The 288,358-nt window shown below is 40.4% G+C and overlaps 6 protein-coding genes and 4 long non-coding RNA genes across 10 annotated transcripts; 2 read left to right on the top strand and 8 right to left on the bottom strand.

The window, feature by feature from the left end:
* Positions 1–23,410: 23,410 nt before the first annotated feature.
* Positions 23,411–44,170, top strand: LOC138756526 (uncharacterized). Its single transcript, XR_011353130.1, has 3 exons — positions 23,411–23,482; positions 43,356–43,456; positions 44,073–44,170. It is a non-coding gene; the product is annotated as an uncharacterized lncRNA (long non-coding RNA).
* On the bottom strand, positions 38,251–39,711 carry LOC138758971 (uncharacterized). Its single transcript, XM_069928664.1, has one exon. It carries the CDS (start codon positions 39,609–39,611, stop codon positions 38,376–38,378), a length of 1,236 nt encoding a protein of 411 aa, XP_069784765.1. The 5' UTR covers positions 39,612–39,711; the 3' UTR covers positions 38,251–38,375.
* A 37,980-nt stretch (positions 44,171–82,150) lies between the features above and the next one.
* LOC138756851 (mucin-16-like) lies at positions 82,151–151,411 on the bottom strand. Its single transcript, XM_069923243.1, has 52 exons — positions 151,393–151,411; positions 149,876–150,022; positions 148,773–148,886; positions 148,205–148,333; positions 147,411–147,568; positions 147,256–147,323; positions 146,060–146,229; positions 143,997–144,029; positions 143,357–143,502; positions 143,204–143,271; positions 141,918–142,087; positions 141,762–141,788; positions 139,870–140,021; positions 139,716–139,783; positions 138,454–138,623; positions 138,298–138,324; positions 136,406–136,557; positions 136,252–136,319; positions 134,277–134,446; positions 134,120–134,146; positions 122,815–122,966; positions 122,661–122,728; positions 121,399–121,568; positions 121,243–121,269; positions 118,394–118,545; positions 118,240–118,307; positions 116,265–116,434; positions 116,099–116,125; positions 113,873–114,009; positions 113,719–113,786; positions 112,538–112,707; positions 112,374–112,400; positions 108,743–108,879; positions 108,589–108,656; positions 107,408–107,577; positions 107,243–107,269; positions 103,627–103,763; positions 103,473–103,540; positions 102,539–102,708; positions 102,375–102,401; positions 98,971–99,107; positions 98,817–98,884; positions 97,434–97,603; positions 97,289–97,315; positions 96,337–96,497; positions 96,185–96,252; positions 95,440–95,609; positions 94,887–95,059; positions 91,863–91,930; positions 87,384–87,544; positions 85,118–85,227; positions 82,151–82,400 (listed from the first exon to the last, which is right to left on the bottom strand). Exons 1-52 carry the CDS (start codon positions 151,409–151,411, stop codon positions 82,338–82,340), a joined length of 5,499 nt encoding a protein of 1,832 aa, XP_069779344.1. The 3' UTR covers positions 82,151–82,337.
* Positions 151,412–152,473: 1,062 nt separating this feature from the next.
* On the bottom strand, positions 152,474–161,615 carry LOC138756850 (mucin-22-like). The gene is made up of 23 exons (XM_069923242.1): positions 161,378–161,615; positions 160,956–161,111; positions 160,544–160,690; positions 160,121–160,276; positions 159,708–159,854; positions 159,286–159,441; positions 158,874–159,020; positions 158,456–158,611; positions 158,043–158,189; positions 157,620–157,775; positions 157,207–157,353; positions 156,784–156,939; positions 156,371–156,517; positions 155,947–156,102; positions 155,534–155,680; positions 155,116–155,271; positions 154,703–154,849; positions 154,280–154,435; positions 153,867–154,013; positions 153,443–153,598; positions 153,030–153,176; positions 152,612–152,767; positions 152,474–152,505 (listed from the first exon to the last, which is right to left on the bottom strand). The coding sequence occupies exons 1-23, from the start codon at positions 161,613–161,615 to the stop codon at positions 152,474–152,476; spliced, it is 3,456 nt and encodes a 1,151-aa protein (XP_069779343.1).
* Positions 161,616–161,862: 247 nt separating this feature from the next.
* Positions 161,863–162,682, bottom strand: LOC138756525 (uncharacterized). Its single transcript, XR_011353129.1, has 3 exons — positions 162,620–162,682; positions 162,208–162,354; positions 161,863–161,945 (listed from the first exon to the last, which is right to left on the bottom strand). It is a non-coding gene; the product is annotated as an uncharacterized lncRNA (long non-coding RNA).
* Positions 162,683–162,685: 3 nt separating this feature from the next.
* Positions 162,686–169,950, bottom strand: LOC138756849 (mucin-22-like). The gene is made up of 18 exons (XM_069923241.1): positions 169,713–169,950; positions 169,291–169,446; positions 168,879–169,025; positions 168,456–168,611; positions 168,043–168,189; positions 167,621–167,776; positions 167,209–167,355; positions 166,791–166,946; positions 166,378–166,524; positions 165,955–166,110; positions 165,543–165,689; positions 165,121–165,276; positions 164,709–164,855; positions 164,291–164,446; positions 163,879–164,025; positions 163,455–163,610; positions 163,043–163,189; positions 162,686–162,822 (listed from the first exon to the last, which is right to left on the bottom strand). Exons 1-18 carry the CDS (start codon positions 169,948–169,950, stop codon positions 162,686–162,688), a joined length of 2,799 nt encoding a protein of 932 aa, XP_069779342.1.
* Positions 169,951–170,197: 247 nt separating this feature from the next.
* LOC138756524 (uncharacterized) lies at positions 170,198–171,002 on the bottom strand. Its single transcript, XR_011353128.1, has 3 exons — positions 170,955–171,002; positions 170,543–170,689; positions 170,198–170,280 (listed from the first exon to the last, which is right to left on the bottom strand). It is a non-coding gene; the product is annotated as an uncharacterized lncRNA (long non-coding RNA).
* An 18-nt stretch (positions 171,003–171,020) lies between these two features.
* LOC138756848 (mucin-22-like) lies at positions 171,021–179,583 on the bottom strand. Its single transcript, XM_069923240.1, has 22 exons — positions 179,532–179,583; positions 179,298–179,453; positions 178,886–179,032; positions 178,464–178,619; positions 178,052–178,198; positions 177,630–177,785; positions 177,218–177,364; positions 176,794–176,949; positions 176,383–176,529; positions 175,961–176,116; positions 175,549–175,695; positions 175,126–175,281; positions 174,714–174,860; positions 174,296–174,451; positions 173,884–174,030; positions 173,462–173,617; positions 173,050–173,196; positions 172,626–172,781; positions 172,214–172,360; positions 171,790–171,945; positions 171,378–171,524; positions 171,021–171,157 (listed from the first exon to the last, which is right to left on the bottom strand). The coding sequence occupies exons 1-22, from the start codon at positions 179,581–179,583 to the stop codon at positions 171,021–171,023; spliced, it is 3,219 nt and encodes a 1,072-aa protein (XP_069779341.1).
* A 615-nt stretch (positions 179,584–180,198) lies between these two features.
* LOC138756847 (serine-rich adhesin for platelets-like) lies at positions 180,199–225,786 on the bottom strand. Its single transcript, XM_069923238.1, has 68 exons — positions 225,495–225,786; positions 218,537–218,692; positions 218,127–218,270; positions 217,703–217,858; positions 217,291–217,437; positions 210,870–211,025; positions 210,457–210,603; positions 210,034–210,189; positions 209,623–209,769; positions 209,200–209,355; positions 208,788–208,934; positions 208,370–208,525; positions 207,959–208,105; positions 207,536–207,691; positions 207,124–207,270; positions 206,700–206,855; positions 206,287–206,433; positions 205,864–206,019; positions 205,451–205,597; positions 205,028–205,183; positions 204,616–204,762; positions 204,198–204,353; positions 203,786–203,932; positions 203,362–203,517; positions 202,950–203,096; positions 202,527–202,682; positions 202,114–202,260; positions 201,691–201,846; positions 201,279–201,425; positions 198,414–198,569; positions 198,002–198,148; positions 197,578–197,733; positions 197,167–197,313; positions 196,745–196,900; positions 196,333–196,479; positions 195,909–196,064; positions 195,496–195,642; positions 195,089–195,229; positions 194,677–194,823; positions 194,253–194,408; positions 193,841–193,987; positions 193,418–193,573; positions 193,005–193,151; positions 192,582–192,737; positions 192,170–192,316; positions 191,747–191,902; positions 191,335–191,481; positions 190,913–191,068; positions 190,501–190,647; positions 190,077–190,232; positions 189,664–189,810; positions 189,241–189,396; positions 188,829–188,975; positions 185,965–186,120; positions 185,553–185,699; positions 185,129–185,284; positions 184,718–184,864; positions 184,296–184,451; positions 183,884–184,030; positions 183,460–183,615; positions 183,047–183,193; positions 182,640–182,780; positions 182,228–182,374; positions 181,804–181,959; positions 181,392–181,538; positions 180,969–181,124; positions 180,556–180,702; positions 180,199–180,335 (listed from the first exon to the last, which is right to left on the bottom strand). Exons 1-68 carry the CDS (start codon positions 225,784–225,786, stop codon positions 180,199–180,201), a joined length of 10,395 nt encoding a protein of 3,464 aa, XP_069779339.1.
* A 23,423-nt stretch (positions 225,787–249,209) lies between these two features.
* On the top strand, positions 249,210–277,846 carry LOC138756523 (uncharacterized). The gene is made up of 3 exons (XR_011353127.1): positions 249,210–249,402; positions 274,899–274,998; positions 277,718–277,846. It is a non-coding gene; the product is annotated as an uncharacterized lncRNA (long non-coding RNA).
* Positions 277,847–288,358: the final 10,512 nt, after the last annotated feature.

The raw sequence follows: 288,358 nt of genomic DNA, 5'->3' as shown, positions 1-288,358 counted from the left end.
GACTCTGGCGCTGACCACGCAGCATTGTGGAAGATGGCGCAGGCGCCCGAAGACATCCTCCTCCAGACTATGAGGAGCAACTGCGCATGCATCAACGGAGGAGGAAGAAGGCAACATTGGAGGGGGACTGGAAGAAGAAGAAATCTATCCAGGTATGGAGGAGGAAGATACTGTTATATATAAGGGTAGGCCCATATCCAAACAAGTTTCTACAAAGTTTAAATCTGGCCCTCATTTTTCAGACCCACCAACTCAAGTTGATATATCTAAACAGATTTTTTTAAATTGGCAACTCAGATGGGTCAAGGTTTTTCATCTATGAAGGAACAACTTACTGATATGAAGGGGGAAATATCATCTATTAAGTTGGATGTGGCAAAGTGTGTGAAAATGGGTGGATAAGGCACAAGAGAAATTTAAGAAGATTGAGGAAGATTTTCATGATTGTAAGGATTATGTGGAACAATGGAAAGATGGAAGATTCATTTACTGGTTGGGAAATTCAGAGAAATTAGTTACTGAAGAAAATTGATGCGTTGGAGAATCAAAGTTGGAAGAATAATGTTAAAAATTGTTGGTCTTCCAGAAGATTTTGAAGGCGCGGACCCAGTTCAGTTTTTTTCAGAAGCGGATTCCTGAAGTTTTGGGGGGAAAGAATACTTTCCGAATGGTTTGGAATTGGAGAGAGCTCATGGAGCGATAAGAAGGAAACCTGTTCCAGGTCAAGCTCAACTTTCTATCCTGATTAGATGTCTAAGCTATCAAGGTAGAGAACTGAGTTGCATTTCAAAAGGCGAGAAGTAATTAAGGCCCTTGGTAGTTAAGAATAATAGTTTTCTTTTGTGTTGATATGAGCCAAGCTGTTATTAAATGATGTAAAGAATTTAATTATGCCAAAGAAAGGATACAAATTTGCTTTTTGGGATCCTGCTGTACTTAAAGTTTTTTATGGAGACTTTCAATCTCAATTCTTTAGTGACGAAGCTGAAGCTCTTACATTTTCTAATTCTCTACTGGATAATAAACAGATGGAAAGTCAAGAAAGCTTTTCTCAATAGCTTGCACCAGTTCAGAAGGGGAAGAAGAATGGAGGGCGAGAGAAGAAATCTCAGCAATTGATTGATATTGATATCGACGATGATCAAGTTAATAGAGATTTGGAGGAAGCATATCATACTTGAAATGATTTGTTGATTATTATTTTTTGTTCTATTCAGGGGAGGGGGGAGGGGTTTGACTACTGATCCTTCCGAAGTCATTGGCCACTTTGTGGCATTGGTCACTCCAACCACTTTTTGCCCAGTACATCACAGCAAAACTCTCCCCACCATCGAGAAAATCAGCATGGAATGCTGCTGTCAGAGAGCAGCAGCAATCATCGAGGATCCACACCACCTAGCTCACGCTCTGTCCTTGCTAATGCAATCAGGAAAGAGGTATATGTTCCACAAGGCTCATACCACCACATTCAGGAATTGTTGCTACCCTCCACCATCAGAGTTCTAAACAACAGACTCAATCATTTGATGTCCTTTGCGCATTATTTATTACTGAATTTTTTTTGTTGTATTGCACAGTCATTTTGCTCTTTTTTTTGTATAAAAACCCTGTTTTTCTGAGTACAGTTTACAGTTACTGAGAAATAGAAATTAAATTCTGCCTTGCCCACAGGAAAAGAATCTCAAGGTTGTTTGAGATGTCTTGTATGTACTCTGAAGATAAATTAGAACTTTGTCCTTTTTCCTAGTTTAGAAGAATCTAAAACCAGAGGGTATAGATTTAAGTTGAAACTGGCATGGTTTAAAAGGGAGCTGAGGGGCATATGGTGGGCACTTGGAAACAGCTTGCATAGCATGGACACATTGGGCTGAAGGGCCATTTTCTTTGGTGTAAAAATGTATAAATATTTTTATGTGATCGTTTGTATTATTAATGTCTTTTTTCATTCTAGCCACTGAATTCTCAAGTGAACGATGTTTTGGTTGGTTACGTACTACTTTAGTTACCTACTCAGAAAATGTTGGTAGCTTTAGGACTGTAGAGCTTAGTAATACAAGTCCAAATTTACTTGTACAAATCCAGCAAGCTGAGTTTTGAGATTGATGAGTTGGAGTTTTACACTGGAGGGAGGTGGAGGCAGCATTGGGGAGGAATAATAAATTATGAAGAGTTGTGGAAACAAAGGATAGTTTTCTTTCTGAGTGGAGAATGGTGTAAAGAGATGAGAGGAGCAAATCTCTGAAGTAGAGTCTCAAAATTGTTTGGAAACTAGATTATTCTTGAGCTGCCGTCTGCAGCAAACCACTGAGATCAGAAAATGACACCTTCTTACACCTACAATGTTGAGTATAGTTCTGATGGACTACAGCTGATGAGTAATCTGTTAAGTATCTTTATGAAGGATAATTTATGTCCTCTAGTTGTTTATAATGTTTTCCCCTGAAATAGACTGCAAATTCATTCAGAGCTACAAAAGTTTGGATCAGGATGGATATGACATAAAATGAGCTGTAAGCAGGCTCGAGGTGGAAGTGTGATTGGCAGAAGGTTGAGGACATGAAAGTTGTTCCTTAATAAACAAGTATAGAACCATTTGCAATGTGGTTTTTTGAGGGTTATGAGAAAGGTTTACAAATTATCTTTGTGTCACAGCTCTCATTGTTTTACATTGGGTTGTTAAAGCTGTAAGTTCATGAGAGACGTTATTTAATTTATATCAGTTCAAGATGGATTGTTGTGAAGGATGTCTGATTGATTAAAAATGTAGAAATTTGAATTTCTATATCATGTTGGTCAGAAATTTAAAAAATGGATTCTTCACTATTTATTTAGGAAGAAATAAAATATATTTTTCTAAACAAAATATTTTTCAGTGTTATAATACATAGCATCATCAAGTAATCAACAATTAAATATTTCCATCTTTATGAAGAGACATAAAAGATGTTTACGTCTTTATTTAAATCAACAGGAACAGCTTTAGATTTACAAGCTTGCAGAAAACAGGGCTGGAGGCAGATAGCAAAGGTCTCTCTGGTGTTTTTCTTACTTGTGTCCTGTTAGATTTCAACTTTAACTTGCCCTATTGAGCAAGGCTGCATTGATGGCCATGTGAAGCCTGACGGTCCTTTTAGTGGACAGAGTACAGAGTTGAAAGTCCATGATACTTCTCACAGTGACCTGACCCACAGTTTAGTTTCTACCACAAAACAGCCAGTGGTGAATATGGAAAAAGAAGATAATGCATATGCACTCCTAACTTTTTGTTTCTTTTCTGATAGATGATGATGTGTTTATTTGTCATCTCCAGATGCAAGAAAAAAGTGATGTTTCAATAGATTTTTTAATGGTCGTAGAATAGTTTTATGGTCAGGGTTAGTGTAGTATGAAACAGATCCATATGTGAACTATGGAAGTAAGAGTAGATTACGAATGTTGGGATATCTGTGGGTTAGTTTACCAAACAAGCTATCCTGGTTGTTGTTATCCTTGTTTCACCCCATCCACCAACCCCCCCCGAATTCCTTTCACATGATTCTTAGCATTGCTGAATACTGTTCTTTCTGTAAAAACTTTCTGTATCCCAATATCTCTTGCAATGAAGGCCAGGTGATTGTAAATGGCTGAGGCCCTAGCATGTATCTTCATGGATCACATTTCTCGGGTTTTACCAATCTAAAACAAATTTATTTATTCATACTTTCAATTTCCATCGGTTAATTAATGCTCTATTCATGTGATTAACTACCTGAAATACCTTGAGGCCTTGGACAGAATGTTTAATGAGGTGCCATATTGAATGGAAATCCAAATGCACCCTTGCAGGTGGTTCCCCATTGTAAGTGGAGCCTAAAGAACTCTACAAAATTTTTTTCAAATATGATTTCCTCTTCATAAAACAAGTCTGTCAGGTCATATTGTGATTTTCAAGGTGTCCCATTGCTTAGAAATGGAACCCCAGGGACTGCAGATGCTGGAATCTGGAACAACCTCAGACCACCTGTAAATTGAAAGAACAACACTTGATTTCCATCAGGGCACTTTTTAACCAGATGTCATTAACATAGACTTCTCTGATTTTTCCTAACCTATTCTCCATTCTCCCTCCCTTCCCTTTCCCTTTCCGCTAGCTCTCTACCCATTCTATTCCCAGAGCCTTCCCCCTCCCCTTCCTTGCTGCTGTTCCCTCCCTCCCTTATCCACCTATTATCTCCTGGCTTTGGGACCATGCTGCTTCCCTACCCTTCCCCCCCCATCATTTTTTTTTCAGGCCCTTGCTGACATTTTTCCATACCTTCATGAAGAGCTCAAACCCAAAACATTGGTTACCAGTATTTATTTTTGCTATTTAAAGTACACTGTTTGACCTACTGAGTTTCTCCAGTATTGTGTTTTTACTTCAACCACTATGTCTGCAGACTTTCTCATTTAACTTCAAACTTCTGGAGGACCTCAGTGGATCAAACAACATCTGCAGGGGAAAGGAATTGTCAATGTTTCAGGTTAAGACCCTGCATCAGATCTAGTGGGTCCTCAGCAATCCTGATGCAGAATCTCAAGATGAAAAATAGACAATTCCTTTCCCTTAAAGTGGGGAAAGCAAGACCAAGTTCGACAGTGGTTGCAGAAAAAGTGTATTTTTCTATTCTATAATCTACATATATGTTATAATTCTATAATCTCATTCTGGGAGCAAGTGTGAGATATTTTCAGGTTACCAAAAGTAAATATTGCACAGACAATTAGCTTTACATTTCACTTTTAACAGAATAGAGCAGCTAACTAGGCCAGCTCCTGGGGAACTGTACTTCTATATTCCAAATGCGCAGGTGGTTCCATCATTGCTACTTCTACTACCTCCTACGCTGACGATTCATTCCCTCATATTGAATGTGAAATGTGCAGGAACAAAAATACACTAGAAATGTTCATTGAAATATCATGTAAAGTGCATTTCAAAGGAATCACCAAGAATGATTATTGATTCTGATCTATTCTAATTCCATCTTACCTTCAAAACCTGGCTGCAGAGAGGAATTGTGAATAGGGTTCATAGAAACCCATTCAGAAAGACTACAGGTGAGCTTTTCTCATTCCCACAAATGGGTGCCTCTTAAAGATTCTGTAAATATATACAGTGGGAAAACCTAAAGAAATAAGAATATACAAACTAAAAGTAGGAGTTATGGTGTGTACTGTTCTGGTTTCCTTGCTTGAGAAGATTCCTTATGTCACCGAAGACTCTCGTAAACTTCTACAGGTGTACCATGGAGATCATTCTGGTTGTGCATCCTTGCCTGGTAAGAAGGCGCCATCGCTCAGGACAAGAATAAACTCCAACCTGTGACATCATAGGCTACAAACTTCACTCCATCAAGGACATCTACATGAGATGCTGTCTTAAAAAGTAACCTTTATGCTCAAAGACCCCCACCAGCCAGGCCATGCTCTCTTCACTCTGCTACCATCAGGAAAAAGGTACAGGAGCCTAAAGATGAGCACTGAATGGCACAAGGACAGCTTTTTACCTGCTGCCATCAGGTTTCTGGATAATCAATGAACCAAAGACACTGTTTTACTTTTCGAGCACAATTATTTTTTATAGTAATGTTGTTTCTTCTTTGGCTTGGCTTCGCGGACGAAGATTTATGGAGGGGGTAAAAAGTCCACGTCAGCTGCAGGCTCGTTTGTGGCTGACCAGTCCGATGCGGGACAGGCAGACACGATTGCAGCGGTTGCAAGGGAAAATTGGTTGGTTGGGGTTGGGTGTTGGGTTTTTCCTCCTTTGCCTTTTGTCAGTGAGGTGGGCTCTGCGGTCTTCTTCAAAGGAGGCTGCTGCCCGCCAAACTGTGAGGCGCCAAGATGCACGGTTTGAGGCGTTATCAGCCCACTGGCGGTGGTCAATGTGGCAGGCACCAAGAGATTTCTTTAGGCAGTCCTTGTACCTTTTCTTTGGTGCACCTCTGTCACGGTGGCCAGTGGAGAGCTCGCCATATAATACGATCTTGGGAAGGCGATGGTCCTCCATTCTGGAGACGTGACCCATCCAGCGCAGCTGGATCTTCAGCAGCGTGGACTCGATGCTGTCGACCTCTGCCATCTCGAGTACCTCGACATTAGGGGTGTGAGCGCTCCAATGGATGTTGAGGATGGAGCGGAATAAGTTGGTTATAAAATGAATGTTTGCACGATGATACTGCTGCAAAACACTGAATTTCATGACTTGTTCAGGCAATAAATTCTGATTCTGAAAAAATGTACTGGCTTTGGAGGCAGTGCAGAGGAGGTTCACCTGGTACAAACAGGATCTTAAGATCGAGGCAAAAAAAGTTGTTTCCATTGGTAGGTGAAGCGAAAACTAGGAAACATTGACTCAAGACTTAAGGAAGTAAATTGAGGATGGAGTTGAGGAAGAACAGCTTTTCCCTGAGGTATTTTCCCTGTGGAATTCTCTGCCCCAGGAAGCAGTAGATGCTTCCTCTTTCCAAATGTGGAAAGATTTTTGTACAGTAGAGGAATTAAGGATTTTGGGGAAAAGACAGGTAAGTGGATTGAGTCCATGACAAGATCAACCATGATCTTATTAAATGGTGGAGCAGGCTTGATGAGCCAGATGTCCACTCCTGCTTCTATTTCTTATGCTCTAGTAGTTAAGTTTCTTCTGCATGCTATGCCATTCAATAATGCAGTATTTACTTCAGCACCATGTTCCTGCACTAGCCTTTGATTCTCATCATATGCACAGATCTACAGATATCTGAAATGACTGATCCTCTGTAACTCCCTTGAGAAGAGAATTCCAAAGCTTCTAAGTGAAAAAAATCTTCCCATCTCAGACCTAATAACCAACCCCTGATTCTGAGACTGTGACCTAGCCAATGTGATTACTTCTCGATTCATTGAACACAAAATATGTATTTGGAGAAGGAGGAGGCCTCAGCCCCTTGATCCTGCTTGCCACTAATTATCCTCTACTCTGCATTCCTGCCTATCTCAGTAACCTTTCGCACACGTGCTTATCTAAGCACTATCGAGGTTTGTGAACATCCAGCCACAGCAGTAATTGCACACTGGTCCTAATCTCTTCCACTACTGGAAACACCCTTTACACATCCACTTTATCCAGGTTTTTAAATATTTTATAGGCTTTGATGCACCATCAATTACCAGAAAAGATTATAGGTTTTTATTGACTATAGACTGGAGCACCAACCAACCTCATTGACTGATCATGGCAGGAGGACTATGGAGCATGCAAGGGGTAATGGGTAGAATCAGTCTCGAGAGGCGTGTCCAGCCAGCAGTAGTCAATCATAGTATAACAATGGTTTACCACAGGCTTCAATGAGATCCACCCTCATCCTTCTAAACTCCAGAAAGTACAAGCTCAGAACCATCAAACATTCCTCAAATATTCATTCTCTAATCCCTGGGATCATTCTTGTAAATATCCTCTCGACCCTCTCCACTGCTAACACATCCTTCCTTAGATATGGGGCTCAAAACTGCTCACAATACCCCAAATGTGGTCTGAGCAATGCCTGCTTCTTTGCTTTTGCACTCTAGTCCTCTTGAAATGAATACTAACATTACATTTGTCTTTCTTGGCCAGATGGTGAAGGCAAATACTACTGGAGATACTTCCTCCCTTGTTCCATGTCCAGTACCTGCAGTCTCTTGTGTGTGTCTACTTGCTCTCTTGATTATTCTCGTTTCACTGTTGCCAACCAGTGATGAATGACACACAAACTTATTAAGGGTGACATTAACTATTTTATCCACTCAAACCAGTAAGTACTGTTCATTTTTCAACATCCTTTTCATGCACGAACTAATCTAGTATGTGCACACTAGGAGCATCTATCTATACCATATAATATGTAACTGAAATGAAATTCTTCAAAGTTCAAGGTAGAATTTCATTGTGATTCATAGTCATTGTTTAGAATCAACCATTTAGAAAACTACAACTATATTTAGGGTCTAATTTTAACAGAACTTCTGACTTTTAGTTCAGTAAATTGTTCTAATTTAGCAGTCATGAACATTGCAGACAGTAATATCCTATTCCCATTTAAACAAACCTTAAATTTACCCTGAAAGCTCCTTTTTCAATCATGTCATTAAACATGTGTAGAAATTGTCTCCCTTTTATAATTTGTTTTGTTAACTTTGACCTACTATTTCTTGCAAGGTGCGGGGGTGGGGGGGGTGGGTGGGGGTAGCTTTGTGCAGTAGGAAAGGCCCTCAGTGGCAGCAGCATGCACCTTTCCTACAGACTCCAACCACAGTCTAACCACGCGGAGTACTGGCGTGAGGGGTAGATCTTCCAAAAAATATTCTGATGGTGAAAACTACAGTAACTAGTGCAGTTTCATTCCAATTAGTGAAAACCACACACATTGACTGCTTTTCAGAGATTTCCTGATCATTTACAGCATCTTTACCACTTGATGCTTTCATGACCTACTCTTTGTCAAACCATAATCTTGTTTGTCTTTTAGCCCTTTCACAAGTATGGAAGTTTTGGACCATTTTTCAAGAATGACCTAGACTTGCAAGTGGAATAATATTTCTATAATTTCCTTTAGTAAAGCAAATATCTTTTAAGAGTGAATATATCTTTTTTTTAATATAATCTGACTGGGCTGCACTTTTTAAATTGAAATCTATTAAATTACTGGATATTCTCAATTTTGTTCAACAAATTGGCTGATTATACCAAATATCATATTTACTAGATTGTTGATGATACAAAATGGCAAGGGTTGTGAGTACTGAGGAGGAAGAGGATGTAAAGAAGCTTCCAAAGGCTTGTTGCATAGCACAGAAAATGGGGCCAGATTGGGTTTGTTTTCAGAAGACGATAAACAGTATCTTAAACCTAACATGCAGGTGGAGCTAAATGATTAGGTCCAATGGAGCAGAGCAGAGATTTTACTAGAATTGTTCCAGGGCTGATGGGGTTTCTGTATGAGAAGAAACTGAGTGGACGGAGACTATGCACTCTAGAGTTCAGTAAAGAAGATCTCATTTGAACTTGCACAATTTTCACAGGTGTCAACAGAGTGTATGAAAGAAGGGTGATTCCCTGGGCTGAGCAGTCTAACACCAGAAGTTACAGCCTCTGAATAAGGAACCAGTTAATTTGACATTACTGATAGGACAAAAAAACGAAGCTGTAATAGGAAACATCTGGAAACTGAAAATGTAATTAAGAGTAGTCTGTGGATTGCACAAGGAAATGTCATTCTCAATCAACTCATTGGCCCAGATCCTAATTTAAAGCAAGGAATTCCTTTGTTAGCTTTCAGTGACTTAACTTTGCAGATCAACATTCTTAGGATAATTATGCTCCATTGATTTTCTCATACTTGGGCTGAAAAATCTGCCTGCTGTATCTGTAGATGAGATATATTCTGCTTGGGGGTAGGTGACTAGTGTTGTTTTGCAGGGATCTGTTGTGGCACCCACCCCACCCCTGCTCTTTGTGATCTTTATAATGGCTTGGACAAGGAAATGTCGAGGTCGGTCAGTACGTTTACAGATGACATGAGGGTTGGAGGTGTTGTAAATAGTGTTGAAAGTTGTTGTGAGTTACAACGATATGTAGCCAGGACATAGAGTTGGGTGGAGAGGTGACAGATGGAGTTCTATCTGGAAAAGTGTGAAAGATTGAGTTTCAAAGTGGTATATGGCAGAGCAATATGGAGGAATAGAGGGATCCTGGGCTCCAAGTTCATAAATTCTTCATGGTTGCTGCACATGTTGAGGAAGTTAAGAAGGCATATGGTGTGCTGCTCCTCATTAGTCAGTAATTGAGTTCAAGAGCCACAAAGTAATGTTGTAGCTCTAGAAAACTCCAGTTAGACCATACAGAATATTGTCTTCAGTTCCATTTGCTTCATTATAGGAAGGATATGGAAGTTTTGGAAAGGATGCAGAGGATATTTATCAGGATGCTGCCTGGATTGAAGGATGGGCTTCTGTTTTTGGAAGGATGGCAATGGACAATACCAAATGACATGCATTTAAGGTGAGCGGAGGAATGTTTAGGGGAGATGTCAGGTGGGTTTCTTTTTAAGAGAGTGGTGGATGCTGGGAATATATTGTTGGGGATGGTCAATAGGGACATTTAAAAGACTCTTAGCTGGGTGGGCAACCTGTTTGAGAAGAACCTGACAAACAGGATTTAAGGAAGCCTAGATTAGGGATAGATCAGGGGAAGGGCATATCTCACCAGCCTGATTGAATTCTTTGAGTTGGTAGAGTGGTGGATATATTGAATATGGATTTCAGTAAGGTATTTGATAAGGTTCATGAAAGACTCATGCAAAAAGTAAGGGGGCATGGAGTTCAATGAGGCCTTGCTTTGTGGATACAGAATTGGCTTTCCCAGAGAAAGCAGAGGGTGGTTGTTGATGGTTTGTATTCTGTATGGAAGTTGTGACCAAAGGTGTTCTGCAGGAATCTGTTTTGGGACCCCTTGTTATGATTTTTATAAATGACCTGGATGAGGAAATGGAAGGATGGATTAATAAATTTGCAGATGTCACGACAATTGGTAGACTTGGAAGTTTGCCAGAGGTTACAAAGGTAAACTGATAAGACGTAGATAGAGCTTAACCCAGAAAAGTATGAAGTGGCTCATTTCAGAAACTCAAATCTGAAGGCAGAATACAATGCTAATGGGAGATCCCTGAGCAGTGTGGATGAACTAAGAGATCTTGGGGGAACTCAAAGCTGCTGCACTGGTTGATAGTATTATTAAGAAGGCAAGTGGTTCGTTGGCTTTCATTAACTTTAGGATCGTGCTGCAGATATATAAAACTTTGACCCCACTTGGAATATTGTGTTCAGTTTTGGTCCACTTCATTACAGGAGCTATGTGGATATTATAGAGAGGGTGCAGTGGATATTTAGAAGGATGTTGCCTGGATTGAAGAGCATGCCTTATGAAGCTAGATAGGTTGAGTGAACTTGATCTTTTCTCCACACAAACCAAGGAGGGTGACCTGATGGGATGTATCAGATGATGAGGGACATTGATCATGTGGATGGCCAGAGGGTTTTTCCCAAGGCTGAAATGGTTAACATGAGGGGGCATAAGATTTAAGGTGCTTGGAAGTAAATACAGGGTGGATGTATGTAATAAAGAGAAGTGGGCTCATGGAATGTGCTGCTGGCAACGGTGGAGGAGGCAGGTACAATAGGATTTTTTAAAGACTATTCAATAGCTACATGGAACAGAGAAAAATGGAGGGAAATTCTAGGCATTTGTTAGAGTAGGTTATTATGCTGGCACAACACTGTGGACCAAAGGGCCAGTTTTGTGCTACAGATTTCTATGTTCAATGTAGGTACATGAATGTAAGTAAAATGGTGGGTTATAGGTTGCGAGGAAGGGAAGGGTTAGATTAATATATAGGTTGGCACAACATAGTGGGGTGAACTGTTCAGTGTTCTTAAAATGCCCCTCAGTGTTTTTTTAAAAGTTCACTTGTTCTCTGATGTCAGAAAGACGGCCTAGTGCTTGATTTCTGTCGGACATAGATAGCAAGAAGAATGGTTGCCAGAGCTGGGTCACACATTTCTGCAAAGCACAAACCAGGCATCATCAAAAACCACAAAAAGGAAAGTAACCATTATCTTTGGTTGAGTAGGACCACAGTCCACTTACTTTATTTGTCCTATTTACAAGTTCTGATAAATTAATTATAATATTTGAGTAGTAACTGCCTGATTACTTGCATTGCTGTGTTCCCCCCCCCCCCCACCTTTTACCTTCTAACCACGTTTATCCTGAAACAACTCTGCTTTGTCAGCTGTCTGTGGGCGAGGTGGTATCAGCTTGCCAGAGTTTGCAAAGGGTGGGTCCAAGGGGACTGAGTGGGGGGGTGGGTTGGGGTGTTGGAGTCTGTCAAGTACAATCCAACCCACACACCCCCCACCCCATGCACTATATCTCTCCTTATTTGCTGCTGTCAGACTCTCATTAGTAAATAATGCTGCCTTTGCACTGTTTTAACTGAACTTTTTCTCTGCATTTTTATTTTGCACCATGTTGTACTCAAGGATAGATTAACTTGTGTGGATAGCATGCGAAACAATGTTTTTCACCTTAATACACAACATAATAAGCAATCAGGATTTTTTTCTCTGGAAATTCTTCAGTGACAAGAGTCATCTCAGATGCATAACTTTATCATCTCCTCTCCCAGGTTCCTCTACCTTGCCTTAGTCACCTGCCACAACTTGCTCCCACTGAGATGGTACTGTCAGCAATATGCCTTGAAGAGATCTAATTTATTGTCTATACAGAATATATTTAGAAAAAAGCAGATGCTGTTATTTCTTTTGGGCACTTCAAAAGCAGTTTCCAATGAATGTTGGAACCGCCTTTTGAAGTATTGATTAAACAGCGCAATGTTTCTGAGCTTCATATTTCTCTCTTTTGAACTGGAAATGGCTGTGGTTATAATTTACTCCGAACCAAATCAATTTTCAGTTGCATACCACTGAAAAATCAGCTCCCTACTAATTTCTTTATGGGCATGTCTAAATCAATGATAAAATGTACAGTTTATCATCATGGATATTATTGAGGTTAATGCTCTAAAATTTTTGTATTTGATTATTTGTTGTGTGCTCTGAGATACAGTGAAAAACTTTGTTTGCATGCTATCCATACAAGCCAATCTATCTTTCACTGCAACAGGTAATGGAAAATAAAAGAAAAATACAGTGATAAAGAGGAAGAAGTTCAGTTAAAACAAAGCAAGGGCAGCATTATTTTACTAATAAGTGGTCTGCTCATGGACTCCACAGAACAATGCTTCCATAAGCTGAGGTTTGCAAAGATAGGGAATAATGAGAAAGGTATGAATTCCAGCCACCTGCCCTGCCCTGCTTCAACAGTGTAAGTCAAGGTCATAACCATTATAACTATCTGGCCTCAGGATTATTCTACAACCTCTTTGGGTCAAGACGATCCTCCTCGTATTCCATGGGACTGCACAGTTAGCGTAGTGGTTCCAGCGCCAGTGATCAGGACCAGGGTTTGAATCCCGTGCTGTCTTTGAGAGGTTTGTACATTCTTCCCATGTCTGCATGGGTTTCCTCCAGATGCTCTGGTTTTCTTCCACCGTTCAAAACATACCGAGTTTAAGGTAAATTAGGGTGTAATTGGGCGGCACGGGGTTGTGGGCCAAAATAGTATGTTACTGCGCTGTAGGTCTAAATTTAACATTTAAAAATATTCCTTATAATTCACTTCCCCCGACCCGAAATATGTGTCCTCTTGTTTTATCTACCTCTGATATGGAGAAAGTTCTTTTTAGTCCACCCTACCCATACTCCTCATAATTTTATTTGTCTTAATAATGTTCCCTTTTAACCTCCACTCTAGGGAGAACAGGTCCAGGCTCTGCAATCTCTTCTCATAACTGAGATGCACCATCCTAGACAACATCCTGTTGAATTGCCTCTGGATCCTATCCACTGCAATCACATCCTTCCTGCATGGTGACTAGAGCTGGGGAAGGCTGAACTGTACAAAAAGGATGGGCTGCACCTGAACTGGAAAGAGATAAATATCCTGACAGGCAGGTTTGCTAGAGCGGTTGGGGAGGGTTTAAATTAGTTTGGCAGAGGGGTGGGAAACAGAATGTGAGTGCAGAGAAGAGGGCAGAAGGTCAAAAGAATGATGTTGTGTTCTGAGTTTGAGAGGAATGATAGGCAGGGGAGGATTCAGTTAAAGGGTTTGAAATGTGTGTATTTCAATGCAAGGAGTATTAGGAATTAAGGAGAGCATGGATCAGTATGTGGAACTTCGATGTTGTGGCCATTACACTGATTTAGCTGGCAAAAAGGCAGGATTAGCTGATACAGGTACCAGTATTTAGGTGTTTTAAAAGGAAACGAATGGAAGGTAAGAGAGGAAGGGGAGTAGTATTACTGGTCAGGGATAGTATCACAGCTATAGAAAGGGAGAATGTTGCAGAGTGTCTACTGAGTTGGTGTGGGTGGAAGTAAGAAATAGGAAGGGAGCAATCGCTCTACATGGCGGCGTCTATAGGGACCAAAATAGGCCTCAGAACATCGAGAACAGATAAGCTAAATATTGACTGGCACTTCCTGACTGAAAGAGGAATAAATGGGTCTGAATTTGTCAGGTGTGTTCAAGAAAGATTCCTAACAGTATGTGGACCAGCCAAAGGGAGGAGAGGCCATACTGGATCTAATACTAGGTAATGACCCTGGTCAGGTGGTGGACCTCTCAATGGGAGAGGATTTCGGTGAGAGTGACCACAACACCCTGTGCTTTAGCATAGCTATGGACAAGGATAAAAGCTAACAAAATGGGATTGTGTTTAATTGGGGAAGGGCTAATTACGATGGAATGAGGTAGGAAGTAGTGAGAGTAAAATGGAAGCATGTTCAAGGGTGAAACCACAGAACTAATGTGGAGGAAGTTTAGGGACCACTTGCGCTCAGTTCAGGGTGGATTTGTCCCACTGGACAGGAAAAAGAGGAGAGGAACAGGGAATTGAGGTTGACAAAACAGATGAGGCAGGTTGTTAAGAGGTAAAAGGAAACATACATTAGATTTAGAAAGCAGGAAACAGAAAGAGCTCATGAGAATTATCTGGTAACAAGAAAGGACTTGGGAGAGCATAAAGGGGGCATGAGAAGGCCTTGGCAAGTAGGATTAAGGAGAACGCCAAGGTGTTCTCTGCTTATGTGAACAGAAGGCTGACGAGAATGAAGGTGGGGCTATTGAAGAATAAAACAAGCAACATGCGCCTGGAGGCGGAGGAGGATGAGGAGGTTCTAAATGAATACTTTCCTTCAGTATTCACAAAAGGACCTTAATCAGGGTGAGGTCAGATACAACAAGCTTTTGAGCTAGACGATGTTGAGATTAAGCAAGAGGAAGTGTTGGATCTTATTAAGAACATTAAGATTGATAAGTTCTTGGGGCCGGATGCGATATACCCCAGCTTGCTGTGGGAAGTAAGGGAATAGATAGCTGGAGCAGTAGTTATGATCTTTGAATCCTCCTTGGCCACAGTGGAGGTGCCGGAGGATTGGAGAATAGCAAATGTGATCCTTTTGTTTCAAAAAGATGATAGGAAGAATCCTGGGAATTATAGACTGATAAGTCTTATGTCAGTGATGTGCAAACTATTGGAAACAATTCTTAAGGACAGGATTTAAGAGCATTTGGAGAGGTACAGTCTTCTCAAGGATAGTTAGCATGAAATTGTGAAGGGAAGGTTATGTCTCACAAACCTAACAGTTTTTTGAGGTGGCAACAAAATAAATTGATGAAGGCAGAGCAGCGGATGTGGTCTATATGGATTTTAGTGAGGCATTTGACAAGGTCCCCAATGAGAGACTTGTTCAGAAAGTCATGAGGCATGGGATCCATGGAGCTTTGGCTGTGTGGATTAAAAATGGGCTTGCATATAGAAAGCAGAGAGTCGTAGTGGATGGAAAGTATTCTACCTGGAGGTCAGTGACTAGTGGTTCTGCACGGATCTGCTCTTTGTGATTTTAATAAATGTCCTAGATGAAGAGGCGGAAGGGTGGGTTAGTGAATTTGCATATGATACAAAAGTTGGAAGAGTTATGTAAGGTTGTCATAGATTAAAAAATAATATAGACAGGATGCAGAGTTGGGCATATGGAGTTCAATCCTGATTAAGTATGGCATGATGCATTTTGGAACGTCAAACCAGAAGGCTGAGTAGAGGGTTAATGGTTGGATAATTGACAACTTGGAGAAACTTGGGATCCAAATCCATATATTTCTCAAGGTTGCTGTGCAGATTGATAGGATAGTTAAGAAGGCCTATGGGATGATGGGCTTCATTAATATGGGGATTGAGTTCAATAGTCAAGTGGTCATTTTGCAACTCTACAAATCTCTGGTAAGACCACACTTGGAGTATTGTGTTCATTTCTGGTCACCTCATTATAGGAAGGATGTGGAAGCTACGGAGAGGGTGCAGAGGAGATTTACCAGGATGTTGCCTGGATTGGAGAATGTGTCTTATCAAGCAAGGTTGACAGACCTAGGATTTTTCTCTTTGGAGTGAAGAAGGATGAGAGGAGACTTAATAGAGATCTACATGATTATGAGAGGCAGATATTCGATGGGCATCCAGCATCTTTTTCCCAGGGTAGGAATAGCAAACACCAGAGGACGCATGTACAAAGTGAAGGGAGGAAAGTTTAGGCAAGACATCAGGGGTAAGATTTGAACACAGAGAGTTGTGGGTGCCTGGAATGCTTTGCCAGAAGGTGGTGGTGGAGGCTGAAACATTAGGGGCATTTCTCTTAGACTGGCACATGGATGAAATAAAAATAGAGGGTTATGAGGTAGAAAGGGTTCAGTACATTTTATTTTGGTAGGAATATATAAGTCGGCACAACATTGAGGATCGAAGGGCCTGTACTGTGCTGTAATGTTCCAACTGCATGCATTACTCTAGCTGACATCTAATGAAGATTTTATAAAGTTGGAGCATTACATCCTGCTATTATATTCAATGCCATGACTAATGAGGGACAGTATCCCATTTGCCTTTTTAACCACATTTTCTACCTGTGTTAACACCTTCGAGGATCTTTTGATTTGTTCTCTAAGGTCGTTCAGTACTCCTTAAGAATCTACCATTGTTATGTCCTGGCCTCATTAATACTCCAAAAATGTATCACCTCACATTTGTCTGAGTTAAATTCCATCTGTCCAAAAGACTGGTGGAGTCTTGCTTGTATAATACAGGGTACAGTATTGTTAGGACAGGTCTGTCACTATATTACCATGGGTACTGTTTGCATCTAGCCTGTCACTGCATAACAATGAGATATGTCTCTGTGTAACTCTTCTGTACAATACTAGCAAATCTGTAACTTGTTCAATACAAGGGTATAGTACTGTGAGAGATGAGACTGCCTAGCTTTAACACTGGAGTACGTATTTACAGGGTCAGGTCTATATCAGTTATTGAAGTTGGTCAGGCAGGAAATGTGCCCTACTTTCTCATTTCAGTGAATGGAAACTGTTTGTGCTTTGAGCAGAAGTTGTGATCAGCTAACATTTAAAAATAAAATAAATAACTTTTTTTGTTTGACCTGACCAAAACTACTGGATGAATGTCAAAAAAAATTGGCTGATTTGAGGAAAGAACAGATAAAATTGAAGAAATGTAACATTATAACACCAGTAATTTGCAGATGTCAGTCGATATACAGTATTTGGATACAGTGGGAGCTGAAACTGAATAAACACCTCATACTTTTTGAAAACTTTATCAGTGCTGACAATTGTGTTAAAACATTTATCCATTTGCGACTGTCATCCTTTATTCTTCAGCAAGGATTGGGAGGAAGTTTTCAGCACTGATGAAAAGGATTGCTTTGGACCCTCGCACATTGGAAGTCAGAAAGAAGTGACCTCGATACAGATCCTTCCAACAAACTGATCATTTCTCAAAAGGAAGTGAAACACGACAGTCTATTCATCCAGCATTTCAGTTGGATAGAGTTCTCCTCACCTCAGCTTCAGGTATCCAGGTTGGAGGGTGGGGGGAGGCGGGGGTAGTGTGGGGGAGGGTTCATCAGAGGGACATGGAGGTTTTTTTTTGGCTTCATCCTGTTCTTCTCATCAAACCATGCATAGAAAGTGTTTAGTCTGTTGGGAAAGGAGGTGTCATTGTCCTTAATTTTCAAGGTTAATTTATGATCCGCAATAGTCTTAATCTCTTGCCACTTGTGCCTCATGTCGTACAGTTGTCTGTGGATCTTCTATGCGTACCCTCACTTTGCATTCTGGATTGCATGGGAGAGTTTGGCCATGGCTGATCTTAGTGCCATCCTACACCTATTCTGAATGCAGCATCATGAACTATAAAACGTGTCTGGACCTCTGCATACAACCATGGTTTCTGGTTAGCCGTGGTTGTGAAGCATTTTATCTTGGTGATATCCTCAGTTCATTTGCTGATGTAGCCAGTCACTGAGCTCATGTACTCCTCTATGCTTATGTGATCAATGTAGGTGGCTGCCTCCCTGAAGCAGCTCCAGTCTGTGATCTCAAAGCAGTCTTGCAGCACTGCTATTCGCTTCCCCCCCCCACCCTAGCCACGTCCTGATTTCCCTGTGAACTGACCTAGTTTGTTTTGCCAGCCGTCTGTACACGAGGGTTAACAGGACAGATATGTGATCTGAGTAACCAAGGTAAGGGCGGAGTGTAGCCTTGAATGCACCAGGGACGTTGGTGTACACCCGGTCCAGGGTGTTCTCTCCTTTGGTAGTGCTGTTGAAACCATGCTAAGACCATTTTCAGGTTGGCATGATTGAAGTTGCCAGCAACAATCTGGCACCATCAGGATGGGAATTCTGGGCTTCGCAGCCAGTACCATAAAGCTCCTTCATGGCTTCACCCTCATTAATCGAAGGCGGAACTTAGACTGTGGCAATCAGTGTGACTGAGAATTTCTTGGGAAGGTAGAAGGGTCTCCATCTCACCAGGAGGTACTCTATCCCTGCTGAGCAGAGGGTCTTCACAAAAGAGACATTGGTGCACCAGTTCTAGTTCACGTAAATGCACGGTTCCCCTCCTTGAGTGTTGCCAGCAGCGCTATGTCTCTGTCTGCCCTGAAAGAGTTAACGCCATCCAGCTGGTTGGCTGAGTCTGGAATGGTGGTCTGGAGCTACGTTTCTATAATCATCAGAGAGCAGTTTTCTGATTTTATTACCTGAATCTAGTTTGGAAGAATATGTACTTTCAATACCAAAAAAGGGATATATATCTGATTTGTATTGTATTTTACAAGAAATTGATAGTAGAAAAAGACTGGGATAAAGATAAGTTGAAATGGGAAAAAGATTTAGGACATAAAATAGCTGAAGAAGCTTGGATGGAAATTTGTCAGAATAGTATTTGGAAATTAATTAACGCTAGACTAGCGATGATTAATTATAATTTTATTCATCAGCTATATTTAACGCCGGAGAAATTTAAAAAATTTGGTCTTAGTTGGATTCTTGTTTTCGATGTGATCAGACGGCCAATACTTTTTTGCATACTGTTTGGCTTTGTAATCGATTGCAACAGTTTTGGAAAGGTATTCAATCTGTTTTTAACAGTTTATATAATATTCATCTTGTATTAGATCCCGATATATTTTTATTAGGGAACATGCAATCATTAATTGATTTAGGTTTAGAGGATTATCAGATTTCCTTTATCTATTTAGCTTTAGTCGTGGCTAAGAAATGTATAGCACTTACTTGGAAATATAGAAATATATTAACTTTAGATAAGTGGTATTTGGAGATGAAATTTTGTTTGACTATGGAAAGGATATCTTTTTCAATTCAGGATAAGATGTCTTTTTATAAGTTAAAGTGGACTCCGTTTGCTAATTATATGCATTTAAGTTTGATTTAAATATATGTTTAAGCGTGATATTTTAGTATTGATAAATTTTTTTTTTGTTGTTAGAATTTTTTTTAGGTTAAGTTTTATATCTTTTTTTGTAAGTGGGTATTTTTTTTCCATATATAATGTTAATTTTATTAATTCCTCACTCTTTATTTTGGGGGGGGAGGGCTGGACTAATTTTAAGTTAGATTACTAATATTGTGTTACAATTAACGGGGGGGGGGGTTATTTTGTGTAGTTTTCTATGTAATATTGTAATCATACCATTTTAATTTTTTTTTCTTTAAATGTAATTCTCTATTGTATTCATGTTATAAAATTTTAAATAAAGTCTTAAAAAAAAAAGAGAGCAGTTCTCTCCAGGCAAAAAAGTAAACTTACGGTCCTCCCTAACAAATTTTATGATATTTGACCATTGCAATTCACAGTTCCCTGTCATAGGGATTAATACACTTGAAGCTTTGATTTTAATCTAATGCTAGATCCTATTCATTAGGATATAAAAGAAATATTAAGTTATTAAATGGTTTCTTGAACCTTCTATTGAAACAGTCAGAGGATATAGACCATAGGAAATTGAGTCAGACAGATTAAAAAGTGGAAAGAGGAAATCAAATGAAATTAAGGAATTAAGGATATAAAACTGTGGTTTTGTGAGTTTTAAGAATTGGGCAAGTTTTGAAGAACCTTTTAAATAATTCCTCAGAAATAGAAGCAACATTAAGAGGGAAACCATAAGTGAAGATGCACCGAACAATCAAGTGAATGATTTTTGGAGGCATTCCCTGAAGCGTATCAGATTGGGAGATGCTACAATCCTTCTCTCCATAAATTGATGCACACAAGTACAGTATGTAAGAAACAGGAGCAGGAATTGGCCCTCCAGCCCTCCAAACCTGCTCCACCATTCATCAAGATAATGACCCATTCTCCTCCTTGCAATGATATTCTTGCTCTTTTCCCATATCCCTTGATTCCCTTCTTGCCTAGAAATCTATGGACCTCTGTTTTGACTAAGCCTCAACAATTCTCCAGGATAGAGAATTCCCAAGGTTTTTTAACCCTCTGAATGGACATGCTTACCCTTCAGCCTTAAACTATGCCCCTTAACTGCAGATTCCTCATCCAATGTCAGTAAAGGGACACCAATTGCCCTGACCAATCTTTTTACATACTTATGAAAGCTCTTACTTGCAGTGTTCAATTCCTTTAGTTCCTTTTTGCTGTGTTGTAAAACTGTAGCCGACTTCACAATACTATCTTTAATTCTACTTGTCAGCCACAGGTGACATACCAGCATATACAGCATATAGCTATATCTCCTCCCACTTTGTTTTCTGATAAGATTCAATTTCACTCTCTCTATCATATTCACTTTTTTGGCCATTATCATTAAGATGTCTTTACCTTAACTGTACCATCACCAACATCGAAGTACTCGAGCTGGCAGAGTCCGCAAGCATAGAATCCATGCTGCTGAAGACCCAATTGCGCTGGGTGGGTCACGTTTCCAGAATGGAGGACCATCGCCTTCCCAAGATTGTGTTATATGGCGTGCTCTCCACTGGCCACCGAGACAGAGGTGCGCCAAAGAAGAGGTGCAAGGACTGCTTAAAGAAATCGCCTCCAACCGTGCATGTTGGCGTCTCACAGTTCGGCGGGCAGCAACCTCCTTTGAAGAAGACTGCAGAGCCCACCTCACTGACAAAAGACAAAGGAGGAAAAACCCAACACCCAACCCCAACCAACCAATTTTCCCTTGCAACCGCTGCAACCATGCCTGCCAGTCCAGCATCGGACTTGTCAGTCACCAACAAGCCTGCAGCAGACGTGGACATACCCCTCCATAAATCTTCATCCGCGAAGCCCAGCCAAAGAACCATCTATGTGAAGCTACTGTGATCATTAGAAAAAAGCGCAAAGGCAGATAATGATTTAAATTGTGACAGATTTAGATATATTGATGTACAGATGGACATGAGGGTCCTAAGCGTAGTTAAGAAGGCGAATGATATGTGGTCATCATTGCAAAAATTTTGAGTATAGAAAAAAAATCACCTTAGTAAACCACAGCTGAAGTATTGTGTTGAGTAACAGCAAAGAAAGGATATCATTCCCTGCCCTAGGGGAAAGTCAGCAATGGTTCAACAGAATGATTCTAGGAAGTCAGGATAGTTGTATTTGGAGGGATTGGATTGCCCAGGCATGCATCCACCAGTGTTTAACAATGGGCAAAGATGAAATGGAAATGTACAAATTCTGACTGGGTGAGCTATACTGAATGATTTCCCTGGCTGGGGTTCTAGATAAGGTATGGATTAAGACATTTGGGGCTGATATGAGGGAAGATACTTCCTTGGAGGGTTGTAATCCTCAACTGGTGATGCTGTTGAAAACGTTATGAGAGAAAATAGGTTACAAGAAAATGTGGGGGAAGGAAATTGATTGGATTCCTCTGAGAGCCAGTATAAACCCAAAGGGCAGAATGGCCTCCTCAAAGTCATAGGGTTTTACAATAGAAACCACCTTTGTGCCCAGTGTCCATGCTGACAAAGTTGGCCACCCAGTCTATTCCCATTTGACTCCATTCAGCTCATATCCATCTAAAGCACTCATGTCAAACTCTGGCCCGCGGGCCAAATTTGGCCCGTGATATAATTATATTTGGCCCGCAAGATCATTTCAAAAATGTATTAGAGGTGGCCCGCTGGCCGCCGCGCCAGTATAGCGCATGCACAGTAATACAACAAATCCCAGAATGCATTGGCGTCAGCCTGCTAATCGGCCCCACCTCCTCTGTTTACGTTACAGGGTCTCACTGTGGACTCTGGTTTTGGGGCCTGGCCGGTGTCAGGGGAAGCCAAGGTCGCTTCCCAGCGCCCGGAACCGGAGGCCTCGGGCCTGACCTCACCAGGACCGTTGCCCACTCCCCCTCCCTGCCGCAGGCCAATCCGCGACTCATGGTGACGGGGCCGCTGATCCGCCGAGATGCCGCCCTGCAGCGAGAGCCGACGCCCCCGCACTGTCGTTGTCCAACCCGATCGCCCGCAAACCCCGCCCTCCCGCACACAGGCCTGAGTAAGGATTATGAACTTTAATCTCAGGATAAAACGATCTTCCAATAGTTTCATGTCACAGTGATAAATATATTCCTGGTTAAAAATGGTCCTGCCCCTGGATACAAGCTCATTAGGCATAAAACTTGAAAAGTGTGTCAATCAAAGGATATCTGTACCAATGGAAAAAGGGCATGGCAAATAACCCTGCTAGAGTTCATGCCCACAATCAGTCACCCATTTGATTGTTTCAGGAATCATGTTATTCTCCCACATTCTCAATAGCCCTCAGATTTTACTATTCGACAGCACACTAGCAACATTTGACAAATCCGCTATCGAGAAATATTATTTATTGAATATTTTATTTCTCATTTGTTAATGCTTCTGGAAAGAGTTTATCCAAAACTATTATTAAACATTTATTTTAATAAGAGAAAGTTTAACATTACATATGTTGAAAGAAGAGAAAACATGCAGATGTTGTTGAAAATTTTCAATAAATATTTAGTTTGGCCCTCGACTTAGTCCAAGTTTTTAATTTTGGCCCTCCGTGAATTTGAGTTTGACACCCCTGATCTAATGCTTTCCTATTTACATCCCTGTCTAAATAGCTTTTAAATGTTACATTTGGAACCATCTCTCCCATTTCCTTTGGTAGCTCTTCCATATACTCACCATCTTCTGTGTGAAAATCTTCTCTTAAGGTCCCTTTTATATCTTATCACTCTCTCCTAAAAAAATCTATGCCCTAGTGTTTGATTCACTAAACCCTGTGGAGGGGACGTGTATGTGATGGCCTGAGGCACCTTTATAACCCTCTGCAGTTTCTTGCAGCCTTTCTAATAAAATACTTTCTGTATCCTCTCAAGCTCCATGACATTATTTCCTGAAGCTGAGTGACCAGATCTGCACCCAATTATTAGAAGGAAGTATGAAACAAAGAAAATACAGACAGGTGGCAACGCAGGTAATGATGAGTATTTCTAGCATCTTCTGCTTTGTGGCAATGAGGTATTAACCTGAACATAGAACCGTACAGGAGAGGGACAAGTCTTTCAGCTCACTATGTTTATGCTTACCCAAATTAAATTAAACTAAGGAGTAAAACAGAAGTCTGCAGGCATTGTGATTGTAGTAAAAACACGGAAATTTTGGAGGAACTCAGCAGGTCTTGCAGCTCATAGGAGGTAAAGATTGTTTTGGGACTCAGCCCTTCCTCAAGGTGAGAAGGGAGGAAGCTGGAAATGTCGGTAATATATCTTTACCTCCGATGACCGTTGGGAGACCTGCTGGAGGAACGCCACCATTCTTCATTTTTACTTAAATTAAACTAATCCCATCTGCTTGCTTTAAAATCATTGCTATCCTTTCTGCTATTATCACCTCTCCTGGGAATGTGTTTCAGGCATCAACTATTCACTGTATATTTTGTTTTAAAACTTGCCTTGTAAATCTGCATTAAAGGAGAGTTCCCCCATTCCCCCTTTACCATCTGATGTCCCCCCCCCCAGAGAAACATTTTTGCTGATCTGCCCTATCAGTGCCTCTCATAATCTTATAAACTTGTATGAGATTGCCCTTCACCCACCCCCTCCTACATTCCAGAGAAAACAATTCATTTGTTTCTTGGAATCCACCTGGTTTCTTGGAATTTATGACAGAGAATTGAAACCATGTGTTCTGATTTGAAAATAGTATTAGTGTCACCATCTGGTCAAACAGCAGAATTAAATTAATGTGAACCTCTTCAGCATGGCTGGTGAAGGAAAGTGACGCACCATCAATAATCACAAAAAAAACCAAAGTTGTGAAACTGATGAGCTTTTATAAACTATAGACTGGAACAGCCATTATCCTCATTGTTGTATCAAGGCAGAGTGGAATGGGGAGCATGAAAAGGGCTATGGGTAGGATTGGTTTCAGAAGGTGTGTCCAGTTGGCATCAGCCAATCATTCCATAACGGTGGTTATCACTGAAAGTGAATTGAAAAACTATAATGTAATCTTGCCATTAGATTCACCTGGGTCTGTGTGTTTGAGGAAATTTCAGATTCATCTCTGCAACCATGCCTTTCCACTTCCTCCCTGGAGACCTTTAAACCTTGAGACTTATTTGGAGAATTGTGATTATTCAAGCTTAGTCGTCTTCTTGAAGTACAAGTAGTTATTTTAAACTCTTTCTTTACAATTAAAATGATTTTTTTCTGAAATTAGAATGACACTGACCACAAAGTTTTAGTGAACTTTTCAAACGTCACTCATATAATCTGAACTCTTTGAAATTTGGGTCCAAGGAGTAATCAGATACTTGTTTTTCATCAACATTTGCAGTTTACTTTTCGAGATGAGCACAAAGCATTAACTCGAACTCTAAGGTGGTAGATTCTATTTTAATTTACAAGTAATTCACACTTGTGCAGCCAGAGTGGATTCAACACATTCAGCGACTTTATTGGCTGAATATGAATCAACAGTACAGAATGTGAACTAATTAGTGTCATGTTCAAATCCTTCCACTTCAGCCAAGGTCTCAATGCCAAGTACCAACACACCCCTTCTGCCTCCATAGATGCTGATCTTTTTTTGGAATATTTTATTTTAATTTTCATAGACTCATCAAACAAACATGATAATCTTTTTTTAACATTCATGTAACATACAGAGAATGTATTTGTACCCCCCACTGCCTCACCCTCGTACAACTAAAAGTGCCATCAATTAAATGACCTTGATAGCAAAATGAAAAACAACCCATATATTCCCCCCTCCTATTTTCCCCTCCCAATTTACCTTTACCCTCCCAGGCACCAATAACCAAGCTATTGGTGCCAATCCCCCTGCCATTTTGAGTCGTGCCTAATGCACCCATCTACCACTCATATCTTCCTTTCCTTGATCTCCCCATATTCATTCTTACTTCTAATATACATTCATCATTAAACATTAACATTATGAAGAAAACACACATATCCCTCACAAGTATCTCATTACTCCTTGGACCCAAATTTCAGAGTTCAGATTGCATGAGTGACGTTTGAAAGTTCACTAAAACGTTGTGGTCAGTATCATTCTAATTTCAGAAAAAAACCCTCATATTCCTCACAATTACAATATTTACAGTCCATCTTCCCCTGATTCCCTCTTTCCACCTTATTTTCATTTACATTTATCCCGAAGTGGTGTCAGGGTTCTTACAAAGTCCATTGCCTCTCTTGGATCCTTAAAAAACTTTCTTTCCCCTCCCTCCCTTACTATTGCTGGGTGAAGGAGGGTAAACTCTATTCCTTTTAGTTTAATGCTCTTTTTAACCGGGTCGTTCCCTCGTATGTTTTAATAGTGCTGCGTTTATGTCCAAGTAGAATAAAACCTTCTCCACCTCATATTCCACTGGACATCCCCCCCCCCCTCCCACCACTCCCAGTCTTTGCACCCACCACTGCAGTCCATAAAATCTTCTCTCTATCCTGGTAGCGAAGGAGCCTTACCAGGATAGAGCATGGCCATTGGTTTGGCTGGGGGTGGGGGGGGGGGGGGGGTGGGAGGGGCCACAAGAGACTGGTGGGCCAATTCTATTAGATCATTTCCAATTTGTTTCCTCCCCAGTGTATCTGGGATCTACTTTTTCAGGAACGCCATCATGCCTCTCCCCTCCTTCACCCCACAATTTTAACCATATTCCTCCTGCTGATGTTTTCTCAGGAATCTATCTTCTCCAACATCTTTACCCTATCCTTTTCCCATGCATCCGTTTTGCTCTCTCTTTTATCCAATCTTTTGTTTTAGATACCAAACTGCCCCAGATCCAAACTAGAGAAGAGCTGGAAAGGGAGAGATGGCCAACCTTTATGGCCAGGGTCCCAGGGGAGGAGTCCAGGTGAGAGTGTGGGTGAGCCAACCCGAGCCAATTAGCATACACAATCCATACCATTACATTCAGCCCTCTTTTTAAACAGAACCCCCCTCCGCCCCACTTTTACACAACAAGAGGGGAGAGAGAAGAATTTTTTTTTTTGCTAGAGGTTTAGCCGCACTGGCGATTTCCTCCTTCTGCGGGACCGCTGGAGGAGGAAATCGCCAGTGCGGCTAAACCTCTAGCAAAAAAAAAAATTCTTCTCTCTCCCCTCTTGTTGTGTAAAAGTGGGGCGGACGGGGTTCTGTTTAAAAAGAGGGCTGAATGTAATGGTATGGATTGTGTATGCTAATCGGCCCTTGCCAGGTCATTTTCGGAGTCCCCTGCCCTTGCACAGTGTCCTCGTGGCCTTTGGGGTACTTCACAAATGCTTATTGCTGGAGCTAGCGACTATGATCCCCTCCTCCAAGAGTCACTGAACCTTGGCCTGGATGAACTCTGTGAGAGATGATAAAAACTGATATACAAATATGAACATGAAAAAACAAAAATTGATACATGGGTAAATGAATGAAGCCAGTACAAACAGGATGAGACATGGATATTAGAATGCAGGAAGCAGAATCAGTCTGAGTAAGATAAGAATCTCCTAGCCTTTTTATCAGCAAGTTCACTGTATGAATGAGATAAGGATAGACAATAGATAATATGTAGGAAAGTAGAGTTAGTCTGAATGAGATAAGGGTCTTCTAGCCCCAGATAGAATTAGCAAGTTTGCATATGTAATTAGTAAGCCTTAGACAGTATTAGCCAGTTCTACATATGAAGAGGACACAGCCCTGAGGGTCAGGAAGGTATAAATTAGAACAATGACACGGTTGTGAATTTCTTTGGCTTGGCTTCGCGGACAAAGATTTATGGAGGGGGTAAAAAGTCCACGTCAGCTGCAGACTCGTTTGTGGCTGACAAGTCCGATGCGGGACAGGCAGACACGATTGCAGCGGTTGCAGGGGAAAATTGGTTGGTTGGGGATGGGTGTTGGGTTTTTCCTCCTTTGCCTTTTGTCAGTGAGGTAGGCTCTGCGGTCTTCTTCAAAGGAGGTTGCTGCCCGCCAAACTGTGAGGCGCCAAGATGCACGGTTTGAGGCGTTATCAGCCCACTGGCGGTGGTCAATGTGGCAGGCACCAAGAGATTTCTTTAGGCAGTCCTTGTACCTTTTCTTTGGTGCACCTCTGTCACGGTGGCCAGTGGAGAGCTCGCCATATAACACGATCTTGGGAAGGCGATGGTCCTCCATTCTGGAGACGTGACCCATCCAGCGCAGCTGGATCTTCAGCAGTGTGGACTCGATGCTGTCAACCTCTGCCATCTCGAGTACTTCGACGTTAGGGATGTAAGCGCTCCAATGGATGTTGAGGATGGAGCGGAGACAACGCTGGTGGAAGCGTTCTAGGAGCCGTAGGTGGTGCCGGTAGAGGACCCATGATTCGGAGCCGAACAGGAGTGTGGGTATGACAACGGCTCTGTATACGCTTATCTTTGTGAGGTTTTTCAGTTGATTGTTTTTCCAGGCTCTTTTGTGTAGTCTTCCAAAGGCGCTATTTGCCTTGGCGAGTCTGTTGTCTATCTCATTGTCGATCCTTGCATCTGATGAAATGGTGCAGCCGAGATAGGTAAACTGGTTGACCGTTTTGAGTTTTGTGTGCCCGATGGAGATGTGGGGGGGCTGGTAATCATGGTGGGGAGCTGGCTGATGGAGGACCTCAGTTTTCTTCAGGCTGACTTCCAGGCCAAACATTTTGGCAGTTTCCGCAAAGCAGGACGTCAAGCGCTGAAGAGGACACAGCCCTGAGGGTCAGGAAGGTATAAATTAGAACAATGACACGGTTGTGAATAAGTACAATGAGGATAATGACATGATAAGACACCGACAGGATTCCCCCTGGTCCTCCAAGTGCACAGAAACAGCACGTAGGTAGGCAGGATTACCTAATGCCAAACCTCTCCAGGAGGCAGAAGAATGTAAGGGGGAGGGTATTCCTATACTGAAATGAACTGTATAAAAGTTGGGTGAGCCCCAGTGTATGTGTGTATTCCCATGGTAAGGGGAAGCACCCAACTTTGCATTGTTGTATAATAAATGTTCTTTGTTCTCAATTTTTATCTCGAGCAATTTCTGTGAAGGTACTTCTGTTTCTAACAACTCCATATCTTCAGTGCTATAGCGCCTATTCTTGGTGGCAATCAGTTTACAGTCCGGGGTGAGGTTCGCAAATAGTGAAGGAGGGACCACCCACAGGGTGGTGAGGCTGCAGGATGGTGCTGGAGGCTGGATGCTCGATTGGGGGGGGCGGGGGGTATCCGTAAGCTGCGGGTTGTAAATGGTGAGCGAAGGTTGGGGCTCTCTGAATGCCATCATTGCGTTCCTGAACTGACAGAGCTGGGGCATGACCAACAACAAGAAATCATTATAACACCCCCCCCCCCCCCCCACCGTCAGAGACACCACACAGTACCGCCATCGACATGGACCCAGTCATCGGCCAGATGGGTATCGAGAGTCTATGGGCCACCTCGGGGTGGATAAAACTTTTGGTACTGCCACTATAAAAGAGAGTTTGATTTGTGCCCATTCACCTCAATCTGCATCATGGAGTTCATGATTGGGTGAGGACTGGCTTGGTCCAAGGTGATCGATGCCAGGATGGGTATGTTGTCTTTGTCGACGGTGGGGAGGCCCGATGCCCAAGATGGCAGCTGCTCCTGGAGTCCTTCATGCTCGACACCTCGAATGTCTTCCAACATTTCAGACTCGACCTCTTCGTGCCTACTAGTTGGAGCGGCCTGACCAGGCCTTGTCCTCAACTTGACTTTTTCTTCCAGCCTGTGGGGTCTTTCTCTCCACTGCTGACTTCACCTCGACTTGGCTATCCCAACCTTGGGTCCCTGACTCTCCCATGCCATCGGTTGGCACTCACGTCACTATCTGCTTATCCTGGACTCGGTTACTCTGTCCTTGGGTCCCCAAATTGTCTGTGCCTGTCAGTGCTCACATACGCACGACACTAAAGGAGGATTTGACCATGTCCTCCACTAAGCTTGTGTATCTCCATCTCTTCCATCTTCCAGAACTCCTCCTTGGCAAGTTGCAGCTTGTCAGGAGGCAGTCTGCATGCCCGGGAAGGTGGTGGTGATCCTTCTGTGGGAATATGGTGCTGGACACTGTGCTTGGGTGCAGCTGCAGAGAACTGCGGGATGACAATGCTTGGAAATTCCATGAAGATTTTGGCCTACTCATTCTGAGAAAAAGTCACCGAGTCCAAATGGAGTGCAGGCAGAGTGGCTTGCTGTAAGGCGGGTGATTCAGAAGTCTTGGAATTGACCAGTTGACATCCCTTCAGGTCCACCAGGAGGCAGTGAGCTCGGAGGAAATCCGCACCCTCAAGGCCTGCGACAGGAGGTGAAGGTCCACTTAAAGCGACAGGAGCCGAAGTCAAGTGGGATGGTCCACAAACCATATGTTTTAATATTGCTGTAGTTAGCAAAAGTGAGAGAAGGCCCAGACTTTCCAACAGGGGTGTCCCAGCTCTTGAGAGGCAAAACACTGAATTCTGCTCCTGTATCAATGGAGAAACAATGACTGGAATGCCGGTTCCACAAGTAGTGGAGGCTGTCTCAGTGGCTGTCCTTCATAGCCATTAACGACAACCAGCCTGCATGTTTCACGTGTGTGAGCAAGGTGGGTGGCAGCAGTGGGCTGCAGAATCCCATTCTGGTGGTAGTAGCACCAGTGCTCCTTTCCTGGGCTTTCATCCGCTGTAGCTGTCACCATCCTTTTCTCTGGGGCAGGGAACAACCAAGTGCCCTGGTGTGACACAGCAACTGGTCGACGGTTGCCCCGCCACGCCATAGCACATTGGCATGGGTCACCAGCCTTTGGGGGTTGCCAAAATTGTCATCTGCCAAGAGCAGGCAAATATCCTCCGGCATCTGCTCCAGGAATATTTATTTGAACAGCAGGCAGTGTTTGTGGCTGTCCATAAGCGCCAGCATGTTGTTCATGAGGGCAGATGGTGTTTGGTCGCCTAGGTCGTCCAGAGTATGGATGAAGAACACTTTAATAGCAGGGGGCTGATGCAGGATATCTATAATTCTTCCAGCAGTCACTTGGTCGAGTGAGCTGAACACGTAGTAATACTTCGTGTTGTCCACGGTGATCTGCCTGACATGCTGTGAGGTCCTAAAGGTAGATAGTTTCAATGAGACTGTGCTTTGTACATTAGTTTCATTCATCTTGGGGTCCAAAATTACAATTTGGGCCTGTCGGGGTCACCATTGTGGATGAGAAGACGTGCAGTGAACAAATTACACCAGCAGCTGTGAATGAATTAGACCAACTGATTTTAATCGAACTTGTGGGCACAGTTTCCGGTAATGCTTGTGACTCCCACGAGAGAAATGACGTCAGCCCCAAGGGCTGGAACCGTGCCCAGTACTTTGGGGCTTGCTGCCCCCGTGAGTTCTCAGTTCTGTAACCCACAATATTTTATTATGTACGCTATGGAACATTTATTTGATAAAACTTATGGTGTATAAAAAACCTAATTGGAATAACTAACCCATTACATTTTAAGAAAAATGGGCATGAGTTTTCAAATCAAAATATTTGTAATTGGCCACTGCAAATTGTCCATACTGTGTAGGTAGTGGTAGAATCTGGAGGGAGTTGATGGGAATGTGGGAAGAATTGAAAAGGGATTAATGTGGGATTGATGTCAATGAGTGATTGATGCAGATTCAATGGATCAAAGGGCCTATTTATTTTAATTATTCTAAATTGAAGAGAGATGATCTGAAACTTTGCAAAGATGGGTGGATCAGAATCTTTTCTTTTGAAGAGAAGATGGTATCATGGTAATGTGTTTGAGGAAAGAGGACCATTAAAAATAACAGCTCATGTGAGGGTTGATTGAAGGAACTCAGTGAACTCAGTGCCTGTGCCGAGTACCCCTGTGGAAGTGCCGCTCAGCAACAAATAGGACCTCCAAGGTAGTAATCTCTGGATTCCTGCCGGTGCCACACGCTAGTGAGGGTAGAAATAGGAGGATGTGGAGGATGAATGCGTGGCTAAAGAGATGGTGCAGGGGGCAAGGGATAAGATTTCTGGATCATTGGGATCTCTTCTGGGGAAGATTGGACCTGTACAAAAGGGAGGGACTCCACTTGAACTGGAGGGGGAACCAATGTGCTGGCAAGCAGATTTGCTAGAGCTATGGGGGGAGGTTTAAACTAGTTTGGCAGGGGGGGTGGGGAACAGAGTGTGAGAGCAGTGTCAAGGGAGCATGGCCACCTAGATAGGAATAATAACAATAAAATAGGTAGGATGGAGATTAGGGTAAATGGTAGAAAAGAGAATATATGTGGGGGTCATTCTCTGAAATGCATATATTTTAATGCAAGAAGCATAGTGAATAAGGTAGGTGAGCTTAGAGCATGGACAGATACTTGGGGTCATGATATTGTGGCAATTAGTGAGACCTGGCTACAGGAAGGGCAGGACTGGCAACTTAATATTCCAGGATACATTTGTTTTAGATGTGATGGATCAGGGGGTAAAAAAGGGGGAGGAGTTGCTCTGCTTGTTAAGGAGGACATTACTGCCGTGAGGTGGCAGGATGGTCTGGAGGGATCGTCCAGTGAGGCTGTTTGGGTGGAATTGAGGGGTGAAGGAGGCATGAGGGTGCTAATAGGGGTGCATTACAGACCGCCAAATGGGCCAAGAGAATTAGGGAGATAACATGTATGTGTGAGAATCATAAGGTAGTGATCATGGGAGATTTTAACTTCCCTCACATTGATTGGGATACCCACACAGTTAGAGGGCTGGATGGCCTAGAGTTTGTTAAATGTGTTCAAGATTGTTTTCTAAATCAATTAGCAGAAGAACCGACTCGCGACGGTGTAATACTGGTTAGGGAACGAGCTAGATCAGGTATGGGACATTAATGTTGGAGAACAACTTGGGTCTAGTGATCATAACTCTGTTAGTTTTCGGTTAGTTTTAGGGAAGAGCAAAGAGGGGCCTAAAGTTGAGGTTCTGGATTGGAGAAGAGCAAATTTCGAAGGAATAAGAAGGGATTTGGGGAGTATTGAGTGGGACAGGATATTTTCAGTTAAAGATGTAAATGACAAATGGAGGATATTCAAAAAGAAATTTTGAGGGTACAGAACAGATATGTCCCAGTGAGGATCAAAGGAAAGGCTGGAAGTCATAGGGAGGCTTGGTTTTCGAAGAATATTGGAAATTTGGTTAGGAGAAAAAGGGAGGTGTAAAGAACAGGGAGCTGAGAATTTGAAGGAGGACTACAAGGAGTGTAGAAGCAATCTTAAGAAAGAAATTAGAAAGGCCAAAAAAAGGCACGAAGAGGCTTTGGCAGACAGAGTAAAAATAAATCCAAAGGGTTTCTATAGGTACATTAAAAGTAAAAGATTAGTGAGGGATAAAATTGGACCCCTTGTAGATAGCGAGGGTAGGCTGAGTGAGATGTCAGAGGAAATGGGGGAAATTTTGAATGATTTCTTTGCCTCGGTATTCACTAGAGAAAAAAATATTGAACCAGTTGAAGTAAAGAAAAATAGTGAGGAGGTCATGAAGCATATAAGGATAACTGAGGAGGTAGTGATGGCTGTGTTGAAAAAGATAAAGGTGGATAAATCTTCGGGACCGGACAAAATATTCCCAAGGACACTCAGGGAGGCTTGTGGACAGATAGTGGGGCCATTAACAGAGATATTTAGGATGTCACTGGTCACGGGGTTAGTGCCAAAGGATTGGAGGGTTGTGCATGTGGTTCTGCTGTTTAAGAAAGGGTCCAAATGTAAACCTGGGAATTATAGGCCCGTGAGTCTGATGTCTGTGGTAGGCAAGTTGAACGGAAAGTGTTCTAAGGGATGATTTACAAATATTTGGAGGTACAGGGATTGATAGGGAGTAATCAGTATGGTTTTGTCAGGGGTAGATCATGCTTGACAAATCTGATTGAGTTTTTCGAGGGGGTTACAAAAAAGGTTGATGAAGGGAAAGCTGTGGATGTTGTCTATTTAGACTTTAGTAAAGCTTTTGACAAAGTTCCCCACAAGAGATTAGGAAAAAAGGTGGAGGCATTAGGTATAAATAAGGAGGTAGTGAAATGGATTCAGCAATGGTTGGATGGGAGGTGTCAGAGAGTAATGGTAGAAGATTGTTTGTCCAATTGGAGGCCGGTGACTAGTGGAGTTCCTCAGGGATTGGTCCTGGATCCACTATTGTTTGTTATATATATTAACGATCTGGAAGTAGGGGGTGGAGAGTTGGGTAAGCAAGTTTGCGGATGATACAAAGATTGGTGGTGTTGTGGACAGTGAGGAAGATTACTGTAGATTAAAAGGTGAATTAGGAAGGCTGGAGGTGTGGGCTGAGAATTGGCTGATGGAATTTAATACAGATAAATGTGAGGTGTTACATTTTGGAAAGGCAAATCTAAATAGGTCATATGCATTAAATGGTAGGCTATTGAGATGTGCAGAGCAACAAAGGGATTTAGGAGTGATGGTAAATAGTACCCTCAAGGCTGATACTCAGGTAGATGGTGTGATGAAGAAGGCATTTGGAATGTTGGCCTTCATAAATCGGAGTATTGAATTCAAGAGTAGGGAGGTTATGATGATATTGTACAAGGCATTGGTGAGACCAAATTTGGAGTACTGTGTACAGTTTTGGTCACCAAATTATAGGAAAGATATAAACAAAATAGAGAGAGTGCAGAGAAGGTTCACGAGAATGTTGACAGGACTTCAAGGTTTGAGTTACAGGGAAAGGTTGTGCAGACTAGGGCTTTTTTCTCTGGAGTGTAGAAGATTGAGGGGGGACTTGATAGAGGTGTTTAAGATTTTAAAAGGGACAGACAGAGTAAATGTGGATAGGCTTTTTCAATTAAGAGTGGGGGAGATTCAAACTAGAGGGCATGGTTTAAGGTTGAAGGGGGAGAATTATAAGGGGAACATGAGGGGAAATTTCTTTACACAAAGGGTGGTAGGGATGTGGAATGAGCTTCTGACAGACGTGGTCGAGGCAGGATCATTGGTTACATTTAAGGAAAGACTGGATAGTTACATGGATAGGAGGGGACTGGAGGGGTATGGACCGGGTGCTGGTCAGTGGGACTAGGAGGGTGGGGATTTGTTACGGCATGGACTAGTAGGGCCGAACTGGCCTGTTCTGTGCTGTAAGTGGTTATATGGCTATATGGTTATATGGATCAGGCAGCATCTAGGGTCAGTCAATGTTTCGGATTAATATTTTATCAAGATTAAAGTAGGAAGGGGAGAAATCAAGTATTTCATGAGGGGTAAAGAGCTTGGGGTGGGGCCACAAAGTGATGATGTTAGGTGAGAGGAGTGAAGAGTCAGATAGTGATGCTACTGGGAGAAAGAAGCAGGGTTCAGGTTAGAGAGAAAATGAAAATGGGACGAGGTGAAGAGATGGAAATAGTGGATCCAGAGAGAGGTGGTGATTTTACCTATTGTTGGAAAATTCAACATTCATGCCATTGAGTTTAAAGCTGAGTAGGAGGAAAATGGATGTGTGTTCCTCAAGTTTACATTTGGCTTCACCTTGGAACTGGTGAGAGGAAGTAAAATAATTAGTAACCTGAAGTTCTAACTTGGATTTATAGACAGAGCACAGGTGCTCAGCAAAATGGCCGCCCAATCTCCCATATGGTCTCACAAAATGCAATAGATAAAGTTGGACAAGGTTGTACCTCCCTGGTAGCAGAGTAAAATATATCTCTGAGCAGGCAAGGCATATTCTGAAAGGGGATTGTCAGCAGTCTCTCCTTTCTTGAATAGCTTTGATATTGGCCATTTTATAATCCAAATGACCAGATCCAGGGAATTTTGGTAAATCATAACCAAGAATTAGTAAACCCAGTTGGAGGCTCATGTTCAAACCTGATATCTGGTGCTGTCTTAGTGGAGGTTGTATCTTCTCCCTATGATCTAATAGGTTACCTCTGGGTGCTCTGGTTTTCTCCCACATCTAATTGGCTTCTATAAATTGCCCTTAGTGTGAGGATGAGTGGTAGCATCTGTGGGTAAATTTTAAAAACATTGAGCTTAATGGTCAAAATTCTGGCTGAAGGGCCTGTTTCCATGTAGTATGGTTTGAAGACTCCAATCCACTATACTGCAGTCTTGAATGAATGAAGGATAGGAACCCTTCCCTCCTAGAACCATAGTTAGGATTCTCTTGACTACCCAACCACTCTCCTTATTGAACATGCAAACCAGATCCAGATGGTCATTTTATGGATCCGAGCGACTTGGATTTTCTCAAGAATTACCGATTAAATCTTGGTGTACTACACAATTCTAACGATATTGAACAGCATCTCAGCTTTTGATTTGCATTTTACATGCTTCTGAAGTACACATTAAATTCAACATTTTTGACCATCACAATTTCTTCTATATGGCAGCAAATAAATCAGCACAACATGGTGTGGGATGAAGGGCCTGTTTCTGTTCTGCCTGATACCCTATGTTCAAACAACAGCGGTTAGTAATGACATTTCACTTCCACTCAGAACACCTTGTCTTGCATCAGCCACCATCCCCCCACCCTCCACCAAAATCCCATTGTTTTTAGCTGCCTTTCACTCCACCACATTCCTTTGTCCTTTCTACACTTGCTTCAAGCTGTTCTATCGCAAATATTTTTCAATTTTTATAAAATGTTACTGACTGGTTAAAAATTCTACTTTTTGCTCACACTGCCTGACCTGAGTTTTCTTTTCATCTTGTTCCAGACTGTGAATTTGGTTCCTGTACTGACAATAACCACAACAGCAGTGCGAGTATAAGACAGATTTAATAAACTAATATTTACACTAAAAGGTCTTGTCTCTCTGCAAGACAAACCTGGAAGGCTAGACAGTCGCTCTGGACTGCTTTATAGACAAGGTCACCGGGATGACCCCTGGTGACCTAGTGGTGCAATTACATATCACCACAGTTCCTCCATCAGCCAGCTCCCCACCATGACTACCAGCCCCCCCACATCTCCATCGGGCACACAAAACTCAAAACGGTCAACCAGTTTACCTATCTCGGCTGCACCATTTCATCAGATGCAAGGATCGACAATGAGATAGACAACAGACTCGCCAAGGCAAATAGCGCCTTTGGAAGACTACACAAAAGAGTCTGGAAAAACAACCAACTGAAAAACCTCACAAAGATAAGCGTATACAGAGCCGTTGTCATACCCACACTCCTGTTCGGCTCCGAATCATGGGTCCTCTACCGGCACCACCTACGGCTCCTAGAACGCTTCCACCAGCGTTGTCTCCGCTCCATCCTCAACATCCATTGGAGCGCTCACACCCCTAACGTCGAGGTACTCGAGATGGCAGAGGTCGACAGCATCGAGTCCACGCTGCTGAAGATCCAGCTGCGCTGGATGGGTCACGTCTCCAGAATGGAGGACCATCGCCTTCCCAAGATCGTATTATATGGCGAGCTCTCCACTGGCCACCGTGACAGAGGTGCACCAAAGAAAAGGTACAAGGACTGCCTAAAGAAATCTCTTGGTGCCTGCCACATTGACCACCGCCAGTGGGCTGATAACGCCTCAAACCGTGCATCTTGGCGCCTCACAGTTTGGCAGGCAGCAGCCTCCTTTGAAGAAGACCGCAGAGCCCACCTCACTGACAAAAGGCAAAGGAGGAAAAACCCAACACCCAACCCCAACCAACCAATTTTCCCTTGCAACCGCTGCAATCGTGTCTGCCTGTCCCGCATCGGACTGGTCAGCCACAAACGAGCCTGCAGCTGACGTGGACTTTTTTTACCCCCTCCATAAATCTTCGTCCGCGAAGCCAAGCCAAAGAAAAAAGTTCCTTTTAGAAAATACCAGCCCACAGCTAATCCCAAGCATTTTACACGGTTTAGTAGAAAATTTTGTTTTGCAAAAAGAGATTTTTGTTTTGCAATATGGTAGTGTTCCAGCAGAGCTTGCAGTTTGCTAGCTGCCATCAAACTCAAAGCTGGGTGGCACGTTAACGGGTCAATCATCAAATTATCAAAACTGATAACCAGCATAAAGCTGGTACACCCCCAAGAAGCTAGTATAGGATGAAATGTCTCCTGCTGCCCTTCAATTAAGTCATAAATTCCACACCTCAATGCTTGATTTTGAATCTTGCTCACAAAAGTTCTATTGAATGTTAGACAGAATCTCATATTTGGACACATCAATGACATATTACTTTGCCCTATCACCTGAATCATGACACGCTACTACAAGATCACCAAAGATCTGTCTGCACTACCTCCACATGTGTTGCATTACTTGTCAACTGTGAATATTTAGTGAACAAAAAGAAGATGGAGGGACTCAATTGATCAGGCAGCATCTATGGAGTGAACAGTCAATATTGCAGGTCAGGTCCCTTTGTCTCTCCTCCTGCTCTTTGTTCAAAGTCGAAGATCAATATTTTTTCATCAGATCATATACATGACACCACATACAACACCGAGATTCTTTTTCCCTTACTTCAAGATTCCAGCATTCGCACTTTTGCATTTCTTCAGAGAATATTTATTATATTTTTCCCAACCTTTTATATCTATTATCCCTTTTAAATAGCAATTTATGTGTTAATTTGTTTTAGTTTGTTGATTCATTCACATCTCAACTCAATATTGAATTTACTGTCTTTGAAGAGAGATGATATGTACCAGAACACCTTAAACCGCTTGACAGTTCTCTTCTGAACAATTGTGTCTGAGTGGCTCAGTGGTACTCGGAAAAAAATATTTGTTATGAAATGGATGAAAAAGGAAACAGTTGTAAACATTTTATTGCCTTTTCCTGACACTTTATACCTGGGTCTGCAGTTTTGTATTCTTTCATAAACCAGCTACCTCCTTCTCATATCCCAGTACACAGCAGCAGAACAAACCAATCTCAGTAGCACACATCATGTACAATGAATGGACCACGTTCTTGATAATCTTTCTGGTGAATCCACGAAGACTGGAAAGCCTGGAGAGAGGCCAAAATGGAACCGCCAATCCAGACAGCGTACCTCCGTGCAGGCACTGCATTTATATTAGTTTTGATGTCTTTGGGAACAAGAGGAAAAATTTCCTGACAAAACCGAGAATAAAAGCCCTCAAACATTGTTGACCCCCCACTCAACAAAATATTATCGTACATGAGTTGCTGAGCTTGGGGCTGGACTGTTTTCAAACTGTTGATGGTCATGAGGTGAATTCCTTCTTGGCTTGATCCCCAGACTGATGGTTTGAAAAGAGCCTCGGGGCATTTCATTCTTTCCTTCCCAATAGTAATTACGTGGCCATCAGGAAGCTCATAGTCCACAAGGGACTCCTGGTCAGCCAGCTGTGCCACCTTCTCTTGATCAACTGCGACAAAACAGCACTTCTGCTTGATGTCCTCAACTATGTACCTGTCCTTCTCGTGAAACGCATTCCCTGCCTCTCCCAACAGCTTCATAAGGTAAGTGGTGAGATTGTGGCCACCCACGTCCATCCGACCGATTGCATCCAGGATGTTGTATCCGTCGAGAACGGGGACAGTGTGGGTCACGCCATCTCCAGATTCTACCACCAGCCCCGTGGTCTTCCCGTACGAATACACTGCCAGCGCTGACTGGTAGGAGATGTGCACGGCGGGGGCATTGAAACGCTCGAACAACAGTTCTGCGAGCTTCTCCCGGTTGGTGGTAGGACTGAGAGGGGGGTCAGAGATCAGGATAGCATGTTCCTCTGGAGCAACCTTCAGATCCTCATCAAACACGTGGCGGAGGAGATCCTCGGCCGCGGTCCAGTCCACGATAATGCCTTGCCAGGTTGGCTTTGCTACATTGAGGTCTGGCTCGGTCGACACACTTTTGCCCACAGTGATGTTGCTCCGTTTACTCTTCCCTCTTGGATCTCCCACTCCGGATCCCACCACGGAGTCTGGCCTGGGTTGGCCAGCGAACCCCGCCTTGCAGCTGCCCGAGCCCATGTCCACCACCAGCGGTCCCGTCTTCATGATTTCCATTTGGGGCACTCGCCCATGGTCAGGCTTACCCTTGGCTGCGACTTCTTTCACAGAGCCGAGTGAGGAGGACGATCTGTGCACTTTGGCTTCATCCGTGACACCGGACGGCGATTGCTGAATTTTCTGCCTCATTTCCAGCAAAAGACGGCGAGGAATAGCTGAAACCCCAACGATCAGTTAGCTGAAACAAAGTGCACCTTCACCTTGATCCACCCTGCACCTCATAATCACTGCAATGATGACGGCGCCAAGTTGAAATGAGTGGAAACGGCAACATTACCAATGTTTGTAATAATGAAACACGTTTAGATCTCTTGATCTTGGTTTAGTGGGTGGGAAGAGGGGACGAGGGAAGGAAGGGGCAGGAAAGGAGCACAGGCTAACATCCATGACATCATACAGCCCTGAGATTCTTTTTTCCTTCTGGAGAGGCACTTTACTGGTAGTGCAAACAAAAAAATGTATACACATGTAAACAATACAGAGAGAATAAATACAATCAATAACCTGCACAAGTAGGGGTTCTTAAATGAGTCCCTGATTGAGTTTGTTGATGGTGGAGGGGTGGCAGCTGTTCCTGAACCTGGTGGTGCGAGTCTTGTGGCACCTATATCTCTTTCCTGATGGCAGCAGCGAGAACAGAGCATGTACCGAATGGTATGGATCCTTGATGATTACTGCTGCTCTTTGACAGCGGCGTTGTTATGGGCGCGGAGGACCCCAAAATCCAGCAGCAATAGAAAGTTGCTTTTAATTATCTTTAAACATGAAAACAGGATGAAACATATTACTATTAACCTAACTTAACCCCCTTCTAATTCTAAGCACATTGGTATGAAAAGCAGCAATAGAAAGTTGCTTTTAATTATCTTTAAACATGAAAACAGGATGAAACATATTACTATTAACCTAACTTAACCCCCTTCTAATTCTAAGCACATTGGTATGAAAAGTCCAATCTCACTTCTCACTCTTCCAAGTTCACCGGTTGCAGGCAATTCTTATACAATGTACAGAATTTAACATTATGAATTTCACCAGGCTTTGGTGCTTGAAAGGTAAATGGTTACCGCTCAGACTTTGTGCATTTGCCGCAGACCTGTGGCTATGATAGACGAACTGTAATGTATCCATGTCGCTGTTCAGGCAGGAGCTGATGTGCTTCAACACCAGCCTTTTAAAACCATCACTGTTGCTACATGTGCTATTGGATGATAGTCAATAAGGCAGATTACTACACTCTTCTTGGGTACTGGTATGATTGACACCTGTTTGAAACAGGTGGGTACTATGCCCTGCCAGAGTGAGATGTTAGGATAACCATGAATATATTGGTAAATTGGTCAGAAAATATTTTTAATACTTGGTTTAGGTACTCTCTTCAGACTGGATGCTTTCGTGGAATGTGGGGGTACGGAGGGGCGGTTCTTCATTTTACTGTGGTCAAATTGGGTGTAGAAGGCATTGAGTTCCTCTGTGAGTGAAGCTTTGCCATCTGCTGCTGCATAGATTTAGTTTTGAAGGATACAGGTGGGAGGGTAGAATAGAAAGAAGCTGAGAGGCGAGGGGGTAACTGAATGGAGAGAGATGGGGAGCTGAGGAAAGGAGACAGGGAAAGAAAGAGTTCAATGGAAGCTGTTGACATTAATGCCATCTGGTTGGAGAGGGCCCAGATAGAACATCAGGTGTTCCACCAAATTGTGGATAACCATGGTTGGCTGTACATGAGGACGTAGACAGAAATGTTGGTGTGTGGAATTGAAATGGCTGGCCACTGGAAAGTCCCTTTTGTTGCAGTGGATAGAGCAAAGGTGTTCAATGAAGCGATCTTGAAGTCTGCATCCAGACTCTTTGATGTAGAGGAGTCCACAAAGGGAGCACTGGATATAGTAGATGACCCCTGCAGATTCACAAGTGGAAGGACTTTTTGTGTCCCTGAATTGTATAAGGGGAAGAGGTATGGGTGCAGGAGTAGCATTTCTTGGAGTCATAGGGGAACAATTAATGGGAAGGGATGAGCGGACATGGGAGCACTAGAGGGAGTGGTCTATGTGAAAAGCAGAAAGGACAGGAGATGGGAAGTTGTCTGGCGGTGGGATCATATTGTAGGTCATGGAAATTGAGGAGGATAATGTGTTGGATTATATAATAGGCTGGACAAGGGAAATACTGTCCTTGAGGCATCTTAGGGAAGAAGGGTCCAGGGAAGATGTGCAGAAAATAGAGGACATGCAGGCAAAAGCTGAGTTGATGGTAATAGAGGGGAAACCACATTTTGGATGCAGGGAGAATGGAAAATAATCCTTACAGGGATAAGGTGTGAAGAAGTGTTGTCGAGGTAACTGTAGGAGTTAGTAGGGGTTTGCAGGATATATCTGTAGAAAGTTTGTTTCCCAAGATGGAGACAGATAGACAAGGGAAGAGTGTTGCCAATTAGAGTGAATTTGAGCAGCAAAGTGAATTAAATTGATGAGATCATCACAGGTGCAGGAGGCAATACCAATGCAGAGGAAGACTTGATGAGCAATGCCTGTAACCATGAAAAGGCAGGCATAGCTGGGACCCATGCCGGTACCCATAGCTACCCATTGGTGAAATGAGACAAAGGAGGTTATTGAGGGTAAGAACAAGTTCTGCTAGGCTGAAGAGTGTGCTGGTGGATGGGGTCTAGTTGGGTCTGCTATTGTGAAAGAACTAAAGGGCTTTGAGGCCTTCAGTATGGGGGAATGAAGGTATTTTGAGATTAAATGTCCATAGTGAAAATAAGGTGGTCCTATCCAGGGAAATGGAAGTTGTTGAAGTCATGGAAAACATGCGATGTATGGAAGCATGAAAAAAAGGGACTGGATAGGGGTAACAAAATAGAGTCAAGATATGATACCAGTTCAGTGGGGCAGGAGCATGTGGAAACCATGGGTTTACTGGAAAAACTGGGTTTGAGGATCTTGTGCACAAGATAGAACTGAACAGTGTGGTATTGGGAAAGAATGAGGTTAGAAGTGGTGGGAGGGAGATGACCAGAAGTGATGAGGTCAGTGATGGTTTTGCACCCAGAGAGTTGTGGATCTGTGGACAGTGGACATTAATTCTCTGGATGCTTTCAAGAAAGAGTTAGATAGAGTCTAAAAGAGTCAAGGGATATGGGGAGAAGGCAGGAATAGAGTACTGATTGTGGATGATCACCCACGATCATAGTGAATGGCAGTGCTGGGTCCAAGAGCTGAATGGCCTACTCCTGTACCTGTTGTCTACTGGGGGGTGAGTAGTGGAAAGAGTTAAGAACTTCAAATTCTTGGGTGTCAACATTTCAAAGATCTGTGCTGGGGCCTCCATGTTGATGCACACATGAGAGGGCTTCATGAGAAGTTTGGGCTGATTTGGTATATCACCAGAGACTCTTACAAGTTTCTACAAGTGTACCGTGGAGAGCATTATTGCTGGTTGCATTACTGTCTGGTTTGGAAATGACAATGCACAGGAAAAGGAAAAAAAAACTGAAGAGTTGTGAAATTGGCCAGTGCAATCATGGGCATCAGTCTTCACTCCATCAAGGACATCTGGAAGAGGCAGTGTCTGAAGAAAGCAGCCCCTAACCTCAAGGACCCTCACCATCCAGGCCATGTCCTCTTCACACTACTCTCTTAGGAAGCAGGTACAGGAGCTTGAAGACGAACCCCCAGCGGCACAAGGACAGCTTCTTCCCCCTTGCCCTCATTTCTGAATGAACAATGAACCATAGACACGATCTCACTTTCTCTTCTTTTGAACTAATTTATTTATTTTTAAATGTAATTTATAGCAATATTTATATTGTAGTGATGCTGCAAAACAACAACTTTCATGACATGTTCATGACAATTAATTCTGATTCTAAAGGCTTACGATGGGAGAAGGGGTCTTCATGAGTGGAGGAGAGAGAATCCTGGTTGAAGAAATAGGGACGGAGAAGATGGAAGAAGAGTTCGGTATTGTGACGGGTACGGAACCTATTGAGGTGTTGGCAAAGGGGGTATGAAGATGAGGCTTCTACTAAATTGTATGTTACAGGGATTGCAGTGATCTTGAATGCAGACCTTACTGAGGACAGCAGGGACCAACAAAAGTTGTCATTTCATTGTTCGCTGCAGAAACCAAGCCATTGAAACTTGAATGGTTAATAATTTTGTAAGTCTTGGCCAACTATTACTATAAAATTTTCATTACTTTTTATCTTATTCTTGAAAGTGATTATCTTTGACTTTATAAAATACAAGGTTTTTCTGTGATAGACTCTGTCAAACAGATTAGGTAAAGCAACAGTTTTCCACACTATTTAATTAAAGTATAATTGTCAAATATTAAAGTGAGATTTCTTGGAAGGGTTATTTATCATCCTGCAGTAACCTTTTGGTAACCTTTGATCTTGAGGCTTCTTGCAAAGAATAATCAAGATTTAATTTCTTGAACAAGTAGCTTGGGATTTAATTGAAATGTGCTTCCATTGATATGTACATATCTGTTTCATCTATTTTTTTCTCATGCTGTTGATGAGGCTCAAGTTCCCTTTATCTCTAATTATTTTCCTGTCGTTTTTTTTTCGGATCTCTGCAATAGACTTGCAAGGAGCCAAAGATAAAGAAATCTAATAGAAGGAGATGAAGAAAATTATCAGTCATTTTATAATATGGCATCAATTTATTTTCACAATTTGAAGAGAGGTAAGTAATTATTTTTAGAAACACCAACGGGTACTATCTTTGTCTCCTGGCCAAATGGCAATCTGATAACAGATTTGATCAACCCTGCTCCCAGCCTAACATTGGAGTTGTACAGTCCCGCTGCTGTCACACTTTCTTGCTTAGCCCACCATAGAATGTCAGCACAGGCCACATCACTCCATGGATCATTAAAATTTTCATCCGTCAGCAGCACGTCAATATCTTCTGGCAACTGCTCCAAAAAAGCATGCTGGAACATGGAGTTGTTCAAGTGAACCGGTATGGACTTGAAGGGCTGACATGGCCTGTTTCCGTGCTGTAAACGGTTATATAGTTATAGAGTCACAGAGACATACAGCACTGACAGGCCCTTTCACCCACCTCATTCATGCTAACCAAGTTGGCATTTTGGGCTAGTCCCATTGTGCTACATTTGGACTTTATCCTTCTAACCTCTTCCAATTCATATATTTGTCCAAATGTTTTTTGAATGTGAGAAAGAGAGAGCCGAGAAAATATTATGTATATTTGTATTTTATCCTTGATTGTATGCCTTATTTTGAACAATAAATAAAATATATAAAAAAGAAAGACAGAACCGAGGCGCTCAACATTTTAATTTTAATTCTCCATCCCATTCCCTTGCTGACATGTCTGTCCATGGTCTTATACACTGCCAGGCTGACACCACCAGCAAACTGGAGGAACAATGCTTTATCTTCAATCTGGGCATCTTCTAACTGGATAACCTCGATTTCTCTGGCTTTTTAAAAAACCCCCACCCCCCCACCCTTCCTCTTCCCCGGTGCCTTTCCACCAGCTCTGTCTCAGTCTCCTTTTCCCTCTGTCTCACAGAGCCAAATCAATTTTCATCTTTCCTATTATCATTCAATTAACACCTTTTGTTGCCCTGGACTACTCCTCCAGTCAGCCTTGTCTTTATTCTGATGCTTTCCTATTCTTTGCTTAATCTTTGAAGAAGGGCTCAGGTCCTAAATGTCAGAAATATATTTTTACCCCTTGTGAAAGCTGAGAGACCGGCTGAGTTCCTCCAGCCCGTGTGTTTTTACTACAATCACAGCATCTGCAGTCTTAACGTGTTTCACTGAAGATGACTTTATAAAAGCAAGATCATTTTCTGATTTTGACATTTAACTGACATCAAACATCTCCTGCTACTGCTTACCAAAAGTGGGTCCCTTATTAATATCTCTCAATGAAGCCTCAAAGAAACCTGACACACAAAATTCATTCATTGATATCTTTGTAGATACCAGTAACTTGTTATTGCCCAGCTTTAAACTTGGAATTGTGGTTGAGCTTTGGGAAGGAGAATTGGTTTTTGAAGTACCTGGGTTGATATTGCCTTTTACGAAAATCACTTCTCCTATTTCCAACAGCTTGACCTGCTCTGGATATGTCCCATGTGGCACTTCAAGCCATCCATTCATGACTGCCAGCATCTGCCCTGATGGAGCAGCTTGAATTCAAGGCTAAAGCCTTTAGTTCTGCAATGTCATTTCCTATGGATTTGACAATTTTAAGGAACCTTGCAATGTTGTAGCAACAACCTCTGGAATCAGCTAGCAACATTTCTTTCACAAAGCCTGCTTCTACTCTCGTTCTTTGAGTGCTGACGTGATGATAAGGCCAATGTGGGAACCACTGACTCTGCTTTAGAGGTACCTGATGGGTATGGTTAAGTGGGTTAGTAGTTGGAAGATGGTGCTCCTCTTGTCCCTTAAATGTTTGTCTGCTGCCAATTCTCCAAGACCACTCTGAATTGTCATGGGTTCCAGATGATGGATTTTTTCAATCTTTGATCTTTTTGTCAGTTCATTTGGCAATCTGTTTCCAACCCAGCTGGGAACAGCTGTCTTTTCTGGGAGGCTGGTATCAGCCATGTATGATGTGCCTGCTTATGAAGCTCATTGAGTGAAATTAGAGCCACAGTGCTGGAGCTGCTTGCCTGGTTTGCTTATCCTTCCAGTAGGTATGGAGGATTTTGAACATTAAATCTCAGCAAGGCAGGAACTAACCTTAAGGTAAGTGATGATCTATGTAAATAAGAGTTCATGAGACTTCCTATTAAATATTCACCTGTACAAAGTATTTGGAGAGTCAGTGTTACGAGTCCAGAGGACCCCAATACCTAGCAGCAATATAAATTCACCAAGACAAATGGTTAAATAAAATTTGCTTTATTTTTATTTAAACATAAAAACAGAATCAAACTTTAACTTATTACTATTAAATTAATTTAGCCTAACTTAACACCCCTCTAATTCTAAGCGCACGTGTATGTAATGTGTATATGTTCAGGAAAGTTCTTTAATTCACAGTCCAATCTCACTTCTCACTCCTCCAAGTTCACTGGTATTGGGCAATTTTTATACAGTGAACAGAATTTAACATTTATGAATTTTCATCAAGCTTTTGTGCTTAAAGTTAAACGGTTACTGCTCAGGAAGGTTCTTTTTGGTTTTAGAGAGAGATTCGTTGCTCATTGGACATACACAAATTGATTTACTTCCATCAGTCACTTCAGTGTCTTGCCGAAGAAACTTTCCCCATCAGGATTTTCCAAGTGACAACCTCTTCTTCCAGGTCTCCACAGAGTTCCTTTTGTTTCCCTTATTTCAGGTGGAACACTGGCCAGCCATTTCCTCTTGTAAGGACTACAAGGATTTTCACCAGGCTGAACTCAGAGCTCACAACCTGTCTTCAAAATGGGGTTTTTCACAAGCTTCCAAAAGCCACTGCAGAAGTCAAACTGAATTTTGTCTCTCTCTCTCTCGCTCGCTCTTAGAGAAATCCTGTTTGGTCTTTTCCTCTCTCTCTGCTTGCAAAACCACATGACCTTCTTGCAGGGCTAACCCAATCCTTGAAAGATCTTATCAGCTCAGCCTGATACATGATCAACATTATGTTCCATTTACACTTTTTTCTGAAGTTCTTTCCCAAAGCAGTTTTTATTTGTCTTTGGAAATGCACTTGGGGCCTTGATGTCTGACTTGAGCAAAGCACTGGCATTTTAAATGAGATGTGTTTATGAAGTGACCTATGTAAACCCCCACAATATCTCTTTCAAAAACATATTTGTATATAATATAACCAGTCACAATCAGGTTCTAGTTTAGCAGTACTGCATGAAGTTGCAAAACGATTGTTATTGTGAACTGAAGCAGAAATGTCAGCAGATGCTGTGATTGTAGTAAAACAGAAATTCTGGAGGATTTCAGCCAGTCTCAGAGCATCTATAGGAGGTAAAGATATATGACCAATATTCCGGGCCTGAAAAAGGGCTCATTGTTGGTAATCCATCTTGACTTCCTATGGATGCTGCAAGACCAGCTGAGTTCCTCCAACATTTCTGTGCTTTTACTGTAATTATGAACTGCCTACTTCGAGCATGTGTGAGTTGTGGTGCTAAAGCTCACACCTATATGATTAAGGTAATATCTTAAACACGTAAATAAATGTTAGAATAATTCATTAATCTGAAGGATGAGGTTTACAAGAATTTCCTAAGGAATATAGTTGAAAAAAAAAATGCGTCATGGTTATCAAAGGGGCAGCACAGTCAGCGTAGGGCAATGCCATTATAGCGCCAGCGACCCGGGTTAGATCTGGTAGCTCATTGTCTGTAAGGATTTTGTATGTTTTCTCCTGTCTGCGTGGCTTTCCTCTGGGTGCTCCAGTTTTCTCCCATCCTTCAAAATTATACGGTGTTTGTTCTTAATTGGTGTATTTAGGGGTTACAGGTTTGTGGGCCGTATGGGCCTGATACCATGCTGTATGTCTAAATTATAAATTTTTAAAAAATTAATAGTTATTTAGAAAAGTAAAAATCTATTAGTTGTTGTTATAGAAATCTTTTTTTTAAAATTATCTTTATACAAAATGACAGTTTCAATTCAATGTTTAATAATCTCTGCTATTAAATGAGGACAAAATAATATTATTATCTCAGTGGAAACCATGATGAATAATGATAGGGGCCTTGGACACTGTAATCTTCACGACGAATCCACCAAGACTGGAAAGTATGGAGTGAGGCCAAAATGGAACCACCAATCCGGACAGCATACTTCTGCTCTGAGACAGCATGAATTTTGGGCTTCACACCCTGGGATGCCAGGGCAAACAACTCTTTGCAGAAACCTAAATTAAAGCCATGGAATAATGTTGAACCTCTACTGAGCAAAACATTGTTGTACATGAATTCCCTAACCTGCCACTGGATCTTCTTCAGACTTCTGTTAGTCTCTATGTGAATACCTTCCTGATTTATCCCGATGACATTTGAACCTTTCTTTACCAATGGTGATAATGTAACCATCTGGTAGCTCATAGTTAACAAAATGTTGTTGATTGAACTCTTTTATCTCATTTTGATAATCAGCATTTATACTTGATGTCCTCCACTATGTACCTGCCCTTCTCATGAAATGCATTGCCTGCCTCTCCCAACAGTTTGGTCAGGTACATGGTGAGATCGTGGTCACCCAAGTCCATCCGACTGATTGGATCCGGCAGATTGTACCCATCATGAACGGGGACAGCGTGGGTCTCGCCATACCAGATTCTATCACCAGCACCGTGGTCTTCCCATATGAATACACTGCCAGCACTGACTGGTAGGAAATGTGCATGGCGGAGGGATTGAAACGCTCGAACAGCAATTCTGCGATCTTCTCCTGGTTGGTGGTAGGACTGAGAGGGGGTGGGGTCAGAGATCAGGATAGCCATGTTCCTCTGGAGAAACTTTCAGATCCTCATAAAACACGTGGTGGAGGAGATCCTTGGCTGCGGTCCAGTCCATGATAATGCCTTGCCAGCTAAGCTTTGCTAATTTGAGATCTGGCTCGGTCGCCACTGTTTCACCCACAGTGATGTTGCTCTGTTTACTCTTCCCTCTTGGATCTCCCACTACGGATCCCACCATGAAGTCTGGCCTGGGTTGGCCAGTGTACCCCACCTTGCAGCTGCTGAATTCCATGTCAATGACCAGACACCTGTCTTCATTATTGGGCAATTTGAGGTTACCTTCAGTCACGCTTTAACCACTGCTTTTGGTTTCACGTCCTTGCACATCTCTGGGAATCTTGGGTATTTGGATTCCTTCTACTTCTCTCCATTGCAGAAAGGAGAATTCTGAATCTTTTGAAGCATCTTTCTAACTTTGAGCTTCGGTGCGCACCACTTTTCTCCAAAAGTGTACAAATAAATTGTTAAAGAATAAAGAATTAAAATCCTCTGGATTGCCCAAATTGTGTCACCACAATGTAAAGATGCCATGCTTTGTGATGTTGCTGATGTGTAACATGTAACAATTTTAAATACCAGTCATTTTTATTGCTGTTATACTGACTGTGAGGAACACAGCTCACTGATTAAATAATTTCACAGTCAATAGGTGAAGCGATATAACCTTTTTATTCAACATTCTTGCAAGAGCAGGTGTCCTTCAGAGAAGGCACTCTCACTGATATTTAACAACCTTTTTTATACATTTCTTTGTGTTAATAACCACTCCTTTGTTAATTTAATTGGTTAGTTAACTGAGTAATTGATATGTTAGTTTAACCTATCAAAAGCTGTTCTTTTCCTCATCTTAAAGCCTGCCCTTGTTTACTTCTTCCATTCCCAGGATTTTTGTGACCCCCCAACTCTTATCCTTATTTGCTATGATGCTTTGTCACATGTTGCCATTTTTTTTTCAGTATTTTGCTTGCAATCTCTTGCAGGAACTGTCCTTTGCATTCTAGCAGACACCCCCCCCCCCCCCCCCACTTCTTCTCTCACGCCTCATCTCTGTACAGCTTAATATCACTGATGATTACATTTTGCAGAAACATCACGTGAGATAATTCTCGCACTGACAAAATGTGAGAATTTTAGACAAGATTCTATTGCAGGAATAATAATGGACCTTTACCCCAAATAACTTTATCCAAACTTGCATTTAATCTGCTTTATGGAAAAATATCCATTGAGGACGGAATATTGATGGAACAGGAGACATGTGGCACCACCTTTACTGTCAGCTAAATTTTTAATTGCATCAGTTTTCTTGTATTGGTTGTTTCAAGATCTCCAGATCTAGAGCTATTCCAACATTTAACTCTCTCCTTTGCAAAAAGTCAGAATTGTGTGGCCTATTTCTGCCCCTTAGTTTTTTTTTGAAATGTTAGGTTTTACAACAGGAGTTCATAGAAATAGGGGAAACGTTTTCTCTGTGCTGCCACTTTTAATGGTGTTTAGCTATCAGATTTGTATGAGACTATGCATTTTGTGAGTTAAAACGGTGCCTGCAAACTCTGGAGTCAGTCTTAATGGTTCTTCATGCAAGTTTTTTTGAGTCACTGATCAACCCAAAATTAAAGAACCACAATGTGTTGATTTATCGAGGGGGGGAACAATCGAGTATTCCTAAATTAAAACTAAGAGAGAAATTCAGAGAGAATTGAATGACTCACAATCAAAAGATTGAATTTATGCCTGAAGCCAGAGCAACAAAATGAGTATTTTGCATAGAGGATGCTGAGATCAGGATATTTTGGGGTATACTGATATCAAGAAGTGGAAATTCAAGAACATTAAGATAGACCTAATGGGAACTATCCCAATGGGAGGGAGGAGTGGAGATTATTGAGGTTTTGACAGAGATCATTGTGTCATCTTTGACCTCAGGCAAGGTCCCAGAGGACCGGAAAATAACCAAGTAAAACAAAAAAGTCTGCGGATGCTGTGATAGTAGTTTTAATACACAAGAGTACTGGAGAAACTCAGCTGGTCATGCAGTATCCATAGGAAGCAAAGATATTAAATATATTTACATTTAAATTTAGACACACAGCAGGGTAACAGGCTTTCTCAGCCCATGAGCCCATACTGCCCAATCACACCGAATTAACCTACAACCCCCGGTACATTTTGAATAATGGGAGGAAATTGGATCCCCCAAGGAAAACCTACGCAGACACATGGAAAACGTACAAACCCCTTACAGATTATGTGGGATTCGAAACCCTATCCCAATTGCTGGTGCTGTGTGATTCAATAACTATGGTGCCCAAACCAACTTTTGTATTATCAAATTTGGGCCTGAACCTTTGGTCAACATATGAGAGAATAGCCAATATTGTTTCCCTGTTTAAGAAGGGATATAACCATATAACCATATAACCATTTACGGAGTGGAAACAGGCCATGTAGGCCTTTCGAGTCTGCACCGGTTCACTGATTTTGTGCGCCTTAGGAGACAAGCTCAAGTCAAATTAAGTTTATTGTTATCTGATTGTCCAGGTTCAACCCGACGAAACCGTCTTCGGTGCAAACCACACGGACAGACAACCAGACATAACACACATACAATACATATACAGGACAAGTATTTAAACTATACAAATCAATAATTAAATATTGTTTCATGAATATTAGAGCATTGGCTGGTTAGTGTGAGCAGTTCCTTTGGTCATTCAGCATTCTCACTGCCCATGGGAAGAAGCTGTTCCTCAACCTGGTGGTGCTGGCTCTGATCCTCCTGTATCTCTTTCCCAACAGGTGCAGCTGAAAGATGCTGTGTGCAGGTGGAGGGGTCATTAGTGATTTTTCTTACCCTCTTCAGATATTGATCCCGGTAGATCATGTCGATAGAGGGGAGGGAAACTTCAATAATCCTCTCTGCCACTCTTAGGATCCTGTGGATTAACTTCTGATCTTTTTTCCCTGTAGCAACTGTACCACACGGTGATGCAGTTGGCCAGGATGCTCTCAATAGAGCTCATATATAAGTTTGACATGATGGTGGCCGGTAGCCTTGCCCGCTTCAGTCTTCTCAGGAAGTGCAGTCGCTGTTGCACCTTCCTGACAAGTGAGGAGATGTTGAATGTCCACAATAATTCATTAGTTAAGTGAACACCACTCTCTCTACTACAGAGTTGTTGATGTGTAGTGGAGGGTGGTCGTTCCTGTCATCCTGAAGTCCACGATCATCTCCTTTGTCTTGTCCACGTTGAGACTCAGGTTGTTACTGTCGCACCATTTCATGAGATTTTCCACCTCTTCTCTGCAGAGCGACTCTTCTTTGTTGCTGCTGAGGCCATTTCAAACTAGGAAAGTAAAGCCAGCGAACTTTACACGGGTGATAGGGAAATTATTGGGGAAGATTCTTAGGATAGCGGCAGCTCACTTTTGGTTAATAGGGATAGGTAGCATAGCTTTGTACGGAGTTAAGTCATATCTTACAAACTTGATTGAGTTGTTCTGAAGAGTTAACAACCATGGTTGACAAGGATAGGATAGTGGATGTTGTCTACATGGATTTTAGCAAAGCTTTCTCCAAGGTTCCTCATAGTAGACTGATGCAGGAGATTTAGGCACAAGTAATCCACTGTGACCTGCTGGATGGTTTGACACTTAAATCTTTTCCTCTCTCTCCAATGGCCTTGAAGGCTTTCAAGAGAATTAAAGCTGATATTGCCAAAGCTGCACTCTCGTCCATTAACGAGGATGTTCCATTCCAAGTGGAAACTGATCCCTCAGATTGTGCCTTGGCAGAAACCCTTAATCAATTTGTCTTTTCTTAATAAATCCAGTTTCGTCAAGTTTTACTATTTTTGGCACACAGACAGCCAATCTGTTTGCTCATAGTTTTGCTATTACCTGATTCCGCCTGCATTGAATTCGCCCATCGTTATTGAATGAAGATCTACCGGGACCAATAGCTGAAGAGGGCGCACAAAATCAGTGAACCGGTGCGGACTCGAAAGGCCAACATGGCCTGTTTCCGCTCCGTAAATGGTTATATGGTTATAACAGTGGAGAGGTTTGTGACGAGTGGTGTTCGGCGGGGATCTGTGGTGGAATCTCTGTTACTTGTGGTGACATGGAGTGTGATGTTAGCGTTGGTACCCCATTCGGCCAAGTTTTCAATCTCTCTCTTGTATGCTGACTCACAGGCCCTTTTTATACAACCCACTACCTTGGTAACATCAGCAAATTTATAGAATGGTGTCATTGTCTACTGAGCACACAGTCATAGGTATAAAATGAATAAAGCAGGGGGCTAAGAACGCAGACCGAAGGTGCTCCAGTACAAATGGAGATTGTGGAGGAGGTGTTCTTACCAATCCTCACTGATTGTGGTCTGGAGATGAGGAAATCCAAGATTCAATTACATAGTGCGGCATTGAGGCCAAGATCTTTGGAGTTTGCTGATCAGTTATGAGGGGATGATGGTGTTGAATGCCGAACTGATAAAGAGCATCCTGGTGTATATGTATTCCTGGGCTTTGTGTAGAGCCAGTGAGATGACATTTGCTACAGTAGGCAAATTGGAGCCACTCAGACAGGAGCTGATAGGCTTAAACACCAGCCTCTCAAAGCACTTCCTCACTTTAGATGTGAGTGCTAGTGGTAGGTGGTCATTTAGACAAGATAACCACACTCTTCTTGGGCACAGGGATAATTGAGGCCTGTTTGAAACAGGTGGGTACCATGCCCTGCCGGATTGAAATGTTGATATCTGTGAATACATTGGCAGATTCGGATGCTTCCTTTGGATTCACTCTCCTGAATACATCACATACGTCATCCTCAGATACTCACAGTAGAGGATAAGGGAACACAAGGGTGTGCTGGCCATATAGGAAGTGAAGCTTTGCTGTCTCCTACTGCACTGGGTTTGGTTTGGTAGCAGGTTATGTCATTTACATTTAAGCCTTGCCACAGCTGTTGGGTATCCTTCATTGTTTCCAGTCTCGTCTGGAATCTCCACTTTTCATGGGAGATAGATCTTCCTAGGTCATACCTGCTCCTTGTGTATTGTTCTGGATTTCTGGACTTAAATGTCTGTGATCTGGCTCTCAGCAAGTTCTGGATTTCATTGTTCATCCAGGGCTTCTGGTTAGGAAAAATGCTGAACGACTTGGTGGGGACATACTCACCCACTTTTTTTTTGTTAGAATCTTAATTGTTTACTGAGATGGTCAAAGTCTGAAATGGTAAAGTTCATCATCAATATCTGGCCAATACATGAATGGCTCCCAAGATATAGGTCTTACTTGTGGGTCTTTTTTTTTTCCACAATGGACAGAATAATAGTAGGTGTTTGTTTTGCAGAAGTTGTGTAAAACCCCATCTCACAAATATTTCAAACCTGGTCTGTTAATCAATAAGATGATGTTTGATCTGGCCGTGAACTCATCTTCACCTACATAGCTCTTCATTTTTGTGCTATTCAAAAATCTATCTGAACCTTAAATACATTTCATGAGGCAGCCTCGACTGCTTAATTGGGCTGAGAATTCCACAGATTCACTTTTCTCTGGGAGAAGCAGTTCTTGTCCATCTCCGTCTTAAATCTACCCCTGGGCTCTTTGTCATGCTGTTGATTCTTTTAGAACTGTTGGCCATGCAAAACTGAGAAGTAAAAGACAGCCATCCTGTGTTTGAGAAGTTTTAATCTTTCTTTCCTAACACGGTTATTCTAAATATTAGTATAACTGAAATGGACAGTACATTAAGAGTAATGGGATACAGTACTTCCTGCTGCAGATATAGATTTTCGTAACTATTATACACTAGATGGCGCCACAAACTTCTCAGAAGACTTTAAAATTTGACATACAGCACAATAACAAGTCCTTCTGGCCCACGAGCCCATGCCATCCAATCATACACAATTCAACTACCACCCCCTGGTACATTTTTGAACGATGGGAGGAAACTGGAGCCCCCCCATGCAGACACAGGCAGAATGTATAAACTCCTTACAGTCTGCGTTGGATTCGAACCCCGGCCCCTATCGTTGGTACTCTAATAGCTTTGCGCTAACAGCTATGATAACTGTGCTGCCCCGAATTCATGGTAACAGGCCCTTCTGGCTCAAAAGGCCCAAATACTCCAATTAACCCACAACTCCCGTACTCTTTGAAAGATGAGAGGAAACCAGAGCACCCAGAGGAAATCCAATGGACAGAACCAGATTCAAATCCAGGTTGCTGATGCTGTAGAAGCATTGTTCTAACTGATGCTGAACCAAGCCATGAAAGACCTCAACAATGAAGACGCTGTTTACATCCGGTACCGCACTGATGGCAGTCTCTTCAATCTGAGGCGCCTGCAAGCTCACACCAAGACACAAGAGCAACTTGTCCGTGAACTATTCTTTGCAGACGATGCCGCTTTAGTTGCCCATTCAGAGCCAGCTCTTCAGCGCTTGACGTCCTGTTTTGCGGAAACTGCCAAAATGTTTGGCCTGGAAGTCAGCCTGAAGAAAACTGAGGCCCTCCATCAGCCAGCTCCCCACCATGACTACCAGCCCCCCCACATCTCCATCGGGCACACAAAACTCAAAACGGTCAACCAGTTTACCTATCTCGGCTGCACCATTTGATCGGATGCAAGGATCGACAACGAGATAGACAACAGACTCGCCAAGGCAAATAGCGCCTTTGGAAGACTACACAAAAGAGTCTGGAAAAACAACCAACTGAAAAACCTCACAAAGATAAGCGTATACAGAGCCGTTGTCATACCCACACTCCTGTTCGGCTCCGAATCATGGGTCCTCTACCGGCATCACCTACGGCTCCTAGAACACTTCCACCAACATTGTCTCTGTTCCATCCTCAACATTCATTGGAGTGACTTCATCCCTAACATCGAAGTACTCGAGATGGCAGAGGCCGACAGCATCGAATCCACGTTGTTGAAGATCCAACTGCGCTGGGTAGGTCACGTCTCCAGAATGGAGGACCATCGCCTTCCCAAGATCGTGTTATATGAACTCTCCACTGGCCACCGTGTCAGAGGTGCACCAAAGAAGAGGTACAAGGACTGCCTAAAGAAATCTCTTGGTGCCTGCCACATTGACCCCCGCCAGTGGGCTGATATCGCCTCAAACCATGCATCTTGTTGCCTCACAGTTCGGCGGGCAGCAACCTCCTTTGAAGAAGACCGCAGAGCCCACCTCACTGACAAAAGACAAAGGAGGAAAAACCCAACACCAAACCCCAACCAACAAATTTTCCCCTGCAACCGCTGCAACCGTGTCTGCCTGTCCCGCATCGGACTTGTCAGCCACAAACGAGCCTGCAGCTGACGTGGACATTTACCCCCTCCTTAAATCTTCGTCCGCGAAGCCAAGCCAAAGAAAGAAGTAACTATGCTGCCGATCTGATCAATTATGTAACATCCGTTGAACTAAAGGTTTTTTTTTAGTAGCAGAAGGTTTCCATATATAAATTGCAAAAGTGTACAAACTTCGAGGTCAAGTGTAAATTTATTTTCAAATTGCAGTGAGAAAGTTTCTTCAGTGAGCAGCTAAGCAAGACAACTCTTAACATTCATACAGCCATTCAGAGTAGCAGGGCAAGAGCAAAGTTACAGAACATAGACTTACAACAAAAAAGATCAACTGGTCAACAACAACCAGAGAACACTGTGTGGGGTTTATTCAGGAGCCTGATGGCTGTATGCCCGCATCCACTGACATGATCTTCATGTGTTCACCATGATCTTATGGGACTCAAATGTGGTGTGTGCTTCCCTGATGGCTTTGCAAAGATCATCGCTGGATTTCTTGTGAAAGGCTGCGGATCGTAATGACTTTGGTGCCTCTAACCCAGCCATCAGTCGTGTGTCAACTTTGTGATTCATCCATAGTTTCCAATTGCCGAATATCTTTATCATTTTCTTGGTCATTCAGACTGCTACACACTTACTGATGAAGTCAATGATGCTAGTGGTATATTTATCAAGATTGTTCAATATACTCGAAACAGTCTAATTATAATGAGATTATCTTTTACATTTACCATTGGAAATTAGTCTATGATGGATCAATATTGCAATGATAGAGTGCGAGTGCTCCTTCTGACCACTAGAGGGAGCCGGAGACTAGTTGTTGCAGCTAAGGATGATTCAAGATGGGTGCTTCAAGATAGTTGTTTTAAAATAACCCAAATTTTCTTTATTACAATAAAAGAAATATCACATTGAACCAGGAGTGAGAATCAGTTGATATAGCAGCAGAGAAATGGAAAGTATGAAGGATCCTGATGCTGTAAATTAAACTGGAAATGTAGACCACAAGTGGAGGCTGTTCAAAGATTTGTGCTGTACCTGCAAGCCATTGGAGTCGATAGCAAACCTGATGCACAGAAGATTTCACTGCTACTTACTGTGGCGATACTTCAAGCACTAGAGGTTTTCAATACATTTGTTTTTGCTGAGGCAGAAGACCAGCGCAAGTCTGACAAGGTTATTGATATGTTTGATGAATGCTGTTCACCAAAGAAAAATGTAATGTTCATGAGAAACATGTTTCGCTCACACACACAGGTGCAGAGAGAGAACTTTGATACTTTTTTAATGGATTTAAAAATAAAAGTAAGAACATGGAATTTTGATCTGTAATCAAATTGTTATAAGAAAATGAGAGAGAGGTTGCTGCAAGAGACAGAGCTAGCCTTAGCTGGAACTAAGATATGCCGCTCAAGTGAATTAGCTCTGCAACATGCAAAAAAGTTCAGTAGCAATGCAAAGGTCGGCATAATCATAGCCACAATGTTGGGACACACACACAAACAAAAATGAGATATAGGAAACAACAAGAAGTTTGAGAGACATTCAATTGCAAACAATATGGCACTCAACACGCACTAAAACAATGCCCCACCAATGGAAAAGTCTGTAATAAGTGCAAAGGGAAGAATCACTATGAAAGGAATATTTTTCCAAAGGGAAACAAGTCATGGGTGCAGTGGAGATAGGAGGATGCGAGCCCCACTGCTCCTCAGAAGAATTCAGTTTAAGACCATTAAAAATGCTCAAAATTACCTTTAAACTAGTTGAATAGCTAGCGCATGACCAGAGTTCAGCCTTGATGGTGGAATCAGACTCAGTGATGGGATATTGGCAGAATGGCAAGATGGCAGCAGTTTAAAACCATTAAAAATGCCCAAAGGGAAACAAAGCAGAAGTGAAAGCATGCACACTGTACACACTATCAAAGAAACTGCCCTCAGCGATAGATTTTTCATTAGTTCAGGAAGATTATAAATAAACATATACTGAATAGTATAAACAGAGTTGAGCAGGACACATGGACTGTGTCATTGCATACAAATGGAGCAAATATTCCTTTCAAGCTGGACACAGGGCAAAGGTCAATTTGATCTGTGTGTATGACATCAGGGCAATGAAGATAAAGCCATACATCCATGCAAATCTCGTACAGCTTTAAGCCTACAATGGACGGAGCATTGACATGAAAGGAAAATGTAAACTCAAGGTGAAAGTTAAAGAGCACCTCCTCAGGTTTACATTAGTCTCATTTGGACATGAATCACTGCTTGGTGATAAAGCATATGAAAACTTAAGACGAGTCAAAAGCGTGTACCACATTAGCTGTGACAATACACAGAACAGCTCTGGAAATGTTCCACAGGACAATGGAGCACATCATAGAAGGCATAAATGGGGTATGTATGTACATGGATGACATAATCCTATGGGGATTCACATAAGATCAACATAATGAGAGGCTCATCAAAGTCTACAACACATGCAGAAGTATGGATTAAACAGAGAAAAATGTCAGTTTGGTGTAAAGGAAGTCACCTTTTTGGGAGGTGTGGAGCCTGACAAGAGCAAGGTGTGAAGCCAAACAAGAGCAAGGTGAAAGCAGTTTTAGAGATCCCCATACCCACTGACAAAAAAAGGTGTATTGAGAGTACTGGAATGATCAGTTTCATTGGTAAGTTCATACTAAACCTGTCTTCCAAAATAGTGTATCTAAGTAAGTTGTTACAGAACAAATATGCATTCAAGTGGACAGCCAACCATGAGGAAGAATGGGAATGACCAAAGACCAACTACAAACCAGAACTTTTGATGTTCTTTAACGCATCCAGAAGGACAAAAATATCTACAGATGTTTCAAAAGATGGAGTAGGTGGCAAACTACTTCAGGCTATGGGAGAAGTCGGAGGCATCAAGGACGATGACAACTTCTGACTGTCGATATTCATAGATTGAGAAAGAGTGCCTAGGTCTGGTCTATGGACTCAAGAAATTCCACAGTTATGTGTATAGTCTACCAACATTTGTGACTGAAACATTAATAGCAATAATCAGGAAAATCTCAGTGAAATGTCATCGAGGATCCAAAGAATGACGATGAAGCTACAACGATATGACATTGAATTGGTGTACATACCAGGGAAAGTTACTGTGTTAGCTGATGCGTTATCCAGGGCAACAATGCAGAATGAAACACACAATGAGAGCTCCACAGAGATAGATGTTAATCTCCAAGTGAACCTTATCACTGAATCGCTTCCTGTATCTGACATGAAATGCAAGTAGATCGCAGCTGAAACAGAAAAGGACACAGTTCTACAGAAGGTCATCAAGAAACTGCATGATGGCCAAGAGGTGAATGTCAGCCAGAGTATAACATCAGAGCTGACCTGAGTGTTGTCAATGGGCTTCTACTCAGACAGAGCAGAACTATCATTCCTCAATCACTGGGACAAGAGATGCTGAAAATGGTGCATGAAGGGCACCTTGGAATGGAAAAATGCAAGAGGAGGGTCAGAACTGCTGTTTATTGGCCAGGAATAAATGCTGACATTGACAGGATGGTTTCCAGTTGTGAGCCCTGTTTGAAACCTCATGCAAAGCAGAGAAAGGAACCCATGATAAAATGATATATCAGCAGAACCATGGCAGAAAGTTGGGACTGATCTGTCCCACATGGATGGAAATAATTACTTGCTGATTATTGACTATCTCTAGATTGCACTGCTTCCTAATATGTCTGCTGCTTGTGCGATTAAACATATCAAAATGAACTTTGCAAGACAAATTGACTACAGTGACAATGGACCATGCCAGTTATAGAGAATTCCATAACTTTGCAGAAGAGTATGATTTTTGACATGTGACTTCAAGTCCTCTGCATCTGCAATCAAATGGTAAAGCAGAGAAAAGAGTTCACATAGTTAAAGAGTTGCTCAAGAAAGCACTAGACAGTGACTCAAATCAGTATCCCGCTCTATTGAGTGACAGAGCTTGAATGTGACATGTCACCTGCTGAGCTTTTGATATGAAGTAGACGATGCCACCACACTTCCCTACTCTGCAGACTCAAACAAAAACAGAGATGTCGAAGATGTTGGAGACTAGCTGTTGCAACTAAGGATGGACGATTCAAGATGGATGCTTCGACAGGGTCATGATAAAGTTAATAAAGTAGAGTTGTTTTAAAATAACCCAAGTTCCTTTATTAAAATAAAGGAAACATTACAAGTACATTATGTCACATTTGTAGCCCGAAATGTGAAGTTAATAAAACATTAAACACAAGTCTTATCAGGTAAACCTCTCAGTGTCGTTTTATTCTCCCGTTTCCTTTGTTCTCCTGCTTGTGTTCTTATCTCTCTCATACCACATGACTTCCGGTACATCTCATACATATTCATTATCATGACATCCCTCCTTTAATCAGAAATAAACTTTACCTTCACTTACCAATATAGGGTTGATGGTAATAAGGTGTGTCTAGCTTACCACCAGTTTCATGCCTCACTAGAACATTATCTCCTGGCATGATGTCTGAGTACTTGGCTCCACGTTTCGAATCTGTGTACAGCTTTGCTGCTTCTTTCATGAGGCATGAAACTGGTGGTAAGCTAGACACACCTTATTACCATCAACCCTATACTGTCGTATCCAGAAGTGGCAGTATGGTGACAGTCAAGTATAAGAGAAATGTCTCAGGTGTAAAAAGGTACCAGTCCAGAGATACATCGAGCGAAGAGGTTGAAAAGGCCAATATGAGATGCTGAAACTGAGAGACCTGATGATGTTCCAGAGGCAGTTACCAGCACTCCTGATGAAGTGACTAGAGCGCCAGAAACACCCGAAGCCGTGGCGAGCAGTATTGCCAGGTCTTGCGCTGTGCTTCTACTCAACAATGGTTCTCCCCTCTCTTCTATGACCATAAACTCTGCTTTGGTGTACTTATCTCCAGCTTCAACAGTTGCAGTAAAACATCCAATGGTCTGCAATGGCTTGGTTGCTGTGTATGGATACAGTTTCTTGGAACACTTCTTTGAGGTTCAGATGATCTTTTTCCTTTTCAACTTCTCCCATAAATGTCGATCAATCACATTACTGTCACTGCCTGAGTCTACAATGACCTGAACTGTCACTCCACCAATGATCACTGGGACTTTCTCATGACGTACTTCATTCAACGTAAATTGGTAACAACTCTGTTCCTCCTGGGTATCATCATCGTCTCCGTCTATCTGGCGAATGGTATCTTTCTTTCCAGGATACTTTCCTTTCCTCCAGGCTTTGCCTTTGGAAGTTGTATTCTTCCTCATCTGGTCTGCATTGGACTTGCTTTTGCACTTCTTTGCAAAGTGGTCCTTGCCTCCACACTTTCTGCAAACTTTGCCTTTGGCTGGGCAATATGGGTCTTTTCCAAAGTGACCTCGGTTTCCACATCGATAACACTCCACGTCATGTGTCGGCGTATATCTTGGCTGATTATGGCGATGTGAGAGCCTCTTAATTTGCTGGCTTGAGTTGTCTTTCAGGGTCATGGTATGAAATTGCCCTTCAACAGCCTCTAATGCAGCAGCAATGGTTAAAGCATCGGTGAGTTCCAACTCACTCCCTCCTTCCAGTAGACGTCTTCTGAGTTTATCTGATCTGCAGTGCTGTACGACTTGATCCAATAATTGGTTGTCCAAATCAGCTGGCATGTAATTGCATCCAACAGCTAGCTGGCGTAGTCTTGTCACGTACTGAGCAATTGTCTGGCCATCTTCTTGTCTCGTTCTCCGAAACAAATGGCGTTGAAATGTAGCATTCGGTGTCACTACATAGTGTGCATTTAATGCATCTACCACTTTCCAGTACTCATCCTTTCTTCCAGTATTCAAAAGTGTCTTAAATGTTGCCCGAACTGCAGGTCCAGCAGTGAAAAGAAGTAACGCCCTTCTCTGCACTTTTTGTTCAACCGTATTGGTATCTAGAAATAGGCCACGACTGTCGGCATAGGATTCAAATTCTTCCAGCCATGCCTTCCACTTCACACTTACAGTGCTTGCATCACCAGTCGGGTCAAAATGAGCAATTCCACTATGTGTTAGAAAGTCACAGTTTGCACCAGCCATGAGGAAATATTCCAGCCCCAAAAGTACTGAGTCACAGAGAAAATTCTTATCACCTTGAAGTGGTCTGTAAACCTCTGTAATCTTGTTTAGACTTTAATTTTCTTCAATCTTCTTTCATCCTCATCGCCAATGTCACATTTGTGGCCCGAAATGTGAAGTTAATAAAACATTAAACACAAGTCTTATCAGGTAAACCTCTCAGTGTCGTTTTATTCTCCCGTTTCCTTTGTTCTCCTGCTTGTGTTTTTATCTCTCTCATACCACGTGACTTCCGGTACATCTCATACATATTCATTATCATGACACATTAAATTTTAGCTGTTTATTAATAGTTATTTTAGTGTATTTGATCTTGGATCAACTAGGAAATTCCTCCTTTGATTTAACTGATATTGCACATGCATCCAATCTTTTTTGACTACTTGACAAATGTTTCTGCTTCTATCATCAGGGGAGACAGTCTTTTGGTAATTGGCAAGGCTATCAATTATGGTATTTTGATAAAATCCAGTATCCACTACTTGAAAGGCTGATAGATGTTGAATGAATAGCACTTTTAAAAAGTAATTATATACATGTTTGAAGAGAAGCATCTTCAGAGAATGGGATTAATTTCATTGAGTCAGGGAATGTGGTTGAATGGTTCCCTACTGTAGTGTAGATACCTCTCCCAGATGTTTGTAAGAATGTTGCAAAGTTAGTTGAGCTGGAAGTGTCTAATATGTCACAAGTTTTGTGCTTAATTGACAACGAGTTGTCAGACTGATTTTATCATTGAGCAAACAAAGAATAGCTGGATGTGCTCAGAACGTCAGACAGCATCCATGGTAGAAATGATCAGTCAGCATTTTGAGTCAAAACTATATCAAGGCAAAGATAGAACTGATAAAATTACATATGAAAAGGGAAAGAGGATGGGCCCATGGGAGGTGGAGAGACTTGAGCAACAACACATCATATTCTTTCTGGTCACACCAAATGGCATGAGCCTTGATTTTTTGAATTTTCAGTAACCCCTACCCCCATCTGCTGCCAACTCTTCAAGGATGTTCTCAAATTCTCCTTGACTCCTGGGAATCCATGGCCTACATTCGGAGCTGCCTCAAGGCAGCCAACATCACAAAGGACCCCCATCACCCTGGTCACAATTTCCTCTCACTGTTGTCTTTGGACAGAAGGCACAGAAACCTGAAGACCAACATTTCTAAGTTCAACAAGACTTCCTTTCCTACAGCTATTAAGGTCTTAAATGTCCTCTTGGTACACTAATCATGAACAGTTCCAAAGCCACAAAAAGTTAATGTGTTCTCTAGTTGCTATTACCAGTTGATCTTTCTTGTTTATAACTCTATGTTCTGTAACTTTGCTCTTGTATTTTAATGCCTTTTCATGAAATATCCATTCAACAACAGCAAATAAGAATTTTGGTGCAATATATATGATTTAAAAAATCAGTAATTTGTCTTCCTACCTACCTCTGAGTCTCCTCCAAGGATCTCTGGATTTCTGCTCCTCAGACTCCCCAAGACCCCAAGGTGTATGATTCTGCATCATGAGTGCTCCCAAAATGCATGACCTCACATTTGTCTGGATCAAAACTGATCTACCATTTTTTCAGTCCAATATCTCTTCACAGCCTAAGACTTCCACAATGTTGATGTCTTCCAATCTTTGACTCATCTGCGAGCATGGAGGTTAAACCTCCCACATCCACACCTAAGTCATTCACATGTTATAAACAACAAGGCTCCCAGCAATTATCTGTTTTGCAACATAATTCACATTTTTTTAAACTAAGAAATTCAGACTGGACCCCAAAACATATATTTAGTGTGTAAGAAGTCAAATTTGGATATTTTATGGGAAGACACGCCAAATTATTGTGAAAAGTGATTGAATGAGAAAGAAGAAAGGAACTTAAATTCTTTACTTGTACAGATGCATTCTACTTTCTTATCGGTAAGCAATACTGTGGCCACTGGAATCGCAACAGCTTGGAGAATTCATCCACTGGTCTACTTAATGTTTGGTGGCACAGAGCAGGGGCATAGGCGTCTGCCAGAAGAATGGTCTGCAAAGTAGTTCCGTCTATTAGCCAATGGCTTTTTAAGTCGACGAGGAATTAATGAGCCCAAAGGAAATCTGCACCAAGCAAAGGTCGGATGCTGCTGTTATAATGAATGGCTAAGTGTAAAATTGATTCTCGAACTTGACATTCATCTTTCTGGGGCCAAAGGTTGTTATGTTAGAACTGTTAACTGATCATAGTTGCAGGTCCAGGGTAGGATGGCGTGTGTCAAAATGAGTGAGTGGAAAACACTAACTTCTGACCCTGTGTCCACTAGAAATTTTCGCTGGGACAGTTGGTCCCATGCATACAATAGGCTTGCAGGTTTTTCGCCCACTGCCTCAGCCCTTACTGATGGTTGGCTTGAGCGTTTTCTGGAATGAGCAGAGTGGAAAGCACTTGCGGGCACTTACTCCCCAATGCCTGCGATAATAACACCAAGACGAGGTGTCCACAGGCTGCTTGCCCACTTTGGGGTGTTGTTTGTTTGGAGGGATTGGTGTGTTAAGAGCACTAGAGTGTGACATGGGGTCAAGAGGGAAGGGGTTGGTTGCTCAGACTTGTTTTTCCTTGCTGTCCTTTTTAGCCAGCCATAGAATGTCAGCCTCTGGTGCTACAGCTTGGGTTTTCAAATGAACACTTGGATAACAAGAGCCTAATTATCATCTGGCATTTGTTTCAAAGAGAGCTGCATGAGTAGCAGATTGGAACTTTCACCCGATGCAGTAACAGCATTTTGTCCATTAGTTCTGAAGGGGTGCAGTCTCCCAACCCATTGAGCTGTAGTAGTTTGGCTGCTCTTTCCCTATGGGACATACCATATAACCGCATAAAAGTGCTCTTAAAGCATCATACTTGCTGGAACATGGTGAATCCTGGAGGAAGTCGCCAATCCTCTTAGTGACGGCCTGGTCCAGGGCACTGACGAGACGGTAATAACGAGTGTGTCCAATTCAACTTTGCAAAGTAAAGAAATTGTGCTGGAACCACAGTTCAGACTCAGCTGTCCAGAAAGCTGGCGGCTTCACAGCAACAGCTGCAGAGTCCATGTTTGTCCAAAAATATGTTTTTGAACTCATCGGGGTCACCAATTGTGGTCAAAAGAATAGCAGTGGAGATGATGAAATAACTACCCAAGACGTTTCTTCAGTGAATCAAACAGATTTATTGTTCAGAACACACGGAACCTTTTAAAAACCTGAATCACGCACCTGACACGTGTTAACATCACTCACTGACGTCACATAGCCGGTTCGATGCCTTTTGGGAGTTGTAGTGCTGCCATAGCGCTTCTACAGTACCATCTATTTTACAACTCTGATAGATTTCTTTAAACCATTTTGAGGTTTGATGAAGGAAGGACAGGGTTATGCTTGATTGGATCAGCTGCCCCCCACTCACTTTTATCAATGGTTACCCGCTGTAGAGGTTGTGAGGTGGGCACTGATGGAAGTCTCAACTCTGCCATTCTTCCACAGGGTGGAGCAGCTGCAAGGAGAGACCAGGTCTCAGGTGGTAGAACACAAGGTTCTGCGCCCAGAGCCCCTAACACCCTTTGTAGGTAATACTGTCATATGCATTACACTTTTCTTATAATGAACTTTTGTTATGGGCCCAGAGGACCCCAAAACCCAGCAGCAATAGAAATTCACCAAGGCAAATAGTTTCTTAAACAAAAGTTGCTTTTAATTTTTTTAAACATAAAAACATGATCAATATTTAACTCATTACTATTAACTTAATTTACCCTAATTTAACCACCACCTAATTCTAAGTGCATGTATATATGTAATGTGTATGTAATATGTATATGTTCAGGAAAGTTCTTTAATTCACAGTCCAATCTCACTTCTCACTCCTTCAAGTTCACAAGTAACAGACAATTCTTATACAGTGCACAGAATTTAACATTTATGAATCTTCACCAAGCTCTGGTGTTTAAAGATAATTGGTTACCACTCAGGAAGGTTCCTGTTGGTTAGAGAGAGAGAGAGATTCGTTGCTTGTTGGACAGACACAAAATTATTTACTTCCGTCAGTCACTTCAGTGTCTTGCTGAAGAAACTTGCCCCATTAGGGTTTTCCAAATGATAACCTCTTTTTCCAGGTCACACAGAGTTCCTTTTGTTTCCCTTCTTTCAGAAGAAACATTTCGTCTTGCAAGGACCACAAGGGACTTCATCAGGCTGAACTCAGAACTCACAACCTGTCTTCAAAATGGTGTTTTCCACAAGCTTCCAGAAGCCACCGCAGAAGTCAGTTCTCCCTCTCGCTCGCTCTTAAAGAAAGCTTGTTTGGTCTTTTCTCTCTCTCTCTGCTTGCAAAACCACATGACCTTCTTGTAGGGCCCCAGACCCAGACTCTGAAAGAGCTTACAGCCTCTGAGCGTGGACTGTTTCATTTGCACCTTCTTTTAAAGTTCCTTAGTAAAGCATTTCCAAAATAGTTATTATTGTCTTTGCAAAGACATTTGGTGCCTCATTGTCTCACTTTCAGCAAAGCTCTTGTATTTTAAAAGAGATGTGGTCGCTCTGTTTGTGGTGACCTACACTAAACGCCCACAATCTAACTCCTTTAAAAACATATTTATATATAATATAAAATATAATATAACCCATCACAATTTAAATGAAATGGTATTTTGCAGATAATTAGTAATAGGAAATTTAACTACATTAAACCGGTAAATTATTTTAAATTATAGATGTGAAGTGAAATGAAGGCTCATAAATAAAAGAAATAACCTGAGATTTTAATGAAGATTGACAATCCAATTTAAATGAAAACATTGCTATCTGCTGCCAGTCATAAACAGTCAAAAGTAGAGGGCACAGATGCCGAGTGGGAAGTGAAAGTCAAATGTGCTGGTGTCTGACCATCAGCATGTTTTTCATTTGTACATTTCAGTAGCAGATGAAGAAATCTAAGATGACTGACTACAGACGGGGAGAACACTTCCTATTGGAACTTGGCCTGCCCGGTGATGTAGTTGCAGATGCATAACCGAAAATGTTTCTCAAGTCCTCTCAAGCTGCTCGTGGTAATTGTCTCAATAAAAAAGAAAGTAACCAGAAATTTTATTCAGGTAATAATGACCTGGATGAAAGCTTAATAATTTAATCAGCATTACATATTCTAAGTATGAGTAATAAGTGAGATAAAAAGTAAACATTAATCCAGAAGGAATGATGAGGTAAATATCTTTAGCCATGTGTTGAGATTAAAGACAAGTAATTACAACATAGCGAACTCAAAAATAAAAAAAAAGTCACATTCAAAAGTAGAAAAAATTGCAATAGTTAAACAGAAGCTCAAAATGCCAAATAGGGACTGTAACGAGAGAAATTAACCATTATGATTTAAAAAAAAACCTGAAACATTTAACTCTCTTTCTACCTCTGCAGATATGGCCTTTGCTCCTGTGATTTTTTTAAAAAGATTTTACTATTTGGGTAAAAATCAGTATTTCCTTTTCCTCAAGTCAATACAATTTGGAAAAAAAATGTTAAAACTCATGAGAGCTGCAATGAACAGGTTAACAAAATTTTGGCAACTTTGCCTGTAACAGGATTCCCAACACAAACACCAAACCCATAAATTTCACAATGAGTTTGAAATAATAAAGTGACACAACAATGTGATGAAATATCTGGGGCTAAGAATAAGAAACTCTTTTCATTGCATATTCAGAGCACACCCACAAACTGATTTGTTCTTATTTAGGCAAGGCCTTGATAAAGTTCTTGACACAAAGAACTTTTGTTAATATTGGGCAATGAGTGAAGAATTACTTACATGAAGTGTCATTCATACACTGTGGATTCCATTCTATCCCATTCTTTGATAAGACATGATCAAAGGTGGTGAAGTCATTCTTGTTGGAATGAGAATGCACTTTGGCTGAGCCATTTGATAAATATTCTCAATGAGGGGTTTTCAGAATAGACTCTGAAGGACGCTCACCTGGTTACTTTGAGAAGGCATTTTATTTCTGCACCACAAAATGTCCGACCTTCATTAGAGTGAGTATCCATCTTGGAAATAAGGCACCATCCTTCATCATCACTGGTTTTAAATTCTGGAAATTATCCCCAACAGCACTGTGGGAGCACCTTTATCAGATGACTGCTACGGTTCAAAGAGGTGGCTCACCCAACTTTTTGGGGAGAAATTAGGAAATGGATGAATAAAATGTATAGTTTAAGTTTATTGTCACCTTGAATGTAGTGCTGGAGAAGGGCTCTACTGCAAACAGTCTAATAGACTATTTCTAACATACAGCTGTGTAAGAGTAGAATTTATAGAGTTACAATAAACTGGAAGATCATAAAACCCAACGAAAGGCAGCATGTGTGTAGAGTTCATTCAGGAGCCTGATGGCTGCAGTGATGAAGCTGTCATAAACCCTGTTGGTGCATGCTTTTGCACACTTAAGCCTTCTCCCTGAACTCAAGGTGTATTATCAGTCATGATGAAAGGTGCGGGAGTCTCAATAGGCCAAATGGCCTAATTCTGCTGCTGTATGTCATGGTTTTATGAGTGTGACGGGTCTTTCAATATGTTGACTGCTTTTTCTAGGCAGTGAGAAAAATAGATGGAGTCCACAGAGGGAGGTAAAGCAATGAATCTTAAAAATTTTCAAAAGCAAATTGAATAGTTGATCAGTCTATCACGGCATTTGGCAGAATATAACTGAAGATGAACTCCTTTACCTGATGACACACTGCTTTACATTGACTTTTCATTGAGCAATATGACTGACTTCATCGTTCTGCCTCCTGAGGACATGCCTGAAGGGTTGACAATCCCTGTCAACCACACCTAACAATTTTGCCAATATGAGCGAGTGAAGCTGGTGCTAATTGAAATAATTTAAAACTGCAGTATGTTTTTTCATGTTTTTAAAAACAATCTCTCTTGAGGCCCAACCATTCCCCTTGACTCCCTGAAGATATATTTCATCAGATCACATTGTCACTCATGAGAGAGTTCAATGAGGACACGTGGATTCAATATGAGCAACTCTAATTCAGGCTGACTATATTCCCCGCACTACCATAGGCAATTCTCAAAACAGAAAATGAACCCTTATTCAATGCAGAATGTAGAAGAGCTTGCCTGAAGTAGTAGCTGGTGCAGATAAAATGACATTGACAACCCTCACCATCTTATTTTCCCAACTAGGAAGCACAATTCTGTGAGAAAGAGGAACCATCTGTATTTAACAAAGATAGTCAAAGATAATATTAAATCACAGATGGGGCTGTACAAAATGGTAAGGGCTGGTTCTAGACCAGACGACAGTGAATGACTATAAAACTGATATGGAGGGAGAAACTTCAATACACAAATGTGCTGGAGAATCTCAGCAGGTCACACAGTGTTCTTTACGGCAAAGATACATAACCAATGTTTTGGGTCTGATTCCTTCGTCAAGGTATGAGCAAAAAGCAGGTAGTCATCTGAATAAAATGGTGGGGTGGAGGGCAGAGGGAGGGGAGAATATGGAGGAAGAAAATTGATTTTGAGAGAAAACTTGCATGAAATATCAAAATGAACAATAATATTTCAAAGGCTGTATAGAGAGAATAAAAGGTTACCAATGAAACAACAGGTGGAAGAACAAGATGTAATGAGGATATTGTGACCCTGCAATGGATCGTGTGATTGAGTAAAAACCTAGCAAATGGAGTTTAATCCAGCAAAGTGTTGGGTCATGAACTTTGACAGGAGGAATCAGAAGGCAGAGTATTATTTAAATAGATAATGACTGTAAATTAGTGAACTTCAGCGGAATCTAGGTGTTCTTGTGCTTGAGTCACAAAAGGTAGCTATCAGATCTAACAAGTATTTAAGAGAGCAAATGGCCTATTGGGTATTATTGCAAAAAGGATTAGAATTTAAAAATGGGAGGTTTTGTTCAGGATGTTGGTGAGGCCGCTCCTGGAAAACTGTGCATAATTTTGATTCCCTTAATTGAAAAAAGTTAGATTGGAAATAGTCCAAAGACAAATGAAAAACAAATAAAGTTGGAAGCAAAAGCAGAAATGTTGGTAGAACTCAGGCAGCCACGCAGCATGTTTGGAAAGAAAAGGCAGCCACTGGTTGGGGCCAACGACCTTCCTCAGAACTGGGGGCAGGGTGAAATATCTGTCAGTTTTGACTGCTTTTTCTTTCCACAAATGTTGCATGACTGGTTCAGTTCTCCCTGCATTTGACACCTAGGAATCTGAATTTTCTTACCCTCTCCACTTTTGACCCTCGATAAGGACTGGTTTGTGTTCACCTGGTTTCCCTTTCCTGAAATCTACAATCAGTTCCTTTGCTTTACTGACATTGAGTGTAAGGTTGTTGTGACAACACTTAACTAGCTATTCTATCTCACTTCTGTACACCTCCTCATTGCCATCTATGATTCTGCCAATAGTGGTGTCATTGGCAAATTTGGAAATAGCATTTGAACTGTGCCTGGCCACACAGTCATGGGTGTGGAGAGGGTAGAGCAGTGGGGCTAAGCAGGCGTCCTTCAGGTGCATCTGTATTGATAGGTAGTTACCGATCTGCACTGTCTGTGGTCATCCGATGAGGAAGTCAAGGATCCAGTTGCAGAGGGAGGTTCACAGGCTTGAGTTTTGAAGCTTTCTGGCCAGAACTGATGGGGTGATGGTGTTGAAAGCTGAGCTATAATTGATTGAAAGCAACCTGATGTAGTTATTGCTGTTGTCCAGATGATACATGGCTGAGTGGGGAGCCAGTAAGATTGCATGGCGTGGAATGATTATGGTGATCGGCAGCTTGAAGTGGGTCCAGGTCTTTGCTTAAATCGAGTTCATGACCAACCTCTTGACACATTTCATTACAGAAGATGTGAATCCTACTGAGCAATAGTCATTGAGACAACTCACTCTGCTCTTCTTGGCCATTGGGATGATTGATGCCCTTTTGAAGCAGGTGGGGACCTCCGACTGCAGCGTTGAGAGATTGAAAATGTCCATGAACACTCTAGCTGGTTGGTTGTCACAGATTTTTGGTACCATGCCAGGTACTCCATCAGGGCTTGATGCCTTGTGAGGGTTCATCCTCTTGAAAGATGTTTTGATGTTGGCCTTTGAAACAGATATCACAGGTTTGCCAGCTTCTGCGGGGATTCTTGCTGATATAGTTGAATTCTCCTTTTCAAAGTGAACATCAAAAGGTGTTCAGCTCTTCGGGGAGTGAAGCATCATAGCCATTTATGATGTTAGATCATAAGACATTGGAGCAGAAATAGGCTATGCAGCCCATTGAATCTGCCCTGCCATTTAATCATGAGCTGATTCATTTTCACACTCAGCTCCACTGTCTGGCCTTCTCCCCATTTTGTTGGCCTGGCTATTCAAGAACCTATCAATCTCTGTCTTAAATATCCCCATTGACCTGGCCTCCACAACTACCTGTGACAACAAATTCCACAGTTTTACCACCCTCTAGCTGAAGAAATTCCTCCGGATCTCAGTACTGAATGGATGCCCTTCAAATCTAAATTTATGCCCTCTTGCACTAGACTCTTCCCCCCCCCCCCGCCTTGGGAAACAACCTCCATGCTTTCAACATTCACAATATTTCGATGAGATCCCCCCTCAAGGGTAGTAATCTCACAATTGGTGCCTGTACCATGTGCCAGAGAGGTTAGGAAGAGGAAATTGTGGCAAATGAATGCGTGGCTGAAGAGTTGGTTCAGCGGGCAGGGGCTGAAGATTTCTAGATCATTGGGAAATCTTCTGGGGAAGGTCTGACTTGAACAAAACGGACAGCCTGCACCCGAACTGGAAAAGGACCAATATCCTGGAGGGGAGGTTTGCTCAAGCTGTTAGGGAGGGTTTAAACTAGTTTGGCAGGGGGGTGGGAATCAGAATGTGAGTGCAGAGATGAGGGTAGAAGGACAAAAGGATGATGCTATGTGCTTTGAGTTGGTGAGAAAGGACGAGCAGGAGACAAAACATAAAGGTAATATGTCTATTTCAATGCTAGGGGTATTAGAAATAAAGGCGATGAACTTAGAGATTGGATGTTGTGGCCATTACTGAAGCTTGGCTGGAGGAAGGGTCAGGATTTGCTGATGTAGCTATTGGGGTTTAGGTGTTTTAAAAGGAATAGGATGGGAGGTAGAAAAGGAGGTGTGAGGGGTCGGGGGAGTTGCATCAGGGACGGTATCCTGGCTTTAGAAAGGGAGGAAGCTGTGGAGGGAATGTGCACTGAGTCAGTTTGGGTAGATGTCACAAATAGAGTGCTTAGAGTAGCCCCCAAAGAGCCCTCAGAGCATCGAGGAGCAGACAAGTAGGCAGATATTCGAATGGTGCAGGTATGGGTGATTTCAACTTCCCTAATATTGACTGGCACCTCCTGACTGCAAGAGGCATGGATGGGGCTGAATTTGTCAGGTGTATTTTACAAGAAATTGATAGTAAAAAAGACTGGGATAAAGATAAGTTGAAATGGGAAAAAAGATTTAGGACATAAAATAGCTGAAGAAGCTTGGATGGAAATTTGTCAGAATAGTATTCGGAAATTAATTAATGCTAGACTAGCGATGATTAATTATAATTTTATTCATCAGTTATATTTAACGCCGGAGAAATTAAAAAAATTTGGTTTTAGTAAGTTGGATTCTTGTTTTTGATGTGATCAGACGGCCAATATTTTTTTGCATACTGTTTGGCTTTGTGATCGATTGCAACAGTTTTGGAAAGGTATTCAATCTGTTTTTAACAGTTTATATAATATCCATCTTGTATTAGATCCCGATATATTTTTATTATGGAACATGCAATCATAATTGATTTAGGTTTAGAGGATTATCAGATTTCATTTATTTATTTAGCTTTAGTTGTGGCTAAGAAATGTATAGTACTTACTTGGAAAGATAGAAATATACTAACTTTACATAAGTGGTATTTGGAAATGAAATTTTGTTTGACTATGGAAAGGATATCTTTTTCAATTCAGGATAAGATGTCTTTTTATAAGTTAAAGTGGACTCCGTTTGCTAATTATATGCATTTAAGTTTGATTTAAATATATGTTTAAGTGTGATATTTTAGTATTGACAGTTTTTTTTTGTTGTTGTTAGAATTTTTTTAGGTTAAGTTTTATCTCTTTTTTTTGTAAGTGGGTATTTTTTTTCATATATAGTATTGTCAATTTTATTAACTCTTCACTCTTTATTTTGGGGGGGAGGGTTGGACTAATTTTAAGTTAGACTATTAATATTGTGTTACAATTAATGGGGGGGTTATTTTGTGTAGTTTTCTGATGTAATATTGTAATCATACCTTTTTAAATTTTTTTTTTCTATTTTTCTTTAAATGTAATTCTTTATTGTATTCATGTTATTAAAATTTTAAATAAAGTCTTCAAAAAAAAAAGGATTCCTGACACAATATGTGGACAAGGTGACAAGAGGAGAGGCAATACTGGATCTTGTTCTGGGTCATGAACCTGGTCAGGTGGTGGACCTCTCGATGGGGGAGCATTTTGGTGAGAGTGACCTCAACTCCGTTGGCTTGAGCATAGTTATGGAAAAGGATAAAAGCAGACAAAATGGGAAAGTGCTTAACTGGGGAAGGGCTACGTGATGAGGCACAAATTGGAAACATGTTCAAGGGTGAAAGCACAGAAGAAATGTGGAGGAGGTTTAGGAACTACTTGTACTAGGTTCAGGATAGGTTTGTCCCACTGGGCCAAGGAAAAGATGGTAGGAAAAGGGGAACCAAAGCGGATGAAACAGGTGAGGCAACTAGTCAAGAGCAAGAAGGAAGCATATGTTAGATATAGGGAACAGGAAGGGCTCATGAGAAGTATATGGTAGCCAGGAAGGAGCTTAAGAAAGGACTTAGGAAAGCTTGAATGGGCATGACTTCTCATGCCATGTAGGATTAAGGAGTACCCCCAAGGCATTCTATGCATATGTGAAGAACAGAAGGATGATGGGAATGAAGGTGGGGCCAATAAAGGATAAAGGAGGCAACATGTGCCTGGAGGTGGAGGAAGTTGGGGAGTCCTAAATGAACACTTTGCTTCAGTATTCACAAGAGGAAAGGATCTTTATCAGAGTGAGGTTAAACAGAACAGGCCTGTGTGGTGGACAATGTGGAGATTAAGGAAGAGAAAGTCACTTCAGTGCCACTGAGTGTCTGTTTTTTACCACGTGCACTCCTGCAGCCACACAAACTCCTGCTCTTTCTTAAAAACATAAAGATTGCTAAGTCCCCAGGGCAAGATGTAATATAACCCTGTTTGAAATGAGAGGAAAGATAGCTGGGCAGTAACAATGATCTTTGAATCCTCTTTGGGTACAGGGGAAGTGCCAGAGGATTGGAGAATGCCAAATGTAGTCCCATGTTTGAAAAAGATAATAGGGAAAATCCTGGGAATTATAGACTGGTGAGTCTTACATTGGTGGTTGGAGAGGAATTTTTACGATGAGCATTTGGAGAAGTAGTCTACTCAAGGATAGTCAGCATGGCTTTCTGAAGAGAAGGTCATGCCTCACAAGCCTAATTGAATTTTTGAGGTGGTAGCAAAAGAAATTGATGAGGGTAGGGCAGTAGATGTGGTCTACATGGATTTTAGAAAGGCATTTGACAAGGTCACCCATAAGAGACTTATCCAAAAAGTCATGAGGCACGGGATCAGTGAAACCTTGTCTGTGTGGATAAAAGATTGGCTTGCAGGAAGAAAGCATAGAGAAGTAGGGGAAGGAATATATTCTGCTGAAGTCAGTGACTAGTGGAGTGGCACAAGGATCTGTGCTAGGACCCCTGCTCTTTGATATTTTTATTAATGACCTGGATGAAGAGGCAGAAGGATGGGTCAGTAAATTTGCAGATGACACGCAGGTTGAGGGAGTTCCGGATAGAGCTGAGGTTGTTGGAGGTTACAAGAGTATATAGACGGGATGCAGAGTTGGGCAGAAAAGTGGCAGATGGAGTTCAATCCAGATAAATGTGAGGTGATGCAATTTGGAAGGACAAACCAGAAAGCTGAGTACCGGGTTAATGATTGGCTATTTAAGAGTGTGGATGAACAGAGTGACCTTGGGTTTCAAATCCACACATCCCTCAAGGTCGCCGCACAGGTTGCTATGGGATGCTAGACTTCATTAATAGGGAGATTAAGTTCAGGAGTAGAGAGGTCATGTTGCAACTCTACAAATCTCTGATAAAACCACACAGAGTATTGTGTTCTGTTCTGGTTACCTCATTATAGGAATTATGTGGAAGCTATGGAGAGGGTGCAGATGAGATTTACCAGGATGTTGTCTGAATTGGAAAACAAGACTTATGAGGAGAACTGTAGAAGGATGAAATGAGACTTGATAGAGGTCTACAAGATTATGAGAGTCAGGAATAGCAAATACCAGAGGGCATATGTGCAAAGTGAAGGGAGGGAAGTTTAGGGGAGACATCAGGGGTAAGCTTTTTAAACAAACAGTTGTGGGTGCTTGAAATGCCTTGCCAGGTGTGGATGAAACATTAGGGGCATTTAAGAGAATCTTAGACAGGCACATGGATGAAAGAAAAATAGAGGGTTACGAGGTTGGGAGGGTTTAGTACTTTTTTTAAAAGGGATATATAGGTTGGCACAACATTGAGGGCTGAAGGGCCTATACTCTGCTGTAGAGTTCTATGTCCTTTGTTCATTCTCATCAATTCCAATGACTGCAGACAAAGAGCTGTCAAATACTCCTCACATGATAACTCTTTCATTCCTGGATTCATCCTAGTGTATCTCCTCTGAATTCTCTCCAGTATCAGCATATCCTTTCTTAAATGAGAAGCCTAAAACTGCACACAATACTCCAAGTGAGGTCTCACCAGTGCCTTATACAATCGAAACATCACAACCCTGCTCTTACATTTATTTCAAGAGGAATAAAACCAACGCTGGTATTGGATTTGCCGAAGCAGAATTACTCCAGAATATCAATGAAATAGGCCAAGGTTAGGTTGCCAGTGGACTGAGCAGGAGTTTGTGTGGCTGCAGAGGCTGCGGGAGTGCAGTTGGCAAATTCACAGATACTCAGTGGCACTGAAGGGACTTTCTCATTGTTAGGGGCACCAGGTAATGCTCATAGCAACTCTTTGTTTGCTTTATGGCAGGGAAAAGTTCATGGAGTACAGGTGATCAGACTTGCCAAAGTGCAGTTGTGGCTTGGCACGGTAGGTGCTCTTCTTAAAATATTTTTATTAATTTGATAGAGAGAAATATTACATGTATATATTTTTAGATATTAATAAATGAATTATGATTACCAGCCCCCCCACATCTCCATCGGGCACACAAAACTCAAAACGGTCAACCAGTTTACCTATCTCGGCTGCACCATTTCATCAGATGCAAGGATCGACAATGAGATAGACAACAGACTCGCCAAGGCAAATAGCGCCTTTGGAAGACTACACAAAAGAGTCTGGAAAAACAACCAACTGAAAAACCTCACAAAGATAAGCGTATACAGAGCCGTTGTCATACCCACACTCCTGTTCGGCTCCGAATCATGGGTCCTCTACCGGCACCACCTACGGCTCCTAGAACGCTTCCACCAGCGTTGTCTCCGCTCCATCCTCAACATCCATTGGAGCGCTTACATCCCTAACGTCGAAGTACTCGAGATGGCAGAGGTCGACAGCATCGAGTCCACGCTGCTGAAGATCCAGCTGCGCTGGATGGGTCACGTCTCCAGAATGGAGGACCATCGCCTTCCCAAGATCGTGTTATATGGCGAGCTCTCCACTGGCCACCGTGACAGAGGTGCACCAATGAAAAGGTACAAGGACTGCCTAAAGAAATCTCTTGGTGCCTGCCACATTGACCACCGCCAGTGGGCTGATATCGCCTTAAACCGTGCATCTTGGCGCCTCACAGTTTGGCGGGCAGCAACCTCCTTTGAAGAAGACCGCAGAGCCTACCTCACTGACAAAAGGCAAAGGAGGAAAAACCCAACACCCAACCCCAACCAACCAATTTTCCCCTGCAACCGCTGCAATCGTGTCTGCCTGTCCCGCATCGGACTTGTCAGCCACAAACGAGCCTGCAGCTGACGTGGACTTTTTACCCCCTCCATAAATCTTCGTCCGCGAAGCCAAGCCAAAGAAAGAAATAAATGAATTTTATAGCTTTTATATAATGAAATATGAGACGTATATAAATTATATATTGTCTTATCTCATTCTTGAAAAAAGTGAAAAATCCTTATGAGAATTCCACCTCATATTCTAATACTGAGATATACATTGTGATTATCTAAATAGACCAATCTCTTCTAGTTGTAGAAAAAAATAAGAACAAAAGAAAAAAAAACCAATACTAATTTAACCCCTCCCACTAAACACGGTCATCTGCAAAAAATCGTAAAGAATCGAATATCGGTTCTCAGACATCAGATAGAAAAACGCTAAGTGTTCTTGATGATGGTGTCATTTAGGTAAGTGTGTTGGCTCCTCTTGTTGCATAGGTGATATGTTGATGGCAGTTTGTCAGACTTTTTCAGGTTGGCCTGGTTGAAGTCTCGCACAATGATCGGATTTGCTGTCTTGTGGCTGCTCATTACATGCTCAGCATCTCCAGTGCCATCCTGGTGTTAACACGGGCCCGAATGTACAGTGCAACCAGGATGATGGCAGAAAACTCCTTTGGCAGATAGAATAGATGACACTTAATCACCAGATGTGCCAGGTCAGGGAAGCAGGACTGGGATGAATTGATGATAAATCACACATAGTCAGCGCTCTGCCTTTACCTGATTCCAGTGTATGATCTGCGTGGTGAAAGGTGAAGCCTTTGGCTGCAGTGCTGGGTCTGGAATGCTTTAATTGAGCCTCATCTCCGTGAAACACTTCACACAGCTGCTCTAATCTTGCTCAGAGCTAGTCGTTTATTTTCTAAAGTCTATACAAGTGTCAGCAAGGTGGGAGGGAGTGGAGACCTCAGGTTCCATGATTTTAATTTGAACTGTCACCCTCCCCCCATCCACACCCCGCATCCATGCGGTCAGATCTTTCTTAGAATGTACTGGCTGCCTGAATTACCCACTCTCTGCTAGTGTTTGCTGTTTCAACATTCTTAATGCAATGTTGCTTACTGGTATGTTTGTGGCTGTGGGTTCCAGCTGAGGTAGTTCTAAATGGGAATATTTGATGATTCCCACTGGATCTGCAAGGTGCCACCTTTATTTTCACAGTAATGGTGTAATTCGAAATTAATGTAACAATGTACAGTGATGGAAATGTAATGGATACGAAACTAAGGGTGGGAATAAACTTTGAACAGTTTTCCTTTTGTAAATGATTTATTATGAATAAAGGTGAATAAAGTATATTTTTGGTTATATAAAAAAAGAACTCTTAGTACTTGGGAAACTGGGGCATACCTTGTTAGAGAAGTACTCAGTGGCAGCAGGTGATCAGCCTTCACCTTCCATTATTTGTAAATGGTGATGATTAGCTCCTTTTAAACAACTGTGGAACTCTTTTAAAAAGAGTCTGTGGCGTTGAGACTTCAGGCATTAGTCATTAGGCCCTTTTAAACTGCAGCACCTGGATAGCCCTCCTAGGACCCAGGTGTGATTACTGAGGAAAAGATGCTGGAAGCACTTTTTAAACTATAGGGGGATCCCACCCCCATGTTGACGCGGTAAATAACGCTCCACGCATTCTCGGGAACTATCAGTAGTCAGTCTCCCCCGCCGCTCCACCAGCCGTCAGTTGCCACCACGTCAGTCACCCCCCTCGTTAGTCACCACCCACCATCAATCACCATCCCCTAGTCAGTCACCCTCCCCGTCAGTCTCCACCCCCCACTATCAATCAACATCCATCCCGTCAATCATGTGCTCCCTCCCCAGCAATGTCCCACTGCCGTGAACGTTGAGCCGTCACCCAACTCTCATCCCCCCCCCCCCCCCGTGACACTAACCTCTCTCCCCCCCCCACAGCAGTGACTTCTCTCCTGCTGATCGTGGCACTCACCTCATGCGGCAGTGACCTTCCCCTCATGGCAGCGACCTCTCCCCCACCCCCCCCCCCCCAGTGGCAGCAACCCTCTCCACCCCCTTCCCTGAAGCCTGGGTCTCACGGCAGCCACCCCTCACTCCCCCCAATTGCAGCAGGCACTTCAGCCAGGGGTTTCCCTGTGACACCAGCATGAAAGCTGCTGACATCACTGGAGTAACTGGGTCAACCATTTTCCTGTTCAAATCGCCTGTGGATGTGACCTAGGTAAGTTTAACTGGGATCCCTGACTGCTTCTGAGGTAGGTCAGGGACCTGATTGGATTAGAACCACGCTGACTGGGTTGGACCCTTTCTAACTGTTGCAAGAGTAGGGTGGTAACCAGGCAAATTGCCCGGTTAACCCCATTTTACATGCCAGTTTAAAAGGGTTTACTGTTTGTTATGGGATGTGATACCTATTTAAAGCTATACTCTGCTCTAATTTTCAGCTAGATTTCATTTGGAGGTACATTTAGTTCAGGACTTTCCAAACCTTTTTTGCTCATAGTAGCCTTTTAGGGAGCACATGGAAATTGCAGAACTCCCAGACTTGGCGTCAGAAGAGATCTAAGGAGAGATGATTAGTGGGGGGGGGGGGGCACAAATTGCCATTCGAGAACTCACTCAGCATGGGGTGCCATACCTGCCATCCACTGCACCATCACGCTTCCCCCTCCCTCCGGCATTTCAGACAAACGTGCGTGCTTATAGTGCGTGGACACAAAACCACGTGTTCTCATTGGTTGAAAATGATGCACAGGCCTGACGCCTGCACTGCAGAAGTCAGGCCTCTTGACACCATTTTGTTTTATTTTAGGGCAGAGTGCACTGTTTGCTGCTCTCCCAGAACAAATTGAATTAAAGACAGAGGTAATAAGTAATTTAAAGACAAACCGGTAGATCGTTACTACTCCCTGTCATTTCTTCCGTGGAACCTCTATGTCTTTCCACGGAACTCAGTTTGGGAAACCCTGATATAGATGAAAAGGACTGACACTGATTCTTAAAATATTTATTCAATTATCATTAATTTTATTGAAGAAAATACACAATTTTAAGTTAGATTACAATAGTCAGCATGTACCATTGCTGTTAAAATGATACAAAGGCATATGAAGCTTAGTTTATTCTTGATATTTAATTACTACTAAAATGGGCCCCGAAAAATAATATTTTTATAAATACTCTTGTCACTAAATTATTTTAAAATAGTTTACATGTACAGTATAAAGTTTCTATCATAAACACAGAGAGAGGAATATCAAAGTGCATTTTAACAAATTTGTTAAAACATTGTAATTTGAGACAAAATGGGGAAATTTGTCCTTGGTTTATATGTAAATTTGGTGTTTTTCTTTCCATCAGTGGAGTTAAAGGGGGATCAATTTCTATCCTAAGCTATCCAGGTGTTGACAAAATATTCAAGCAAATAATATACACTAGGAACACTCATAACTCAAAAACTTTGAACTGTTGATAATTTATTGCTGAATTTTGTTTAACTTAATCATAAAACGAAATTTACCTAAACCTGTTAGCATTCTGATGAAACCATGCTTTGTCTGCCACATTCTTTCAGTCAATTTTTATTGGTTGTCGACAAGTTTAAAAATACATTTGTGTTATTTTAAGATGAACTTATTTGAGCTCGGTAAATTGAATCTGTATATTCAATTTCCCATTAGCTTAAACTTGTTTCAGTAAAAGTCCATTCTGAAAAACAAACTGTGAAGGGTCAGGGGGCAACACTTTAGGAGAAATATTAGAGGTGGCTTTTTCACTCAGCGAGTGGTGGCAGAATAGAATGAACTTCCGAATGAGATAGTTGCGTCAGGGTCCCTTCTGTCATTTAAGAGAAGGTTGGATGTGTACCTGGAGGTGAGGGGGTTGGAGGGTTATTGGCGGTGAGCGGGAGGTTTGAGCTAGTGGAGTTGTTCTAGTGAACCGGTGCGGACTTGAAAGGCCGACAAGGCCTGTTTCCGCTCCGTAGATGGTTATATGGTTATATGGTTAATCTATGCCTGAGCGTTCTGGGACAGTAAGAATAACGAATGGAGAACCTTGTCCTGAGGTAAGAGGCCGTCTTAATTATATAATCTTTTGTTCATATTGCTCTTGTGAAAATGTTTAGCCAGGTCCTTTCTGCCATTAATAGCTTAACTAGGCAGTACAAAAGAGTACAATGCCAGTCATATCTTTGAATTATTCAACCTATCTATATTAGTTGTAGAAGCTTTGAGGATTAATCATCAATTTACGTGTCAGAGGATTTTTTTTAAAAGTACTTCATTAAATCATTTGAAATTAATGTTTAATTTCCATTATTCCAAAAGTCAGTTTTGAGACTCACTTGCATTCTGTGCATTTGCCACGCAGTGCCTTTTTGACAGAGTTTTGAGGCTCATCTCAGTCATCATGTCCACACTTGATTTTTCAGAGGAGTGAAGAACTTGTTGACAAAATATGCCTTTGTTCAGAAAGTTATTTTCATTACAGGAATCTGGTCCTCTGATATGCCTTTCTAAATCCTCTGTATCACCAGATTTTTCAGGGAACAATATGATGGTGGTTGACATTGCAAATATCACAATCCTTCCCTCCCTCCAAGTCATGCTGATATTACACACTAGCATTCCCCTTCAAGGCAGCTCAGAATTTAATTTAGATCGTTATATTCAAGATTCAATTTATTGTTATGTAATAAAAACAGTGTCATGCTACATGGAATTGCTTTTGTCTGCTGTAAGGCAGATAGATTCGCCTTTGGAAAATATCTATGTAATTGTACTTATGAGCTTCTGATCAAAATTCACTATTATAGAGAGGTTTGCTATTTTTCTGATGTGGAAAGTAGAATCAAGAAGGATTTTGCAATGTGTCATAGAATCCTTGTTTCTTCTTTTTCAAACACAAGATGAGCTGAAAGATGAAAATGTTATATTAACATCCTTTAAGGAAAGATCATTGGATTGTTTGTTAATTGATTTAAAAATTACATTTTTTTATTGAAAGTGCAATACCCTTTGGCTGAAATGGAACTAGAGACTGCAGTTTCTATTCTAATTGGATTGATCTAAATAAGCACATGCAAGTAACTCATTTCTGAGCAATGATTCACTAGTAACACAAGTCCCATGAAGTTTGCTGGTTGCTCAGGAGACAGATAATAATAGGCCTTTTTATAGAGTTAAGAAAGTGAATGAAAAGGCGGATATTCTCCGCCTTTCCATCGATTCACCGACCTTTATAAAAACACCAGCGGCAGATGCTGGATGCAGAGTCTGATCCTTCTAGGGGTAGTCTCACAGGCAAAGTGAGTTGCTCCACCTTGCTCCATAAAGACAATGCCACTGAAGCCGACTGCTTAGGGGTGGGCTGATGATGTCGCGATGACACCATGAGCCCATAACCCACCACCAGGGCTCCCACGGTGGTTGGTGCTGGGGTTAGGGTTCCCTCCTGCCACCTGGAAATGTCCTCTTCCTGTTCCCCGTCTGTTCCTTGCTCCTTCACCAAGGCCACCAAGACCGAGAAGCAGGAGGGCAACGGGGAGCCAGAGGGAGTGGGAGTGGATGTGCAAGGTGAGTGGGAGTGGAGAGAATTCATCCCGAAGAGCATGGAAGCCCTGTAGGGGTAAGGAGAATTGGAGCCTGCCGAACCGCCAGGGCCAGTAGGCGAAAGTACGCAGGTGCTGAGCTCCATGGCTCAGGAGGAAGGAGGACAGATGCTGAGAAGTGGAACTGAAGAAGCAGAGTTGGGGAGTCTGATGGATGAGAGAGGGAAGCCACGTTCAGCGTGCCGGATAACCGAGCAGAAGAGCTGGATGAAGGATCAATGGCCGTCTTTGTTACCCATAATCCCCCATGCAGCTGGATCCACTCTGCATTTCCCAGAGTGGTTCCAGCTGTGTGGGGGATTATGGGTAACATAGATAGCCATTGCTCAGTGTGTATTTTCAACCTCACAATGTCAGGCAACGCTACTGCACCAGTCACCCCACCTCCCTCAGCTCCAGAGAAAGGCTCCCAATGCCGGTGTCTATAAAAGCAATGCTGCAACCAGCCTTACAGGCCTTCTCCATAAAAAAGGTATACCCATCTCTTTTCTCCCCAATGGAGTGGTGTCAGTCCATAAAAACACCTGATGCAATCAGCAGCTCTGAGCTTAAAGGTCTCAACTCAAAAATGTTGACTGTTTTTTGCTTTCCATGGATTCTGCAATACCTGCTGAATTTCTCCATCACTTTGGTGTATTGAAAAAGCAGCTTTACCATGTGCAACTACTGAAGAAGGTTTTGGTCAAATGAAATTTTTAAAATATCCAGAGTGCTTTGCACATCCTGGGCTGTAGTCACTGTATGAGGGTTCCCAGCACCCACATTGGAGCCCATCCTACATCCACCCACAAAAGACTCCTCCAAATGGAGGTGATTATAGGGTTTATGTATGCTAAAAGTAGTTAAGTAGCTTGCCCTTGTTCAATCAGCCAAACCAGAGGAGCCAAACTTGAAGCTTTAATTTTGTGTGGATCAATAGTCCTGCTAAGTTTGCCACTATTGACGTTCCAGATAACAACAAACCTTTCTGAACATACGAATTTCTGCTTATGCTCAGGTCCAGTTCCTCAACCTCAAGGGCTTACTTTCATTGGAAAAATTTTCGGTAGCCAATGGACTGAATAACTATTTAATCAATTTAAGGGAAAGATTTTTTGTGAGAAAACCCATCCAACCAGTATGTAATTTCAGTTTTTTGATAGACACTGTTGACAGATTGAATAAGAGATCTTTTACATTTATAATGCATTCCAAATTCATTTCTGAATCATTCAGCTGAAGAAGAGAATGGGCACTAGAAACATTTCAATTGCAACAGTCCAGGTAAGAGGGGATAACAACAAAGAAAGGAATTACTATTCTGTGTATCATAGAAAATTAATGGCACAGAAGAGACTATTGAGTCTATTGAGTCTGCACTGGACATGATTTAAGTATATGATACATGTTATTTTTGTAAAAGTTCTGTTTGTTAGTCTACAATATTATGCTATATCTGGATGAGGAGGGTTTGGATTGATTTGTGATTTTAAATACAATCAAATGCACAATAAGAATATGCTTCCTTTGTCTTACTTATTATCTTTACTTCCAGTGTTGGACAAAGACACTGGTGAAAGCAACAAGTTTTCATTGAATTTCACAGTTCAATAGACCTCCCACCCTCTGGAGTAGTTTGCTGAACCCATGCTGTGTTTCCTTCCCTGATCTGTGTTAAAACCTGTGCAACTTTTCTTGAAAGTACATCTAATATAATGTATTCTGTAATCATTATTTTTATTTATAGTTGAGGTGATGAATCGTGGTTTCAGATATCCTGATGACTTACAAAGATATATATGAGGGAAATGGGATAAGTGGGATCGTTCTGAGCTAGTGTTATTGCGATGGGCTGAATGACCATCAAAAGCCAAGGTATATGGCAATCTTAGAGATAAAAAATGTGGAATGTTTTGATCCGCAAGTCACAAACATTTTACCATGACATTGGCTTTGTCACATATTAAATTATATTCTGTTGTTTGCTGACCATTTCCAGACCATTATAACAGTACCACACTGAAAAATCAGATTCACTTACCCCAAAACATAAGAATAAAATGAATAGAATAAACAGTATGCCCAGGACGAGAAGTATTATTCCCCACTGTGGTATTTCTGTTTGGCCAGAAGAGACTGGTTCTTCAGCTTCTGCACAAAGTAAAGACACAAAAAAATTAATAGTGAAGTGAAAATAAATGAGGTCTTCATCACCAATGAAATTGAAATTAAAAAGATTAAGAAAGGTAGATGCAAAAACATTTTTCCCATGGTAAGGGTTTAATGGGAATCTGAGGGGTAATTTTTTTTTACACAGAGAATGGTTGGTATCTGGAATGAGGCGCTGAGAAGAACTGGTGGAGTCAGATACAATCCCTATGTTTATTATGCATTTAGACACAATACACAAGGTAAAGAAGGATATGGTGCTAACACAGGCAAAATAAATGAATGTAGTTGGGCAAAAAGGTCAGTAGGACATGAGGCCTTTTTCTTACAACTCCATGACTTTATATTGGTGGACAGTGTTTATTAGGTAAGGATTTTCAGATGAGGTTGTGGCTGATTGTGCAGCCAATGCCATGAGAAAGAATCAGAAATCGAAGCAGGAGCAACTATAAAGCAATCCTATTTCTCAAAGCAAGGTTCTCCCCTGGGTTTATAAGCTCAAAAGTTCATCTTGTGTAATGTCTGGATTGATTCACATTTAGTGAATAATGTTAAATGGGCACTCTGTTTTGCCATAACTCAAAATTGGGCATAACCGAAACAAAATAAATAGTTCATCTTCAGTTTAAGAAATCGTGGCTTCCTTCCAGTCAGAAGATGATTTGTGTGTTCACAACAGGTGGCTGCGGCAGGAACTCACAACTGCAATCGGATTGTCATCCTGCTTGTTGGAAAGAGATCTCCATGACAATTGTGTGGGATGCCATCGAGATTAGGGAAAATGGGAACAGTGAGGGTAAAATAGAGGAGACCGAGGAAGAAGGGAAAATCATGGTTGGGATTAAATGCCATTGTTTACTGGATTTTCAGTGGTTTGGAATTTCTACTCAGGCTCATGCTGCAAGTAGGCTATCCCAGGTAATTTACTCCATTCTCCACAGGTCCCATATTACAGTATCTGGGTCACAAAAGCAAAAAGCAGCATGTTAAAATGATTCCTGGTCAGTGTTAAGTGAAAGCATTTTATTTCCTTTAATGCACATTTGATTCTTGACATTTGCATGGGGTACTCCTTTTTTTAGTTCCTCTTGGAAGTCAGAAGCATTCAATGTGCACATTGCACGAGAGGGCATCAGCATTGAGAGGAATTCAAGGAGCAAGCACCTGATCTAATTTCCCAGCGGTGGGTCTTGTGTGATGAAAACGGGAGTGCACCCTTAAAAATTTATTCTATAAGTATTCTTTTCCACAATTATAAAGGCACACATTTTTTTTAAATTGTATCCAATTGGCAGGCAAGTGTGTCAGAAAAACAAACATTTCCTCAAAATAAATCACCAATAATAAACCTGAATCTGTAGGAAAACTCATATTCAAAATGTGCTGTTGAATTTATTTGATGATCAAAATTTTAAACAATAATTTTGCACATTTACTGCAGACCTTGTTCTAGACCTGCAACCTTTTACCTGAGCAAACAACTAATAGGCTGGTATATTTGACTTGAGGTTAAGGTTTGTACATGAAAGGAATAGCTAGAACAGAACAATACAAAACAGGAACAGGCGCTTTGGCCCAGATGTCTGAGACAAACAGGATGTTCAAATCAAACTAAAACTCTGCTGTTTGCACTTGATGGGTATCCCTCCATTCCTATCTAGAAGCCTCTTAAATGCAACTATTGTACCTACTTCCATCACTAATCCTGGCAGCCTACTCCAGGTACCCACCTCTCTTCATGTAAAATAATATTACCCACACACCTCTCTTAAACTTCCACTCTTCACATTAAATGCATGTCCTCTCACCTGTCTTCTACTCTGGGGGAAAAGAATCTGATTGTCTATCCTCTCACTGTTATCATAATTTTATAATGTTTATATTCCTAGAAATATTACTTGACCCGAATTAACTGGTCAATGTATCCATGAAGTACTTTAGTTCTCCTAATAGTTTGAAATTAACCACTGATAATCCCATTTTAAAGTGAAGCAATATAATGGAACGTTGATGTTAATAATATTACACAATTCTTGCAGCTAATTTCCTTGAGCTCAAAAAATTGAAAAACCTTAAAAAATATTGAAATGGAAAGATAGAAATATTCATAATAGTTAAAGTAAAAGTTGATACTTTACCCACTGACAAGCTGTCCCTTTGCAGCTGGAAGTTATTTCCAAGCGTCTCTACTTCATTCGTTCCCCTGGCAAATTCTGTTTTGACTTTGTCAACTGTCACTAACTCATTTGCAGCATTTGGGTTGAAGTAACACATGTAAGTACATTTAATGGATCCACTTCTGTTTGGAATAAAGGGATAGGGTCAGTTGCAAAAGGAAATTTTCAGGCATATTTATTAGCGACTTACAAAAACGTGCAGAGTTTGCAGGTTAGGTGGTGTGTTTGGGTGGAATAGGCTCAAGGGCCAGAAGAGTCTGTGACTGTGCTGTAGGTCTAAAAGTAGATTTGGGGCTACATAAAGATTTAATACAAAATTAACATCATGGTTCAGTATCGATATGAATTGTGGAGAAATTATATATTTAATTCAATATGAATTAGCTAGATTAAATTTTTAATGGGTATTTTCTGTCATGTGTTTGCCATACCTCAGATGACAGAATTGAAAATGCATAGAAACCTATCTGAATCCGAGGTCATTGAGTTCAAAAGATAAGTTCTGCTTTAACTGCTGGATTATTGAATGCAGTGTTGGTCACAACACTAAAGGAAAGGCCAAGTATCAAATAATGATGAGATGGAATACAAGAAGGAGATTGAAATACATGTGGCATAATGCCAAGATAATATCCTCTCTCTTAACGTCAGTAAGACAATGCAGATGACCATTGATGTCAGAAGACATCCATGTCCACACGAATGGTACTGAATTGGAAGGAGCAGACCGCTTCAAGTTCTTGGGAGTAAACATTTCCAATAACTTGACATAGACCAACCAAGTCGAAGTGATGATCAAGGAAACACACTAATGATTCTATTTTCTCAGAAGACTAAGGAAGTTTGTGATGGAGTTAAACAAGGAAGTGATTGGTGCAGATGCTGGGGTTGAATGCAATGCACAAGTATGCTAGAAAAACTCAGCATCTATAAGAAGTAAAGGGTAACCAAAATTTTGGGCCTGAAGCCTTCAACATGATCAAAACACAATGCAGGCACCTGAATAAAAAATACAAACTTCCCTTCCCTCCATGGACTCCGTCAACATCTCCTTTTAATAAAGAAAGGAAACCAACAGACTAAAGAATCCATCACATCACAGTCACACTCTCTTTTCCCTCTTCCCATTGGGTGCAGACTCAAAAATGTGAAATCACACATCAACAATCTTGTAGAAATTTCCTTCCTTGAAGCCATCAAGTTCTCATATTGTCCTTGCTTTATATTAATTGATTTTTTTCTTTTATTATTACTCTGTACTCAGTAATTGGGTTCTTGTTCTCTTATTTTACACAACTGTAGGAATATAGACCTATTATACTCTTAGATTGCTTGCAGAAGAAGCCTTCTCACTGACCAAGGTATAAAGTGTCAAATAAACTTGAACAAGTAAACACAGCATGACGGCACTGAAGAGAGTGCATAGGAGACTGAATGGAACATTTCACTTTAAAAGAGAAATTTATTAGGCTGGGGGTGGGAAGGGGACATGAGAGAGTTATGTAAGATTATGAAGGCATAGATAGGGAGAAGAATGAGAAACCTTTTTCTAAGGCAGAGATGTTTAAAACCAGAGTGCATGGATAAGAGGGGGATCTGAGAGATTTAAAAAAATCATCCAGAGAATAGTTCTGCACCAATCACTTCCTTGTTTAACTCCATCCCAAACTTCCTTAGTCTTCTGAGAAAATAGAGTCGTAGAAGGTGGCAATTTCATAGCATTCTTCTTAAGGGCTGCATGGTTGGTGTAGCGGTTAGTTCAATGGCTTTACAGAGCCAGCGATTTGAACTGGGGTTTGAATTCCGTGCAAGAAGGTTACGAATTGCTCATTGATTGGATTAAACCAGATAGGTACTGAACTTCCCACCTACTTTAAGAGGTCCACTATTATCCTAGTAATAAAGAAAAGTAAGATAGCATGCCTTAGTGACCATCACCAGTGACTCCCATATCCATGAAATGCTTTGAAAGGTTAGACATGGCCCATATAGTCACGATTCACTACAACTTGCCTTCGATCACAATAGATTGTTCTACAGGAGTTCCTGTATCTTTGTACTTGGACTCTACCCTAGAACACCTGGACCGCAAGGACCCTGATGTTTGGCTCCTCTTTATTGCCATTAGCACCATATACTTCCAGGCAAACTCATTCCAAACTTAGGTATTAGCAAATCCCACTGCATCTGGATCCTCAGCCTTAACACAGGTTTGCTGCAGGCTGCAGATGACATCACTGTTGGAGGCCAGACCTCAAACAATTACAAGATTGAGTATAGGAAGTAGGTAAAGAGTCTGCTGCCATGATGTCACAACAACAACCTCTATGTGAATGTCAGATAATTTAAGGAACCTGATCAGAAAACGGGGAGGGGGCAGAGCACATGTCCCTGTCTATATTAATGCTGCTGAGATGGAGATGAAGGAGACATTCAGGTTCTTAGGTGTAACCTAGTCTGGTCCAACCACATTGATTTTATGATCAAGAAATTGCAACAATGACTCAACTTTCTCAGAAACCTGAGGAAATTCAGCATATCCACAAGGTCTCATACCAAATTGTACAGATGCAGTACTGAAAGTATGAAGAAAGCACATCAGCACCTTTTCTTCCTCAGGTGTTTGCAGGTTTGATATGACATCAGAAATCCTGGCAAATTTCTACAGATGTGTGGTGGAAAATGTGCTGATGGGCTGCATCACAGTCTGGTATGGGAACTCCAATACCCCAAAGTGTAAAGACCTGAGAAAGGTAGTGAACACACCCCAGAACATCACAGGAAAAACCCTCCCCACCATCGAGGGTAGAACGCGAATGTCGGAAAGCAGTAACCATCATCAAGGATCCACACCCCCCCAGCACATGCTGCTGCCATCAGGAAAGAGGTCTCAGTGCCACAAGACTCTCACCACCAGGTTCAGGAACAGCTGCTACCCCTCCACCATCAGACAAAGTCAATCAGACTCATTTAAGGACTTACTTTGCACTTTATTTATTTTTTCTCTCTGTATCACAGTTTGTTTACATTTCTTCATTTGTTTACATGGATGGCATGATTGGCGTAGCAGTCAGCACAATACTTTTACAGCTCCAGCGATCAGGACCAGGGTTCAAATCCCCTGCTTTGTAAGGAATTGTACATTCTTCCCGTGTCTGCATGGGTTTTCCCCAGGGGCTCCAGTTTCCTCCCACCATTCAAAACATACTGGAGGTGTAGGTTAATTGGGTTGCATGGACTTGTGAGCTGAAATTGCCTGTTACTGTACTATATGGTTAAATTTTAAAAAAATCTATTTGCATCTTTTTATGTACAGTTTTTTGCACTATACATGGTAATTGTGCCTTACACGAGGAAAAAGAATTTCAGACTTGTATGTGATGTCATGTATATACTCTGACAATAAATCTGAACTTTAAACTTTGAAAGTATCCTTTCTGGATGCATCTTATTGACTACTGCAATAAAACTGCAGAGAGCTGAGAATGGAGCTAAGGCTGGTATACAATCCAGCATCCCCTCTATTGACTCCACCGATACCTCCATTCTTGGGAAAGTTGCTACCATATTGAAGGACCTGTCCCACCCCGGTTGTGCGCTGTTCTCCCACTTACGTCTGTCGAGCAGAAGATACGAGATTGGAAATATGAAACTTCAGATACCAGGACAGTTTATTTTCTGCTGCCATCAGATCTTAAATGGACCCCTTGCACTGTTTTTAACTACTTTTCTCTATACCATACAATCTGCTTTTGTTATTTGCTGTGTACCTTGCATTACTTGATTTATTGTAGCACTGCTCCCCACACTGTTGTTCATTTAATTGTTTATTTTGTCATTATTACTCTTTCTGCTGTAAGAAATTGACTTGACTCAATAGTATGCTAAATAATGCTTTATACAGTACGTTTGTACACGTGACATTAAATTCAATTCAATTTAGTACTTGATGGGTGGTATGAATAGGGTTGGTCAAGGGGCTGTTTTGGAACTATATAATCTCTAAATATGGCTTAACTGTAATCAAAAGCAAATAATAAATATCTGAACTGAGCCAGATTTCAGTTTCACTACATGGTTCAATTTTGCTACTGACACAGTGTGATAGTACAGATTCTATCACCAATGTGTACATGTACAGATGGTAGTGTAGGATGACTGTGATTCGCTGAGAGCTTAGCCACACCTACTGGCAGGTCTTAAAGGATTGCTCCTAACCAGACCAGGTCATTCTGGACTGGTCGACCTACTTGTGATATGCTCCAGTCTTTTAGTTAATAAAAGCCTTGGTTTGGATCAACAAGTCTTTGGTTCTTTCGACGCGCATTACACACAGGTTAAAATTTGTTCACAAAACAGTATTAAATACTGTCGTTGAGCTGGATTAATAGGTTTTTTTTAATTTCAAAAATATTTAAAATGTGGAAGAAACCCTCTTACCTCAGACCTGTAATTACACAGGTGCGGTAGCTGTCTTTCAATAAGCTGTTTGTATATAATTTTGTAAGCTGCAAAACATAACGGTGATTGAACAATTTTCAAAACACCAAATTTCATGGAAATTTTGAATCAGATTTAAAAAGCAGAACTTTTATTACAAGGATTATACATGATATCATACTTTGCCCATATCATTCTAAACAAGGTCAATGAACTTGTGGCTCAAATCAATACAAAGGGCTATTAATTATGGATGAGATTGTGGCAAAAGTGAGAGATAAGATCAAAGGACCAGAAATCCATCTGGGTGGATATTAGGAGTAGTAAGAGGGGAAAAATACATTGGTGTGAATTTTTATAGGCTACTAAGTAATAACATTACAGTGGCACAGGCAGTAAACCAAGGCGACAATGGGATGAGGGAGGAGTTGGCAAGTGTAGACTTGGAACACCGGCAATATTGATGGGACAGTCGAGGAACAGTGATCAGCAAAAGTATATTCCAGTTACATACAATGACAGTATGAAAAGTCAGCCGTGGATAACTAAGGAAATAAAGGAAGGCATTAAATTAAATTAAAAGCTCATGCATATAAAGTGGCCAAGAGCAGTGGGAATTGGAAAACTTTAAAAAAGCAACAAAGACCAACACTTATGATAATAAAGTGACCTTAAACCTTGAGAAAGCAGTAAAAAAAGGAAAGATAGATTATGAAAGTAAACTAGCGCAAAATATAAATACAGATAGTAAAAGTTTTTATAATTATATCAAATGTAAAAGGGTGGTAAAAATAAGTGTTGGTCTTTGGAAAACATGAAGGGTGAATTAATTTTGGGATATGAGATAAACAACTATTTTGTGACAGTTATCACAGTGGAAGACATCGCTTACAAGCCAAAGAGTGATATTTACCTAACTTTGGATCTAAAGGTAAATATGTCCTTTTGTCCTGATGGAATGCATCCCAGAATACTGAAAGAAATGGTGAGGTTATGGTGGAGGCATTTGTGGTAATTTACCAAAAATACTCTGCTTTCTGAGAATTGGAAGACTGTAAATGTCAGGCTGTTGTATAAAATAGGTTGTAGGAAAAAGGCAGGTAACGAAAGGCTCATTAGCTTAATGTCTATGGTTGGGAAAATGTTGAGGCTATCTTGAGGAAGAAATAGTGAGACATCTGGATAACGGTTACAAGTGGTGTTCTACAGGTATCAGTGTTGGAGCCACTTCTTTTTACATTGTATGATAATGATTTAGATTGCAGAATAAAAGGCTTGTGGCTAGGTTTGTAGATGATACAAAGATAAGAGGAGGGGCAGGGTAGTGAGGAGGAAATGGAGAAGCTGCAGAGAGAAAGACTAGGTGGATAAGAAAAGAAGTGACAAATAAAATACTATGTTGGAAAGAGTACAGTCATGCATTTTGGTAGAAGGAATAAAAGGGCAGACTATTATTTGGAAGGGGTGAAAATTCAAGCTTCGGAGGTGCAAAGGCACTTAGGAATACTTATTCAGAATACCTCCAGGTTGAGTTGCTGTTGAAGAAGGTCAATACAATGTGGACATTGATATCTAGAGGAATAAGATACAAGAGTAGGAATGTGATGTTGAAGTTTCACATAGCACTGGTGAGGCTTGGGTTAGAGTTCGGGGTTCAGATTTGGACACTTTATTTAAGGAAGAATGTGCTGGTATTGGAGAAGTTTCAGATAAGATTCATTAGAATGATTCCAGGAATAAAGGGATTAGTATATGATGAACGTTTGACGGCTCTTGGACTACACTTCTTGTTCAGAAGAATGAGGTGGGACCCTAGAGAAGTATTTTGAATGTTGAAAGGCCTAGTCAGAGTAGATGTGGCAAAGTTGCTTCCCAAGTTGAGTTGAGTCAAGCACAAGAGGACACAACTTCAGGATTGAAAGGCACCCATTTAAAACAGAGATGTGGAAGAATTTCTTTAGCCAGAGTGGTGAACGTCTGGAATTTGCTGCCACAGGCAGCTTGAAGGCTCGGTCATTGGTTTAAGGCAGAGTTGGATAGATATCTGAATGGTCAAAGATTATGGGGGGAAGGCAGGAGAGTGGTGCTGAGTGGGATAGCGGAACGGACTTGATGGGCCAAATAGCCTACTTCTCCTATACATTATGGACATGGATAGAAATTGTTTCATCAAACAGATAGAGAACAGATACAGAAAAGACAGGTCCTGTGTAATAAATTTATTGGAGTTCTTTGAGTGCATTGGATAGAGGGGAACAGGGTTTACAGAAGTCATTTGATAAGGTGCTACATAAAAGACATCCATAAATCAAGGATGCATGGAATTGGGGGTAGTGTATTAGCATGGATAGAAGATTAGTTAACCAATAATAGGCTAAGAGATGGGATAAAAGGTGAGTGGAGTGCAGCAGAGGACAGTTCTGGTCCCACAATTATTCACTATACACATAAATGATTTGGTAGAGGGGTCCGAGTGTTGTGTTTCTAAGTTTGGCGATGCCTCTAACTTGAGTGGAAAAGCAAATGATCCAGAGAATGTGGAGAGTCTGCTGATAGATGCAGATAAATTGAGTGGGCTGGGTCTGGCAGATGGAGTATAATGTTCATAAATGTCCCTCCTAATTCTTTCCCTTCTCACCTTAAACCTATGGCTTTTAGTTCCAGAATCAATAACGTTTGGAAAAAAGACTGAGCAGTCACTTTATCCACACCCCTCATGATTTTGTAAATTTCTATCTTCTTCACTCTGGGGAATAAAGACGCAGACTATCCAACCTCTTCCTTTAACTCAACCCCTCCAGTCCCGACAATATCCTGGTGAATATCCTCTGCACCCCTTCCAATTTATTGACATCTTTTCTACAGCTGGGCGACCAGAACTGCACACCAATGTCTTGTATGGATGAATCATGAGGTTCCAACTTTTGTACTCTTTAAGCCAAACATTTTTTCCACTTGAATTACCATTTTCAAGGAAATACGCGTAATTTAAATTTCAAGCACTGTTGAAAAGATTTTCCTTACCATTGCAGTAATTTTGGCAACTATCCTTTGAAATTCTGGGGAATTTTGGTCATTAAGTGCTTCAGTAAAATTTCTGTTTATTATTGTGAAATTCACTTCAAATGACAAGTCTCCATTTCGGCCTCCAAGTGTGGATAGAGTTGGTTGTGTAACTGGTTTCAGCTCTTGATAGCCTAAAATTAAGATGTGAATCATTAAAATGTTGTCAATGAGAGACTATAAATGAATATTAAATACCTCAACAGGTTCAGGATTTCAATTAGATTCTTGGTATATTTTTTGTGAAGAAAGTGAGAACTTCATTAATTTTCTGTTCTTTTGAACGGTCTGCCGTTAACTCTTTCTTATAGCTTCCATGATCTGGATTTCAATGACCCATAATGTGATTGTCAGTACTAGGAGAAAAGTTTCCTGTTTTATGTCATAATGAGGGTACTGGAGCTTGAATTGTTCATAATTATGAAACATATTTGCATCAATCTAATTTATTTTGGTTTAAGTAACGACTTGCTCTTTAGTTGCATTCCAGAAATGCATTTGAACGAATGCATACCATTTACATAGAGGCTATTTTCATTCAATGAATGTGTTCCCAATTCAGTGATTTCCTCAGTATTATCCCTGAATTCATTGTAGACAGTGACTTTATTAACTGTTGCCTTTGTAGGATCATTTTTAAAAGAACAAAGTGCTTCAACTTTCGTATCCTCGGTATTTCCAGGACTGTAAAAAGCAAAGAGACATGTAATCAATTAATGTAATTACAAACTGTAATATTGATTTGTTTCACTGAAATATTTTATTTTGAGATATTTTGCATGAATATATATTTTACAAAATAACTAAGATAACTATTCTTTAATCACTCTCTAATGCTGAAAGGATAATGTGAATTAGTGATATATTAAAATTGGTCATTATGAGTGGTCTAAAGATATTTGATAATCTATTCTTGATGATATAACTTATCAAATGACCTTCCCACAAGCTTGAACTGTGAGAATCAGTCACATTGTTAAAATTAAAATGCTATGCAGCTTGTTAACCACGAGCAATATTTTCCAGTACTTTCCTCTTGTGACATATTAATTAAAAAAAAATTTTTATGTTTCATGAAGCAAGATTGTTTGATTTTAAAATGATTTCCAGATAGACTGAAATCTTTTCTCTAAAATTATGTCCATGGAAACACAGTTCGTGCCACTGTTATTGACTGACCTATTTTGTATGAAGCATTTCCTGCTTTACTTTCAAGCAGATTAGATACTGTTAATGAAGAATCAGTAAAAACATCTTACCTGAAAGTTATCCTGTTACAATTTGAGAATGTTTCTGCTATCTTGCTTTTGCTGTACAATTTGTTGAGCTACCAAAATCAACAATAAACGTTTTAGAGAACAGAGTAAACCAGTCAATCATAATATCAAATCATAATTCATTTTAAACTTACCGAATCTAAAACATCGTTTGATTCACGTTCATACTCAGGAGTATTGAGATTTTGTAAATTTTGCGTGAATTTCAAGTTAGTTATAGTAAAAGTGACATTAAAATCAAGGAGTCGTGTTTCTTTATTCGGTTGTACTGTGACAACCACAATTGGACTTTCACCTGCAGGGAAAGGAAATATTATGGTAAGAATGCCACAGACTGAAATAAAACATTTCCAAACTTCACCAATGACATTTGGAATGAAGAATTACAATTCTAAAATTGGATCTTTATCTTTAACCTCTGGACTAAAGTGTTATCTTGTCAAATTCTATTTTGCAATTATTTGGTTATCAGTTCATCCATTGGTATATGTGAGAAAAGGAAACTTATGAAGTTAAACTTAATAAAGTGCCCTGATGAGAGTTTCTAAAGTGGATTTGCCTTACATTTTAAATGTGAGTTGTTTAGCTGCCATGTTTTTATGAGCTTATATAATCAATTCCATGAACCTAGGCAAATATCACAAAACCCAAAGTGTTTGAAAGTTGCAGGTATTAAAATTGTCAGTGAGGTGTTATTGCCTTGAAGTTGCACATGATCTAAATAGGCCTTGGGGTGAGCTCAAAAAAAATTATGCATGAAGCACATTGATAGAAGAGGCTTAAGGAATGTACTTATAAACAATCAAAGGAGATTCCTTCACAGGATCCGAAGGGAGAGAAATTCAGAGTATCAAAGATTAGGGTTATAAGAAGGTACAAAAATTAGTGTTGGGATTTGTTCGAGAGTCACTGATGTGGTTGGCTGGAGGGTCAATGTTTCAGTGCTATATTTCTTTATAACTTTTGCCATCACCTCATCACCAATAAGAAGGCTTCCATAGATACTATTTATTGAGATGTTAAAGTATATTTACTGTTGTTATCCTCTACAAATATGAGGGAACTATTGAGACCAAAAATACTCACTGATTGAAGGAGTGGATTCAGTATAACCTGAAAAATTGAATAGACGTAAATGATCATGAAAAGGAAAACAATTCATTGTTTTTTTCTGAAATTCTCAATTTAAAGTAATTAAACTAAACAAATAATTCCTGCAAACGATAAATACCATTCACATAGAGGCTGTTACTTTCCAACAAATATATTCCAAAGGTGGAGATGCCCTCGGTCTGGTCTCTGAACATACGATACACGGTGACCTTGTTCACTTCCTGAGGATCGGAGTCATTTCTGAAAGTGCATTTTGCATTCACTCTGGTGCCCTGAATATGTTCAGCACTGTGAAATAGATGGAGAGGCAATTAATTAAATTAGGAACTATTTTGAAATCCTCCTCACACATTCTTTTCGAATAATAAATGTTGCTGGTGCTAAAGTTACTCAAGCTCTCACTGCGATTATATTTCCGCTCCAACTGCAACAGTGAACTGGTTTGAACTGTGTCCGTAGTGAACCAAGTCACACAAAGAACTGGTGGTGAAATGCTTGACAAATACCAGAATATCAAAGTAATTTCCAAAATGCTGATTGAGAGTATTTATTGGTATACCCAGGATGTGCAGCATAATATTCACATAGATTGAAGAGCAAAGATTGTGAGTCACGAAACTATATTTTGATTCTTTACATCCAAAATGTAAAACTTCATCCATTTAACAATTTAATTTCAAAATGTTGGGGCTAAGCTACCTCATACAGCTGCAGATAATATGTTTGTCAATTCTCAAACTAGTTTTGGTGCATGATAAACAAAGGTACAGATAAGGTAAAGATAGATAAGTAGTTCCCATTGGTGGGAAAGATTAGAACTGGGGACATAGTCTCGAGATAAAGGTTAAGATTTAGCATGGAGATGAAGAGGAACTGTTTTTCTCAGAGGGTGATGAATCTATGGAATTTGCTGCCCATTGAAGCAGTGGTGGCAACCTCAGTGAATATATTTAAGATAAGGTTGGATAGATTTCTACAAAGTAGGGAATTAAGGGATATGGGGAAAAGGAAGGTAGGTGGAGATGAGCCGATCATCAGATCAGCCATGATCTCATTAAATGGCGAAGTAGGCTCGACGGGCCGGGAGGCCTACTTTTGTTCCTATTTCTTATGTTTTTCTGTTATTATCATTTGGAAATTAAATCCAATATATTAAATTGTTGAAGTGTTTCTGAGAAATTAATTTGTCCTGAAGAGGGAGTGGATGATATCGGAGAAGGATATTACTTAGAAAATTTAACTGAGGTGTTCCCACCATTGCATTCGATGACCTGGCTTCAAATTAGATTTTTAAAAATTTCACTGAATTATGTAATAGGGCTTCAGGAGACTTATGACTAACTTTCCATGAATAAACGACAATGCCTGTGAATGATGTAGATATGATCCAATACCACCAATATCCATGTGAGGAAATGTGAAAGCTTTTACTGTTCCGTGTATTTTTACTAAGTTACAGAGTTTATAAGTATTAATCATGACGAATATCAAAAATCCATACCTTAATGAGAGAACTTCGCAGCCTGAGAATCTTTTGTTAATTTCACTGTTCCTAAATAGTTTGTTCAGCTGTAGGAAAGCAACAGTTGGTGTTTTAGATGAAATAAAAAACAAGCAATCATTTAATTATCTCAATTATTAAATTGTCAACTGACCTGGGCAACAATAAGACGAGAAGCAGAGTTGTACAATAGAGAATCGGGATTTTGTAAGAACGCTGTTGAAGCCAAGTCAGTTATAACAAAGGTCACATTAAAATCAAAGTGATTCATCACCTGAATTGGAGGTGGTGCTGTGAAGAAAAATGAGAAAAAAATATTCATCTGATTGTTAAAACATCGAGTTTCTTAATTTAAGAAAAAAGGTTTTTCAGACTTAATCTTAGACCCTAATCCTTTAGCTGTTCTCTTTGGCAAGATAGAACGGCATGAATTTAATGCCAACTAAATGTCAAATACCATCTTTTACTTAGCTTATGGCAAGATGTGCTGTGCTACTTAGGTGGAAGGATGCTGTTCTGGCCACTCATGCTTATTGGTTATGTGAAATTATGTCTTGTGTTAACTTAGAGAAAATCCAATGCTCTGTAATTGATAAAAATATAAATTTTCAAAGTATGTTGGGAGCATTTGTGAAATATTTTCAGAAAATCAGAACAATAACAATTTGGATGATAATTTGATATTCTTTTTCTTGCTTTCTTTTTCTAAAGCAGAGTGCTAATCTTTCTCTAGTCTGTACAAAGTGTGTTTCTTTCTGTACTTATTATGTATTCATATACACTATGTGTGTATATGTTTATTATTATAAAGTGAATAATAAGATTGAAAAAGAAAAGAAAGATAGTCATGAGCATGGCATCCATGGAACCTTGGCTATGTGGATTCAGAATTGTCTTGCCTGTAGAAAGCAGAGAGTAGTAGTGGACAGAGAGTATTTTGCCTGGTGGTCAATGGCAAGTTGTGTTCCACAGTGACCTTTTCTGGGACTCTTGCTCTTTGCTATTTTTATAAATGACCTTGTTGAAAAAGCAGAAGGACGGTTCAGTAATTTGCGGTTGAAGCAATGGTTGGGGGAGTTGTGGATAATGTTGAAGGTTGTTGTAGGTTATAAAAGGATAAAGGCAGGATGCAGAGTGTGCTTTAAAGTGGCAGATAGAGTTCAATCTAGATAAGTATGAAGTGATGCATTTTGGAAGGACAAGTCTGAAGGTTTGAGTACAGGGTTAATGGTCGGATACTTAACAGTGTGAAGAACAGAGGGGTTCACATTCATACATCCCACAAGGTTACTATGCAGGTTGATAGGATAGTTAAGAAGGCTTTTGTGATGCTGGGCTTCAGTAGTCGTGAGATTGAGTTCAAGAGTTGAGATGTCATGTTGCAAGTCTACAAATCTCTGATGAGTCCACACTTAAAATATTGCATTCAGTTCTGGTCTCCTCATTTTAGGAAGGATCTAGATGGTGTAGAGGAGATTCACCAGTATGTTGCCTGGATGGGAAAGCACCTTTTCCCCAGGGTGGGAGTAGCATGTGTACAAAGTGAAGGGAAGAAAGTTTAGGGGAGTCATTAAAGGTATGTTATTTACACAGAGTTGTGAGTGTCTGGAATGCTTTGAAAGGGATGGTGATAGAGGCTGAAACCTTAGGGACATTTGAGAGACTCTTGGACAGGCACATGGATGAAAGAATAATAGAGTGTTAGGACTTAGTTTATTTTTTTGTAGGATATATAGGTCAGCTCAACATCAAGGACCGATATAATCTTTCTATTGTCACACACTTGCCATTAATGCATCATGACCAAGGACCACATTTAGGGAGTATTTAACCAGAGAACAGCACAGAAACAGGCACTTTTGGCCCTTCTAGCCTGTGCCGAGCTTTGTTTTGTGCCATGATCCACTGACCTTCACTGTGCATAGCCTTACATTCCTCTCCACTCATGTACCTGTCCAAATTCTTCTTCAATGTGAAAATTCAGCCTGCATTCAGCACCTCAACTGGCAGCTCATTCCACACTCCCACCACTCACTAAACTTTCCCACTTTCATTCTTAACCCATATCCTCAGGTTTGTATCTCACCTACCCTCAGTGGAAAAAGCCTATCTAAATTTACTCTGTCTATACATATCATAATTTTAAATACTTCTATCAAATTTCCCCTCATTCTTCTAAACTCCAGGGAATAAAGTCCTAACCTGTTTAACCTTTCCCTGAAACCCAGTTCCTGACATCCAGGTTAATCTTCTCTGCGCTCTTTCTAGCTTACTGATATCTTTCCTGTAGTTAAATGACCAAACCTGCACACAATACTGCAAATATGGCCTCACCAATGTCCTATACTACTTTACCATAACATCCCAATTGCTATACTCAGGACTTTGATTTATGAAGGCCAATATGCCAAAAGCTATCTTTATGACCGTATTCACCTGTGATGCTGCTTTCAAGGAATTATGTACCTGTATTCCCACTCTGTTCTACCACAATCCTCAGTGCCCTACCATTTACCATGTATGACCTTTCTTTGTTTGTCCTTCCAAAATGCAGTAAATTCCTCCTGCCATTTTTCAGCCCATCTGCACGCTCTGAAAATCTTCTTCATTGTCCACAATGCCTTTAATATTAGTGACATCTGTAAACTTGCTGATTCAACTTACCAAATTATCATCGAGATCATTGATATAGATGACAAACAAAAATGGTCCCAACACCGATGCCTGAGTCATCACTAGTCACAGCCCTCCAGTCTGAGAAGCATTATACACCACTACTGTCTGGTATCTCCTGTACACCCATTGTCAAATCCAGTTCATTACTTCTTTATGAATCCTTAGTGTCTGAACCTTCCTGACTAACCTCCACGTGGGACCTTGCTTTCTTTTCTTTCTTCCTATTGGAAGAGGTCCCACCTTCCCTAGAAGGGAGTCCAATGATCCAGAATCCTGAAGCCCTCCCTCCTGCACCATGTCTTTAGCCACATTTTAAGATGCATTGTCTGCCTACTTCTAACTTCATTAGCAAGTGGTACGGATAGCAATCCTGAGATCCTTCATCTCTTCTACAAAACCTTTTAACTGTCCCCATAACTATGGAATCCCAGTCTCACTGCAGCCCACTCTTCTCCTTCCTTTTGTTCTTAGCAACAGATCTAGACTCTCTGCTAAAGACCTGATCGCTGTGGCTTGTCTCTGATAGGTCATTCCCCACAACAGTATCCAAGATGGTACACTTGTTATTGAGAGGAATAGCCACAGGGTTCCCTGCACAAACTGCCTGGTACCATTCCCTCTAAAGACAGTCAACCATCTACACTCCTCCTGTCTCCAAGGTGTGAGAGTAATCCTTTAACTCCTGTCTACCACCCCTTCTGCCTCCCAAATGACCCACACTTAATTCAACTCTATCTCCAATTTCTTAACTCTGCTTGTATGGATCTGCACCTGGACGTGCTTCTTGCAGATGAAGTCATCAGGGACAAAGAATATTTATAGTTACTAACTCCTAGTGAAAAGGGAAGAGATGGCGAAATATAGAAACAAATCTGTACTCACTGGTTGAAAGGGTGAATTCATGGTAACCTGAAAAAAAAAGGACAGTTTTCAGGTAGCAGGTAAATAAAGCAATGCAATTGAATGTTTTCATGAATTATTTTGCATTTGATCACAATTGTGGAATAAATAGAAAAAAATAGGGAATTCCTTTTGGTGATACATACCATTGACATAGAGGCTGTTACTGTCTAGTGAATATGGTGGAAAGGTGGTGATGCCCTTGGTGTACTTTCTGAACTCATTGTACACCGTAACACTGTTAACCTCCAGAGGATCAGAGTCATTGCGGAAAGTGCAGTTTGCCAACACTCTGGTGCTTTGTTCATTTCCTGGGCTGTAGAATAGATGGAGAGATTATTAAGTAAATTTTGAAAGATATCACTTAAGATTTCATACATTACTTTATACTAATGGCCAATTTTGGGGCATAGATATCATCTATGTAACCAATTTATTGCAGGTAATAAGTTTGTTCATTTTAAATTAATTTTTAAAAATTTAATTTGAACCGTTAGTTTGAATAAGATGTGCCAAATATTCCATTAATCTTACTGTTGTTGTATTTGTGATAAACGAATTTGTCCTGATGGGTCATTTGCTAAGAAACGAACTGAATACTTCAGTCCAAGGATGAACTACAAATTTGGGGGGTACGTTACATGGAAGAGAGTCAGAGGTAACTTTCAGGCACTAGAGACCATTCCTCTCAAGATTTTACAAGCACTCAAGGGTGATATTTAGCTGAGAAGAGTGCAATGTCTGTGCCCCATGCAGATTTTTTGTTCAATTTGGAAATGCTGTTTATGTTTGCATGCCTCAGATGCGCCTGTGCACATCCGCTCTCCTGCATACAATTGTTCAACTGGCACAAAAGAAATTTGCAAGCTCCAGCATGGCAAATGTGTTACACTCTACAAATGCACAATTTTGTTTTGGAAAAGTTATTTCCCAGAAACAGCAGTTTATGACTTCTTTCCACTTTTACCATGAGAATTATCAAGCAGAAATGTGAGTACTTTTATGAGGTCTTGTAGTTTTACTAAAATCACATCGTTTAGAAACAAGTAATTAATCACGACGAATATCAAAAATCTATACCTTAATGAGAGAAGTTTGCAGCTTGAGAATTCTTTTTTAATTTTGCTGTTCCTAAACAGTTTGTTCAGCTGTAGGAAAGCAACAGTTGGAGTTTTAGATGAAATAAAAAACAAGCAATCATTTAATTATCTCAATTATTAAATTGTCAACTGACCTGAGCAACAATAAGACGAGAAGCAGAGTTGAACAATGAAGATTTGGGATTTTGTAAGAACTCTGTAGAAGCCAAGTCAGTTATATCGAAGGTCACATTAAAATCGAAGGGATTCATCACCTGAATTGGTGGTGGTGCTGTGCAGAAAAATGAGTAAAAATATTTATCAGATCATTAAAACATTGCGATGCAGAATTATTTTTTTCCTATAGACAGAAATTAGGATTACCATGGATGTTGGAAAGTCAGTAGAATGTTTGACTGCAATGGGACCAGATATGATACCAAGAGCAAAGACGATGTTGGTATTCAACAGTTTTGTCTATTGCATTTAATATTAGTTTCAGAACTAATATAAACAGGAACATGGAATTGTCTGTGTCCTGGTGCAGAAAAGGATGTGATTGATACTAAATAAGAGTCTTCAACATTTCTCCAAATTGGTATTGTAGCTCTAATCTCTGATCTTTGCTCCTTCTGGTTGCGATATGCATCTGCTTATCAGCATTCTATCTGTGTGTCTGACATGAGTTGGGGCAAGAAGAAGTCACATTCACTGACTTTCTGTTGAAAATAATAATGACGCATCAACTTGAAAGCTCACATTTTAAGTTCTCAGTTGGATTGGAGTGGGAAACAAGCATTGATACATGTTATGCAATCAGGAAACTAAATAAGCAGTACTAATTTTCTGCTGCGTGCTAATGTTCACAAACTCCCAGTTCTACCTGTTATGACCAATTGTGTGGGCCCGTAGTGTGCAGTGACGCTGAATATATTGTTGTCTATTGCTACTTGATGTTCTGGTGCAGAGGAGAATTTGATTAACGTTGTGCTATAATCTTGTACAAGTTTCAAATTAGTAACTGTAATTGCTGACAGGTAACATCTTGTGGTTTTCCTTGAGGCATTTTTTTATACTTCTCGAATGCCTCATCTGTTCCGTGTTGCTGTACACCTTCCAAACCAGATTTCCACTATCCCTCAAAAATCAAGGTTCCTTATGCCTGCTAATCTTGGTTTTAATCCTAACAGGAACATACAAACTCTTCCCTGTCAAAATTTCACCTTTGAACATTCTCCACCTATTTACCTGAAAACAACTTATCCAAAGCCGTGCATTCTAGATCCTTTCTCATATCCTCAAAATTGGGCTCTCTTCAATTTAGAATCTCAGCCTGAGGCTCAGGCCTATCCTTCTCCATAATTTTTTGAAACTAATGGCATTATGATCATGGGACTCAAAATGTTCCCCGACACATAATAGTACTTCTGATGCTTGTCCTGGCTTGTTCCCTGATGGAAGAACCAGTAGAGCAGATTTCAGATTTATTGTCGAATACATACATGACATCACATAAAACCCTGAGATTTTATTTCTGTAGGTGAAGCAGAATTACCACCTACTGGTAGTGCAAAATAATTTGTACACAGCGTATACATGTGAATAAATAAAGGACCAGAAACTGCTCACAAATGTAAACAACCTGTCTGTGCAATAGAGAGAATTTTAAAAAATCAACAAAGTGCACAAGTAAGAGTCCCGAAGCAAGTCCCTGAGTGAGTTTGTTGTTGACGAGTCTGATGGTGGAAGGGTAGCAGCTGTTCCTGTACCTGATGATGTGAGTCTTGTGGCGCCTATATTTCTTTCCTGATGGCTGTAGTGAGAACAGAGCATGTGCTGTGTGGTGTGGATCTCTGTTGATTGCTGCTGCTCAGCAACAGCAGTGTTCCCTGTAGATGTTCTCGATAGTGGGAGGGTTTTACCTGTAATCTTCTGAGCTATGTCCACTACATTTTGGAGGGCTTTATACTCATGCTATCGGTCTCCCTGTACCAGACTGTGATGCAGCCAGTCGGCACTCTTTCCACCACACATCTGTAAAACTTTGCCAGGGTTTTTGCTGTCACACCAAACCACCCCAAACACCTGAGGAAGTAGAGGCACTTACGAACTTTCTTCACAATCCCATTAGTGTGTTGGGTCCGGGAAAGATCCTCCAATATAGTGACTCCACATATTCCCTTTCTTCACCCTCTTTATGTCTGATCCCCAAGTGATCACTGATTTGTATACCTGTGTCTTACCCTTCCTGAACTCATCAATTAGCTACTGTGTTTTCCTGACATTGAATAGAAGGTTGTTTTTGTTGCACTCTCTCCAGTTGGACCTCTCTATTTGTGTGTGTGTGTGTGTGTGTGTGTGTGTGTGTGTGTGTGTGTGTGTGTGTGTGTGTGTGTGTGTGTGTGTGTGTGTGTGTGTGAGAGAGAGAGAGTATAGTCTTCTGAACACATTTGACAAACATTTAGTCATCCATCCAGCCCTTTTACAGTATGAGTGTCCCAGTCAATATGTGTATCATTAAAACCACCTACTAACACAACATTGTTTCTTTTAGATGTCTGCTATCTCTCTAGAGATTTGCTCTTCCAATTCTTGACTATTGGGCAGTCTATAATACAAACCCCATGAGTGTGATCATACATTTCCTGTTCCTCAGATCCGTCACCCATATAGCCTCAGTAGATTAGCCCTCTGATCTCTCCTGCCTGAGAACTGGTGTCATATTTTCCCCGTTGAGCAATGCCATTCCTCTCTCATACATTCCCACCCACTCCGATCTATTGCAGCTAAAGCAGTGGAACCCCAGAACATTGAGCTGCCAGTCCTGCCCATCCTGCAACCAAGTTTCATGAATGGCCACAATGTCATAATTCTACAACCGATCAATGCTCTAACGTTGTCTGCCTTTCCTACAATACTCCTTGCATTGAAATAGGTGCACCTGAGAACATTACTACCACTTATAACCCATTGACTTCTAATGGTGCAAGCAATTTCTACCTAATCATTTTCCTCCTCCATTGGCTCTGCTCTGACACCCTGCTTCCCATCCCCCTAGTTTAAACTCTCCAGAGCTGCACATGCAAACCTTTGCACAAGGTTATTGGTTCCCTTCCAATTCAATTTCAAATTGTCCTATCGGAACAGATCCCACCTTCCCTGGAAGAGATCCCAATGATCTAGAAACCTGAAGCCTTCCCTCCTACACCATGTATTTAGTCATGTGTGAAGCTACATTATCCTCCTAAATTCATTAGCTCATGGCACGGGTAACAATCCACAGAAGCTCTTATCTGACCCCCTAACTATGGAATTCCCTATCACAACAACTCGCTGCTTCTCCTCCCTTCCTTTCTTAGTCACAGAACCAGATTATGTGCCAGTGACCTGATTGCCATGGCTTGTCCCTGTTAGGTTGTCCCCCCACAACAGTGTCCAAAATATTACACTTGTTATTAAGGCTATCGGCCACAGAGTTCCCTGCATTAACTGCCTGGTACTTTTCCCTCTACAGACCACCAACCATCTACACTCCTCCTGCCACCGAGGTGTGAGAGTAACCCAGTAACTCCTGTCTACCACCCCTTCTGCCTCCCAAATGACCCACACTTAATTCAACTCTATCTCCAATTTCTTAACTCTGCTTGTATGGATCTGCATCTGGACGTGCTTCTTGCAGGTGAATTCATCAGGGACAAAGAATATTTATAGTTACTAACTCCTAGTGAAAAGGGAAGAGATGGCGAAATATAGAAACAAATCTGTACTCACTGGTTGAAAGGGTGAATTCATGGTAACCTGAAAAAAAAAAGGACAGTTTTCAGGTAGCAGGTAAATAAAGCAATGCAATTGAATGTTTTCATGAATTATTTTGCATTTGATCACAATTGTGGAATAAATAGAAAAAAATAGGGAATTCCTTTTGATGATACATACCATTGACATAGAGGCTGTTACTGTCTAGTGAATATGGTGGAAAGGTGGTGATGCCCTTGGTGTACTTTCTGAACTCATTGTACACCGTAACACTGTTAACCTCCAGAGGATCAGAGTCATTGCGGAAAGTGCAGTTTGCCAACACTCTGGTGCTTTGTTCATTTCCTGGGCTGTGGAATAGATGGAGAGATTATTAAGTAAATTTGGAAAGCTATCACTTAAGATTTCATACATTTCTTTATACTAATGGCCAATTTTGGGGCATAGATATCATCTATTTATTGCAGGTAATATGTTTGTTCATTTTAAATTAATTTTTAAAAATTTAATTTGAACCGTTAGTTTGAATAAGATGTGCCAAATATTCCATTAATCTTACTGTTGTTGTATTTCTGATAAATGAATTTGTCCTGATGGGTCATTTGCTAAGAATAAACTGAATACTTCAGTCCAAGGATGAACTACAAAATTGGGGGGGCATGTTGCATGGAAGAGAGTTAGAGGTGACTTTCAGGCACTGGAGACCATTCCCCTCAAATAATGCAGCAGGATTGTACAAGCACTCAAGGGTGCTACTTGGCTGAGAAGAGTGCAATATCTGTGACCCATGCAGAAATCCTGTGCAATTTGGAAGTACCTTGTTATGTTTGCATGATGCTCAGATGTGCCTGTGCACATCCGCTCTCCTGTATACAATTATTCAACTGGCAAAAAAAATAATTTGCAAGCTCCAGCATGGCATATGTGTTACACTCTACAAATAACCATATAACCATATAACCGTTTACAGCACGGAAACAGGCCATGTCGGCCCTTCAAGTCCGTACCGGTTCACTTGAACATCTCCACTAGCTCCTCCGCAAACTCCTGAGGAAGTAGAGGCTTCCTTCATGATGCCATTGGTGTGTTGGTTCCAGGAAAGATCTTCCGAGATAGTGACTCCCAAGAACCTACATTTGCTCATCCTCTCAGACAATTCAATGTGAAAAAAGCCCTCAAATCTTTTCCCTCTCGTCTAGAAAAGTTATTTCCCAGAAAGAGCAGCCTGTGACTTCTTTCCACTTTCACCATGAGAATTATCAAGCAGAAATGTGAGTATTTTTACGAGGCCTTGTAGTTTTACTAAAATCACATCGTTTAGAAACAAGTACTTAATCACGACGAATATCAAAAATCCATACCTTAATGAGAGAAGTTTGCAGCTTGAGAATTCTTTGTTAATTTTACTGTTCCTAAACAGTTTGTTCAGCTGTAGGAAAGCAACAGTTGGAGTTTTAGATGAAATAAAAAACAAGCAATCATTTAATTATCTCAATTATTAAATTGTCAACTGACCTGAGCAACAATAAGACGAGAAGCAGAGTTGAACAATGAAGATTTGGGATTTTGTAAGAACTCTGTAGAAGCCAAGTCAGTTATATCGAAGGTCACATTAAAATCGAAGGGATTCATCACCTGAATTGGTGGTGGTGCTGTGCAGAAAAATGAGTAAAAATATTTATCAGATCATTAAAACATTGCGATGCAGAATTATTTTTTTCCTATAGACAGAAATTAGGATTACCATGGATGTTGGAAAGTCAGTAGAATGTTTGACTGCAATGGGACCAGATATGATACCAAGAGCAAAGACGATGTTGGTATTCAACAGTTTTGTCTATTGCATTTAATATTAGTTTCAGAACTAATATAAACAGGAACATGGAATTGTCTGTGTCCTGGTGCAGAAAAGGATGTGATTGATACTAAATAAGAGTCTTCAACATTTCTCCAAATTGGTATTGTAGCTCTAATCTCTGATCTTTGCTCCTTCTGGTTGCGATATGCATCAGCTTATCAGCATTCTATCTGTGTGTCTGACATGAGTTGGGGCAAGAAGAAGTCACATTCACTGACTTTCTGTTGAAAATAATAATGACGCATCAACTTGAAAGCTCACATTTTAAGTTCTCAGTTGGATTGGAGTGGGAAACAAGCATTGATACATGTTATGCAATCAGGAAACTAAATAAGCAGTACTAATTTTCTGCTGCGTGCTAATGTTCACAAACTCCCAGTTCTACCTGTTATGACCAATTGTGTGGGCCCGTAGTGTGCAGTGACGCTGAATATATTGTTGTCTATTGCTACTTGATGTTCTGGTGCAGAGGAGAATTTGATTAACGTTGTGCTATAATCTTGTACAAGTTTCAAATTAGTAACTGTAATTGCTGACAGGTAACATCTTGAGGTTTTCCTTGAGGCATTTTTTTATACTTCTCGAATGCCTCATCTGTTCCGTGTTGCTGTACACCTTCCAAACCAGATTTCCACTATCCCTCAAAAATCAAGGTTCCTTATGCCTGCTAATCTTGGTTTTAATCCTAACAGGAACATACAAACTCTTCCCTGTCAAAATTTCACCTTTGAACATTCTCCACCTCTTTACCTGAAAACAACTTATCCAAAGCTGTGCATTCTAGATCCTTTCTCATATCCTCAAAATTGGGCTCTCTTCAATTTAGAATCTCAGCCTGAGGCTCAGGCCAATCCTTCTCCATAATTTTTTGAAACTAATGGCATTATGATCACAGGACTCAAAATGTTCCCCTACACGTAATAGTACTTCTGATGCTTGTCCTGGCTTGTTCCCTGATGGAAGAACCATTAGAGCAGATTTCAGATTTATTGTCGAATACATACATGACATCACATAAAACCCTGAGATTTTATTTCTGTAGGTGAAGCAGAATTACCACCTACTGGTAGTGCAAAATAATTTGTACACAGCGTATACATGTGAATAAATAAAGCACCAGAAACTGCTCACAAATGTAAACAACCTGTCTGTGCAATAGAGAGAATTTTAAAAAATCAACAAAGTGCACAAGTAAGAGTCCCGAAGCAAGTCCCTGAGTGAGTTTGTTGTTGACAAGTCTGATGGTGGAAGGGTAGCAGCTGTTCCTGTACCTGATGATGTGAGTCTTGTGGCGCCTATATTTCTTTCCTGATGGCTGTAGTGAGAACAGAGCATGTGCTGTGTGGTGTGGATCTCTGTTGATTGCTGCTGCTCAGCAACAGCAGTGTTCCCTGTAGATGTTCTCGATAGTGGGAGGGTTTTACCTGTAATCTTCTGAGCTATGTCCACTACATTTTGGAGGGCTTTATACTCATGCTATCGGACTCCTGTACCAGACTGTGATGCAGCCAGTAGGCACTCTTTCCACCACACATCTGCAAAACTTTGCCAGGGTTTTTGCTGTCACACCAAACCACCCCAAACACCTGAGGAAGTAGAGGCACTTACAAACTTTCTTCACAATCCTATTAGTGTGTTGGGTCCGGGAAAGATCCTCCAATATAGTGACTCCACATATTCCCTTTCTTCACCCTCTTTATGTCTGATCCCCAAGTGATCACTGATTTGTATACCTGTGTCTTACCCTTCCTGAACTCATCAATTAGCTACTGTGTTTTCCTGACATTGAATAGAAGTTTGTTTTTGTTGCACTCTCTCCAGTTGGACCTCTCTATTTGTGTGTGTGTGTGTGTGTGTGTGTGTGTGTGTGTGTGTGTGTGTGTGTGTGTGTGTGTGTGTGTGTGTGTGTGTGTGTGTGTGTGTGTGTGTGTGTGAGAGAGAGAGAGAGTATAGTCTCCTGAACACATTTGACAAACATTTAGTCATCCATCCAGCCCTTTTACAGTATGAGTGTCCCAGTCAATATGTGTATCATTAAAACCACCTACTAACACAACATTGTTTCTTTTAGATGTCTGCTATCTCTCTAGAGATTTGCTCTTCCAATTCTTGACTATTGGGCAGTCTATAATACAAACCCCATGAGTGTGATCATACATTTCCCGTTCCTCAGATCCGTGACCCATATAGCCTCAGTAGATTAGCCCTCTGATCTCTCCTGCCTGAGAACTGGTGTCATATTTTCCCCGTTGAGCAATGCCATTCCTCTCTCATACATTCCCACCCACTCCGATCTATTGCAGCTAAAGCAGTGGAACCCCAGAACATTGAGCTGCCAGTCCTGCCCATCCTGCAACCAAGTTTCATGAATGGCCACAATGTCATAATTCTACAACCGATCAATGCTCTAACGTTGTCTGCCTTTCCTACAATACTCCTTGCATTGAAATAGGTGCACCTGAGAACATTACTACCACATATAACCCATTGACTTCTAATGGTGCAAGCAATTTCTACCTAATCATTTTCCTCCTCCATTGGCTCTGCTCTGACACCCTGCTTCCCATCCCCCTAGTTTAAACTCTCCGGAGCTGCACATGCAAACCTTTGCACAAGGTTATTGGTTCCCTTCCAATTCAATTTCAAATTGTCCTATCGGAACAGATCCCACCTTCCCTGGAAGAGATCCCAATGATCTAGAAACCTGAAGCCTTCCCTCCTACACCATGTATTTAGTCATGTGTGAAGCTACATTATCCTCCTAAATTCATTAGCTCATGGCACGGGTAACAATCCACAGAAGCTCTTATCTGACCCCCTAACTATGGAATTCCCTATCACAACAACTCGCTGCTTCTCCTCCCTTCCTTTCTTAGTCACAGAACCAGATTATGTGCCAGTGACCTGATTGCCATGGCTTGTCCCTGTTAGGTTGTCCCCCCACAACAGTGTCCAAAATATTACACTTGTTATTAAGGCTATCGGCCACAGAGTTCCCTGCATTAACTGCCTGGTACTTTTCCCTCTACAGACCACCAACCATCTACACTCCTCCTGCCACCGAGGTGTGAGAGTAACCCAGTAACTCCTGTCTACCACCCCTTCTGCCTCCCAAATGACCCACTCTTAATTCAACTCTATCTCCAATTTCTTAACTCTGCTTGTATGGATCTGCATCTGGACGTGCTTCTTGCAGGTGAATTCATCAGGGACAAAGAATATTTATAGTTACTAACTCCTAGTGAAAAGGGAAGTGATGGTGAAATATAGAAACAAATCTGTACTCACTGGTTGAAAGGGTGAATTCATGATAACCTGAAAAAATAAGGACAGTTTTCAGGTAGCAGGTAAATAAAGCAATGCAATTGAATGTTTTCATGAATTATTTTGCATTTGATCACAATTGTGGAATAAATAGAAAAAAATAGGGAATTCCTTTTGATGATACATACCATTGACATAGAGGCTGTTACTGTCTAGTGAATATGGTGGAAAGGTGGTGATGCCCTTGGTGTACTTTCTGAACTCATTGTACACCGTAACACTGTTAACCTCCAGAGGATCAGAGTCATTGCGGAAAGTGCAGTTTGCCAACACTCTGGTGCTTTGTTCATTTCCTGGGCTGTGGAATAGATGGAGAGATTATTAAGTAAATTTGGAAAGCTATCACTTAAGATTTCATACATTTCTTTATACTAATGGCCAATTTTGGGGCATAGATATCATCTATTTATTGCAGGTAATATGTTTGTTCATTTTAAATTAATTTTTAAAAATTTAATTTGAACCGTTAGTTTGAATAAGATGTGCCAAATATTCCATTAATCTTACTGTTGTTGTATTTCTGATAAATGAATTTGTCCTGATGGGTCATTTGCTAAGAATAAACTGAATACTTCAGTCCAAGGATGAACTACAAAATTGGGGGGGCATGTTGCATGGAAGAGAGTTAGAGGTGACTTTCAGGCACTGGAGACCATTCCCTTCAAATAATGCAGCAGGATTGTACAAGCACTCAAGGGTGCTACTTGGCTGAGAAGAGTGCAATATCTGTGACCCATGCAGAAATCCTGTGCAATTTGGAAGTACCTTGTTATGTTTGCATGATGCTCAGATGCGCCTGTGCACATCCGCTCTCCTGTATACAATTATTCAACTGGCAAAAAAAATAATTTGCAAGCTCCAGCATGGCATATGTGTTACACTCTACAAATAACCATATAACCATATAACCGTTTACAGCACGGAAACAGGCCATGTCGGCCCTTCAAGTCCGTACCGGTTCACTTGAACATCTCCACTAGCTCCTCCGCAAACTCCTGAGGAAGTAGAGGCTTCCTTCATGATGCCATTGGTGTGTTGGTTCCAGGAAAGATCTTCCGAGATAGTGACTCCCAAGAACCTACATTTGCTCATCCTCTCAGACAATTCAATGTGAAAAAAGCCCTCAAATCTTTTCCCTCTCGTCTGGAAAAGTTATTTCCCAGAAAGAGCAGCCTGTGACTTCTTTCCACTTTCACCATGAGAATTATCAAGCAGAAATGTGAGTATTTTTACGAGGCCTTGTAGTTTTACTAAAATCACATCGTTTAGAAACAAGTACTTAATCATGACGAATATCAAAAATCCATACCTTAATGAGAGAAGTTTGCAGCTTGAGAATTCTTTGTTAATTTTGCTGTTCCTAAACAGTTTGTTCAGCTGTAGGAAAGCAACAGTTGGAGTTTTAGATGAAATAAAAAACAAGCAATCATTTAATTATCTCAATAATTAAATTGTCAACTGACCTGAGCAACAATAAGACGAGAAGCAGAGTTGAACAATGTAGATTTGGGATTTTGTAAGAACTCTGTAGAAGCCAAGTCAGTTATATCGAAGGTCACATTAAAATCGAAGGGATTCATCACCTGAATTGGTGGTGGTGCTGTGCAGAAAAATGAGTAAAAATATTCATCTGATCATTAAAACAATCAGTTGCTGAATCATTTGTTTCTTAGAGACTGAAGATAGGTTTACCATGGATGTAAGAAGGGCAATGTTATAGATAGAGAATTTGGGTTAAAAAGGGTTTAAGTTAAAATGTGATGATTAGTCATAAAAGGGGGCTAACCACTAGAGTTTAGCTGGAAAATGTTACAACAGACTTGCAACAGATTTAACTACAGAGAGACATGCAGGAGCCAAAGATTGATAAAGAGTGAAAAACAGAATTTGGTGTGAGCAGAGGTCATGAATGATCGTAGTGTGCGTGACTAACAGTAATCAGGATGATTCTGCAAAAACTAACCAATTAAAGCAGTGTAGTGGAGATGCCGAAGGACAAGCAAATTGTATAAAAAACAACGCACTGTATGTATCGGGGCTTGACTTGGCAAGAAGCCGGTTGAGTCCAACTCTGCAGACTTGTGAATAAAGCTTGTCGTGTCACCGATCTTAAAGAGACTCATTTGTGAGAATTTGTGTTTCTGACAGGCAACATAATGTTTTATACTGTTGTTCTATCTTAAAGGGACCAGTTGTGAGGCAAAGAGCAGAGACAATGTTTGTATTCAACTGTTTTGATCATTTATAATTAGTTTCAGACTGGTCTAACCATGAACCTGGAATTGTCTGTGTCCTGGTGCCGAAAAAGATGGGATTGACACTGATTTAGTGTCTTGAATATTTCTCTAAATTGGTGTTTTAGATCTAATTTCTGTTGTTTTACCCTTCTGTTTCTAATATTCATCTGTCTATCAGCATTCTATCAGCGTGCCTGCCATGAGTTGGGGCCAGAAGTCGCATTCACTGAATTTCTGTTGAAGATAATAAATGATGCATCGTCTCGAAAGCTCTCATTTTAAGTTCTCAGTTGGGTTGTTATACTTGTTATGCAATCAAGAGAATAAATAATGTTCTGTTCCCTCCTAATTTTAACACACTTGCTCTTTTACCTGTTATGACCAACTGCGTATGTCCGAAGTGAGCAGTGGTGCTGAAAACATTGTTGACCTACTGGTGTTCTGGTGCAGAAGAGATTTTGATTAACGCTGTGTTGCAGTCTTGTACATTTTTTCAAAATGGTAGCTCTAAGAGCTAGGAGCTATCGTTTCTGTTTGAGATATGTACATGTCTATCATCAGGCCACTAATGTTTCTGATATTCAATGGACAGGGAGACAACACATACAGAATTTCTAACAGGATAAAAATAATGCCAAAGCTATAAATAGTACTTCTTATGTGCCAAATGGGGAGAACTTTGAAGCAGAAGGTGGCATTGGTTTGTGATTCTTCCTGTGTTGAATTAGCCAAGGCAGGAGATGTATGGATTTTCTGCACCATCCAAATTCTCATGATTTAGTAATTACTGGCCACTGTTAGTCCCTTTCACACAGCGAAAGCTTCAAAGTCACAAACCTGACATGTCACTGCAACATGAAATGTCGTCATCCTCTCACAGCATCAGGGGGCTGACACACAGCTTGAGACATTGGACCTCTATCACTCAGCTGACAATCTCTGTCAGAAAGCATTAGGCCAAGCATTTCAAGAGCCCACAATGGAATCATTTTTCCAAGCGTCACATTTGTTCTCATGGTTTTCACACATTGCCAGCTGTTAAATCGCAATGTGCAAATCACCCAAAGACATTGCAGGCAACGTCCTTGCATCAAAACATACATTCATCTCCCTTTCAACTTGCAGAGGCAGGACAGTCGTAAGCAGTGTAACATGTCACAAACACAAATAGAAGGGTGACTGCAGTACCATTCTGGGGGAAGTAATAATGGTCACTATTTTATGGTCGATAAAGACATGGCTGGCAAGATGTGGTGCTGAAAGCATTGCTGTCATTGTGAGGACCACAATCACCTTGTCTTTCTATTGTTAACTCACTTGACATCAATGCACCAGGACCAAGGAGTGTGCATTTTACCACTTTACTGAGTATTTAATACAAGATATTTATACTTATTTTCTCCTGTTAAAAAAGGAAGAGGTAGGGAAATATAAAAACAAATCTGTACTCACTGGTTGAAAGCATGGATTCATGGTAATCTGGAAAAAAGGATAGTCTTCATGTAACATGTGAAATATTTTTAAAGAAAGAATTAAAATTGAAAGTTTCATTTTTTTTTGCATTTGGATACTTTTGTGTAATAAAGCAGAATAGACAATTCTTTTTGGTGATATATACCGTTCACGTAGAGGCTGTTACTGTCCAGTGAATATGGTGGAAAGATGGTGATGCCATTGGTGTACTTTCTGAACTCATTGTACACTGTAACACTGTTAACCTCCTGAGGATCAGAATCATTGCGGAAAGAACAATTTGCATACACTCTGGTACTTTGTACATTTACTGAGCTGTGGAATAGATGGAGAGACAATTCATGCAAATGTATCATATATGATTTCATACAATTTTCTGCATTGAATTAAAATGTTGGGACTTAGATATCATCCATATTATCAATTTATTACAGGTAATATCAATTTCTATTGCTTGAAATAGTTCAAAGCATTAGTTTGAATTAGATTTGTCATATAAGACCATGCCTTCTCATGTTCTTCTGTTTCTGAGAAATTAATTTGATCAGAGAATCGGATACAAATTTCAGGCTTTGTTATTGATGGAGCAGGGGCCTGTTCCTCTCAAGTAATCTTGTGGCTGGATTTACAAGAACACAAGGGCAGCATTTGCCTGAGTAGAGTGCTACAGGACCATAACATTTTATCTGGGAACATTGGGACCAGACACCTGCCATGGTTCAGAATTTTCCAGATTTCAGAATCATTTAAAAATGGCCGGCCCTTTGAACCTGATCGAGTTGTGCTGCCGTCTCTTCCTCTCTCCCCATTCGAGTCGCACTGCTGTCTCTCCCACACCCCCCCTCCTCGCTCGCTTACCTGCCCATCATGCTGCCATCTCTCGCCACCCCCCACCTGCCCGCTTGCCTGAGATGCACTGCCATCTCTCTCACTCTCTTTCTCTCTCCCTCTCTCCTCCCTATTCCCATCCCCCCCCCCAGCCCCACCATTCTATCAGCGCCATGGAAACGGCCTTCTTCTCGGTTCCCTGTGCTGGCACTGATACAGTGGTTTTAGCTGTGTGCGGGATTATGGGTAGTGACAACAGCCGCCATTGATCCCGCATTGATCCACTGCTGAGCTGTGTGAAAGTGCCATGATGCTGGAATGGCATCAGTATAGGTGATTTGGAGGTGCTTATAAAGTAGCGGACAGACACGGAATATTCATCGTAAGTTGAGCGAGGGTCATGGTCCATGGGTAGTGTACTTATAAAGTAACGATACCACCGAATACCAGTACAGAATGTGACAGGATACACGGGAGTTAAGCGAGGGGCGTATTTGGTCCCAAACATGATTTTGATGACCAGATGTCAGCAACTGAAAAGGAGCCAGTTTTTGGACTTTGCCGGTATTCAGAATCCCAGTTAAAAGGTTAGGCACTTGTGTATCTTTGTTCACAGGATGTCCTGTGAAATCCAGAAACACTACTGATGTCTGCTTACATCTTCAGTATGTGGCAGGTGCACATCTACTCTCCTGCACAAAATTAAGCATTTGGCAAATAAGGATTTTGCAAGCCTCATAATGGACTTTGTGCTACACTCTGCAAATGTACAATTTTGTTTTGGGAATCAACTTTCTCAGAATTAACATCCTAAATAAACTTTAACATTTACAATGCAATTATCATGGGGAAATGGGAAAGCATTAGCTTTGTCAAGCCTTTTATGTAAGTTAAGCGCACTGTTGAACTGAGTACTTATCTGACGACAGCCTATGAACATTGAGTACATTGAATTCCACTACACAGCTTCTCTTTCTCCTCCGGCCCCACCTTAACTAGATTTTCCATTTCCTACTTTCTTTCTCTCTTCACCCAGCCTAGACTCGTCCCACAGTCTTCCTGTGGTCCTTTCCCACCTTCCCCCCCACCACCACACCCCCAAATATCATCTTCCACCCACACTAAACCACCCTCTTCCCTCTACCCCCTCTTGTTCGGACCTCTCTCATGATCCCCCTCACCTTGATGAAGGGCTCAAGCCCGAAACGTTCATGATGTATCTTTACCTTTGCTATTTAAAGGCACTGTTTGACCTGCTGTGTTTCTCCAGGATTATTAGCAAGATCCCTTACCTGAACGAGATAACCTTGCAGCTTGAGAACGTTTCTTTGATGTTACCATTGTTATAGATTTGACTGAGCTGTGGAAAAATAACCGTTAGTGTTTTGGATGAAATAAACTACAAGTAATCATTAAATTCCCTCGATCATTAAATTGTCAACTGACCTGGGCAACAATAAGACTTGAAGCAGATTTGAACAACGAAGAATTTGAATTCTGTAAATCCACTGTTGAGGCCAAGTTAGTTAGAACGAAGGTCACGTTAAATTCAAAAGGATTCACTGGGGAGATTGGAGATGTGGTCTGGATTGGAGATGCTGTTGAGAAAAATTACTAAAAGTGTTAACCTGACAGATAAAGATTCCTGTTGCTGAATCATTTGTATCCTGTGGTCAGAGGGTAGGTTAACCATTAGTGTGATGACAACTGAATATTTATTGCTCTTGATCCACCTTACTGGAAGCAAATTTGATGCAAAGAGCAGAGATAGTTGGAATTCAACAATTTTGTCCACTGCATTTATTATTGGATTTGCGATTGGTCTAACGAGGAGCATGGAATTGTCTGTATCCGGACTCTGAGAAGGATGCGATTGAGAACTAGTTGCAGTCTTGAACATTTCTCCAAATTGCTTTGTAGCACTTATTTCTGTTTTTTGGCCCTTTTGATTGAGATATGCATCAGTCTATCAGCATTCCTAGAGCGTGCCTGACATGAGGATAATTATCGTGCTTGAATTGAAAACCACACATTTTAAGTTTTCAGTGGATTGAACTGGGAAACAAGCAATGCCACTTGTTGTGCAATTCAACATAGTAAACGGAGAGTACAAATTTTCTACTGCTTCCTAATATTCACAATATCACTGTTCAAACAAAATGACCCACTCTTATTTCCCGTTGGGGAAAAGAACACAAGTCCCAGACACAGCACAAAACAAGCTTGAATGACCAGTTTACAGGCACTCCTTGCACTTTAGTTTGGCATTTAACACCATGATACCCACAAAACAGCGATTGACGTCCTGCTTTGCGGAAACTGCCAAAATGTTTAGCCTGGAAGTCAGCCTGAAGAAAACTGAGGTCCTCCATCAGCCAGCTCCCCACCATGACTACCAGCCCCCCCACATCTCCATCGGGCACACAAAACTCAAAACGGTCAACCAGTTTACCTATCTCGGCTGCACCATTTCATCAGATGCAAGGATCGACAACGAGATAGACAACAGACTCGCCAAGGCAAATAGCGCCTTTGGAAGACTACACAAAAGAGTCTGGAAAAACAACCAACTGAAAAACCTCACAAAGATAAGCGTATACAGAGCTGTTGTCATACCCACACTCCTGTTCGGCTCCGAATCATGGGTCCTCTACCGGCATCACCTACGGCTCCTAGAACGCTTCCACCAGCGTTGTCTCCGCTCCATCCTCAACATCCATTGGAGCGCTTACACCCCTAACGTCGAAGTACTCGAGATGGCAGAGGTCGACAGCATCGAGTCCACGCTGCTGAAGATCCAGCTGCGCTGGATGGGTCACGTCTCCAGAATGGAGGACCATCGCCTTCCCAAGATCGTGTTATATGGCGAGCTCTCCACTGGCCACCGTGACAGAGGTGCACCAAAGAAAAGGTACAAGGACTGCCTAAATAAATCTCTTGGTGCCTGCCACATTGACCACCGCCAGTGGGCGGATAACGCCTCAAACCGTGCATCTTGGCGCCTCACAGTTTGGCGGGCAGCAACCTCCTTTGAAGAAGACCGCAGAGCCCACCTCACTGACAAAAGGCAAAGGAGGAAAAACCCAACACCCAACCCCAACCAACCAATTTTCCCTTGCAACCGCTGCAATCGTGTCTGCCTGTCCCGCATCGGACTTGTCAGCCACAAACGAGCCTGCAGCTGACGTGGACTTTTTACCCCCGCCATAAATCTTCGTCCGCGAAGCCAAGCCAAAGAAGACCCACAAAACTGATCACAAACTCCAAGACCTGGGTCTCAGCATCCCACTGTGTAACTGGATCATGGATCCTCACCTCCAGACTACAATTAGTGAGGACTGATAAGTACAGCTCCACTGATACTGGAGCACCACAGGGCTGCTTTGTTATCCCCCTGCTCTTCTCACTTTACACCTATGGCTGTGTGGCTTGGTATGACGATAACACCAGCTACAAATTAGCTGACATCTGAACAATGAATTATTGTTGCAACGCACCTGTTCTTAGATTTCACACATAATAGCCAGCTATTCAAGCAAATCAAGCATCTCACTCAAATGCATTACATGCAACAAACACGCATTTGTGTCTCTCTCTGCCTCACAGGAGAAGTTGCTGGTCCTCTTCACACAGGTCAAGCTTCAAAGGCACAGCCATACCTCTTAAGTTTTGTGCTCTCATGTCATTCCAACTTTGAGTAAATCATCAAATGTCGTCACCCACTCAGAGCATCACTGGGCTGACACACTGCTCAAGACATTGGACATTCATCAGTCATCTGGCAATCTCTGTCAGAAGCCCTGGGGGAAGCATTTCAAGAGCCCACAACCCAATCACTGTTGCCCATTTATTCTAATAGTTTGGATAAATTGCCAGCTGTTAAATCACAGCAAGCAAATCACCCAAAGTCCTGGCAGGAAATGCAGCCATTATGCATCGTTCATTACCTTTGCATTTTGCAGAGCAAGAAGGCCCTTAAGCAGTGGAGCATAGCACAAAGTCAGATGGAGGGAGTGGCTGCCGTATTGCACCATTCTGGGACGGTGATAATGGTCACTGTTTTATGATCCAGGAAGGAATGTATGGCCAGCAATGGTGCTGCAAACATTGTTGGCAAAGGGTAGGGTCACATCACATTGTCTTTCTATTGTTAGACATTTGACATCAAACATCATGACCAAGGAGAGTCTGTATTTGATCATATTTACAGAGCATTTAATGCAGGATATTTCAAGTGATCACCTACTGATAAACAGGGAAGATGTAGTGAAATATAGAAACAAAGCAGTACTCACTGGTTGAGAGTGTGGATTCGTGGTAACCTGAAACAATAAAGGATAGTCTTCATGTAACAGGTGGAATATCGTTAAGGAAAGGAATAAAATTGTGAGTTTCATTAATTTTTTTGCCTTTGTTGCTATAAATCAGAAAATCCTTTTGGTGATAAATACCGTTCACATAGAGGCTGTTACTGTCCAGTGAATATGGTGGAAAGGTGGTGATGCCGTTGGTGTTCTCTCTAAACGCATTGTACACTGTAACACTGTTAACCTGCTGAGGATCAGAGTCAATGCTGAAAGTGCAGTTTGCATACACTCTGGTGCTTTGTGCATTTCCTGAGCTGTGGAATAGACGGAGAGACCATTCAAGTAAGAAGCAAAATGCATGACTTATGATATTTCTGGATAGATTTTGAAATGTTAGGGCATAAATATCAACCATGTTAGCAATTTATTGCCGATAATATCAATTGCCGTTGCCTGAAATATTGATTTATTGCTTTGAATTACTTTTGCCAAATAAGTCCATGCCTTCTAGTGCTGTCGTGTTTCTGAGGAATTAACTTGTTCGGAAAAGTTATTTGCTCAGAAAAAAAGTACATTTGCACAAGAATGAGGTACGATATTGGGAATGTACATTACATGCCACAGAATTGGATGTAAATTTCAGGCATGATTATCTATGGCCAGGAGCCAGTTGCTCTCAAGTAATGGTGTAGCAGGAATTACAAGCTCTCAAGGGCAGCACTTGCCTGAGCAGAGCATGATATCTTGGGAACATTCAGATATTCAGTGGAATATGGAATTGCAGAGCTGACGTTAACTTAATGCCTTGGGATGTGGCAGTGCACGTCCACTCTCGTGCAAACTATTATACATTGGTGTAAGAGGAATTTGCATGCATCAGCATGGACTTTGTGTAACACTTGGCAAATGTACAATTTTGCTTTGGAATTTAATTTTTACAGAATTACATCTTAATTAACCTTGCACTTTTACAATGCAATTATCATGGGGAAATGGGAAAGCATTAGCTTTGTCAAGCCTTTTATGTAAGTAAAGCGCACCGTTGAACTGAGTACTTATCCGACGACAGCCTATGAACATTGAGTACATTGAATTCCACTACACAGCTTCCCTTTCTCCTCCGGCCCCACCTTAACTAGATTTTCCAGTTCCTACTTCCTTTCTCTCTCTACCTAGCTTATACTCCTCCTGCCATCTTCCTGTGGTCCTTCACCCCCCCCACCTCACCCACCCACCACACCCCCAAATATCATCTCCCAAACTACCCTTCCCTCTTCCTCCTTTTGTTCGGACATCTTTCATGTTCCCCCTCACCTGAAACGTTGATGATGTATCTTTACATTTGCTACTTAAAACCACTGTTTGCCCTGCTGAGTTTCTCCAGGATTATTAGCAAGATCCCTTACCTGAACGAGATAACCTTGCAGCTTGAGAACGTTTCTTTGATGTTACTGTTTTTATAGATTTGGCTGAGCTGTGGAAAAATAACTGTTAGTGTTTTGGATGAAATAAACTACAAGTAATCATTAAATTCCCTCGATTATTAAATTGTCAACTGACCTGGGCAACAATAAGACTTGAAGCAGATTTGAACAACAAAGAATTTGAATTCTGTAAATCCACTGTTGAGGCCAAGTTAGTTAGAACGAAGGTCACGTTAAATTCAAAAGGATTCACTGGGGAGATTGGAGATGTGGTCTGGATTGGAGATGCTGTTGAGAAAAATTACTAAAAGTGTTAACCTGACAGATAAAGATTCCTGTTGCTGAATCATTTGTATCCTGTGGTCAGAGGGTAGGTTAACCATTAGTGTGATGACAACTGAATATTTATTGCTCTTGTTCCACATTATTGGAAGCAAATTTGATGCAAAGAGCAGAGATAGTGTTGGAATTCAACAATTTTGTCCACTGCATTTATTATTGGATTTGCGATTGGTCTAACGAGGAGCATGGAATTGTCTGTATCCGGACTCTGAGAAGGATGCGATTGAGAACTAGTTGCAGTCTTGAACATTTCTCCAAATTGCTTTGTAGCACTTATTTCTGTTTTTTGGCCCTTTTGATTGAGATATGCATCAGTCTATCAGCATTCCTAGAGCGTGCCTGACATGAGGATAATTATCCTGCTTGAATTGAAAACCACACATTTTAAGTTTTCAGTGGATTGAACTGGGAAACAAGCAATGCCACTTGTTGTGCAATTCAACCTAGTAAACGGAGATTACAAATTTTCTACTGCTTCCTAATATTCACAATATCACTGTTCAAACAAAATGACCCACTCTTATTTCCCGTTGGGGAAAAGAACACAAGTCCCAGACACAGCACAATACAAGCTTGAATGACCAGTTTCCAGACACTCCTTGCACTTTAGTTTGGCATTTAACACCATGATACCCACAAAACTGATCACAAACTCCAAGACCTGGGTCTCAACATCCCACTGTGTAATGTTGGAATCTAGGGGTTAAAACAGTATGAAATAAATGATAAATTAATAAGTGTATATTTACTGCATGGAATCTAGGGGTTAAAACAGTAAGAAATAAATGATTAATTAATAAGTGTATATTTACTGCATGGTTCAGGGAAAGAGGAATGTGGCTAAGTGGCTGTCACAGCATGGAGCAAAGTTGGCTGAACAAAATTGGCTGCTCCCAAGATACAGGGAGAGGATATGCATAAAACGATTTAGGAGGAATGCTCAACTGAAGGAGGTGGGAAGTAGCACAGGAGACACAGGCCAGATCAGAACAAAGAATGGCCCACAAGAATCAAAGGGAATGGAAAACCAGTCTAGGAGGAAGATTAAGGCAGGAGGAGGTGTTAAAGAGAACAGCAGAAATTGGCAGGACAAGAACAGAATGGTGATTAGAGATATCTGGGGATGAAGTAATTTCTGATCAACACAACGGGATAGTCTGGCCAGGAGGATTAACATGGGAGTGCTACACCCCAGATATCTGCAAAACAGGAGATGACTTGTGATAACCCTTATGCAAAAAGATCTAGCAAAGGAAGACAACTTTTGTTCTGTATGATAAGGTTGACCTATATAAACTGAACCAACTGGACAATAGGGGTCAGTCTCGGGGAGTAGCTCACTGGCAGGTGACCTATGAACTAACAGACTGACCCAGAGCTCTGTTAAGTTTTATTCTTGTGCTGTGTAATAAATTGACTGTTGAACCGAATACCTTCTCCTATCACTTCATTCAAAGAACGCGCTGGACTCAGACTACACATAGACTAAAATTAAGAGTAAGTTAAAGCCAGAGTCCAACAATTTGGTGACCCCGACGTGATGAAGATGGAGAAGTGACGGAAGAAAAAGATACGAAACACCGGTCGATTGTGGTGTGGTGATAACAACAAGTGACCATCCTACAAAGGGAGGTAAGCAGACGCCTGTTTTAACGAAGTTCTGCTATTGGCAAAGATAAATTGTGTGTTGTCACTACTCTGCAAAAGCCCTCGTTAAAGCCAAAAAATAAAACAAAAAGGGGGTTGGAGTCCCCCTAGTAGAACGGGGTTGGAGTCCCCTGTAGTAAAAGGGGGTTGGAGTCCCCCTAGTAGAACGGGGTTGGAGTCCCCTGTAGTAGAAGGAGGTTGGAATCCCTCTACGGAGGTTGAGGTCCCTCGAAGAAAAGGAGGTTGGAATCCCTCTACGGAGGTTGAGGTCCCTCGAAGAAAAGGAGGTTGGAATCCCTCTACGGAGGTTGAGGTCCCTCGAAGAAAAGGAGGTTGGAATCCCTCTACGGAGGTTGAGGTCCCTCGAAGAAAAGGAGGTTGGAATCCCTCTACGGAGGTTGAGGTCCCTCTAGGAAAAGGTTGGAATCCCTCTAAGGAGGTTGAGGTCCGGTTGGAATCCCTCTAAGGAGGTTGAGGTCCCTCTAGGAAAAGGAGGTTGGAATCCCTCTACGGAGGTTGAGGTCCCTCTAGGAAAAGGAGGTTGGAATCCCTCTACGGAGGTTGAGGTCCCTCTAGGAAAAGGTTGGAATCCCTCTAAGGAGGTTGAGGTCCGGTTGGAATCCCTCTAAGGAGGTTGAGGTCCATCTAGTAGAACGGGGTTGGAGCCCCTTGTAGCAATCTCGAGAGGTAGATTTAGACACTTGGCCAAGTAGTATAAGGTGTATTGTGTTATAGTTATTTGTTTCTATAGTGTGTAATAAGTATTTGTTTAAGAATCGTGTACCATAGTAGTGTATAATAAGTATTTGTTTAAGAATCGTGTACCATAGTAGTGTATAATAAGTATTTGTTTAAGAATCGTGTACCATAATAGTAATAAGTATCTGTATAAGGTGTTCGGCATTTAACTGTTTTTTCATGCACGCTGGTATTGTTGCTGTGTATATCACTGTATTACTCACGATGTTTTAAGTACTTCTGAAAAAGGGGTAGCAGAGGTTACAGATTGTACTGTTTTACAGGGTAGAGAGGGCATAGAGGCAAGGTATTTAGAATACGGATCAGGGAAACACAGTGGGGATAGGCAGTCACACAGTGAGGCACCTGTGTACACAGACTAACCGCAAAACAAACAATGTACATTTCACACAAAGGGGGAAACTAACAAGCTAACCGCAAAACAAACAGACACTTCACACAACCATGAGACACATAATCCCCCAGCTGGCTCTCTCTCTGATCATCCCTGAAGGGGAACACCTGTTTTCAGGGAGCTGCTGGTCATCTAGTGGTTATACAACGTGGGAAGGGACGAAGTAGATTGCAGGGTGTCAGAATCACGAAGTCTAAAGGGTTAAAGATCAGAACGGAGATGGAAGGAGTAAATAGGGATGTAGGGCAAGAGCTCGGGGGAGACAGAGGGGTTCCCCTATCTGTAAACCGACAGTGGGAGAAAACAAGGGATCAATTACTGGGAGGATTACCGAAGGGAGAGGAGGTACAGGCTATGGCACGATACGAACAGATATGGAGAGAGCTGCAGAATCAGGGGAAGGTGCCACGAGGGTTTGAAAAAATCCGACTGGTACGGTACTTAGGAGAAGCAGAGAGGGAAGCAGCCAAGGAGGTGCAGGAACATGAGGCAAAAGGACAAGGATCTGATGTGTAAAGTGGCTGGTTCAGCCAGTTGAAGGGGGAGTGTGCATGTCCCTTTAAGTGCACTGTGGCACTTGAAATTGAGGCTTCAGGCTCTTGTCTTGCAGTTAGAGGTATGGAGCCCTATCAACACATTTAATACATTTCTTCTACATATTCAGCAGTCAAGGTCCGTGAGTTTAAAGATCACCCACCTCTGGAGAATAAAGATACCTCTGGGGATTCCTATGGGGATTCCTATAAGTTTAATCATTCATTTCTCTGGTGCATTTTCCTCCGGAGTGAAATTAATGCCTCAGCACAATTTCTCTGTATTGCCGCTGTTATTTAATTCATGATAATTTTCCCCCATTCATCAGGTTTATATTTAAATCCGGTAGTGCGGAAGTTACATTGTAAATAATCACGGAGGTAAACCCTGCGCAACTGGATTCAGCTTAATGGAGAAATAAACCTGCGAACGGGTCTATGGTGCTGTGTGAGTACTGCAATAGGTGGAATATGATTTAAATTGGTGGCATAGTTCAGAACAATTGGGTGCATAAGAATAATAATATCATTAAGAACTCACAGATCTTGTACCAGATGCTATTCAGTACATCTTGACTTAAGGACTGGAGAAATTGGCATGTTAGAATGAGAGTGGCAGGGCACCAATATTTCTTGATTCAATAATGACTCCACAAGCTCCAGGATTCATGCAGCAGAACTTTTAAGTGGAATATTATAGAAACTAGCCTGTACTTAAATTATTGTGTGTGCAATCTTCATAAGAACATCTTTTAACTTTTTTTGGTGCCTGTTTTACAGACTGTTTTAAATAAGGCCAGCTCCTGTGAGCTGTGGCACAAGGCATTTTACTTAAGGCAGAACTAAAGGTTGAATATGTTTCAAGTTCTCTTGCAGGGGCTCTTGTGCTGCAATGTCTGTTATGTACTCAATCTAACAAATTGGAGGGTTGTGCCCCATACAGACAAGCAGCTCCAACTGCATTTTAATAAGGTCTAACATATTCAAAACCCATGCAAATATGGTTTGTGTTTCATTTTACAATTTTTACACTAACACAAAGGAAAGTCAGATTGTTACAAAGTGCCGTAATTTAACATTTTTTTCGTTTCTTTAATGGTTTATTCAGTTATTGTTGTATTTTACTTGTCTTTTGATTATTCAGTTATTGTTGTATTTTATTGCAGTTTTCCTCAGTTATTGTTGCATTTTACTTGTCTTTTGATTATTCAGTTATTGTTGTATTTTATTGCAGTTTTCAATGAGCTTGACATTTATTGTGCTTTATTCAGTTCTTATTGTATTTTAATGCTGTTTTTAATGAGCTTTACATGTATGGTTCATTGTTGTTTACTAATTTCTTTGGAATATTGTTCGTTAATGTTTTAAGCCCCCCTGGAATAGGGGCAGCAGAGGTTACAATTCAGCTCCTTTAGAATGTAGACAGGGCATAGATTTAATGTATAGTCATAATGGGATATAAGGGATCCCAATACGGACCAGGGGAATTAAACAGCTTTAGTGGAGTACATCTAATTTGTATCTTAGCCTACACAGGTATTAAAGACAGGAGTTTTGAAGCGATAGCACAAAGGACATGGTGGGACAAAGACAGACAGAATGGTAGTCAGGATTGTACATGTAACAGAGAGAGAGAGAGTTAATACATATGCTAATGTACACAGACAGGCTGCAACTCACAAGTTCAATGATACATATGCTAATGTTAGCAGACAAGCTGCAACACACAGTTAAATCACAGTCCAGTCCCCTTTCCCCCGGTGTCATGCAGTCCCTGACCTTTTCCATAAAGGAGGATGAGGAGATCTCGACTTTTTTGAGTCAGTGTAGGGAGAGTTGGACTGATAAGGCAGGAGTACACCCAGCCACAGATCCCTTGCAGACTACACTCTTTAGGGCTGCAGTAACGAGTGGACTGCCAGCTGTAGTTAGGGAGGCATTAGAGAATAACCCTGATATTCCTGGCTGCTCGAGTGAGCAATGGGAAAAACATTTGACCCATCACATGAAACGTTACAGGGCTAAGCAAAAGGAGGACAAACATACTATGGAGTCGGCACAAGTGCAACTCCTTAAGCTTCAATTGGCAGAGGCTAGGCAAAAGGCAAACGAGGTAAAAAAGATTTCCTCAAAGGGTGCAAACCAGATGATTCAGCAGCCAACGCAGCCACCACAAGGGAATAATATGAGTTGGCACCCGGCCCCATATTGGGCACCGGGTCCCACCTATGTGGCCAGAATGGGAGGTCCAATGGGGGAATTCCGAGTAAGAGGGAGAGTTTGGAGTGCTCCACGAAGGCAGCCAGCCGTATGTTTTGGATGCGGTCAGCCAGGACACTTGAAGAGAGACTGTCCCCTAGTTTGGGAGCCTCGGGACCCGGGGGCAAGGGGCTATGGACCACCACAACAGGAGCATTGGGTCCAGTCCCAGAGATCGTCAGTGCCACCCCCGGTACATCAGGCACCCCATGCGGCTTTAGCTCCAAAGAGACAATTCCCTTTGCTGACAGAGGAGGAGCAATATTGCCCACAGTGACGGAGCCCGAGCACCCATGAGCAGGCTAGGTTGGCAGACCCTTTCCTGCAGATTAAAGTTATGGACATGAAAGTATCCTTTTTAGTGGATACGGGAGCCAGGTTTTCAACACTCACTGGCGCTGAGTTTCAAGATAAAACATCATCCTCTAGCGTCCAGCTGATAGGGTTCTCGGGTACACCAGAAAATCTGCCGTTTTCTACACCACTAGTCACTTCTGTGGCAGGACAGACTTTTACACATCAGTACATTTTGTCAGCCAGGTGCCCTACCAATCTTTTGGGCAGAGACTTGTTGTTCAAGTGCGGAGCATCCATCCTTTGTGGACCCAGCGGAATAGAGGTCACCTTTCCAAATGGATATTCTATGAACTGTTCATTAACTACACTGCATTCCAGTTCTCAGATGTTGTTGGCGGCAGCTGGAGGATCCGTGTCTGAGGGACAATGGGCTGACATTTACTGGGGGCTGCTGCAACCTGAGGACCCACAGAAGGGAGGGCTGCTAAAGCTTTATAATCAATGGAAGCCGTGGATCCAGACGTTACACCCGTATACCCCTCCCTCGGACCCTCCCCATATGACCCTCTTTTACGATAGGGATGGGGATGAAATGTATCAGCATGCCTTTTATGAAGAGGTAGAGGGCAGGCAATGGGAAATTAATTCGGACTACATAGTGATAGGAAAGTAGGGAGTGGCCGCTGCGGTGGCACTGACATCTGAGCAGCTGGAATGGTATGAGATGGCAGGTGAGGCCATTCCTCATGTCACCCTTGCAATTGGCACTACTCATCAGGCAAAAGATTTGGGACCGATGTGTCGGAACTTGAAGTCCCTAAGGGACTGGTCTGACACCCAAATACCGACAGTGCAGTTCTCCTCATCTGGTCAGGCATACAGAATTTTGTCTCCGACACATGATCAAGTCCTCCTTGAGCATAGACAGATTGAACGATTTCATGGTAGGGAGAAGATGGATCACCCCGACTCAGCCCTATGCTAGACTCTCTCCCTGAGAACCTGTGGTCAGTGGGATCAGCAGATGTGGGTTTTTGTCAGCAGGTTGATCCCATGACCTTCGAACTATCAGATTACACCCCTATTTGGCAGATGCAATACTACATCATCCAAAACCAAAGACAGTTAAAGAGATGCTTTCGTTTTTGGGTTTGTCAGGTTATAGTAGGCAGTTTATCCCATCGTATGGTGAGTTGACACATCCACTGCGAACTTTGGTGAATGAGCAGGGGATGAGAAATCTGGGAGCTACACTGGATTGGACTGCACAGGCTGAGATGAGTTTTATTCTATTGAAGCAAGCTCTTACAACAGCTATAGATTTGGCGATTCCAAATTATAACTACCTTTCTTTTTGGATGTTTCTGAAAAAGCACACACAATTGTTGGTGTTCTTTTTCAGAAAAAAGGGGGTGGAAGATGTGTGCTGATGTATGTGAGTATCACACTAGACCCAACGGAAGACAGACACCCACCATGTACGAGACATGCAGCGGGAGTAGCAAAGATTTTACAAAAGGTGGCACACATAGTAATGGGACATGGCCTGACAGTATTAACAACACATAGTATTGTAGCATTTGTGAGCTCCACAGCATTTACAATGACTTCGTTAAGGCAGACGAGACTAGAAAAGATCCTGAATGCTCCAAATGTTACGTTTACCCATGAAGGCATTAACATGGCAGAAAATAGTGGAGAGGATGAACCAAACAATAAAAGGTAAGATCGGGAAAGTACAGGCACGGACCAAACTAAATTGGGTGGATGCGTTGCCTCTGGCATTAATGTCAATAAGGAGTTCGGTAAGTTCTGTGACAGGATTCACTCCATATGAACTACGAACGGGGCACCAGTTCCCGGGACCGGGAGCCAGAAGTCAGACTACGAAGAATGGGGTAAGTTCAATGGGATGCAAGCTGTATTATGATAAACTAACGGCTCTGGTGTCAGATTTTTCACAACAGGTCACAAGTCCCAACAGAGAAGGGGAAACACCGATACCTTCAGTCGCGGAGTGGATTCTGCTAAAGGTCATCAAGAGAAAGTGGTCGGAGCCCAGGTGGACAGGACCCTACCGAGGGGTGGAGAGGACGTCCCACGCGGTTCGACTACAAGGAAAAGGCGAGACGTGGTATCATTGGAGTCAGTGTGCAGCAACGGACCCACCGACACGGACACTGGAACAGATTCGAACGGAGGTGACTGAGAACCTGTGAAGCAACCACGGACTAAGAACACTTAAAGTCCTTTTTTTAAAGAGACTATTGGACTACAGTGACTGTGTATCAGTGGTTGACGGCATAATCAAGTTATTGGCATCAAAACAACGAAAGAAGCTGGGATGAATACTATGTGGGGACTATGGGTACTGGTATTCCGAGCCCTTGAAGGGGCTGGGGTAGAAAACCACTGTACAAAGTGTGTGCACTCGGCCTGGGGGTCGCACAACGAAAAAGAACAGTACTTTACTGATTGGACTAACTTTCCTGAACACTGTGTGGGGACTCACACAGGACGTAAGTGTGTGCATAATGGACAAGTGTATGATGTTAAATTCAATAAGGGCTCTTTACTATCTAATAAATTAACTGGTGATTGGTCTCATTTTCATGAGACCAAAAGGGGGACTGTTGGAATCTAGGGGTTAAAACAGTATGAAATAAATGATAAATTAATAAGTGTATATTTACTGCATGGAATCTAGGGGTTAAAACAGTAAGAAATAAATGATTAATTAATAAGTGTATATTTACTGCATGGTTCAGGGAAAGAGGAATGTGGCTAAGTGGCTGTCACAGCATGGAGCAAAGTTGGCTGAACAAAATTGGCTGCTCCCAAGATACAGGGAGAGGATATGCATAAAACGATTTAGGAGGAATGCTCAACTGAAGGAGGTGGGAAGTAGCACAGGAGACACAGGCCAGATCAGAACAAAGAATGGCCCACAAGAATCAAAGGGAATGGAAAACCAGTCTAGGAGGAAGATTAAGGCAGGAGGAGGTGTTAAAGAGAACAGCAGAAATTGGCAGGACAAGAACAGAATGGTGATTAGAGATATCTGGGGATGAAGTAATTTCTGATCAACACAACGGGATAGTCTGGCCAGGAGGATTAACATGGGAGTGCTACACCCCAGATATCTGCAAAACAGGAGATGACTTGTGATATTGGATTTTGGATGAGATGTTAAACCAGGGTCTGTCTGTTGGACGTCAGGAGCCCCATGACACTTTTTAGTTGAGGAATACATACAATTAATGTACTGCCTAACATTTATCGCACAACTAACGACACTTACTCGTACTTACTTCATGGGAGTTGTTAATACTGTCAGGCCATGTCCCATTACTATGTGTGCCACCTTTTGTAAAATCTTTGCTACTCCCGCTGCATGTCTCGTACATGGTGGGTGTCTGTCTTCCGTTGGGTCTAGTGTGATACTCACATACATCAGCACACATCTTCCAGTCAATTTATTACACAGCACAAGAATAAAACTTAACAGAGCTCTGGGTCAGTCTGTTAGTTCATAGGTCACCTGCCAGTGAGCTACTCCCCGAGACTGACCCCTATTGTCCAGTTGGTTCAGTTTATATAGGTCAACCTTATCATACAGAACAAAAGTTGTCTTCCTTTGCTAGATCTTTTTGCATAAGGGTTATCACAAGTCATCTCCTGTTTTGCAGATATCTGGGGTGTAGCACTCCCATGTTAATCCTCCTGGCCAGACTATCCCGTTGTGTTGATCAGAAATTACTTCATCCCCAGATATCTCTAATCACCATTCTGTTCTTGTCCTGCCAATTTCTGCTGTTCTCTTTAACACCTCCTCCTGCCTTAATCTTCCTCCTAGACTGGTTTTCCATTCCCTTTGATTCTTGTGGGCCATTCTTTGTTCTGATCTGGCCTGTGTCTCCTGTGCTACTTCCCACCTCCTTCAGTTGAGCATTCCTCCTAAATCGTTTTATGCATATCCTCTCCCTGTATCTTGGGAGCAGCCAATTTTGTTCAGCCAACTTTGCTCCATGCTGTGACAGCCACTTAGCCACATTCCTCTTTCCCTGAACCATGCAGTAAATATACACTTATTAATTAATCATTTATTTCTTACTGTTTTAACCCCTAGATTCCATGCAGTAAATATACACTTATTAATTTATCATTTATTTCATACTGTTTTAACCCCTAGATTCCAACAGTAACTGGATCATGGATCCTCACCTCCAGACTACAATCAGTGAGGACTGATAAGTACAGCTCCCCTGATACTGGACCACCACAGGGCTGCTTTGTTATCCCCCTGCTCTTCTCACTTTACACCTACGGCTATGTGGCTTGGTATGACAATAACCGAATTATAACAGAAAATCTAGCTGACATTTAAACAATGAATTATTGTTGCAACGCACCTGTTCTTAGATTTCACACATAATAGCCAGCTAATCAAGCAAATCAAGCATCTCACTCAAATGCATTACATGCAACAAACACGCATTTGTGTCTCTCTCTGTCTCACAGGAGAAGTTGCTGGTCCTCTTCACACAAGGCAAGCTTCAAAGGCACAGCCATACCTCTTAAGTTTTGTGCTCTCATGTCATTCCAACTTTGAGTAAATAATCAAATGTCATCACCCACTCAGAGCATCACTGGGCTGACACACTGCTCAAGACATTGGACATTCATCAGTCACCTGACAATCTCTGTCAGAAGCCCTGGGGGAAGCATTTCAAGAGCGCACAATCAAATCACTGTTCCCCATTTATTCTAATAGTTTGGATACATTGCCAGCTGTTAAATCACAGCAAGCAAACCACCCAAAGTCCTGGCAGGAAATGCAGCCATTATGCATCGTTCATTACCTTTGCATTTTGCAGAGCAAGAAGGCCCTTAAGCAGTGGAGCATAGCACAAAGTCAGATGGAGGGGGTGGCTGCCGTATTGCACCATTCTGGGATGGTGATAATGGTCACTGTTTTATGATCCAGGAAGGAATGTATGGCCAGCAATGGTGCTGCAAACATTGTTGGCAAAGGGTAGGGTCACATCACATTGTCTTTCTATTGTTAGACATTTGACATCAAACATCATGACCAAGGAGAGTCTGTATTTGATCATATTTACAGAGCATTTAATGCAGGATATTTCTAGTGATAACCTACTGATAAACAGGGAAGATGTAGTGAAATATAGAAACAAAGCAGTACTCACTGGTTGAGAGTGTGGATTCGTGGTAACCTGAAACAATAAAGGATAGTCTTCATGTAACAGGTGGAATATCGTTAAAGAAAGGAATAAAATTGTGAGTTTCATTAATTTTTTTTGCCTTTGTTGCTATAAATCAGAAAATCCTTTTGGTGATAAATACCGTTCACATAGAGGCTGTTACTGTGCAGCGAATATGGTGGAAAGGTGGTGATGCCGTTGGTGTTCTCTCTAAACGCATTGTACACTGTAACACTGTTAACCTCCTGAGGATCAGAATCATTGCGGAAAGAACAATTTGCATACACTCTGGTACTTTGTACATTTACTGAGCTGTGGAATTAATGGAGAGACAATTCATGCAAATGTATCATATATGATTTAATACAATTTTCTGCATTGAATTAAAATGTTGGGACTTAGATATCATCCATATTTTCAATTTATTACAGGTAATATCAATTTCTATTGCTTGAAATAGTTCAAAGCATTAGTTTGAATTAGATTTGTCATATAAGACCATGCCTTCTCATGTTCTTCTGTTTCTGAGAAATTAATCTGATCAGAGAATCGGATACAAATTTCAGGCTTTGTTATTGATGGAGCAGGGGCCTGTTCCTCTCAAGTAATCTTGTGGCTAGATTTACAAGAACACAAGGGCAGCATTTGCCTGAGTAGAGTGCTACAGGACCATAACCTTTTATCTGGGAACATTGGGACCAGACACCTGCCATGGTTCAGAATTTTCCAGATTTCAGAATCATTTAAAAATGGCCGGCCCTTTGAACCTGATCAAGTTGTGCTGCCGTCTCTTCCTCTCTCCCCATTCGAGTCGCACTGCTGTCTCTCCCACACCCCCCCTCCTCGCTCGCTTACCTGCCCATCATGCTGCCATCTCTCGCCACCCCCCACCTGCCCGCTTGCCTGAGATGCACTGCCATCTCTCTCATTCTCTTTCTCTCTCCCTCTCTGCTCCCTATTCCCATCCCCCCCCCCAGCCCCACCATTCTATCAGCGCCATGGAAATGGCCTTCTTCTCGGTTCCCTGTGCTGGCACTGATACAGTGGTATTAGCTGTGTGCGGGATTATGGGTAGTGACAACAGCCGCCATTGATCCCGCATAGATCCACTGCTGAGCTGTGTGAAAGTGCCATGATGCTGGAATGGCATCAGTATAGGTAATTTGGAGGTGCTTATAAAGTAGCGGACAGACACGGAATATTCATCGTAAGTTGAGCGAGGGTCATGGTCCATGGGTAGTGTACTTATAAAGTAACGATACCACCGAATACCAGTACAGAATGTGACGGGATACATGGGAGTTAAGCGAGGGGCGTATTTGGTCCCAAACATGATTTTGATGACCAGATGTCAGCAACTGAAAAGGAGCCAGTTTTTGGACTTTGCCGGTATTCAGAATCCCAGTTAAAAGGTTAGGCACTTGTGTATCTTTGTTCACAGGATGTCCTGTGAAATCCGGAAACACTACTGATGTCTGCTTACATCTTCAGTATGTGGCAGGTGCACATCTACTCTCCTGCACAAAATTAAGCATTTGGCAAATAAGGATTTTGCAAGCCTCATAATGGACTTTGTGCTACACTCTGCAAATGTACAATTTTGTTTTGGGAATCAACTTTCTCAGAATTAACATCCTAAATAAACTTTAACATTTACAATGCAATTATCATGGGGAAATGGGAAAGCATTAGCTTTGTCAAGCCTTTTATGTAAGTTAAGCGCACTGTTGAACTGAGTACTTATCTGACGACAGCCTATGAACATTGAGTACATTGAATTCCACTACACAGCTTCTCTTTCTCCTCCGGCCCCACCTTAACTAGATTTTCCATTTCCTACTTTCTTTCACTCTTCACCCAGCCTAGACTCGTCCCACAGTCTTCCTGTGATCCTTTCCCACCTTCCCCCCCCCCACCACACCCCCAAATATCATCTTCCACCCACACTAAACCCCCCTCTTCCCTCTACCCACTCTTGTTCGGACCTCTCTCATGATCCCCCTCACCTTGATGAAGGGCTCAAGCCCGCAACGTTCATGATGTATCTTTACCTTTGCTATTTAAAGGCACTGTTTGACCTGCTGTGTTTCTCCAGGATTATTAGCAAGATCCCTTACCTGAACGAGATAACCTTGCAGCTTGAGAACGTTTCTTTGATGTTACCATTGTTATAGATTTGACTGAGCTGTGGAAAAATAACCGTTAGTGTTTTGGATGAAATAAACTACAAGTAATCATTAAATTCCCTCGATCATTATATTGTCAACTGACCTGGGCAACAATAAGACTTGAAGCAGATTTGAACAACGAAGAATTTGAATTCTGTAAATCCGCTGTTGAGGCCAAGTTAGTTAGAACGAAGGTCACGTTAAATTCAAAAGGATTCACTGGGGAGATTGGAGATGTGGTCTGGATTGGAGATGCTGTTGAGAAAAATTACTAAAAGTGTTAACCTGACAGATAAAGATTCCTGTTGCTGAATCATTTGTATCCTGTGGTCAGAGGGTAGGTTAACCATTAGTGTGATGACAACTGAATATTTATTGCTCTTGTTCCACCTTATTGGAAGCAAATTTGATGCAAAGAGCAGAGATAGTGTTGGAATTCAACAATTTTGTCCACTGCATTTATTATTGGATTTGTGATTGGTCTAACGAGGAGCATGGAATTGTCTGTATCCGGACTCTGAGAAGGATGCGACTGAGAACTAGTTGCAGTCTTGAACATTTCTCCAAATTGCTTTGTAGCACTTATTTCTGTTTTTTGGCCCTTTTGATTGAGATATGCATCAGTCTATCAGCATTCCTAGAGCGTGCTTGACATGAGGATAATTATCATGCTTGAATTGAAAACCACACATTTTAAGTTTTCAGTGGATTGAACTGGGAAACAAGCAATGCCACTTGTTGTGCAATTCAACCTAGTAAACGGAGAGTACAAATTTTCTACTGCTTCCTAATATTCACAATATCACTGTTCAAACAAAATGACCCACTCTTATTTCCCGTTGGGGAAAAGAACACAAGTCCCAGCCACAGCACAATACAAGCTTGAATGACCAGTTTACAGGCACTCCTTGCAATTTAGTTTGGCATTTAACACCATGATACCCAGAAAACTGATCACAAACTCCAAGACCTGGGTCTCAACATCCCTCTGTGTAACTGGATCATGGATCCTCACCTCCAGACTGCAATCAGTGAGGACTGATAAGTACAGCTCCCCTGATACTGGAGCACCACAGGGCTGCTTTGTTATCCCCCTGCTCTTCTCACTTTACACCTACGGCTGTGTGGCTTGGTATGACGATAACATCAGCTACAAATTAGCTGACATCTAAACAATGAATTATTGTTGCAATGCACCTGTTCTTAGATTTCACACATAATAGCCAGCTATTCAAGCAAATCAAGCATCTCACTCAAATGCATTACATGCAACAAACATGCATTTGTGTCTCTCTCTGCCTCACAGGAGAAGTTGCTGGTCCTCTTCACACAGGGCAAGCTTCAAAGGCACATCCATACCTCTTAAGTTTTGTGCTCTCATGTCATTCCAACTTTGAGTAAATCATCAAATGTCGTCACCCACTCAGAGCATCACTGGGCTGAAACACTTCTCAAGACATTGGACATTCATCAGTCATCTGGCAATCTCTGTCAGAAGCCCTGGGGGAAGCATTTCAAGAGCCCACAACCAAATCACTGTTGCCCATTTATTCTAATAGTTTGGACACATTGCCAGCTGTTAAATCACAGCAAGCAAATCACCCAAAGTCCTGGCAGGAAATGCAGCCATTATGCATTGTTCATTACCTTTGCATTTTGCAGAGCAAGAAGGCCCTTAAGCAGTGGAGCATAGCATAAAGTCATATGGAAGGGGTGGCTGCCGTATTGCACCATTCTGTGATGGTGATAATGGTCACTGTTTTATGATCCAGGAAGGAATGTATGGCCAGCAATGGTGCTGCAAATATTGTTGGCAAAGGGTAGGGTCACATCACATTGTCTTTCTATTGTTAGACATTTGACATCAAACATCATGACCAAGGAGAGTCTGTATTTGATCATATTTACAGAGCATTTAATGCAGGATATTTCTGGTGATCACCTACTGATAAACAGGGAAGATGTAGTGAAATATAGAAACAAAGCAGTACTCACTGGTTGAGAGTGTGGATTCGTGGTAACCTGAAACAATAAAGGATAGTCTTCATGTAACAGGTGGAATATCATTAAAGAAAGGAATAAAATTGTGAGTTTCATTAATTTTTTTGCCTTTGTTGCTATAAATCAGAAAATCCTTTTGGTGATAAATACCGTTCACATAGAGGCTGTTACTGTCCAGTGAATATGGTGGAAAGGTGGTGATGCCGTTGGTGTTCTCTCTAAACGCATTGTACACTGTAACACTGTTAACCTGCTGAGGATCAGAGTCAATGCTGAAAGTGCAGTTTGCATACACTCTGGTGCTTTGTGCATTTCCTGAGCTGTGGAATAGACGGAGAGACCATTCAAGTAAGAAGCAAAATGCATGACTTATGATATTTCTGGATAGATTTTGAAATGTTAGGGCATAAATATCAACCACGTTAGCAATTTATTGCAGATAATATCAATTGCCGTTGCCTGAAATATTGATTTATTGCTTTGAATTACTTTTGCCAAATAAGTCCATGCCTTCTAGTGCTGTCGCGTTTCTGAGGAATTAACTTGTTCGGAAAAGTTATTTGCTCAGAAAAAAAGTACATTTGCACAAGAATGAGGTACGATATTGGGAATGTACATTACATGCAACAGAATTGGATGTAAATTTCAGGCATGATTATCTATGGCCAGGAGCCTGTTGCTCTCAAGTAATGGTGTAGCAGGAATTACAAGCTCTCAAGGGCAGCACTTGCCTGAGCAGAGCATGATATCTTGGGAACATTCAGATATTCAGTGGAATATGGAATTGCAGAGCTGACGTTAACTTAATGCCTTGGGATGTGGCAGTGCACGTCCACTCTCGTGCAAACTATTATACATTGGTGTAAGAGGAATTTGAATGCATCAGCATGGACTTTGTGTAACACTTGGCAAATGTACAATTTTGCTTTGGGATTTAATTTTCACTGAATTACATCTTAATTAACCTTGCACTTTTACAATGCAATTATCATGGGGAAATGGGAAAGCATTAGCTTTGTCAAGCCTTTTATGTAAGTAAAGCGCACCGTTGAACTGAGTACTTATCCGACGACAGCCTATGAACATTGAGTACATTGAATTCCACTACACAGCTTCCCTTTCTCCTCCGGCCCCACCTTAACTAGATTTTCCAGTTCCTACTTCCTTTCCCTCGCTACCTAGCCTATACTCTTCCCACCATCTTCCTGTGGTCCTTCACCCCCCTCACCTCACCCCCCCACCACACCCCAAAATATCAACTCCCAAACTACCCTTCCCTCTTCCTCCTTTTGTTCGGACATCTTTCATGTTCCCCCTCACCTGAAACGATGATGATGTATGTTTACATTTGCTACTTAAAACCACTGTTTGCCCTGTTGAGTTTCTCCAGGATTATTAGCAAGATCCCTTACCTGAACGAGATAACCTTGCAGCTTGAGAACGTTTCTTTGATGTTACTGTCGTTATAGATTTGGCTGAGCTGTGGAAAAATAACCGTTAGTGTTTTGGATGAAATAAACTACAAGTAATCATTAAATTCCCTCAATCATTAAATTGTCAACTGACCTGGGCAACAATAAGACTTGAAGCAGATTTGAACAACGAAGAATTTGAATTCTGTAAATCCACTGTTGAGGCCAAGTTAGTTAGAACGAAGGTCACGTTAAATTCAAAAGGATTCACTGGGGAGATTGGAGATGTGGTCTGGATTGGAGATGCTGTTGAGAAAAATTACTAAAAGTGTTAACCTGACAGATAAAGATTCCTGTTGCTGAATCATTTGTATCCTGTGGTCAGAGGGTAGGTTAACCATTAGTGTGATGACAACTGAATATTTATTGCTCTTGTTCCACCTTATTGGAAGCAAATTTGATGCAAAGAGCAGAGATAGTGTTGGAATTCAACAATTTTGACCACTGCATTTATTATTGGATTTGCGATTGGTCTAACGAGGAGCATGGAATTGTCTGTATCCGGACTCTGAGAAGGATGCGATTGAGAACTAGTTGCAGTCTTGAACATTTCTCCAAATGGCTTTGTAGCACTTATTTCTTTTTTTTGGCCCTTTTGATTGAGATATGCATCAGTCTATCAGCATTCCTAGAGCATGCCTGACATGAGGATAATTATCATGCTTGAATTGAAAACCACACATTTTAAGTTTTCAGTGGATTGAACTGGGAAACAAGCAATGCCACTTGTTGTGCAATTCAACATAGTAAACGGAGAGTACAAATTTTCTACTGCTTCCTAACATTCACAATATCACTGTTCAAACAAAATGACCCACTCTTATTTCCCGTTGGGGAAAAGAACACAAGTCCCAGCCACAGCACAATACAAGCTTGAATGACCAGTTTACAGACACTCCTTGCAATTTAGTTTGGCATTTAACACCATGATACCCAGAAAACTGATCACAAACTCCAAGACCTGGGACTCAACATCCCACTGTGTAACTGGATCATGGATCCTCACCTCCAGACTACAATCAGTGAGGTCTGATACGTACAGCTCCCCTGATACTGGAGCAGCACAGGGCTGCTTTGTTATCCCCCTGCTCTTCTCACTTTACACCTACAGCTATGTGACTTGGTATGACGATTACACCAGCTACAAATTAGCTGACATTTAAACAATGAATTATTGTTGCAACGCACCTGTTCTTAGATTTCACACATAATAGCCAGCTATTCAAGCAAATCAAGTATCTCACTCAAATGCATTACATGCAACAAACATGCATTTGTGTCTCTCTCTGCCTCACAGGAGAAGTTGCTGGTCCTCTTCACACAAGGCAAGCTTCAAAGGCACAGCCATACCTCTTAAGTTTTGTGCTCTCATGTCATTCCAACTTTGAGTAAATCATCAAATGTCGTCACCCACTCAGAGCATCACTGGGCTGACACACTGCTCAAGACATTGGACATTCATCAGTCACCTGGCAATCTCTGTCAGAAGCCCTCGGGCAAGCATTTCAAGAGCCCACAACCAAATCACTGTTCCCCATTTATTCTAATAGTTTGGACACATTGCCAGCTGTTAAATCAGAGCAAGCAAATCACCCAAAGTCCTGGCAGGAAATGCAGCCATTATGCATCGTTCATTACCTTTGCATTTTGCAGAGCAAGAAGGCCCTTAAGCAGTTGAGCATAGCACAAAGTCAGATGGAGGGAGTGGCTGCCGTATTGCACCATTCTGGGACGGTGATAATGGTCACTGTTTTATGATTCAGGAAGGAATGTATGGCCAGCAATGGTGCTGCAAATATTGTTGGCAAAGGGTAGGGTCACATCACATTGTCTTTCTATTGTTAGACATTTGACATCAAACATCATGACCAAGGAGAGTCTGTATTTGATCATATTTACAGAGCATTTAATGCAGGATATTTCAAGTGATCACCTACTGATAAACAGGGAAGATGTAGTGAAATATAGAAACAAAGCAGTACTCACTGGTTGAGAGTGTGGATTCGTGGTAACCTGAAACAATAAAGGATAGTCTTCATGTAACAGGTGGAATATCGTTAAGGAAAGGAATAAAATTGTGAGTTTCATTAATATTTTTGCCTTTGTTGCTATAAATCAGAAAATCCTTTTGGTGATAAATACCGTTCACATAGAGGCTGTTACTGTCCAGCGAATATGGTGGAAAGGTGGTGATGCCGTTGGTGTTCTCTCTAAACGCATTGTACACTGTAACACTGTTAACCTGCTGAGGATCAGAGTCAATGCTGAAAGTGCAGTTTGCATACACTCTGGTGCTTTGTGCATTTCCTGAGCTGTGGAATAGACGGAGAGACCATTCAAGTAAGAAGCAAAATGCATGACTTATGATATTTCTGGATAGATTTTGAAATGTTAGGGCATAAATATCAACCACGTTAGCAATTTATTGCAGATAATATCAATTGCCGTTGCCTGAAATATTGATTTATTGCTTTGAATTACTTTTGCCAAATAAGTCCATGCCTTCTAGTGCTGTCGTGTTTCTGAGGAATTAACTTGTTCGGAAAAGTTATTTGCTCAGAAAAAAAGTACATTTGCACAAGAATGAGGTACGATATTGGGAATGTACATTACATGCCACAGAATTGGATGTAAATTTCAGGCATGGTTATCTATGGCCAGGAGTCTGTTGGTCTCAAGTAATGGTGTAGCAGGAATTACAAGCTCTCAAGGGCAGCACTTGCCTGAGCAGAGCATGATATCTTGGGAACATTCAGATATTCAGTGGAATATGGAATTGCAGAGCTGACGTTAACTTAATGCCTTGGGATGTGGCAGTGCACGTCCACTCTCGTGCAAACTATTATACATTGGTGTAAGAGGAATTTGCATGCATCAGCATGGACTTTGTGTAACACTTGGCAAATGTACAATTTTGCTTTGGGATTTAATTTTCACTGAATTGCATCTTAATTAACCTTGCACTTTTACAGTGCAATTATCATGGGGAAATGGGAAAGCATTAGCTTTGTCAAGCCTTTTATGTAAGTTAAGCGCACCGTTGAACTGAGTACTTATCCGACGACGGCCTATGAACATTGAGTACATTGAATTCCACTACACAGCTTCCCTTTCTCTTCCGGCCCCATCTTAACTAGATTTTCCATTTCCTACTTTCTTTCTCTCTTCACCTAGCCTATATTCCTCCCACAGTCTTCCTGTGGTCCTTTCCCACCTTCCCCCCCCACCACACCCCCAAATTTCATCTCCCTCCCTCATTAAACCCCCGTCTTCCCTCTACCCCCTCTTGTTCGGACCTCTCTCATGTTCCCCCTCACCTTGATGAAGGACTCAAGCCCGAAACATTGATGATCTCTCTTTACCTTTGCTATTTAAAGGCACTCTTTGACCTGCTGTGTTTCTCCAAGATTATTAGCGAGATCCCTTACCTGAATGAGATAACCTTGCAGCTTGAGAACGTTTCTTTGATGTTACTGTTGTTGTAGATTTGGCTGAGCTGTGGAAAAATAACTGTTAGTATTTTAATGAAATAAACTACAAGTAATCATTAAATTCCCTCAGTCATTAAATTGTCAACTGACCTGGGTAACAATAAGATGTGAAGCATCCAAAGAATTTGGATTTTTTAAGTCTTCTGTTGAGGCCAAGTTAGTTAGAATGAAGGTCACGTTAAATTCAAAAGGATTCACTTGGAAAACTGGAGTTGTAGTCTGAATTTGTGGTTTTGCTGTTAACATTAAGGAGAAAATGTTCAAACAATTATGATAAAAATTCCTGTTCCCGATATTTTTGTAACCCATCCAGAAAGTAGTTGAGCTGGGAATTTCTATCATGTTGGAGTCTAATTTAGCATGTTGTTGGTCTCTATTATATGTTGTTAAATTATATTGTATTGTGTTAAAATCCTGTAGTTTGTCCATTATTCATGTAATTTGAACCATAACTCCCCTTGTCGGGATGGAATTGTCTGCATCAGTTTGTAGAAGCTGCTCCACATAACATGGTGTTGAGATTCAGATACATTTTCCATGATTGAGATACATGTGTAAGATTTAACTAAGCCTCCAAACAAAGAACATGATCCCTGTCTAAGACTAGGCTACTGTGAAATTATTTGCATGACTTATCCACTTTCAATTTTGTGGAGAAGTATTGTCCAAGTCTATTTTTATTTTTATTCAGTTAATGTTAACTAAAGGGAGATCAAATGATTACACTTACCAGTACTGGTTAAAACAGATGACTCGTGGTAACCTGAAAAAAACAAACCTTAGTTGAAAAGCATGACTTAAGTTCATTAAACTGTTTTTCAATAAGTAGCAATTAATTATGAATTTGATGCGGAGAATGTTGCCAGATTCACATGTACTCAAGGTCAAGGGAGCAATAGAAAAGCAGAGATAGCAACTCTGGTATGAATATCTGGCAACAGGTCTGGACTAAACAAGCATGAGATATCAGAGTCAGAGAGAAGTCAACTGATCCAGCGGCAATGAAAGGAATGGCTGAGCCTTTTCAGTAACCGCTGCCATTCTTATTGAACCATGGTCTGATGATTCATGTCAACTCCATTTATTTACCTAATCACTCTCTTCTTGATTCATGTAGTATTCAAGTATCTATTAATCAAATTCTTCAATGTATTCAATGATAGGAGATGAGAGGGAAAAAATTCAAAAGTTTGAGAGAGGAAATTTATTTTCAGCTCAGCCTTAGAAGACAGGTTGCAGGCAGGAAGGAAAGGCTCCAGAATAAGAGGGACAGACACTTGAACAAGAGGGACAGGCAACAGACGGGAAGAGATAGGCAGCAGACAGGGACGGACAGGCAGCAAACAAGGGAATCAGATTCAGAACTTATTGTAATGAACAAGTGTTTTGCGGTAACATCATAGTTTAAACATTCATATTATGAACCATCTACAACAATAATATATATAAAAAAATTAAAAATAGTACTGCAAGCAGTATCTTTTGTTCACTGAATACTGAAGCATCTGATGGCAGAGGGGAAGAAGCTGTCCTTGTTGTTCATCTTTAGGCTCCTGTACCTTTTCCCAATAGTAGCAGAGTGAAGAGATAATGGTCTGGATGGTAGGGGGTCTTTGAGGATAGAGGTTGCTTTTTTAAGACTGCCTCATGTGGATATTCCTGATGGAGTGGAGTCTGATGCCCAATGATGTCACAGGTCGAGTTAACAACCCTGTGGAGTTTATTCTTGTCCTGAGATTTGGCGCTTTCATATCAGGCAGTGATACAACCAGCCAGAATGCTCTTCACAGTACACCTGTGACACCAAATCTCACGAAGCATAGCTGCTGGTGGGCCTTCTTTGTGATTGCATCATCATGAAGGCTCGGGGTTCATCACGTGATGCCGTGAGAGACAGATGTAACCTCATGACTCCTGTGGGACTTTTTTCTTTTTTTCTTTCTTTTTTATATAAAATTAACATGTCTAATTGACTGTTACATTGTGATATATGAAAACTGTATTTTCGCATGTGTTGATTATAAATAAAATATATTTTTTTAAAACATGGCTCCAGGACATATCCTTGGAGACGTTGAAACCCAGGAATTTTAAGTTCTTGACCCTCTCCACTACTGAGCCTTCGATGAGGAATGGATCATGTGACACCACTCAATGAGTTGATCGCTCTCCCTCCTGCACGCTTCCTCATTGCTGTTTGTGATTCTTCTGACAACTGTGGTGTCCTTGACAAACGTAGATAGCATTGGAATTATGCCTGGCCACACAGTCATGGGTAGAGCAGCAGGCTAAGCATGCATCCTTGGGGTGCGCCTGTGTTCATAATCAGTGAGTAGGAGGTGTGAAGACATTGCTTCCAATTTGTACTGGGCTGTGGTCTCTGATGAGAAAGTCAAGGATCCAGTTACAGAGTAGGGTACAGAAGCCCAGTGTTTATAGTTCCTCGACCAGCACTGAGGAAATAATGGTATTGAAGGTTGAGCTGTAGTCGATGAATGAGGTAGCACACAGGAAGGGTCAGGCAGCAGGCAGGGAGGGACAGGCAGCAGTCAGGGAGGGACATGCTCCTGAACAAGAGAGGTAGGCAGAAAGACAGTAGCAGATCGGGAGGGACAGGCACCAAAACAAAAATGGCAGCCCTGAAGACCAGGAATGAGAAGCAAGCAGGTGAGACCATCACAAGCAAAAGAGTGATAATTGGGAATAACAATTTGGGAGAGGCGTACATGAAAAGAAAAATACCAATAGGTAACAGTGTATAAATAAATAGATATTTAATTAATGTGACTATACCATCCACAAAAAGACTGTTGGTGTCCAATGTATATGATCCCAAGATGGTGATATCCTCTGAGTTGTTTTGAAATTCACGATAGAGTTGAACTTTATTCACTTCCTGGCCAAAAGCAGGAATTTTGAAAATACATATTGCCTCAACTGTGCTATTACCGTCACTGGCAGATCTGTCAAGAACAAAGAGCAAGTGGTTAATTTGTTTTAAACTTTTAAACCAAAACCAAATATTTGAATACCAGATAATGGTATCAAGATATATTATTATAGACATCATACAAAGGATAGATTTCTAAAATCAACTGAACATTTATTCAGTAATCTATCTGAAATGTTGATATCGTTTCTCTCTTTATACCTTTTGGGTAATCTGCTGAGTATTTTCAATGCTTTCAATTTTCTGTATGATTATTTTTCTCCAATAAGATGATATTACATGGTGGTTCAGGTCTTGTTGGACCAATCCACTAGTGAACCAATCCACTAGCCTGGCATCACTGCCTGTTATCTGCCCACTTCCATTCTTCTCAGGTCTGGTTGGGCTGAGGAATCCCAGGACTCTTGTCAGCCTGGTCCAAATGGTGGTGGGGCCTCACCTGACACAGTGAGCAAGCCCTGTCTGCAAAGCACCACGGCAACTGACAGTACTGGCTGTTGTGATGCTGGCTGTAAAAACTGTATTTTTGTGTTCTCCCAAGATATTTAAAATTAATGAAAAATAATGCAAATGATTTGTAAAAAAATTATAATATTTTAAATATGGAAAATGGTTCATTAAATGAATCATAACAAACTTTTCCCATTTCCTGTTCTCTAGCCCTACAACTCCCAATGTTATCAACTGGTTCTCAAGTCCTGTCCCAGGTTTAAACTTCTACAGCATCTAGGAGACTACTGGCCAGCATAAAAACTGGCATCTCTTAGCAAAACTGGCTCCAATAAACTCCACATTGAGATGAATGTTGGAGTGAATTGACAAATTTGGACTTTCCAAACCTGTCTATATCCAGAATGTCCGGGTTTGTCTGAGGCTGCTGTCAGCATTAATCATGATATAAATCGATTCTTGAGTAAGATAATGCACTTAGGAAGTTATCTCATAAGGACTGTGGCAGAGAGGGTAGTGTGGCTTGAGAATAATAATATTCAAAATACAGACTGCTAAATTTGGAACATTCAAAATAATAATCACTCACCTGAAAGACACAGTCTGACATTTTGAGAATGTCAATTTCACATTGCTGTTGGCATACAGATTATTGAGCTGTAGGAAATTAAAATTTCACATTTTAGTATAAAATTTAAAATGAAGTATCACATTTTCTATCCATATCATACATACTAGGTTTACCTCATTAAGGACGTTCCGTGCTTCATTCTGATATAATGGGGAGCTCAGATTTTGTAGACTTGGTGTGAATGGTAGTGTGAGCACATTGAATGTGATGTTAAATAGTTTTCTCTGAGTTTCGATTGGTTTGACGGTCTTAGGAACAATCGGGGGTTCCACTAAAATAGAAAGAGATACAAAATAAAATTAAGTTTAAATTAAAAACTTTGTTCAAATAAGGATAATGAAAATTAAAGGAGATCCAAAGAAGAACCTTCCTTTTTACTTTCCGAAAAGGTCAGTAAATTTGTCAGATCTTCCTATAATCCCAAGAATGTATTTGGCTTCACTGGAAATGTGCAAAACTTCCCCATTTAATTTCATTCAAAATTGTCAGTATGCCCACCTCATAAATGTGGCCCAGCCTTCAAAATATCACGATAAGACATTCATTCAATTTCCACAGAAAGACTATGCATTCTTGTTTCTTTCTGGCCCAGGGTGTATGGTCTGGATCAGCAGACTGCAGTTCACTTTCCCAAAACAAATGAGACTCAGTCTTTCAAATGAATCAGTTGTCACTTTAAATCTATTGGGATTATTATATGGCATATTCCCCCATAATGATATCATGAAGTACAATTAATGCCCTTGCTTCATAGCTCCAGGGAGCATGGTTTGATCTTGACCTATATACTTGCAAACTGAAGGAATAATGCAATTCAAATAAGAATTTTAAATGATGCAATAAAAATGTGCGTCTAGGCAGAAAAACCAAGGTAATGGTAACATCTCTCCAGAAATTTTTTCTTCACCTGTTATTAGGCTGGATGCTTCGCTAGTGGTCGCTATTGTTGATGAGCTTGATCCATGTATATTTGTAAATGTTTGAATTGATGAGGAAGAGATTTCCGTTACGGGTGGTGTTGAAATGGATGTTAATTCTGCAGCACAAAATAGTTAATTCACATTGTTACACCAATGACCATGGAACTGGAAGGTAGACTTTGCCTATAAATGTACTGATAACTATGTGAATATAATGTTGGTCTATATTCCAGCTGTACTGAACCTCCACTCCTCCAATTTACACACATCTAACTGCAGTGAATCTGCACTTCCAAGTCTCAGCTCCGGCTGCATATTGGAAGTAATTTTTAGTGGTAAAGTAATGGCAGAAGCATAAACATTGGGATGATTTCAACAGACCAACGTCCTCGCATATACAGTAGGGGATAGAAACAAGGTAAGGTGAATGATGGGCAGATAATAATGACTATTGTTGCTGTGACACAGTTGGATTAGTACTCTATACTAATCTCGACAAAATAATTTATTTTGTTTCCCATTACTCCGTTGTACAATATTCACTGATGTTTGCACCTGCTGTTGTTATGGAAGCAATTGTAGTTGTTGTTTCAGCTGTTGTTGATGTAGGTCCTATTGTAATAGTTGCAACCCTGGTCATCTCTGTACTTAATGATGCTTCAGTTGTTTCTAGAATAGCAAAGATATCAGTTAGAAGGAAGTGCAAAGATTGGAAGTGGACTGTGGAAAATGCATTGATCTACATTGGCAATTTCATGGTACAAGACATTTATAAATACTTATTGAATAATGCTGATTAGTTTTTTTAAAAATAATGGATATGTAAAGATGACACTTGATGACAATTTCAGTGTAAGTCATGCTGCAAACAAATGAATATCTTGTTGAGATTTTGCATTTTAATTATTTCAGATTCATTGACCATGAACCAAATTATCCTGATATTTGGACGGTACAGTTAGCATAGCAGTTAGCACAAAGCCTTTACAGTGCGAGTGATTGAGACCGCGGTTCAAATCCCGCCCAATCTGTAAGGAGTTGGTACAGTCTCCCCGTGTCTGCATGGATTTTCCCCAGGGTCTCCGGTTTCCTCCCTCTGTCAGTGATTTGGGTGTAAATTGGACGCCATGGACTCGTGGGCCAAAATGGCCTGTTACCATACTGTATGTCCAAATTAAAAAATTATATTAAAAATTAAATTCCAGAATACTCTCCAATGGTTGAACCTGGTGTGGTCATGAAAGTAGGTGGAGTTTCAAGTGTGATGGGTCATTGGTGATTCCTATAGTTATTGCTTCAGCTGTTGTTGATGTTTGACCTGTTGTGGTTGTTGCAATGGAGGTTGCTTCTGCATTTGTTGATGCTTCAGTTATTTTGAGAACAGTGGAGATGTTTTGTTGAAGGAAGTGTTACACAATTGGAAGAATAAATGCAGAAAATGCTTTGATGTGGCAATTTCATTGCGAAAGTCAACAATTTTAAAAATACTTTAGAATGATCTGAGTGTCATTTAGAACAGCAGATACTGCAAAATGATTTTCGTGATCAAATGCAATGCAAGTTATGTAGAAAAATATCCTAGTTCCCTGTGAATTTTTGCATCCAAATAATTTCATATTTATTGGACATGATCTCATCACTCTTTCCAGAATACTCACCAGAGGTTGAAGGTGTAATTGGAGCTGATGTAGTTTCAGGTGTCAAAGCACTGGTAATGCCTGCAGTTGTTTCTGCTTCCAGTGTTTTCAGTGCAGTTGTCGTCTTTGCCGCAGTGGGGGCCTCTGTACTTGATGCTTTAGTTGTTTCTGGAAGTGTGGAAGTGTCATGTTACGGCATGAAGATTGTGAGTGTTATTTCAGAAATGGTATTGATCTATCAGTACAATTACATGTTAGAAGATGATTATTTCATAAAAATGCATTTTGAATAATGCAGTATAGCCTCATGAACAATGGCCACTGGAGATTATTCTTTCTGTGAAATCTGCTGCCATTTTGGTGGGAAAGTCAGCTAATTGCTTTGAAGGTGATTGCATCTTAATTATTTCGGATTTAATGTGCATTAAATTAATTGAATTTATAACTTGTTCCTCTTTCAAGAATTCTCACCATTGATTATGATTTGACTTGTTGGAGCAGATGCAGTTTTAGGTGTCGAAGCGCTCGTACTGCCTGCAGCTGTGATTTCTGCTGCACTTGTGGTCAGTACAGGGGTTGCCTCTGTACTTGTGGATGCTTCAGGCGTTTCTGCAGTTGTGAATGTGTTGAAGATAGGAGTGTTTTTGCAGCAATGGCATTGATCTTTCAATGCAATCTCATGTTGGAAGACAATTAGTTCATCAAAATATATTTTGAACGATGCTGTGTCACTTCATGAACAATGGCTACTGGAAGATTATTCTTTTGGGAAAATCTGGAGTGATTTTGGTGGGAAAATCAGCTACTTTAATTGCTTGTGATGCGATTACATCTTAATTATTTCAGTTTTTTTATGATTTAAATTTTATTCTTTAAAAAATTTCCCCAAACTCTTGAGTCAGTGTAAAAGTTTATGTAAATCATAGTCATGTAACAAAACATAACCTTATCCATAAAATTGAAACAAACATGGCAGCAAAAAAAATCAATATATTAACCATATGTTTCTCTTTAGCCCTCTAATAACAGAAAAAAGCCCGCCGTTCATTAATATGCTTCACCACAACATCAACCACCACCAGCAGTGACATGTTGGGGGGGGGGCACAGTGCAAAGCTCAAAATTTACTTAGCTGGGGGGGAAGGGTGCTCGCTAGTGATGCCAGAGGGTGAGGATGGGTTTGATGGCGAGCAATAGACGTGACCATATGGGGTGGCACAGCACCTCACTTTGGGGGCAATTCCCACAGATGTCCCCCTGACATCGAACCCACCCCCCCCCCAGAAACCTAGATCTTTGCCCCATCTTTGGATAGAGATGCCCAATTCATCAAACTGTTTGAAAGACGTGCGTTCAAACGCTGCCACTTCGACCATTTCTGAGGCCCACTCCTGAATTGATGATCCCCCAAAAAAATCTTCCAACCTCGAAGTATGATTTGTCTGCCTACCATATACTTGTCTGAATCCAGTTTTGAGATTATTTATCCCCAAATAACCCAAGTGTGCAAAATAGAATTTTAAGATCTGAAACTTCACCAAAATACTTGCGTATCATTATCCAAAATACTTGAATTCTGGGGCAAGCCCTCAGCACATGTACTAAGTCCCCTTTATCTGCTTCACAACATGAGCATTCAGGGGTCTTTTTTAACCCCAATCTTGCTGGTCCAATAAAAATTGTGCAAAATCTTAAACTGAATTAGACACACTCTCAGGTCTCTTGACAGTACTTTGTTATTTTTACAAGTTTTTTCCATCTCAAAAACCACACTCAGGTCTATTTTCCAACCTCTTTTAAGATGCAACAGAAGTTTATCACCTGAGATTTGTGTTAAGGCTGAATAATAAAATGAGGCCTTGTGACTTTCCATATGCAGCCAAACAGAACCTGAATTTATGTCTGTTCCTCTTTAGTAGACTTACCCGTACTTGCAGTTGGTGTCGATGTTGAAGCTGATGTAATTTCTGTTGTTATTGCACTTGAACTGCCTAAAGTTGACGATCCTGCCGCTGATGTGGTCTCTGTAGATGTTGTGGTGGCCACAAACGTTGCCTCTGTACTTGGTGTTCCAGTTGTTTCTGGGAGTGTGAAAGGGACATGTTACAGAAGTTTAAAGTCATGAGTGCTTTTTGACATACAATAATATCATGTTTATACGTTTTGTAATCTTCTTAGTTTGAAGAATAACCAATATTTCATGGGACTTTATTTTTCTTTTCAATTCCTTTGCGATATCATCTCGAAATTCAGTAAATTCCTTGCTTGATGATAATATCCAAATAATTTCAGATTTATTGGAGAAAGATATGCTACATTTATCTCTTTTCCTCTTGGACTAACCGGTGCTTGCAGTTGTTGTCGATGTAACCTCAGGTGTTAATGAAGTTGAACTGCCTGCAGTTGACGTATGCGCTGTCGTTGAGATCACTTCAGTTGTTGAGGGGGCCACAGTCATCTCCTCTGTACTTGATGTGGTTCCAGATGTTTCTGGAAGTGTGAAAGTGAATTGTAAAAGAAAGTTCAAAGATTGAGATTCCTTTTGCACAAATGACATTGACATGATAATACATCTATAATTGTTCTGCGCATGAGCAATCAACAATATTTTACGCTACTTTATGCTTTTTTCAAGACTGTTGTGATATTGTCTGAAAAATCATGAAAATGCTTGTTTGATGATAACTTCCACATTATTTCACATTTATCAGACAAACAGAACCTGAATTTATGTCTGTTCCTCTTTAGTAGACTTACCCGTACTTGCAGTTGGTGTCGATGTTGAAGCTGATGTAATTTCTGTTGTAATTGCACTTGAACTGCCTAAAGTTGACGATCCTGCCGCTGATGTGGTCTCTGTAGATGTTGTGGTGGCCACAGTCGTTGCCTCTGTACTTGTTGTCCCAGTTGTTTCTGGAAGTGTGAAAGGGACATGTTACAGAAGTTTAAAGTCATGAGTGCTTTTTGACATACGATAATATAATTTTTATACATTTTGTAATCTTCTGAGTTTGAAGAATGGCCAATATTTCCTGGTACTTTATTTTTCTTTTCAATTCCTGTGCGATATTATCTGGAAATTCAGTAAATTCCTTGCTTGATGATAACATCCACATAATTTCAGATTTATTTGAGAAAGATAGGCTATCTGTTTTCCTCTTTGAAGAAGACTAACCAGTGCTTGCTGTTGTTGTCGATGTAACTTCAGTTGTTAATGAACTTGAACTGCCTGCAGTTGACGTTTGTGCCGATGTTGAGATCACTTCAGTTGTTGAGGGGGCCACAGTCATCTCCTCTGTACTTGATGTGGTTCCAGATGTTTCTGGAAGTGTGAAAGTGAATTGTAAAAGAAAGTTCAATGATTGAGATTCCTTTTGCACAAATGACATTGACATGATAAGACGTCTCGAACATTTCTGCTCATGAGCAATCAACAATATTACACGCTACTTTACGCTTTTTCAAGACTGTTGTGATATTGTCTGGAAAATCATGAAAATGCTTGTTTGATGATAACATTCACATTATTTCACATTTATCAGACAAACAGAACCTGAATTTATGTCTGTTCCTCTTTAGTAGACTTACCCGTACTTGCAATTGGTGTCGATGTTGAAGCTGATGTAATTTCTGTTGTTATTGAACTTGAACTGCCTACAGTTGACGAGCCTGCCGCTGATGTGGTCTCTGTAGATGTTGTGGTGGCCACAAACGTTGCCTCTGTACTTGGTGTTCCAGTTGTTTCTGGAAGTGTGAAAGGGACATGTCACAGGAGATTAAAGTCATGAGTGCTTTTTGACATACAATAATATCATTTTTATACATTTTGTAATTTTCTGACTTTGAAGAATGGCCAATATTTTCTGGTACTTTATTTTTCTTTTCAATTCCTGTGCGATATTATTTAGAAATTCAGTAAATTCCTTACTTGATGATAACATCCAAATAATTTCAGATATATTGGCGAAAAATATGCTACATTTATGTCCTTTCCATTTTGAAGAAGACTAACCGGTGATTGCAGTTGTTGTCGATGTAACTTCAGGTGTTAATGAAGTTGAACTGCCTGCAGTTGACGTTTGTGCCATAGCTGAGATCACTTCAGTGGTTGAGGGGGCAACAGTCATCACCTCTGCACTTGATGTGGTTCCAGATGTTTCTGGAAGTGTGAAAATAAATTATTTAAGAAAGTTCAAAGACTGGGAGTCCTTTTCCACAAATAAATAGACATGAAAAGACATTTGGAACATTTCTGCGCATGAGCAATGAACAATAATTCACGCTACTTTACGCTTTTTTCATGACTGTTGTGATATTGTCTGGAAAATCATGAAAATGCTTGTTTGATGATAACATCCACATTATTTCACATTTATCAGACAAAGAGAACCTGAATTTATGTCTGTTCCTCTTTAGTAGACGTACCCGTACTTGCAGTTGGTGTCGATGTTGAAGCTGATGTAATTTCAGTTGTTATTGCACTTGAACTGCCTAAAGTTGACGATCCTGCCGCTGATGTCGTCTCTGTAGATGCTGTGGTGGCCACAGTCGTTGCCTCTGTACTTGTTGTCCCAGTTGTTTCTGGAAGTGTGAAAGGGACATGTTACAGAAGTTTAACGCCATGAGTGCTTTTGAAATACAATAATATCATTTTTATACATTTTGTAATCTTCAGAGTTTGAAGAATGACCAATCTTTCCTGGTACTTCATTTTTCTTTTCATTTCCTGTGCGATATTATCTGGAAATTCAGTATATTCCTTGCTTGATGATAATATCCAAATAATTTCAGATATATTGGCGAAATATATGCTACATTTATGTCTTTTCCTCTTTGTAGAACACTAACCAGTGCTTGCAGTTGTTGTCGATGTATCTTCAGGTGTTAATGAAGTTGAACTGCCTGCAGTTGACGTTTGCGCTGTAGTTGAGATCACTTCAGTTGTTGAGGGGGCCACAGTCATCTCCTCTGTACTTGATGTGGTTCCAGATGTTTCTGTCAGTGTGAAAGTGAATTGTTTAAGAAAGTTCAAAGACTGGGAGTCCTTTTCCACAAATAAATTGACATGATAAGACGTCTCTAACATTTCTGCGCATGAGTAATCAACAATATTACACGCTACTTTATGCTTTTTTCAAGACTGTTGTGATATTGTCTGAAAAATCATGAAAATGCTTGTTTGATGATAACTTCCACATTATTTCACATTTATCAGACAAACAGAACCTGAATTTATGTCTGTTCCTCTTTAGTAGACTTACCCGTACTTGCAGTTGGTGTCGATGTTGAAGCTGATGTAATTTCTGTTGTAATTGCACTTGAACTGCCTAAAGTTGACGATCCTGCCGCTGATGTGGTCTCTGTAGATGTTGTGGTGGCCACAGTCGTTGCCTCTGTACTTGTTGTCCCAGTTGTTTCTGGAAGTGTGAAAGGGACATGTTACAGAAGTTTAAAGTCATGAGTGCTTTTTGACATACGATAATATAATTTTTATACATTTTGTAATCTTCTGAGTTTGAAGAATGGCCAATATTTCCTGGTACTTTATTTTTCTTTTCAATTCCTGTGCGATATTATCTGGAAATTCAGTAAATTCCTTGCTTGATGATAACATCCACATAATTTCAGATTTATTTGAGAAAGATAGGCTATCTGTTTTCCTCTTTGAAGAAGACTAACCAGTGCTTGCTGTTGTTGTCGATGTAACTTCAGTTGTTAATGAACTTGAACTGCCTGCAGTTGACGTTTGTGCCGATGTTGAGATCACTTCAGTTGTTGAGGGGGCCACAGTCATCTCCTCTGTACTTGATGTGGTTCCAGATGTTTCTGGAAGTGTGAAAGTGAATTGTAAAAGAAAGTTCAATGATTGAGATTCCTTTTGCACAAATGACATTGACATGATAAGACGTCTCGAACATTTCTGCTCATGAGCAATCAACAATATTACACGCTACTTTACGCTTTTTCAAGACTGTTGTGATATTGTCTGGAAAATCATGAAAATGCTTGTTTGATGATATCATTCACATTATTTCACATTTATCAGACAAACAGAACCTGAATTTATGTCTGTTCCTCTTTAGTAGACTTACCCGTACTTGCAATTGGTGTCGATGTTGAAGCTGATGTAATTTCTGTTGTTATTGAACTTGAACTGCCTACAGTTGACGAGCCTGCCGCTGATGTGGTCTCTGTAGATGTTGTGGTGGCCACAAACGTTGCCTCTGTACTTGGTGTTCCAGTTGTTTCTGGAAGTGTGAAAGGGACATGTCACAGGAGATTAAAGTCATGAGTGCTTTTTGACATACAATAATATCATTTTTATACATTTTGTAATTTTCTGACTTTGAAGAATGGCCAATATTTTCTGGTACTTTATTTTTCTTTTCAATTCCTGTGCGATATTATTTAGAAATTCAGTAAATTCCTTACTTGATGATAACATCCAAATAATTTCAGATATATTGGCGAAAAATATGCTACATTTATGTCCTTTCCATTTTGAAGAAGACTAACCGGTGATTGCAGTTGTTGTCGATGTAACTTCAGGTGTTAATGAAGTTGAACTGCCTGCAGTTGACGTTTGTGCCATAGCTGAGATCACTTCAGTGGTTGAGGGGGCAACAGTCATCACCTCTGCACTTGATGTGGTTCCAGATGTTTCTGGAAGTGTGAAAATAAATTATTTAAGAAAGTTCAAAGACTGGGAGTCCTTTTCCACAAATAAATAGACATGAAAAGACATTTGGAACATTTCTGCGCATGAGCAATGAACAATAATTCACGCTACTTTACGCTTTTTTCATGACTGTTGTGATATTGTCTGGAAAATCATGAAAATGCTTGTTTGATGATAACATCCACATTATTTCACATTTATCAGACAAAGAGAACCTGAATTTATGTCTGTTCCTCTTTAGTAGACGTACCCGTACTTGCAGTTGGTGTCGATGTTGAAGCTGATGTAATTTCAGTTGTTATTGCACTTGAACTGCCTAAAGTTGACGATCCTGCCGCTGATGTGGTCTCTGTAGATGCTGTGGTGGCCACAGTCGTTGCCTCTGTACTTGTTGTCCCAGTTGTTTCTGGAAGTGTGAAAGGGACATGTTACAGAAGTTTAACGCCATGAGTGCTTTTGAAATACAATAATATCATTTTTATACATTTTGTAATCTTCAGAGTTTGAAGAATGACCAATCTTTCCTGGTACTTCATTTTTCTTTTCATTTCCTGTGCGATATTATCTGGAAATTCAGTATATTCCTTGCTTGATGATAATATCCAAATAATTTCAGATATATAGGCGAAATATATGCTACATTTATGTCTTTTCCTCTTTGTAGAAGACTAACCAGTGCTTGCAGTTGTTGTCGATGTATCTTCAGGTGTTAATGAAGTTGAACTGCCTGCAGTTGACGTTTGCGCTGTAGTTGAGATCACTTCAGTTGTTGAGGGGGCCACAGTCATCTCCTCTGTACTTGATGTGGTTCCAGATGTTTCTGTCAGTGTGAAAGTGAATTGTTTAAGAAAGTTCAAAGACTGGGAGTCCTTTTCCACAAATAAATTGACATGATAAGACGTCTCTAACATTTCTGCGCATGAGTAATCAACAATATTACACGCTACTTTACGCTTTTTTCAAGACTGTTGTGATATTGTCTGGAAAATCATGAAAATGCTTGTTTGATGATAACATCCACATTATTTCACATTTATCAGACAAACTGAACCTGAATTTATGTCTGTTCCTCTTTAGTAGACGTACCCGTACTTGCAGTTGGTGTCGATGTTGAAGCTGATGTAATTTCTGTTGTTATTGCACTTGAACTGCCTAAAGTTGACGATCCTGCCGCTGATGTGGTCTCTGTAGATGTTGTGGTGGCCACAGTCGTTGCCTCTGTACTTGTTGTCCCAGTTGTTTCTGGAAGTGTGAAAGGGACATGTTACAGAAGTTTAACGCCATGAGTACTTTTGAAATACTATAATATCATGTTTATACGTTTTGTAATCTTCTGAGTTTGAAGAATGAACAATATTTCCTGGTACTTCATTTTTCCTTTCATTTCCTGTGCGATATTATCTGGAAATTCATTAAATTCCTTCCTTGATGATAATATCCAAATAATTTCAGATATATTGGCGAAAAAAACGCTACATTTATGTCTTTTCCTCTTTAAAGAAGACTAACCGGTGCTTGCAGTTGTTGTCGATGTAACTTCAGTTGTTAATGAAGTTGAACTGCCTGCAGTTGACGTTTGTGCTGTAGTTGAGATCACTTCAGTTGTTGAGGGGGCCACAGTCATCTCATCTGAACTTGATGTGGTTCCAGATGTTTCTGTCAGTGTGAAAGTGAATTGTTTAAGAAAGTTCAAAGACTGGGAGTCCTTTTCCACAAATAAATTGACATGATAAGATGTCTCTAACATTTCTGCTCAGGAGCAATCAACAATATTACACGCTACTTTACGCTTTTTTCAAGACTGTTGTGATATTCTCTGGAAAATCATGAAAATGCTTGTTTGATGATAACATCCACATTATTTCACATTTATCAGACAAACAGAACCTGAATTTATGTCTGTTCCTCTTTAGTAGACGTACCCGTACTTGCAGTTGGTGTCGATGTTGAAGCTGATGTAATTTCTGTTGTTATTGCACTTGAACTGCCTAAAGTTGACGATCCTGCCGCTGATGTGGTCTCTGTAGATGTTGTGGTGGCCACAGTCGTTGCCTCTGTACTTGTTGTCCCAGTTGTTTCTGGAAGTGTGAAAGGGACATGTTACAGAAGTTTAAAGTCATGAGTGCTTTTTGACATACGATAATATCATTTTTATACATTTTGTAATCTTCAGAGTTTGAAGAATGACCAATATTTCCTGGTACTTTATTTTTCTTTTCAATTCCTGTGCGATATTATCTGGAAATTCAGTAAATTCCTTGCTTGATGATAACATCCACATAATTTCAGATTTATTTGAGAAAGATAGGCTATCTGTTTTCCTCTTTGAAGAAGACTAACCAGTGCGTGCTGTTGTTGTCGATGTAACTTCAGTTGTTAATGAACTTGAACTGCCTGCAGTTGACGTTTGTGCCATTGTTGAGATCACTTCAGTTGTTGAGGGGGCCACAGTCATCTCCTCTGTACTTGATGTGGTTCCAGATGTTTCTGGAAGTGTGAAAGTAAATTGTTTAAGAAAGTTCAAAGACTGAGAGTCCTTTTCCACAAATAAATTGACACGAAAAGACATTTGGAACATTTCTGCGCATGAGCAATGAACGATATTTCACGCTACTTTACGCTTTTTTCATGACTGTTGTGATATTGTCTGGAAAATCATGAAAATGCTTGTTTGATGATAACATCCACATTATTTCACATTTATCAGACAAACAGAACCTGAATTTATGTCTGTCCCCTTTAGTAGACTTACCCGTACTTGCAGTTGGTGTCGATGTTGAAGCTGATGTAATTTCTGTTGTTATTGCACTTGAACTGCCTAAAGTTGACGATCCTGCCGCTGATGTGGTCTCTGTAGATGTTGTGGTGGCCACAGTCGTTGCCTCTGTACTTGTTGTCCCAGTTGTTTCTGGAAGTGTGAAAGGGACATGTTACAGAAGTTTAACGCCATGACTGTTTTGAAATACAATAATATCATGTTTATACGTTTTGTAATCTTCTGAGTTTCAAGAATGACCAATATTTCCTGGTACTTCATTTTTCTTTTCATTTCCTGTGCGATATTATCTGGAAATTCAGTATATTCCTTGCTTGATGATAATATCCAAATAATTTCAGGTTTATTGGTGAAAGATATGCTACATTTATCTCGTTTCCTCTTAAAAGAAGACTAACCGGTGATTGCAGATGTTGTCGATGTAACCTCAGGTGTTAATGAAGTTGAACTGCCTGCAGTTGACGTTTGCGCTGTAGTTGAGATCACTTCAGTTGTTGAGGGGGCCACAGTCATCTCCTCTGTACTTGATGTGGTTCCAGATGTTTCTGGAAGTGTGAAAGTAAACTTTTTAAGAAAGTTCAAAGACTGGGAGTCCTTTTCCATAAATAAATTGACACGAAAAGACATTTGGAACATTTCTGCGCATGAGCAATCAACAATATTACACGCCACTTTATGCTTTTTTCAAGACTGTTGTGATATTTTCTGGAAAATCATGAAAATGCTTGTTTGATGATAACATCCACATTATTTCACATTTATCAGACAAACAGAACCTGAATTTATGTCTGTTCCTCTTTAGTAGACGTACCCGTACTTGCAGTTGGTGTCGATGTTGAAGCTGATGTAATTTCTGTTGTTATTGCACTTGAACTGCCTAAAGTTGATGATCCTGCCGCTGATGTGGTCTCTGTAGATGTTGTGGTGGCCACAGTCGTTGCCTCTGTACTTGTTGTCCCAGTTGTTTCTGTAAGTTTGCAAGGGACATGTTACAGAATTTTAAAGTCATGAGTGCTTTTTGACAGACAATAATATCATTTTTATACATTTTGTAATCTTCTGAGTTTGAAGAATGACCAATATTTCGTGGTACTTTATTTTTCTTTTCAATTCCTGTGCATTATTATCTGGAAATTCATTAAATTCCTTCCTTGATGATAATATCCAAATAATTTCAGAAATATCGGCGAAATATACGCTACATTTATGCTTTTCCTCTTTGAAGAAGACTAACCAGTGCTTGCAGTTGTTGTCGATGTAACTTCAGTTGTTAATGAAGTTGAACTGCCTGCAGTTGACGTTTGCGCTGTAGTTGAGATCACTTCAGTTGTTGAGGGGGCCACAGTCATCTCCTCTGTACTTGATGTGGTTCCAGATGTTTCTGTCAGTGTGAAAGTGAATTGTTTAAGAAAGTTCAAAGACTGAGAGTCCTTTTCCACAAATAAATTGACATGATAAGACGTCTCGAACATTTCTGCGCATGAGCAATGAACGATATTTCACGCTACTTTACGCTTTTTTCATGACTGTTGTGATATTGTCTGGAAAATCATGAAAATGCTTGTTTGATGATAACATCCACATTATTTCACATTTATCAGACAAACAGAACCTGAATTTATGTCTGTCCTCTTTAGTAGACGTACCCGTACTTGCAGTTGGTGTCGATGTTGAAGCTGATGTAATTTCTGTTGTTATTGCACTTGAACTGCCTAAAGTTGACGATCCTGCCGCTGATGTGGTCTCTGTAGATGTTGTGGTGGCCACAGTCGTTGCCTCTGTACTTGTTGTCCCAGTTGTTTCTGGAAGTGTGAAAGAGACATGTTACAGAAGTTTAACACCATGAGTGCTTTTGAAATACAATAATATCATGTTTATACTTTTTGAAATCTTCTGAGTTTGAAGAATGACCAATTTTTCCCTGTACTTCATTTTTCTTTTCATTTCTGTGCGATATTATCTGGAAATTCAGTATATTCCTTGCTTGATAATAATATCCAAATAATTTCAGATTTATTGGCGAAAGATATGCTACATTTATCTCGTTTCCTCTTAAAAGAAGACTAACCGGTGATTGCAGTTGTTGTCGATGTAACCTCAGGTGTCAATGAAGTTGAACTGCCTGCAGTTGACGTTTGCGCTGTAGTTGAGATCACTTCAGTTGTTGAGGGGGCCACAGTCATCTCCTCTGTACTTGATGTGGTTCCAGATGTTTCTGGAAGTGTGAAAGTAAATTTTTTAAGAAAGTTGAAAGACTGGGAGTCCTTTTCCACAAATAAATTGACATGATAAGACGTCTCTATCATTTCTGCGCATGATCAATCAACAATATTACACGCCACTTTATGCTTTTTTCAAGACTGTTGTGATATTGTCTGGAAAATAATAAAATGCTTGATTGATGATAACATTCACATTATTTCACATTTATCAGACAAACAGAACCTGAATTTATGTCTGTTCCTCTTTAGTAGACTTACCCGTACTTGCAGTTGGTGTCGATGTTGAAGCTGATGTAATTTCTGTTGTTATTGCACTTGAACTGCCTAAAGTTGACGATCCTGCCGCTGATGTGGTCTCTGTAGATGTTGTGGTGGCCACAGTTGTTGCCTCTGTACTTGTTGTCCCAGTTGTTTCTGGAAGTGTGAAAGGGACATGTTACAGAAGTTTAAAGTCATGAGTGCTTTTTGACATACGATAATATCATTTTTATACATTTTGTAATCTTCAGAGTTTGAAGAATGACCAATATTTCCTGGTACTTTATTTTTCTTTTCAATTCCTGTGCTATATTATCTGGAAATACAGTAAATTCCTTTTTTGATGATAACATCCACATAATTTCAGATTTATTTGAGAAAGATAGGCTATCTGTTTTCCTCTTTGAAGAAGACTAACCAGTGCTTGCTGTTGTTGTCGATGTAACTTCAGTTGTTAATGAACTTGAACTGCCTGCATTTGATGTTTGTGCCGATGTTGAGATCACTTCAGTTGTTGAGGGGTCCACAGTCATCCCCTCTGTACTTGATGTGGTACCAGATGTTTCTGTCAGTGTGAAAGTGAATTGTTTAAGAAAGTTGAAAGACTGGGAGTCCTTTTCCACAAATAAATTGACATGATAAGACGTCTCTAACATTTCTGCGCATGAGTAATCAGCAATATTACACGCTACTTTACGCTTTTTTCATGACTGTTGTGATATTGTCTGGAAAATCATGAAAATGCTTGTTTGATGATAACATCCACATTATTTCACATTTATCAGACAAACAGAACCTGAATTTATGTCTGTCCTCTTTATTAGACTTACCCGTACTTGCAGCTGGTGTCGATGTTGAAGCTGATGTAATTTCTGTTGTTATTGCACTTGAACTGCCTAAAGTTGACGATCCTGCCGCTGATGTGGTCTCTGTAGATGTTGTGGTGGCCACAGTCGTTGCCTCTGTACTTGTTGTCCCAGTTGTTTCTGGAAGTGTGAAAGAGACATGTTACAGACGTTTAACACCATGAGTGCTTTTGAAATACAATAATATCATGTTTATACGTTTTGTAATCTTCTGAGTTTCAAGAATGACCAATATTTCCTGGTACTTCATTTTTCTTTTCATTTCCTGTGCGATATTATCTAGAAATTCAGTATATTCCTTGCTTGATGATAATATCCAATTAATTTCAGATTTATTGGCGAAAGATATGCTACATTTATCTCGTTTCCTCTTAAAAGAAGACTAACCGGTGATTGCAGTTGTTGTCGATATAACTTCAGGTGTAAATGAAGTTGAACTGCCTGCAGTTGACGTTTGCGCTGTAGTTGAGATCACTTCAGTTGTTGAGGGGGCCACAGTCATCTCCTCTGTACTTGATGTGGTTCCAGATGTTTCTGTCAGTGTGAAAGTGAATTGTTAAAGAAAGTTGAAAGACTGGGAGTCCTTTTCCACAAATAAATTGACATGATAAGACGTCTCGAACATTTCTGCGCATGATCAATCAACAATATTACACGCCACTTTATGCTTTTTTCAAGACTGTTGTGATATTGTCTGGAAAATCATGAAAATGCTTGTTTGATGATAACATCCACATTATTTCACATTTATCAGACAAACTGAACCTGAATTTATGTCTGTCCTCTTTAGTAGACGTACCCGTACTTGCAGTTGGTGTCGATGTTGAAGCTGATGTAATTTCTGTTGTTATTGCACTTGAACTGCCTAAAGTTGACGATCCTGCCGCTGATGTGGTCTCTGTAGATGTTGTGGTGGCCACAGTCGTTGCCTCTGTACTTGTTGTCCCAGTTGTTTCTGTAAGTTTGCAAGGGACAATTTACAGAAGTTTAAAGTCATGAGTGCTTTTTGACAGACAATAATATAATTTTTATACATTTTGTAATCTTCTGAGTTTGAAGAATGACCAATATTTCGTGGTACTTTATTTTTCTTTTCATTTCCTGTGCGATATTATCTGGAAATTCAGTATATTCCTTGCTTGATGATAATATCCAAATAATTTCAGATTTATTGGCGAAAGATACGCTACATTTATCTCGTTTCCTCTTAAAAGAAGACTAACCGGTGATTGCAGTTGTTGTCGATGTAACTTCAGGTGTTAATGAAGTTGAACTGCCTGCAGTTGATGTTTGCGCTGTCGTTGAGATCACTTCAGTTGTTGAGGGGGCCACAGTCATCTCCTCTGTACTTGATGTGGTTTCAGATGTTTCTGGAAGTGTGAAAGTAAATTTTTTAAGAAAGTTGAAAGACTGGGAGTCCTTTTCCACAAATAAATTGACACCATAAGACGTCTCTAACATTTCTGCGCATGATCAATCAACAATATTACACGCCACTTTATGCTTTTTTCAAGACTGTTGTGATATTGTCTGGAAAATCATGAAAATGCTTGTTTGATGATAACATCCACATTATTTCACATTTATCAGACAAACAGAACCTGAATTTATGTCTGTCCTCTTTAGTAGACTTACCCGTACTTGCAGTTGGTGTCGATGTTGAAGCTGATGTAATTTCTGTTGTTATTGCACTTGAACTGCCTAAAGTTGACGATCCTGCCGCTGATGTGGTCTCTGTAGATGTTGTGGTGGCCACAGTCGTTGCCTCTGTACTTGTTGTCCCAGTTGTTTCTGGAAGTGTGAAAGGGACATGTTACAGAAGTTTAAAGTCATGAGTGCTTTTTGACATACGATAATATCATTTTTATACATTTTGTAATCTTCAGAGTTTGAAGAATGACCAATATTTCCTGGTACTTTATTTTTCTTTTCAATTCCTGTGCGATATTATCTGGAAATTCAGTAAATTCCTTGCTTGATGATAACATCCACATAATTTCAGATTTATTTGAGAAAGATAGGCTATCTGTTTTCCTCTTTGAAGAAGACTAACCAGTGCTTGCTGTTGTTGTCGATGTAACTTCAGTTGTTAATGAACTTGAACTGCCTGCAGTTGACGTTTGTGCCGATGTTGAGATCACTTCAGTTGTTGAGGGGGCCACAGTCATCTCCTCTGTACTTGATGTGGTTCCAGATGTTTCTGTCAATGTGAAAGTGAATTGTTTAAGAAAGTTCAAAGACTGGGAGTCCTTTTCCACAAATAAATTGACATGATAAGATGTCTCAAACATTTCTGCTCATGAGCAATCAACAATATTACACACTACTTTACGCTTTTTTCAAGACTGTTGTGATATTGTCTGGAAAATCATGAAAATGCATGTTTGATGATAACATCCACATTATTTCACATTTATCAGACAAACTGAACCTGAATTGATGTCTGTCCTCTTTAGTAGACTTACCCGTACTTGCAGTTGGTGTCGATGTTGAAGCTGATGTAATTTCTGTTGTTATTGCACTTGAACTGCCTAAAGTTGACGATCCTGCCGCTGATGTGGTCTCTGTAGATGTTGTGGTGGCCACAGTCGTTGCCTCTGTACTTGTTGTCCCAGTTGTTTCTGGAAGTGTAAATTGACATGTTACAGACGTTTAACACCATGAGTGCTTTTGAAATACAATAATATCATGTTTATACGTTTTGTAATCTTCTGAGTTTCAAGAATGACCAATATTTCCTGGTATTTCATTTTTCTTTTCATTTCCTGTGTGATATTATCTAGAAATTAAGTATATTCCTTGCTTGATGATAATATCCAATTAATTTCAGATTTATTGGCGAAAGATATGCTACATTTATCTCGTTTCCTCTTAAAAGAAGACTAACCGGTGATTGCAGTTGTTGTCGATATAACTTCAGGTGTTAATGAAGTTGAACTGCCTGCAGTTGACGTTTGCGCTGTAGTTGAGATCACTTCAGTTGTTGAGGGGGCCACAGTCATCTCCTCTGTACTTGATGTGGTTCCAGATGTTTCTGTCAGTGTGAAAGTGAATTGTTAAAGAAAGTTGAAAGACTGGGAGTCCTTTTCCACAAATAAATTGACATGATAAGACGTCTCTAACATTTCTGCGCATGGTCAATCAACAATATTACACGCCACTTTATGCTTTTTTCAAGACTGTTGTGATATTGTCTGGAAAATCATGAAAATGCTTGTTTGATGATAACATCCACATTATTTCACATTTATCAGACAAACAGAACCTGAATTTATGTCTGTCCTCTTTAGTAGACTTACCCGTACTTGCAGTTGGTGTCGATGTTGAAGCTGATGTAATTTCTGTTGTTATTGCACTTGAACTGCCTAAAGTTGACGATCCTGCCGCTGATGTGGTCTCTGTAGATGTTGTGGTGGCCACAGTCGTTGCCTCTGTACTTGTTGTCCCAGTTGTTTCTGGAAGTGTGAAAGGGACATGTTACAGAAGTTTAACGCCATGAGTACTTTTGAAATACTATAATATCATGTTTATACGTTTTGTAATCTTCTGAGTTTGAAGAATGAACAATATTTCCTGGTACTTCATTTTTCCTTTCATTTCCTGTGCGATATTATCTGGAAATTCATTAAATTCCTTCCTTGATGATAATATCCAAATAATTTCAGATATATTGGCGAAATAAACGCTACATTTATGTCTTTTCCTCTTTAAAGAAGACTAACCGGTGCTTGCAGTTGTTGTCGATGTAACTTCAGTTGTTAATGAAGTTGAACTGCCTGCAGTTGACGTTTGTGCTGTAGTTGAGATCACTTCAGTTGTTGAGGGGGCCACAGTCATCTCATCTGAACTTGATGTGGTTCCAGATGTTTCTGTCAGTGTGAAAGTGAATTGTTTAAGAAAGTTCAAAGACTGGGAGTCCTTTTCCACAAATAAATTGACATGATAAGATGTCTCTAACATTTCTGCTCATGAGCAATCAACAATATTACACGCTACTTTACGCTTTTTTCAAGACTGTTGTGATATTCTCTGGAAAATCATGAAAATGCTTGTTTGATGATAACATCCACATTATTTCACATTTATCAGACAAACAGAACCTGAATTTATGTCTGTTCCTCTTTAGTAGACGTACCCGTACTTGCAGTTGGTGTCGATGTTGAAGCTGATGTAATTTCTGTTGTTATTGCACTTGAACTGCCTAAAGTTGACGATCCTGCCGCTGATGTGGTCTCTGTAGATGTTGTGGTGGCCACAGTCGTTGCCTCTGTACTTGTTGTCCCAGTTGTTTCTGGAAGTGTGAAAGGGACATGTTACAGAAGTTTAAAGTCATGAGTGCTTTTTGACATACGATAATATCATTTTTATACATTTTGTAATCTTCAGAGTTTGAAGAATGACCAATATTTCCTGGTACTTTATTTTTCTTTTCAATTCCTGTGCGATATTATCTGGAAATTCAGTAAATTCCTTGCTTGATGATAACATCCACATAATTTCAGATTTATTTGAGAAAGATAGGCTATCTGTTTTCCTCTTTGAAGAAGACTAACCAGTGCGTGCTGTTGTTGTCGATGTAACTTCAGTTGTTAATGAACTTGAACTGCCTGCAGTTGACGTTTGTGCCATTGTTGAGATCACTTCAGTTGTTGAGGGGGCCACAGTCATCTCCTCTGTACTTGATGTGGTTCCAGATGTTTCTGGAAGTGTGAAAGTAAATTGTTTAAGAAAGTTCAAAGACTGAGAGTCCTTTTCCACAAATAAATTGACACGAAAAGACATTTGGAACATTTCTGCGCATGAGCAATGAACGATATTTCACGCTACTTTACGCTTTTTTCATGACTGTTGTGATATTGTCTGGAAAATCATGAAAATGCTTGTTTGATGATAACATCCACATTATTTCACATTTATCAGACAAACAGAACCTGAATTTATGTCTGTCCCCTTTAGTAGACTTACCCGTACTTGCAGTTGGTGTCGATGTTGAAGCTGATGTAATTTCTGTTGTTATTGCACTTGAACTGCCTAAAGTTGACGATCCTGCCGCTGATGTGGTCTCTGTAGATGTTGTGGTGGCCACAGTCGTTGCCTCTGTACTTGTTGTCCCAGTTGTTTCTGGAAGTGTGAAAGGGACATGTTACAGAAGTTTAACGCCATGACTGTTTTGAAATACAATAATATCATGTTTATACGTTTTGTAATCTTCTGAGTTTCAAGAATGACCAATATTTCCTGGTACTTCATTTTTCTTTTCATTTCCTGTGCGATATTATCTGGAAATTCAGTATATTCCTTGCTTGATGATAATATCCAAATAATTTCAGGTTTATTGGTGAAAGATATGCTACATTTATCTCGTTTCCTCTTAAAAGAAGACTAACCGGTGATTGCAGATGTTGTCGATGTAACCTCAGGTGTTAATGAAGTTGAACTGCCTGCAGTTGACGTTTGCGCTGTAGTTGAGATCACTTCAGTTGTTGAGGGGGCCACAGTCATCTCCTCTGTACTTGATGTGGTTCCAGATGTTTCTGGAAGTGTGAAAGTAAACTTTTTAAGAAAGTTCAAAGACTGGGAGTCCTTTTCCATAAATAAATTGACACGAAAAGACATTTGGAACATTTCTGCGCATGAGCAATCAACAATATTACACGCCACTTTATGCTTTTTTCAAGACTGTTGTGATATTTTCTGGAAAATCATGAAAATGCTTGTTTGATGATAACATCCACATTATTTCACATTTATCAGACAAACAGAACCTGAATTTATGTCTGTTCCTCTTTAGTAGACGTACCCGTACTTGCAGTTGGTGTCGATGTTGAAGCTGATGTAATTTCTGTTGTTATTGCACTTGAACTGCCTAAAGTTGATGATCCTGCCGCTGATGTGGTCTCTGTAGATGTTGTGGTGGCCACAGTCGTTGCCTCTGTACTTGTTGTCCCAGTTGTTTCTGTAAGTTTGCAAGGGACATGTTACAGAATTTTAAAGTCATGAGTGCTTTTTGACAGACAATAATATCATTTTTATACATTTTGTAATCTTCTGAGTTTGAAGAATGACCAATATTTCGTGGTACTTTATTTTTCTTTTCAATTCCTGTGCATTATTATCTGGAAATTCATTAAATTCCTTCCTTGATGATAATATCCAAATAATTTCAGAAATATCGGCGAAATATACGCTACATTTATGCTTTTCCTCTTTGAAGAAGACTAACCAGTGCTTGCAGTTGTTGTCGATGTAACTTCAGTTGTTAATGAAGTTGAACTGCCTGCAGTTGACGTTTGCGCTGTAGTTGAGATCACTTCAGTTGTTGAGGGGGCCACAGTCATCTCCTCTGTACTTGATGTGGTTCCAGATGTTTCTGTCAGTGTGAAAGTGAATTGTTTAAGAAAGTTCAAAGACTGAGAGTCCTTTTCCACAAATAAATTGACATGATAAGACGTCTCGAACATTTCTGCGCATGAGCAATGAACGATATTTCACGCTACTTTACGCTTTTTTGAAGACTGTTGTGATATTGTCTGGAAAATCATGAAAATGCTTGTTTGATGATAACATCCACATTATTTCACATTTATCAGACAAACAGAACCTGAATTTATGTCTGTCCTCTTTAGTAGACGTACCCGTACTTGCAGTTGGTGTCGATGTTGAAGCTGATGTAATTTCTGTTGTTATTGCACTTGAACTGCCTAAAGTTGACGATCCTGCCGCTGATGTGGTCTCTGTAGATGTTGTGGTGGCCACAGTCGTTGCCTCTGTACTTGTTGTCCCAGTTGTTTCTGGAAGTGTGAAAGAGACATGTTACAGAAGTTTAACACCATGAGTGCTTTTGAAATACAATAATATCATGTTTATACTTTTTGAAATCTTCTGAGTTTGAAGAATGACCAATTTTTCCCTGTACTTCATTTTTCTTTTCATTTCTGTGCGATATTATCTGGAAATTCAGTATATTCCTTGCTTGATAATAATATCCAAATAATTTCAGATTTATTGGCGAAAGATATGCTACATTTATCTCGTTTCCTCTTAAAAGAAGACTAACCGGTGATTGCAGTTGTTGTCGATGTAACCTCAGGTGTCAATGAAGTTGAACTGCCTGCAGTTGACGTTTGCGCTGTAGTTGAGATCACTTCAGTTGTTGAGGGGGCCACAGTCATCTCCTCTGTACTTGATGTGGTTCCAGATGTTTCTGGAAGTGTGAAAGTAAATTTTTTAAGAAAGTTGAAAGACTGGGAGTCCTTTTCCACAAATAAATTGACATGATAAGACGTCTCTATCATTTCTGCGCATGATCAATCAACAATATTACACGCCACTTTATGCTTTTTTCAAGACTGTTGTGATATTGTCTGGAAAATAATAAAATGCTTGATTGATGATAACATTCACATTATTTCACATTTATCAGACAAACAGAACCTGAATTTATGTCTGTTCCTCTTTAGTAGACTTACCCGTACTTGCAGTTGGTGTCGATGTTGAAGCTGATGTAATTTCTGTTGTTATTGCACTTGAACTGCCTAAAGTTGACGATCCTGCCGCTGATGTGGTCTCTGTAGATGTTGTGGTGGCCACAGTTGTTGCCTCTGTACTTGTTGTCCCAGTTGTTTCTGGAAGTGTGAAAGGGACATGTTACAGAAGTTTAAAGTCATGAGTGCTTTTTGACATACGATAATATCATTTTTATACATTTTGTAATCTTCAGAGTTTGAAGAATGACCAATATTTCCTGGTACTTTATTTTTCTTTTCAATTCCTGTGCTATATTATCTGGAAATACAGTAAATTCCTTTTTTGATGATAACATCCACATAATTTCAGATTTATTTGAGAAAGATAGGCTATCTGTTTTCCTCTTTGAAGAAGACTAACCAGTGCTTGCTGTTGTTGTCGATGTAACTTCAGTTGTTAATGAACTTGAACTGCCTGCAGTTGATGTTTGTGCCGATGTTGAGATCACTTCAGTTGTTGAGGGGGCCACAGTCATCCCCTCTGTACTTGATGTGGTACCAGATGTTTCTGTCAGTGTGAAAGTGAATTGTTTAAGAAAGTTGAAAGACTGGGAGTCCTTTTCCACAAATAAATTGACATGATAAGACGTCTCTAACATTTCTGCGCATGAGTAATCAGCAATATTACACGCTACTTTACGCTTTTTTCAAGACTGTTGTGATATTGTCTGGAAAATCATGAAAATGCTTGTTTGATGATAACATCCACATTATTTCACATTTATCAGACAAACAGAACCTGAATTTATGTCTGTCCTCTTTATTAGACTTACCCGTACTTGCAGCTGGTGTCGATGTTGAAGCTGATGTAATTTCTGTTGTTATTGCACTTGAACTGCCTAAAGTTGACGATCCTGCCGCTGATGTGGTCTCTGTAGATGTTGTGGTGGCCACAGTCGTTGCCTCTGTACTTGTTGTCCCAGTTGTTTCTGGAAGTGTGAAAGAGACATGTTACAGACGTTTAACACCATGAGTGCTTTTGAAATACAATAATATCATGTTTATACGTTTTGTAATCTTCTGAGTTTCAAGAATGACCAATATTTCCTGGTACTTCATTTTTCTTTTCATTTCCTGTGCGATATTATCTAGAAATTCAGTATATTCCTTGCTTGATGATAATATCCAATTAATTTCAGATTTATTGGCGAAAGATATGCTACATTTATCTCGTTTCCTCTTAAAAGAAGACTAACCGGTGATTGCAGTTTTTGTCGATATAACTTCAGGTGTAAATGAAGTTGAACTGCCTGCAGTTGACGTTTGCGCTGTAGTTGAGATCACTTCAGTTGTTGAGGGGGCCACAGTCATCTCCTCTGTACTTGATGTGGTTCCAGATGTTTCTGTCAGTGTGAAAGTGAATTGTTAAAGAAAGTTGAAAGACTGGGAGTCCTTTTCCACAAATAAATTGACATGATAAGACGTCTCGAACATTTCTGCGCATGATCAATCAACAATATTACACGCCACTTTATGCTTTTTTCAAGACTGTTGTGATATTGTCTGGAAAATCATGAAAATGCTTGTTTGATGATAACATCCACATTATTTCACATTTATCAGACAAACTGAACCTGAATTTATGTCTGTCCTCTTTAGTAGACGTACCCGTACTTGCAGTTGGTGTCGATGTTGAAGCTGATGTAATTTCTGTTGTTATTGCACTTGAACTGCCTAAAGTTGACGATCCTGCCGCTGATGTGGTCTCTGTAGATGTTGTGGTGGCCACAGTCGTTGCCTCTGTACTTGTTGTCCCAGTTGTTTCTGTAAGTTTGCAAGGGACAATTTACAGAAGTTTAAAGTCATGAGTGCTTTTTGACAGACAATAATATAATTTTTATACATTTTGTAATCTTCTGAGTTTGAAGAATGACCAATATTTCGTGGTACTTTATTTTTCTTTTCATTTCCTGTGCGATATTATCTGGAAATTCAGTATATTCCTTGCTTGATGATAATATCCAAATAATTTCAGATTTATTGGCGAAAGATACGCTACATTTATCTCGTTTCCTCTTAAAAGAAGACTAACCGGTGATTGCAGTTGTTGTCGATGTAACTTCAGGTGTTAATGAAGTTGAACTGCCTGCAGTTGATGTTTGCGCTGTCGTTGAGATCACTTCAGTTGTTGAGGGGGCCACAGTCATCTCCTCTGTACTTGATGTGGTTTCAGATGTTTCTGGAAGTGTGAAAGTAAATTTTTTAAGAAAGTTGAAAGACTGGGAGTCCTTTTCCACAAATAAATTGACACCATAAGACGTCTCTAACATTTCTGCGCATGATCAATCAACAATATTACACGCCACTTTATGCTTTTTTCAAGACTGTTGTGATATTGTCTGGAAAATCATGAAAATGCTTGTTTGATGATAACATCCACATTATTTCACATTTATCAGACAAACAGAACCTGAATTTATGTCTGTCCTCTTTAGTAGACTTACCCGTACTTGCAGTTGGTGTCGATGTTGAAGCTGATGTAATTTCTGTTGTTATTGCACTTGAACTGCCTAAAGTTGACGATCCTGCCGCTGATGTGGTCTCTGTAGATGTTGTGGTGGCCACAGTCGTTGCCTCTGTACTTGTTGTCCCAGTTGTTTCTGGAAGTGTGAAAGGGACATGTTACAGAAGTTTAAAGTCATGAGTGCTTTTTGACATACGATAATATCATTTTTATACATTTTGTAATCTTCAGAGTTTGAAGAATGACCAATATTTCCTGGTACTTTATTTTTCTTTTCAATTCCTGTGCGATATTATCTGGAAATTCAGTAAATTCCTTGCTTGATGATAACATCCACATAATTTCAGATTTATTGGCGAAAGATATGCTACATTTATCTCATTTCCTCTTAAAAGAAGACTAACCGGTGATTGCAGTTGTTGTCGATATAACTTCAGGTGTTAATGAAGTTGAACTGCCTGCAGTTGACGTTTGCGCTGTAGTTGAGATCACTTCAGTTGTTGAGGGGGCCACAGTCATCTCCTCTGTACTTGATGTGGTTCCAGATGTTTCTGTCAGTGTGAAAGTGAATTGTTTAAGAAAGTTGAAAGACTGGGAGTCCTTTTCCACAAATAAATTGACATGATAAGACGTCTCTAACATTTCTGCGCATGATCAATCAACAATATTACACGCCACTTTATGCTTTTTTCAAGACTGTTGTGATATTGTCTGGAAAATCATGAAAATGCTTGTTTGATGATAACATCCACATTATTTCACATTTATCAGACAAACAGAACCTGAATTTATGTCTGTCCTCTTTAGTAGACTTACCCGTACTTGCAGTTGGTGTCGATGTTGAAGCTGATGTAATTTCTGTTGTTATTGCACTTGAACTGCCTAAAGTTGACGATCCTGCCGCTGATGTGGTCTCTGTAGATGTTGTGGTGGCCACAGTCGTTGCCTCTGTACTTGTTGTCCCAGTTGTTTCTGGAAGTGTAAATTGACATGTTACAGACGTTTAACACCATGAGTGCTTTTGAAATACAATAATATCATGTTTATACGTTTTGTAATCTTCTGAGTTTCAAGAATGACCAATATTTCCTGGTATTTCATTTTTCTTTTCATTTCCTGTGCGATATTATCTAGAAATTCAGTATATTCCTTGCTTGATGATAATATCCAATTAATTTCAGATTTATTGGCGAAAGATATGCTACATTTATCTCGTTTCCTCTTAAAAGAAGACTAACCGGTGATTACAGTTGTTGTCGATATAACTTCAGGTGTTAATGAAGTTGAACTGCCTGCAGTTGACGTTTGCGCTGTAGTTGAGATCACTTCAGTTGTTGAGGGGGCCACAGTCATCTCCTCTGTACTTGATGTGGTTCCAGATGTTTCTGTCAGTGTGAAAGTGAATTGTTAAAGAAAGTTGAAAGACTGGGAGTCCTTTTCCACAAATAAATTGACATGATAAGACGTCTCTAACATTTCTGCGCATGGTCAATCAACAATATTCCACGCCACTTTATGCTTTTTTCAAGACTGTTGTGATATTGTCTGGAAAATCATGAAAATGCTTGTTTGATGATAACATCCACATTATTTCACATTTATCAGACAAACAGAACCTGAATTTATGTCTGTCCTCTTTAGTAGACTTACCCGTACTTGCAGTTGGTGTCGATGTTGAAGCTGATGTAATTTCTGTTGTTATTGCACTTGAACTGCCTAAAGTTGACGATCCTGCCGCTGATGTGGTCTCTGTAGATGTTGTGGTGGCCACAGTCGTTGCCTCTGTACTTGTTGTCCCAGTTGTTTCTGGAAGTGTGAAAGGGACATGTTACAGAAGTTTAAAGTCATGAGTGCTTTTTGACATACGATAATATCATTTTTATACATTTTGTAATCTTCTGAGTTTGAAGAATGACCAATATTTCCTGGTACTTTATTTTTCTTTTCAATTCCTGTGCGATATTATTTGGAAATTCAGTAAATTCCTTGCTTGATGATAACATCCACATAATTTCAGATTTATTTGAGAAAGATAGGCTATCTGTATTCCTCTTTGAAGAAGACTAACCAGTGCTTGCTGTTGTTGTCGATGTAACTTCAGTTGTTAATGAACTTGAACTGCCTGCAGTTGACGTTTGTGCCGATGTTGAGATCACTTCAGTTGTTGAGGGGGCCACAGTCATCTCCTCTGTACTTGATGTGGTTCCAGATGTTTCTGGAAGTGTGAAAGTAAATTGTTTAAGAAAGTTCAAAGACTGAGAGTCCTTTTCCACAAATAAATTGACATGATAAGACGTCTCGAACATTTCTGCGCAAGAGCAATGAACGATATTTCACGCTACTTTACGCTTTTTTCATGACTGTTGTGATATTGTCTGGAAAATCATGAAAATGTATGTTTGATGATAACATCCACATTATTTCACATTTATCAGACAAACAGAACCTGAATTTATGTCTGTCCTCTTTAGTAGACGTACCCGTACTTGCAGTTGGTGTCGATGTTGAAGCTGATGTAATTTCTGTTGTTATTGCACTTGAACTGCCTAAAGTTGATGATCCTGCCGATGATGTGGTCTCTGTAGATGTTGTGGTGGCCACAGTCGTTGCCTCTGTACTTGTTGTCCCAGTTGTTTCTGGAAGTGTGAAAGGGACATGTTACAGAAGTTTAACGCCATGAGTGCTTTTGAAATACAATCATATCATGTTTATACGTTTTGTAACCTTCTGAGTTTCAAGAATGACCAATATTTCCTGGTACTTCATTTTTCTTTTAATTTCCTGTGCAATATTATCTGGAAATTCAGTATATTCCTTCCTTAATAATAATATCCAAATAATTTCAGATATATTGGCGAAATATACGCTACATTTATGTCTTTTCCTCTTTAAAGAAGACTAACCGGTGATTGCAGTTGTTGTCGATGTAACTTCAGGTGTTAATGAAGTTGAACTGCCTGCAGTTGACGTTTGTGCCATAGCTGAGATCACTTCAGTTGTTGAGGGGGCAACAGTCATCTCCTCTGTACTTGATGTGGTTCCAGATGTTTCTGTCAATGTGAAAGTGAATTGTTTAAGAAAGTTCAAAGACTGGGAGTCCTTTTCCACAAATAAATTGACATGATAAGATGTCTCTAACATTTCTGCTCATGAGCAATCAACAATATTACACACTACTTTACGCTTTTTTCAAGACTGTTGTGATATTGTCTGGAAAATCATGAAAATGCATGTTTGATGATAACATCCACATTATTTCACATTTATCAGACAAACTGAACCTGAATTGATGTCTGTCCTCTTTAGTAGACTTACCCGTACTTGCAGTTGGTGTCGATGTTGAAGCTGATGTAATTTCTGTTGTTATTGCACTTGAACTGCCTAAAGTTGACGATCCTGCCGCTGATGTGGTCTCTGTAGATGTTGTGGTGGCCACAGTCGTTGCCTCTGTACTTGTTGTCCCAGTTGTTTCTGGAAGTGTAAAGAGACATGTTACAGACGTTTAACACCATGAGTGCTTTTGAAATACAATAATATCATGTTTATACGTTTTGTAATCTTCTGAGTTTCAAGAATGACCAATATTTCCTGGTATTTCATTTTTCTTTTCATTTCCTGTGCGATATTATCTAGAAATTCAGTATATTCCTTGCTTGATGATAATATCCAATTAATTTCAGATTTATTGGCGAAAGATATGCTACATTTATCTCGTTTCCTCTTAAAAGAAGACTAACCGGTGATTGCAGTTGTTGTCGATATAACTTCAGGTGTTAATGAAGTTGAACTGCCTGCAGTTGACGTTTGCGCTGTAGTTGAGATCACTTCAGTTGTTGAGGGGGCCACAGTCATCTCCTCTGTACTTGATGTGGTTCCAGATGTTTCTGTCAGTGTGAAAGTGAATTGTTTAAGAAAGTTGAAAGACTGGAGTCCTTTTCCACAAATAAATTGACATGATAAGACGTCTCTAACATTTCTGCGCATGTTCAATCAACAATATTACACGCCACTTTATGCTTTTTTCAAGACTGTTGTGATATTGTCTGGAAAATCATGAAAATGCTTGTTTGATGATAACATCCACATTATTTCACATTTATCAGACAAACAGAACCTGAATTTATGTCTGTCCTCTTTAGTAGACTTACCCGTACTTGCAGTTGGTGTCGATGTTGAAGCTGATGTAATTTCTGTTGTTATTGCACTTGAACTGCCTAAAGTTGACGAATCTGCCGCTGATGTGGTCTCTGTAGATGTTGTGGTGGCCACAGTCGTTGCCTCTGTACTTGTTGTCCCAGTTGTTTCTGGAAGTGTGAAAGGGACATGTTACAGAAGTTTAAAGTCATGAGTGCTTTTTGACATACGATAATATCATTTTTATACATTTTGTAATCTTCTGAGTTTGAAGAATGACCAATATTTCCTGGTACTTTATTTTTCTTTTCAATTCCTGTGCGATATTATCTGGAAATTCAGTAAATTCCTTGCTTGATGATAACATCCAATTAATTTCAGATTTATTGGCGAAAGATATGCTACATTTATCTCGTTTCCTCTTAAAAGAAGACTAACCGGTGATTGCAGTTGTTGTCGATATAACTTCAGGTGTTAATGAAGTTGAACTGCCTGCAGTTGACGTTTGCGCTGTAGTTGAGATCACTTCAGTTGTTGAGGGGGCCACAGTCATCTCCTCTGTACTTGATGTGGTTCCAGATGTTTCTGTCAGTGTGAAAGTGAATTGTTTAAGAAAGTTGAAAGACTGGGAGTCCTTTTCCACAAATAAATTGAAATGATAAGACGTCTCTAACATTTCTGCGCATGTTCAATCAACAATATTACACGCCACTTTATGCTTTTTTCAAGACTGTTGTGATATTGTCTGGAAAATCATGAAAATGCTTGTTTGATGATAACATCCACATTATTTCACATTTATCAGACAAACAGAACCTGAATTTATGTCTGTCCTCTTTAGTAGACTTACCCGTACTTGCAGTTGGTGTCGATGTTGAAGCTGATGTAATTTCTGTTGTTATTGCACTTGAACTGCCTAAAGTTGACGATCCTGCCGCTGATGTGGTCTCTGTAGATGTTGTGGTGGCCACAGTCGTTGCCTCTGTACTTGTTGTCCCAGTTGTTTCTGGAAGTGTAAATTGACATGTTACAGACGTTTAACACCATGAGTGCTTTTGAAATACAATAATATCATGTTTATACGTTTTGTAATCTTCTGAGTTTCAAGAATGACCAATATTTCCTGGTATTTCATTTTTCTTTTCATTTCCTGTGCGATATTATCTAGAAATTCAGTATATTCCTTGCTTGATGATAATATCCAATTAATTTCAGATTTATTGGCGAAAGATATGCTACATTTATCTCGTTTCCTCTTAAAAGAAGACTAACCGGTGATTGCAGTTGTTGTCGATATAACTTCAGGTGTTAATGAAGTTGAACTGCCTGCAGTTGACGTTTGCGCTGTAGTTGAGATCACTTCAGTTGTTGAGGGGGCCACAGTCATCTCCTCTGTACTTGATGTGGTTCCAGATGTTTCTGTCAGTGTGAAAGTGAATTGTTTAAGAAAGTTCAAAGACTGGGAGTCCTTTTCCACAAATAAATTGACATGATAAGATGTCTCTAACATTTCTGCTCATGAGCAATCAACAATATTACACACTACTTTACGCTTTTTTCAAGACTGTTGTGATATTGTCTGGAAAATCATGAAAATGCATGTTTGATGATAACATCCACATTATTTCACATTTATCAGACAAACTGAACCTGAATTGATGTCTGTCCTCTTTAGTAGACTTACCCGTACTTGCAGTTGGTGTCGATGTTGAAGCTGATGTAATTTCTGTTGTTATTGCACTTGAACTGCCTAAAGTTGACGATCCTGCCGCTGATGTGGTCTCTGTAGATGTTGTGGTGGCCACAGTCGTTGCCTCTGTACTTGTTGTCCCAGTTGTTTCTGGAAGTGTAAAGAGACATGTTACAGACGTTTAACACCATGAGTGCTTTTGAAATACAATAATATCATGTTTATACGTTTTGTAATCTTCTGAGTTTCAAGAATGACCAATATTTCCTGGTATTTCATTTTTCTTTTCATTTCCTGTGCGATATTATCTATAAATTCAGTATATTCCTTGCTTGATGATAATATCCAATTAATTTCAGATTTATTGGCGAAATATACGCTACATTTATGTCTTTTCCTCTTTAAAGAAGACTAACCGGTGATTGCAGTTGTTGTCGATGTAACTTCAGGTGTTAATGAAGTTGAACTGCCTGCAGTTGACGTTTGTGCCATAGCTGAGATCACTTCAGTGGTTGAGGGGGCAACAGTCATCTCCTCTGTACTTGATGTGGTTCCAGATGTTTCTGTCAATGTGAAAGTGAATTGTTTAAGAAAGTTCAAAGACTGGGAGTCCTTTTCCACAAATAAATTGACACGAAAAGACATTTGGAACATTTCTGCTCATGTGCAATCAACAATATTACACACTACTTTACGCTTTTTTCAAGACTGTTGTGATATTGTCTGGAAAATCATGAAAATGCTTGTTTGATGATAACATTCACATTATTTCACATTTATCAGACAAACTGAACCTGAATTTATGTCTGTCCTCTTTAGTAGACTTACCCGTACTTGCAGTTGGTGTCGATGTTGAAGCTGATGTAATTTCTGTTGTTATTGCACTTGAACTGCCTAAAGTTGACGATCCTGCCGCTGATGTGGTCTCTGTAGATGTTGTGGTGGCCACAGTCGTTGCCTCTGTACTTGTTGTCCCAGTTGTTTCTGGAAGTGTGAAAGGGACATGTTACAGAAGTTTAACGCCATGAGTGCTTTTGAAATACAATAATATCATGTTTATACGTTTTGTAATCTTCTGAGTTTCAAGAATGACCAATATTTCCTGGTACTTCATTTTCCTTTTCATTTCCTGTGCGATATTATCTGGAAATTCAGTATATTCCTTGCTTGATGATAATATCCAAATAATTTCAGGTTTATTGGTGAAAGATATGCTACATTTATCTCGTTTCCTCTTAAAAGAAGACTAACCGGTGATTGCAGTTGTTGTCGATGTAACCTCAGGTGTTAATGAAGTTGAACTGCCTGCAGTTGACGTTTGCGCTGTAGTTGAGATCACTTCAGTTGTTGAGGGGGCCACAGTCATCTCATCTGTACTTGATGTGGTTCCAGATGTTTCTGGAAGTGTGAAAGTAAATTTTTTAAGAAAGTTGAAAGACTGGGAGTCCTTCTCCACAAATAAATTGACACGAAAAGACATTTGGAACATTTCTGCGCATGAGCAATCAAGAATATTACACGCCACATTATGCTTTTTTCAAGACTGTTGTGATATTGTCTGGAAAATCATGAAAATGCTTGTTTGATGATAACATCCACATTATTTCACATTTATCAGACAAACAGAACCTGAATTTATGTCTGTCCTCTTTAGTAGACTTACCCGTACTTGCAGTTGGTGTCGATGTAGAAGCTGATGTAATTTCTGTTGTTATTGCACTTGAACTGCCTAAAGTTGACGATCCTGCCGCTGATGTGGTCTCTGTAGATGTTGTGGTGGCCACAGTCGTTGCCTCTGTACTTGTTGTCCCAGTTGTTTCTGGAAGTGTGAAAGGGACATGTTACAGAAGTTTAAAGTCATGAATGCTTTTGAAATACAATAATATCATGTTTATACGTTTTGTAATCTTCTGAGTTTCAAGAATGACCAATATTTCCTGGTACTTCATTTTTCTTTTCATTTCCTGTGCGATATTATCTGGAAATTCAGTATATTCCTTGCTTGATGATAATATCCAAATAATTTCAGGTTTATTGGTGAAAGATATGCTACATTTATCTCGTTTCCTCTTAAAAGAAGACTAACCGGTGATTGCAGATGTTGTCGATGTAACCTCAGGTGTTAATGAAGTTGAACTGCCTGCAGTTGACGTTTGCGCTATAGTTGAGATAACTTCAGTTGTTGAGGGGGCCACAGTCATCTCCTCTGTACTTGATGTGGTTCCAGATGTTTCTGGAAGTGTGAAAGTAAATTTTTTAAGAAAGTTCAAAGACTGGGAGTCCTTTTCCAGAAATAAATTGACACGAAAAGACATTTGGAACATTTCTGCGCATGAGCAATCAACAATATTACACGCCACTTTATGCTTTTTTCAAGACTGTTGTGATATTTTTTGGAAAATCATGAAAATGCTTGTTTGATGATAACATCCACATTATTTCACATTTATCAGACAAACAGAACCTGAATTTATGTCTGTTCCTCTTTAGTAGACGTACCCGTACTTGCAGTTGGTGTCGATGTTGAAGCTGATGTAATTTCTGTTGTTATTGCACTTGAACTGCCTAAAGTTGACGATCCTGCCGCTGATGTGGTCTCTGTAGATGTTGTGGTGGCCACAGTCGTTGCCTCTGTACTTGTTGTCCCAGTTGTTTCTGTAAGTTTGCAAGGGACATGTTACAGAATTTTAAAGTCATGAGTGCTTTTTGACAGACAATAATATCATTTTTATACATTTTGTAATCTTCTGAGTTTGAAGAATGACCAATATTTCGTGGTACTTTATTTTTCTTTTCAATTCCTGTGCATTATTATCTGGAAATTCATTAAATTCCTTCCTTGATGATAATATCCAAATAATTTCAGAAATATCGGCGAAATATACGCTACATTTATGCTTTTCCTCTTTGAAGAAGACTAACCAGTGCTTGCAGTTGTTGTCGATGTAACTTCAGTTGTTAATGAAGTTGAACTGCCTGCAGTTGACGTTTGTGCCGTAGTTGAGATCACTTCAGTTGTTGAGGGGGCCACAGTCATCTCCTCTGTACTTGATGTGGTTCCAGATGTTTCTGTCAGTGTGAAAGTGAATTGTTTAAGAAAGTTCAAAGACTGGGAGTCCTTTTCCACAAATAAATTGACATGATAAGATGTCTCTAACATTTCTGCTCATGAGAAATCAACAATATTACGCGCTACTTTACGCTTTTTTCAAGACTGTTGTGATATTGTCTGGAAAATCATGAAAATGCTTGTTTGATGATAACATCCACATTATTTCACATTTATCAGACAAACTGAACCTGAATTTATGTCTGTCCTCTTTAGTAGACTTACCCGTACTTGCAGTTGGTGTCGATGTTGAAGCTGATATAATTTCTGTTGTTATTGCACTTGAACTGCCTAAAGTTGACGATCCTGCCGCTGATGTGGTCTCTGTAGATGTTGTGGTGGCCATAGTCGTTGCCTCTGTACTTGTTGTCCCAGTTGTTTCTGTAAGTTTGCAAGGGACAATTTACAGAAGTTTAAAGTCATGAGTGCTTTTTGACAGACAATAATATAATTTTTATACATTTTGTAATCTTCTGAGTTTGAAGAATGACCAATATTTCATGGTACTTTATTTTTCTTTTCATTTCCTTTGCGATATTATCTGGAAATTCAGTATATTCCTTGCTTGATGATAATATCCAAATAATTTCAGATTTATTGGCGAAAGATACGCTACATTTATCTCGTTTCCTCTTAAAAGAAGACTAACCTGTGATTGCAGTTGTTGTCGATGTAACTTCAGGTGTTAATGAAGTTGAACTGCCTGCAGTTGATGTTTGCGCTGTAGTTGAGATCACTTCAGTTGTTGAGGGGGCCACAGTCATCTCCTCTGTACTTGATGTGGTTCCAGATGTTTCTGGAAGTGTCAAAGTAAATTTTTTAAGAAAGTTGAAAGACTGGGAGTCCTTTTCCACAAATAAATTGACACGAAAAGACATTTGGAACATTTCTGCGCATGAGCAATCAACAATATTACACGCCACTTTATGCTTTTTTCAAGACTGTTGTGATATTTTTTGGAAAATCTTGAAAATGCTTGTTTGATGATAACATCCACATTATTTCACATTTATCAGACAAACAGAACCTGAACTTATGTCTGTCCTCTTTAGTAGACTTACCCGTACTTGCAGTTGGTGTCGATGTTGAAGCTGATGTAATTTCTGTTGTTATTGCACTTGAACTGCCTAAAGTTGACGATCCTGCCGCTGATGTTGTGGTGGCCAGAGTCGTTGCCTCTGTACTTGTTGTCCCAGTTGTTTCTGGAAGTGTGAAAGAGACATGTTACAGAAGTTTAACACCATGAGTGCTTTTGAAATACAATAATATCATGTTTATATGTTTTGAAATCTTCTGAGTTTGAAGAATGACCAATATTTCCTAGTACTTCATTTTTCTTTTCATTTCTGTGCGATATTATCTGGAAATTCAGTATATTCCTTGCTTGATGATAATATCCAAATAATTTCAGATTTATTGGCGAAAGATATGCTACATTTATCTCGTTTCCTCTTAAAAGAAGACTAACCGGTGATTGCAGTTGTTGTCGATGTAACCTCAGGTGTCAATGAAGTTGAACTGCCTGCAGTTGACGTTTGCGCCGTAGTTGAGATCACTTCAGTTGTTGAGGGGGCCACAGTCATCTCATCTGTACTTGATGTGGTTCCAGATGTTTCTGGAAGTGTGAAAGTAAATTTTTTAAGAAAGTTGAAAGACTGGGAGTCCTTTTCCACAAATAAATTGACACGAAAAGACATTTGGAACATTTCTGCGCATGAGCAATCAACAATATTAAATGCCACTTTATGCTTTTTTCAAGGCTGTTGTGATATTTTTTGGAAAATCATGAAAATGCTTGTTTGATGATAACATCCACATTATTTCACATTTATCAGACAAACAGAACCTGAACTTATGTCTGTTCCTCTTTAGTAGACTTACCCGTACTTGCAGTTGGTGTCGATGTTGAAGCTGATGTAATTTCTGTTGTTATTGAACTTGAACTGCCTACAGTTGACGATCCTGCCGCTGATGTGGTCTCTGTAGATGTTGTGGTGGCCACAGTCGTTGCCTCTGTACTTGTTGTCCGAGTTGTTTCTGTAGGTTTGCAAGGGACATGTTACAGAAGTTTAAAGTCATGAGTGCTTTTTGACAGACAATAATATCATTTTTATACATTTTGTAATCTTCTGAGTTTGAAGAATGACCAATATTTCGTGGTACTTTATTTTTCTTTTCAATTCCTGTGCATTATTATATGGAAATTCATTAAATTCCTTCCTTGATGATAATATCCAAATAATTTCAGAAATATTGGCGAAATATACGCTACATTTATGTCTTTTCCTCTTTAAAGAAGACTAACCGGTGCTTGCAGTTGTTGTCGATGTAACTTCAGGTGTCAATGAAGTTGAACTGCCTGCAGTTGACGTTTGTGCCATAGCTGAGATCACTTCAGTGGTTGAGGGGGCCACAGTCATCTCCTCTGTACTTGATGTGGTTCCAGATGTTTCTGTCAATGTGAAAGTGAATTGTTTAAGAAAGTTCAAAGACTGGGAGTCCTTTTCCACAAATAAATTGACATGATAAGATGTCTCTAACATTTCTGCTCATGAGCAATCAACAATATTACACACTACTTTACGCTTTTTTCAAGACTGTTGTGATATTGTCTGGAAAATCATGAAACTGCTTGTTTGATGATAACATCCACATTATTTCACATTTATCAGACAAACTGAACCTGAATTTATGTCTGTCCTCTTTAGTAGACTTACCCGTACTTGCAGTTGGTGTCGATGTTGAAGCTGATGTAATTTCTGTTGTTATTGCACTTGAACTGCCTAAAGTTGACGATCCTGCCGCTGATGTGGTCTCTGTAGATGTTGTGGTGGCCACAGTCGTTGCCTCTGTACTTGTTGTCCCAGTTGTTTCTGGAAGTGTAAAGAGACATGTTACAGACGTTTAACACCATGAGTGCTTTTGAAATACAATAATATCATGTTTATACGTTTTGTAATCTTCTGAGTTTCAAGAATGACCAATTTTTCCTGGTACTTCATTTTCCTTTTCATTTCCTGTGCGATATTATCTGGAAATTCAGTATATTCCTTGCTTGATGATAATATCCAAATAATTTCAGATTTATTGGCGAAAGATATGCTACATTTATCTCGTTTCCTCTTAAAAGAAGACTAACCGGTGATTGCAGTTGTTGTCGATGTAACTTCAGGTGTTAATGAAGTTGAACTGCCTGCAGTTGACGTTTGCGCTGTAGTTGAGATCACTTCAGTTGTTGAGGGGGCCACAGGCATCTCCTCTGTACTTGATGTGGTTCCAGATGTTTCTGGAAGTGTGAAAGTAAATTTTTTAAGAAAGTTGAAAGACTGGGAGTCCTTTTCCACAAATAAATTGACACGAAAAGACATTTGGAACATTTCTGCGCATGAGCAATCAACAATATTACACGCCACATTATGCTTTTTTCAAGACTGTTGTGATATTGTCTGGAAAATAATAAAATGCTTGATTGATGATAACATTCACATTATTTCACATTTATCAGACAAACAGAACCTGAATTTATGTCTGTCCTCTTTAGTAGACTTACCCGTACTTGCAGTTGGTGTCGATGTTGAAGCTGATGTAATTTCTGTTGTTATTGCACTTGAACTGCCTAAAGTTGACGATCCTGCCGCTGATGTGGTCTCTGTAGATGTTGTGGTGGCCACAGTTGTTGCCTCTGTACTTGTTGTCCCAGTTGTTTCTGGAAGTGTGAAAGGGACATGTTACAGAAGTTTAAAGTCATGAGTGCTTTTTGACATACGATAATATCATTTTTATACATTTTGTAATCTTCAGAGTTTGAAGAATGACCAATATTTCCTGGTACTTTATTTTTCTTTTCAATTCCTGTGCGATATTATCTGGAAATTCAGTATATTCCTTCCTTAATGATAATATCCAAATAATTTCAGATATATTGGCGAAATATACGCTACATTTATGTCTTTTCCTCTTTAAAGAAGACTAACCGGTGATTGCAGTTGTTGTCGATGTAACTTCAGGTGTTAATGAAGTTGAACTGCCTGCAGTTGACGTTTGTGCCATAGCTGAGATCACTTCAGTGGTTGAGGGGGCAACAGTCATCTCCTCTGTACTTGATGTGGTTCCAGATGTTTCTGTCAATGTGAAAGTGAATTGTTTAAGAAAGTTCAAAGACTGGGAGTCCTTTTCCACAAATAAATTGACATGATAAGATGTCTCTAACATTTCTGCTCATGTGCAATCAACAATATTACACACTACTTTACGCTTTTTTCAAGACTGTTGTGATATTGTCTGGAAAATCATGAAAATGCTTGTTTGATGATAACATCCACATTATTTCACATTTATCAGACAAACTGAACCTGAATTTATGTCTGTCCTCTTTAGTAGACTTACCCGTACTTGCAGTTGGTGTCGATGTTGAAGCTGATGTAATTTCTGTTGTAATTGCACTTGAACTGCCTAAAGTTGACGATCCTGCCGCTGATGTGGTCTCTGTAGATGTTGTGGTGGCCACAGTCGTTGCCTCTGTACTTGTTGTCCCAGTTGTTTCTGGAAGTGTGAAATGGACATGTTACAGAAGTTTAACGCCATGAGTGCTTTTGAAATACAATAATATCATGTTTTTTTTTTTTTTAATTTTTTTATTTTTCACACCATAAATCACATTAGCCATGATATACACTATTTCTTTTCACACATATACAGTGACTTTTTCTCCCCCCCCCTTTCCTCCCAAACCACCCCCCCACCCCCCCCTCTCATCCATTTTAGGTATACAATCTAGGTTGCATTAATCCAGTCAGACAATGTTGTCATTCAACAAAATTACACCAGAAATTCTACTGAGTCCATTCTTTTCTTTCCTTCTCCTTCTATCAACTTAGGTAATGTTTGTCCCCGGTAGGTTTTCGCTATTGTATTTAATGTAAGGCTCCTATACTTGTTCGAATATTTCAATATTATTTCTTAACCAATATGTTATTTTTTTTTCTAATGGAATACATTTATTCATTTAAATTTGGTAGTTTCTTCCTTTTAATTTGGTTATGTATTCCATTAATATTTAAAGACATATAGTTCAGCGTAGCCCTTTTATATTTTGTTTATCTTCTCTTTCCGTTTTTCCATCATTACCTTTCCTCCTTTTCCATTTCTGTTTTCTTATTTTCAACTCTTCATAAGACAACATTCCTACAACATCTAACATTTTCCTTATTCTCCTATTTCTATCTTATTTATCCCCAATCTCCCCTTCACCTCCTGAGTTGTCCTTTATCCCTTGTCGGACAACCACATCTCCCCTCTCCATTTGGATTTGCGAATCCACTCGCAAGCGTCAACTGATTGTGCAGTGACCGCTATTTCCCCCCACCCCGCCTCCCCCAGAAAAGATTTCACTTTTCATATGTCACAAAGGTCCCTCTTTTAATTCCCTCCTTATTCTCTCTATTCCATTACCTTCCCTTATTAATTCTTGTCTATACTATCTATATTTTCCTCTAAGTACAGATACATTCATGTATGCTCATTGTCTCTATTCACTCTTATACCTCTTTACCTGCATACATATCAATCGTGATCATTTTTACTCTCATTACCCGTCTTCTTCCCTCAGTCTATTTTTGTCTTTACCCACATACATATCAGTCGTGATCATTTTAACTCTCATTACCCGTCTTCCTCCCTCAGTCTATTTTTGTAATTGTTCTGCAAATTTTCGTGCTTCTTCTGGATCCGAGAATAGTCTGTTTTGCTGTCCTGGAATAAATATTTTCAATACCGCTGGATGCTTTAGTATAAATTTATACCCTTTCTTCCATAAAATCGCCTTTGCTGTATTGAACTCTTTTCTCTTCTTTAGGAGTTCAAAACTTATATCTGGATAAATGAAGATTTTTTGCCCTTTATACTCCAGTGGTTTGTTGCCCTCTCTTACTTTTTCCATTGTCTTCTCCAGTACCTTTTCTCTTGTAGTATATCTTAGGAATTTTACTACAATAGATCTTGGTTTTTGTTGTGGTTGTGGTTTAGAGGCCAATACTCTATGTGCCCTTTCTATTTCCATTTCATGCTGTAGTTCTGGACATCCTAGGGTCTTAGGGATCCACTCTTTTATAAACTCCCTCATATTCTTGCCTTCTTCATCTTCCTTAAGGCCCACTATCTTTATGTTATTTCTTCTGTTATGGTTTTCCATTGTATCTATTTTTTGAGCTAGTAGTTCTTGTGTCTCTTTAGTTTTTTTATTAGATTTCTCCAATTTCTTTTTTAAGTCTTCTACCTCCATTTCTGCTGCTACTGCCCGCTCTTCCATCTTGTCCATTTTTTTTCCCATTTCTGTTAAGGTCATCTCCATTTTAATTATTTTCTCCTCTGTGTTGTTTATTCTTTTTCTTAAATCCTTAAATTCCTGTGTTTGCCATTCTTTAAATGATTCCATGTATCCTCTAATAAGAGCAAGTATATCCTTTACCTTGCCTCTCTTTTCTTCTTCTATTTCACCATACTCTTCCTCTTCTTCTTCCTCTGAGTTGACCATCTGTTGTTTCTTTGTTGCCCTTTCCTCCTCTTCTATCTTGTTTCTATTGTCTTCTGTGGTCTCTTCTTGCTGCAGGTGTTCTGCAGCTGTCGTTGCCGGCTGTGGAGATCGACTCCCCAGCTGGTCCCCCCTCCCGTCGGTGTGTTTTTTTTCATTCGCATCGCGCATGCGCGAAACTTCGCGCATGCGCGTTTGCGCACTTTTGTTCGGCTCTGCGAGCCATTTTTGTAGTCCATTATTTACCGACCTGAGGGAGCGGGTTTCTCTCTCCGCAGCGGGCCTCTTCGGACAGGTAAGGCCTTCACCTTTTTCCTCCTTTGTCTTCTCTTCCTCTCTTCTTACCGTTGCTTTCGACTTTTCTTTTTTTGTCGCCATCTTCTTTCCACCTTTATACTCACTTTTCTGTAACTTTTATTTCTGTGCCTTTGTGTTTTCTCTTGTTTTTCCCGACTTTTCTGGAGAGGGCTGGAGTTCACCGTCCGGCCACTACTCCATCGCGTGACTCCTCCCAATAATATCATGTTTATACGTTTTGTAATCTTCTGAGTTTCAAGAATGACCAATATTTCCTGGTACTTCATTTTCCTTTTCATTTCCTGTGCGATATTATCTGGAAATTCAGTATATTCCTTGCTTGATGATAATATCCAAATAATTTCAGGTTTATTGGTGAAAGATATGCTACATTTATCTCGTTTCCTCTTAAAAGAAGACTAACCGGTGATTGCAGTTGTTGTCGATGTAACCTCAGGTGTTAATGAAGTTGAACTGCCTGCAGTTGACGTTTGCGCTGTAGTTGAGATCACTTCAGTTGTTGAGGGGGCCACAGTCATCTCATCTGTACTTGATGTGGTTCCAGATGTTTCTGGAAGTGTGAAAGTAAATTTTTTAAGAAAGTTGAAAGACTGGGAGTCCTTTTCCACAAATAAATTGACACGAAAAGACATTTGGAACATTTCTGCGCATGAGCAATCAAGAATATTACACGCCACATTATGCTTTTTTCAAGACTGTTGTGATATTGTCTGGAAAATCATGAAAATGCTTGTTTGATGATAACATCCACATTATTTCACATTTATCAGACAAACAGAACCTGAATTTATGTCTGTCCTCTTTAGTAGACTTACCCGTACTTGCAGTTGGTGTCGATGTTGAAGCTGATGTAATTTCTGTTGTTATTGCACTTGAACTGCCTAAAGTTGACGATCCTGCCGCTGATGTGGTCTCTGTAGATGTTGTGGTGGCCACAGTCGTTGCCTCTGTACTTGTTGTCCCAGTTGTTTCTGGAAGTGTGAAAGGGACATGTTACAGAAGTTTAAAGTCATGAATGCTTTTGAAATACAATAATATCATGTTTATACGTTTTGTAATCTTCTGAGTTTCAAGAATGACCAATATTTCCTGGTACTTCATTTTTCTTTTCATTTCCTGTGCGATATTATCTGGAAATTCAGTATATTCCTTGCTTGATGATAATATCCAAATAATTTCAGGTTTATTGGTGAAAGATATGCTACATTTATCTCGTTTCCTCTTAAAAGAAGACTAACCGGTGATTGCAGATGTTGTCGATGTAACCTCAGGTGTTAATGAAGTTGAACTGCCTGCAGTTGACGTTTGCGCTATAGTTGAGATAACTTCAGTTGTTGAGGGGGCCACAGTCATCTCCTCTGTACTTGATGTGGTTCCAGATGTTTCTGGAAGTGTGAAAGTAAATTTTTTAAGAAAGTTGAAAGACTGGGAGTCCTTTTCCAGAAATAAATTGACACGAAAAGACATTTGGAACATTTCTGCGCATGAGCAATCAACAATATTAAATGCCACTTTATGCTTTTTTCAAGGCTGTTGTGATATTTTTTGGAAAATCATGAAAATGCTTGTTTGATGATAACATCCACATTATTTCACATTTATCAGACAAACAGAACCTGAACATATGTCTGTTCCTCTTTAGTAGACTTACCCGTACTTGCAGTTGGTGTCGATGTTGAAGCTGATGTAATTTCTGTTGTTATTGAACTTGAACTGCCTACAGTTGACGATCCTGCCGCTGATGTGGTCTCTGTAGATGTTGTGGTGGCCACAGTCGTTGCCTCTGTACTTGTTGTCCGAGTTGTTTCTGTAGGTTTGCAAGGGACATGTTACAGAAGTTTAAAGTCATGAGTGCTTTTTGACAGACAATAATATCATTTTTATACATTTTGTAATCTTCTGAGTTTGAAGAATGACCAATATTTCGTGGTACTTTATTTTTCTTTTCAATTCCTGTGCATTATTATATGGAAATTCATTAAATTCCTTCCTTGATGATAATATCCAAATAATTTCAGAAATATTGGCGAAATATACGCTACATTTATGTCTTTTCCTCTTTAAAGAAGACTAACCGGTGCTTGCAGTTGTTGTCGATGTAACTTCAGGTGTCAATGAAGTTGAACTGCCTGCAGTTGACGTTTGTGCCATAGCTGAGATCACTTCAGTGGTTGAGGGGGCAACAGTCATCTCCTCTGTACTTGATGTGGTTCCAGATGTTTCTGTCAATGTGAAAGTGAATTGTTTAAGAAAGTTCAAAGACTGGGAGTCCTTTTCCACAAATAAATTGACATGATAAGATGTCTCTAACATTTCTGCTCATGAGCAATCAACAATATTACACACTACTTTACGCTTTTTTCAAGACTGTTGTGATATTGTCTGGAAAATCATGAAACTGCTTGTTTGATGATAACATCCACATTATTTCACATTTATCAGACAAACTGAACCTGAATTTATGTCTGTCCTCTTTAGTAGACTTACCCGTACTTGCAGTTGGTGTCGATGTTGAAGCTGATGTAATTTCTGTTGTTATTGCACTTGAACTGCCTAAAGTTGACGATCCTGCCGCTGATGTGGTCTCTGTAGATGTTGTGGTGGCCACAGTCGTTGCCTCTGTACTTGTTGTCCCAGTTGTTTCTGGAAGTGTAAAGAGACATGTTACAGACGTTTAACACCATGAGTGCTTTTCAAATACAATAATATCATGTTTATACGTTTTGTAATCTTCTGAGTTTCAAGAATGACCAATATTTCCTGGTATTTCATTTTTCTTTTCATTTCCTGTGCGATATTATCTATAAATTCAGTATATTCCTTGCTTGATGATAATATCCAATTAATTTCAGATTTATTGGCGAAATATACGCTACATTTATGTCTTTTCCTCTTTAAAGAAGACTAACCGGTGATTGCAGTTGTTGTCGATGTAACTTCAGGTGTTAATGAAGTTGAACTGCCTGCAGTTGACGTTTGTGCCATAGCTGAGATCACTTCAGTGGTTGAGGGGGCAACAGTCATCTCCTCTGTACTTGATGTGGTTCCAGATGTTTCTGTCAATGTGAAAGTGAATCGTTTAAGAAAGTTCAAAGACTGGGAGTCCTTTTCCACAAATAAATTGACACGAAAAGACATTTGGAACATTTCTGCTCATGTGCAATCAACAATATTACACACTACTTTACGCTTTTTTCAAGACTGTTGTGATATTGTCTGGAAAATCATGAAAATGCTTGTTTGATGATAACATCCACATTATTTCACATTTATCAGACAAACTGAACCTGAATTTATGTCTGTCCTCTTTAGTAGACTTACCCGTACTTGCAGTTGGTGTCGATGTTGAAGCTGATGTAATTTCTGTTGTTATTGCACTTGAACTGCCTAAAGTTGACGATCCTGCCGCTGATGTGGTCTCTGTAGATGTTGTGGTGGCCACAGTCGTTGCCTCTGTACTTGTTGTCCCAGTTGTTTCTGGAAGTGTGAAAGGGACATGTTACAGAAGTTTAACGCCATGAGTGCTTTTGAAATACAATAATATCATGTTTATACGTTTTGTAATCTTCTGAGTTTCAAGAATGACCAATATTTCCTGGTACTTCATTTTCCTTTTCATTTCCTGTGCGATATTATCTGGAAATTCAGTATATTCCTTGCTTGATGATAATATCCAAATAATTTCAGGTTTATTGGTGAAAGATATGCTACATTTATCTCGTTTCCTCTTAAAAGAAGACTAACCGGTGATTGCAGTTGTTGTCGATGTAACCTCAGGTGTTAATGAAGTTGAACTGCCTGCAGTTGACGTTTGCGCTGTAGTTGAGATCACTTCAGTTGTTGAGGGGGCCACAGTCATCTCATCTGTACTTGATGTGGTTCCAGATGTTTCTGGAAGTGTGAAAGTAAATTTTTTAAGAAAGTTGAAAGACTGGGAGTCCTTTTCCACAAATAAATTGACACGAAAAGACATTTGGAACATTTCTGCGCATGAGCAATCAAGAATATTACACGCCACATTATGCTTTTTTCAAGACTGTTGTGATATTGTCTGGAAAATCATGAAAATGCTTGTTTGATGATAACATCCACATTATTTCACATTTATCAGACAAACAGAACCTGAATTTATGTCTGTCCTCTTTAGTAGACTTACCCGTACTTGCAGTTGGTGTCGATGTTGAAGCTGATGTAATTTCTGTTGTTATTGCACTTGAACTGCCTAAAGTTGACGATCCTGCCGCTGATGTGGTCTCTGTAGATGTTGTGGTGGCCACAGTCGTTGCCTCTGTACTTGTTGTCCCAGTTGTTTCTGGAAGTGTGAAAGGGACATGTTACAGAAGTTTAAAGTCATGAATGCTTTTGAAATACAATAATATCATGTTTATACGTTTTGTAATCTTCTGAGTTTCAAGAATGACCAATATTTCCTGGTACTTCATTTTTCTTTTCATTTCCTGTGCGATATTATCTGGAAATTCAGTATATTCCTTGCTTGATGATAATATCCAAATAATTTCAGGTTTATTGGTGAAAGATATGCTACATTTATCTCGTTTCCTCTTAAAAGAAGACTAACCGGTGATTGCAGATGTTGTCGATGTAACCTCAGGTGTTAATGAAGTTGAACTGCCTGCAGTTGACGTTTGCGCTATAGTTGAGATAACTTCAGTTGTTGAGGGGGCCACAGTCATCTCCTCTGTACTTGATGTGGTTCCAGATGTTTCTGGAAGTGTGAAAGTAAATTTTTTAAGAAAGTTCAAAGACTGGGAGTCCTTTTCCAGAAATAAATTGACACGAAAAGACATTTGGAACATTTCTGCGCATGAGCAATCAACAATATTACACGCCACTTTATGCTTTTTTCAAGACTGTTGTGATATTTTTTGGAAAATCATGAAAATGCTTGTTTGATGATAACATCCACATTATTTCACATTTATCAGACAAACAGAACCTGAATTTATGTCTGTTCCTCTTTAGTAGACGTACCCGTACTTGCAGTTGGTGTCGATGTTGAAGCTGATGTAATTTCTGTTGTTATTGCACTTGAACTGCCTAAAGTTGACGATCCTGCCGCTGATGTGGTCTCTGTAGATGTTGTGGTGGCCACAGTCGTTGCCTCTGTACTTGTTGTCCCAGTTGTTTCTGTAAGTTTGCAAGGGACATGTTACAGAATTTTAAAGTCATGAGTGCTTTTTGACAGACAATAATATCATTTTTATACATTTTGTAATCTTCTGAGTTTGAAGAATGACCAATATTTCGTGGTACTTTATTTTTCTTTTCAATTCCTGTGCATTATTATCTGGAAATTCATTAAATTCCTTCCTTGATGATAATATCCAAATAATTTCAGAAATATCGGCGAAATATACGCTACATTTATGCTTTTCCTCTTTGAAGAAGACTAACCAGTGCTTGCAGTTGTTGTCGATGTAACTTCAGTTGTTAATGAAGTTGAACTGCCTGCAGTTGACGTTTGTGCCGTAGTTGAGATCACTTCAGTTGTTGAGGGGGCCACAGTCATCTCCTCTGTACTTGATGTGGTTCCAGATGTTTCTGTCAGTGTGAAAGTGAATTGTTTAAGAAAGTTCAAAGACTGGGAGTCCTTTTCCACAAATAAATTGACATGATAAGATGTCTCTAACATTTCTGCTCATGAGAAATCAACAATATTACACGCTACTTTACGCTTTTTTCAAGACTGTTGTGATATTGTCTGGAAAATCATGAAAATGCTTGTTTGATGATAACATCCACATTATTTCACATTTATCAGACAAACTGAACCTGAATTTATGTCTGTCCTCTTTAGTAGACTTACCCGTACTTGCAGTTGGTGTCGATGTTGAAGCTGATGTAATTTCTGTTGTTATTGCACTTGAACTGCCTAAAGTTGACGATCCTGCCGCTGATGTGGTCTCTGTAGATGTTGTGGTGGCCATAGTCGTTGCCTCTGTACTTGTTGTCCCAGTTGTTTCTGTAAGTTTGCAAGGGACAATTTACAGAAGTTTAAAGTCATGAGTGCTTTTTGACAGACAATAATATAATTTTTATACATTTTGTAATCTTCTGAGTTTGAAGAATGACCAATATTTCATGGTACTTTATTTTTCTTTTCATTTCCTTTGCGATATTATCTGGAAATTCAGTATATTCCTTGCTTGATGATAATATCCAAATAATTTCAGATTTATTGGCGAAAGATACGCTACATTTATCTCGTTTCCTCTTAAAAGAAGACTAACCTGTGATTGCAGTTGTTGTCGATGTAACTTCAGGTGTTAATGAAGTTGAACTGCCTGCAGTTGATGTTTGCGCTGTAGTTGAGATCACTTCAGTTGTTGAGGGGGCCACAGTCATCTCCTCTGTACTTGATGTGGTTCCAGATGTTTCTGGAAGTGTCAAAGTAAATTTTTTAAGAAAGTTGAAAGACTGGGAGTCCTTTTCCACAAATAAATTGACACGAAAAGACATTTGGAACATTTCTGCGCATGAGCAATCAACAATATTACACGCCACTTTATGCTTTTTTCAAGACTGTTGTGATATTTTTTGGAAAATCTTGAAAATGCTTGTTTGATGGTAACATCCACATTATTTCACATTTATCAGACAAACAGAACCTGAACTTATGTCTGTCCTCTTTAGTAGACTTACCCGTACTTGCAGTTGGTGTCGATGTTGAAGCTGATGTAATTTCTGTTGTTATTGCACTTGAACTGCCTAAAGTTGACGATCCTGCCGCTGATGTTGTGGTGGCCAGAGTCGTTGCCTCTGTACTTGTTGTCCCAGTTGTTTCTGGAAGTGTGAAAGAGACATGTTACAGAAGTTTAACACCATGAGTGCTTTTGAAATACAATAATATCATGTTTATATGTTTTGAAATCTTCTGAGTTTGAAGAATGACCAATATTTCCTAGTACTTCATTTTTCTTTTCATTTCTGTGCGATATTATCTGGAAATTCAGTATATTCCTTGCTTGCTGATAATATCCAAATAATTTCAGATTTATTGGCGAAAGATATGCTACATTTATCTCGTTTCCTCTTAAAAGAAGACTAACCGGTGATTGCAGTTGTTGTCGATGTAACCTCAGGTGTCAATGAAGTTGAACTGCCTGCAGTTGACGTTTGCGCCGTAGTTGAGATCACTTCAGTTGTTGAGGGGGCCACAGTCATCTCATCTGTACTTGATGTGGTTCCAGATGTTTCTGGAAGTGTGAAAGTAAATTTTTTAAGAAAGTTGAAAGACTGGGAGTCCTTTTCCACAAATAAATTGACACGAAAAGACATTTGGAACATTTCTGCGCATGAGCAATCAACAATATTAAATGCCACTTTATGCTTTTTTCAAGGCTGTTGTGATATTTTTTGGAAAATCATGAAAATGCTTGTTTGATGATAACATCCACATTATTTCACATTTATCAGACAAACAGAACCTGAACTTATGTCTGTTCCTCTTTAGTAGACTTACCCGTACTTGCAGTTGGTGTCGATGTTGAAGCTGATGTAATTTCTGTTGTTATTGAACTTGAACTGCCTACAGTTGACGATCCTGCCGCTGATGTGGTCTCTGTAGATGTTGTGGTGGCCACAGTCGTTGCCTCTGTACTTGTTGTCCGAGTTGTTTCTGTAGGTTTGCAAGGGACATGTTACAGAAGTTTAAAGTCATGAGTGCTTTTTGACAGACAATAATATCATTTTTATACATTTTGTAATCTTCTGAGTTTGAAGAATGACCAATATTTCGTGGTACTTTATTTTTCTTTTCAATTCCTGTGCATTATTATATGGAAATTCATTAAATTCCTTCCTTGATGATAATATCCAAATAATTTCAGAAATATTGGCGAAATATACGCTACATTTATGTCTTTTCCTCTTTAAAGAAGACTAACCGGTGCTTGCAGTTGTTGTCGATGTAACTTCAGGTGTCAATGAAGTTGAACTGCCTGCAGTTGACGTTTGTGCCATAGCTGAGATCACTTCAGTGGTTGAGGGGGCAACAGTCATCTCCTCTGTACTTGATGTGGTTCCAGATGTTTCTGTCAATGTGAAAGTGAATTGTTTAAGAAAGTTCAAAGACTGGGAGTCCTTTTCCACAAATAAATTGACATGATAAGATGTCTCTAACATTTCTGCTCATGAGCAATCAACAATATTACACACTACTTTACGCTTTTTTCAAGACTGTTGTGATATTGTCTGGAAAATCATGAAACTGCTTGTTTGATGATAACATCCACATTATTTCACATTTATCAGACAAACTGAACCTGAATTTATGTCTGTCCTCTTTAGTAGACTTACCCGTACTTGCAGTTGGTGTCGATGTTGAAGCTGATGTAATTTCTGTTGTTATTGCACTTGAACTGCCTAAAGTTGACGATCCTGCCGCTGATGTGGTCTCTGTAGATGTTGTGGTGGCCACAGTCGTTGCCTCTGTACTTGTTGTCCCAGTTGTTTCTGGAAGTGTAAAGAGACATGTTACAGACGTTTAACACCATGAGTGCTTTTGAAATACAATAATATCATGTTTATACGTTTTGTAATCTTCTGAGTTTCAAGAATGACCAATTTTTCCTGGTACTTCATTTTCCTTTTCATTTCCTGTGCGATATTATCTGGAAATTCAGTATATTCCTTGCTTGATGATAATATCCAAATAATTTCAGATTTATTGGCGAAAGATATGCTACATTTATCTCGTTTCCTCTTAAAAGAAGACTAACCGGTGATTGCAGTTGTTGTCGATGTAACTTCAGGTGTTAATGAAGTTGAACTGCCTGCAGTTGACGTTTGCGCTGTAGTTGAGATCACTTCAGTTGTTGAGGGGGCCACAGGCATCTCCTCTGTACTTGATGTGGTTCCAGATGTTTCTGGAAGTGTGAAAGTAAATTTTTTAAGAAAGTTGAAAGACTGGGAGTCCTTTTCCACAAATAAATTGACACGAAAAGACATTTGGAACATTTCTGCGCATGAGCAATCAACAATATTACACGCCACATTATGCTTTTTTCAAGACTGTTGTGATATTGTCTGGAAAATAATAAAATGCTTGATTGATGATAACATTCACATTATTTCACATTTATCAGACAAACAGAACCTGAATTTATGTCTGTCCTCTTTAGTAGACTTACCCGTACTTGCAGTTGGTGTCGATGTTGAAGCTGATGTAATTTCTGTTGTTATTGCACTTGAACTGCCTAAAGTTGACGATCCTGCCGCTGATGTGGTCTCTGTAGATGTTGTGGTGGCCACAGTTGTTGCCTCTGTACTTGTTGTCCCAGTTGTTTCTGGAAGTGTGAAAGGGACATGTTACAGAAGTTTAAAGTCATGAGTGCTTTTTGACATACGATAATATCATTTTTATACATTTTGTAATCTTCAGAGTTTGAAGAATGACCAATATTTCCTGGTACTTTATTTTTCTTTTCAATTCCTGTGCGATATTATCTGGAAATTCAGTATATTCCTTCCTTAATGATAATATCCAAATGATTTCAGATATATTGGCGAAATATACGCTACATTTATGTCTTTTCCTCTTTAAAGAAGACTAACCGGTGATTGCAGTTGTTGTCGATGTAACTTCAGGTGTTAATGAAGTTGAACTGCCTGCAGTTGACGTTTGTGCCATAGCTGAGATCACTTCAGTGGTTGAGGGGGCAACAGTCATCTCCTCTGTACTTGATGTGGTTCCAGATGTTTCTGTCAATGTGAAAGTGAATTGTTTAAGAAAGTTCAAAGACTGGGAGTCCTTTTCCACAAATAAATTGACATGATAAGATGTCTCTAACATTTCTGCTCATGTGCAATCAACAATATTACACACTACTTTACGCTTTTTTCAAGACTGTTGTGATATTGTCTGGAAAATCATGAAAATGCTTGTTTGATGATAACATCCACATTATTTCACATTTATCAGACAAACTGAACCTGAATTTATGTCTGTCCTCTTTAGTAGACTTACCCGTACTTGCAGTTGGTGTCGATGTTGAAGCTGATGTAATTTCTGTTGTAATTGCACTTGAACTGCCTAAAGTTGACGATCCTGCCGCTGATGTGGTCTCTGTAGATGTTGTGGTGGCCACAGTCGTTGCCTCTGTACTTGTTGTCCCAGTTGTTTCTGGAAGTGTGAAATGGACATGTTACAGAAGTTTAACGCCATGAGTGCTTTTGAAATACAATAATATCATGTTTTTTTTTTTTTAATTTTTTTATTTTTCACACCATAAATCACATTAGCCATGATATACACTATTTCTTTTCACACATATACAGTGACTTTTTCTCCCCCCCCCCCTTTCCTCCCAAACCACCCCCCCACCCCCCCCTCTCATCCATTTTAGGTATACAATCTAGGTTGCATTAATCCAGTCAGACAATGTTGTCATTCAACAAAATTACACCAGAAATTCTACTGAGTCCATTCTTTTCTTTCCTTCTCCTTCTATCAACTTAGGTAATGTTTGTCCCCGGTAGGTTTTCGCTATTGTATTTAATGTAAGGCTCCTATACTTGTTCGAATATTTCAATATTATTTCTTAACCAATATGTTATTTTTTTTTCTAATGGAATACATTTATTCATTTAAATTTGGTAGTTTCTTCCTTTTAATTTGGTTATGTATTCCATTAATATTTAAAGACATATAGTTCAGCGTAGCCCTTTTATATTTTGTTTATCTTCTCTTTCCGTTTTTCCATCATTACCTTTCCTCCTTTTCCATTTCTGTTTTCTTATTTTCAACTCTTCATAAGACAACATTCCTACAACATCTAACATTTTCCTTATTCTCCTATTTCTATCTTATTTATCCCCAATCTCCCCTTCACCTCCTGAGTTGTCCTTTATCCCTTGTCGGACAACCACATCTCCCCTCTCCATTTGGATTTGCGAATCCACTCGCAAGCGTCAACTGATTGTGCAGTGACCGCTATTTCCCCCCACCCCGCCTCCCCCAGAAAAGATTTCACTTTTCATATGTCACAAAGGTCCCTCTTTTAATTCCCTCCTTATTCTCTCTATTCCATTACCTTCCCTTATTAATTCTTGTCTATACTATCTATATTTTCCTCTAAGTACAGATACATTCATGTATGCTCATTGTCTCTATTCACTCTTATACCTCTTTACCTGCATACATATCAATCGTGATCATTTTTACTCTCATTACCCGTCTTCTTCCCTCAGTCTATTTTTGTCTTTACCCACATACATATCAGTCGTGATCATTTTAACTCTCATTACCCGTCTTCCTCCCTCAGTCTATTTTTGTAATTGTTCTGCAAATTTTCGTGCTTCTTCTGGATCCGAGAATAGTCTGTTTTGCTGTCCTGGAATAAATATTTTCAATACCGCTGGATGCTTTAGTATAAATTTATACCCTTTCTTCCATAAAATCGCCTTTGCTGTATTGAACTCTTTTCTCTTCTTTAGGAGTTCAAAACTTATATCTGGATAAATGAAGATTTTTTGCCCTTTATACTCCAGTGGTTTGTTGCCCTCTCTTACTTTTTCCATTGTCTTCTCCAGTACCTTTTCTCTTGTAGTATATCTTAGGAATTTTACTACAATAGATCTTGGTTTTTGTTGTGGTTGTGGTTTAGAGGCCAATACTCTATGTGCCCTTTCTATTTCCATTTCATGCTGTAGTTCTGGACATCCTAGGGTCTTAGGGATCCACTCTTTTATAAACTCCCTCATATTCTTGCCTTCTTCATCTTCCTTAAGGCCCACTATCTTTATGTTATTTCTTCTGTTATGGTTTTCCATTGTATCTATTTTTTGAGCTAGTAGTTCTTGTGTCTCTTTAGTTTTTTTATTAGATTTCTCCAATTTCTTTTTTAAGTCTTCTACCTCCATTTCTGCTGCTACTGCCCGCTCTTCCATCTTGTCCATTTTTTTTCCCATTTCTGTTAAGGTCATCTCCATTTTAATTATTTTCTCCTCTGTGTTGTTTATTCTTTTTCTTAAATCCTTAAATTCCTGTGTTTGCCATTCTTTAAATGATTCCATGTATCCTCTAATAAGAGCAAGTATATCCTTTACCTTGCCTCTCTTTTCTTCTTCTATTTCACCATACTCTTCCTCTTCTTCTTCCTCTGAGTTGACCATCTGTTGTTTCTTTGTTGCCCTTTCCTCCTCTTCTATCTTGTTTCTATTGTCTTCTGTGGTCTCTTCTTGCTGCAGGTGTTCTGCAGCTGTCGTTGCCGGCTGTGGAGATCGACTCCCCAGCTGGTCCCCCCTCCCGTCGGTGTGTTTTTTTTCATTCGCATCGCGCATGCGCGAAACTTCGCGCATGCGCGTTTGCGCACTTTTGTTCGGCTCTGCGAGCCATTTTTGTAGTCCATTATTTACCGACCTGAGGGAGCGGGTTTCTCTCTCCGCAGCGGGCCTCTTCGGACAGGTAAGGCCTTCACCTTTTTCCTCCTTTGTCTTCTCTTCCTCTCTTCTTACCGTTGCTTTCGACTTTTCTTTTTTTGTCGCCATCTTCTTTCCACCTTTATACTCACTTTTCTGTAACTTTTATTTCTGTGCCTTTGTGTTTTCTCTTGTTTTTCCCGACTTTTCTGGAGAGGGCTGGAGTTCACCGTCCGGCCACTACTCCATCGCGTGACTCCTCCCAATAATATCATGTTTATACGTTTTGTAATCTTCTGAGTTTCAAGAATGACCAATATTTCCTGGTACTTCATTTTCCTTTTCATTTCCTGTGCGATATTATCTGGAAATTCAGTATATTCCTTGCTTGATGATAATATCCAAATAATTTCAGGTTTATTGGTGAAAGATATGCTACATTTATCTCGTTTCCTCTTAAAAGAAGACTAACCGGTGATTGCAGTTGTTGTCGATGTAACCTCAGGTGTTAATGAAGTTGAACTGCCTGCAGTTGACGTTTGCGCTGTAGTTGAGATCACTTCAGTTGTTGAGGGGGCCACAGTCATCTCATCTGTACTTGATGTGGTTCCAGATGTTTCTGGAAGTGTGAAAGTAAATTTTTTAAGAAAGTTGAAAGACTGGGAGTCCTTTTCCACAAATAAATTGACACGAAAAGACATTTGGAACATTTCTGCGCATGAGCAATCAAGAATATTACACGCCACATTATGCTTTTTTCAAGACTGTTGTGATATTGTCTGGAAAATCATGAAAATGCTTGTTTGATGATAACATCCACATTATTTCACATTTATCAGACAAACAGAACCTGAATTTATGTCTGTCCTCTTTAGTAGACTTACCCGTACTTGCAGTTGGTGTCGATGTTGAAGCTGATGTAATTTCTGTTGTTATTGCACTTGAACTGCCTAAAGTTGACGATCCTGCCGCTGATGTGGTCTCTGTAGATGTTGTGGTGGCCACAGTCGTTGCCTCTGTACTTGTTGTCCCAGTTGTTTCTGGAAGTGTGAAAGGGACATGTTACAGAAGTTTAAAGTCATGAATGCTTTTGAAATACAATAATATCATGTTTATACGTTTTGTAATCTTCTGAGTTTCAAGAATGACCAATATTTCCTGGTACTTCATTTTTCTTTTCATTTCCTGTGCGATATTATCTGGAAATTCAGTATATTCCTTGCTTGATGATAATATCCAAATAATTTCAGGTTTATTGGTGAAAGATATGCTACATTTATCTCGTTTCCTCTTAAAAGAAGACTAACCGGTGATTGCAGATGTTGTCGATGTAACCTCAGGTGTTAATGAAGTTGAACTGCCTGCAGTTGACGTTTGCGCTATAGTTGAGATAACTTCAGTTGTTGAGGGGGCCACAGTCATCTCCTCTGTACTTGATGTGGTTCCAGATGTTTCTGGAAGTGTGAAAGTAAATTTTTTAAGAAAGTTGAAAGACTGGGAGTCCTTTTCCAGAAATAAATTGACACGAAAAGACATTTGGAACATTTCTGCGCATGAGCAATCAACAATATTAAATGCCACTTTATGCTTTTTTCAAGGCTGTTGTGATATTTTTTGGAAAATCATGAAAATGCTTGTTTGATGATAACATCCACATTATTTCACATTTATCAGACAAACAGAACCTGAACATATGTCTGTTCCTCTTTAGTAGACTTACCCGTACTTGCAGTTGGTGTCGATGTTGAAGCTGATGTAATTTCTGTTGTTATTGAACTTGAACTGCCTACAGTTGACGATCCTGCCGCTGATGTGGTCTCTGTAGATGTTGTGGTGGCCACAGTCGTTGCCTCTGTACTTGTTGTCCCAGTTGTTTCTGTAAGTTTGCAAGGGACATGTTACAGAATTTTAAAGTCATGAATGCTTTTTGACAGATAATAATATCATTTTTATACATTTTGTCATCTTCTGAGTTTGAAGAATGACCAATATTTCGTGGTACTTTATTTTTCTTTTCAATTCCTGTGCATTATTATCTGGAAATTCATTAAATTCCTTCCTTGATGATAATATCCAAATAATTTCAGAAATATCGGCGAAATATACGCTACATTTATGCTTTTCCTCTTTGAAGAAGACTAACCAGTGCTTGCAGTTGTTGTCGATGTAACTTCAGTTGTTAATGAAGTTGAACTGCCTGCAGTTGACGTTTGTGCCGTAGTTGAGATCACTTCAGTTGTTGAGGGGGCCACAGTCATCTCCTCTGTACTTGATGTGGTTCCAGATGTTTCTGTCAGTGTGAAAGTGAATTGTTTAAGAAAGTTGAAAGACTGGGAGTCCTTTTCCACAAATAAATTGACATGATAAGATGTCTCTAACATTTCTGCTCATGAGAAATCAACAATATTACACGCTACTTTACGCTTTTTTCAAGACTGTTGTGATATTGTCTGGAAAATCATGAAAATGCTTGTTTGATGATAACATCCACATTATTTCACATTTATCAGACAAACTGAACCTGAATTTATGTCTGTCCTCTTTAGTAGACTTACCCGTACTTGCAGTTGGTGTCGATGTTGAAGCTGATGTAATTTCTGTTGTTATTGCACTTGAACTGCCTAAAGTTGACGATCCTGCCGCTGATGTGGTCTCTGTAGATGTTGTGGTGGCCATAGTCGTTGCCTCTGTACTTGTTGTCCCAGTTGTTTCTGTAAGTTTGCAAGGGACAATTTACAGAAGTTTAAAGTCATGAGTGCTTTTTGACAGACAATAATATAATTTTTATACATTTTGTAATCTTTTGAGTTTGAAGAATGACCAATATTTCATGGTACTTTATTTTTCTTTTCATTTCCTGTGCGATATTATCTGGAAATTCAGTATATTCCTTGCTTGATGATAATATCCAAATAATTTCAGATTTATTGGCGAAAGATACGCTACATTTATCTCGTTTCCTCTTAAAAGAAGACTAACCGGTGATTGCAGTTGTTGTCGATGTAACTTCAGGTGTTAATGAAGTTGAACTGCCTGCAGTTGATGTTTGCGCTGTAGTTGAGATCACTTCAGTTGTTGAGGGGGCCACAGTCATCTCCTCTGTACTTGATGTGGTTCCAGATGTTTCTGGAAGTGTGAAAGTAAATTTTTTAAGAAAGTTGAAAGACTGGGAGTCCTTTTCCACAAATAAATTGACACGAAAAGACATTTGGAACATTTCTGCGCATGAGCAATCAACAATATTACACGCCACTTCATGCTTTTTTCAAGACTGTTGTGATATTTTTTGGAAAATCTTGAAAATGCTTGTTTGATGATAACATCCACATTATTTCACATTTATCAGACAAACAGAACCTGAACTTATGTCTGTCCTCTTTAGTAGACTTACCCGTACTTGCAGTTGGTGTCGATGTTGAAGCTGATGTAATTTCTGTTGTTATTGCACTTGAACTGCCTAAAGTTGACGATCCTGCCGCTGATGTGGTCTCTGTAGATGTTGTGGTGGCCACAGTCGTTGCCTCTGTACTTGTTGTCCCAGTTGTTTCTGGAAGTGTGAAAAGGACATGTTACAGAAGTTTAAAGTCATGAGTGCTTTTTGACATACGATAATATCATTTTTATACATTTTGTAATCTTCAGAGTTTGAAGAATGACCAATATTTCCTGGTACTTTATTTTTCTTTTCAATTCCTGTGCGATATTATCTGGAAATTCAGTAAATTCCTTTTTTGATGATAACATCCACATAATTTCAGATTTATTTGAGAAAGATAGGCTATCTGTTTTCCTCTTTGAAGAAGACTAACCAGTGCTTGCTGTTGTTGTCGATGTAACTTCAGTTGTTAATGAACTTGAACTGCCTGCAGTTGACGTTTGTGCCGATGTTGAGATCACTTCAGTTGTTGAGGGGGCCACAGTCATCTCCTCTGTACTTGATGTGGTTCCAGATGTTTCTGGAAGTGTGAAAGTAAATTGTTTAAGAAAGTTCAAAGACTGAGAGTCCTTTTCCACAAATAAATTGACATGATAAGACGTCTCGAACATTTCTGCGCATGAGCAATGAACGATATTTCACGCTACTTTACGCTTTTTTCATGACTGTTGTGATATTGTCTGGAAAATCATGAAAATGCTTGTTTGATGATAACATCCACATTATTTCACATTTATCAGACAAACTGAACCTGAATTGATGTCTGTCCTCTTTAGTAGACTTACCCGTACTTGCAGTTGGTGTCGATGTTGAAGCTGATGTAATTTCTGTTGTTATTGCACTTGAACTGTCTAAAGTTGATGATCCTGCCGCTGATGTGGTCTCTGGAGATGTTGTGGTGGCCACAGTCGTTGTCTCTGTACTTGTTGTCCCAGTTGTTTCTGGAAGTGTGTAAGGGACATGTTACAGAAATTTAACGCCATGAGTGCTTTTGAAATACAATAATATCATGTTTATACGTTTTGTAATCTTCTGAGTTTGAAGAATGACCAATATTTCCTGGTACTTCATTTTTCTTTTCATTTCCTGTGCGATATTATCTGGAAATTCAGTATATTCCTTGCTTGATGATAATATCCAAATAATTTCAGGTTTATTGGTGAAAGATATGCTACATTTATCTCGTTTCCTCTTAAAAGAAGACTAACCGGTGATTGCAGTTGTTGTCGATGTAACTTCAGTTGTTAATGAAGTTGGACTGCCTGCAGTTGACGTTTGCGCTGTAGTTGAGATCACTTCAGTTGTTGAGGGGGCCACAGTCATCTCCTCTGTACTTGATGTGGTACCAGATGTTTCTGTCAGTGTGAAAGTGAATTGTTTAAGAAAGTTCAAAGACTGGGAGTCCTTTATCACAAATAAATTGACATGATAAGACGTCTCTAACATTTCTGCGCATGAGTGATCAGCAATATTACACGCCACTTTATGCTTTTTTCAAGGCTGTTGTGATATTTTTTGGAAAATCATGAAAATGCTTGTTTGATGATAACATCCACATTATTTCACATTTATCAGACAAACTGAACCTGAACTTATGTCTGTTCCTCTTTAGTAGACTTACCCGTACTTGCAGTTGGTGTCGATGTTGAAGCTGATGTAATTTCTGTTGTTATTGCACTTGAACTGTCTAAAGTTGATGATCCTGCCGCTGATGTGGTCTCTGGAGATGTTGTGGTGGCCACAGTCGTTGTCTCTGTACTTGTTGTCCCAGTTGTTTCTGGAAGTGTGTAAGGGACATGTTACAGAAATTTAACGCCATGAGTGCTTTTGAAATACAATAATATCATGTTTATACGTTTTGTAATCTTCTGAGTTTGAAGAATGACCAATATTTCCTGGTACTTCATTTTTCTTTTCATTTCCTGTGCGATATTATCTGGAAATTCAGTATATTCCTTGCTTGATGATAATATCCAAATAATTTCAGGTTTATTGGTGAAAGATATGCTACATTTATCTCGTTTCCTCTTAAAAGAAGACTAACCGGTGATTGCAGTTGTTGTCGATGTAACTTCAGTTGTTAATGAAGTTGGACTGCCTGCAGTTGACGTTTGCGCTGTAGTTGAGATCACTTCAGTTGTTGAGGGGGCCACAGTCATCTCCTCTGTACTTGATGTGGTACCAGATGTTTCTGTCAGTGTGAAAGTGAATTGTTTAAGAAAGTTCAAAGACTGGGAGTCCTTTTCCACAAATAAATTGACATGATAAGACGTCTCTAACATTTCTGCGCATGAGTGATCAGCAATATTACACGCCACTTTATGCTTTTTTCAAGGCTGTTGTGAGATTTTTTGGAAAATCATGAAAATGCTTGTTTGATGATAACATCCACATTATTTCACATTTATCAGACAAACTGAACCTGAACTTATGTCTGTTCCTCTTTAGTAGACTTACCCGTACTTGCAGTTGGTGTCGATGTTGAAGCTGATGTAATTTCTGTTGTTATTGAACTTGAACTGCCTACAGTTGACGATCCTGCCGCTGATGTGGTCTCTGTAGATGTTGTGGTGGCCACAGTCGTTGCCTCTGTACTTGTTGTCCCAGTTGTTTCTGTAGGTTTGCAAGGGACATGTTACAGAAGTTTAAAGTCATGAGTGCTTTTTGACAGACAATAATATCATTTTTATACATTTTGTAATCTTCTGAGTTTGAAGAATGACCAATATTTCGTGGTACTTTATTTTTCTTTTCAATTCCTGTGCATTATTATATGGAAATTCATTAAATTCCTTCCTTTATGATAATATCCAAATAATTTCAGAAATATTGGCGAAATATACGCTACATTTATGTCTTTTCCTCTTTAAAGAAGACTAACCGGTGCTTGCAGTTGTTGTCGATGTAACTTCAGGTGTCAATGAAGTTGAACTGCCTGCAGTTGACGTTTGTGCCATAGCTGAGATCACTTCAGTGGTTGACGGGGCAACAGTCATCTCCTCTGTACTTGATGTGGTTCCAGATGTTTCTGTCAATGTGAAAGTGAATTGTTTAAGAAAGTTCAAAGACTGGGAGTCCTTTTCCACAAATAAATTGACATGATAAGATGTCTCTAACATTTCTGCTCATGAGCAATCAACAATATTACACACTACTTTACGCTTTTTTCAAGACTGTTGTGATATTGTCTGGAAAATCATGAAAATGCTTGTTTGATGATAACATCCACATTATTTCACATTTATCAGACAAACTGAACCTGAATTTATGTCTGTCCTCTTTAGTAGACTTACCCGTACTTGCAGTTGGTGTCGATGTTGAAGCTGATGTAATTTCTGTTGTTATTGCACTTGAACTGCCTAAAGTTGACGATCCTGCCGCTGATGTGGTCTCTGTAGATGTTGTGGTGGCCACAGTAGTTGCCTTTGTACTTGTTGTCCCAGTTGTTTCTGGAAGTGTGAAAGGGACATATTACAGAAGTTTAACGCAATGAGTGCTTTTGAAATACAATAATATCATGTTTATACGTTTTGTAATCTTCTGAGTTTCAAGAATGACCAATATTTCCTGGTACTTCATTTTCCTTTTCATTTCCTGTGCGATATTATCTGGAAATTCAGTATATTCCTTGCTTGATGATAATATCCAAATAATTTCAGGTTTATTGGTGAAAGATATGCTACATTTATCTCGTTTCCTCTTAAAAGAAGACTAACCGGTGATTGCAGTTGTTGTCGATGTAACCTCAGGTGTTAATGAAGTTGAACTGCCTGCAGTTGACGTTTGCGCTGTAGTTGAGATCACTTCAGTTGTTGAGGGGGCCACAGTCATCTCCTCTGTACTTGATGTGGTTCCAGATGTTTCTGGAAGTGTGAAAGTAAATTTTTTAAGAAAGTTGAAAGACTGGGAGTCCTTTTCCACAAATAAATTGACACGAAAAGACATTTGGAACATTTCTGCGCATGAGCAATCAACAATATTACACGCCACATTATGCTTTTTTCAAGACTGTTGTGATATTGTCTGGAAAATAATAAAATGCTTGATTGATGATAACATTCACATTATTTCACATTTATCAGACAAACAGAACCTGAATTTACGTCTGTCCTCTTTAGTAGACTTACCCGTACTTGCAGTTGGTGTCGATGTTGAAGCTGATGTAATTTCTGTTGTTATTGCACTTAAACTGCCTAAGGTTGACGATCCTGCCGCTGATGTGGTCTCTGTAGATGTTGTGGTGGCCACAGTTGTTGCCTCTGTACTTGTTGTCCCAGTTGTTTCTGGAAGTGTGAAAGGGACATGTTACAGAAGTTTAAAGTCATGAGTGCTTTTTGACATACGATAATATCATTTTTATACATTTTGTAATCTTCAGAGTTTGAAGAATGACCAATATTTCCTGGTACTTTATTTTTCTTTTCAATTCCTGTGCGATATTATCTGGAAAGTCAGTAAATTCCTTTTTTGATGATAACATCCACATAATTTCAGATTCATTTGAGAAAGATAGGCTATCTGTTTTCCTCTTTGAAGAAGACTAACCAGTGCTTGCTGTTGTTGTCGATGTAACTTCAGTTGTTAATGAACTTGAACTGCCTGCAGTTGACGTTTGTGCCGATGTTGAGATCACTTCAGTTGTTGAGGGGGCGACAGTCATCTCCTCTGTACTTGATGTGGTTCCAGATGTTTCTGGAAGTGTGAAAGTAAATTGTTTAAGAAAGTTCAAAGACTGAGAGTCCTTTTCCACAAATAAATTGACATGATAAGACGTCTCGAACATTTCTGCGCATGAGCAATGAACGATATTTCACGCTACTTTACGCTTTTTTCATGACTGTTGTGATATTGTCTGGAAAATCATGAAAATGCTTGTTTGATGATAACATCCACATTATTTCACATTTATCAGACAAACAGAACCTGAATTTATGTCTGTCCTCTTTAGTAGACTTACCCGTACTTGCAGTTGGTGTCGATGTTGAAGCTGATGTAATTTCTGTTGTTATTGCACTTGAACTGCCTAAAGTTGATGATCCTGCCGCTGATGTGGTCTCTGGAGATGTTGTGGTGGCCACAGTCGTTGCCTCTGTACTTGTTGTCCCAGTTGTTTCTGGAAGTGTGAAAGGGACATGTTACAGAAATTTAACGCCATGAGTGCTTTTGAAATACAATAATATCATGTTTATACGTTTTGTAATCTTCTGAGTTTGAAGAATGACCAATATTTCCTGGTACTTCATTTTTCTTTTCATTTCCTGTGCGATATTATCTGGAGATTCAGTATATTCCTTGCTTGATGATAATATCCAAATAATTTCAGGTTTATTGGTGAAAGATATGCTACATTTATCTCGTTTCCTCTTAAAAGAAGACTAACCGGTGATTGCAGTTGTTGTCGATGTAACTTCAGTTGTTAATGAAGTTGAACTGCCTGCAGTTGACGTTTGCGCTGTAGTTGAGATCACTTCAGTTGTTGAGGGGGCCACAGTCATCTCATCTGTACTTGATGTGGTTCCAGATGTTTCTGGAAGTGTGAAAGTAAATTTTTTAAGAAAGTTGAAAGACTGGGAGTCCTTTTCCACAAATAAATTGACACGAAAAGACATTTGGAACATTTCTGCGCATGAGCAATCAACAATATTACACGCCACATTATGCTTTTTTCAAGACTGTTGTGATATTGTCTGGAAAATAATAAAATGCTTGATTGATGATAACATTCACATTATTTCACATTTATCAGACAAACAGAACCTGAATTTATGTCTGTCCTCTTTAGTAGACTTACCCGTACTTGCAGTTGGTGTCGATGTTGAAGCTGATGTAATTTCTGTTGTTATTGCACTTGAACTGCCTAAGGTTGACGATCCTGCCGCTGATGTGGTCTCTGTAGATGTTGTGGTGGCCACAGTTGTTGCCTCTGTACTTGTTGTCCCAGTTGTTTCTGGAAGTGTGAAAGGGACATGTTACAGAAGTTTAAAGTCATGAGTGCTTTTTGACATACGATAATATCATTTTTATACATTTTGTAATCTTCAGAGTTTGAAGAATGACCAATATTTCCTGGTACTTTATTTTTCTTTTCAATTCCTGTGCGATATTATATGGAAATTCATTAAATTCCTTCCTTGATGATAATATCCAAATAATTTCAGAAATATCGGCAAAATATACGCTACATTTATGCTTTTCCTCTTTGAAGAAGACTAACCGGTGCTTGCAGTTGTTGTCCATGTAACATCAGGTGTTAATGAAGTTGAACTGCCTGCAGTTGATGTTTGTGCCGATCTTGAGATCACTTCAGTTGTTGAGGGGGCCACAGTCATCTCCTCTGTACTTGATGTGGTTCCAGATGTTTCTGGAAGTGTGAAAGTAAATTGTTTAAGAAAGTTCAAAGACTGGGAGTCCTTTTCCACAAATAAATTGACATGATAAGACGTCTCGAACATTTCTGCGCATGAGCAATGAACGATATTTCACGCTACTTTACGCTTTTTTCATGACTGTTGTGATATTGTCTGGAAAATCATGAAAATGCATGTTTGATGATAACATCCACATTATTTCACATTTATCAGACAAACAGAACCTGAATTTATGTCTGTTCCTCTTTAGTAGACTTACCCGTACTTGCAGTTGGTGTCGATGTTGAAGCTGATGTAATTTCTGTTGTTATTGCACTTGAACTGCCTAAAGTTGACGATCCTGCCGCTGATGTGGTCTCTGTAGATGTTGTGGTGGCCACAGTCGTTGCCTCTGTACTTGTTGTCCCAGTTGTTTCTGGAAGTGTGAAAGGGACATGTTACAGAAGTTTAAGGCCAGAGTGCTTTTGAAATACAATAATATCATGTTTTTTTTTGTTTTTTTTAATTTTTTTATTTTTCACACCATAAATCACATTAGCCATGATATACACTTCTTCTTTTTCACACATATACAGTGACTTTTTCTCCCCCCCCCTCCCTACACCCAAGACACCCCCCCACCCCCCCCTCTCATCCACTTTAGGTATACAATCTAGGTTGCATTAAGCCAGTCACACAATGTTGTCATTCAACAAAAATACACCAGAAATTCTACTGAGTCCATTCTTTTCTTCTCTTCTCCTTCCATCAACTTAGGTAATGTTTGTTCCCGGTAGGTTTTCGCTATTGTATTTAATGTAAGGCTCCCATTCTTGTTCGAATATTTCAATATTATTTCTTAAACTATATGTTATTTTTTCTAATGGAATACATTTATTCATTTCTATATTCCATTGTTGTATTTTCAAATTATCTTCCAATTTCCAGGTTGACATAATACATTTTTTTGCTACGGCTAGGGCTATCTTAACAAATCTTTTTTGTGCATCCTCCAAGTCAATCCCAAATTCTTTATTTTTTATGTTACTTAGGAGAAAGATCTCTGGATTCTTTGGTATATTGTTTTCTGTTTTTTTATTTAATATCTATTTGAGATCATCCCAAAATTTTTCTACTCTCTCACATGTCCAAATTGCATGAATTGTTGTTCCCCTTTCTTTTTTACATCGAAAACATCTATCAGATACTGTTGGGTCCCATTTATTTAACTTTTGCGGTGTAATGTATAGTCTGTGTAACCAATTATATTGTATCATACGTAGCCTTGTATTTATTGTATTTCTCATCGTTCCAGAACATAATTTCTCCCATGTTTCCTTTTTTATCTTTATATTTAAATCTTGTTCCTATTTTTGTTTAGTTTTACCATTTGTTTCCTTATTCTCCTTTTCTTGCAGTTTAATATACATATTTGTTATAAATCTTTTGATTAACATTGTATCTGTAATCACATATTCAATGTTACTTCCCTCTGGTAAACTCAAATTGCTTCCTAATTTATCTTTCAAGTAGGATCTCAGTTTGTAATGTGCCAGCGCTGTATCTCCAGTTATATTGTACTTATCTCTCATTTGTTCAAAGGATAAGAATCTACTTCCTGAAAAACAATTTTCTATTCTTTTAATCCCTTTTTTTTCCCATTTTCTAAAGGAAAGGTTGTCTATTGTAAAAGGGAGTAGCTTATTTTGAGTCAATATTAGTTTTGGTAATTGATAATTTGTTTTATTTCTTTCTACATGAATCTTTTTCCAAATATTGAGGAGATGGTGTAATATTGGAGAAGTTCTATGTTGTACCAATTTTTCGTCCCATTTATATAATATGTGTTCAGGTATCTTTTCCCCTATTTTATCTAATTCTAATCTCGTCCAGTCTGGTTTTTCCCTTGTTTGATAAAAATCTGATAGGTATCTTAATTGTGCGGCTCTATTATAATTTTTGAAGTTTGGCAATTGTAAGCCTCCTTGTTTATACCATTCTGTTAATTTATCTAGTGCTATCCTCGGTTTCCCCCCTCCCCATAAAAATTTCCTTATTATTTTCTTTAACTCTTTGAAGAATTTTTCTGTCAGTTGTATTGGCAATGCCTGAAATAAGTATAGTATCCTTGGAAAAATGTTCATTTTAATACAGTTTATCCTTCCTATCAGTGTTAGTGGTAGCTCTTTCCAATGCTCTAAATTGTCCTGTAATTTTTTCATTAGTGGATTGTAATTGAGTTTATATAATTGGCCTAGATTTTTGTTTATTTGTACACCTAGGTATCTTATTGCCTGCATTTGCCATCTGAATGGGGATTCCTTCTTAAATTTTGAGAAATCCGCGTTATTCATAGGCATTGCTTCACTTTTATTTACATTTATCTTGTATCCCGACACTTCTCCATATTCCTTCAATTTCTTATATAATTCTTTTATTGATAGTTCTGGTTCTGTTAAGTACACTATCACAGCATCCGCAAATAGACTGATTTTAATTTCCCTGTCTTTTATTTTTATTCCTTTTATATTATTATCTATTCTTATCAATTCTGCTAGTGGTTCTATGCTAGCGCAAACAATAACGGTGATAGTGGGCATCCCTGCCGCGTTGACCTGCTTAAGTTAAATTGCTTTGATACATGTCCATTTACTGTCACTTTCGCTAACGGTCCCTTATATAATGCTTTAATCCAATTAATATACTTCTCCGGTAAACTGAATTTTTGCAATACTTTGAACAAATAATTCCATTCTACTCTGTCGAAGGCCTTCTCTGCGTCTAAAGCAACTGCTACTGCAGGTGCTTTATTTCCTTCTACTGCATGAATTAAGTTAATAAATTTTCAAATATTGTCTGTTGTGCGTCTTTTTTTGATAAATCCAGTTTGGTCTAAATTTACCATTTTCGGTACCTGTTCTGCTAATCTGTTTGCTAATAGTTTAGCTATTATCTTATAATCTGTGTTTAGCAAAGATATTTGTCTATATGACGCTGGTGAGAGTGGATCTTTCCCTTGTTTTAGTATCACTGTAATTATTGCTGTTTTACATGAATCTGGTAAGTTTTGTGTCTCATCAATCTGGTTGATTACATCCAGAAGGGGCGGTATTAATAGGTCTTTAAATGTTTTGTAGAATTCTATTGGGAGTCCATCCTCTCCTGGTGTCTTATTATTTGGTAATTTTTTTATTATCTCTTGTATTTCTACTGTTCCAAATGGTTCTGTTAATTTATTTTGTTCCTCTATTTGCAGTTTTGGTAGTTCAATTTTAGTCAAAAATTCATCTATTTTCCCTTCTTTCCCTTCGTTTTCAGTTCGGTATAAATGTTCATAGAATTCTCTGAAGTTTTCCTTAATTTCTTTCGGATTATATGTAATTTGTTTGTCTTTTTTCCTTGTTGCCAATACCATTTTCTTAGCTTGCTCTGTCTTAAGCTGCCATGCTAAGATTTTGTGTGTTTTTTCACCTAGTTCATAATATTTCTGTTTTGTCTTCATTATATTCTTCTCCACCTTATATGTTTGTAATGTTTCATATTTTATTTTTTTATCTGCCAATTCTCTTCTTTTAGTTGTATCTTCCTTCATTGCTAATTTTTTTTCTATGTTTACTATTTCCCTTTCCAACTGCTCTGTTTCCTGATTGTAGTCCTTCTTCATCTTGGTTACATAACTTATTATTTGCCCTCTAATGAATGCTTTCATTGCGTCCCATAGTATAAATTTATCTTCCACTGATTCCGTATTTACTTCAAAATACATTTTTAATTGTTTTTCAATAAATTCTCTAAAATCCTGTCTTTTAAGTAGCATGGGGTTTAATCTCCATCTATACATTCTTGGAGGGATGTCCTCTAGCTTTACTGTCAATATTAAGGGTCAATGGTCCGATAGCATTCTTGCTTTATATTCTGTTTTTCTTACTCTATCCTGCATACTAGCTGATAACAAAAATAGGTCTATTCTTGAGTATGTTTTATGTCTAGTCGAGTTGTATGAGTATTCCTTTTCTTTTGGGTTTTGTTTCCTCCATATGTCCACAAGTTTCATTTCTTGCATTGATTTAATTATAAATTTGGTTACTTTGTTCTTCCTGTTAATTTTTTTCCCCGTTTTATCCATATTTGGATCCAAATTCAGATTGAAACCTCCTCCTATTAGTATGTTCCCTTGCGTATTAGCTACCTTCAAAAAGATATCTTGCATAAACTTTTGATCTTCTTCGTTAGGTGAATATATATTAAGTAGATTCCAATGCTCCGAATATATCTGACATTTTATCATAACATATCTCCCTGCTGGATCTATTATTTCCTCTTCTATTTTAAATGGCACATTTTTGCTAATTAATATAGCCACTCCTCTTGCTTTTGAATTATACGATGCTGCTGTTACATGTCCTACCCAATCTCTCTTTAATTTCTTGTGCTCCAATTCAGTTAAGTGTGTTTCTTGGACAAATGCTATATCTATTTTTTCATTTTTCAGTAAATTTAGTAGTTTCTTCCTTTTAATTTGGTTATGTATTCCATTAATATTTAAAGTCATATAGTTCAGCGTAGCCATTTTATATTTTGTTTATCTTCTCTTTCCGTTTTTCCATCATTACCTTTCCTCCTTTTCCATTTCTGTTTTCTTATTTTCAACTCTTTACAAGACAACATTCCTACAACATCCAACATTTTCCTTATTCTCCTATTTCTATCTTCTTTATCCCCAATCTCCCCTTCCCCTCCTGAGTTGTCCTTTATCCCTTGTCGGACAACCACATCTCCCCTCTCCATTTGGATTTGCGAATCCACTCGCAAGCGTCAACTGATTTTGCAGTGACCGCTATTTTCCCCCACCCAGCCCCCCCCAGAAAAGATTTCACTTTTCATATGTCACAAAGGTCACTCTTTTAATTCCCTCCTATTCTCTCTATTCCAATACCTTCCCTTATTAATTCTTGCCTATACTATCTATATTTTCCTCTAATTACAGATACATTCACGTATGCACATTGTCTCTATTCACTCTTATACCTCTTTACCCACATACATATCCATCGTGGTCATTTTTACCCTCATTACCCGTCTTCTTCCCTCAGTCTATTTTTGTCTTTACCCACATACATATCAATCGTGATCATTTTTACTCTCATTACCCGTCTTCATCCCTCAGTCTATTTTTGTAATTGTTCTGCAAATTTTCGTGCTTCTTCTGGATCCGAGAATAGTCTGTTTTGTTGTCCTGGAATAAATATTTTCAATACCGCAGGATGCTTCAGTATAAATTTATACCCTTTCTTCCATAAAATCGCCTTTGCTGTATTGAACTCTTTTCTCTTCTTTAGGAGTTCAAAACTTATATCTGGATAAATGAAGATTTTTTGCCCTTTATATTCCAGTGGTTTGTTGCCCTCTCTTACTTTTTCCATTGTCTTCTCCAGTACCTTTTCTCTTGTAGTATATCTTAGGAATTTTACTACAATAGATCTTGGTTTTTGTTGCGGTTGTGGTTTAGAGGCCAATGCTCTATGTGCCCTTTCTATTTCCATTTCTTGCTGTAGTTCTGGACATCCTAGGGTCTTAGGGATCCACTCTTTTATAAACTCCCTCATATTCTTGCCTTCTTCATCTTCCTTAAGGCCCACTATCTTTATGTTATTTCTTCTGTTATAATATTCCATTATATCTATTTTTTGAGCTAGTAGTTCTTGTGTCTCTTTAGTTTTTTTATTAGATTCCTCCAATTTCTTTTTTAAGTCTTCTACCTCCATTTCTGCTGCTACTGCCCGTTCTTCCATCTTGTCCATTTTTTTCCCCATTTCTGTTAAGGTCATATCTATTTTATTCACTTTCTCTTCTGTGTTGTTTATTCTTCTTCTTAAATCATTGAATTCCTGTGTTTGCCATTCTTTAAATGACTCCATGTATCCTCTAACAAGAGAAAGTATATCCTTTACCTTACCTTTCCCTTCATCAATTTCACTGTATTCTTCCTCTTCTTCTTCCTCTGGGTTGGCCATCTGTTGTTTCTTTGTTGCCCTTTCCTTCTCTTCTTTCTTGTTTCTATTGTCTTCTGTGGTCTCTTCTTGCTGCAGGTGTTCTGCAGCTGTCGTTGCCGGCTGTGGAGATCGACTCCCCAGCTGGTCCCCCCTCCCGTCGGTGTGTTTTTTTTCATGCGCGGTTGCGCACTTTTACTCGGTTCTGCGAGCCATTGTTATAGTTCTTTTTCCACCGACCTGAGGATGCGGGCTCCTCTCTCCACAGCGGGCCTCTTCGGTCAGGTAAGGCTTTCACCTTTTTCCTCCATTGTCTTTTCTTCCTCTCTTCTTTCCATTGATTTTGATTTTTCTTTTTTTGTCTCCATTTCTTTCCACCTTTATACTCACTTTTCTTTAACTTTTATTTCTGTGCCTTTGTATTTTCTCTTGTTTTTCCCGACTTTTCTGGAGAGGGCTGGAGTTCTCCGTCCGGCCACGACTCCATCACGTGACTCCTCTCCAATAATATCATGTTTATACGTTTTGTAATCTTCTGAGTTTGAAGAATGACCAATATTTCGTGGTACTTTATTTTTCTTTTCAATTCCTGTGCATTATTATATGGAAATTCATTAAATTCCTTCCTTGATGATAATATCCAAATAATTTCAGAAATATTGGCGAAATATACGCTACATTTATTTCTTTTCCGCTTTGAAGAAGACTAACCAGTGCTTGCAGTTGTTGTCGATGTAACTTCAGTTGTTAATGAAGTTGAACTGCCTGCAGTTGATGTTTGCGCTGTAGTTGAGATCACTTCAGTTGTTGAGGGGGCCACAGTCATCTCCTCTGTACTTGATGTGGTTCCAGATGTTTCTGGAAGTGTGAAAGTAAATTTTTTAAGAAAGTTGAAAGGCTGGGAGTCCTTTTCCACAAATAAATTGACACGAAAAGACATTTGGAACATTTCTGCGCATGAACAATCAACAATATTACACGCTACTTTACGCTTTTTTCAAGACTGTTGTGATATTGTCTGGAAAATCATGAAAATGCTTGTTTGATGATAACATCCACATTATTTCACATTTATCAGACAAACAGAACCTGAATTTATGTCTGTCCTCTTTAGTAGACTTACCCGTACTTGCAGTTGGTGTCGATGTTGAAGCTGATGTAATTTCTGTTGTTATTGCACTTGAACTGCCTAAAGTTGTCGATCCTGCCGCTGATGTGGTCTCTGTAGATGTTGTGGTGGCCACAGTTGTTGCCTCTGTACTTGTTGTCCCAGTTGTTTCTGTAAGTTTGCAAGGGACATGTTACAGAAGTTTAAAGTCATGAGTGCTTTTTGACAGACAATAATATCATTTTTATACATTTTGTAATCTTCTGAGTTTGAAGAATGACCAATATTTCCTGGTACTTCATTTTTCTTTTCATTTCCTGTGCGATATTGTCTGGAAATTCAGTATATTCCTTGCTTGATGATAATATCCAAATAATTTCAGATTTATTAGTGAAAGATATGCTACATTTATCTCGTTTCCTCTTAGAAGAAGACTAACCGGTGATTGCAGTTGTCGATGTAACCTCAGGTGTTAATGAAGTTGAACTGCCTGCAGTTGACGTTTGCGCTATAGTTGAGATCACTTCAGTTGTTGAGGGGGCCACAGTCATCTCCTCTGTACTTGATTTGGTTCCAGATGTTTCTGTCAGTGTGAAAGTGAATTGTTTAAGAAAGTTCAAAGACTGGGAGTTCTTTTCCACAAATAAATTGACACGAAAAGACATTTGGAACATTTCTGCGCATGAGCAATCAACAATATTACATGCCACTTTATGCTTTTTTCAAGACTGTTGTGATATTTTTTGGAAAATCATGAAAATGCTTGTTTGATGATAACATCCACATTATTTCACATTTATCAGACAAACTGAACCTGAATTTATGTCTGTTCCTCTTTAGTAGACGTACCCGTACTTGCAGTTGGTGTCGATGTTGAAGCTGATGTATTTTCTGGTGTTGTTGCACTTGAACTGCCTAAAGTTGACGATCCTGCCGCTGATGTGGTCTCTGTAGATGTTGTGGTGGCCAGAGTCATTGCCTCTGTACTTGTTGTCCCAGTTGTTCCTGGAAGTGTGAAAGGGACATGTTGCAGAAGTTTAAAGTCGTGAGTGCTTTCGGACATACAATAATATCATGTTTATACGTTTTGTAATCTTCTGAGTTTGTACAATGACCAATATTTTCTGGTACTTTATTTTTCTTTGCAATTCAAATGCGATATTATATGGAAATTCCATAAATTTCTTGCTTGATGATAATATCCAAATTATTTCAGATTTATTTGAGAAAGATATGCTACAGTTATGTCCTTTCCTCTGAGAAGAAGACTAACCGGTAATAGCGTAGATCTTTCTATCCTATTATCTATCAAAAGTCCATATTTAATTTATTTTTTATTTTTTTTTAAATTTTTTATTTTTATCACATTAGCCATGATATACACTTTTTCTTTTTCACACATATACAGTGACTTTTTCTCCCCCCCCCCTCCCTCCTCCCAAGCCCCTCTCATCCATTTTAGGTATACAATCTAGGTTGCATTAAACCAGTCAGACAATGTTGTCATTCAACAAAAATACACCAGAAATTCTACTGAGTCCATCTTTTCTTTCCTTCTCCTTCCATCAACTTAGGTAATGTTTGTCCCCGGTAGGTTTTCGCTATTGTATTTAATGTAATGCTCCCATATTTGTTCGAATATTTCAATATTATTTCTTAAACTATATGTTATTTTTTCTAATGGAATACATTTATTCATTTCTATATACCATTGTTTTATTTTCAAATTATCGTCCAATTTCCAGGTTGACATAATACATTTTTTTGCTACGGCTAGGGCTATCTTAACAAATCTTTTTTGTGCATCCTCCAAGTCAATTCCAAATTCTTTGTTTTTTATGTTACTTAGGAGAAAGATCTCTGGATTCTTTGGTATATTGTTTTCTGTTATTTTATTTAATATCTGATTGAGATCTTCCCAAAATTTTTCTACTTTTTCACATGTCCAGATTGCATGAATTGTTGTTCCCATTTCTTTTTTACATCGAAAACATCTATCAGATACTGTTGGGTCCCATTTATTTAACTTTTGCGGTGTAATGTATAGTCTGTGTAACCAATTATATTGTATCATACGTAGCCTCGTATTTATTGTATTTCTCATCGTTCCAGAACATAATTTCTCCCATGTTTCCTTTTTTATCTTTATATTTAAATCTTGTTCCCATTTTTGTTTAGTTTTACCATTTGTTTCCTCATTCTCCTTTTCTTGCAGTTTAATATACATATTTGTTATAAATCTTTTGATTAACATTGTATCTGTAATCACATATTCAAGGTTACTTCCCTCTGGTAAACTCAAATTGCTTCCTAATTTATCCTTCAAGTAGGATCTCAGTTGGTAATATGCCAGCGCTGTATCTCCAGTTATATTGTACTTATCTCTCATTTGTTCAAAGGATAAGAATCTACTTCCAGAAAAACAATTTTCTATTCTTTTAATCCCTTTTTTTTCCCATTCTCTAAAGGAAAGGTTATCTATTGTAAAAGGGAGTAGCTTATTTTGCGTCAAGTTTTGGTAATTGATAATTTGTTTTATTTCTTTCTACATGAATCTTCTTCCAAATATTGAGGAGGTGATGTAATACTGGAGAAGTTCTATGTTGTACCAATTTTTCATCCCATTTATATAATATGTGTTCAGGTATCTTTTCCCCTATTTTATCTAATTCTAATCTCGTCCAGTCTGGTTTTTCCCTTTTTGATAAAAATCTGATAGGTATCTTAATTGTGCGGCTCTATAATAATTTTTGAAGTTTGGCAATTGTAAGCCTCCTTGTTTATACCATTCTGTTAATTTATCTAGTGCTATCCTCGGTTTCCCCCCTCTCCATAAAAATTTCCTTATTATTTTCTTTAACTCTTTGAAGAATTTTTCTGTCAGTTGAATTGGCAATGCTTGAATTAAGTATAATATCCTTGGAAAAATGTTCATTTTAATACAGTTTATCCTTCCTATCAGTGTTAGTGGTAGATCTTTCCAATGCTCTAAATCGTCCTGTAATTTTTTCATTAGTGGATTATAATTGAGTTTATATAATTGGCCTAGATTTTTGTTTGTTTGTATACCTAGGTATCTTATTGCCTGCATTTGCCATCTGAATGGAGATTCCTTCTTAAATTTTGAGAAATCCGCATTATTCATAGGCATTGCTTCACTTTTATTTACGTTTATCTTGTAACCCGACACTTCTCCATATTCCTTCAATTTCTTATATAATTCTTTTATTGATAGTTCTGGTTCTGTTAAGTACACTATAACATCATCCGCAAATAGACTGATTTTATATTCCCTGTCTTTTATTTTTATTCCTTTTATATTATTATCTATTCTTATCAATTCTGCTAGTGGTTCTATAGCTAGCGCAAACAATAAAGGTGATAGTGGGCATCCCTGCCGCGTTGACCTGCTTAAGTTAAATTGCTTTGATACATGTCCATTTACTGTCACTTTCGCTAACGGTCCCTTATATAATGCTTTAATCCAATTAATATACTTCTCCGGTAAACTGAATTTTTGCAATACTTTGAACAAATAATTCCATTCTACTCTGTCAAAGGCCTTCTCTGCGTCTAAAGCAACTGCTACTGCAGGTACTTTATTTCCTTCTACTGCATGAATTAAGTTAATAAATTTTCAAATATTGTCCGTTGTGCGTCTTTTTTTGATAAATCCAGTTTGGTCTAAATTTACCATTTTCGGTACCTGTTCTGCTAATCTGTTTGCTAATAGGTTAGCTATTATCTTATAATCTGTGTTTAGCAAAGATATTGGTCTATATGACGCTGGTGAGAGTGGATCTTTCCCTTGTTTTAGTATTACTGTAATTATTGCTGTTTTACATGAATCTGGTAAGCTTTGTGTTTCGTCAATCTGGTTGATTACATCCCGGAGGGGCGGAATTAATAAGTCTTTAAATGTTTTGTAGAATTCTATTGGAAATCCATCCTCTCCTGGTGTCTTATTATTTGGTAATTTTTTTACTATCTCTTGTATTTCTACTGTTCCAAATGGTTCTGTTAATTTATTTTGTTCCTCTATTTGTAGTTTTGGTAGTTCAATTTTAGTCAAAAATTCATCTATTTTCCCTTCTTTCCCTTCGTTTTCAGTTCGGTATAATTGTTCAGAGAATTCTCTAAAGTTTTCCTTAATTTCTTTTGGATTATATGTAATTTGTTTGTCTTTTTTCCTTGATGCCAATACTATTTTCTTAGCTTGTTCTGTCTTGAGCTGCCATGCTAGGATTTTGTGCGTTTTTTCACCTAGTTCATAATATTTCTGTTTTGTCTTCATTATATTCTTCTCTACCTTATATGTTTGTAATGTTTCATATTTTATTTTTTTATCTGCCAATTCTCTTCTTTTAGTTGTATCTTCCTTCATTGCTAATTTTTTTTCTATGTTTACTATTTCCCTTTCCAACTTCTCTGTTTCCTGATTATAGTCCTTCTTCATCTTGGTTACATAACTTATTATTTGCCCTCTAATGAATGCTTTCATTGCATCCCATAGTATAAATTTATCTTCCACTGATTCCGTATTTACTTCAAAATACATTTTTAATTGTTTTTCAATAAATTCTCTAAAATCCTGTCTTTTAAGTAGCATGGGGTTTAATCTCCATCTATACATTCTTGGAGGGATGTCCTCTAGCTTTACTGTCAATATTAAGGGTGAATGGTCCGATAGTATTCTCGCTTTATATTCTGTTTTTCTTACTCTATCCTGCATACTAGCTGATAACAAAAATAGGTCTATTCTTGAGTATGTTTTATGTCTAGCCGAGTAGTATGAGTATTCCTTTTCTTTTGGGTTTTGTTTCCTCCATATATCCAAAAGTTTCATTTCTTGCATTGATTTAATTATAAATTTGGTTACTTTGTTCTTTCTGTTAATTTTTTTCCCCGTTTTATCCATATTTGGATCCAAATTCAGGTTGAAATCCCCTCCTATTAGTATGTTCCCTTGCGTATTAGCTACCTTCAAAAAGTTATCTTGCATAAACTTTTGATCTTCTTCGTTAGGTGAATATACATTAAGTAGATTCCAAAACTCCAAATATATCTGACATTTTATCATAACATATCTCCCTGCTGGATCTATTATTTCCTCTTCTATTTTAAATGGCACATTTTTGCTGATTAATATAGCAACTCCTCTTGCTTTTGAATTATACGATGCTGCTGTTACATGTCCTACCCAATCTCTCTTTAATTTCTTGTGCTCCAATTCAGTTAAGTGTGTTTCTTGGACAAATGCTATATCAATTTTTTCCTTTTTCAGTAAATTTAGTAGTTTCTTCCTTTTAATTTGGTTATGTATTCCATTGATATTTAAAGTCATATAGTTCAGCGTAGCCATTTTATATTTTGTTTATCTTCTCTTTCCGTTTTTCCATCATTACCTTTCCTCCTTTTCCATTTCTGTTTTCTTATTTTCAACTCTTTATAAGACAACATTCCTACAACATCCAACATTTTCCTTATTCTCCTATTTATATCTTCTTTATCCCCAATCTCCCCTTCCTCTCCTGAGTTGTCCTTTATCCCTTGTCGGACAACCACATCTCCCCTCTCCATTTGGGTTTGCGAATCCACACGCAAGCGTCAACTGATTTTGCACTGACCGCTATTTCCCCCCACCCAGCCCCCCCCAGAAAAGATTTCACTTTTCATATGTAACAAAGGTCACTCTTTTAATTCCCTCCTTATTCTCTCTATTCCATTACCTTCCCTTATTAATTCTTGTCTATACTATCTATATTTTCCTCTAAGTACAGATACATTCATGTATGCACATTGTATCTATTCACTCTTTTACCTTTTTACCCACATACATATCAATCGTGATCATTCTTACTCTCATTACCCGTCTTCATCCCTCAGTCTATTTTTGTAATTGTTCTGCAAATTTTCGTGCTTCTTCTGGGTCCGAGAATACTCTGTTTTGTTGTCCTGGAATAAATATTTTCAATACCGCTGGATGCTTTAGTATAAATTTATACCCTTTCTTCCATAAAATCGCCTTTGCTGTATTGAACTCCTTTCTCTTCTTTAGGAGTTCAAAAGTTATATCTGGATAAATGAAGATTTTTTGCCCTTTATACTCCAGTGGTTTGTTGCCCTCTCTTACTTTTTCCATTGTCTTCTCCAGTACCTTTTCTCTTGTAGTATATCTTAGGAATTTTACTACAATAGATCTTGGTTTTTGTTGTGGTTGTAGTTTAGGGGCCAATACTCTATGTGCCCTTTCTATTTCCATTTCTTGCTGTAGTTCTGGACATCCCTAGGGACTTCGGGATCCAATCTTTTATAAACTCCCTCATATTCTTGCCTTCTTCATCTTCCTTAAGGCCCACTATCTTTATGTTATTTCTTCTGTTATAATTTTCCATTATATCTATTTTTTGAGCTAACAGTTCTTGTGTATCTATCGCTTTTTTATTAGATTCCTCCAATTTCTTTTTTAAGTCTTCTACCTCCATTTCTGCTGCTACTGCCCGCTCTTCCATCTTGTCCATTTTCTTTCCCATTTCTATTAAGGTCATATCTATTTTATTCATTTTCTCTTCTGTGTTGTTTATTCTTTTTCTTAAATCATTAAATTCCTGTGTTTGCCATTCTTTAAATGACTCCATGTATCCTTTAATAAGAGAAAGTATATCCTTTATCTTGCCTTTCCTTTCTTCTTCTATTTCACTGTACTCTTCCTCTTCCTCTTCTTCTTCCTCTGAGTTGGCCATCTGTTGTTTCTTTGTTGCCCTTTTCTTCTCTTCTTTCTTGTTTCCATTGTCTTCTGTGTTCTCTTCTTGCTGCAGGTGTTCTGCAGCTGTCGTTGCCGGCTGTGGAGATCGACTCCCCAGCTGGTCCCCCCTCCAGTCGGTGTGTTTTTTTTCATGCGCAGTTGCGCACTTTACTCGGCTCATCGAGCCATTTTTGTAGTCCACTATCTACCGACCTGAGGGAGCGGGTTTCTCTCTCCACCGCGGGCCTCTTCAAACAGGTAAGGCCTTCACCTTCTTCCTCCGTTGTCTTCTCTTCCTCTCTTCTTACCGTTGCTTTCGATTTTTCTTTTTTTGTCGCCATCTTCTTTCCACCTTTATACTCACTTTTCTTTAACTTTTATTTCTGTGCCTTTGTGTTTTCCTTTGTTTTTCCTGACTTTTCTGGAGAGGGCTGGAGTTCACCGTCCGGCCACTACTCCATCACGTGACTCCTCCTCCAAAAGTCCATATTTAATTGAAGCTACGTTTTGACTGATATAGTTTGCAATTTCTTACAGTTACTTGGGAGGCTTTTTAAATAACCTAGAGTTGCAAGAATGAAATCACAGAAGAGACTTTACTTATTGATGCCTTCCACCCTCTCAGGAAATCTGTTCACACACTCATATACTTCAGGTCATATACCCCATTGTGTTGCTCTACTTTTAATACCGTGAGAAGGGCATATTCTTACATGGTTACAGAGTTGTTCACATGTCATGACTATGTAACATCTCTCCTTCTGAAGAGAAAAAGCCCTTACTCTGCAAGAAGATACAAAAAACTATTAGATGCATCTTCTTGCAGAGTGAGGGCTTTTTCTCTATATTAGTATCTCAACACCACTTCCATGCTTATTATTTATTTGAGCTGGTCACTGAAATTCCATGTCTTCCTTCAGCAACTCTCTGATGTTTGCTGTGTTGTCTGGCATATGTGGTTATGAAAAAACTCATGTATTGGACCAACCCAAGGAAACTTCTGAGTTCCTATTTGTCCTTGGAGTCCTCCATCTTCAGCAATGGTTTTAACCTTCTCTGCACTTGGCTTTATCCCATCAGGAGTGTACATCATTCTGAAGAATTGGTATTCCTTCTCTTTTATAATGTATTTGTCTGCATTAAGTTTAATTACAGCACTTCTTGTTCTCTCCATGGCCTCATGAGGATGAAGATCATGAGCTTTTACATCTCTGCCAAAAACCTGGGTGTCATCTTTGATGCCAACAGCATCTTTACACCCTCTGTAGATCTTGTGTTGGAATACATCCTGGCTCAACTGTAGGCCAAAATTTAGTTGCAAGAACTTGTAATGACCAAATGGAATATTGAACATTGTTCGTTAGTGTTGATTGCTCATCTAGTTTCACATTCCAGTATCCATTCTTAGCATTTAGCTTGCTAAAGATGTTAGTTCCTCTGTGATCTGGAAGTCTTCTATTGTTTGGTGTTAGGTAGTGACCCCTTTTTATTGCTTGATTTAAGTCTTTAGGGTCCAGACATATTCTCAAGTGGCTATTTGGTTTACTTTGACCTCTATGAAATTTACCCAGTCATTCAACTCAGTCACTTTGGCTATGGCTTGCGTCCTTTCTATGACCTTTAGTTCTTGCTCCAGCTTATTCTCAAGCTCTAGTGATACTCTACATCACCTTTGTTGACCTCACCAAAGCCTTCGACACCGTGAGCAGGAAAGGGCTTTGGCAAATACTAGAGCGCATCGGATGTCCCCCAAAGTTCCTCAACATGATTATCCAACTGCACGAAAACCAACAAGGTCGGGTCAGATACAGCAATGAGCTCTCTGAACCCTTCTCCATTAACAATGGCGTGAAGCAAGGCTGTGTTCTCGCACCAACCCTCTTTTCAATCTTCTTCAGCATGATGCTGAACCAAGCCATGAAAGACCCCAACAATGAAGACGCTGTTTACATCCGGTACCGCACGGATGGCAGTCTCTTCAATCTGAGGCGCCTGCAAGCTCACACCAAGACACAAGAGAAACTTGTCCGTGAACTACTCTTTGCAGATGATGCCGCTTTAGTTGCCCATTCAGAGCCAGCTCTTCAGCGCTTGACGTCCTGCTTTGCGGAAACTGCCAAAATGTTTGGCCTGGAAGTCAGCCTGAAGAAAACTGAGGTCCTCCATCAGCCAGCTCCCCACCATGACTACCAGCCCCCCCACATCTCCATCGGGCACACAAAACTCAAAACGGTCAACCAGTTTACCTATCTCGGCTGCACCATTTCATCAGATGCAAGGATCGACAATGAGATAGACAACAGACTCGCCAAGGCAAATAGCGCCTTTGGAAGACTACACAAAAGAGTCTGGAAAAACAACCAACTGAAAAACCTCACAAAGATAAGCGTATACAGAGCCGTTGTCATACCCACACTCCTGTTCGGCTCCGAATCATGGGTCCTCTACCGGCACCACCTACGGCTCCTAGAACGCTTCCACCAGCGTTGTCTCCGCTCCATCCTCAACATCCATTGGAGCGCTCACACCCCTAACGTCGAGGTACTCGAGATGGCAGAGGTCGACAGCATCGAGTCCACGCTGCTGAAGATCCAGCTGCGCTGGATGGGTCACGTCTCCAGAATGGAGGACCATCGCCTTCCCAAGATCGTATTATATGGCGAGCTCTCCACTGGCCACCGTGACAGAGGTGCACCAAAGAAAAGGTACAAGGACTGCCTAAAGAAATCTCTTGGTGCCTGCCACATTGACCACCGCCAGTGGGCTGATAACGCCTCAAACCGTGCATCTTGGCGCCTCACAGTTTGGCGGGCAGCAGCCTCCTTTGAAGAAGACCGCAGAGCCCACCTCACTGACAAAAGGCAAAGGAGGAAAAACCCAACACCCAACCCCAACCAACCAATTTTCCCTTGCAACCGCTGCAATCGTGTCTGCCTGTCCCGCATCGGACTGGTCAGCCACAAACGAGCCTGCAGCTGACGTGGACTTTTTACCCCCTCCATAAATCTTCGTCCGCGAAGCCAAGCCAAAGAAAGAGTTCTTGCTCCAGCTTATTCTCAAGCTCTAGTGATACTTTCTTTGGAGCATGGACAACTGGTTTGCAGTTTGGATCTATGGCGATGTGATATTCAAAGTCTCCAAAGCATCCAACTGAATCATCAAAGAATTTTAGGTACATGCTCATGAGCTCAGCCTTGTTTGTGACTGGAGGTCAGTTCTCCAATGGAGTGTCTCTGTTGATCCTTTGGGAAATCTTCTTCATCTGGATCTCATAATTGACAGAGATAAATTGCAACTCCCGGCATCCATCCAGACCTAGAATTGCTGGTCTGTCTGCATCCACCACATAGAACATACAGAGGATGTTCTTTCCCTTATGGCAGCCATTGATCTTAGCTCTCCCTAGCTGCTTGATTATGGGTACACCATAAGCCATTCATGTGACATTTGCTGTTTCCAATGCACTGTCTTTTAGACACTCTTTTATTGCGTTCTCTGGGAAAATCCGGCGGTAGATTCTGAGTGGAAACAAGTTGCTTTGTGATCCAGTATACAGCTTCACCTTTAGGTTAAATATCATAGGCTTGTTCTGGATCCTTGTGTGCAACTCACTTCTTTCATGTCACCCGACATCTCGTGAAGGTGTCTGGATTCTCTGTCCAGTATCTGGGTATTGGAATCCTCATTTCCTTTCATGCGGTGGATCTTCTTCTTGTCATTTTTTCTTCACTGATATTACTGTTTTCTTCATACCAGACTTGCATATCTTTTCCCAGTGATTTGCTTTACCAAAGGCTCTACGTTCATAACCATATGCGGGGCATTTGTTTTGGTCATCGAAGGGGTATTGTCTGCCACACCTCCTGCAGGTTCTGGGGACTGGCACTTTTCTGATTATGTTTTTTATTGCATCAACCCTTTCTTCTCTTTGCTGTGGGTGGGTCTGCAAAGATAGGGATTTCATTTGCATCCTCGTGGCTTTGAAGGCTCTGGCTGTGTCTTTAGCTTTGGCCAGCTTCAAGCTATCCTTCCCATAAGAGACTTTTCCACTTTGGGATGGATACTCCCCCGTATTAGTTGATTAACTCATCTTTCCTCTATATCCTAAATCTGCATTTTGTAGCAACAATTTTTACTCTAGTGAGGAAGTTATCAACAGTTTCATCAGTCTCTTGCATTAAGCTTTGAAATTCATAGCATTTAATTCTATGATAATCTGAGGCGCCTGCAAGCTCACACCAAGACACAAGAGAAACTTGTCCGTGAACTACTCTTTGAAGACGATGCCGCTTTAGTTCCCCATTCTGAGCCAGCTCTTCAGCGCTTGATGTCTTGTTTTGCGGAAACTGCCAAAATGTTTGGCCTGGAAGTCAGCCTGAAGAAAACTGAGGTCCTCCATCAGCCAGCTCCCCACCATGACTACCACATCGGGCACACAGAACTCAAAACGGTCAACCAGTTTACCTATCTCCATTTCATCGGATGCCAGGATCGACAACGAGATAGACAACAGACTCGCCAAGGCAAATAGCGCCTTTGGAAGACTACACAAAAGAGTCTGGAAAAACAACCAACTGAAAACCCTCACAACCTGGATTCAAGGTGAAAGGCAAACTTTGCAAATATCTGCTCTGGATCATTTTTCTCCACCTCTGTAAGCTCCCAGCTTTTAAATGTCAAGGCCTCGCTCCCTCTCGGCTGTTGCATTTTTAAAATAGCTTTTTAATGCTAAATTGCACTTCTGCTGAAACTTTTTAAACGATTCAACAATGTCTTCAGCCTCTCTGTCCATCACTGGGTGAACTGCAGTTGCTTCAGCCAATTTTTTCAGTAATTTTTTTTTCTTCTTCCTTTTCATATTTCAGTGATTTACAATCAATTGTATGGCTTTATTCTTGTTCTCTTATACTGCTGCCACCATGTTAGGTCTTTAGAAATACTTGGGTGGCTTCTTAAATAACTTAGAGATACAAGATTCAAATAACAGAAGAGACTTTACTGACTGATGCCTTCCACCATCTCAGAAAACTGTTCACACACACTCATATACCTATACATATGACCCACAATGGTGCACTATAGTTACTACAGTGAGAAGGGTGTATTCTTATGTGGTTACCACATAGTTTACATTATCCTGACTATATAACACACTGTGTTGTACTGAACACTGAATTCTGGCCAATTCTTGCTGTGAATTGCAGTGCCATTTTTGTTGCAGAATCAATTAATTGTTCATTGGTTGATTGCATTTCAATTATTTCAGATTTATTGGAAATAAATGAATTACTGGAGCAGATGTAATTTCAGATGTCAATGCACTCGAACTGCCTGCAATTGAGTTTATGCTGCACTTGTGGGAAATGCTATATTTGTCGTTGCAAGAGGGGTTGCCTCTGTACATGTTGCTGTTTCAGATATTTCTGCAAGTGTGAAAGTGTCAGGTGATGCTAGGTTTGCAGATAGTGAATATTTTTTTCAGAAAATTCATTGGCTGCTTAATGCAATTTCATTTTAAAAGACGATTATGTCAAGAAATACATTTTGAATGAAGCTGAGTAACCTTATGAACAGAGATGACGGAAAATAAATCTTTCTGTCAACCCTGGTTCAAATTTGGTTGCAAAATTAGCACAGCGTTCATTGCGAGATTGCATCTGAATTACTTCAGCTTTATTTGATGTAAAATTAATTGAATTTCTAACTTGTTCACCAGTATTTGCAGATGTTATTGTTGGAGAAGATGTGGTTTCAGATGTTGAAGCACTTGAACTGCCTGCAGGTGAGATTCTCAGAATATATAGAATAACTAGAGTATATCTAGTTATGGGAATTATGATGAACAAACCATTTCACAGACTTTGCCAGTAAGCTGGGAGAGAGAGAAAATAACCAAGGACATTCCTGACAGTATCAATTCTTACCTATTTTACTGAGCCATATCCTAATGCCTGCCTGATCTCTTTAACACAATAGTGCTAACTGACGTGATCTGAAGGCTGCAATAAGTATACAGCACCACTCAGTTCCTGAATGGCATTGTTTCAGTGCTGAAGTTTTGGTCACCATTGTCAATTTCAAGAATCTAAGATTACTATGAACTAGTCATTTTCATGTGTAAATTGGAAACCAGAAAAATCAGGAAGCCAGAAGATAGATACTGATGTGTACTGTGAGCAACCCTTCCAATCTTCTGTTTATCTTTTGTATACCAGAAGATGTTCTTAATTATAACTGATACATGAGATTAAATGACTGACAACAAATCTTTAGGAAGAGGATATGCAAAATGTAAAATATAAGCTGTAGCAATATCTTCAAAGAAACAATGTCAAATTTGTGTGCAGGAATATGCCTTAAATATTCTACCTTGTGACTGTGTTCTTTCAAATGAGACCAGTCTTAGTGAGGTGACCTTGTCTACCCAACACTACAGACTGCTCATTCCCGCTAGCGTTTTTCTAATAATGTCTGTTCGAATTGAACTGTGTGGCTTAGTTGTACTTTTTGTATCTTGACAGGAGTTCGACTTTAACAATTCCTGCTGTTGTGGTGACTGCAGTTTTCAAGGTTAATGTTTCAGTTGTTTCTGGAAGTGTGAAAGTTTCAGATGCATTAAATTTGGATAGTGAATGCTTTTGCAGTAATGGCATTGATCTCTCAATGAAATTTCATGTTGGAAGATGATTATGTCGTGAAAATATGTTTGGAATGATGCTGAGTAATCTTAAGAACAATGACTCCTCAACATTTTTCTTTCTTTGCATTCTGGTGTGAAATTTGGAAAATAAACAAATTGATTTTTCAATTGTTATATCCAAATTAGTTAGATTTATTGAATCAAATCTTTTTTCTTCCAGAGGACATCTGTACTAAATGAATGGAGTAAAATTTTGGGGAAACATCAAGGCAAGTTTATTTTACACAGTGGTGGTGGACGCTGGAATAGACAGGCACATGGATAAAAGAAAAATGGAGGATTATAAGGGGAGAGTTTCGTTTTATTTATTTTGATAGGTAGATGTAGTTTGGCACAACATCATGGGTCAAAATGTCTGTACTCTGCTTTGCAGCTGAATAGGGCGTTCAGCTTCTTGACCCACTTCATCTTTCAGTGAGATCTTGGCTTGTCAGACCTTGGCCTCAACTCTTCTTTCTTTCCTGCTATCAATAATGTTGACTCCTCTCTGATCCAAAAATCTCTCCATCCCAAACTTGAATTTATTCATTGACTCATCTGCCGCAGTTATCTTCTATTCATTATTCTAAAAATTCATGTTGCTCAAAGTGAAGAAATCCCCATTTCCATCTTTAATGGGCAACTTCTTAATCTAAAACAATCCTCCTCATTCAAAATGCCTTTAGATTCAAAATCAAGATGGTGATGAAGGGATACAAGAGAATAAAACCCCTCATTACCAACTCTGTAAAGTACTTTCAGAATCTATATCCTCTTTCAAATGGTGATTTATAAATATGTTACACTAATTCCCAAGTACAAAACATTCATGTAAATTATTAACAAACATTGATCACCACATAGCTTCTCTCTTCTTTTTTTCTTTCATCCCAACTTCCTATTTTTTCTTAAAGTTGTAACCTGTTTGTGGTTTATTTCACTGCATTATTACAAATTTGTTGAAAAGCAGCATGTCAAACAGTGCCATTTATCGAACAAGCTCCACATTCACCTGATATACTCTTTCTTATCTGCAAAGGATTTGTTTTATCTGATGAAGCATTAGCTTCCTTTATGTAGTGATAGAGTGCTAACACCTGGAGGAGTCTGAGATGGAGGGTTGTAGCATCTGGCAAATGTTGCATCTTGGAAATGTTGTTGCATCTTGGGCAGATTCAAGATGGATGCCTTCATATGAGGTCTGGCATGTGTATGTTCTATTTCTTAGTGCTGTTTGCTTAGTGAATAAATCTAATTGTTTTAAAAAGAGCCCAAGTTTCTTTATTGCAACAAAAGCAACATCACACTTCAGAAAATTCAGCAGATCTATCTTTGTCCTTGTTGGAACTCTTTTCAGTTTCTTGATACTTTTCTATTACTTGATTGAAAAATGATTTCAATAGCTGCCCATTTTAAGCTAATGCGATGGTAGTTCTTTGGATATGGGAATAAAATTTATTATTCACCAGTCCCTGATGTTGTGGCCTAACTGGACCAAAAATTTGAGAAGTTTATTAATTCTCTCATCCCAATCTTTTTTAAGTGCTTGTGTAACTATTTTCATTAATATTGTTGATTTTTTTTTCCTCCCAAAGTCATGCCCATATGTTTGCCTTGATGCAAACAATAATGATGCAAAGCAATATTTACTTTTGTCATAGGTTTGAATATTTGCCTGGACTTCACTAAAACATTGTCTGATTGAGAACAACTGCATTAATTAAGTAACACTCCAATGACACAATATTTCGGCTCATAATCAGTATTTCTCATAATTCTTTGGATAAATGTCTAATTAATCTGAATTTCCACCAGTTTCCTCAAAGATTTTGTGCTTGTTTTTCAACTTTATGTCCTGTTCCTCAGATGATTCAATATTGATCTGGACACCAGTGAATTTTGACATTAACAATGGATTCTGTCCATTTTTTTCTCTGATCTCTCCTGACTTTTCTGAGATTTTACTTCAACCTCAATCCTCTGCATTCTGAACCTTCTGCCGATAGAACCAATTTCTCCCAATCTCCTTATAATTTGAATCTTCATCCAGCGTTGTTCTTATGGGCTTAGTCTCAGGTTTTTGAGTCTCTGCATTGCTAGAATATCTTCTTCCAGTATCATTAAAAAGCATGAGAGACCCAGTTACATGGGTTGAGTTGGTGGCTCTGAAGGTAAAGCTATCAATCGATCTCTCATAATCTGTGACAATCCATACCACAGCATCTGGGGAGGTCTGGGCACAATCCACTCAAAGGGACACACAGCTTTTCTTATCAACTATGTGGTGAAGGAGAATGAAAGCTTTATCAGATTTGTGGCACAGAAATTCCAACCCAGGTTTTGTGTTCATGTTTCTAGCTCTGTATTGGAAATGCTAGCAAGGGGCTATACCGGCACCTGAGGAGAATCGGACAAAACTATGGAAAATGAATTAAAAACAAAAATGGTGGAATCTCATATGGACCTGCTGCGTTCCTGCACCATTTTGTGATTTTACGACAATCACAGCATCTGCGGACTTTGGCGTTTCACTCGATGGAAATCGTATTTATAGTTTTAATCATTAGTGTAGAAAAAATGCATCTTTCCTTCACAGAGATTAAGACATTGAAAAATATTTGGAATTAAGTCATCATTCAAGTACTGACAGTTTTAAATACTTTGCAAGACAATTGTGGTAATTTAAATTTTTACGATTGTAGTTTCTGCAGCAAGATTTTGGGACACCTATAAATTGTATTTATGCACATGGCATTAAGCTCACATTAAACATTGACCATCAAAGAAACTGATCATTGATTTTGGGAGAGGGGCAGAGACCATACCTCAGTAAACATCAATCAGTGGTTTAGATGTGGAAAGTGTAGATGGCTTTAAATTCTGAAGAAGTAAACAATTCCAATGAACCCACTTAGATTGAGGGAGATAAATATGAGAGGGTCATAGTTTTAAGCTGAAAAGGGAAAGGTTTAGAGGGAACATTAGAGAGTGGTGGGAGTGTGGAATGGGCTGACATCTGATATGGTAAATATGGGCTTGATCTTAAGAATAAATTGGATAGATACATGGATGGGAGAGATCTGCAGGGTTATGGAATAGGAGCAGGTCAGTGGGACTAGTGGAATAATGGTTGGCACAGACTAGATAGGCTGAATGGTCTGTTTTCTGTGTTGTAGCATTTTATGGTCCTATAACTCAATCCTTTCTAAATATGTTGATGCAATGGTCAAGAAAGCACACTCATAATTTATTTTCTTGGAAGGCAAAGGAAATTAGGCATATCCCCCAATATCCTTCAACAACTTCTTCAAGTCCACAATTGAAAGCATCACAGCGTGGTATGAGAGATGATCTGCTCAAGATTGGAGGAAGCTGTCAATGGTAGTGAATGCAACTTACCTCCCCTTCATGGACTCTATCTACAAATCTCACTGTCTAGGAAAGGCTACCCATCCTGTCTCAAACACATCCTCTTCTCCCTTTCCCCATCAGGGTAAAGGTTCAAGTGTGTGAAGTTGCACACCAACATGTTTAAATACATGTTCATCCCCACAACCATCAGGCTCCTAAATGAACCTCACAACAGTGTTCTCGTGCTGGCCTTGCTTGGTATTAAGTGATCTATTTTTCATTGTTACTCTATACTCTGTAATTTTGATCTTGTTCTTCTACATTATTCTGGTGTATGAAGATTATAATTGACCTGTTCGACTACTTGTGGAAGAACCCTTCTCGCTATGCCTGGTCTAATGTGACAAATCAGTTTAAGTAGCAATTCTGTAAGCTGCACATCAGTGCTGCCACATTAGATTTATTTTTTATGAAGCTCTGTACCATCATTACAAACTTGTTGTGCAAATTCAGTAACGCATTCCTTCCAATAACACTGTTAATGAACTGGCTGAAGAATTCTTAGATATGCAAAAATGCAAACACCAAAAAAAAAATACTATTAAAAACTAGTAAGGTTTCAGTCTTTCTATTGCGGTGGCACTTGCATCTTCTTTTAGCTAAGCTGTACAGAGATAAAACTGTTGCTCTTTCTAAAGAAAATGTTTATACTGCAGAAATTTGGCAAGCCAAATTTAAAGAAACAGATTTATAATTGTTTTTGGCACACCCCATCTTTGACACAGAATGGATGACCTTCACAAAACATTCTGATTTCTTCATACTTAAAAGTGCTAAGTACAGAAAGCATACATCTCAATATAATTTTAATGGAGACTGGACTAAACCAATGTTCATATAAATAGTTATACAACAGGAAATATTTAGACTAATTTACACCTTAAATATCCAAGTCGACATTGTGATTGTTCTCTATCATTACAGAGAACAAATAAATCTCTTCGGATAATATTGCTGCAAATTAAAACATTTCTAGGAGCTTGCTTTTGCCTGCACTTAACTCGCCGTCCTTCAGATGTATACCTACTGCCTTAAATTTTCTTGTCTGACAAGTTGTTCAACTACTGATTCCAACTACAGTGCATTTTGGGAACATTAAAATGATCCATGGATTCCATGATTATCCTGGCAACTGATTTCTTCTGAAATTTGACACCAAACCATCCCATCTCCATGAGACATTATTATCGCAACACACCTTCCATGTGAACATCATAAAGTATTTCATTGCCTGAAACAAATCACTGCATAAGTATTAAATAAAAAACATTTGTTTAATTTGCCTGTAATGAATTCAAGAATAATCATAGAATAAAAATTATTTGAAAATAGCACATTTCATTGTTCATAAAACAATTATATTTCTCATATTCTTTGTGAACTTTATATGAACATTGATAATATCATATTAATTCTCAGGACCATTTTCTTCATGATTTATATTTAAATGATCCATGGATCATTACTTGTTTTAACCAAATTTAATATTGTTCATTTTTTTGAGTTTTTATGCTTTCACTACACTGATGTGAATAATTAAGAACAAATTATGTATTTAAATATACTGTCAGTATCAAATAGACTAAGTGGGGTTCAGGCAAGAAATCCATGACAGATTTCAATTTCACAGTAACAGCCCTGGCAAAAAAAGTGCATGCCCCTGCAAATTAACTTCTGGTCTCTACAAGTTAATTTCTACTCTAATGTTTTAAACCAAATGACATCAATATTTTCTATTCTTTATTACAATATAAAAATCTTGAACTTTTGAGTACAAATGACAAATACTCAACCTAAATTTCCATTTGTTCCAACAGATTTGGAGGTCACAACGATACATAATTCTATAGCTGGATTTTCCAATAGTTTTCAGCTATTATTCAAAATACCACTGTTTCCAACAGTACCAGTCATTGTGCCTCTGACATGAAATTGAACAGAGCTCTAAAAGTCACCTCAACTAAAACATAGGAAATGTTTTAAGCCATTATTTATTGATTGATCGATTTAAATTATATTTGTCACTGAAAATAATCATGTTTTCACATAACTTACTAGGATCAAAAAAACCTATAAATTCTTACCTGAAGAATAGGTAATGCATAGGATTACCCACCAAAATAATTTAACAAATGTAAACTTTCTTTGATCCATTTTGCCACACAAAGATTGAAAGCTGCAGATAGAAAATCTTCACTGTCTGAAGCAAAAAATGCTCAGGAGTATTTGAAACCTTTCTTTTTCAAATGTTTTGTTCTGACGTCTCCATCTACCACACCTTTCTTTGACAATGCCAGGTTGGTTACGTTGGGAATGTAAGTTATGTAATCATTAAAGTGACAAAAAAAATGCTTTTCCATCCAAATTCATTCCAAGAATCATCCTTTTTATTTTGGGTTGTCCTGCATCATTTTCTGTATTTAAAATACTACCAGGGATTAAATATACATACTTGTACCTATAAATACTGCAGTAAAATAATTTTTTTTAAAAACTGCAGATGCTCAAAAGCTGAAATTAAAACAGAAGATGCTGAAAAGCATCAGTTAGTCCAAGAGCGCAGAATGGTCCTGGACCTGAAGCATTCTTTATTTTTTTCTCTTTCCAGTGCAGTCTGACCTGCTGAATATTTCCCAGCACTTTTTGTTTTTGTTCTATAGATAGTCTATTCATCGTTCCTGACAAAAGCATCATTTGGAGGTTTACCAGAGAACCGTAAAACACTATTAGTGCAGAAATAAGCCCCTTGGCCCATTTAAACTGGGCCAAACTATTTTTCTGGCTAGTCCCACTGACCTGCACCTGGACCATATCCCTCCATACCTTCCCATCGATGTATCTATCCAATTTTTTCTTAAATGTTGAAAATGAGCCTGCATTTACCTCTTCAGCTGTCAGCTCATTCCACACTCTCAACCCTCTCTACATGAAGTTCCCCATAATGTTCCCTTTAAATGCTTCACCCTGCACTCTTAACACATTATCTCCTTCTTGTCTATCACAAAACCTGCTTGCAATTACTCTAGCTACATATCTCATAATTGAATCTCCCCTCATTCTCCAACTCTTCAGGGTTTTAGCTCTCATGAAAGAAAGCAAAGGGGCAATCTCACAATTTTATCTGATGAACCCTTACACAATGTGATTATGTAGGATAACTGTAAAGTAGGTGCATATCCATTTCCCGCTCTTGTTAAAAATATTTTTTTTTAACTAAGAAAAAAATGCATTGTTTTTTTTTAATTTAAGTTGGCATTCCATGCAGTTTAGAACAGTAAGACTTAACATGCAATGCGTAAACATACTGGAGAAACTCAGCAGGTCATGTAACATATATTGGATGTAAAGGGTAGCCAATGTTCTGAGCCTGAGCAAGGTAGGTGAGTTCAGAACTCTTCCTAGTATAGATGTTGCTTGACCTGCTGAATTTCTCCAACACGTTCCTGTATTGCACTCAACCCCAGTGTCTGCAGACTTGTTTAATTAAAGACTTCACATACAATTTATATATATATTCTGATGTTCAACTGATTAAAATGTCTTTGAAAGGAAGATAGCAATGTCTCCTATTCCACAGCATCTTGTTATGAAATCCATTATGTTTCCTGTGGAAACTGTCATAGAATTATCTTTTCTATGTGATTTTTCACCTTAAGTAGGGGTGATACGGTTGGCATAGCAGTTAGCACAACACCTTTATTGCGCCAAAGAATCTCGAGCTGTCTGTAAGGAGTTTGTATGTTCTTCCCATGTCTGCATGGGTTTTCTCCGGGGGCTAAAGTTTTCTCTCACTGTTCGAAATGTACTTGGGGTGAAAGGTTAATTGGGTGTAAATTAGGTGCCCTGGACTTATGGGCTGAAATGGCCTGTTACCATGCAGTATGTCTACATTTAAAATTTATAAATTAAAAATTTTAATTTATGTCTTCTAGTTTAGACTCTACTCTCTGAGGGGAAAAAGACAATGACTATTCACAGATAAACCCATATCCCATATCCTTGTACGCCCCACAGAGAAAAGTCCCAGCCTATTCAGCCTCACCTTTTAACTCAAGCCTGCCAGTCACATTAGCATTAGAATGATTTTTTTACTGCACCATGTTCAGCTTCATAACATCCTTTAGAAAGCTAGATGGCCAGAACTGCACACAATATGTCAAGTGTGGTCTCACACATGTCTTGCACAGTTGTAACATGATGACCCAACTTCGGCACTCACTGCCATGACCAATGAAGACAAGCATGACATATTCCTTCTTCACCTCCCCGTCAACATTGCATCAGTAATTTCAGAAAACAATGTACCTGTGCTCCTTGGTTTCTCTCCTCTAAACATGGTACATTCACTACGTAAGTCAGATTTCACATTTATTGTCAGAGTACATACATGACATCACGTGCAACACTGAGATTTGTTTTCCTGCAGGCAAGGCATTTGAGGCTAACAGTCAACTCTATCAGTTTCGGAGGGTCCCTTTTGGTATTACCAATAGGGTGCCTATTTTACAGCAGCAGATGGACAGGATAGTAGACGAGAACGGTTTGAAAGCTACCTTCCCCTACGCTCGACAATGTCACCATCTGTGGCCACACCGTGGAAGACCATGATGCCAATCTCCAGAGCTTTTTCCATGCGGCGAGAGCCCTGAATCTCACCTACAATTCTGTCAAATGTGTATTCAGGACTACATGACTAGCTATCCTTAACTACGTGGTAGAGAATGGTATTATTGGCCCCAACCCTATAGGATGCGCCCCCTGTTATCTTTGAGGAGATGCCTAGGGCTTTTCTCATATTACGCCCAGTGTGTCCCTGAATGTACAGACAAGGTTTGTCCCCTCTTAAAGGCCACCACTTTTCCCCTTTCGGCTGAAGCCCAGACAGCTTTTAATTCGGCGCTTACAACTTCTTCCTTGCCGCCATCAGATTTCTGAACAGAGAGGTGGAGAGGATGAGCAAATATAGGTTCTTGGGAGTTACTATCTCGGAAGATCTTTCCTGGAACTAACACACCAATGGTATCATGAAGAAAGCCTCTACTTCCTCAGGAGTTTGTGGAGGAGCTAGTGGAGTTGTTCAAGTGAACCAGTACGAACTTGAAGGGCCGACATGGCCTGTTTCCGTGCTGTAAACGGTTATATGGTTATATGGTTAATTACCTCCGAAGTTACATTGTGAAAGCCACCATGCACACAGTAGACAAAAATGTACCTTTCCAAGTGGAAAGTGATGCTTCGGACGTAGCCCTGGCCGCTACTCTCAATCAAGCAGGCAAGTCACGAGCTCTGGAGCCTGTCTGGAAAAGGAGGTTCAGGCCATTGTAGAAGCTGTAAGGTACTGGAGGCACTACCTGGCTGGTAGAAGATTTACGCTCCTCACGGATCAGTGCTCTGTCGCATTCATGTTCAGCAATGCAAGAGGGGAATAATCAAGAATACAAAATTGCTAGGTGGAGGATCAAACTCTCCACCTACAGTTTTGACATCGCCTACCGGCCAGGAGCCCTTAGTAACCCTCCAGATGCCTTGTCCAGGGGATGCTGTGCCTCCGCACACACCAGTCAATCGTAGACCATACACAATGAGCTCAGCCATCCAGGGGTCACCTGCATGGCTCATTTTGTCAAGTTCCGCAATTTGACCTACTCAATAGAAGACATCAGGGAAATGACCAAGTCATGCCAGGTCTGCGCTGAGTGCAAGTCACACTTTGTTCACCCCACTAAAGCCCACCTGATTAAATCATCCAGGCCTTTCGAACGGCTCAGTATCGATTTTAAGGAGCTTCTCCCCTCCACGAATGAGAAAATTTACTTTCTCTCGGTCATCGATCAGTACTCCCGCTTCCCGTTCGCCATCCCATGCCCAGACACATCCACCTCGTCTGTTATGAAAGTCCTAGACTCTATTTTCACCCTGTTCGGGTATCCCGGCTATATTAATAGCAATAGCTATATTCATGAGCAATGAGCTGCAATGAAGTATCCAGATGGCAGGGAAGAAACTGCCTTCATCAGGGACCTGGCCCTCGCCAGAACAGTGGATCCGTTGCCTCTGGTGCCCCACAAACTACTGAGCTTTTTCTCTGCACCCCTGCTCAGGGACTCAGGGGACCTGGTTCAGGAGGAGAGTGAATCCTCCTCTATCGTCAAGCCGGAGTCCCAGCCCACTTCTCTTCCATAACAGGTGGACCAGGAGACTCAAGGAGCCCAAGGACACTGGTGCTAAGGTGCTCCACCAGGATCTCCAGACCCCTGGACTGTCTGAATCGGTAAATAGTATTGTAAATATTTCTCTTCTGTGTCTATTTCTGGCTTCTGATCCTTGTTCTCTTCATTCACAGACCCTTAATTCTGAAGGAAGGGGTGAATGTAGTGAACTGGGATTCACTAGAAATGTCCTGTACTGACGACTGGTCCCACCTCCCGGCCCCTCCCCCGGGGGCCTGTATATAACCATGGTTTCCTGCATAAATCCAAACCCTTCTGAAGCCTGTTCATGAACCCTACCTGTATTGTAAGCTAATAAAAGTGTTAGTTCTCCCTCCAGTCAAGTGTGAGCTTTTCTCTATGCCACAGGGGTATTGGCTTCCCCATGCCAGACCGTGGTGGAGCCAATCAGCATACTTTCCACCACACATCTGTAGAGATTTGCCAAGGTTTCTGGTGTCATGCCAAACCTGCATAGACTCCTGAAGTAGAGATGCTGACATGCTTTGTTCACGATACCATTAGTGTGTTGGGTCCAGGAAAGATCCTCTGAGAGAGTCACTCTCAAGAATTTAAATTTGCTCACCCTCTCTACATTTATTCCCCCAATAATCACTGGATCCTGCCCCAGTCCTGCTTTGGTTTAGCATACCAAAGTGCAATATGTCACACTTGTGTGAATAAATCACTGTGGAAAATATATTGACTGGTTTGGGAGTTCAACTGCCCAGGAACGCTGAGAACTCTAGAAGGCAACAACTGTCACATTTATGGCCCGAAATGTGAAATTGATAACACCATCAACACATGATTTACCTGTTGAACATCAGCGTGTCTTTATTTCTCTGCTTCCATTATTCCACCATTTCGCGCCTGCATACAACGCTCACATGCCCTCTCACTTCCGGTCAGGTTAATAGCTCAACCTCTATCTGCATACATCTCATGCATATTCATTAACATGACATCCCTCCTTTCACCGGAAATAAACTTTATATCTTTATGTGTCTTAACCTTTCAATCTAAGTGTATATCTCGTATGAATATCACCGAACATAATACATTGCTGTGTTTCTTTCTGTTTAAATGCAAACACTTTAACACTATCAATAGCATTTTTATGTCTTCAAACCAACAAAAGCAACATCAAATTCCCTCTTCACAAAATGTAATGTAACCATGTTATAACCAAATGTAATATAATGGCTCAACATTTCTCCTGTAGTTATACTAATACAATGGTCACCTCATACGCAAAATGTAAAATTATACTTTTTTTTTCATTTAATACCAAATAGTCAACCAAAACAAAAATGCAATTCTTACAGTATTCATACATGTACTTTATGATGTATTTATCAAAATCATTGTTCAAATGTTCCCCTTATCATTCCTCTTCCTGCATCAAAATACTTCTGATTGTTGGTTACTGCTACTGATGGTCCAAAGTCAAACCACGTCAAGTATAAAATAAATGTTGGGCGCACAGTTTTCTTTTTCTAATAACGCTAAACACAACAAAACAGCGATGATCCAGGTAATCATAGCACAACTTCGCAAAGGTCTCTTTCTCGGAGTTTGAGATGGTTTCCTTCCTGACATCCACATATACACATTCACTGCGTGTTTCACAAGGGCAGCGTTCGGCGTACACCCTTTTCATTATTTCTCTTTTTTTTTACAATCATTACACATTTCCACTTTTCCTTGGCGTGTATCATTACTGCGCTTCCACCGAATCAATGCACTTTTTTTTTCTTCATTGAAATTCATTCCAACTATCACAAACTTTCACTTTCATGATAATGCGGGCACGATTAGAAATATGGCACAAAATCTTCATATCGCTTAGGTGGTTTCCTGTCCCGTCTCAGCCTTCCTGCAATGCTACTGTCGCGACTTGGTTGCTCACCCTCAGCACCGGAAACACTGCTCGCTACGGCCTCTGGTGTTTCTGGTACTCTGGCCACTTCATCGGGAAAACTGGTAACTACCTCTGGAACGTCGTCTGGTCCCTCAGGTTGAGCAACTCGTACTGGATTTCCAACCACTTCACTCGGTGCCGCTCTGGATTGGTACTTTTTGACACCAGAATCGTTTCTTTTGTAGAGGACTCCAGCTGGAGACCTGACTGTCACCATACTGCCACTTCTGGATACAACAGTGTAGGGTTGATGGTAATAAGGTGTGTCTAGCTTACCACCACTCTCTTGCCTCACAAGAACATTATCTCCAGGCATGATGTCTGAGTACCTGGCCCCGGATCATAATACCCAAGAGTATTGGCATTCGTCAGACTTTGTTTTAGAGCTGTGAATGCTTCCTTCTGCTCAGGGCCAAAATGGAATGGTACACCTTTCCTGGTTAGTTTCCTCAGTGGTTCTGCCAGTGTAGCAAAGTTAGGGATGAACTTTGTTCAATAATTGACCAATCCCAAGAAACTCCTCATCTCTGTTGTATTCTGGGGTTCACGTGCATCGGCAACAGCTTTCACCTTGGCATCAGCTGGGTTCAGTCCTTCCCGTGTAAGCCTGTGTCCCATGAAGTCCATTTCTGAGACACCGAACTGGTACTTGTCTCCATTCACAGTAAGGCCTGCCCCCTGTAGTCTGGATAGCACAATCCTCAACCGTCTGTCATGCTCTTTCTGTGTAGCCGCATGGACTATGATGTCATCAGAAATGTTGGCGACTCCAGAAATGCCTTGAATCACTCGATGGATTTCGTACTGGTAGATCTCAGGAGCTGCATTGATGCCGAACGATAGCCTCTTGTACTGGTACAATCCACAGTGAGTCACAAATGTTGTCACGTCCCTGGATTCTGGGTCCAGTTCTAGTTGATGATAGCCCCATTTTAAATTGATTTTTGAGAACACCTGACTGGTTGTTAACTCCTGGAGTACTTCTTCTACTGTTGGTATGGGGTGTCATTCTCGAGTTATAGCTTCATTGGCCATCCTCATATTAACACACAGTCTCATGTCACCATTTGGTTTGGGCACAATCACTACTGGGCTGACCCATTGCATTGAATGTTCTACAGATTCAATAATGTCTTGCTCAATCAACTCTTTGATTTTGGCCTCGACTTTCCCACCAAGTCTAAATGGGGTTCTGCGCACTGGTTGCACCTTGGGTTTGACCGTTTTGTCCACTGCTAGCTTTAGTTGTCGACCTTTCAACTTTCTTACTCCCTGGAAAACTGCAGGGAATTCTTGCTTCATATCCTCATATGACAGAACTGAATTGACACGAGCTCCAATATAAAGTATTGCCAGATCTTGTGCCGTGCATCTACTCAGCAATGGTTCTCCCCTCTCGTCTATGACAACAAACTCTGCTTCGGTGTGCTCGTCACCAGCTTCAACAGTTGCAGTGAAACATCCAATGGTCTGCAATGGCTTGGTTTGCTGTGTATGGATACAGTTTCTTTGAACACTTCTTTGATGTACAAATGATCTTTTTTTTAAATTTCTCCATAAGTGTCGGTCAATTACATTACTGTCACTGCCTGAGTCTACAATGACCGGAACTGTCACACCACCAATTATCACTGGGACTCTCTCATGATGGTCATCATTCAATGTAAACTGATAGTATTTCTGCCCATCTTGGTTGTCGTCATCATTGCCACTTTCTGGGTCACCTTCTATATGGCGAATAGTGCCTTGCTTTCTCTGTCCATAATTGCCTTTCTTTCCAGGAGACTTTCCTTTCCCCCAAGCTTTGCCCTTAGAAGCTGTACTCTTCCCATTCTGGTTTGCATTTGACTTGCTTTTGCACTTCTTTGCAAAGTGGTCTTTACCTCCACATTTTCTACAAACTTGGCCTTTTGCTGGGCAGCATGGGTCTTTTCCAAAATGACCTCTGTCTCCACATCTGTAACACTCCAAGTCACGTGTCGGCATATTTCTTGGCTGGCTATGGCTATGCGAGAGCCTATTGTTGACCAACTTTGTCTTTACTGGGCTGGCTTGAGTTGTCTTTCAGTTTCATGGTATGAAATTGCCCCTCAACAGCCTCTAATGCAGCAGCCATTGCTAAAGCATTGGTAATTTCAACTCACCCCTTTTTCCAGCAATCGCCTTCTGAGTTTGTCTGATCTGCAGTGCTGCACGACTTGATCCAATAACGGGTTGTCCAAATCAGCTGCCACGTAATTGTATCCAACAGCCAGTTGTTGCAATCTCGTCACGTACTGGGCGACCGTTTCCCCATCTTCCTGTTTTGTTTTGCGAAACAAATGGCATTGAAATGTGACATTCGGTGTCACTACATAATGTGCATTCAATGCATCTACAGCTTTCTGGTATTCCTCCTTCCTTCCAGTATTCGAAAGCGCCTTAAGAGTTTCCCGAACTACAGGTCCTGCGGTGAAGAGAAGTAACGCCCTCCGCTGTGCTTTCTGCTCCGCCGTACTCCCATCGAGAAACAGGCCACGACTGTCGGCGTAAGCCTCGAACTCTTCAAGCCATGTCTTCCACTTCACGCTTACAGTGCTTGCATCGCCCGTCGGGTCAAAATGAGGAACACCGCGAAGTGCTAGAAATTCAGCTCCAGTGACTGCCATGATGAAACGTTCCAGCTCAAAGCCACAGATTCAAAATCCAAAATGTTTCTCCTCCTCGCCAATGTCACATTTGTGGCCCGAAATGTGAAATTGATAACACCATCAACACATGATTTACCTGTTGAACATCAGCTTTATTTCTCTGCTTCCATTATTCCACCATTTCGCGCCTGCATACAACCCTCGCATGCCCTCTCACTTCCGGTCAGGTTAATAGCTCAACCTCTATCTGCATATTCATTATCATGACAACAACCTCCCATTCATTGCAGTCCTTTATGTGAGCTGCTGCCTCAAGAAGGCAGCCAACATCACAAAGCAGTCCTATTACCTTGATGACAACCTGTTCCCACTACTCCCTTCGGGCAGGTGCCACAGGAGCCTGAAAACCAGCACCTCAAGAACAGCAGGCCCTTTCATGCAGTAGTTTCTTTCCAACAGTTATTAAGCTTTTGAACCTTCTTTTGTTACACTATTCAGGGACTGCTGCTCCGACGCCACAAAAGGATTGTATCCATGAATGCAGTCACTTTTGGTTACACAAGGATAACTGTAAATATTTTTGTGATTTGTCTTTTTATTCAATTGTATTTAATATGTACTGTGGTTTGTGTTTTAGATTGGTAGGTTTTTTTTACAAAGTACCTATTGAATTAAATAAGAATTCTAGTGTGTATGTACATTGTGCCATATATGACAAAAACTCATTAATTGTCTATTCTTGCCTTTCCATGTGCATGTTGATGCTGTCTCTCAGAATCACCTGCAGAAATGTACATGTGACTAATGTTGGGGTCATTGGCCTGTAGCTTGTCTTTGCTGCTTTTCTTCAGTAAAGATACATTAGCCACCATTCACTCTCATCTGTGACTCTGCTGGGGTGTTCTGGAATTTCTTCCCTGGGTTCCACAATGTTCCAGATTAGGCCTCACAGATTTACCTTAGAAGAGAGATGAAGGGTGGAAGCGGTCATGTAGTATTGTCCATTATTTGAAATATTTGTTATGAGTCGAGAGGACCCCAAAACCCAGCAGCAATAGAAATTCACCGAGACAAATGGTTACTTAAAAAACAGCTGTTAAATTTTTTTGAATTTAAAAACAAATTCAAACTTTAACTTGTTACCATTAACTTAACCTAACAACCCCCTTCTAATTCTAAGTGCACATTAATATAATCTGTATATGTTCAGGAAAGTTCTTTGATTCACAGTCCAATCTCACTTCTCATTCCTTCGTTCACCTGTATTAGGCAATTCTTATACTGTGCACAGAATTGAATATTTATGAATTTTCACCAAGTTCTGGTGCTTAAAGGTAAATGGTTATTGCTCAGGAACGTTCTTGTTGGTTTCAGAGAGAGATTTGTTGCTCATTGGACACACACAAGCTGATTTCCTCTGATCAGTGTCTTGCCGAAGAAATGCCCCATCATGGGTTTTCCAAATGAAATAACCTCTTCTTCCAAGTCTCCACAGTGTTCCTTTTATTTCCCTTATTTCAAGAGAAACACTCTACCCAGCCATTTCCTCTTGTAAGGGTTTTCAACAGGCTGAACACAGAACTCACAACCCATCTTCAAAATGAGGTTTTAACAAGCCTGCCAGCTTGCAATGTTGCAGCCTTCCAAAAGCCACTGCAGAACTCAATTCTCTCCCCCAATAAAAAAAAAATCCGGTTTGGTCTTTTCACTCTCTGCTTGCAGAACTGGAGCTCCTTGCAGGGCTCCAAATCCAGTCTTAGAAAGATCTTATCAGCCTCTGACCATGGACTGTTTCATTTCCACCTGCTTTAGAAAATTCCTTCCAAGGCATTTTTTTTAACTCGGAGCCTGGATGACTGACTTACAGCAAAGCTCTTGCATTTTAAATGAGATCTCTTTTGTGAAGTGTTACTGTCTCTTTGTGAAGTGACCTACACTAAACCCCCACAATTTATCTCTTTTTAAAAACATATTGTTGAAGAAACTCAGCAGTTTAAACAACATACTTGATATAGCAAAGATAAAGATAAATAACCTAAGTTTTGGGCTTGAGCCCTTCATCAAGGTATGTAGGCAGACATCCTTACAAAAATGTTTATTTTTCTTTGTTTATAGTTCTCCTTTTTGTATATGTAACTTTTCTTGAGTACAGTTTGTTTGTACTACTGATAAGTAGAAATTCTGCTTGGCCCGCAGAAAAAAAATCTCAGGCTTGTATGTGATGTCACGTCTGAACTTTGAACTTTGAGATCAGGAGTAATTGGCAATCAGCAGTACACTGGGAAGAGGGAAGTGTGTAAAGATCAGTACTGGCATAATTATTGTTTTTTTTTTCCGGTGCCTTGCTGTTCAGTGTGGGTGATCATGTCTCTCCATGCATCACAATCTCTGACCCTCAAAATGTAGATGTTGTCTCCCCTATGCTTTGGTGAAGGCTCCATCTTTGGGCTGAGGCTGTAGTCGATGTTGAATTCATGATTATACAAGGGAAAAATTACTGAAGTGGTTTCCCGTTGCCTCCTTCTGTTGCAGTGTCCATACTGGACGGGTAACCGTAGCCCATGATCAGCAGATTCATCTGTCCAGGATTTTTAGTTTTACAACCTTAAATTCCAATTTGTAGAATCTGCTTGTAAAAAAAATCCCAGCCACCATCTGAAATCTATGGCTTCACAAGACCCTGATTGGGAGGCTAAACGGGTACCACACCTTGCCTAAGGGTGACCAGTAGGCTATCAGATGGAAAGAGCACCTTACACCTCCGTTTGTGACACAGCACCAACACAGGTAATTATTGTACAATGACGCTAATCTTCTGTGGAGTTAGAAAATTAGAGACAGATCCATGCAATACATACATCTGAAGGAGGCACTTTCAAATGCAGGTTGAGGGCAAGCATGGAGAAAGATTCTCTATAATTTCCCAGCAGGTTAATTCTTTGCAATTTCTGAAGCAAAGGGTGTAGCTTCCACCATGAGAATCTCAACTAAAATTACTAGTTTACGCCAGTGATCACTGTGAAACCTCTGAGGAAAATGTAATATAATTTAATTATTGCATTAAAACTTCTAATCAAAATTATAATGCATAAACATCATGCAAGATGCAAGATTTCTAACTCTACAAATCAGTACTATTTTCCCTAGTTTTTACCATTGGTGGTTTTTTTAATCAAACATAAATAATGCAGTTAATGGAGAAAAAAGCAGTTAGAATGGAATGAAACATATCATTCAGCAATCAGTTATCAATGTTAAGTGAAATAATATATTAATTTATATGTAAATTAATTTATATTTACATTGCTTTTTGCTATCAAATGTAGTTCCTTTTGGCCAAAGAGAAACCAAATAAAGAAATTATATTTGGACAAGAGGCAAAGAAATTGAAATCTCACCAAGGGAATCACAAGAAAAATTGACATAGTTGATTCCAGATGCCAGCTGCTTAATTTTTATCATCACCATGGTAACAGGCTCTTCCAGCTAATAACCCCATGCTGCTTAATTTCATCAACTAACCTACAAGCCCCATATATTTTGAATGGTGGAAGGAAACCAAAGCACTTGGAGTAAACCCACATAGACATGGGGAGAACATACAAACTATTTACAGCCAGGACGGGATTAGAAACCAGACCCTGGCACTGTAACAGCATTGTGCAATTGCTACTTGAATCCATTCTTTTCTATTTACATAAACAGAAATGTAGACTACAATAAGGTTATTTATTCAAATAAATGCCAGTAACCCGAGTTCTGCATAAATGTAAATTAAAGAATCTTGCAAAGTAAAATTTAGCATATCTCTCAAAAATAGAGCTGCTGATATGATTTGATGTGTATCCCACATCTTCTGTAACATTTCTCACACTACTTAGGCCTGCTCTCACCATCACATAACTCCATTGTTGGTCTTCCAGCACAGTGAGATGTCGGCTGCAGGAGTGCATGCTGAAGGACACACTGAGATTTGGTGCAGCCAATGCAAGGGCTTTGTTGGGAGGACAACAAGCTCAGTTCCTTCTACTTCCGGACATTAAGGGCTGAGACTGGAGAGGAAACCCCTCAAACAATGAGGTGGAAGTAACTACAATGAACCACATCAGTGACAAAGGTGCGAAGGAGCAAATTAGAGGATTTCTGTGACAATGTAAAGTAATGGGGTGTATGTACGAATATAACACTAAGGATGTGAAAAGGATGTTGCTTTGTACATATTTTATTATGAATAAAGTTTATTTTGGGGGGGATAAAACTCCATTGTAACACATCTAAAGTAGTTTGTCCAGTCAGTCATCAACTTATTTCTCTTTTGAGAGCAGATCAAATTAGAATTTTGTTGTTGGGCTATGACGCTTACCATGAAACAAAATAAGTAATATAATCTTTAAAGAGAATTTAAGTAGAAAAGAAATCTATATTGTAATTCTCTTGTTTAACTCTAAATTGTTGTTGCTGTTTTAACAAGGAGAGGCTGTTGCTATGTATAGGAGCACCTAAACAGTTGCCTAACTGTGTTAATGCTCACGTCAAGAACCTGTTATACCAGTTACCTCTGGAGAAGATAAGTACAAAGAGAGCACCACCCTTCTTTAATAGAAGCTCCCAAGCGATAACTCTGGAAGGATAGACTAAAACAAAAAAAACTCCACAGACACTGTGATTGTAGTTAAGACACAAAAGTGCTGGAGAAACTCAGCAAGTCCTACAGCATCCATAGAAGGCAAAGATATAAAACCAACATTTCGGTACTAAGCCTGCCCACATCTAGAGTCATACACTGTTCTGACTTGAAAGTGTATTGTAGCTAAGATTCGCTCTCTTCACAGTATGGCCAAAATACTTTTACCGCTAAGACTGCAGCAGTTCAAGAAAATTTCTATTCACCACCTTTTGAAGAGCCTATAATGAATGCTGGCCTTGCGAGCAGTGATGATTTCTCAAGTATAACATTGAAAAGCCAAACCCAACCATATAATAATTAATTATGTCACAAAATCTTGTGTCCACCATTGATTTGCAATGACCATTGTGGAATATGATTAACATGGTGAAAGAATTAAAATAACAAGAATGTTGAAATCTTAATCATCTGGAAGGCAGGAATTATGAACAGAATATTTACTTCTAATTAATGAGCATCTCAGGAAATACATTACCAGTATTCTTTACATTTCAAATCAAAGGCGTACCTACCTGTTAATTCACCAACCCAGGATCCCGACTCTGCAACGATGCGGAGAATGACGCATCACGCACTCACCGGAAGTTCATGATGTTCAGATGCTTGGAGATGCATCTCTGCAGTGCTGACGTCACAGGAGTAAGTGGATCAGCTATTTTCATTTTCAAATCGGCCGTGGAGGAGACCTAGGTAAGTTTAACTGGGTTCCCTGACCACCTCTGAGGTAGGTCAGGGACCCCGTTGGGTTCTGGGCAAGTTGACCCAGTTGGACCCTTTCAAATTGCCACGTAACTGGGGCATCAACTGTACAAATTGCTCGGTTAACCCCATTTTACATGGCCGTTTGAAAGGGTCTAATAATTGTCTATCCAAGTTCTAAAGGCAGCACAGAAGAAAACTGATTGCACCAATAGGTCATGCAACAGAATATAGTTCATCTCTACGATTGTGGGGGAGGGGGGAGGAGGCAAATTGCTATCATTGAATCAGATATTTCAAATGCTGAGCAAACAAACAAATGCTAGAGAAATTCAGCAGGTAAATTAGCAAAACTAAATATTAACTTAAAAAGTTGATACTTCAAATCGTAGTCTCAGGATAATTTACGATTTTAACATTGGCTTCTACTCCAATCAGGCATTAAGGAATTGATCAAAGAAAAGATCCAGAGGTGCTGGAGAACTTCTCAGGTCTCGCAGCATCCATAGGAGGTAGAGAGAGGGAAGGTGAGAATTAACTGGGAAAGTGGGATTGTTTTGTTTTCAGCTGGAGGAAAGGAGACAAAGGGAAAAGAGATAAAGAGGGAAAAGGAAAAGAGACCATCAAACAGAGACAGAGCCAGGGGTGTTGTGCTGCAGGAGCTTACAGGAATGCTGCTCCAGCACCTTAGGGGACAGCTCCAGGCATCTCACAGGGCTGCTTCAGGCATATCTCCTTGTCACAGTGTTTGGTGAGCTCCTGCACCTAAAAAAATTAGCACTGCACCACTGGATAGAACTGGAGGGCAAAACACATTGTGAAGGATGGGAGGGTGGGAAACCGGAGAGGTTGATGTTAATGGCATCCAGTTGGAGGGTGCCCAGACAGAATATGAGATGTCGTTCATCCAATTTGTGGGTGATCTCAGTCTGGCAGTGCATGAGGAATTGATGCATTGTCAGAGGTCCTGATCTTGGATGTTGCAATAAACAGCTTAAGGAATGATGTTGTGAAATACTGCAATGTCCTACAATTTCTCACCCAGCTGAGCCCTTCCTAACCTGTGACCTCGCACACTGAAATGGACAAGGGCAGCAAGTGCATGGTCACACCACCACCTGCAGCTCTCATCCAAGTCATGCACCACCTTGATGCAGAACATATCACAGGTCCTTCGTCATCACCAAATTTCTTATATGTTTTTCAGACAGAAATCCCACAATATTGCTGGAAGGAAGACGCGTCATTATGCTGGCTTTGGCCGTTTACACAGAACCGAGCAAAGCCAGCATAATGCTGGGTCGATGTGTCTTTTTACACAGCAAGCCGGTATTTGTGGGAGTAAAAGAGGCAGGACGCGTAACACAACAGCGTCAGTGTCCAGTGTCATGTATAACATACTGTATTTGGCGGCATGTTAGACCCATTTTTTCCCAAAAAATGGCTCAAAAATGCTCCTCCAGTCTTATATGCGAAGTTGAAATTAGGGTGATAATGGAGAGTAACGCCAACACTCACTAACATCACCACTATCTATCAGTGGAGGTTGGTGGCAGGCTGTCAAGAGATTGTTGCATTGAGGAAGTATCAGGTTCGAGAGAGATGTTTCTGGACACAAAGGTTTGCAATCAAACTTCCCTCTTATTAACACACAACAATTAATGGGAAGTGAGTGGGAAGGGAAAGTTGAGACCCACTGCTCTAGACCCAACTGTTTGCTTTAGAAAAATTCTCAATAGCCATTTCCTTTGGAGATATGAAACCGTGCACATAACGAGTCAATTAAGTGTGATTTAAACAGTGGTTTTCAAACTTTTTCTTTCCACCCATAAGTAATCCCTTACTAATCACAGAGCACCTATGGCATAGGGATTCCTTAAAGTGGCATATGAATGGAATGATAAAGTTTGCAAACCACTGATCTGAAGCCTCTGACTATTACCACTGATTACATCCTGCCGAACAGTCCTTGCTGCATGTAATCCTAGCACCTTGGGCTGCTGGTGTGGCCTAGTTCCTTGGCACCCCTCCAGAATACTTTTGGTGGAATAGCTGGGACAGAGCTCTGTCAGGTGTGAAAGCTGACACTTTGACTATCGAAGTTATTAAATGTGCTGACATTCTTTTCTTTTTCAATATATTTATTGGTTTTATCAAACAAATGTTCCATTGGTATATAACAATAAAATAAAGTATTAACAAATTTTATATGGTAATACAAATAGTACTGAGACCTATGTTACATTATAACTAAAGATTCAAAGAAATCTTTAGTTTTCAAAATTTTTTTAAAAACTAGTTAATCTTACAAATCTTGAAAGTAATTAAGAAAGGAACCCCTTAAAGAAACAAAGTTAAGTTTAATTTCAGTATGGATCTAATTTTTTCCAGAGTCAAACAGGCTATCACATCGGACAACCATTGATTATGAGTGGGAGGGACAGCATCTTTCCATCTCATTAAAATGGCCCTTCTTGCGATAAGGGAGGTGAGAGCAACTACATGGGCTTGTGAAGCAGTGAGAATTAAACCAGATGGCCCACTTAATCCAGCATTTGGAGTCAAATTAATATTAAGAACTAAGGAACCCCTTCCCAAAAATTGGAGAGAGAAAAACATAACCGAAATATATTGTAGAGTGAGCCTTCTTCAGTTGTACATTTATCACATTTAGAAGAGCGATCAGAATAGAATTTAGGCAATTCGACTTTGGAATAGTAGTGGGCCAGCTTGTACTACCTCAAATTGTAATAATGAATGTCGAGTACAAAGAGAATCCATTCGTTTCAGAAAATGTCTGCTGAAAAATTTGTTCCCATAGTTTTTTTGAAATTCTGTCCAGGGAACTTTTCCTAGAATTTAAAAGTAATTCAAAAAGATAAGATACCACCCCTTTATAAGAGGGGGTGAAAATTATAAATCATAGGTCTTCAGGGAGCTTCAAAATTAAAGAATTTAAACAGCTCCTAACCTGTCAATAGTGAAAGGAAATGTCTAGGTATTTAAATTTGGTGGATGATTATTCAAAAGAAGCAAGATTTTGGTCAGTAAAAATATCGAAAAAAGTTTGGATACCTAAATGTAACCATTGACGATAACTGCTATCTTGAACTGAAGGTGAGAAAAAGGAATTATCTAAAAAGAATGGGGACTTGGCATTACCTAACTTTAGATTTTATTATTGGGCAGCTAATATTAGATACATTACTTTTTGGATTCATCACAAGGAAGATTTAGATGCATCAGGTTGGATTAATTTAGGAATTAAATCTACCAAAAAAAATTCTCTTCTTTTCATACTTGGAACGCCTTTACCTTTTTTTTGGCATCCAAATTAATAAAATGTAATTTTGTTGTTACGTATATTGAGAATCTGGGTACCATAGATTTTTATTAACGTGCAAGTAGAAGTTAAAAATGTTGCTAAATATTTTTTTAATTACACCTAAATAATTAAAAACATACCATTTATGCCAGTCCTTGAATGTTAAAAATGTCACCCCAAAACTATCTTATGCTATCTATCTTATATGCCAAGTTTAAAATCCAAACCTTAACAGTGAAGTCTCAGCGCTCCTCCGCGCCAAGTAAACTTGTATGTTTTGTCTGTAAATACACTTAAAAAGAAGATACACATACACATCCTTTCCTTAGTTGGTCCCCAAATGCCAGTTTGCCCTTTTATACAGACGCCGTCCTGGGACTGTTACTACCTCAGCTGGTGGAACAAAGCCAGGGCTGAAATGACCCCCATTCCATGTTGGTGCTTTTTATACAGCAGGTGTAGTGTGAAAAAGCCGCAAATATCCTGCAACAAAGTGGCTGCGTAAAAAGCACTTTACTCAACAGTATTGTGAAAGGACTTCACCCGAGGTCAAGAAAGTGCTGGGCACACTAATGACTGATGATGCCGAAAAGGAATAAATCAAAACAATACTTCAGTAAAGATTATCTGGTCATTGTCTTGTGCAAACTGAGGGTTTATCGAAAGAAATATAACAAATGTGTGCAGATTCTTTATATGTCAGCATTCTCAGCATTCAATTGAGCACCACACAGGCCTTAGAATGGGAAGATTACAAAGCTTTGAGAATTTCTTGTTAGGCACAAGAAACTCAGGATGAGGAGAGAGATTTGACAGAAAAGGCTGAAGAGAGATGAGGATAATTTGATTGCCCATCGGGCAAGCAAGCTTAGGGTTCAATCTGTCTGATAATTATTTTAAAAAGTGGTGTATTATTAGATTATGAAACAAAGTGCACACAATGTTAAGGATGTGTGTACGAGACTGTCCAAAAGGCAGCAGATTTACATTTCTTCAGACATTGGAATTTCTTTTTAATACAAATGTTAGACGCTATTCCTAACCTCTCAGGAATTCATTACTCAGTTCTTTACAGAAAAGAAAACTATTGTTAGCAGAGGCAAGATTAATCATGCTCTGGGTGCGGATCCAAACAAGTCATCCACATGTTGATTTCCTGATCAGTTTCACATCTAATTTGCTTCCCAGAATGCATGCTTCCGCGACATCCTCAGAGTAGATGATATTCCAGAGTTCAGAAATTCTAAAGAGTAACAGTTAAAATGTGAATGCCATTTCTGATCTCCAGGAGTGATCGTCAATGTAAACCAAGTCCAAGAAAGATATGGAGCCCAACACCAGCGTGGCCTAGTTTGCCCTCACAAAATCTTTTGACTCTTATCATCCAAGTGGAGATCAAATAGCCACTACTGTTGGAAATCCACAATAAAAACAGGAAATTCTGGAAACACTCAGGAAGTCAGGCAGCATCCATGGAAAGTGAAACTGAGTTAGCATTTCAGATCCACAATCCTTTCTTGGAACAAAGAAAGAGCAACGCTATTACAGCGCCAGTGACATGGGTTAAAATCCGGCACTGTCTGTAAGGAGTTTGTACGTTTTCCCCATGCAAGCATGAGTTTCCTCCAGGCGCTCCAGTTTCCTGTTAAGTACCAGAAACCAGTGATAAAAAATGAATCCAGACCAGTGTGTCTCAACCTTTTTCTTTCCACTCACATACCACTTTAAGTGATCCCTATGCCATCAGTGCTCTGTGATTAGTAAGGGATTGCGTAAGGTGTTAGTGAGTGGGAAGGGAAGGTTGAGAATCACTGCTCTAGACCCAATTGTTACTGAAATATTTTGTTTGAGAAAAATTGTCATTGGCCCATTTCCTTTGGAGTGATGAAACAGTGCACATAACAAGTCAATTAGTATGATTAAAACAGTGATTTTCAAACTTTTTATTCCTACCCACATACCATCTTGAGCAATCCCTTACTAATCACAGAGCACCTGTAAGAAGTGCCGTTGGAGTTCACAAAATATGCTCGAGACAAAAGTTGAGAACAAAGAACATTTATTTACATTTACAACATTGCAAGGTTGGGTACTCTCCCCCTACCTCGGGAAAGTACCCCGAGGGCGGGAAGCTCTTTGTTTTTATACATTTTTTCAATTCACCTCCCGTTACATTTTTCTTACATTTATCCTTCGATTGGTTTGGCACTTTTCCCTATTCGCCTGACTCTTGACTGACTCCGACTTTCTCCTGTCCCTTACTCACACCTCCTTTCCCCACCCCCTATTAAACAAGCCCTTTGTGTGTACATGCATATTTCTATATCTCCTTAAATTCCTCTGTTATCTTGTCTACTTTTTCATGCGCCATTTTACACAAAGAACATTTTAGCTATTTCCTTGCTTTTTCTACCTTCTATAACTGTTTCTAAACTCCTACAATAATCAAAAAGTAACTGTTTCTAAACTCCTAAAATAATCAAAAAGTAACTGTTTCTAAACTCCTACAATAATCAAAAAGTAACTGTTTCTAAACTCCTAAAATAATCAAAAAGTAACTGTTTCTAAACTCCTAAAATAATCAAAAAGTAACTGTTTCTAAACTCCTAAAATAATCAAAAAGTAACTGTTTCTAAACTCCTACAATAATCAAAAAGTAATTGTTTCTAAACTCCTACAATCCACCCCTTAAAAAGAGCTACGCATTCAAACCTGTCTAAATAATAGAGGTATCTTTTTCCCATAGTTCCAGAAGGTTCTCTGCTGCTTCAGCATAATTCTGTTGTTGCAGAACCATAATGGGGCTGATTTGTTGGACGGCTCGTTTAACTAAACACTGGAGGCAAGGAAGCATACAAGGGATTAGAATTAAGACAAGAAGAATAAAGGCAACAAAGACAAGTGCTGAATGTATCCATGAGCAGGAACCACTAAACCATTTAGAAAACCATGAGTCAATGGCAGGGTGCCATGTCTGCACCGGTACATGAGAGAGTTTCCGTATACCTGAAGAGATGTCTTTAACAGCTTGTCCATTATCATCAATTTTAAGGCAACAATTAGAAAGGTTCAGCTTGCCACACACATCACCTTCTGCAGCCAATAAATAGTCCAGGGCCAGGCGGTTTTGATAAACTGTTGCTCGTATCTGTTGCTGTTCCACTGCCAATAAATCCAAAGCAGTAGCTGTCTGGTTAGTAATAATTTCTAGGACAGCCTGCAAACGGATTAAACGATTGAGCATGTAGATTGGAGTTCTGTACCCCCATGACCCATCTTGTGCCCACGTAGCTGGTCCATAGTATAAAATAATGCGTTCAGGGGGCCAGTCATCCCTCCATCTGCCAATCTCAACCGAACGGCATTGTATGGGGGAATGTAGTCGAGTGGAAATATGTTTATCAGAATCTGGAGGATTCCAATACAACAAGTTCTACGCCAGTCAGGTTCAAGGTATGTATAAGCCATATTACCACAAATCCAATATAAGCCGTTGGGTGCATAGCCAGAAGGACTAGAATTTTCCCAGAAGGATCTCAGCGCAGGAATTGCCTGATAAAGGTTGAAACCAGTGCAATTCCAAAACCCAACGTCGGCAAGGTCAGATGTATCATTAATGGGAACCAAGGGTACACAGGGAACATCTGATCGATTAGAAAGGGACAGGAATCCGGTAGGCGGGGCAGGAACCCAATTTCCACTAGTGATATTTTTCCAGCGCCGGCAAGCCAAATCGCCTTTTGGGTATCTGCCGTGTTCTTATACCAAACACTCAAAGCCTTGTGGATAATTTTCCAACTTCCAAAACTCACAGGATCGATCAGAAGCGCTAGTAGAAATATTGGAGGCAAGGAGTGTACGATCGTCTAATGGCTCACCCTCCATGGCCAAGTTCCATCCCGGGTTGGTCCGCTACAAATCCAACAGTTGCGAACACCAAGCTCTTGGACTGTAAGTTGATGCAAATCGACCCATAGGTTATCCCCGAGCCTATGTTTGTTGGCTTGTTTTCTTGCCCTTTCGTATAAATTTTTGGATCACCTTGTGGCAGAGCAGGCGTATCTTGAGGCCTCTCTGTTTTATTCTGGCGCTCCACTTTAGAGAGATCCCGACCAAGGTACCATGATGACCTGACAAGGGGTTCCCCCTGTTTTCCCAATTGAGCTAAGCATATTGGCCCAATAGGTGGGCAAGATGGAGACCTACTCCGTTTAGAGCCCTCCCCTGTACTAAGCGTCTGATTCATACGTTCTACTTGTCCTGAACTCTGAGGGTGCCATGGGGTATGTAATTGCCAATCTATGCCCAAAAATCTACAGACCTCCTGCAGCACACGGGACGTAAAGTGCAGTCCTCTATCCGAGTCAATGGTCTCGATAATTCCGTATTGCGGAATTATCTGCTCTAGAATTAATCGAACCACTGTTCCGGCTCGGTCATTTGAAGTAGGAAAAGCTTCGACCCAACTGGTAAAGTGGTCCATCATTACTAACAGGTACTTGTAATTACTGGACCTGGGTAATTCAGTGAAATCAACCTGCATGCGCTGAAAGGGGCGCACAGTCAGGCTACGACCTCCACTCATGGACTTACGCATGGAGGCTTTATTTACCCGTTGACATAGGGGGCACCCCTGAACACTTTGCTTAGTGAGTGTATAAATACCAAAGCAATAGTACCGGCTACTAAAGGCATCAACTAATGCCTGCGTTCCCCAGTGCGATTGCTGATGGAGTCCGGTTATAACCTGTCTTACTACGGCCTGATTTAAAACTTGTAACCCGTCTGTTGTCCACCACAATCCATCTCGGGTTTTATACATCCCCTGTGTCTCCATCTGTCTCTGCTCTGTCTCGGTAAAAATAGGATTTTTCTGTAACTCCTGGGGTACAGGTAACAACACGTACATTTATATAGTCTCTCCCATAGAGGCTTCCTTTGCGACCTCATCTGCCTGTCTATTACCTCGGGCTTTGCGGCTTTCCCCTATTTGGTGTCCCCGCACATGGACCACGGCTACCTCCTTAGGCAGCATTAAAGCATCCAAACATTTGATTATTAAATTTTCATGAACTAATTTTTGGCCCTTTCCTGTAATCAACCCCTGTTCCTTCCAAATTTTTCCAAAGGTATGTACAACCCCAAAAGCATATTTAGAATCTGTGTAAATTGTTCCTACTTTCCCCTGTAGTCCCTGGAGGGCTCGACACAGCGCATATAATTCGCTTGTCTGAGCCGACCAAGGACCAGGGAGGCGACCAGCTTCGATAACAGAACCATCTTTACCATCCACTATGCCATATCCACTGTAACGGGTTCCTTCTATACAACGAGAAGAACCATCTATAAACCATCTTTCCCCTTCATCCCCTAGATCGTTCCGGATCTTAGTCTGCAAATCTATTACCTCCAAACATTCATGTTCTAACTGGTTAGAAGTTGCCTCAATTGGTGGAGATACCAAGAATGCTGCTGGATTCTGGACCCGATTAGTAACCAACATCAAGTCATCTCGGTCCATCAAAATTGCCTCATATTTTAAAATTCTCGAATCAGTCAACCACCCCGCACGCTGTAACAGAATAGTTCGGATGGTGTGCAGGGTATGGACAGTCATTGGTGCACCAAAGGTAATCTTATGACCCTCTTCTACCAGGACAGCGGTGACAGCAATAGCCAGGTCACACTCCGGCCATCCACGGCAAACTGGGTCCAATACCTTGGACAAAAATGCCACTGGTTGCCGGAGTCTCATTCATTCCTGGGTCAATACCCCCGTAGCTACTCCATCCTTTGCGTTAGTAAATAAGTCAAATGGTTTATTCAAATCGGGTAATGCCAACACCAGAGCCTTGGCGAGACAACTCTTTATCCTCTTAAATCCCTCCATTTCTTCCTCTGTCCAGTCAGCAAGAGAATTATCTAAGCCAGCTAACTTATCATACAAGAATTTCACCAAACTAGAATAATCTTCTATCCAAATTCGGCAATATCCCACCAGGCCAAGGAACTTCCTGAGCTCTCGGGCATCCTTGGGAGGTGGGATCTGCAAAATGCCACGTATTCTCTCCGGGCTTATTCGCCGACACCCCTGACTAATTAGATGGCCCAGGTATTTTACCTCTGGCTGTACAAATTGCAATTTCACCTCACCTACTCTCAACTCCTTTTCTCCCAGAAAGTTTAACATATCCACCGTATATTGTTTAACTGACTCTAGTCCTTCCCCCTTAATCAATAAGTCATCTACATATTGTATAAGCTGACAATCCAATCTTTTTGGAGCTTCTTCCAACACTTGTTCTAATACCTGGCCAAATAGATTAGGGGACTCTGTGAAACCTTGAGGAAGAACTGTCCAGCGATACTGGTTCTTTCGTCCAGTATACGGGTTCTCCCATTCAAAGGCAAACATGTCTCTACTACCCTCATCCAGAGGGCAAGCCCAAAAGGTGTCTTTCAGGTCTATCACACTAAACCATTTACTATTTGAATCTATTTTTCCCATAATAGTATATGGATTAGGTACAATGGGGTATCGGGCCAAAATTACCTTGTTTAACTCTCGTAGGTCTTGTACCAGCCGATAAGTACCGTCTGGTTTTCGGACTGGCAATGTTGGGGTGTTAAAGGGGGACATACAGGGTTCAAGCAAACCATCCAGTAGTAGTTGATCGATTACGGGTTGCAATCCCTTCCTTCCATCCATAGAAATCGGGTACTGTTTACGCCTAACTGTCTGATTGGGATCCTTTAACGTGACCCAAAGTGGGGGAACATCCAACCCCCCTCTATTTCCCTTCTTCACCCACACTTTGGGGTCAATCAACTCGCGATCTTCTTGTGTCAATGTACAGAACTGGACTCCGATCCCCTTCCCCTGGGGCCGAGTCCCAATGCCTAACGAATCCTGCAAATCTCGACCAAATAGACAAATTCCCGCCTGAGGGATGAGTAGAATGTCTCCCCTTATCACCTTTTTCCCCATCTGTATCCTAAGGCCCTATAATTCAGGAACCTCAAAGTTAGATCCCCCGATCCCTGAAATAACCACCCTCCCGTCAAAAACTGTTCCTTTGGGTTTGGTTAAAATACTAGAACGAGCAGCCCCCGAGTCTACCATAAAAATCATTTCTTCTTCGTGGGGTCCTATGCTTAAGTTTACCAATGGTTCTCCGTGCAGCCCCACGGCAGTCTTTACGGGAGAACCCTGACTCCCCTAATCTTCCTCCTCCATCAAAACATAGGATTGTGTGTCCCTAGCCCTCTGGGGGCATTCCCTCTTGAAGTGTCCCTCTCTTTTACAATAGAAACAAATCTTGGGCCCTGTCTGCCATCCTTTGTTGGGACCACCTCTTGGAGCCCCCGTTCGTGGTCGTGGACCCTGGGGTTCGTCCCATCCTTCAAATCCTGGCCCTTCTCTTTCTCTCATTCCCATCTATCTGCCCGGACCGTTGGTCCGGCGTCTTTGACTTCCCTGCTGTCCATTTACGACTTCCTTTACCGCCTGCATTAATATCTTCACCTTTCCTTTCTGCTTATCCTCATTCCTTTGGACATATGCCCTTTGGGCTATTTGTAGGAGCTGGGATAATCTCTGTTCATGCCAATTTTCAGTTTTTGAAGTTTCTTTCGTATATCTGGGGCTGAGTTTCTAACAAACCCTGTCAAAACTAATTGTTCCCCAGCTGGTGATTCTATATCCAATCCTCCATATTGTTGTATTGCCGCCCGCAGTCTATTCAAAAAGGCCGAGGGGGTTTCCTCTGGGTCCTGGGAAACCTTGAATGCTTTCTTAAAATTCTGTCCTTTTGGTACTGACTCCCTCACTCCCTTTATCAGGTTCACCCTGTATTCTTCCATCCGGGTGCGACCATCTACCGTCCCCTTATCCCAGTTTGGATTGACCAGAGGGAATTTGTCCTCTCCAGCAACTGCTCCTGGACATCCCTGGTGTTCCCGATCCCACACCCTAATTCCAGCTTGTCTAATCATTCCTCTCTCATCTAAAGAAAATAAAGCTTTGAATATAAACATTAACTCATCCCAGGTGTAAATGTTAGGTCCCAGAAACTGATCTAATTGCTCCGCACAGGCTTGAGGATCTTCAATTAAAGACTTCGTTTCCCGTTTAAAATTTCTCACTTCTGTGCTAGTCAAGGGGACATTTACAAAACCTATTCCACCCCCTGGACCTCCCAAGGGTTCCTCGCGAAGGGGAAACATTTGCGCCTGAGAAGGGTCCGGTCCCCAGGCTCCTGATGGAACTGGATCTTCCTTATGATGTCTGGGACCCAAAGCAAATTCCCTAGCCTTCTCTTCATGAAGTTTTTCACACTGCTCTTCCAACAATCCTGTACAGTCTGGGTTATATACCTGGGGGGGGGGGTAAGGGGCAGCGGAGGACCCTTAGCTTGTAACCTAGTCCTTATCGTGCTTTCTCGTTCATTTTCATTGATGAGTCGTGGAGGGGTTGGAGTGGCAGACATAGGAAGGGGAGGATAAAGCGGGTGGGGAGGAGAGGGCAAGGGAGGAGCCGGCTCAGGATATGGTGGAGGTAATGTCTGCAAGGGGTCCCAATGTTCAGGAAGAGGAGCCAAAGGCTCTTGTTCCTTAGATTTCGCCGGATCCCTTGTATTCATCACCATCTGGTCAAATTCTACAAACAACCAGCAGGCAGCATAATCTCTACTTTCGGAGTCCTCTGGTCTATGCTCATAAAGCCAGGTGTTCAACGCCTGGCATACCCAATCCTCATCCAAACCGTATTTTGGCCAAAATACTGAAGACCCCTTAATTGGATTATTAGGCCATTCATGACAACAATATTGAATCATTTTCTTTTTGTCTTTCCCGTGGGTTTTCCCCGCATCCCAATTCATCAATTGCCTTCCCAATGGGCTTCACGGGGGAATTCGGTCAGTCGGTCCTATTCCCGGACCTATTCCCGGACCTGTATTCCTACTTCCTCCCCCACCCATGGAAAAAAAAATACAGTCTTACCCGGCTGGCCAGCCTTCCCAGCACGTCACTTGTACGGCTGTCCCGTTGTTTGTTCTCAACGTCTCTTCTCGGATATCACTCGCTACATCCACTGGCTGGACACTCGATGACCAGGAGTCCGGCTAAATCAGCCGGAGTGCACCGACCCCTCTTCAAATAAGCACCAGACAGTGGAGGGAGTGTGATCCCAGACGATTCCCCAAGTTGTAAGAAGTGCCTTTGGAGTTCACAAAATATGCTCGAGACAAAAGTTGAGAACAAAGAACATTTATTTACATTTACAACATTGCAAGGTTGGGTACTCTCCCCCTACCTCGGGAAAGTACCCCGAGAGCGGGAAGCTCTTTGTTTTTATACATTTTTCAATTCACCTCCCCTTACATTTTTCTTACATTTATCCTTCTTCGATTGGTTTGGCACTTTTCCCTATTCGCCTGACTCTTGACTGACTCCGACTTTTTCCTGTCCCTTACTCACACCTCCTTTCCCCACCCCCTATTAAACAAGCCCTTTGTGTGTACATGCATATTTCTATATCTCCTTATATTCCTCTGTTATCTTGTCTACTTTTTCATGCGCCATTTTACACAAAGAACATTTTAGCTATTTCCTTGCTTTTTCTACCTTCTATAACTGTTTCTAAACTCCTACAATAATCAAAAAGTAACTGTTTCTAAACTCTACACCTATGGCATAAGGAATACTTAAAGTGGTATGTGAATGGAAAGAAAACGGTTGAGAACCACAAGTCCAGATGGTGTTATATTTAAAATAATATTTTAAATTATTAATTAACAATTATATAACATCTAATATCTTTTAAGTAACATCTAAAATTAACTAAATTTATATACAATTAATGAACTTAAACTCTTAACTATGTGCAAATTTATTGTCATGTGTAAAATGCTCCAAGCCATTACAGTTCAAGTCTCAATTCTGAGAAGGCAATTCAAAGTTCAGTTTCGGAAGTTCAGTGTTGGCACATGGATTTGAAATTGATGCATCACTCAGGCTCTAGGATGGTTGAGACACACAGGCCTTAGAATGGTGAGGCATGCAGGCCTTAAACATGCCAAATATGCAGGCTTTAGGATGGTTAAGACACACAGACCTTAAAATGGTAAGAAACACAGGCCTTAAATGGTGAGGCATGCTCTTAGGTGGAAGGAGCAGTTCATGAAGTGGGTGAAAGAGACCGGGGGGCGGGGGGGGGGGGGGGGGCGACAGGATGCTGATTAAATCACAAAATCCCTTGCTATGGTACTTCAGAGAAATGTCTTTTTTGGATGAAGGTCTTCTTCAGCAATTAGAACCCCTTTTACAGGTCAGTCGAAGCAGAGTGTAGTATTTATTCTGCCAATACAGAACCCTTTCGTGGGTTAGTCGAGTAGAGTGCAGTATTTCTTTTGCTAATAGAGAACTATTTTACGGGTCAGTTGAGAAGGATGCAGTATTTCTTCTGCAACTTTAAAACTCTTTTCGGGGGTCAGTCAAGGTGGTTTCTCATCCCTTGATAAGCAAAAGGAAGAAATCTGACATTTCTGTCTATAAATACACAATGAGGCTGTGGGTTTCTCAATCCCACAAACAAAGTCAAAGAGATATTTCTCTTGTGTTGCCTTCTTAAAATGGTTTCTTGAACAAAATGTGTACTGTCTTTTTAAGAAGCTGGTCACATGGTCTCTGCCCCTGGCTACTCCAGGGCTGCTCATCTTCACTCTGCAATGTATCAACTTTTTGGAACATGTTGTCCTTGAAGTTTCCTGCTAGTTCACAGTCACTTTCCAAAATCTGCAAGTTTTTGCTAAATCTGGTCTCTTAAAGGGACAGTTCCACACAAATAAAATAAACTGGAAAATGGAGAGAATGTCGCACCTCCAACCTTTCAAAATGTATGGGGATTGTAGGTTAATTGGGGTATTTAGACAACATGGACTTGTGGGCCAGAAGGGCTTGTTACTGTGGTGTGTGTCTGAATTTAAAATTTAAGAAAAACATGATAATTTTAAGATGCAGATGGTGGTATAGATGGATGGATAAGGACTTTGGGTTAAATTGAAGTCTTGATTGCCATAATGATAAACTATCGATGAGGCCATCTGCTTGATAGATTAATGAGAGAAAGCAAAAGCAAATTAAGAGTTATGTTAAGGCTTCAAAATGTACGTCAGAGCTACAGGAAATGCCTAGCAGATTTCCATCCAAGAAGTTTGGTTCCTATTCTAAATGAATAATTTATAGCTGAACTGACTAGCCCTGGTTAAAGCAGAAAGAGCAAATTATGCAAAATTGTCGAATTTGATATTGACTCCAGTAGATTGAGTTGAGTAGGTACTCCTCACTGAACCTCTGAAGTAGTTCAGGTGGCCACAGTTAGACAGGTCAGAATGTAAGTTGGATGCAAAATTAAAATGACAAGCAACTAGAAGCTCAGGGTCATTCCTGCAGATAGAGCAAAGATACTCAAGCTCTAGATCATTATTACATTATATCTTGTGTAATGAGAAGGGTTCATTCTGTTAACACTCCATCAACCCATCTCAAGCATATATACAGCAGGACAAAATAGAAGAGGAAGAGCACATTACAGTGTGTAGTGTACACTGAAAGAGTCACTGAGTACACAAGGTAATCAACTAGTCTGTCTGCAGCTTCTCCAGTGTAGAGGAGAACATAATGGGTGGCACAGTCTTGTGGGCAAAAATGGCCTGTTCCCATGCTATATGTCTAAAATTTAAATGTATATCATGAGCACAAAGCAATTCACTAGATCAGAAGAAGTGCAAGTTAATTATTGTTTAATCCAAGAAGTTGATCCTGATCCCTGGATAGTGAAAAAGATGTGATAAGAGAGCAGTGCCACATAACCTGTGGCTGCATTGGAAAGTAAGGGCAGCAGTTGATGGAGATGGACAGTTAGACCAGGATATTGGGATAGGAATGGTTCATTTGGAAAACTAAAAGGGGAGGGTATACATTTTAAATTTAGACATGCAAATAGGTAACAGGCCCCTTTGGCCCATGAGCCTGTGCCACCAAAAACACACAAATGACCTACAGTCCTAGTATGTTTTGAGTGGCGGGAGGAAACCAGAGCATAAGGAGGAGGAAACCCACACAGAGATTGTACTAATTCTTTACAGACAGCGCTCTGTAGGAACTCCGGTCCTGGTCACTAGGGCTGTAATAGTATTGCACTAACCGCTGTACTAACTGTGCTGCCCCTATTGAATGGTGAAATCTAGCTGGAGGTGGCTGAAATTATGGAGGCTGTTGAATGTGGAGGCTAGTCAGGTGGAAAGAGAGAACCAGGGGAACTCTGTACTGCTTTGGATAGGGTAAAAAAAAATTATGGTTGTACTATAATCCCCTGCTACTAACAAAGACTAATATCCCCTGTTCTTCTTCACCACCTTATCTATGCTAGATTTGCAGAAGGGCATCCTTTGTTCCTCAGTTCTCTCTTGTGTAGTACCCTTCATTGTGTATATTCTACATTTATTAATCCTCCCAAATGCATCACCTCATACCACTTAGGATTAAATACCATCTGCTCATCCAATCAACTGATCAATATCATTCTGCAGCCGAAACCACCAACCTTCATGTCATCTGCAAACTTGTTATTTGCACCTCCTACATTTATATCCACTTCAGTATTTTACATAACAAGTAGTAAGTGTCCCAGCAACAATCTCTGTGAACACTTATGGTCACAGAGTTTAATCACAAGCAGAAGCTTCCACCACCATCCTCTGCCCCTGGTATCAGGCCAATTTTGGATCCAATTTATCATCTTGCGTTGAAGCCCATGGGCTCCGACCTTTTGTCCCAGCTTCTCATGTGAGATCTCATAAGGGGCTTTATCTCAGCAATTCATTTTGCTTCCTCTTCAAAAAATTCAATCAAATGAGTCAGCCAGGTTCTTCTGCTAACAAAGCTATGCTGGCCATTTTTTGATTAATCCCTGCCTTTCCAAGTTCAAATTATTCCTGTCCCTCAGGACTGCAATGACCTGGTTTATTCTTCCATCCATTCCTGAATAAATTTGCTATCATGTAATCATCTGGCATTTCACTTGTGGCAAGAAAAGCTCGAAAATCTCAGTCAGGGCACCAGCAATAACTACCTGCAATACATCTTATGGGACCCTCAGGATTTCTCCACTTTCAAAACTGCTAAGTCATTTGATAATAATCTGTTGTAGAATTTATAGAATCTATAGTGACTATAGATGAGAAATGCTCATTTAAAACCTCACTGATTCTATCTGGTTCCACACGGATTGCCTAACTCTTTCCTTGGTTCCCCTATTGACCTTCATATACTTATTAAAAGCAATTAAAAGCTTTGTGGTTTTCCATAAAATTATCTGCCTGGGGCATGTATGCCTCCACTTTTGCCCTCCAAATTTTGTTATTAAGCACTTCCCTCAATTTCAATGCTCCTGAAGGGTCTTTCAGGTTTTCAGTTCCATATACCTGCCATGCTTCCATTTCTGTCCTTGATATTCCTTGACAACCAGGTTCATTGAATTTCCTTTTGCCATGTAAGATATATGTTGTCTCTTAATGCTCTTTATTAAGATTTAGTCTGACCACCAGCTGTTCCCAGTTCATTCTGTCAAGTGCTGCCTTATGGCATTGAAATTGGTCATCCTACAATACAAGACCTGAATTTCTAGACCATCCTAATCCTTCCCAAAATAACTTTGAATTTTACAGAGTTCTGGTCATTAATTCTAAAGCACTGTTCCTCTTATACTTCAATCACTTGCCTGGCTACATTCCCCAAGATTAGGTCCAGTAATGAGGTGAACTGGGAATTCACTACTGGTGTGATGTTCTAAAGACTGGCTCCTCCCCCACATAATCCTGATATAAACCCTGGATCCCCACCAAAACCCCAGCTGAGTCCAAAGACCATGTGTGCTATTCTTACTGAATAAAAGAATGTTGTACTCTCTCTGGTCTTGAGTGCCCTCAGTCACTCGACAAATAATACTCCTTATTTTGTTGGACAATCTTGTTGAATTGCCTTAAATTATTCTCCATAGTGCATTTTTAAAATTCCACTCCCTCCAAGTCTTTGACACTGCAGTGATCCCAGTTAATAATGAGAGAAATGAAATTCAGTTCTTCAAAAACCTTTGTGATCTGTCTACTTATCTACTCCTATCTCTCTTGCTGACAATAAGAGTGCCTGCAGTGTTTCCCAGCAAAGTGTTTGTCCCTATTTGTTACTAAGCTCTAATTGAATTAAAATGTTCCCCTTCATTACCATAGTGATGGACTGCTATATCAACCATGTGACCTTCCTTTTCCATCTCCCCATCACACCAGAAGACTTTATGTGGTTCATTGTAGCCAATAGGAGAGCTGATTGCTAGTGGAAGTGAGAGATTTAAATGAGGTGAATGTGAGGTGCTCCTGGTATTCATTGCAGCCAATAGGAGACCTGATTGCTGGTGGGTTGAGAAATTTAAATGAGGTCAATATGTGGAGCTCCAATGCCTCATTGTAGCGAATGGAGATGTGATTGCGGGGGACCTGATGCAGGTGGGAGTATGAAGCCTATAAAAGTGAAAGGAACCTCAGGTGGAGCAGCCTCTGTTACTGTGGGATGTTGAAGCTTTGAAGGTGGATGAATGTTGTGCTTCTATTGAAAACATGTAGTAGGGTAAAATCTGGAAGATACAGGCCAGAGAGCCCAACATCTGTGGTTGGTAAGTTAAGAAAGAGCGTTCTGAGGGAGAAGATATACATGCACTTTGATTGTCAAGGGCTGATTTGGGATAGTTAGCATAGATTTGTAATGGCTGATTCTCACAAATATAATTCAATTTTTTTTTAAAGATGCGACCAAGAATGTTGAAGGAGGGCAGAGCTGTGGATGTGGTATATTTGAATTTCAGCAAGGTATTTGATAAGGTTGCACACAGTTGGCTGATCTGGAAGATTATATTGCAGAAGATCCAAGGTAAGATAGCAGAATGGATAGAAAATTGGCTTCATGGAAGAAAGCAGAGGGTAATGGTGGAAGATTATTTTTCTGGATGTTTGTGACTGGTGGTACGCCACAGAATTTGGTGTTGGTCCCATTGCTGTTTGTCATACATAATCAATGATTCAGATGAAAATGTACATGTCATGATTAGCACGTTTGCCAACGACACTACAGTGTCTAATATTATAGATAGTTGAGATGATTTGCCAAAGATTGGAGCGGGATCTGGATCAGGTTTGCAGAGCAATGATTGGTGGAATTTTATAAAGGGCAGGTTGTTCATTTTGGAAGGTTACATGGGTAGGACCTACAAAGTGAATGGTAACGTTTGGGAATGTTATAGAGAAGAGAGATATTGGAGGGGAGGAGCATAGTATCTTGAAAGTGCTGTCACAGCTAGAGTATGTAAAAAGGCTCATGGGAACATTGACCTTTACTGATCAAAGTATTGAGTATAGATGTTGGGAGGTTATGTTGTATAAGACTTTAGTAAGGCCCCATTTGGACTATTATGTTTAATTTTAATTATTATACTATAGGAAAGATGTGACCAAGCTATAGGTGGTATGGAGAAGATTGACGAAGATATTGTCAGGATTTGAGGGCTTGAACTCTCGGAAGAGGTTGAGAAGGTTAGGTGAGGGCAGAAGGTTGAGGGATGATCTCATCAAGGTGTAAAAAATTATCAGTGTCTCTTGCTCAGAATAAGGAAATAAATAATAAGAGGATATTTCTTTAAGTTGAGGGAGGAGAGATTTAACAGGAACCTGAGGAATAACTTTTTCTATAGGGTATAGCTAGTCTATGGAATGGGCTGCTGGAAGAGGTATTGAAGGCAGGTTATCCTGCAATGTTGAAGAACATGTAGACTAATACATGGATAGGATGGGTTTAGCAAGATGTGTTTAGCAGGATGTAGGCCAAATAAAGACCGGTGGGACTAGTGTGGGTGGGACATTTTGATTGGCAAGTTGTGCTAAAGAGACTGTTTACGTGCTCTTATGACTACATCCTGGAATGTTGAGTTGTCAGTCTGCTCCTTTTAGACAACAATACTGTCATAATCCCATGTTTTGATTATCTCCTCAAGTTCATTTTCCTTACCAGCATGATTACATCTGTTCCTTCTATATTTTTCAGCTCTTTCATTTCCACCTGATGACATCCCCTCCTGTCTGTTCAGGTATAATTAACCAGTCTTTTCAATTTCACTGCCATCTCTGTTATCCACCCTATCACAATCATGTCTTTTGTTTCCCCACCCTCCTTCCTCATGGTAATTGTGCAGATCCAACAATTGGTCTAAATTATTGACTCTGTATTCTCCCTCCAGGTACTCGATGACCTGTTGGATATTTTCAGTATTTTTTTTTGTTTTTATACAATTAGTCATTTGACTCATATCTTGCAAAACAACCCACTGATCTTGAAAAGCAAAGATTACTTATTTGTAAGGAAACCTATAAATTTGAACTGTTTGAACAAAAGTTGTAAAAGTGAGGGTTTGTGCCTCATCTGCTCTACCACCAGATTAGCTCTCATGCATCTCTGATCAGGGAGCATGTCACAAATTGACACTTTATAAATTGTATGGATTTAAAGTTGTGGTGGTATACCATTGGCCTACTGCAGGGAGAAACCTCTGTACCTGCAGGAGTGTAAGGGGACAGAACAACACCTGACCAGCTGTCAATCAGTCAGCCTGAATGGATCAAGCCCCACCCGTTCGGGTGTCAATCACCCTCCGGGATATAAGCCTGCTCCGGCCTCCCGAGACCTCTCTCAGAGTTGCTCCAGCCACAGTCAGCCTGGCTCTGTGGAAGTCTTTGTGGATTAAATTGTGGTGTGCTATTAGCCTGTTGCACAGTCTTTACCTTGTGTGTGTCTGATTCTGGCTAACAGCGCACCATAAAAGTTTAAATATATCCACATGAATCTCCTTGATCTTTAAAAAAAAAGTTTAAGAATGTTACCATTCCGAGGGAGTACAGTAGGGAATTTTTTCCAGAGTTGCACAGCTGCCCAATTACACCCAATTAACCTCCCTGTTCACCTACACCCCAAATATGTTTTGAATGGTGCATAGAGAACTGAGCCCCCAGGGAAAGCCTATGCAGACGCAGGGAAAGCGTACAAACTCCTTACAGATGATGCAGGATTCAAATCCTGGTCCTGATCACTGCTGCCTGGAACAGAGTTGTGCGAACTGCTATGCCAAATGTGTCACCCCAATTGTTGAAGGGGATTTGACTCATCAGTACCTTTTGAGGTATTGGGCTAAATCTGTCCTAATAAAAGGATAACAATGCTGAACTCTACTCAACCACAGTTTGACTGAAATCACAAGAACATAACCAGCAACAGGCTGGGCCACCCTGGGATGAAGGATCATCAATTTATCCTGCAGATTATTCTGAGGATGGCCATGCCCACAGTTTTACTTCAGCTAAACCGAATCCAAGAGGCCTCTTCTTCTATTTTGCAGTTGTAAAGAGAATTTGGATAGGCTGGGTACATTCTCACTGAAATGTTGGAGGCAGAGGTTGACCTTACAAAGATTTGTAAAATTAGGAGGGGTACAGGTAACCATATAACCGTTTACGGAGTGGAAACAGGCCATGTCGGCCCTTCAAGTTCGCGCCGGTTCAATAGAACAACTCCACTAGCTCAACCCTCCTGTTCTCCGCCCATAACCCTCTAACCCCCTCACCTCCGTGTACACATCCAACCTTCTCTTAAATGACAGAAGGGACTCTGCCGCAATTATCTCATTCGGAAGATCATTCCATTGTTCTCTTATTACTCCCAGTGGGTTCCCTGCTTCTCAGACAAGGTCCACCCACTGGCCCAGGCCACCACATTTCCCAGGGTGGGGAATCTTGAGCTAAGATGGAAAAGTTTAAGAGGTGAAAAATTTAAAGGAGAATTGAGAGGTCAGTTTTTTCAGACAAATGGTGGTGATTATATGGAACAAGCTGCTACCCAACCAACCAATTTTCCCTTGCAAATGCTGCAACCGTGTCTGCCTGTCCCGCATCGGACTTGTCAGCCACAAACGAGCCTGCAGCTGATGTGGACATTACCCCTCCATAAATCTTCTTCTGTGAAGCCAAGCCAAAGAAAAGAAAGAAAGAAATCCATTTGGCCAGGCATAGAGAGATCTGGAGTTAATGCAGGCCAATGGGCATTACAGTTGTCATTGGAGAAGGTGAGCCTAAATGCCAATTCCTATGTAGTATGGTGCTATAATTTTCTACCATGATGCAACATGTTCAGCTGAAATATATTACATTTAGTTAAGTTCTGAAACAAGATATTAATATTCATGCATTGAGCAGCACATAAAGTTCATGCTATCATGCAAACCATCTTGCCTCTATTGACACTATTTGAACGCTGCTACTTCAGGACATTTTCCAACATATTAAAAGGCCCATCCCAACCCAGTCACATTCTCTTCACTCCTCCCCCATTGGGAAGAAGACTCATGAGTTTGAAAATGCGCCACGAGTTTCAAGGACAATTGCTTCCTCTGTCTTATCAGAATGATAACCCTTTGAACTGAAGCTTTTCTCTGTAACACCGTACTTTGCATTTGTTTAATTTTTGCATAGCATATAGTGACTTGCCTCATGTTTTCACTGTAGCTCAAAGCCCGGCCTCAATAGCTGACGCTGGTTGAATTTGCCGCGTTAGTACATGCTCCCTACAGACAGCACAGGACTTTAAGCTTTACTCGTATTTTTAAAATTTATTTGCTTACTTATTTCCTCAATTTTTTTTTGCCTATTGCTTGGGTTGCCAGTTAATTGAATTCTGGATATCAGGAATTTTACTGTGTCACTCCACTCTTTAAGTGAGCGAGGCAAAAGACAGGGACCTATAGGCTGGTTAGTCTGTCCACAGCGTAGCATCAAGCATTGTTTGCAGCTGCAGAAGATAATATTTCCCCTGAGTGGTTCCAGAGATCATCGTGGCATTGCATTAGGTTCCTGAGGGTCTGATTCCGGATGTTGGTTGTTATACTGCCTCTCCACTACCTTTAGAGTTTAGAGGGTCTCTGCACCCGACAGTTAGAATACATCTCTCACTCCAATTCAGGCACCAAGGTTTCTAGTACCACTACCCTGTTGGAACTGAATCTGTCCCATGTTGTGCCGTGATCAATATTGTTCCAATCAGAATGGCTTTCTAGAATACCTGCCAGAGCCTGCTGCACCTTCCAGAAATGCATGCCTGTAGGAAGTGCTAGAGCTAGCCAGTCCATCACGGGCACCAACCATCAAGAAGGCAACTGACATCGAGTAATTCCCCCATCATTTCCAAAAGCTGCACCAATTTGAGATTGGAACTAAATAATCTATGTGGTAATTCAAGTAGAATGCTGAAAGGACTGGTGAAGTTCACTCAACACCATTGACTCTCGGGAGTTGGTGCAGGTTTGGCGTGACGTCGAAAACCCTGGCATATTTCTACAGATGTGTGGTGGAAAGTGTATTGACCAGCTGCATCCTGGTCTGGTCCGAGATCATTATTGCCCAGGAGCATAAAGCCCTGCAAAAAAATAATGGACACAGCCCAGGACATGGGTAAAACCCTCTTCTCTCTTTCTCCCCCCCCACCCCCAACCCAATCAAGAGCATCGACAGGAAACGCTGCTGTCGAATCATTAAGGATCTTCTCCACCTGGCACATTCTCTGTTCTCATTGCTATAATCGGGAAAGAGGTGTAGGTACCACAAGGCTTGCCCTACCACATGCAGGAACAGCTGCTACCCCTCCACCATCAGACATCTCAGGAACGAACTCAATCAGGGACTTATTCAAGGACTCTTGCAATTCTTGATTATTTTTCTCTCTATTGCACAGTTTGTTTATATTTCTTTATATGTGTTCATTGAGTCAGTATATTTTTGCACTACCAATAAGTGGTAATTCTACCTCATCTGCATGAGAAAGAAACTCGGTGGTATGTATGCACTCTGACAATAAACCTGAATCCGAAATCTGAATCTGACTGAATCCACAAAAACATAAATAACAGTTGGGTCAGCCTGGGCTAAGGGATCATTGATTTAACTCACTAGTATTTGTAGAGTCTACAATATGACATCATCAAACCAAATCCAAGAGAGATAATCTTGCATCACAATTATAGCCATCTGATCTGACATTCTCAGACAAAAAGCAGAGGTCAGCATCATCACTGGGCCGAGAGGAATCCAAGGGAGTACACGTATTTTCATGAGGCTTTATGATTTTTGAGGTCTATTTACTCGAATTAAGCTAGCAAATTCATGCTGAAATAATAGCTTAAAAGTAGATAGGTATGTCTGACATTTGAAATTGACGCACCTTATTCACAAAATGCAATTTTACTGTGCAAATGAACAATAGCATATGACATTAAACACAAGTATGATGGTTATAAAAGATTTGCTCCACCCTACCCAACTCATCAACTCATACAGTATATTGGCTTCTTGTATAATTCATTTGGCATTTTGAATTATTCTTTATCTTAATTCTTGTTTGTTGATTTTGTTGAAGTTGATCCTATTTTTAAATTACTACTTGCAATGCATCAATCTTGAATAGCTGGTGTATGGAGCATGAGCTAGATGGTTCTAACCTATGGCTCTGGAGATGGATTATTAATGCCGTACTAGCACTGTACTGATCTACTGTACTGGTGGTCTATTGGACCAATAGACACACTGCATTATAAGGAGATGCAAAAGACTGCTGGTGGTGGGATCTGGAGCAAGAAATAACTGTTGAAGGAACTCAGCAGGTTGAGCAACATCTTTTGGATGTGGTGGGGAATGGGAATTATCAGTCCTGATGGAGGGCTTGACCTGAAATGTTGACAATTCCTTTCCCTTTATAGATGCTGCTTGAAATGATGGTTTTCCAACAGTTTTTTTTCACTCTGTGATCAGCCTTGATCAGAAGTTCCATGTCATTATCAATGATATCGTCAGTTAAAGGTAATTTTAATGCTTTTCTTATTTAAATTTTAATAAATCAGCACAGTGGAAGTCTATTCTGTCCATTGAAACCCATGCCACCCAATTACCTACTGACTCTTAACAGTTTTGGAATGTGGGAGAAAACCAGAGCTCCCAGAGGAAACCCATGTGATCATGGGGAGAACATACAAACTCCATACATACTGCACAGCATTCAAACTAATGTTACTAGTGTTGTAATAGCATTGCACTATTCTATCTCCAAACCAAGTAGGCCCTTGCCTCCTGTCTTGGGTAAACTTATACCTCTCACTTTGTTCGTTTTAGATTGGTCACAGTGTTTGAGCTACCGAAAGAAAATAGACACACACACCGAGAGCAGTTCAGTTTATACAAATGTTTATTACAAATTCAAAAGCTGATTTCACACTACAATATGCAAGCCCTTCCCAACTATACTTATCAACGCTTGGACTGGTCCCAACTCCCGAAGCGAGGCAACGACTGCACACTTGTAGTTGGTTGTCAGGGCGCCGGTAGCAACTTCTCCACTTCCCCTGACCGGGACGTTGGCTGGACTCCAGAAGTTCTTCTTCTTGCTGAGAGATGTTGCCACCTCTCAGAGAGTCTCCTAACTTCAGCAGCGGGACCATGACTTATATTACCCAAAAACTGCTAACCTAAGCACCTATTCCCAGCACAGCAAGAAAGATAAGCAAGCAAGCTAGCATACTAGGTTAATTAACGAATAACTTAATTTTCAGCTTATCATTTGGAATACAATGGTTTATTCAACATCAAGGCTAGGCCTCTGACAGTCTGTGACCAAAACAAGCAGGAAGATTAAATGTTCTCGGTACACAGATGTCCTTTCCTCAGATAACAGCATCTCTGGCCCCTCGGTGGAATTTTGCTTATGTCTGCTGATTCTAAAGCACAAGCAGGTTCTCAGCCTTGCAGAACCCAAAGCTGCAAGTTTAAAAAAAACAGGTTAGAATCTTCCATTGCACCTCCCAAGGAATATTCATGATGTGCGAGGTACATCACATTCTAGTTTCCAGGACCATACCTTCTGGAACACGAGTATCTTGAGACATACTAAAATAAGTGTTTCTCTCTGAGACGAGCAGCTGTTTGCGTCAACTTTAACCAGAGGACCCCAAAACCCAGCAGCAATAGATATTTACCAAGACAAATGGTTACTTAAACAAAAGTTGCTTTTAATTATCTTTAAACATGAAAACAGGATCAAACTTCCAACTTCAGCACTTTCAGGTGGCCAAAATACCGACTGTAAAGCCGCCTATTCTACCCCAATGTGGCTGTCGGGTGGCCATCTGAAAGTGGAGAACCCGGCCAGGAGGAGCACTTATCTAACCCTCCTCCTGTAGGTATATTCTCCGGTTCGGAGAATCCCCGTTGCACCTGAAAGCAGCAATGGGACTACGGCCACAGTCCACAGGAGCCGGTGTTTGCTCAGATGCGGCTCTCCTTCAACCGGCACATTCAGGTGACATAAAGGTGTCTTCTCCGCAGCCACCTGAACATGCCATCCGCACTGCCCCACCCACGTCTGCTGGAGCATTATCTGCGTCTGAGCACCTGAAAGCAGCTTTACTTAACTTAACCCCCTTCTAATTCTAAGTGCATGTGTATGTAATGTGTGTGCAAGCTTAGAAAAGTTATTTGATTCACAGTCCAATCTCACTTCTCATTCCTCCAAGTTCACTGGTTACAGGCAGTGCTTGTACTGTGCACAGAAGTTCACCAGGCTTTGGGGCTTGAAAGGTAAATGGTTACCGCTCAGGAAGGTTCTTGTCAGCTTTCAGAGAGAGATTTGTTGTTCGCTGGACACAAACGGATTCCTTGTAATCAGCCACGTCAGTATTTTGCCGAAGAAACTTGCCCCAACGGGGTTTTCCAGATGATAACCTCTTTCTTTCAGCTCACCACAGAGTTTGTTTTTGTTTCCCTTATTCCAAGTGAAACATTAGGCAGCCAGTCCTCTCCTCTTGTATGGACCACAAGGGCTTTGACCAGGCTGAACTATGCACTCACAACCTGTCTTCAAAATGGAGTTTTTCCACAAACTTGCCAGCTTGTCCTGTTCCAGTCACAGCTGCTGCTGAACTGAATTTCCCTCCCCTTCCCCCTCCCCCCTCCCTCCTTGCAAAACCACATGACCCTCTTCCAGCACAGCAAAATCCACTCGGACACCCTGCGGCTCTGAATCTAATCCTCAGAGTTCTTTCGTCTGTTGGTTTTCAAAACAACAATCCATTAGTGAAGTCTCTATAGGGACTCCCCAAAGCTTTTGCAAAGGCCCTCAGAGCCAGCCCATCTAGCTTGAGCTAGACAGTATTTTTAATGAGTATTTTAAATGAGATCTGTTTTCAATTGTTTGTATCTGACCTACACTAAAACCTGCCACAATTTATCTCGCCAAAGCATATCTATATACAATGTAAAACACAACATAATCTGTCACAATACCCTATCTGGACTGGGTCCATGGGTAAACCTCTACAGTATGAATACCAGTACGAACCAGCTGGTGTTTGGATTATAAAACCAGTCAACAATTTGCATTTTGTTTTCGTTCACATATTTTAATTGTTGTCGGTATAAATGTTTTTGAATCTTTCTAAATGTCAGGAGAAATCTTATTTTGACAGCATTGTGCTGAGTGTGTAATGACTTGTCTCCTGAAAGGAATTAATGCTGTTTTCTACTCCAGGGCTTCACTTAGGGTGGAGTGTTCAGCAAGTAGCTTGTCCTGGGAGGTTCACACAAAGTAAGAATGAAAGACAGATTGAACTTCTCACTGTCCCCACATTATGTTCCCTCAGCTTGTGCCTTTAGCCAGTCATCATCGCTGTTCAACAAAATCTATTGAAATAAAGCATGCCTCATTTACACCAGATATACTGACTGGTTTGTCAGATTTGTTAGGAGCCCAGAGGACCCCCAAACCAAGCAGCAGTAGATATTCACCAGGACAAATGGTTACTTAAACAAAAGTTGTTTTTAATGATCTTTAAACACGAAAACAGAATCACACTTTAACTTATTTCTATTGACTTAACTAACCTAACTTAACCCCCTTCTAATTCTAAGTGCACATATATGTAATCTGTAAGTTCAGAAAAGTTCTTTGATTCACAGTCCAATCTCACTTCTCAGTTCACTGGTTGTAGGCAATTCTTATACTGTGCACAGAATTGAACATTTATAAAGTTCACCAGGCTTTGGTGCTTGAAAGGTAAAAGGTTACTGCTCAGGAAGGTTCTTGTTGGTTTTCAGGGAGAGATTTGTTGTTCCAGAACACCCACAAATGATTTATTTCCATCAGCCACTTCAATGCCGAAGAAACCTGCCCCGTCAGGGTTCTCCAGATGATGACCTCTTTCTTTCAGGTCACCACAGAATGCCTTTTAGTTTCTCTTATTCCAAGTGAAACATTAGACAGCCAGTCCTGGAAACGGTTAGAGTTAGAGGCAGTTTTCCGTTCTCTGGAGGGCTACTGTGAACACATTCTCTTCAAGAGGATTTAGATGGAGAGTCTTGACCTAAAATGGCTCCACACACACTGCCAAGCCCAGTAAGTTCCTCCAGCATTTGAGTTTTGCTGCAGATTACAGGATATGGAGTCTCTTGTGGCTCTCAGATGAAGATTTCACTGAGCACCTTTCAAGTGAAGGTTGAGGGATTTGTATGATTAAACACATTCTGTATTGAGAAGTCTACCAATGGATCAAGTGTCATTTGAAAGAGTAAGGAGAGGTCCCACATTATCTTTGTCCAGGACTTGGATGACCCATTCATTCCCATGGTGGCTGTGGTCGGCACCTCTTTCATCAACATTGTGTACTGTCAGTGCATGGAATCTGTGCTGCAGAGGAAATCCAGATTCTCTCATGTGCTCAGAAGGATTTGCAGGATCTCACATTTTGCTCTTCTCTTGCAGAAGAAATCTTTTTTTTTAAATATTTTAATTAATCGGCACATACAAGATCAAGTAATTAACAATAATAAACCATAATAATATAATAGAATGTGCTGAAACTGAATATAACAAAATAAAATCTAAGATCTAAAAACAAATTAAAAAAAAAACACTGCATACTACAAATAAAAACTAAACCCCCCTATTAACCCACCCTCCCCCTAAACTCGTCTAATCCCAAAACTAAAATACATAAAACAGATACAAATAAATAATTTGGATTGCATCAGTTGACACTCAGAGACCTCAAAGACCTCATAAAATTATTATACCTTCACTAATCAGGAAAAAAAATCCTAATTTCAATTTCATTATTTTAACAAGTAGACTCCAAATTTGAAAATGAGGAATATTTATTCCTTAAATTATTTGTGATTTTTTTTTTTCTAATCGAATCTCCACTTTGAATCTCAGCATGCCATTTATTTAATATTAATGAAACATCAGCTTTCTATGTTACAGCAAGACATTTCTTTGCTATTACTAAAACTAACTGAACAAATTTTAATTGAGAATCTGACAGCAATAATTTAGGAGTGGCTCTTTCACAATTTCCTAACAAAAGTAATTCAAGGTTTAAAGGAAAGTTCACCCCCATTATCTGTTGCAAAAGTTACTAATAGAAACCCAAAAAGGATTGACCTTTGAAGAAAAGTTCCAGTTTCTGTTCCACATCTAAAACATTGATCCGATTAAATTCGATCTCCATCTACCCAATTTCTGAGGAGTGAATATACAGAGGGTGTGGAAAAAAAATATATAATGAAGTGATCTGTAATCTTACATTAATAGTATTTGTCATAACTTCTTTACACAAGTTTTGCCAGACTTGTTAATCTATAATTGTATCCATATCTCATTCCCATCTTTCTTTTGAATTAAATAAACCTACTTTAGGAGTCTGTTCTTGTAATAGTATAAATGCAATTGAAATATTTTTTAAAATAATTCCATCAACCACAATTTGTTCCAAATTTAAAAGATCTTTAAAAATCATTTCTGATCTTAGTTTCGCTCTTAAATAAGCCCCCAATTGAAAATAAGAATATAATGTATTACATGGTGTATCATATTTAATCATTAATTGATCAAAAGACACCAATCTATTGTTATCATAACAATCTCCAAATTTAGAAATTAAAGTGGTAGCTACAAGGAGGAAATGAGAACAGAATTGCATGCTGGAGTCAGTTTCATTTTCAACGGTTTATTTTAAAAAGCCTGCGCTGTGCCTTATAAGGTGGCTGTCAAGACACGCCCCTGCACTGGTGTTGAGGCGACCCCTCTACCCACGAGGGAAACAAAACCCGGTGGCGCCACCTTGACGCAGCTGCTTCACTGCTGTGGATGTGACACACTGAGCCAGTTTGCCTGTGTTGCAATGGGCGCCGCCATACAAGCGCCCTCCCCAATAACCGGCTCTAGTCTCCTGCTACCCTTGGGTGCTGTGGGGTCATGCCTTTAGGCGGTCATCTCCGGCGCTTGGGCTGCGCTGGTACGATCTGCTGTCTGAGGTCCAGATGTACCAGTTTCAGTCTGTCTGCTGTGAACACTCCTTCTCTACTCCAAATATCCAGTGTGAAAGTTTTGCCAGAGTTGCACAGGTCCTTGTATGGGCCTTCATAAGGTTGTTGAAAGGGAGCGGAATGCGGGCTGCAGCGGATGAAGACAAAGTCTGCGAATGGTAAGTCTTTGGGGATGGACGTCGGCTGGCATCCATGATGTAAGGGTGGGGGTGGGGGTGTGCATAAGAGGCTAACCTGTCCCATAGGTCCTGTAATAATGCCTTCTCCTCAGTGCCTGAATCTCGGGATGGTGGGAAGAATTTGCCTTGCAGGGTTAGTGGGGCATCGTAAACCAATTCAGCTGAGGATGCCTGTAAATCCTCTTTAGGTGCCATCTTGATGTTCATTAGGATCAGGGGAACTTATCCACCCAATTGGGGCCATTTAACTGGGCTGACTTCATGATGTGGTGGAAACATTCGACGAGTCTCTTGGCCTGGAGGTGATAAGCGGTGGTATGGTGCACCTTGATGCCCAGAAACATTGCGAGCTGTATCCACAATGCTGATGTAAACTGCATCCACTGTCCGTGGTTATGTGGGTTGTACCCCAAACCTCGCAGTCCAATGCGTGAGTAGTACCCTGGCGCAGGAATGGCTGAGGAGTCCTTTAGAGGAATGGTCTCCAGCCATCTATTGGAGCAGTCTATTACTGTGAAGAGGTACTGGGCATCATGGGAGATGGGCAGTGGGGCTATGATGTTGACATGTATATGTTTGAACTGTCTCTTCTGTAATAGATAAATATTGGAAGGAATTTGGTAAGATTAGTGGGTTACATACATACAAACATTTTAAAACCGATCTTATTTGAAAGACTGAAGAATTCATATTCAGGAAAATTGCAAAAACTATGGAGAATTTAATGTACATTTCATAAGTAGGCGCTAATTGAAATGACGTCAATGAAATGAATAGCCATTGTTTTGGAGGAGACAAACTGGCTGTTTGCAAGTACCTACAGGGTGCTTACAGAAAGGTCATGCCTGGGATTTGTTTATCTAAGACAACAGCTTTCGGTTAAAGAGGGAAAGAGGACCAGTTCAACAAACGCTCTCAGCTAGTGTGTGTGTGGCACTGAAAGAGACTGAACAGTCATGGCTGAAACAAGCCAGGAAAAGCTGGTGGGAAACAGAAAAGCTCCAGAGAGGTGGATGGCTGGAAGCGCTATCTGTCTGATGGAATAAGTGGAACAGAAAGGAACTCTGTGGTAACCTGAAGAAAGAGGTCACCATCTGGAAAACCCTGATGGGGCAAGTTCCCCATTGAGGTGACTAATAGTTGTGGAAATCCTGCAACAACAAATCTCTCTCTGCAAACCCTGCAAGAACCTTCCTGAGCAGTAAACATTTACCTTTCAAGCACCTTTATACGTGTTAATTTCTGTGCACAGTGTAAGAGTTGCCTGCAACCAGAGAACTTGGAAGAAGGAGAAGTGAGATTGAACTGTGAACCAAAGAACTTTTCTTAAATTTACACACACATTATATACACGTGCAGTTAGAATTAGAAGGGGGTTAATTTGGGTTGGTTAAGTATAGAGATAAGTTAAAGTTTGATTCTGTTTTCATGTTTAAAGTTGATTAAAAACAAATTGTTTTAAAAACTACTTGTCTTGGTGAATGTCTATTGCTGATGGGTTTTGGGGTCCTTTGGGCTCGTAACATTTTGAAGAGTCGAACTGGTGAATTGGGGTCTTGACGTGATGGTGGACATTGGATGCCTGACACTGGGTGCAATTGCACACCATCTGCATGACTTGTTTTCTCAGGCCGTGACACACAAACCTCTCCCCTACCATGTGGGTTGTGGTTTTTATGGACGGGTGTGTGAGGAGCTGAATGGCCTTGAAGACTTGGTGCCTCCATTGCTGAGGCACTACTGGATGCGGTGTGCCAGTGGAGTATGTCGGGGCTGTCTGGCAGGCTGAGATCTTCAAAGCAGAGGCCGGTGATGGCTGTGCAGAAAGCTTGCGTATCTTCATCCTCTTTTTGGCCCTGCGCCAGCTGGGAGTATTCTAACCAGGGGATAAGGACTAGATGGCAGGTCGGGAGAGTGTGTTGGCCACGATGTTGTCCTTGCCAGTGAGTTGCAGGATAACATAGTGGTGGTGAACTCGGATATATAGGATAGGTGGCATTGTTGGCATGCTGACCAGGGGTCCTTGGCCATTGGCAAAGTTTTGGTGAGGGGCTTGTGGTCTGTGAACATAGTGAACGGCCTGCCCTCCAGGAAATATTGAAAGTGCCTGATAGCCAGGTAAAGTGCCAAGAGCTTCCTGTCGAACACACTGTATTTAAGTTCTGGGGGTGCAGGTGACTGCTGGAAAAGGCCACCGGCCTCCACTGACCTTCAGATTGCTCAAGTACGCTCCTGATGGCTGATGAGTCTACAGTGAATGCCATGGGTACGTCGGATCTTGGATGAACCAGCAAGTTGGCGTTGGCGTTGGCCAGGGTGTTCTTTATCGTGGTGAAAGCTGTGTCGGCCTCCTCCGTCCATCCAAGGGCCTTGCTTTTGGCTGATATCATAGCAAACAGTTGTTTCATAATGCGAGCCACCCCAGGATGAATCGGTTATAGAAGTCAACCATTCCCATGAAATTCCTGGAAGCCTTTGAGGGGTTCAGGGTGGGCAAACTGGTGTATGTCTACGACCTTCTCGGTTGATGGTGCAGCCCCTTAGTGTAGCCCAAGAACTGCATGGAGTCTTTCACGAATTGGCTGTGAGTCCAAACTCTGACAGGCGGGTGAAAAGTCTATGGAGATGGTCCTTGTGTTCTCCGTGGTCCTTGCTTGCGATGAGTATGTCATCCAAGTAGATGAACACAGTCCAAGTCTCTGCCCACTGCATTCATCAAGCATTGAAAGGTTTGCGCTGTGTTCTTGAGACCGAAAGGCATGAGAAGGAATTCAAAGTCCAAAGTGGGTGATAATAGCTATTTTGCCAATGTTGTCCAGGTAGACTGGGATTTGGTGATAGCCATATACCAAATCCTGTTCGTGTGGGACTGGGTAGTGGTCAGATGTGGTGGAGTCATGTTTTTCTTTGGCTTGGCTTCGCAGACGAAGATTTATGGAGGGGGTAAAAAGTCCACGTCAGCTGCAGGCTCGTTTGTGGCTGACAAGTCCGATGCGGGACAGGCAGACACGGTTGCAGCGGTTGCAGGGGAAAATTGGTTGGTTGGGGTTGGGTGTTGGGTTTTTCCTCCTTTGCCTTTTGTCAGTGAGGTGGGCTCTGCGGTCTTCTTCAAAGGAGGTTGCTGCCCGCCAAACTGTGAGACGCCAAGATGCACGGTTTGAGGCGTTATCAGCCCACTGGCGGTGGTCAATGTGGCAGGCACCAAGAGATTTCTTTAGGCAGTCCTTGTACCTTTTCTTTGGTGCACCTCTGTCACAGTGGCCAGTGGAGAGCTCGCCATATAACACGATCTTGGGAAGGCGATGGTCCTCCATTCTGGAGACGTGACCCATCTAGCGCAGCTGGATCTTCAGCAGCGTGGACTCGATGCTGTCGACCTCTGCAATCTCGAGCACCTCAACGCTAGGGATGAAAGCGCTCCAATGGATGTTGAGGATGGAGCGGAGACAACGCTGGTGGAAGCGTTCTAGGAGCCGTAGGTGGTGCCGGTAGAGGACCCATGATTCGGAGCCGAACAGGAGTGTGGGTATGACAACGGCTCTGTATACGCTTATCTTTGTGAGGTTTTTCAGTTGGTTGTTTTTCCAGACTCTTTTGTGTAGTCTTCCAAAGGCGCTATTTGCCTTGGCGAGTCTGTTGTCTATCTCATTGTCGATCCTTGCATCCTATCAAATGGTGTAGCCGAGATAGGTAAACTGGTTGACCGTTTTGAGTTTTGTGTGCCCGATGGAGATGTGGGGGGGGCTGGTAGTCATGGTGGGGAGCTGGCTGATGGAGGACCTCAGTTTTCTTCAGGCTGACTTCCAGGGCAAACATTTTGGCAGTTTCCGCAAAGCAGGACGTCAAGCACTGAAGAGCTGGCTCTGAATGGGCAACTAAAGCGGCATCGTCTGCAAAGAGTAGTTCAAGGACAAGTTTCTCCTGTGTCTTGGTGTGAGCTTGCAGGCGCCTCAGATTGAAGAGACTGCCATCCGTGCGGTACCGGATGTAAACAGCGTCTTCATTGTTGGGGTCTTTCATGGCTTGGTTCAGCATCATGCTGAAGAAGATTGAAAAGAGGGTTGGTGCGAGAACGCAGCCTTGCTTCACGCCATTGTTAATGGAGAAGGTTTCAGAGAGCTCATTGCTGTATCTGACCCGACCTTGTTGGTTTTCGTGCAGTTGGATAATCATGTTGAGGAACTTTGGGGGACATCCGATGCGCTCTAGTATTTGCCAAAGCCCTTTCCTGCTCATGGTGTCGAAGGCTTTGGTGAGGTCAACAAAGGTGATGTAGAGTCCTTTGTTTTGTTCTCTGCACTTTTCTTGGAGCTGTCTGAGGGCAAAGACCATGTCAGTAGTTCCTCTGTTTGCGCGAAAGCCGCACTGTGATTCTGGGAGAATATTCTCGGCGACACTAGGTATTATTCTATTTAGTAGAATCCTAGCGAAGATTTTGCCTGCAATGGAGAGCAACGTGATTCCCCTGTAGTTTGAGCAGTCTGATTTCTCGCCTTTGTTTTTGTACAGGGTGATGATAGTGGCATCACGAAGATCCTGAGGCAGTTTTCCTTGGTCCCAACAAAGCTTGAAAAACTCATGCAGTTTGGCATGCAGAGTTTTTCCCCCAGCCTTCCAGACCTCTGGGGGGATTCCATCCATACCTGCTGCTTTGCCACTTTTCAGTTGTTCGATTGCCTTATATGTCTCATCCAGGGTGAGAACCTCATCCAGCTCTAGCCTTAGGGGCTGTTGAGGGAGCTGGAGCAGGGCAGAATCTTGGACTGAGCGGTTGGCACTGAAAAGAGATTGGAAGTGTTCTGACCTTCGGTTGAGGATGGAGATCTTGTTGCTGAGGAGGACTTTGCTGTCTGAGCTGCGCAGTGGGCTTTGAACTTGGGGTGAGGGGCCGTACACAGCCTTTAGAGCCTCGTAGAAACCCTTGAAGTCGCCAATGTCCGCGCTGAGCTGGGTTCGTTTGGCGAGGCTAGTCCACCACTCATTTTGGATCTCCCGGAGTTTGCGCTGAAGATGGCTGCATGCGCGACGGAAGGCTTGTTTCTTCTCTGGACAGGACGGCTTTGTAAGGTGAGCCTGATGGGCAGCTCGCTTCTTTGCCAGCAGCTCCTGGATTTCCTGGCTGTTTTCGTCAAACCAGTCCTTGTTTTTCCTGGAGGAGAAGCCCAGTACCTCTTCAGTGGATTGCAGTATGGTAGTCTTCAACTGATCCCAGAGGGTTTCAGGGACGGGTCCGTGAGGCGGGTTGCATCGTCGAGCTTTGCTTTGAGGTTTGCCTGGAAGTTTCCTCTCGCTTCGTCTGACTGCAGGTTTCCAACATTGAACCTCTTTCTGGGGGCTTTATTGTTCCTGGGCTTTGGCTTGAAGTGAAGGTTGAGCTTGCAGCGAACCAGCCGGTGGTCAGTGTGGCATTCCGCGCTGGGCATGATCCTGGTGTGGAGCACATCTCGTTTGTCGCTTTCTCGCACCAGGATGTAGTCCAGGAGGTGCCAGTGTTTGGATCGGGGATGCATCCAGGTGGTCTTAAGGCTGTCCCTCTGCTGAAAAAGGGTGTTTGTAATGACAAGCCGCTGTTCTGCGCAGAGCTCCAACAGGAGGCGCCCATTGTCGTTGCACTTGCCGATGCCATGCTTGCCCAGAATTCCTGGCCAGGTTTCTGAGTCTTTGCCGACACGAGCGTTGAAGTCGCCCGGGATGACAACCTTGTCGGCTGTAGGGGTGCGTTGGATGAGGTTGCGCAGGTCGGTGTAGAACTTGTCCTTTTCTGCTGGTTCCGCCTGGAGGGTTGGAGCATAGACACTGATGAGGGTGATGTGACGCTTGTTTTGAAGGGGGAGTCGCATGGACATGATTCGGTCCGAGAGGCCTGTCGGAAGGTTTTCGAGTTTGGAGGCAATGAAGCTCTTGACCATGAAGCCTACACCAGATAGGCGTCGTTCATCCGAAGGCTTGCCAGACCAGTAGAGTGTGTAGCCCGTGCTGCGTTTTTGGAGGCTGCCTACATCTGCCAGGCGGACTTCACTGAGAGCGGCTATGTCGATGTCAAGTCTGAGGAGTTCATGTGCAATGAGGACAGACCGACGTTCAGGTCGGTGGCTGTCAGCCTTGTCTAGCATGGTTCTGATGTTCCAGCATGCTAGCTTGAGTTTGTGAGCATCTTTTGAGGGGGGAGGACGTGGAGGGGGGAGGACGTGGAGGGGGGAGGACGTGGAGGGGGGAGGACGTGGAGGGGGGAGGACGTGGAGGGGGGAGGACGTGGAGGGGGGAGGACGTGGAGGGGGGAGGACGTGGAGGGGGGAGGACGTGGAGGGGGGAGGACGTGGAGGGGGGAGGACGTGGAGGGGGGAGGACGTGGAGGGGGGAGGACGTGGAGGGGGGAGGACGTGGAGGGGGGAGGACGTGGAGGGGGGAGGACGTGGAGGGGGGAGGACGTGGAGGGGGGAGGACGTGGAGGGGGGAGGACGTGGAGGGGGGAGGACGTGGAGGGGGAGGACGTGGAGGGGGGAGGACGTGGAGGGGGGAGGACGTGGAGGGGGGAGGACGTGGAGGGGGGAGGACGTGGAGGGGGGAGGACGTGGAGGGGGGAGGACGTGGAGGGGGGAGGACGTGGAGGGGGGAGGACGTGGAGGGGGGAGGACGTGGAGGGGGGAGGACGTGGAGGGGGGAGGACGTGGAGGGGGGAGGACGTGGAGGGGGAGGACGTGGAGGGGGGAGGACGTGGAGGGGGGAGGACGTGGAGGGGGGAGGACGTGGAGGGGGGAGGACGTGGAGGGGGAGGACGTGGAGGGGGGAGGACGTGGAGGGGGGAGGACGTGGAGGGGGGAGGACGTGGAGGGGGGGAGGACGTGGAGGGGGGAGGACGTGGAGGGGGGAGGACGTGGACCTGTCCTCAGGCCTGCGCAAAGGAGCTTTTAGGTGGAGTGCAGTGCGCGCAGTACTGGCCCCCACCCTTTACACCCATGGTTCGTGTGCCGTGGCCAAGCAAGCTGGGACGTGGCAGCGATGTCCTTGGGTCGTAGGTTTTATATCGGAGTGGCCTTTTCCTATGCAGGTTTCTTACCCGGGCTGGAGGGGTCTGCCTCCCCTCCTAGGTCTGCCTCCCCTCCTAGGTCTGCCTCCCCTCCTCGGTCTGCCTCCCCTCCTCGGTCTGCCTCCCCTCCTCGGTCTGCCTCCCCTCCTAGGTCTGCCTCCCCTCCTAGGTCGGTCCATACTGCCCGGACCGGGGCCGAGGCCGCCGCAGCTCACCCTGTGCCTGGACTGGGGCCTCCGCAGCTCACCCTGTGCCTGGACTGGGGCCGCCGCCTCCCACTCTCTGCCCGGATCGGGGCCTCCGCCTGGAGTCATTAAGGTGGTGGTAATCCCCACAGGGCCGCCAATCACCAGAGGACTTGGGGACTGTCGGACCTGTGGACTATGCCCAAGTCTTGCATCCAGGAAAATTCCTCTTTGGCCAACTGCAGGTGGTCTGGGTGAAGTCTCCTGGCTGTGGCTTGGAGTGTGGGCCTCTGGTTCGGTATGTGATGGAAGTGAATTGTGGTCTGAGGATATCTGGGAATTTGTCCAGGATGCAGCTATACTCATCCTTGGGGCTATTCACCATGGCCACACCTGGGTTGCTGGTGACAGTCCCATCAAGTTGGATGGTCTGCAAAGTCTGGGCATCCGCTTGG

Source organism: Narcine bancroftii, chromosome 3 (assembly GCF_036971445.1).
Source record: "Narcine bancroftii isolate sNarBan1 chromosome 3, sNarBan1.hap1, whole genome shotgun sequence".
Lineage (NCBI taxonomy): Eukaryota > Metazoa > Chordata > Chondrichthyes > Torpediniformes > Narcinidae > Narcine > Narcine bancroftii.
This window is presented reverse-complemented; position numbering and strand designations above follow the sequence as displayed.

Coding starts and splice junctions, on each gene's coding strand:
- LOC138758971 (XM_069928664.1), bottom strand. CDS start 39,611: ATGAGGCAGAAAATTCAGCAATCGCCGTCCGGTGTCACGGATGAAGCC.
- LOC138756851 (XM_069923243.1), bottom strand. Junction 99,108..102,374: donor TGAATTCACCCTTTCAACCA/GTGAGTACAGAT, acceptor TTTTCTTCACAG/CACCACCTCCAATTCAGGTG. Junction 85,228..87,383: donor AAGGGACAGCTTGTCAGTGG/GTAAAGTATCAA, acceptor TACTTTGTGCAG/AAGCTGAAGAACCAGTCTCT.
- LOC138756850 (XM_069923242.1), bottom strand. CDS start 161,615: ATGATAGAGACGTCTTATCATGTCAATTTATTTGTGGAAAAGGACTCC. Junction 161,112..161,377: donor GACAACAACTGCAATCACCG/GTTAGTCTTCTT, acceptor TCACACTTCCAG/AAACAACTGGGACAACAAGT. Junction 159,442..159,707: donor GACAACATCTGCAATCACCG/GTTAGTCTTCTT, acceptor TCACACTTCCAG/AAACAACTGGGACAACAAGT.
- LOC138756849 (XM_069923241.1), bottom strand. CDS start 169,950: ATGATAGAGACGTCTTATCATGTCAATTTATTTGTGGAAAAGGACTCC. Junction 169,026..169,290: donor GACACCAACTGCAAGTACGG/GTACGTCTACTA, acceptor TCACACTGACAG/AAACATCTGGAACCACATCA. Junction 167,356..167,620: donor GACACCAACTGCAAGTACGG/GTAAGTCTACTA, acceptor TCACACTTCCAG/AAACATCTGGAACCACATCA.
- LOC138756848 (XM_069923240.1), bottom strand. CDS start 179,583: ATGAAGTACCAGGAAATATTGGTCATTCTTGAAACTCAGAAGATTACA. Junction 176,530..176,793: donor GACACCAACTGCAAGTACGG/GTAAGTCTACTA, acceptor TCACACTGACAG/AAACATCTGGAACCACATCA. Junction 172,361..172,625: donor GACACCAACTGCAAGTACGG/GTAAGTCTACTA, acceptor TCACACTTCCAG/AAACATCTGAAACCACATCA.
- LOC138756847 (XM_069923238.1), bottom strand. CDS start 225,786: ATGTTCAATATTCCATTTGGTCATTACAAGTTCTTGCAACTAAATTTT. Junction 190,648..190,912: donor GACACCAACTGCAAGTACGG/GTAAGTCTACTA, acceptor TCACATTGACAG/AAACATCTGGAACCACATCA. Junction 189,397..189,663: donor GACAACATCTGCAATCACCG/GTTAGTCTTCTT, acceptor TCACACTTCCAG/AAACAACTGGGACAACAAGT.